This window comes from Caretta caretta, chromosome 1, assembly GCF_965140235.1.
Source record: "Caretta caretta isolate rCarCar2 chromosome 1, rCarCar1.hap1, whole genome shotgun sequence".
In the NCBI taxonomy this organism is placed as follows: domain Eukaryota; kingdom Metazoa; phylum Chordata; order Testudines; family Cheloniidae; genus Caretta; species Caretta caretta.
In genome coordinates this window covers 133399373-133620572 of record NC_134206.1, presented here as the reverse complement: position 1 = coordinate 133620572, position 221200 = coordinate 133399373, and the positions used below count along the sequence as shown (strand labels likewise).

Genomic DNA, 221200 nt, shown 5'->3' with positions numbered 1-221200 from the left:
AGACAGAGTCTGTTCTCAAAGCAATTCTTTGTAACAACAACTACTCACACAGAGAGACTCAAAGCAATACTCTGTAACAACAGAAACAGCACCCAGAGACTCCCCGCCCTTTTGTTGTATTCATCTTGCTTTGTTAACAATTGTGATTAAAATAGAGATAGAGGATGTATGTGGATGGATGCTTGGTGTGGATAATAACTGAATGATCAGAGAGGTGCCAGCCTAAGAATCCAGTGTCCATCGGCTGAAGAAGGCGTCAAGTGGAAATAACCAGAGGACCCCCGGAGGGCAGACTGGAATCCACCCAACAGCCTCAAGAATGGGAGAACCAAAGAACAAGGTAACATCTGGCAGCATGGAGCCGTCAGGAATGTGCCATCTGCTGATTGATTCAGCAACAGCATGATGAAGCAATTCCCATAGACTGGCATAGGAAGAAATTCCTATAAAAATGGACTCTAGAAAGTGAGAACTTTGGGGTTGATTCTGCAAACCAACTTCCAGGAGCATCAAGTGTGCACCTGACAAGGCCCTGCTCCCTCCTCATGTCCAGGCCACCTGGCCAGTGGCTCGGCATGAGCGACTCTAAGGCTGGTAACTATGATAACAACCTTGCAGAACCTCTGTGTGTGTGTATGAATGAATGTGTGAATATATATGAAATTGAATGGAATGTTATAGCTATAACTAACTGCTTACTATGATTCTTTCTGTTTTGCCTTGTTCCCCTTTAATAAGATCCTGCTGGTTTTTATTTTATTGGTATAAGAGTTGAACCCTTTAACTGACTCCCTTTATCTTCCGCATCATGTTCAAGCTTCCTATCCTTACCTCCAAAGTTCAATACCTCCCTCCAGCTATGTTCTGATCTCTTATTCCCCCATTTTGCTTGCCCATGCCTAACCTCTCATTTTTGTATTCTTCTCCTACTCATCTTTCTCCCCTCTCTCTTCCATGCTGCCCCTTGTACTTGAAATTGTTCTTTTACTATGTGCCACATGTTTACCCTCTTGTTTGTCAAATTTCTGTTTAATTATTTTCCATGGAATCTTTTACTGACAATTTACTTAAAATACATTAAATAGCTTAAAAAAACCCCAAAACAAAAAAACCCCAAAACCCACAATCTTCATTGCTCCGACTTCCAAATCATTGGTCATCCAGCAGATCACATTTAGAACCATTCTCTAAGGAAAAGTTTGGACTGAGTTTTAGTCTAATTACAGTACTATTCTGAGCACACTGACAGTTCTCTAGTTCTAAATAAACTTTTTTTTGGTAAGAATTGTGTACGCCTCTAGATTTACCTTTCACAGTACATAGTTCCCAATGAAATTTTACAAAATATACTGTATATACATAATTGTGTAGGAGCATGTTACCAAATTTTTTGTTTTATTATTGCATTACGCTCACATTATTCATCCTCCCTTATTTGAATATAGCCTTAATGATCTTCAGTGAAGACTTTTTCAATGCCAAACAGGAGAGTAAACACAGCAACATTTAAGGTGTTGTCTTAAGTATTGCACTTTTATTACAATATTCTCTTTGTATCCTCCACAAGTCTCTCACTCACTTGGAATATGCATTTTGAACTGGTCCTCAAGTCCACTAGTCTCCTCATGGTCAAAGCCTTCCTCAAAATCCACTTCTATTGTGTTTTGTGTTGACAAAACAGTTCTGCAGCAGTTCTCTTTGCATTCATGTAGAACATCTGAGGCAGGCCAAACAAATAGCCAGCAGGTCCATAACTATGTATACCCAACTGGGCCAAATCCTTAGGTAGGGACTGCATAGCAGGAGTTACTGTAAATAGCAAACTGGATTAGTGACTTCAGAATGGCTACACAGCTGCTCCAAATCTGGGCTCCAGGTTGAAGGAAGTGCCTGTCTCCCTGGTTTCTCATGCAGATCCTCTGACGAAAGTCCATTTACATGGACTTTGCATAAGAGCAGAGCTTGGCACTTAGTCTCCTATGTCTGGGTTTTCTCAAACATTTTCATTGCGTGGACCACATCTTAAGAGAGAGACTGGCTTATGATCCACCTCCCTGCACATGATCAGGCAGATCACCTCTCCCCCATCCTCATTTATAATCATGAAAGAGCCCTGTGCCAATTACAACAATTGTGACCATGGAAAAGTAGCAGTAGGAAAGTTTTTAGGGTAGGGCGTTCAAAAGAGCTCAGTGCTATCCTAACTCTGCTCTACCTGGAATCAGGAGTAAAACTCCAATTGATTTCAATGGAAGCAGCTAGGCTGTCCCATCTCTTGAAAATCCCATGATTAAGGTAGCTGGAGTTTCGTTTAATGGAGTTTAGCAGTTCAAAATAAGGAGAGCAGGTACCATGTGACCCATCAGCTCCTTATGGGCCACAGCTGAGGAACATCCTATTACATACAAAATAATCCTAGTACCATAACCCTGGCCATAAGCAAGGGAGTGGATGGCTCCAATCAAATGAGCATACACCAAAGGGCTCTCTGTGTATAGAGAAGCTTCTACATTAATGGTCTGATTCTTCCCTTCTTCTGTATTAGTCTCACTGAACTCATCCCAAAGTTTTATTCTCTGCCTATCACATCCTTGATGTGTATTTTTAGTATGATGGGCTCATTACTAATATGCTGAAGGATTTAAGGGGCAAAATAACTAATTCACCATAAAAAATAAAATTCTACCAGCTAGATGTTTCTGTAGGTTACAAACACATGCAGCTAAAATATCCTGTAAAAGCTTTAAATAATCTGCTCAATTTATAGTCTCATATTGAATGGTGAAAAAGCAGTAGTACTGTATACATAATGGTTTTTCCTTTTGGGGGTGCGGTAGGGGATAGTTTTGTTTTCCCTAGACCAAAAGTTCTTGAGTATTTTAAACCTTCTCCCCGTAACTGGAACCTTTTAAAATCTCTCCAGTCTTCTACTTGTGGGGCTCCTCTACACTTAAAAAGTATACTGGATTCGTAAGGAACATGGTGTTCTTCCCTGGGATAAAATTTGGAATTTTATTATCCTCAACAGGACCTATAGTTAACAACATACATAATCATCTAAGCCTTAGAAGAACCTTGTCATCGTTATTTAACACTTACCTTGAACGATCATCTTGCAATATATTTACCACTGTTTGAGTAAAAGAGATACATAAAAATTTGTTCTCATACCATGTTGCAGTTCCAACATATCCCCTTTAACTTTGTTGTTGATCTGAATGGCAGCAATGAGTGAAGGCTAAAACTTCCAAAGGCTATTTCCAGTAAACAGGTTAAAAATAGTCTAGCTCTATTATACCCATAATGCCTTGTAAACAGTGAACTGAGAACAGCGTACGTCCAGTGCTATAAATCCCCTCTGTGCTTATGCTGCCCATGGTTACACAGATACAATCAGGTCCCCACGCTTCTGCAGCATAGTGATCCACTGTCTTCCATGTGTATTGTATATTCATTTTCAAATTGAATGCATATTCTTCTGAAGAAAATGTCCTAGTGTGGCTTAGTAATCGGTCTGTCAAGCTAGGAATGGAACGCAAAAATTAACTTATCCTGTAAATCTTACTTCTGTTTGAAGTGATTTCCATCTAGGAACTGTGATGCTCAATAAGTTGTTAAAGAAGTAAAAGTAGTAGTAAGTAGTATGATGACGCTGTCTGCAGAGCACAAATTAAACCTTAGCAAGGAAATTTTGAACAGCCTTTTCTCTTCAGAGAAATTGCTCATCATAATACAAAAGTAGAAAATAAGCCCAGAAAAGATCTTAACCGTGACCCTCTGATGCAGATGAGAGCTTGTTTTCAAGGGGAGGTATTAGTGCTAAGGCTTCAGGACTTTATTCCCATACATGGCACTCTGGATCCATTTCAAGCCTTCAGGGTAACCTTTCTGGACTGATTGGTTTAACTATTAGATGAAAGTTTATTATAGTGATGTCATCTAAATAATGCTCTACAGCCCACGAAATTGCTTTGTAAAGGTATTATAATGACTTATATGTAATTATTTCAAAAACATTTTATATTGTGAGACATAACAAAGCTCTATTTGTATTTATAGTAAATTATTTTATTCTGTAAAAGAAATACTTTCCAAATAATACAAATGACACAATTGTACAAAACTGTGACAAAAACAAGAGAGATGAATACTGAATATTATAACTGATTACCACATCAAAAGAGTACTCGTTACAGCAGTCAATCTTGGACTCTCAAAACATTCTGGTGATACTGTACCATTAAAAAAAACAACAGGAACATTCGCCATTAGATACCGCACTGTTATTTCCTAGTTTAGGTATAGGACAAGTCTGTGACATCTCAGATATCACAGTGCGTACCTTTTGGTAAATACTGCCTTTTTAATGGCAATCTCTGTAAAGGAGACAGATCTATTCCCTCTCACGCACTGGGACATTCAGGTAATGAGCACTTAAAGAGTTGGTGTTCTCAGACTTTCATCCCAACACAGACTAAAACATTGGTTTTTAGTTATTTATTTTAGTAAATATTTATTTCTGTTGGCTTATATTCTGTTCATTTTTTGAATCTCTCTTATTCAGGCTTGAGACCCTTATCTACAGCTACCAATACCACTGTGAAGAAAAGAGGCTTGAAGGCAGTTAGTATGATAAAGCCAAATATTCTTTTTTCATGCCAAACTGGATGATTAGGAAGCTTACAAACACTATGTCAGGTAAAAAGGAATATAATTTTAAAACACAAATGTCTGTGTTACTAATAATGTTCAATTACTAATCTGTTTGGGTTTTTAATATAACATACTTTTGCTATTTATATTCTGCTTACTTTCCACAGCTTGGACAATGAAAATAGACCCAGTCAGTTTAACTTTTACGTTCTCATACTCTTACATAATGCTACAGTACATGAGTCCTAACACCGCAGGGAATGTTTACTTGTTTCTAAAAATAAATGAAAACAAGCTACTGGTCAGAGATTTTGCAATTTTGTTAGCTTTTCACAAAACCTAAATTTGGGGCCAAATCTGTCCTGACGATGTCCCTTGAACCGAGAGAGACCTTGATTTTCACACTGGATGTTCCAACATTAGGTTAAATAAGTCTTGTGTGGGGTGCCCTTCTCCTTAGGTAATGCACATTAGAAAATATTAGAAACTGCCTACAGTAGCTCAGTAAGAAGCATTTTTACATACTTGCAAGATGCAAGGACACAAAACTGGCATTGTCGGGAATTTAGGGTGACAGTCCTATGTTAAAGCAAATGGTAACAAATAAAATCATTCCTGGCCAAGTTGTAGTTGGCCCAGCTGCCAACCAAGTGAGCTATTTCTTCCAGAGTTATAAGCCCTGTTTCTGAAAAGCATCAGGAAAGCAAAAACTTACACATGTGCCTAACTCAAAGCACCTGCTTAAAAAGCTATGCATGTGTTTAACCCCGCTTCTGAATAGGGATGCTTTCCAGAATATAGGACTTAAGTACTTCCTGAATGGGGCCACAATCTTTAAAACTACTCGGATGCTATATTCTTTTACTAGTTTTATTAATATGGGAAGTCCCCTCCCCCCCCATTTCCATCTTTATTAAATCATAGCAAAACAAAGACCTGCCACCCTTTTCCTTTCCCCCGTTTAAATTGAGAATCTAATTAAAAATATAAAGATACATTAAACACAACTGAAATGAGAACAATCTGTTAGTGCACAGTAAGAACATGCAAATGAGTTCTGCAATGTTGAATGGCATTTTTAATCAGTATTAAAAACATTGCAGGTGATAATATTTTGCTATAACACAGACAGTGCTAAAGAATACAATTTACATGATAGGATACAGATAGTAAAGCTGATAAAAGTGACAAATTTAGAACATAGTATTTTCATTTCAGGTATCAGAAACAAAACCAGCTCAATGGTTCCATTCTACTGTATGACGAATACTGAAGAACAAAATTTCAGTCTTAAAATACATCTTAAAGTACGTATTTTCCTTCAAGGAAAAATGTGCTATAAATAAATTACAATACAGTGAATTTGCCTGAACTCACTTTGTTTCTGTCTTCCAGCCTTTAAATCAAATAAAACAGCATAAAAACTGTACACACTCTTAACAGGATAGCTGATCTTTTATAAAATAAGTTGTCTTCAGAGATGTCAATTTCACAACAAGGAAAAACCAAGCCTTGTTGCAGTCACTATTATAAAATATATATATATGTGTGTGTGTGTGTGTGTGTGTGTGTGTATGTATATATATATATTTATATATTTTTTTACTTTTACTTTTTTTACGTTTTTATTTTTTACAAAAAGTGTATATTAATAGTATTTTGCACAAACTTTTTAAAAGAAATTTAGCTAGTCTAATAATTTCATTAAAATAAAACAGACAGATAAATACTTCATGTTTACAATGCAACCTGTTACACATCATCAGCTGGCAGAGGAGGTATGTTAATCCTTGGTCTTGTAAAAAATGCTATCTTCTCTCTGTCATTGAAAAAATAGAGATAAAAAGTAGTCAAACAAATGCTTATATACAGACTTCAAGAAACTGAATTTGTTTCAATCTTTATTTAGCTCATTAAATTCTTCAGATCAAATATTTATTGAGGTGTTTATAAACATAGTAAACCAGGCTCATATTGTATAGCTATAATAAATAAATAATAATAAATACCACCTAGCCCTTTATATAGCACTTTTCATCAGTAGCTCTCAGTGCTTTGCAAAGGAGGTCAGCATCATAGAATCAGTCTTTTGGAAGAAAAAAAAGAACTAGTATCCACTACTAGCTATACACGATTGAACTAAATGGGGAATACAGACCAATTCCTCGACAATATAAACCACAGACACTATTACTTTTTGGATGAAAGCTGCCCCAGAGTACACAGAACCACACAAGGCTCTACACATCGGCTAAGCCTTGCATAGTTCCTCTTCACTGGACAAAACTGCACTGTTTCAGTTTTTACTGACAACACATACAGAAAGTAACAGACTATTTCTGGATGCATTCATATCTAAAATAAGGAAATTCTTATTCTTTTCACTTTTTTATTGAGCAAACACCACAGACAGCAGATTAAATGTGATTAGAAACTATCCATGGTTTCATCTCTGCATACCAGCCCGTATATTTGATTTATTTCCTCCCTGCCTTGTGTTCCCCAATATGCAGGATTTAAGTTGGCTTCATTATTGCGGGAATTAGAGAGCTATCAAAAACCAACCCTGCAATTTCTGCTCTCCTGAGGTCCTGCCTGTCAGCCTAGGAGAAAGGGATTTTTGACAGCTTCTCCCAAATGAACAATGAAATTAAAGACCTGATTCATTTAATTTTCATTTAAGCCTTCCTGTTACCATTATAGCACAATTTTTCAATAATTACAATCAATAAAAAGAGATTCTAACAACCAAAGTGTTCTGTGAGCATCTGCCTAATATGAAACACTAGCTGTGTTTTCCTACACAGTCATTAAATTGCAAGCATTTACTCTTAAACACTTCATGACATGGAGTACACATATGAATATACAAAACAAACTGCTATTTTAATACTAATAGTCAGAAAAATCATCATCTGAAATGCATGTTAATATTTACCAAAGTCACTGGTAAGCAAAGTTTAAAACTGTATATTTGACATAAGAACTGTAAGCAGAGGAGGAAGGGATGAAGAAGGATACAAAGCACAGAGATTTCTGGAAAGAGCAGTTAGGAAACAGGACTTTGGTTTGAATAGTAAGAACAAACAGTTATGGGGACAATGCTGTTTACTAGAGTACATACAGAACATTAACTAATTGACTGTGCATATAGGGATGCAACTGGTTCCTTGGAGAACTTAAACCATGTTAGCTTGGAGCCCAAAGAATATGGTGGTGTTAGTAGCTGCCCGAATTAGAATTATAGCCTAAAAATGTGTGTACATAAATTTGGACATTCTCTTTTTGTACTACAGCATTTTTTTATTTGCACGTTGGGTGACAGCGCTTCTTCACTTCGGTTTTTAGTCTTTGTACCATGAATTGTTCAAAAGAAAAGCACTCTAATGAAGACAGGCCCACATCAATATATAAGTAAAGGTTATAGATACATAGGACACTGCACAGTGAAGCTAGGTGGTTTGGAGCTACTATAGTAATACATTAGTACATTACAACCAACAGAGACCGGTAAAGATTAAACATGTGCTATTTTCAATACAGATGTTATTGCTTACCTAAAAGTCTGCACCTGAATAGGCTCTTTCTGGTTTTGTCCACGCAGTAGGTATACTTCTTTGGATGCTTTCTTTAGCATTTTTTCAGCTACTTGTTCTTGGTGATGTTCAAATTTGGTCTGTCTTGTCTGAAAAGTATTAAAACCAAACTAAAAATGAATAGCTGGAAACATATGGAAATGAAGACATCTGTTTAAATAATATGCTTTCCCACTTCATCTCAGTGAAACCAGCCAAACACAAGGTCTGAAATAGCTAGACTCCCCAGAGCCACAGGACTGTTTTAGTCCCTAATGCTCCTGAGAAAGATGTGTTAAATTCCACGTAGTTTACTGTATTTCGATCTTTCAAATGAGACCATAAACTAGAGATTATGTGTGCTCTATGTGGGCACTGAAAATCCAATGGCAATTTTTTGTAGTTTGCCCCAGCATGCTTTGGTACACTTCCCTTTCCCATCAATGGGAATTACAGTATGCATACACAGTAAGAGGAAATTATGCAGAACACTCATTTATGATAAAATATCAAATCAGTGGATATTCATCCAGAGGCCACGTGGGGAAAAATGCATTGCGATTCCCCTACTAAATATCTATAACTTACAGAAATATCAGAAAATGCTTTTAAAAATACCAGAAAAATCAAACTTTTGATGGAGAGTTTTAATGTCTCAGACACATTAAACAGTTCCATCCTCCAGTAATTGTCACCAATGTGGTATTCAATAATAATCAATGAACTGATGTTTTCATGAGGGTAACAACAAGGGCATCTGGGGTGAAATTGTTTATTTGAAATCATGTAACATTATAGAGGTCCATTCATTTAACTTCAGCACTTCCAAGGTATACTTACCATCAGGCAGGCTTTAATCAAGGGTTCTGAGTATGCCCAACATAGAGCCCAAGAAACCATACCTGTCTCTCTGCTTCCTTCAACAAATTTCGGAATCGTTCGTCCCGAAGGACCCAGTGGGGAAGATCAGTTTGCCCTCTGAGTTGGGCATCTTCCAGACGTTGCTTCAACTCTCTCAAAACACATATCTCCTCATTCAGTTGTCTCTGTCTAGTTCTGGATGCCTGGAGATCCAGCTCCAGGTCTAGGGATGTCCTTGCCATAAGCTCAGCCAAAGAAGATCTACAGGACTGCTGGATTATTATAATTCAAATAAAACACACAACAGAGATGTTATTCAGAACATGTTATATTGATATATTCTTAGCTGATTCAGGCAGACATTTCATGCATGTCTTTAACTCTTCTGGCACGGAAGTTTTGGAAATAACGTACCAATCTCACTGTGACAAGACTAAACATATTTTGTATTTCAGGTATACTATTTCAATTCGTGTTTGATGGCAGATCCAAATTTTGGTCTCAAAAAACTAACCACCTTTTCCAAGTAAGATGTCTTAGTCCATAAATATGCATAGGGTTGTGAACCAAGTGTTCTTATTTACATACCTTCTGCTGCCATCATGAAATTCTTACTGTTAAATGATGACTTCAGGAATAGCTTTCAGCAAAGGGTGATGTACAAACTACACCACTCAGGAGTAAACTCAAAATGCATTGTGACTCAGGAGACACATCCTGAGTAAAAATTCCTTCCAAGCTTCCTCCTTGCTCTGAAGGTGGTAGCAATTTGCTACTCATCTCTTCCAGCAATAAGTTACGACACCTGCACTGGCCAGAAAGTATGGGGGATGAAAACAAGGCTCCGCACACTCCCTGCCCCCCTACTCTGGTAAGAGACTAAAGGGGCACTTAACCTTGCTTACTTCTGAACACCTAGGACCAAGGTCTAGGTGGACCACATAGGGTTGTGACCAGGATTTCTAATTGGTCTCACCGCACTTTGTGGGTATGCAGCCAAGCACAGTCTTACCGATAGCATTTTAACACACTGGATAATTAAACCAATCCATAATCAGAATTGATTTAAATTGGTCATTAGGTGACAAGCAAGTTTTTGCAGTTGTTTATGACTGTATCTCAAATATCTGTCTCTTCTCCTAAAAAAAACCCAATTAATTTATTACATTACAGTATCAGATGCTTCATAAAAATTGTCTTAAATACACCTTTGAAATCCAGGTCAAAGTACTGCTGCTTCACTTTGTAAAAAAGGTCTCAGCAGAGAAAAATCCACATGCTCATATACTGTAGTATACCTGCTTATAGCGCAAAGTACGCCTTTCCAATGTATTGCGGATGAAGGGTGATTTCCTTGGCAGGGTTGAACTGTCACTGTCACTACGATACAGCTGATTAAAAAAGATATTAAACATAAATGGACATTTATTCATGGTTGCTTTGGAATCACAAATGTTACAAGCTTTTAATTGGAAACAATGCTAGACAACAGAATACTTTTCTAGGACACTTGAGATTTACTTACATTAATGGACAAAAGTTCTCAGACTGCATCATAAATTCATACTTGCCTTCACTTTAAAAAAATTCTGTTGTGCAGTTTCTGAACAATGTTTATTTGTTAAAAGATGGTGCACGTGCTTCACTATGTTTCTTTTTAAATTGCCAAGATTGTTGTGGTTGGCAACAGTGATCTACCATCAAAAGTGTTTATTGTTGTGTATAACAAGCCAATCTCCTTAGCGTATTTGCAAGAAGGTGGCATGTGACCAGGATTCATCACTGAATTTGGTCCGCTGGTGTCATAAATATAAAGGGAAGGGTAAACCCCTTTGAAATCCCTCCTGGCCAGAGGAACAATCCTCTCACCTGTAAAGGGTTAAGAAGCTAAAGGTAACCTCGCTGGCACCTGACCAAAATGACCAATGAGGAGACAAGATACTTTCAAAAGCTGGGAGGAGGGAGAAAAACAAAGGGTCTGTGTCTGTCTGTGTGATGCTTTTGCCGGGGACAGAACAGGAATGGAGTCTTAGAAATTAGTAAGTAATCTAGCTAGGTATGTGTTAGATTATGATTTCTTTAAATGGCTAAGAAAATAGCTGTGCTGAATAGAATGAATATTCCTCTCTGTGTGTGTTTTTTTGTAACTTAAGGTTTTGCCTAGAAGGATTCTCTATGTTTTGAATCTAATTACCCTGTAAGGTATTTACCATCCTGATTTTACAGAGATGATTCTTTTTTACTTCTATTAAAAGTCTTCTTGTAAGAAAACTGAATACTTTTTCATTGTTCTAAGATCCAAGGGTTTGGATCTGTGGTCACCTATGCAAATTGGTGAGGATTTTTACCAAACCTTCCCCAGGAAGTGGGGTGCAAGGTTGGGAGGATTTTGGGGGGGAAAGACGTTTCCAAACTACGTTTTCTCAGGAACCCAGATAAAGTTTGGTTGTGGCAGTGGAAGTCCAAGGGCAAAGGGTAAAATAGTTTGTACCTTGGGGAAGTTTTAACCTAAGTTGGTAAAAGTAAGCTTAGGAGGTTTTCATGCAGGTCCCCACATCTGTACCCTAGAGTTCAGAGTGGGGAAGGAACCTTGAGAGCTGGTTAGATCATTAGCTTTCCCAGCCAAAGCTGGGTACTGACAGTGAGCGCGACATGAACAGTGATCCATGCCAATGTAAGGGGACTGTTGGCCCCTTACTGAAAGTTAGTGGGTTTTTTTGGCCCTCTCCCAGTATCAAAAGAAAGGGCCAATGAGAAATCAAGACCCTGAGACAGACAATCCCCAGGGCCAATGCTCCAGGTCAGTCTGATTGACAGGGCAGGCCAGCCAATGAGGGAGTTGGGAGTCCAGGGTCCCGTCCCTCGGTGTGAGCTTCCAGGAGCAGAGTGGGTTGGAGGTAAGGAAAGAGCAGCAGCCAGAGCCAGAGAGATCCAGAGAAGCAGCCCAGAGAGCAGAGCTGGAGGCAGAACAGCAGCGGCGCTGAGGCAGAGTGGAGCTGCAAGGGGAGCAGTCCGGAGCCGGGTGCAGTGAGCAGCTGGGGAGAGTGAGGGGGGACCCTGGGCAGGGGGCCCAGCGCAGGGAGACACCCGTGGCCAAGAGGCCTTGCAGGCTGGACTTGGGAGGGGATTGTAACCCCGACGGGGGCAACGCTGGGAAGAAGGGTCCTGCCACCTAGAGCCTGAGGGCATGTGGCCACCACCAGAGCAAGTGTATCACCACAGCACAGCCACGGCCTGGGAAGGCGGCCTTGGACATGTGAGGAACAGACTGTGAACTTCCCGGACATTCCAGGGATAGCTATTTGTGGTTCCCCCATACTCACAGGGTAGGGTTATAAGTTTTCCTTTAACCTTTCCCATATTTTCCCTAATTTTTTTTAATTAGTTGCTATTTAATAAATTGTATTTGCTTTGAACTATATGCAATGACCAGTGGGTCAGGGAAGCACCCAGTGCAGAGAGAGCACCCCGGTGTGGGGCACTCTATCCCCGGTCCTAAGTGAGCACAACAAGGTTGGGGGGGTCGAGCCCCCCAGGAAACCTTGCCCCGGCCTTGTTGGGGTTATGGGACTCTGCCGCACAGGAGAGTGGAAGGGGAGATAAGGCAGGCCTCTGTATAAAGGGAGTGGGAGTGAGGACTCAGACCTTTTGCTCACCAATTCCATCAGGGTGGTGTATGAGCCAGGAAAGTTCCTCACAATAGTGGGACTATTCCCCCACTTACACCAATGTCACTAAATTACTAGCTTTTCAGATTCAGTGAGGTGCCTGCTTTAAACAGTATATATTAAAATAGTATCTAGCATTACATAGTGCTTCACTTTGGATAGAAATGTGCAGCAATTTTATCTGAGCCTCTTGCAGAATGCGATAACAATGCATTTTCAAGGCGTGTCAAGTGACTGCTATGTGAGTTATTATTTGTATTATGGTAGCAAGAAGGAATTCTGAACAAGGATCAGAACTCCACGATGTTAGACACCAAATAGACAAAAAACAAAGAAGAGTTATGTTATGGAAGTCAGCAGTATCTAGCATAAGACCCCAAAAGACTATTCTATCATTTAATTCTTAGTATTTTATAGAGAAATAGGTTCCTATCAGTGAACTCTTTCCAGTGATGATAATTTAATGCAGTGTAGAATTTTTGGCTGAACATTAAAAAAAATATAAATCCTAATTCGTGTAAATATTATGTAAGTATTGAAAAAGCACACTTTAATACACTTTCTGCTTCTGAACGTAAAACCACAAAAAATTTCTACTCACTCTGCAAACATACTGACTTCGTGCTCCAGGTGAGAAGGTCTGTGATCGAACAATAGTGCTACTACGAACAAAAGCAGAACCACGGGGCCTTCGGCAGGTTCTCTCTTTTGGAAGAATAGCGACTTCTTCTGGGAAGAGATCTTCTGTGTTAGTTTCTTTATCCACCTAGAATCACAGCCAAAAACAGTACTTTTACTCCACTGACCTCTTCTACAACAAAAGCAGAAAAACTTGTTAGTTATGATCTAGTTGTAATTAATATGTCCAGTGCATGAATCATCTCTCATTTAAGAAACCATAATTCTAAAACCACACAATTCAGAATAGTGGGACTGGTTTGCAAGTGCTAACAGCCTTTCTGCTGGGCCTTAAACCATCAAGAGATTAACATGTAGCATTCTGTAGCCACATCACCAAATCTGCTGGACTGGACAGCTGCCTAAGCTCTTACCTCAATGGACGGAGAGAACTAAATCACTTTTCAGAAAACTGTGCTGATTCTCGGGAAGGGAGCAGCCCTGCCACTAAGTCAGTACAAAGGTAGGGAGAGGAGTCAATCACAAGGAACCCGGAGACTTTGAGGATATCACAGAAAAAATCAAAGCATTTGGAGATTCTGAACATATAAGTTTTGAACCAAGCCTCCAAACTTTTAGATGGCTCACTTAACTGTTCTGTATTACCCAACCACAATGTGACACTGAATGGTGCACCACACTCTGACAGGACAAGTTTCTCAGTACGTGTAAATAGATGTAGTTCCATTGACTTTCTGTGAGTTTCCAGAAGCTGATTTAAATGACGTACAGCCTTCAACACACCAAATTTGGTCTGAAAACCAGCTATGTTTATTTTAACACGGTGAAAGCAAGGTAACAAACTTAACCTTTCAGTTTTTACATTTTAAAAATCTTCCACGAATGCGACATTGGTATGAATATTTGCATTTGGGAATGGCCTTCTCCAAAACACTTCTAGGAAACACAGTTACTGAGTGTAAGTCTATACTCACTCATTATGCAGGAGCAAAAATATTTTACCTTACGAGCTGACAAAGTGATTCTGTTCAACAAGAAACTGGACAAGTATCCCATTATAGGAAGTAAAATTAAGAGACAACACGCAGTTTTCCCCCAAAAGTAACTAAAAAGAGTAAGTTTAACAACTCAATATAGAGTATGATTTTCAGCACTGCAGACAACAATAGGTCAGGGTTCTTGATGCAGCTCTGATTTTATTTTCTGACCAAATGACACAAGTTCAGCTAGTGCCAGTAATGCACAGTGCGCTAGGCATTTGCCCGTCTTCAAGAGTATAGTGTTTTCTCTTCTTACCTTTAGGGGTGGAGGCTGCACTTTACCAGAACTGTATTGACCTGCCTGAACTGCAAACATATGGCCACGTAACGAATCGCCACAACATGCCTCTGGATAAGGTGGGCTGGTCTGAGTGCAATTACATCCACTGTCAACAGATTCTGCTTGCCAACTCCTAAGGACAGAACATTTCAAGGAACTTTCAAGAAATGTGATGGAACTGTGCAAAAATATATGCTGTGTTAATGAATTTCAACATCCAAATCTTCAAGGATAAGTTGCCTTTTAAAAAATTTTGTTCCTGCCGTTCTGATTCATTCCACTTGAATGAGGTGATTATCCTATTTGGACCTCTAAGGTACACAGACAAGCCATTAATTTCAGATCTTTCATGTAAGAACCAGCTTTTCTAGTCCTCCCAGCCAGTCACTTCCCAGCCTTGAAAAGAGCATTAAAATACATAAAAGGACAAAATGCCTCTCAAACAACAAACTAACAACATGAAAAACAGTGATGTATAAAATAAAAGACTGCAAAGGTTGGATTATTTAGCTTGTAAAACAGAAGAGCAATAGGAGTACTAAGTGAAGGTATTCAAAATTATGAACACCATAAAGAAAGCGGCCAGTTCCTCTTTTTAAAATCTCTCTTATAACATGAAAAGAAAGGAACATTGTGTAATTAAAAGGAAGAAGAATATAAAACTCCTTAGTTATGCAGTTTATGAGGGCATTTTGTGATGTGATATTCAATATCAAGACTGTATAAAGTGGGCAGTGGGAGGGCGGTATCAAATCTCGCTGTTTGTTTTCTGAGGGATTCATCACACCATGTGGCTAGCTTTGGGGGAACACACTTCTTTTTTTTTTTAAATGGTTCAGGTCCATCTTTCCGGGACCTACCCCTTTTCTTAAATAGATATAGCTATACCAGATCAGGCTGCTGGTACAGTTAATCTGGTATAATGCCTCCAGCAGCAGATCCTTAGCCAGTTGGAAGTTGGACAATTCTTGACGCTTGCAATGTACACCCGATAGTATGAGATTTGGTTGCACATGTCATTATCTTACCTTGAATAACTCCAAGTATTGTTACTAGATCTACAACTATGCAGTCACTTTTTAAAGTCCAGCCACAATGTTTTTTGCTGAGAATTTCTGCATCAATAAATACAGGTTGATCATGCACTGTGTAATGAAACAGCCTTCCTCGTGCAACTTTTATCTAAGACAATACAACCCTAACCTAAAAATATCTTTTTAATACAAGCCAAAGCAAAAATAAAAATGGATAAGCAATATTTAAGGGCCTCTACTATCCTTGGCATTGGCAAAAGCTTTCTTTTCTTAAAAGTGGGTCATTCCAGGAGGTGAGACTGAAAAAGTACTTGCTATATGAAAGGAGGTCCTAGTTTTGAAAATAAAGTTAAAGACTAACCTTTATGGTTAATTTGTTGGTAGGAAAGGTGAAAAAAATATAAGGTTTCTATAAGACGAAGCTAGTAACCTGCACAACTTTTTGATGGGAAAACAGTAATACTAAAATAAGTTGTTCACTTACTGACTCTTGAGAAGTAAGATTCAGCTTTAAAGTAGCTTCGCTGATCTAACTGGGATTCTCAGCCCATATGTCCCTAAAGCAACTAAAAGGGCAGAGGTCTTACAGACCACTCACATATCTCCTGCTCCCAAGAGGAAATTCAACGTTGTCACAATGTGTTTCAAAAATTGACAACCCTGGAACTCATACCACCTATCAGCTATGTTCTACACTCATATATAAAAGACAAATGTCAAAGCATGTCAACATATTTAAGGTGCTAACTTCTGAAATGCCCTTCTTTCAAAAGCCAGGGAAAAATAGCAAAAATCTTCATATAATATAATAGCAATAAAAATAGCAAAAATCTTTGCCCATGGATATGATGCCCCATTCTGCACACCTGCTGCAGAATGTTGAGACCCATAAATCTGAATGAGAAGCAAATACTGTACCAAGTACTAACAACAGAAAAAGCTGTGTGAGCTTGTGAAACAGAAGCATGATCTCATGAGTTTGCCATTTGAAGTGCATGCCCAGATGAGTCACTCAAAACATATCAAACTGCACGTTGCACTTTAATTCTATTAAATTGCTTACCTTCATTTAGCAATGATTTGGGTTATCCAAAAGCTAGCTCTCTATTTTGAGGACAATTAAATGCAGTTTAACTTTACTCCATAACAATCTTCTTGGTATTCCCCTGTTCCCCAAACAGCATAGTAAATTTTGCCCTCTACTGCAAACAAAATCTTACCACAATTTTTGAGATGTGAGAAGTCCTCAGAACCAGATCTGGATGGATTATCTATTTCTAAAATGGGTTCTCTGGGAATTTCTAGGCTCCACCTCCTGGGTGTACTGATTTAGCAAAGTTGTGGGTGGCAGAGAGTGAAAGGATCCTGCTATAGTAATATATGCCTGGAAAAAGAGTCATGGTTTAGCACTTTCTAGCAGCTGGTATCTCATCAGGACCACAAAAGAACTGAACAGATTAGTCTGCAATGATGTAAAAGCAGAATGGAGCTGAAAAATAAAAGAACTAGCAGGTGAAGTAGCAATTCTGGTATGAAGGTCCTTAAATCTGAATGGCTGTCTAAGAAACAGAGGATTAAAGTTGGAACAAGTCTGCAGTCAAGAAAAGTGGTAACAATTCAAGAAAAAAGTACTCCTTTTGTTAGAATACAGAATCTCAGAGAAGTAGGACTCCATAGTAGCAAGGAGAATCATAGAATCATAGAATATCAGGGTTGGAAGGGACCTCAGGAGGTCATCTAGTCCAACCCCCTGCTCAAAAGCAGGACCCATCCCCAATTAAATCATCCCAGCCAGGGCTTTGTCAAGCCTGACCTTAAAAACTTCTAAGGAAGGAGACTCCACCACCTCCCTAGGCAACGCATTCCAGTGTTTCACCACCCTCCTAGTGAAAAAGCTTTTCCTAATATCCAACCTAAACCTCCCCCACTGCAACTTGAGACCATTACTCCTTGTCCTGTCCTCTTCCACCACTGAGAATAGTCTAGAACCATCCTCTCTGGAACCACCTCTCAGGTAGTTGAAAGCAGCTATCAAATCCCCCCTCATTCTTCTCTTCTGCAGACTAAACAATCCCAGTTCCCTCAGCCTCTCCTCATAAGTCATGTGTTCCAGACCCCTAATCATTTTTGTTGCCCTTCGCTGGACTCTTTCCAATTTATCCACATCCTTCTTGTAGTGTGGGGCCCAATACTGGACACAGTACTCCAGATGAGGCCTCACCAATGTCGAATAGAGGGGGACGATCACGTCCCTCGATGTGCTTGCTATGCCCCTACTTATACATCCCAAAATGCCATTGGCCTTCTTGGCAACAAGGGCACACTGCTGACTCATATCCAGCTTCTCGTCCACTGTCACCCCTAGGTCCTTTTCCGCAGAACTGCTGCCTAGCCATTCGGTCCCTAGTCTGTAGCTGTGCATTGGGTTCTTCCGTCCTAAGTGCAGGACCCTGCACTTATCCTTATTGAACCTCATCAGATTTCTTTTGGCCCAATCCTCCAATTTGTCTAGGTCCCTCTGTATCCTATCCCTGCCCTCCAGCGTATCTACCACTCCTCCCAGTTTAGTATCATCCGCAAATTTGCTGAGAGTGCAATCCACACCATCCTCCAGATCATTTATGAAGATATTGAACAAAACCGGCCCCAGGACCAACCCCTGGGGCACTCCACTTGACACCTGCTGCCAACTAGACATGGAGCCATTGATCACTACCCGTTGAGCCCGACAATCTAGCCAGCTTTCTATCCACCTTATAGTGCATTCATCCAGCCCATACTTCTTTAACTTGCTGGCAAGAATACTGTGGGAGACCATGCCAAAAGCTTTGTTAAAGTCAAGATACAATACATCCACTGCTTTCCCTTCATCCACAGAACCAGTAATCTCATCATAGAAGGCGATTAGATTAGTCAGGCATGACCTTCCCTTGGTGAATCCATGATGACTGTTCCTGATCACTTTCCTCTCATGTAAGTGCTTCAGGATTGATTCTTTGAGGACCTGCTCCATGATTTTTCCGGGGACTGAAGTGAGGCTCACTGGCCTGTAGTTCCCAGGATCCTCCTTCTTCCCTTTTTTAAAGATTGGCACTACATTAGCCTTTTTCCAGTCATCCAGGTCTTCCCCCGTTCGCCACGAGCTTTCAAAGATAATGGCCAATGGCTCTGCAATCACAGCCGCCAGTTCCTTTAGCACTCTCGGATGCAACTCGTCCGGCCCCATGGACTTGTGCACGTCCAGCTTTTCTAAATAGTCCCTAACCACCTCTTTCTCCACAGAGGGCTGGCCATCTATTCCCCATGTTGTGATGCCCAGCGCAGCAGTCTGGGAGCTGACCTTGTTCGTGAAGACAGAGGCAAAAAAAGCATTGAGTACATTAGCTTTTTCCACATCCTCTGTCACTAGGTTGCCTCCCTCATTCATTAAGGGGCCCACACTTTCCTTGGCTTTCTTCTTGTTGCCAACATACCTGAAGAAACCCTTCTTGTTACTCTTAACATCTCTCGCTAGCTGCAGCTCCAGGTGCGATTTGGCCCTCCTAATTTCATTCCTACATGCCCGAGCAATATTTTTATACTCTTCCCTGGTCATATGTCCAACCTTCCACTTCTTGTAAGCTTCTTTTTTATGCTTAAGATCTGCTAGGATTTCACCGTTAAGCCAAGCTGGTCGCCTGCCATACTTACTATTCTTTCGAGAGAGGGTGGGTCATGGAATCCATGTGGACAACAAATCTCAAAGAACCACAATTATCGTAGGGTAAGTAACCGTTATTTGTTCTTTGCGTGATTGTCCATATAGATTCTATTCTTGGTGATTAACAAGTCATTATCTGTTCGTTTGGAGACCTACTTAACAGTGACTGTGAGACAGCCCTTCCAAAAAACATACATCTGATTTGGAGGCTTCTACCAAAGAATAGTGTCTTGTAGAGGCATGGACCAAGCTCCATATAGTGCTCTACAAATTTCATGCACAGGGACATTGTTCAAACAGGCAGCAGAACGTGCCTGAGCACTAGTGGAATAAACTCTAATATGATCAGGTGGATCTAACCCAGCTAACTCCTAGCATGTCCTTATACAGTTGGAGATCCACTTAGATAACCTCTGTAAGGATATAGGATATCCTTTAGCTCTACTTGCAAAGATGACAAATAGTCTAAGTATGTTCCTGAATGATTTTGTCCTGTCAATATAAAGAGACAGTGCTCTTACTACATCTAGTATGTAAAGGCTGGCTTCCTCCGGGGCTAAGTGAGACTTGGGGGGGAAAATGGGAGGTGAATGGATTGGTTTATATGAAACACTGAGACAACTTTGGGCAGTAACTTGGAATGAGGCCTGGCAGTGACCCTGTCCTTATGAAACACACTGTACAAGGAGAACATGAGGGCCTGAGTCCACCTTACCCTTTGAGCTGAGATAAAGGCTATTAAAAAGGCATTTTTAATTGATAGGTGGTACAGGATAGGATTGATAGGAACAGGTGGGCGGTGCTCCTTTCTGCCTGTCAGAGGATGCCAAGATAGCGATAGACTCATGAAAACTCTGAGAAGATCTGGCCTGAGAGCTCAGGGTGGAATCTTGGCTCTCCAGGCACTAACAGAGAGAGACTGACCGGATGGCTGAGGCCTTACACTAGTCTTCCACTCAGTGTCTGAAGAGGCTCACATTGATCTCTTGAGGAGTGCACTTGGAGAAAGACTGACAAATGGAACATTGCCACTGGATGTGTCCCTCTCCTCTGCACAGTAGACACTGGGAGTGCCCGTGTCAATAGACATCAAAATATTGTACAAGGGATAGGTCTTGAATCCTAGAGATTTCGCTTCTGCCACATTTCTATTACATATCGCTAGCCTAACTGAAGTTTTCTAGCATATGTGAATCTTATCTAAGAAGTCATTAACTTTTAATAGTATATATATTGCCAACAGGCAATTAACTAAGATAAGTAACACTAGCTCAGTGTGCAGAGAAAAGGGGTTCCATCTCACTGCCACAGGTGATAAGAAAGAACTAAGGGATAGTTGGGCCCACTCTGCCCTTTATATCCTCAGATGGAGGGTGTGAGGACATCTAGGGTTGATACAGCCTGTTTGGACACTGCTGGCAAAAAGAATCCAATCTCATGTACACGGGGTATAAGTGTGTCAACAGTGGAATCCATGTGGACAACATATCTTCAGTAAGAACTTAAGCCCTCAAGTCACTCAGGCACTTCCGAAATGTTACCTTACATATGAATAAATTCAGGATCAGTTGAGTACTTCAAAAAGGAATCACCATAATAAGAAAACTCTCAAAAGCATGATGACTCTCTGCTGAGAATTGTAATCCAGCCATGCTGCATTTTACAAGATAGTTATGGGGTTTTATAAAATTAATTAAAATGCTCCGTGGAATCAGTGTTGTGAATGTCCTTAATTTTTGCACATTTCCCACCCTGTCCAGCTGATAGCACTGTATTGTCTCTAGTGTCCAAACTGGATCTTTTTGCTCTTATTGTAAGTGAGAGTAGTTAGGAAAATAGAAGACTGTGGTATTGTTAATGTATAACAAAATCAATCCCTCCCTCTCCCTTCCACCAGAAAATGCATCCTTTTATAGGATAAACAATTCATTTCTAATTTTTGTACAAGGTCATACATAAACAATTTAAACGTATAAATGTGTATGGCCCAATCCTGAACACACATGTATAGGTGTTTGCAAGGTCAAGACATGAACTATCTACTTTTCAATTTTGTTTCCTCTGCAACATGCAGTTTTATTTCAACTTTCCTTCATGAATACAACAGAATTTTAATTAAAGTGCAAATTATATTCTAGAAAGTGACTGCAACAATGGCACTGCAGGGTTCCCTGCTTTCTGTTTCGCAATATCTCCATGTAAAAGGTACTCAGTTTGTAACAAAAAGTCATTTTCCACCCCCTTCCTAGCTGCCATCCCTGCAAACTCAACCTGGGATCTGAGAGGTAAGTTGGGTTCCCTTCTGCCTGCACGTGATGATAGACTATAATGATCTGATACACTGAATACAGGCAGGGAGTAGAATTCAGAGTAAGATCTGTTGTTTTTACAGTCATATTTGAGAACAGAACCACAGTGTAAACTTCAGCCAAGATCTTACAAATTCTTTTTGATCAGGGTTTAACCTAATATTTTTACCTCTCTGATACAGCTTCTGCCTGATCTTCCTTTCTTTCAATCTCTAGGATTTCCTCCTCTGTGTACTCCAGTTTCACTCTCTCTTCTGCCAGCTCTCTCTCCACTGCTTCCAGCTGAGCTGTGGTCCTAGCTAATAGGGCTGTCACTGCATCCTGAAAGAGAAAACGGGTTTCAAATGAAACAGCTTAAACCAGGACTTAGCTTTTATGGAGTATTCAGAATAAAAGAAGTGTGTCCTGAATCATGACTTTATACTCACCAGGTGACCAAAACATAAATGCTGTTCAGTCACTGGAACGCTCCAGAGAGGTGGCAGCCTTTCATTGGGAAAGGGTGAATGTTTTACATTTATTTTAAATAGCAATAATAGGATTAGGGTTGAGCACTAGCATAAGTGCTTGCAGGATCTCAGCCTTTATTCTAGCAAAGTGTGGAAAACTGGATAAGATTTGTGATTTCTTTTAAAGATACTGCAAAATGTAAGATATTTTCAGATTCTTGAGGAGTATCAGTGTATACAACTGGAACAAAATACAGCCTAATATTAGTTGTCCTTCACAGAGAAAGGAATTAACCAATTACAATGCAGTGTTCCCTACAATGAAAACGTAAGTTTGATACTTCTATTTTATAAAATACTTTCAAAATACTGTTTTTTAAATCATCATCAAATACTGCAATTAACAGAACACAAAGCTCTCTCCCATATTAGAAAGCTATATTTTCTACTAAAATTCAGTGGTTCTGAAACTTTGTATGACCACCCATTTTCTGCAGCCTAAATGCTGCAGATTAGTTGAACAATTAAGCACATATGATGAGCATTGTATTATAATAGAAGAAACATTCATTTTTTTCTTTTGATGGTAACCCCTCCAACAAAAACAAAGTTAAAATTTCACCTGTGTGTGCAGATAGTATACAAATTCCACACAGGAACAAACAAACAAACTTGTAGAGGATGAGGCTCCACTTTAAGTTAATACCGATTTCACTGGCCATACCGATTTCACTGTAGCTGTATTTCCAGAACTCTGTGGAGTGCTTTCTTCACACTGGTTTTTCTCCTTCACCCTTTGTGGGTCTGAACCAGTGAATATCTGGACAGGATACCAGTGAAGCTGCATCTCAGTGGAACTCTCATGATCAGCCAGGCTAATCTGAGCGATGCCCTGTAAAAACAATAGGCCAAAATAAGCAAAGAATATACTTCCCATTCACAGAACTCTCTCATTTAATAGAAATACTGCATCAAAATAGTACACGTTATGGGTGACCGGCAATGGAAAAAAGTATAAAGTCTCCCTTGTTTTTATTATTTATGATGTATACCAAAAAAACAAACAAACAAAAACAAAAAACACCTTTCTTCCCACACCCCAACCCCACAAAAGAGAATTTTTTTTTTTAAATTAAGAATCTAATTGCTAAGTTTGATGTTCCTGAGGTTTACTGGATACTGTGTTAGAAAGCTCAGCTCTTTATCTTTTACAAAGACAGCTTTTCGCTCAAGTGTTAATTCATATATTTGAGTTAAATTGTCATTAACGAAAAAAATTAATCTGAATAAAAATCACTACTGTTCTCAGTGAATCGAGTCTTCCAGGGGTGAAAAACAAAAAAAGATAGATAAGACCAGAATTGCTATGTAAAAAACAAGTAGTAAAAGCTTTCAAGCTTTCCTTATACATCATAAAGAAGCCAAATTGGAAATAAACGAAATTTGTTTCCTTTGTAAGTCACCTTTAGAAGTCCCAAAATTCAAGGGGGCAACAAAGAATGAGGGATGAAGTGACCCTAATGAAATGTTAGCCTAATTCACCCATCTGCAACTTATGCCTTTATCTAGCTAGCCATGGGACTTTATATTTCTATGCTATGAACCTACCAGCAGGGGTCTATTTCATTGAAATGGGTTATGTAAAAAGTATGGCTTAGATCTCTCACAATACAGGTTGGCTGAAGAAGTGTATCTAACAGTACAGTAAGTTAGTAAATGTGTTCAGAAATTGTAATTTAACTTTAAGCAGATTTTTAAAAAAAAGACTTAATTAGAAAATGTGTAAAGTATTTATTTTATTTGTTTCCATGCCAAAAGTTCCCTAAGGCTCTGTTTGAACAAGTGGACAAGGGACAAATGATTGCAATGAACAAAATAAAATAACATATTGGGAAATAAATTATGGAGACTATAACAATTTTATGTCAATATTGCATACCACAAAGTAAGACACGATTCATTTGGTATATTTGTTGCATCATCCAAAAAAAAGGACTGTCTTGTTCCACAGCTGATATTTATTTTGGCTCAATATTAGAGAAAGAAACATCTTTTGCAGATACTGACACTAAACATCAAAAGGTGGAGGGTTCTATTAGAGAGGTTTGTATTTGTTTTTTAAAGACACAAACATTCCTCCAGAGTAAGCTCTGATAGAGACAGATTAGTTAAGTCAAACAAGGACTGCAAGATGGAAGCTATACAACAACTTTCATATCTTTACTCTTTCCTATATCCGTGAAATATAGGGCTATTTGGGAGAACATTTCTTAGATTCTCTCTCTTGCTTAATCAAGGCCCAATTGAGCTTTGAATCTTTTCTGTGGGAAAATCACTAACTGGGGTGGTACAGGTGAAGCGAAGGCAGCCATCAATGGTGGCACAGAAAGATGAATAGGATACATGGATCAAAGGCATGGAGAAGGCTGTAATCTTCTTCTTGGAACAGTTTTCGGAATGATAACACAGGAGATCACCACTATGAGTATGAAGGACCAGTTCACAACGAAAAGAGTATATAAGAAAATCCATTTTCAGGCCACTAAGAAAGGATGACTTGTATGCAACACTTTGAACTGTTCTTTTGTCAATCTTTGGTGGCAGCAGCAACTATAATTCTTTTACTTTTTCCAACACAATAACTTTCTAAGTAATAATATATTATTAGTATTCTTAATCGACCAAGTCTCACAGGAATCTGTGGACCAGCATTCTATTCATTTTAATAAGGCTCTGCATTGAAAAAGTGATGAAATACAGACAGTCCTCAGTCTTATGACACAATTGGTTCCTGAACATTGCGTCGTAAGTCAAAACGTCGTAACTCGGAACCGCAATCCACACAATTGCGGGACCAAGTGTTGTAAAGTATTGTCGTAAGTCAAATCAGGGTGTCAATTCAGAAGTATTGTAAGTGCCGTTCGTCGTAAGTCGAATGCTGTGAAGTCAAGGACTGCCTGTAACACCACAAATATACAGCAGGTAATATTAAAATTTTGGCATTCTCCAAGACAGGGGTGGGCAAACTACAGCCTGTGGGCCGGATCTGGCCCATCAGGGCTTTGGATCCGGCCCATGGGATTGCCACCCCATAGCGTCGCGGGCCCCACCACTGTTCCTGGAATCGGCCGGCACCACGTCCCTGCAGTCCCTGGGGGAGGGGAGTCAGAGCGCTCCGCGCGCTGCCCTTGCCTGCAGGCACCGCCCACCGCCGCTCCCATTGGCCAGGAACAGGGAACCATGGCGAATAGGAGCTTGGGGGAGGTACGCACAGGTGAGGGCAGCATGTGGAGCCCTCTGCTACTCCCTCCCCCAGGGGCCATAGGGACATGGTGCCAGCCGCTTCCAGGAGCAGAGCATTGCGGGGCCAGGGCAGGCAGGGAGCCTGCCATGGCCCCGGTGCGCACAGCTGCCACCCCGAAGCTGCTCCAAGTAACCGGCGCTGGGTCGGAGCTGCACCCCGAACCCCTGCTGCAGCCGGCACCCCAACACCCTGCCCTGAGCCCCCTGCCGCACCCCTCCTACACCCCAACTGCTTGCCTTGAGCCCCCTGCTGCAGCCCACATCCCTGCTGCACCGAACCCCCTGCCGCACTCCTCGCTGCACCCCTGCCCTGAGCCCCCTCCGCACCCTCTCCTGCGCTCCAACCCCTTGCCCTGAGCCCTTTCCTGCGCACTACATCCCAACCCCACATTCATGGCCCTGAATGCAATTTCCTCATGCAGCTGTGGCCCTTGGGCCAAAAAGTTTGCCCACCCCTACTCCAAGATCTGTAATACTCTATTTTTAGCTAATTTCTTTGAACATTTAGAGAGGGATTTTCAAAAGTTCCTAAGTGAATGAGAAGCACGAGCTCATTGACTTTGAAAATGGCTTCTGAAAATCCCATCCTTAAATTATATTTAAATTACAGGCAGTCCTCAACTTTACGACGTTCATCTTATGACGAATGGCACTTATGACACTTCTGAATTGACACCCTGATTTGACTCATGACCACTGGTTTTGACTTTACAACGCTGGGCCCTGCAATGAAGTGGATTGTGGTTCCAAGTTATGATGTTTCGACTTATGACACAATTTTCAGGAACCAATTGTGTCGTAAGTCCAAGGACTGCCTGTATTTCTTGTTAGTTAGACAGACCTCAGACAGACAATTATACCAGTTATTCTTGTTATCTACATGGAAAAATACCCCTGATGATGACTACTCCAAAAAGATGCTCTGTATCAATACACTCCCTTCAGATTCCAGCTACATTTCTCTTATGCTTCAGAAAAAAATCAGTCCTTTTGGTGTCCTTTGCTGATACGGAAGTGACTTTTATTAAGGAACTTAGAGCACACAATACCATTTTTTTTTTCCAGGAAAAATGGACCATTTACCAAGAGTTCTTCTTGCTGCTGGTGGTCAACTGAACAAATATACAGCTGCAGCGATTTTAATTTCAATGCACTTGAATGCACCGGGATTCGGAAAACGTCATTAAATATTAACGGGGTTTGGAATTCCAAAGCTCTGGAGCAGTAAGTGGTAGGTGTGCCTGACTCCAGTGGAGGTAAGTAAACTCGAACATGTCTGGGAACAGAAAAACAAGCAAAAACCAGCACAACTGAAATAAAGAAAGCTAGGTTCAAATTATTTTTTAAGTTTCTAAAATTTAAACTGAACAATAAAAATAAATGTAATTTCTACATTACCGACACACGCTTGCAACTCTTCATTAATGGAGTTTAGTCTTGCATTCGTTAAGTGAAAAAAACACAAGGTTGAGCAGTTCTTCCACTTTCCAACTCTACTGATTAACCCGGAGACATTACAATATAGCTCTTGTTATTGTGTCCTGTTGACCCCCCCTCCCTGCCCTCTTGGAGTTTTGCTGGAGAAGTGAGGCAGGAGGGGAAGAAAAGAAAGGTCACGGAGGGTGCCTTACGATTGACAATCCCTTACCTGCTTCTTTCACCGATGAAACTCCAAGCCCAAATTAGTAGTCACTACCTTTTAGGATGACCGTCACTATACGTGGCTCTCTTCAGAGACTATGAAAATCTCTCTCATTACATAGGAGCATGCGTTAAACAATACAAGATGATCCTTACATCCCCTTCTATTCCCAAGAAAAACAAACCTTTGTATTCTATGTATGGCAGCAGACTAACATTAGGACAGTGACCCAGCTTATTTTGAATTATTTTTAGCTGTAGCTTGGAGGAGAGGGGAAAGAACAAGCTTTATGATCAAGAGGCCTTATGTTAATTTAAGAATCCCATTGGAATGATTTACTTTACAACGCTCATAACAGTTCTACAGTACTTAAACTTTCCAAAGTTTTCAGGCAAGTTCATTGGGCAGAAATAAAAGCAGACACCTAATTTTCATGGTCCCGATCGTTTGTCATTAATTTAGAGATATATTGTCAGCTAAGTTTCATCTGATGTTTAAATACAGAAATATAATTTCTGTAACTTTGGGTAAGAAATATTGTAAATACACCGAATTAGAAATGTAGGTATATGTTCTATATATTGTGGCAAAGAAATGGAAGGGATGAATTGTCATACTATTAGACCAGATGTAGAGAGACTATAATTCCTCATTCTGAGACTCTGTCAGATAATTTCTTTGTTAAAATTAGTTTATCTTTATGGATTCTATCCCAAATGGTCTTTATAGCTGCAAAACCTACAGAAGTACACAGTGCTCCTGGGCTTTACAGCTGGATTATTACAATTAGCTAAGGGTCATAAATCATTACTTATGCGAGTAAAGGTTGCCATGACTGGGCCTCTAAGACAACTATTTCCTTAATGGTCACTTGTTAATGTCCCTGAATATTAACACAATGCAACCTGCCCTCCCCACACTCCCCCAACTAGATGGATATAAAATTACCAACATTTTCACGCTTCCCCAAATATTGTACCATTTTATACAAACAGCATGTAGCCAGATTTATTGCACATTTGTGGTTGGGGCACAAAATAAGCAATGATCTGTAATAATCAGACCTTTAGTGATATTTGAGCTTACATTTTGCAGCCTTCTTTCACAAAGACACCAATAAAGTTCTTCAGCTGTAACACATGGACTAGGAGACATTCACATCCACCATCATGCCTGGAAAAATAAATTGCCTGAGTAAGTTAGCAGAACTCAGTGTTTAGCTTGCCAAATTTGGAGGGAAGAATACAAATGTTACAAGGAAGAAAAACAGCTATGTTCAGAGTAAGATAAATCTTTTCTGTATATGCGGTTGAATGAAGTTAGTTAAAATTCTGTTGACATCCAGTGTGATTCTGGGTACCACATTCTGGTAAGAGAAACACAATATTATTACAATACTACACTAAAGAACCTATTAGAACCAACAGCATAAGAATCAAGTACTATTAAATTAAAAGAAAAAATCTCATCCATGCTACCACCCCTCAGCTACAACTGGGGCTTACCTATCCACAAACATTGTATTGCTTTCATTATACGGCTATAGTTAGAGCAGTACAACCACCTTCATGTAGATGAGGTTGTATCAGCATGAAGGTGCGTTATGCCACTAGAGCTCTTTTCATATGGGAAGGGGAATAAGCTAACACAGCTGTAAGGCACCTTTATACTGATTTAACTGCATCCACACTAAGAGTTGTACCAGTGTAACTAGATTGATAAAAGCATCTGCATCAGTTGCAGTTTGCCGTGGTCTACATTCTTTCGCTAATTCATGCGCTGTATAAATAAGAGTTAACTTTTTCATGTCAACATTAATTTGGAAACTGAACAAACAAGTTAAACCTATTAGCTGAGGATCTGTGATGCACCTCTTAGAGAGACGGAGCAGAACTCATAGCCTCGGTGCAGGACTGCTCTGCAGGCTGACAGGCCCCTGGCATAACACAGACTTGGTGGCCTGTCTAGGTGCCTGTGGCTGCCATACAGGTGGCAGTGCTACCTGAAATCCCTTCAGCACGGTGTGCTGTGACCAGCCCTCCCCCCAGTACCAGGGCTTGCAAGGGGATACTTGAGAGGCAGCCTTAAACCGGTCTTCCACTGTGCCTTATGTGACACTAAGGGGCCAGAGAAAGGATGATGATCTCATGTACTGAGACAAATCCTCATCATCTTACTCACACAAGAATTCCAAACAATGAAAAGGATACTGTTGAAACAGCTGGAAGGATGGAAAAGTGCGGCAAACCAGGTGCTCCTTTGCCAACCAAGGTAGAGGGAACTGAATGGAATGCCTGATGGTAGTATTTATATACTTCAGTGGTTGGTACATGATATCCATTAAGGGCCTGGGTCATGCCCACACCCAGCTACCACTGCCCTCAGTGTTCAACGCTTAACAGATAAGACCCGAGAAGGAGAATCCTGGTGGGCAGTATCTACCAAAGAACCCAAGTAGCATTACTTACAGGAATCCAACATGTATTTGTGGTTCTTCACTACTAGCAACAACATCACTGTAAACAGGGTCTTCAACATCCTCATTCCTACATGGAAAAAAAAAAGCCAACTGTAAATTACACGCTGATTTGGAGGGGTTTATTTTATGATTAAAATGGATATATCCATTTAAAATGCAAAAAATGGATACAAGCTTTGTGACTTGTTTTGTGACCTGAAACACTGCAAATCAGAAAACATGGGAAAAGCTCATTAGGTAATCTAGGGTATGTCTACACTGCAGTCAAACACCCACAGCCGGCCCGCATCGGCTGACTTAGGCTTCCAGGTTTCAGGCTGCAGGACTATAAAACTGTCGTGTGTATGTTTGAGCTTGGGCTCCAGCCCAGGCCCTGGGACCCTGTGAGTGGGAAAGGTTCCAAAGCCTGGGATCCAGCCCGAACCCAAACTTATACACTGCAGTTTTATAGCTCTGTAGCCCAAGCCTAAGTCAGCTGGCACAGGCCAGCCACATTTGTATTATTTAGATGTAGACATACCCATAGTTAGGCTCCTGCCACTACAGGACATTCAGCTATATGTTCTACAGTGGTTACGCTAGACCAGTGTTAAATGATTCAAGGAATGGGCCTTCTACAGCTTCTCTGGAAAAATTATTTCACAGTCCAAGAGATGTCACTTTTAGAATGATTTTTTTCCAGATATTCTTTCCTTGATTGCTGTTTTACAGTGTTTACACACTTGTATATTGTTATACATGCTCCCCTTAATCATCATTTGGCCAAGCTATACATTTTAGTTTTACAATTTTCCACAAAAATCAATTATTCCTTCCTTTTAATCATTTTTGTTTCCCTTCTGTTTCCAGAACTGTAAATAGTATTTTGTAGAATAGTGTTTTCATGTTGATAAAATACAAATAGAATACATGATGACAGATGCTGAAATCAGAAAAGTGTTAGGATATGATGAGACAGCCAAAATAATTCAGCAAGAGGAAAAAGCAGCATTTTACATGTAAAAGGGAAAAAAATCTTATAGGTTGTTAGGAGAGGTACAAGGTGGAAGTGACATAGAACACCTGTGAAGATGACAGTGGAATGGCATGTAGTCAGCCTCCATTCTTTCTAAAGTGTTTTAACCTAATATTCTTACATTATTAAATATTAGGCATTATCACATAACCGGTAAGAAAAAATTATACCCATTTTAGAAATTTACAAACTATTTTTGCAGACTTTATGTGGTAGAAAAAGGACATTTCCAATTTATTGTGCATTTATACACCTGACCTTTTGCTTAAAGCTTCAAACACGCCACTGTCACTAGCCAGTGAATAATCGGATAGACATGCTGAGACTCGCCTGGCTCGCCTCGCCGACCTTCTTGCACTGTCTTCGCGTAGAGTTACGGCTACAATGGACGGCAAAAAATTAAAGAAAGTGTCAGGTTGCGATAATCCCTCACAATGCACTACATAAAAAGCAAATTTAATCCCTCTTAAACAGCCCAAACAAACATACAGTTGATGTAAATACAATTACACATGCTGGAACATTATTGCAACTTAGAACAATATATAAAATGGATTGGAGTTACTTTGCTGGAGAATTTAGGAAGGATGTTGATGGCTAATTTCTCCATGACAAGATAAAATAGAAACTGATCTCCTCACTATGCAATGTATTCCTGAGAGAACCACCACCACCAATGGGGTAAGCCTTAAACTGCCTCAACCCCAGCATGTATACACACACTATAGCCTAATATTAGGATTTACCTATTAACCATCGATTTATAAATGTGTGACACACTGGAAATATCCATAATGCCTATTTCTTTTAACCTAGCTAAAAAGTAAAGATTTAGGAAGGAATTTGCTGTTGGCAGTATGGGGATGTTATTTGTTTTTAAACATTAATTCCTCAACCACAAATCAAACTGCCTTAGTCAGACCATAGTAGCAGCTTCTACTTGCAGTATGAGGCACACTGTCAAAATGGACCTGAACCTGACAAGCAGAGGTGGGTGACCCTTTTTTAAAATAAAAAATAAAATTTTAAAAAAAAAAGATGAATTTTTTTTAAAAAAAATTGACATTCCCCTTCTCCTCACCCTTACAAGCTAACTCAAACAAAAATAGTATGGGCAATCACTTTCATATCATAAGGTACATAACAGAATGTATGCAAAATAGTTTTGCATATACAAGTGAGTATTGCAGTGTAGAACCTCAAATGGGCATGCACAAGTGACAGTGCTCAAGAACTGAGTGCAAAGTTATGCACATTCAAAAGGCCCTGTACGTTCTGAAATTCCATCTCTTGAGTCTCTGAGAGATTTACTTAAGTGTTTCCTCATTGCACAGGTATCGCACATGATCTTTCCAAATTTAATTTCCCTTCCCTCAAAGGCAGAATTAAAACAGAAAACAGGAAGCAACTAAAAATGTTTTAAGGAAGGTGAGTAGTGAGATGTGGCATTCACAAGTGGGGTAAAACAGAAACATATAATTCCCCTGTCTATCCATGCTGTGATATTTCAAGGGGTGGTTTTGAGGTGCATCAAACTGCAACAAGCAACCCTTTCAGACAACTGTGTTTTTGCACATGCATGGATGGTAAGGGACAGTACATTGGAAAAAAATGACTAAAGCATACAGCCTATTACTATGGAGAAAGTACACAATGTATACTATGACAAACAGAAAGCACAATTAGTTAATAAGTGCATCCTAAAGATTAATTATTTTAATGAATGGCAGTAAAACATTAATATTCACGATGGATGAAAAGCACCGCACAGTGCAAAGGGCCAGCACACTGCTGGGCATACGTGATGCGCAGGCCTTGGGCAAACCCTCTGCACTAAGGTGAATCTCAGCCCCTTTTGAGGGCAATATGAAGAGGACCGCGTAATTACTTATGTCATGCTCACGAAAGCCTTCAAATTACTGCATGTGTGCAGCTGCTGGTTTTCAAATATCAGTACCTGCTGTCACCAGAAAACTTTGGTCAGGATTAAATTAATCATGTGTTTCAACCTTCTACTGGACCACTTCACAATGGAGTTTAGCTATCACCTAAATCAATGGGTCTCAACCAACGGTACATGTACCACTGCGGGTACGCAGTGGTCTTCTAGGGGGTACATCAATTCATCAAGCTATTTGCCTACCTTTACAACAGGCTATGTAACAAGCACTAGTGAGTACAAACTAAAATTTCATATTGAAAAGGACTTGTTTATACTGCTCAATATACTGTACACTGAAATATAAGTACAATATTTATATTGCAATTGATTTATTTTATAATTATATGGTAAAATGAGAAAGTAAGCAATTTTTCAGTAATAGTGTGCTGTGAAACTTTTGTATTTTTATGTCTGGTTTCATAAGCAAGTAGTTTTTAAGTGAGATGAAACTTGGTACAAAAGACAAATCAGACTCTGGAAAAGGGTACGGTAATCTGGAAAGGTTGAGAGGCACTGAGCTAGATGACTTACCTCATTGCAAGCCTGATATACGTTACAAACTCAAATGTTAAGAAAACAATGTATTTTGATACTTGCAAAAAGTGAAAAGACCTGTGCAGAATCCAGAATTCAAACAACTAGATGCAAGAGTATCCAAGTGTTTGCCTTTGTGGACTGATAACAAGCCATGTTTACCCTCCTCCAAATCTAATGTTTCTAGCTATCTATATCTACTTAGGAAATTTAGACCTTCAATCAGGAGCGTCCCAATCTCTTTCTAAATCAGTAGAAGTGTCTTTGAGCTTGAAGAAAGAATTAAGCTCTCCTGGATCATTGCTTCCCATCTTAATCGTCCAGTAAAGATCATCATGCAACAGAGTGCATCTCAACCTTACCAAAAATACAAGCAAACTTCTCATCTCCAGTTAATTAGAGGAAGCAAAGGACTGAAGAAACGATATTCAAACTATGATGATGTTTGCATAATACCCCAATATGAGGCCTTCAAGATGGCGTGTGACAGTGAGATTTTTTTATGCTACTCATTTCATTTTTTCGCTTGTCTACGTGAAAAAGTAGCATCAGCATAATTTAAGGTGTGAAATTAAAGTAGTACATTTTAACCGGTACAAAAGGCTGGATGGGCACTCTTATTTTAGTATAAGAGCAGCTTACTTTGGATTAGTTTAAGTCAATTAGGAACAGTTTCAGCTAGATTGATATAAGCCACTTTTACATCACAAAGTGTCCAGAGAGCCTTTTGCACCAGTGTAACTGTATTAGTTTAAACACCACCTCAAGTTACACTGGTGCAATTTTTCACTACATGGATGGTTTGTGTGGATATAGGAGACGAAAGTAAACCCTGCAACCATAATAGGCACTTTGCAAGCTCTCTGTTTTGGGCTGTCATCTTTTGGAAATCTGTCTGATACAAAAAATTGATCTCAAAATGCAACATGGTGAAGTCATGAATAAGTAATGTTACAACAATGTTGCAACTTACTAATGTTTTGCTTGCTGCCTGGCGGCCACGGAAACACCTGATAATATCAGGAAAATCCCACAGAATTTGGGATAGGTAGCAAATATCAGAACATGACTTTGATTAGAAAATCAACGTGAAAAACAGCTTGACAACCAGAAAGTAACACCTCTGGTTTTGGATCTCATGTAATGGGATTTACCACTAGTTTTAGTCAAAGTTGGAAACTGGAAAGTTTTATTTAAAATAAAATTTGGTATTTCTACTGTAGAGGCAGCATTTCATCTTTTACTATCTAACTCCGTATCTTAGAAATTTGGATACAAAATACTGACCTACACTTTCAGAAATGACTCGTGATTTTGGGTCAGCTGATACACCTTAAACAGGCCTGGTTTCAGAAAGTTCTGAGAATCCACTATCTGAAAAAGTGGACTTTTTAAGGTGTCTCAAACTAGCAGTTAAATAACTGAGGCACCAAAATCACCAGCTACTTTGGAGACTGTAACCCATGTTTTATGAACTTGAAGCGCTGTGTATCAGCTCAAAATGCATTTTAATAGCAGAGTTAAACAGTCTCCAGAAAATAAACTTATAATGGAGACACAAACAGACCCTTATCTGTAATGGTACTGTTGGGTATTAGCAAGATATAATAAAGCTGAAGCTTACAGAAAAGTTTTTCTGAGAAGTCATCCGCAGCCATGAATATAATGTTTAGTGGATATAGCAAAAACGTAAGTATCCCATAATAATTAAACATATACAATGTGATACCAACTAAAACCAAATGTAGCACAGCCACCCTCTTCTCCACATGCAAATCATAGAGAACATACACACCACACACAAAAAAACACGCTAAGCATTACAGGCAAAACCAGCACAATAAGTAATTCCAGGTTCACTTACAGTGCATTTTTCTGCTGTGTGGCATGAGAAACAAGATATAAAATGAAAAGCACACGGTGATAAATCATTTTTTTATACAAAAGATTAGACATTAAATGGAAACTTTATACCTAAATAATTGTATCTGGATCTGAATTTTCCCCAAGTTTGGTAATGTTTGGATCAAGGAGTTTAACTTGGCCCATTGTAGAGATAAGGGCTGGCTGTGAAATTTGGATCTAAATCCAAACTTCCCCAAAGTTCAGGGTTGTAGATATGGATTTTCTGTTTGGTTCCCTCTCTACAAGAAAACAAAATATTCCTCTATATTTAAATGAATATATAATTTAAACTAACAAAAATCATATTAATGATGGAAGTTCTTTAAATTAAAATTCCCAGAAGAGGAGACAGGAAAAATGTAAAAGTTTAAAAACAATGTTCTATTCAGATGTGATTTTTCCCCCTGTGATCGTTGCAAGCCTCTTCCTGCAAGTGAGATGAATTCCATGGCTCAGTCGGGTTCTTTTTGTACACATCATAAAATCACCATATATTTTAGCACAATTCTTAGTATATTCTCAGGAGAGATGCCAGACTGGAGGAGCAGCAGAGGTGCCGGTCAACACTGAGGGGCATAAACAAGACATTTTGTGAAGAAATCTTGCATGCTGGCTACATGCAGTAAACAAGGGACTGTTTGCTGGGACTGTTAGTTTCTCCCCCACTTCCACGAGTAATAAAGTTCATCAAAATTACTACGCACTTTATTTTATTTGAATATTTAAGAAAGTTGTTTGAAGTGTCAGAATTAAGATTTGTTCCCTGTGCATTTATGCTACAACACCAGTAGGTGGCAGCAACCAAACACTTTGAACAAGAACTTAAAACCAACAAGCTAGCTTTAAGCCCCAGAGTTCCAATCTGTGGTATATGTACCCTGTTGGTACGTGAGCATCATGTTCCATCAGTTCACTTCACAACAGTTCTTCAGGTGATATGTGAACCAATAAAGTTTGAGAAATGCTGCTTGAAAACGGCTGCTATGAAACAGAATACAAACTATCCAAGTCAATCAATTTACAGAGTGCAAAAGAGTCAAGAGCCTTGGCAAGAAATGTAAAGGGGAACCATTTTTTCCTAAATAATAATTTTAAAATTCACACATTAAAAGCAGCTCAAGAGAACACCACCAGAATAATTCTTTGGCCTTGTACTGTTTTTCTATTTCCAATGTAAACATTGCATGCTATACACAGCGAAGAAATAGGTGACCACAATGGAACAGAAAGCGCTCTAGTGACAAAAGCAGAAGACAATGTTTAAATGAAAGAAAAGAGAAAAGACAGGAAAGAAAAGTTCATAGGGGGTGGGGAAAAGAGCTTAACTGAAGCAGCATCCCAGCCCCACTACAGCCTTCCTTATCTCAGCACTCAAATCAGGTCTTAATTTCTAGGAACTAAGTTTAAGCAGGGCCCTACCAAATTCACAGCTGTAAAAAACACGTCACAGACCTTGAAATCTGGTCTTCTCTGCGAAATCTGGTCTTTTGTGTATTTTTACCCTATACTATGCCATATTCTTTTACCCTATGCCTTCAGAGCTGTGCGCTGAGAGCACGGCGGCTGATGGTTGGGCACCCAGCACTGAAGCCAGCATCACTGCCAGCAGCAATGCAGAAGTAAGGGTGGCATGGTATGAACACATCTGCAAAATTTGCCATTTATGGTGTGACCAACCCACAAAAAATGTGTGATTTCTCCAAGATTTAATATACCCCTACATATTCAATTTGTGATCCACTATAGCCTGCAGCTCCTTTTCACCAGCGCTACCCCAGGGCCAGTTATTCCCCATTTTGTAGTTGTGCATTTGATTTTTCCTTCCTAAGTGTAGTACTTTGCGCTTGTCTCTACTGAATTTCATCGTGTTGATTTCAGACCAATTCTCTAATTTGTCAAGGATGTTTTGAATTCTAATTCTGTTCTCCAACGTGCTTGCAACCACTCCCAGCTTGGTTTCATCTTCAAATTTTATAAGCACTCCATTATCCAAGTCAGAAATGAAAATATGGAATGGTACCAGACCCAGGACTGACCCATGCAGGACCTCATTAAATATGTCCTCCCAGTTTGATAGCAACCATTGATAATTACTCTTGGAATATGGTCTATACCCACCTTAAACCAATTTAATCTATACCATATTTCCCTAGTTTACTTACGAGAATATCATGTAGGACTATGTCAAAAGCCTTATTAAAATCAAGGTACATCATATCTACAGCTCTCCCCCTGTCTCCCGTTCCCTCAATTCTAATCCCTAATGCCCCACTAATCCCTCAATTAGTGGCCCCCACTAAGCCAGTAACTCTGTCAAAGAAAGAAATTAGGTTGGTTTGGTCTGACTTGTTCTTGAAAAATCCATGACGACTATTCCAACTCTCGGGCCCTTTAGGTATTTACAAATTGATTAATAAATTTGTTCCAGTATCTTTCCAGGTATTGAAGTTAGGCTGACTGGTCTATAATTCCCCAGGTTCTCTTTGTTCCCCATATTAAAGGCAGGTATTATGCATGCCCTTCTCCAATTCTCTGGGACCTCACGCATTCTCCATGAGTTCCCAAAGATAACTGGTAATGGTTTATATGTGGGGAGCACCCATAATGAATGACCTGTTGTGATCATTTGCAATACAAGTGGAATAGTACCTATTTCAGGACAAATGGTATATATTTTTGAAAAGTGTGTTGTGGTAACCACAGATTTTAGAGTAGAGTTATTGTAAGAGTATAACTGCCCTTCCCTTCCTACACTTCAAGATCTGGAGACCCCTAATAGTCTCAACCAGCTCACTTGTTCATTTTCCCCCTAAATTCCTGTATGCATGTCAGTTCATGTAAACAGAATAAGTGCTGGGTGGCACCCATCCACCCCAATTCTGGCCCAGATAACACTCACACATAGACATTACATACTCTGCCCACACAAATCAAGAAATACAGTAACATCATAGACTTACAAGCCAGTTGTGTTTGCCTGCCTCATACAATTGTAAAACAAAAGGGTCTGATCTGCATGAACCAGGTAGATTTCAAAGGGGTAGTTACTGCTGTTACTTGTATTCTCTCATTGTTTGTTCCTAGTTCAGCCAGTTCAGGTTGTATCCCCATTTTCCTCCATCAAACTTACTGCTATTACTGAGTGTGTTAAGCACACAAAGAGAAGTGATATCAGCTGGGGCACAGTCTAAGACTCTTCAGGTTCTCTCATTCAGGAATTTTCCTAAGAAGTAAACACGCAGGCCTGGATTTTTTAATCAACAAAATTGGCATATTTTCAGAACAGTCCTGAAATTTCCATTATCAATTTAAGTTGAAGTCTAAAAAAATTACTACACACACACATTCTCTGCACTTCACCTTTGAACAAAAATATTTTTTAGTTTACATCAGTTGTAGAATTGTTTTTTTTTAATTAAATTAAAAAATAAATCAAACTGATAGCAGATGTGTATCCTCTATTATAATGCCATGCGTACATTTTTCTTGTGTTTTTCATTATCCCTTGAAGATTAAAAGAGACAAGATGGTAATGAAGAAAACAAACTCACCTCCACCAGTTTGGATATTTGCCAGGTGTGGTCCCATTTCTTGCAGTCCTTCATCATCCGCGGGGTAAGCAGGAGTCTGTGATGAAGTTGTTCCTTGGGTATCATCGTCACCCAAAACCGAGGCCTGAGCTCTGCGCATTTCTAGGGCTCCTACTCCCGCTATCTCCTCAAATCCTTCTGACATCTGGGCAAGTGGAGAATCCCGAGAAGCAGAAAGGAAGGGGGTGTCCAGAGGGGAACTTGGAGGGGACAGCGATGACAAAGAGGACCGTGATGACAGGGATGCCAGGGATTGAGGAGTATCCAAGGACCTCCTTTGTTTATTGAAGTTACAATGCCCAGTGGGATCAGAGTACTGCACATCTTTACTGAGAGAATCAAATGGGATCAGGTCAAAGCGTAGATGTTGTGCATAGTCAGTAACACTGTCTGATTTGTCATACTGTGGGAGGCCATATATGTCCGTGAAGCTGACAGAGCTTAGAGACCCTCTGCTGGACGCCAGTGATCCTCGGCTGGATGCCAGTGATCCCCTACTGCTGCCAGAAGACATTGTGAGGGTGCTAGCAGACAAACTAAAACAGAGAACGATCCATTAATATATGAATTATATAGCTAGGAACACAACATAGATAGAAAAATAACCCGTGTTAAGGTAGAGGATTTTACATGCATTCAGCATTGTAATACTTAGGTTAAGGGCCATCTTTCTTCTCCTCCCTTGCCTTAGGCATAAAGGTGATGAAAGTAGTATAAATGAGAACCAACTTAGGTCAGCATGCCTAAAAAGGAGAAGTGGAGCAAGAAGGATCACCACATCCCTTTCCTCAAATCTGCAGATGGCTCTCTGTGGGTTTTGGTGGAAAGGTGGCCAGAGAGAGGACTGGTGAAGGAAAGTCATAGATTCATGGAGTTTAAAGCCAGAAGGGACCATTAGCTATCTAGTCTCAATTCCTGTATAACACAAGCCATTTTATTTCAATCAGTCGCTTCTGACTTGAGTCCAATAACTTGGTTCAAGAGGAGTGGGACATCAGCAGAACCAGGAAAGTGTCATTCTTTACAGCAGGGATCGGCAACCTTTGGCTTGCGGCCTGCCAGGGTAAGCCCCCGGCGGGCTGGGACCTGTCGTGTCCACAGGTTTGCTGCGGGGCTGCGGGAAGCGGCGGCCAGGACAACCCTTGGGCCGCATCGCTTCCCACAGCCTGCACTGGCCTGGAGCAGCGAACCATGGCCAGTGGGAGCTGCAATCAGCCAAACCTGCAGATGTGGCAGGTAAACAAGCTGGCCCAGCCTGCCAGGGGGCTTACCCTGGTGGGCCGCATGCCAAAGGTTGACGATCCCTGCTATACAGCTTTATATCCAAGCAAACTCACAGAATTCCCATTTGAAAGCTCCCATTTGTGGGAGCTTTCAAGTTGCAATTTCAGCACGAACCCCATTCCTCTGCCACTCTACAAACGTGGAGATAAGAATCATAGAATCATAGAATCATAGAATATAAGGGTTGGAAGGGACCCCAGAAGGTCATCTAGTCCAACCCCCTGCTCAAAGCAGGACCAATTCCCAGTTAAATCATCCCAGCCAGGGCTTTGTCAAGCCTGAAAGTATAGAGTATAGCAGTGGTTAAAGTGTGAACCAGCAGGAGCTAGGCTCCTGCATGTGGTGTGCTGGTGAGATAAGGGGGTCCTCAAGAGGCTGATCCTTCATGGAGATACTCTCAAACCTGTAGGATTTCCCTGTAGACCTCAGGGCATCTTCTGTCCCCACCATAGCATGCAAACTCCTACTCTGGGTGACTATTGTCTTGGAATGTCAGAGTAGTGAATCTCTCAGAATGTTCCGAGCACATTTTATCCTCTTGCATTTTATCTCTTTCTCACTTCTGACTACGCTGTTTACCCTTTCCTGCCAGAAGTGAAGCCTGAGCTCATTTCTCTCTTCAACTCTTCAGTGTTTGTGAGGGAGAGGGGAGGTTGTTCGGACTGTGGGTAGTGGAAGTAGTGGCTCTTTTGCTGCTACTGCTGCTGCCACTGTACTCATGCTTTTCCTCCAGCTGAAAATTATAAGATTTGCATAAAACAGGCAGTCTGGAAAGAGCCAGTTCTGACAGTGGATGCTGGGAAGACACATCACAACCTTTTCTGTTTCTTCTTAGCCCAAACTCCAGTGCATCAAGTGCCTATTGTTTCTTCTTTCACATCCCTCCTCAGAATTAACTTCTCCCACAAAACACAGCCCATGTCAGTAAAATGCTGCCTCCCTGATTATATATTGACTCCTCATTTACCTTCCTCTTGTTACCTAGGAGTTGTGTGTCTGATCTGTACTGTCTATTTAGCCTGTCTTCTGTGTTGTTTTCCGGTACAGCACCAGAGACCATCAATGCTTAAGAAACAAGAAATCACTAATATGGGCTTAAGAATGGCACCCTGAATGTAACTGAATTTTCCGTCTTTTGTTATGTGTAGTTTAAAGGCTTAATCTTGTTTGTGTGTAAATTTTTATTTATAAACAAAAACAATAATAAAATGGGTTCATCTGTATTTCTCCTTTCCACATATTATATAGACAGATCTCACTAACTTTCAAACCAGGCAGTCCAGATAGCTATTATTAAAAGTGAAAAGTACATTTCTCCTTTTTAATAACACTCTATCCAAACCACTGAATTTACGACACATCAAATACTTTGCTAAACTGCAAGCTGTGAATGCCTTTCAGTGCCCAAACTGTACTTAAAGAAAAAGATCAACAAAGTAGAAACCAATGCCCATCCTTTACTTATATTACAAACACACAAAAGTAGTATGAAAAAGTAAAATGGTCTGTTCTGTTTGTACTTTTTCCTTTTTCTGTGCAATTCAATTTTTTTTTTTTAAAAATACTATTTTCTCTAAAGAACTCACCTTTTTAACTGGGAGTGTAAATAGGAGGCTAAACGAGTAGCTTCTTCCAGCTGCAAAAGCAAACAATTCCTCTTCTCCTGTAACAGTATCCTATAATTAAAAATTGCAATTATTATTTTTCTTCTTTTGTTTATATTGCAGTAGTGTTCAAAATGTGCTAAGAGCTTTCCAAACACAGAAGAAGAGACCGTTCTTGCTGTATTAGGAGTATTCAGTGAATCCTTTTTTAACAAATAGAATTAGTTCACTTAGGGCAATACACAGTGTTTAATCCATGACGGAACTCCCATTGAGAGCATAGGAACTGTGAGCACTTACAGAACTGCAGTAACTGAGGAATAGGGAACCAAAAGAAAACACAAGAGCTCTGGTGGTGAAGGTATATAACAGAAATTGCCAAGGCCTACCGTATGGTGACATGTAAGAGGCAGGAGCAGCTGATTAAAAACAGTAAGACTTCTTTTCTTCCTGGTGTCAATATTATAGCTCAAGTAATACAGAGAAAACTATGTCACTTAACTGTATGTTGCAGGAAAAAGTACATGGAAGTACCTCAATTACCCATACAGATTGAAAGTCAAACATCAAAAGGAAAAGACTTTTTTTTTTGGATAACTTCTGTTCTGTTAAGCAGTTTATCACCAAACTCTGTGATCCTGGCTTTCATTCAGATATACTGTGGCAGGAGAGGAGTGAGGAAGCACTGGGAAAACAGATAGGTATCGATTTGACCTTTAAGTAATGCCTCAAGAGTGAATTTACTGTAGTAAACTGTAATTATAATAAATGTTTGTTAATGTATTTCTTGTATTGTTCTCCTTCAAACAGAAGTTAGAGCATTCAAAACATTAAACTATGATAAAAACTTCTTTCTGCTTGAGGAAAAAAAGTGACCATTATTGTTTCTTTACTGAGGCAAAAGCAAATTACTCAGCATTACTGCCCGAACAAAAACAGAGTCGTCATAACTTTGCCTGTATTATATGCTTGAAAAGTACTCTGATTACATTTTGAAATTATTAAACTTTATTTTAAAAAGGTGCAGCATTTGTTCCCAACCCTACCCCCCATTTATTCTCTACCGGAAATATAGAGTTCTCTATGTTTTTTCTGGAGTTTTATTCTTTTAACTCCAAATTAAAACCTCTCTCTCCACCGATTAAAATCAAGGGGGGGATTTTGTTTTGTTTCTTGGCATAATATGTCTCCATGCTGCAGCCCAGACCTGATACTTCCTCAGTCCTCAACGTTCCCAAGCTGGCTGATATTTGGAATGCAGGGGAACAAAGGGGTGGGTGTCCAGAGCTCTCAGGCTTAGCCAAGGGCAGTGTTAACTGGCTCCACAGACAGTTCCATCAAACCCTCCTTGACTGGAAAAACAGTTAATAAGATGCAGGGGGTTTGACAGAGAGGGTAGTAAAGGGGAATCGTTCAGATGAGTGAAATTAAAAATTAAATGTCAGCCTTAACCACTCATATTATAGCTATTTAAGAAACAAGAAAAAGCTACCTTCTCTACACAGCATAATCTTGAAGCCCCAGTGTAGTTTACTGTATGAGTTTTAAGTTATGCCAGCTCTTCGTGTGCTTAACGTTATATTTTAAAATCAGTAACAACAGAACTCTTATTAAATGTGCTTAAACATCAACCCCCTTTTTGCAAGCTGGGGGAAGAAGAGGGGATGTGGAGGGAGATCCTCCAGTGATAAACGTTTTTTGTCTCAGACAGAATAATTAGTCTCGTCTCTGGTGTTGATCTCTCTCTTTTATTATAAAAAATACAGCATCCTTAAATATTGTGCTAACTTTTGCTCAATTTCTTGCTAGAATCTGAAATATCAAATATCACCCTGGAATGTTGGTTTCCACAGCACAGACTACAACATGGAAAAAGAGCTTGCTCTTTTTGCCAGCAGAAGTATGTGCTACCTAACATGAGATCCCAAAAACAACAAATAAAATTTACTACACTGCAGTGTAAAGTGAACTCCCTTCTCTGTCATTTTCTAGGCTGGAGTGCCAAGATTGCAAAAATCACAAATAATGTCATACAAAACCAACTGTGAATTCAGCTGTGAATTCTCAATCACCATTTGGATTTACTGCCTGAAGTAAGCCTTTTCAAATCAAAAAGAGTTCTACAAACTCTGATATGGGGCCATTTTCAAGTAAGTATAAAGATCAACTTAATCACATAAGTGTTAATGTTAGACAAGATTGTATTAACATTGCCCAGTGTAGTGTCCTCAAGTGTCAAAGTTGGCTTTTTTCCATTAATTCATGCCTCAACCTGTGACAAAAACCAAAAGAATGCACAGAAAATCTGGGAAAACCTCTCACAGATGCTAGCTGCTTGCATGGAAGAACTAAGTGGGCAGAAATATTTCCTCTAATGTAAGAAAAAGTTCACCATAAAGCTTGGCAACGTTATTAGAGTATTAGGAGAAATGAGTTTTAGACAGAAGCTCTGTCCCTCTAATTGAAGGCATTTTATAATATGCACAGTTTATTGACATATTTGGCTGGAATTATAGTCCATTCCTTAAATTCGGATGACAATTTATGGCATCTTGAAATGAACAATACGTCCCCCAAGTGAAGAATGTTTTCATTTCTAATAACAGAGAGCTTCATATTGGTTTTAAATACAGAAAAATTATATACAGAATCTCAAAAAATCTTAGGGCCACATTTGGGTCCAGCCAAACTGTACATTGCACAGGTCAATGGGAAAGATGTGTGTACAACTACAGCATAAAGATCATCTTTAAAACTTCCTAGGTTCTGGGGCTACTGCTGTGTGCAGGGCTGATCTCTGTTCTGGTGTCTCTGCTGTTTCTGGGGACGTGACCTCAATCACTCTAACTTAACCCCAGGTGCCTACCAACTATCCCCATCATCTCAGGTCACCATTGTTTGGGTCCCCATTCATCCTGAGTAGCTCAATGGCATGTCTCTGCGGCTCAGAGCTTTTCCAAAGATAAGTGAAAAACTGACATGATTCTTATCAGTTCTGCTGCACCCCCAGTCTGAATAGGAAAAGGGAAAGTGACCAGTCTTGTCGATTTCACTCTAATACCACTTAGAGGAAAGCTTTCAGAAGATTGGATCTAAACAGTGGCATGGTCAGGAAGTGCCGACTGGGACCCCAGTCCCTTTTGTAAGCAAAGTGCACAAATAACCACTGTACTGCTTTGATCTCATATAAAGCTGGTAAACTGCACCAGCTCTTCACTTGGAATCTATGCAGCTGCATCCTATGGTAGATAAGAAAATAATTTGTTAAGTCCTCAAACCTTTCAGTGGCTCCCTGAGCAGAACTGGCCCGAGCCTGCTGAATTTCATCCTCCAAGCGCCTTTTTTCTTCCTCCAAACGTGCAATGTATTCTGGGGATCGTCTCTGCTGACTGATGAGCTGCAGTTCCTGAAGGAGAGCCTCTTTCTCCTTGATGAGCTGAAGACGGTCCCTGTCCGCCTCAGCCATTCCTGGCCAAGATTCATTATCTAGCAAGGCCAGCTGCTGCTGTACATTGGAAACTCTTGGGGGGAAAAAATGAGAGTGCGCATAAGAAATGGATAAGTAACGGGGGAAAAACACTGTGGAATAACTGTTGAGGAAAATCACTCCCAGACCACTATTACTTAGCTACTTTTATTCTTAAAACTATTTGTATATGTGAAATAAACCACAAAAACTTGCAAGCATACATTTATAGTCTCACATAAGTGAATATGTTCAGAGCTATAGCTTAACATCTTTAACTTACACATACATCCTGTTATGTTGGGCATTTAAAAGATACTTAATGACTTCTTCCACACTGTACCATATATGTTGCAGACAGATTCAAAAGATGATGTAAGGATACAATTGGGGAGTTTACTCTCTGCTTCCTCTCTTTGTTGGCTTTAAATTAGACCCTAATTTATATCTGAATTTTTTTAAATAGCAAATGAAGAATTAACAAAACTAATCATCACAACTATCATAATTAATTAGAGTGGACAATGTCTGCCATGATATTTTAGCAGTTTTGAGCTGCTATAATTCATATTATAAAGATGTGAATAAAGTGACTATTTTTAAGATGACTAGATGCAGTTAACACGAAACTCGTTGACTGCTGTTCTAAGGAAACAGTCTGAGTGCTGTTTGTGTAGCCTAAGAAGCTGCCTTCTATTCTGAAGGAAATAGTCCCCTTTATTTCTTATTCTCCCCAGTCAGGATTTTGGGAATGCTTTGAGCCATCAACAAGTTCCACAATGTCTAGAGCCAAGCTATTCTCCAAGTGACTGTATATCATTCAGCTGGGAAAAATCTTTAAGGGACAGAAAATATTTGGCACTCCATGGCTGACAATTCAAGGACAGGAATAAATAAGCCATGAGTCCAAAAAATATGGGACTGGAGCAGAACAGTTGCCGCCAGAAGAAGCCATTATACAAGTACGACTGGGAAGAAGCCAAGCCCTCCCATACACACCACTCCAACAACTTATTTCTTTTGTTTGAAAACAAAACACAAGCCATAACAGCCCATCCGCAAACCAAGAATTATTCAAGAGAGTACTGCAACCTTAGGGTGGTATGGTGATGGGCAGAGAAGTAGAAATGAACAAACTTATCTTGAATATTAAGAGTTGAGGAATGCAGAAGTCATGGAGTTTATTTGCATAAACACTACTCCCCTCAGAGCAGAGTTCTTTTGAGTTTCCTAACAAATCAAATCAAGTTCTTTGAAACTTAAATTCAGTTTGAACAGTTTCCTTTTTCATTCGGACATGCCTCTGAACTTCCTCATCCTACCCAGGCCTGCAAGACCCAAATTCCTATGATCTCAAAGGCCTAACGGACAAAATCTTCCAACCACACTAAGTTTGTCGACCAAACTGTCAGTGTAAGCTATGCTGGCCAACCTCCAGTGTAGATGCAGCTATGTCAACAGAAGAATGCTTCTGTTAACATTGTTAACTTGGTTTGGGAAGGTGGCATTCCTATGCTACCCCTTCTGTCAGTGTAAGCTGCATCTACGTTCAAGGGTTGTGCCGACATAGCTATGCCAACATAACAATGCAGGTATAATCTCTGCAACGTAGGCATAGCCCAAGGGTGGCAAAATCTGGTCCTAATTTTGTAAAGCCAAACAATTCTGAAAGGCAACTAAACAGAAGTAAATATCCTGACGCTGAAGTTTGTCCATCACTTTGGAAAACATGTCAGTTTTAAGTTTATGTATATGTAACAGAAGACAGCAGGAGTACAGAATCAGGGTTAGTGCACCTCAGTGGGACTATTTACCTAAGTAGAGTTTCTATGATATGACCCTAAAGGTTAAAATCTAAAAAGCCTAGCCCATATTATTAAAATAATTAAGAAACACAAAAACCCAAGAGACCTTTTTATTTTAGAGTGTGAACAAAAATTCTTCAAAGCTACATGATACTATTTGTTTTATGCACTCAAATTAAAAAAATGTCCAGAAGTTTGTTTCAGTGTGTGTTCCCTCGTGAAAATCTGGAATGACATGTCTGCAGGAGATCTGATGTAAACAACCACATTCTTGTCAATCAATTACCAACACTCTGACAGCTCTTTCAGTAAAGTGGACGTATGCAAGAGGAAGAAAGTTTTGTAGGTGCAATATAAAATTTGCCATAATTTTTCCTCAGTTCTTAGGAATCTTGGCAATTAACCAACAATACTGCCATGCTGACTAACTTAAAAATGTTCAGTGGTTTCATTTTATTAAAAAGATGTTAACTAAAAATGTTTGTAAGTCATATTCATGAAACAGATTCAAAACTGATAAAGCCAAACAGGGACATATTCATTTTAATCAGAGTTAAAAACAAAAAAGATCATTCTATGTTCATCCTGATAAAATAAAACAAATTACATGCAATTTTACAAATACAGTAATTAATTGTATCAACTCTGCTCCTGAAATCCAGATTACTTCAATGGTACTCTACGCAGGCCCAGAAGTCCATCAGTGAAGATCCAATTGCAATACCGGGGTCTACCAAAGGATTTTAAATTCTGTCAGGTGAATTTGCGGAAAGGCTATTGACAGACAGCTGAAGAGTAGTAGTGACTGGGACAGTGATCAGATCTGAAGCGAGATTTTTTTTTTAAATGTAAACTTACAATAAACTATTATTTTTAAAAAATTCATTAATGAAGTGGGGCAAAAAGAATGGTATGGAAACCTATAACTAATTATTGCATATTTCAAGTCTAATATGCACGCAACTACATTCCACATGTACTTTCAAACATTGTACCGAGTGTCAAGAGGTGTATTCACTGCAACACAATTATGACCAGCACATTAGGGGCAAGGCCCATCTTTTAAATAGGAGAATCACTTCTTATCACAAACTACAGTTATACCAGTCCCAGGAAACGTTTTTCAATAGGTAGTAATAGCACTACTTATCATCCATCTCAGTCACTCTTTGAAAGGATTCCATTCATCCCGTTCGATAGGATATATATATATATTTTTAATGTAAGTGAAAACAAGGTTTCCCTTGAGCTGGATGTTCCTCTTCATGGGAGCTAGCTAAAATGTTTCCTCCCTTTTTGTGCTGCTTTCTGTAGATCACATTTCAAAAAATGTGAAGTTCCTACATCAGATTTTTCATGTAACCATTGTTTTGATAGCCCTAAGGCAAGAGATTTAAGCTACTGTTTAAACCAGTGGTCTCCTTCTTGCGTTACTCAATGTTGACAATCGTGCCTTGTCTTGAAAAGGACCTCTAACTACTTGAAGAATGTTTATTTGAGAGTCTAAAACTTTCTTGTGAAGCATTTAGGGTTGTTACACCCAATATACCTGGCATCCATGAAAACAATGAAACAAAAAGTTAGGACATTTAACTTCTATTCCTCCACCCAGCAGAACATACCTTTCCATTACTAGACACTACAAGCCACACAGAACAGCCTTAACTCTGTTGATTACAATTTGGTAAAGAAGTCTTCAGAGAAGTATTCTTCTTTAAGGCTAGTATCCTTAGGAAAGCAGAGTTAAAGTTATAATGCATGGCCTATATTGGGTATGGTAGCTGTAGTAATGGTTAGGTGTGGCCTGTGGATAAAGGAGAAGTTACTGTTAAGTTACTTAACGCTTCATTTCTTTGGCTTTGTGAGTTCTGTGAGTTGTCTCAAGTATGTTAGGAGTAGAAACTCTAACAGCTTCACAATGAAGTTTGGGTATTAATTTCCTAGGTTTTTGGGTTATTTTAAATTCTTAAGCAGGGCAAGCGTGGGACAGAGGAGATGCAGAAGTATTGCTGCAGCTGGAGAAAATTTTATCTGTCAGCAGCTGTGCATGAACCTTTGCATGTCAGCAGCTATGTATGAAACTTTCTCTGGTGTAGGATAAAATCTAACAGAATGTGTAGCTCCTGACAGAAGAATGTGTGCAATCTATCAGGTTTTCCTGGCCCCGCTCAATTAGATTTAGTCACACAGCACAGAAACTAGCAGCATGATTATAGCCTAAAAATGACCCCTCCCCCCCCCCTTTTTTTAAATAATGAAAACTACTTGTTGCATCACATCTACTGAGGACACACCTTTCTATCAAGTTTGGGGTATCCAGAAATTTTTTTTCTTTTTCTTTTCTTTTTTTTAAGAAAGATACCAGTCAAAAAAGACAAGTAGAACTTCCCTGGAAAAAGAGCCAAATTCAAGCCAGAGCCTAAATTCAAAACTACCCATTAAAAATATATTAGGAGAAACCAAACACACACTGTACAGAAAATTCAAGGGGCATAAAAAACTAACCTAGTATGGCATTTCACACTAATTGGCCACATATTTGGAAATGCAGGAATTTATGCCCCACTTCAACCCCATTTCAAAACGTAACCCTAACTATGGAGTCGGTATCAGGCACCTCCTGATCATTTTTTCAATGTTTCTTAGTGCTTGACCTTGCAACATAAATAATGTTCTTTTAACAGTTTTTTGAAAGCGATAGTACATTAAAGACAAAAAAACACACTTAGAGGTGAGATGAGAAATTTTCGTCTCATTCTTATTAGGGCTGTCGATTAATTGCAGTTAACTCATGCAATTAACAAAAAAAATTGCGATTAATCACAGTTTTAATTGCACTGTTAAACAACAGAATACCAATTGAAATGTATTAAATATTTTTGGTTGTTTCTCTACATTTTCAAATATATTGATTTCAATTACAAGACAGAATATAAAGTGTACAGTGCTCACTTTATATTATTTTTATTACAAATATTTCCACTGTAAAAATGATAAAATAAATAGTATTTTTCAATTCACCTCATAGAAGTACTGGAATGCAATCTCTTTATTGTGAAAGTGAAACTTATAAATGTAGATTTTTGTTACATAATTGCATTCAAAAACAAAACAATGTAAAACTTTAGCACTTACAAGTACACTTAGTCTTACTTCTTGTTCAGCCAATCGCTAAGACAAACAAGTCTGTTTACATTTTTGGGAGATAATGCTACCCACTTTTCATTTACAATGTCACCTGAAAGCGAGAACAGGCGTTCCCATGGCACTTTTGTGGCCGGCATTGCAAGGTATTTACGCTGCACGTATGCTGAACATTTGTATGCCTCTTTGTGCTTCAGTCACCACTCCACAGGACATGCTTCCATGCTGATGACACTCGTTAAAAAAATGTGTTAATTAAATTTGTGACTGTACTCCTTGGGGGAGAGTTGTATGTCTCCTGCTTTGTGTTTTACCGTATTCTGCCATTTATTTCATGTTATAGCAGTCTCGGATGATGAACCAGCACATATTGTTCGTTTTAAGAAAAATTTCACTGGAGATTTGGCAAAATGCAAAGAAGGAAATCTCACATTGGTACTAAAGATAGTTACAGCACTCGACCCAAGGTTTAAGAATCTGAAGCGCCTTCCAAAATCTGAGAGGGACGAGGTGTGAAGCATGCTTTCAGAAGTCTTAAAAGAGCAACACTCTGATGCAGAAACTACAGAACCCAATCACCAAAAAAGAAAATCAACCTTCTGCTGGTGGCATTTGACTCAGATGATAAAAATCAATGTGTCGGTCTGCTCTGCTTTGGATCATTATTGAGCAGAACCCATCATCAGTATGGACGCATGTCCTCTGGAATGGTGGTTGAAGCACGAAGGTATATATGAATCTTTAGTGCATCTGGCACATAAATATCTTGCAACACCGGCTACAACAGTGCTGTGCAAATGCCTGTTCTCACTTTCAGATGACACTGTAAACAAGAAGCAGTCAGCATTATCTCCTGCATATGTACATAAACTTGTTTGTCTGAGCGATTGGCTGAACAAGAAGTAGGACTGGGTAGATTTGTAGGCTCTAAAGTTTGACACGGTTTTATTTTTGAATGCAGTTATTTTTTGTGCATAATTATACATTTCTAAGTTCAACTTTGATGATTAAGAGATTGCACTACAGTACTTTTTTTTAAGTGAATTGAAAAATACTATTTCTTTTGTTTTTACAGTGCAAACATTCAAAATAAAAAAATATATAAAGTGAGCACTGTGCACTTTGTATTCTGTGTTGAAATTGAAATCAATATATTTGAAAATGTGAAAAACATCCAAAAATATTTAAATAAATCGTATTCTATTATTAACAGTGTGATTAATCACGATTAATTTTTTTAATTGCTTGACAGCCCTAATTTTCATTACTATTTGAATGTACAGATACTCTTCTTTCTCAATTGAACGTTTCTTGAGTCAGTGGCAGCATTCCATCCAGTGCTGTTTCAATCTCCACTGTTGGAAAATGGGTGTTCCATCTGCATCAGGCTCAAGGTACCTTTCCCATGCATTTGCAATTATTTGCGAAGACTTCTTGTTGGAGGCTTTATATAGGAATAAAATGATCTCATATCTGGTGTATACTCCAGGTTTTTTGTACTGATGTAGCTACACCAGTGCATGGTCAGTTACTGGTGCCCCATTTTGCACCAATGTAGTAAGTCTATACTATGTGGGATTGCACCAGTGTATTTATATCCCATTACCAAGGTTACTTAGATGCAAATTTCCCTACTCAAGAAAAGCCGAAAATTGTATTTAAATCCACCTTTGGTGAGATTCCTTTTTGCTTTACTGAATGTGAGAAACATTCTGAGACGTACAGTAAACTCAAATAAAGGTTGTAACACAGCAGTACACTTATATTATGTAAAGGAGTAACACAGCAGTAGTTCTATACATAACAGTGAATAGCAGTTACTTCATTGGAAGCTGTATGCTGCCATCTTAAATCTGTGTTCACTTATGAACTACAGTGAAAGGTTTGTTTTCTCCTCTGTGAACCTCCCTCCTCTGCACTTTACAGGAGCACTTAAATTTTTTCAAAGTACATTTTGATATTCAAATAAGCAGCAGTCAGCCTGTTGACCCAGAAAGCAATAATTTGATACCACCTACTGGAGTATTGAATGCAAGCCCATCGGTACTTGTTATTCATGGATGGGAATGGGCAAAATGCCTAGAACACTGTTCGATGTTTCAGAAATTTAGTTTTTTCAGAAAAATGTTAAATTACTACATCAACAGAGACTTCTGTTTTTGGTATACAGCCTAATGAAAGTATTACTTTTTAAGTTTAGTCACCGAAAAAAACCCATATATCTTCAAAAGCTTGTAGCAGGAAGAAAAAAATTATTTCTGAAAAACTGAAGTTTTACACAAGACTTTAAATGTGTATTTTGTCAGTTACATCTCTGTCAATACATTCATTAATTGTAAGAAGTTTGGGAAACCTCTTGTAAGAGGTGGTTAGGGAAAGCAAATGTATTCTCTGGCCCTGAAAAACAAAACAAAGCATACCCACTCTTTTTGGAACAGGCCAAAAGTAAAAAATGGCTGAATTTAGAGGCTGAAAATTGGCATATGCACATTCAATAGGGAACATATGATTAGCGACAGTAGGTTTGAGAAGTGTGGGATGAGAGAGAAATACTATAGGCAATTCAAAAACACTTCTGAGCATGCTCAGTACACTGAGCATAAGGGTCAGCTTTGAGAAGAGCTGAATGTACTGCCCAGCCTCACATGCATAAGCGCAGCTGCTCTCAGATTTGCTTGAGGGAGAATGCAAATATGCCGATGAAATAGAAACAAAAATGCTCCAAAAACCCTACAGAGACCAGAGAAAATGTAAACTACTGAGCATGTGATTTTTAGAGTCTCATCACAGTATGCAATATTATGCAAGTTCTAAGTTTTCCTTTTTTAAAAGAAGTGTAGTTCTCATGACCAAAGCTATATTTTAATTAATGTAATTTTTGTTATCATAAAGGTCTCATTTGGGGTTTAGAGGCTTTTTACAAAAAAATGTTATTCTCTGCCTTCCAGCCTTTTCCTTTACTCTGTAGCTGAAGGCAGACCAATGGTTGTTGCTCTGAGATCATGAATAGGGCCCTGAAAACAGTAACAGGGAGCAAGAAGGCAGGTTTAGCAAATGGTAGTTATTTATCTGTAATGGGAGGTTCTTCGAGATGTGTGATACCTATCTATATTCCACATGTGGGATACACATGCGTACCACTTGACTCAGTCCAGAGTTTCTTGCAAGTGTCTGCTGACCCACATATGCACAGTACCTCTCCTTCTGCTCCCAACCAAGGCATAAAGGCTGGGGTGGGCCGACACATCTCCAATTTCCCACTCTTACTGCAGTGTAACCAATTCACAGCACAGAGGACAGACGGTAGGTAGCGGAATACAGATAAGGACCATGCATCTTAAAGAACCTCCAGTTTCGGGTAAGTATCCTCCATTTCTTCTTCAAGTGATGATCCCTATGTCTTTTCCACATGTGGAAGATAAACAAGCAGTCAAACAGGTGATGACTGTAGTATTGCTGTCCCCAAAGCCATAGCCACAGCTAACGACTGTACCAGGCCGTAATAGCTTGGGAAGGTGCACGAACAGCTCCAAGTAGCTACCCTCCATATCTGTAATATGGGTATGTCTCTCAGAAGCAGCTGAAGTGGCTTGCCCATTGGTGGAATGAGCCTTTACCCCTTCCTGGGACAGAAAGGGATGCCAAATAGCTGGTAAGAAAAAGGTAATACAACCCGAGATCCATTTTGAAAGTCTCTGCACTGATACAGGTTGATGACCTGATACCTCTGCTATGGAAATAAACAGTTTAAGGTGTCTTTCTTATGTCCTTTGCTCATTGCAGATAAAAGGCCAAAGCCCCCTGGGCGTCCAGAGAATGCAGTTCTCTCTCCTCGTCTGCGACATGTGGTTTAGGACAATATATAGATGACCTGACACATAGGAAATGGAGAAACTACCTTGGCAAAGCAAGACCTTTTCTTTATAGAAGATAGTATATGGTGGGCCCACCATAAGCGCTCCCAGTTCACTAACTCTTCTGGCTGACTTTGTAGCTATCAGAAAGGCCACTTTCATGGACAGATGGGACATAGATCATGTAGCCAGCAGCTCAAAGGGAGTCTTAGTGAGAGATGATAGAATAAAATTGAGGCCCTACTGAGGTGCGAACTTCACCACTGGTAGAAAGGATCTGAGCATCCTCCTCAAAAATCTAGTTGTGACAGGGTGCATGAAGATTATACGGTTAGCCACTGGAGGATGGAAAGAGTTGACTGCTGCTAAATGCACCCACAGGGAACCAAACGCAAGACCTGAAGACTTTTAAGGGTAAGTAGACACTCTAAAACGTCAAGGATCCTGGGGGACTCTGGAAACAAATTGCGTTGATGAGCCCAAGCAGATAAGTGTTTCCATTTAGCTGAATAACAGCTTTGTGTAGAAATCTTTTTAACTTTGGATTACACCCTCCTGGAACATGAGCATTCGCTCTCTGATGGCCATCCAAATATACACAGCTTTGAGTAGCAGTCGCTCCTGAATTGCTGTGCGTGACCTTGCCCATGTTGTGTTAGCAGTTCCAGCAACAAGGGGATGCTCACAGGTGGTTGCACTGAGAGTTTCAACAGATCTGTGAACCAGAACTGTCTCGGTTCTGAGGAGTTGAGCATGAGGAGGATGACTCAAGCTGTCTCAGCAGATCTTCCATAGAACTTGTGTGATCAAAGGAATTGGAGGGAAGACATACCCCAAGTGACCCTCTGTGACATCAGGGGGCAATGAGCTGCTCTAAAACAGTATAGAGGAAGCTTCCTGTTTACCTGTGATGCAAAAAGATCACAAGCTAGCATTCTCCATTAAGCAAAGACATCACTGAGAATGGAATCAAGACTCTCCCATTCGCGATTCACAGAAAAGTGTCTGCTCAGGCAGTCCAGTAGGGAATTTTGAACCCCAGGTAAGTAAGCTCTGATAAGGCTATGTGATGTTTGATTCACCAGTAGCAGAGTGTGACTGTCTCTATGCACAAAGAAAGGGCTCTTGTTCCCCTTTGCTTACTTATATATAGCTATTATTACTATTATATTATATTATATATTACTATTACATTGTCCAACATTAACTGAACATATTTGGATTGGATGAGTAGAAGAAAAGCATTGCAGGCCTGGTGGACTGCCCTGGATTCTAGTAAGTTCATGTGCATTCTGGTCTCTCAGGGTATCCAGCTGCCTGTGCCACTTGATTGCCCATGTGCACACTACAACTCATTCCTCCTCCTCCTCCTCCCCTCCATCCTCTCAGCTCCCCACTGTGAGATGCGGGGAGCTGAACACTGGTTGCAAAACCTGATTGTTATACTGAGTCAGAAGATCAGGCTAAGGAGGAAGGGGTATGGGAAGCCGAACCGATAACATGAGGAGGTCAGAGAACCAGCATTGTTTTGGCCACACTAGAGCAATAAGAATGAGCTTTGCACAATCCAATTTAAGCCTGAGAATGACTTGTGGGATGCAGGAGAGTAGAAACCTTCAACCTTTGTGAGGCAATGAAGCACTGTTTCTCTGAGCATTTCACTGTAGGGGGCAACAAAGCTGGGGTATTCTAGAGGGCCTTCGAAGGTGCCAGGAAAGACTCATTTATCAGGACAGCTACTCTCCCCTGGAGCTGATGGTTGGAGAATATCCAGCATCTTATGGATATTCTCCTGCAGGAATATTCTGCCTGGATACCAAAGGTAGCAGCCATACACCTCAGGAGGCCCTGATGCAACTTAAAATCCTTGGATACTGAGGGAGAGGAAGATTCCAGCACAGTACAGTCATCCAGGGAGGACAAAGAGGCAGTTAGGTGCGCCAACAATGGATCCTGTTCTTGTACCACAGGATCCAGCTGGAAGAACCCTGTAGGTCCCGGGGAATGGACTAAGTAGTTGCTTGCAGTTGAGAGGTACAGCAGTGGAAGCTACCTTTGGGACTGATGACCTCACTCTGAAGTGGGTCAAAGAACAGGAACTCAGGGACCGAGGAGCACTCCAGTGATTCCAAGGAGGCTACTGGGCAGAAAGAGAAGGCGTTGGTGGCCAGTAGGCACTGGTCCAAGAGCCCCTGTCCTAACTTTGGGACAGATGCTGATCTTGGTATCAATAATGGTCTGAGAGCAATCTTTGGCACCTATCCAGGAGGACAACCCAGAGGTTCTGTAATGACAACAGGAGAGCCAACCCTGATGGGGGAAAACAACTGATCAGACTCATATGAAGCCAAATAAGAAGGTAGCATTGGTGCCGAAGAGAAGTGAAGTGGAGTGTCGGCACTGGTGGCATCAAATGGGACACACTTGCCCCCACTACCAGGAAAGGTGTTGGCACCAAGGCCAGTACCAAATTCCAGGATGGGATCTGCCGCCACGATGCCACCACCGCCGAAGGATGCAGCAGTGTCAAAAGGGTCTTCAGTGCTGGACCTGGCCTAGACTCCCTAGTCTACAACTCAGCTGGTTCGAGCTGCAGTGCCAATGAACCCGACAGCTCTGTGACACAACCAGATATTGTCCAGGGCACTCTGGAGGACGAGCCGGTGGAAGCCATAGCACCAGAGAACTCCTGAACTAGCTGAGAGTCTGGGACTGAGAGGCAAAGTAAGTCTGATGCCGCCTAGTATGCTATCAGCTTGGAGACAGTTGGCACTGGTGCCAGCATCATCAGTACTGGACTCAATGGACACCCCACGGCTGGAATCAGAGTTGACAGTACAGGCCCTTGCTGCTCACAGCACGATACTGGGAGCAGTTGGAAGGACCTGCTCCATCCCATGTGACGGAGGGAGTAAAGTGCCAGTCAGCACTCCCCTTCAAAGAGAAGTCTCCCCGAGCCCTGGAACAGTCTCAACACATTTAATGGGCCATCTTCTGCACTGCACTGGAGAAAGTTGAATGACCCCTTTTCCTTTTGGGGGAAACGCCAGAGCTTGAGTGTGCAGTAGCATCACCTGCCAGATCCAAAGGTGACAACTGATCAGATGAGGGTCTCGGTGCCAAAGCGGGCTTCATGGCCTGTTCCAGAAGGTGCTGCTTCAACCACAAGTCTCTCACCACCTGAGTCCTCTTTGTGAACGACTCGCAGATGGAGCATCTCTCTTTAATATGTCTGTTGCTAAGACACAACAATCACCTTGTGTGGGGGTCGCTGCTGGGGATGGCCCTCCTACACAGCAGGCAATCCTTGAACCCTGGTGAGAACATCACACAGGGCAACCAGCTACTCTAACACTAAACTAACACAAAACTAAATCTATGGTACAACAACCACCATATACAAAAAATTCTCAGAAAACAGAGCAAAAGTGTGAGGTGAAGACACCACGCACAGCTCTGAATCTAGCCTAGTCTGTGACAAGGAAGGTCGGGGCGGCAGGGAAGGGGGCCACAGAGCATGAGCGTCACCTCTATGGATACTGCTAAACAAAGTTCTCCAGCTCTGGTGCGTGGGGCACCCCCACACCACATGCAATACAAGGCTTCATCTACTCAAAGAAGAAAGTTAAGGTTGCACAACAATATTAACTCTGCCATGGCGCACACAGTATTATTCCTAATTTTTTTTTATGTGTAGTTTAATATATTATCTGTTTCTGCTGTTAAATGTGCCCATAAGCTAACAAAACTGGAGACCAATATGAGCCAACTATTGTTTTGTGTTTTGAAACCACAACTGTAGCATATCTTTATTTTTAGGGGCTTCTCAAACACAGCTACATCAGTGGTGGAATCGGACAGCTTTCTCTCACAGCAACTCAGAAACCCCAAACCTCTCATGTAACGTACAACCGCTGTGATTAGGAGATGAGATGCAAAACAATGTGAGTTTGTAAGTCACCCATGTGTGCTAACTGTGGAAAGTACTTAGATACCACAGTGATAGATACAAGATCCTGAATGCAACTGTTCATCATAGGGTTGCCAACTTTCTACTCGCACAAAACCGAACACCCTTGCCCCACCCCTCCGCCAAGGCTTCGCTCCTCCTTCCCGGTCAATGGGAGCTGTAGAGCTGGTGCTCCGGGTGGGGGCAGCATGTGGAGCCCGCTGGCTGCCCCTATGCCTAGAAGCCGGAGGGGGGACATGCTGCTGCTTCTGGGAGCCTGCCTTAGCCCTGTCAACTGAACTTTTAACGGCCCGGTCAGCGGTGCAGAGCGGAGCTGCCATGGTCCCTTTTCGACTGGGCATTGCAGTCGAAAACCAGACACCTGGCAACCCTAGTTCATCAGCTCACAGCACACAGTGGAACAATTGTGGGCAGGCAGTGAACAATAGCTAGTTTGAAACTAGGAGAATTGAGGTAGTCAAAATGTAAATACCCAAACTGAAATTTGGCCAGGACACTGTGATACATGGTCTTATATGAGCAGAACTTTGTTCACGTTAAAACTAAAAAAAAAGGGGGCTTGTCTACACTAGACATTTTTTCGGTTGTACCACTAGAGTTATGCCAGTGTAACTCCCCTCTTCCAAAGCACTATAAGCTACCACTGAAAAACCCATTCTTATACTAGAATAAGACTGTTCACATGGGAGTTACGCTACAGCCATTTAAATATAACTACACTATACAGCCATTTAAATTCACACCCTACATTATAGCAGTATAACCTCTATGCATCTGTGCATTTGAACGAATCCTAAAAGATCATGGGCCTGTTTCTAAGAGCTGCTGAGTCCCTGAAGTTCCTATATAGCTTCATTTGGCATTTCTGGTGCTTGAAAATTGAGCTGCATATGTCATGGGAAATGTTTGCTGAGCCTTTTCAGTGCGGAACCACATACCAATGGATGTCAGGGAGTGGATAAACACTAATTTTGCTGATTGTTCCTGGTTCTGAGATTCCACTTAATGGTCTAGAAGTTCTTCAGGAAACCACAGCTGGAATACATGCACAATAGCTGAAGCACAAAGTGCCGTATATACTCATTCATAAGCCGAATTTTTTTAGTGAAAAAGGGAAGCAGAGAAGGGGGTCGGCTTATGAACAGGTATAGAGCAGGAGAGGTGGTACACAGCCCCTCTCCCCAACAGAGGGAACAAGGAGAGCCAGCACAGCCAGCAGAGCCACAAGGGAAGAGGCGGGGCCAAAGTCTCTCTGCTTCTGGCCACGCTGCTCTTCCCCCAGCCTCCGAAGCAGCTGCTGCTCTGGGGCTGGCAGGCTGCAGCCGCGCCACTTGGCCCCGTCCACCAGAGCAGGCTGCAGCCCTGTCGCTCAGCCCCGTCCACCAGAGCATGCTGCGGCTGCGCCGCCCGGTCTGGCCCACCGGAGCAGCTCCGGCCAGGCCAGAGACATCCTCCCTTGGCCCTCCCCAGATAAAGTGGGAATGGATGGGATGGGGAGAGTATGGGGGTCCTGGGCTAGGGGTGGCGTCATGCAGGGGGTGCTCCCCTGACCCCCAGCTTCTCCCCACCCAAAAATTTCAACAGCAGTTGTTGTCCCGGCCCATCAGGGTAAGCAGCTGGTGTGCTGGGACACTTTGTTCACTTAGGTTTACCTCCGTGCCTGTGGACGCTCGAGGTAAACAAACCATCTCGGTCCACCAGCAGCTTATCCTGATGGCCCAGGAGCCAAAGTTTGCTGACCCCTGAATTACAGGGTCAGCTTATGAATGGGTCATAACAATTTTCCATTTTTACTTATCCATCTTCGGAGGGTCGACTTATAAATGAACAGGCTTATGATCGAGTATATACGGTATTTAAACTATACAATACCAATTCACAAGTGTGCTTTCATTTATATTGCATTCACATTAAAAGAAGGAAATACTATTGACTGGCTCAGTAAAATATATTTTATTTGTGCATGGAGTATTTTAGTATGAAACTTATTACCTGCATTAAAATGAAAGCTACAAAAAATAATAATTTTCCATTACTAAAAACTCTGAAATATTATGGTTTAAAAAAGGTAAATGCAATGCTATCATATCATTGGTATATGGCTTGTAATATGGCTTACATTGATACTTGATTTTATTTTTTCCCCACCTGACATTGCAGATGACCAAATTCTTTCCAGATGGCAGTATGAAATAAACTTTACATTGGGTATTGTTTCTGTTGGGAGAAGTCCTTCCTGGCCATACTTAGTACTGTTTTTTCTCAGGAAGCTGAGAAATGTTATAATGTAGTGATTAACACTGGCTGTGGAGCTGCTGTTTCCTTGCCAATAAAGGGCAGAGTCTTTAAAAAACACTCCATTCATTTTTAGCCTCCCTTATGTTCCTTTTTAGGTTCCGTTCCCCACTCCTGATCTACGTTATGAAAAGACTGTTGTTTAAAGAGACATTTAATTGCAATGTGCAATGAAAGCATATGCTGGTTTGATAGGCTGCTTTGAAAATAATGTGATTTTTAGAAGCAGAAATACCTTTATTAATGAATTTCGAACACTAACATACCAAATGAAAAACTTGGTGAAGATAAAGCTAAGGCTACAAATACAGATTTATTAATTACATCACTCATTACTTTAGTTATAACAAAAGAACAGATGTTTGAATGTCAGGAAACTAGAAGGTTATAGTTCAAAACAGACGAATGTCAGAAAATCTCAAGTGCCCAAGTCCTTTTTTGAGATGGCAAGAATACATTAGAGGGCTTCACTAAAAATGAAATATTCTCTCTCAATGCACATGTCTCAAACAACCCTGTTTTATATACCCAGACTTTGCCAAAATAACTCTTTTGGCAGAAAGAAACACATTTGTGAAATGTCAAGCTATAGGATCTTTACTGTGGAATTTAGGAGAGCTCAAAATTGCCCTTTAATGGAAAGTTTCTTACAACCTCAACTGTGGAGTCACTGTTGTGCCACCTTAATACTGCTGCTCTGAGTGTTTCAACACACTGAGCCTTTACAAAATACCAGGATTGCTCTCTTAATTGCCTGACTGAGGCAATGGAACAATCTGAACCCACCTGCAGGATGCAACCCATGTCCTTTGCATAAATACAATCTCCAAATCCTGAATTGTCTGTTGACAGCTAATCTAAGATTTTTGGAGTTTGGTCTAATGTTTCCTGTCATACTTAGAAAGGACTCAGCAAAATGATGCTGTCTAACCTCAGACTATAGAAGAAAGGTAGAAGTTATCGCTTGTGCCCTCATATGAGATCCCTCCAGGCAAGGAAGCCTTGATTTGTTAATTAAGACTGAGTTCAAAAATCAGCTGGTATCAGAATAAGTTAAAACCACTGGGCAAAATTCTTTTCCATTTTATTTAAGGTAACAGATTACACATCTAATGACTTATGGGCATCTATCTATAATAAATTAATGGCATCTTGATCACAGGCAATAGTGCAGAAGTGCGCACACACAAATACCTAGCAGTAGTAAAAACAGATTTTTCAGATGCACATTTTTATTTGCATTAATTTAGGCTTTCACAGAGCAGGATTTCACATGTAAAGCTCCTCAGCATTACCCATGTTACTATTTTAAATCTCACTATTTCTTTTTGTGGAAAATGAATACTTTCTTTCTCTACAGCTCTTGGATTTGTTTTTTCATTCTGGCACACATACAACAGTTAAATCATTTTTGCACCTTTTGACCTTAAAGCTAGCCACATGATCAAGTATTTCACTGAAACTCTTTCACTAATACTATGATCAGTTCAGCTGTAGATTCATGCCAATCTCATTACAGTTAAACTGTGTTACTATTCAAATTGTATTTGACCAACAGCAAAGGATAAGAAAACGGAGCATTCTTATTCATGTTCTAAAAGTTCAAATAGCTTTTTCCTATTCTCTCTGCCAAAAAAACAGATTTGCCCAGGTTATGGTACTGCGGATGAGCACTGCACTGAGAGATCATTTTCTTTTAATGTGCACTTGGGTCTATGACTTTTTAGATTATTAGCTGAAAAAAGGCAAAATGCATTATTTCTAATCTGCATCTTGGAAAGATACTGTGCACTTTCTTCAGCGAAGAAACAGCTAGCAAACAGGAGAGTTTTGCGAAGGAGTTCTGCTGGTGAAGGAGGAGCGATTACATGACCCTTGGAGTAAGTTTGTCTGTAATGCGTGTGTTTGTGTTGTGCTTGCTGCTTGACTGAAATATACCATGTGGTGTGTTTGTTTGGGGGACTGTGTGCTGAGCCTAGCTGCCTGCTAAGCAAGGCTGAGAGCTTCTTAACGAGGCTTTGATCCCTAAGCCCTTTAGCACCCATCAACCCTTAACCGGGGGTGGGGCTACTCAGGAAGACCAGGGCTTTCAAAAGCGACTAGAGGACCTAGCAAACAGGAGAGGCTAACGGGGGAGTTTTGCAATGGAGTTCTCCAGGTGAAGGAGGAGCAATTACGTGACACTTAGGGTAAGTTTGTTGTCTGTAGTGTGTGTTTGTGGTGTGCTTGCTGCTTGACTGAAATATACCGTGTGGTCTGTTTGTTTGGGGGACCGTGTGCTGAGCCAGAAGAGCTAGTGAACAGGAGTTTTGCAAGGGAGTTTAGAGAGGGAGTGTATGGGGGGGAGGGGGGGCTACATACACTTACCATTCTTTAAACTTAAAGCCAAAAACACACCCTTGTAAAAACAAAACATCAACAAAGGACCGAGCTGCAGGAGTAAAAAGAGAATTCAGGCAGAAGTCCAACACCACAGTGGGGGCTACCCAGTTTATTGCACCCAGTGCAGCATGTATGATTACCTGCCCTATGGGCAGCTGGCGTAGGTGTACATTCGGTGCAAGAAGTTCCCGGCCCTCAGAGACCATGTATGGGCTTTGGAGACCACGGTGGCTAAACTGGAAGAGCTAAGGGAGACAGAGAGGTACATAGATGAGACTTTCCGGGACACAGCTGAATGGTTCCACCCCCTATCTGACAGTCTCTGTGCAGTTGAGGGAATGAAAGTCTCAGGGAAGGACAACATCCAACTGGAGCAGAGGGAAACAATCCCATAGTTGGGATCCTCCTTCCAGATGATGATGTGGTATTCTCTCGCACTAAGAATACCTCTCTGCTTGAGGGAACTCCAGTTATTAGGAAGAGACCGGTAATAGTTATGGGGGATTTGATCATTAGAAACATAGATAGCTGGGTTTGCAATGACTGGAAGAACTGCATGGTGACTTGCCTGCCTGGTGCGAAGGTCTCAAGACATCTAGATAAACTTATGTGTAGTGCTAGGGAGGAGCTGGTGGTCATGGTACATGTAGGTACCAAGGACATAGGGAAGGACAGAAGACAGGTCCTGGAGGTCAAATACAGACTGCTAGGTAAAAAATTGAAGTCCAGGACCTCTAATAGTAGCATTCTCTGAAATTCTTCCAGTTCCACGCACAGGACCAATTAGACATGCAGAACTGCAGTGTCTCAATGTGTGGATGAGACAATGGTGTAGGGAGGAGGGGTTTAGATTTATTAGGAACTGGGGAAACTTTTGGGAAAGGGGGAGCCTATACAGGAAGGATGGGCTCCACCTAAACCAAAATGGAACCAGATTGCTGGCACTTAAAATTAAAAAGTTCATAGAGCAGTTTTTAAACTAAGGACTGGGAGAAAGCCGACAGGTGTGGAGGAGCACCTGGTTCGGAGAGACACATCCCTTAGGGGAGGATCTATTAATGGAGATTCTCTATGTCCTAGTAAGGAGGAGAGGATGGAAGATGATAAAATACGGGTAGGATCTGATGAGAAACAGTCAAATTAAAAAGAGTCACATTCAATTACATCATGTAATGGCAGACAGCTAAAAACTGACAAGTTTTTAAAGTGCTTATATACAAATGCTAGAAGTCTAAATAATAAGATGGCTGAATTAAAGTGCCTCACATTAAATGAGGATATTGATATAATAGGCATCACAGAAACTTGGTGGAATGAAGATAATCAATGGGACACATTTCAGAGTAGCAGCCGTGTTAGTCTGTATCTGCAAAAAGAACAGCAGTCAACAAGACTGTCCTTCCAATATATTTTGTATCCTGGTATTACTGTGTCCCATTGAAAGAACAGGAGTACTTGTGGCACCTTAGAGCCTAACAAACTTATCTGAGCATAAGATTTCGTGGGCTACAGCCCACTTCATCGGATGCATGCAGTAGGTCACTCGATTACAGACCTAAAAGTCACAATATTACAACAAAAAAACTTCAAAAACAGACTCCAACGAGAGACTGCTGAATTGGAATTAATTTGGAAACTGGACACCATTAAATTAGGCTTGAATAGAGACTAGGCATGGATGTGTCATTACACAAAGTAAAACTATTTCCCCATGTTTATTTTTCCTTCCTACTGTTCCTCACACGTTCTTGTTGACTGCTGGAAATGCCCCATCTTGAATATCACTACAAAAGGTTTTTTTTTTTCTCTCCTGCTGGTAATAGCTCACCTTAACTGATCACTCTCCTTATAGTATGTATGATAATACCCAATGTTTCATGTTCTCTGTGTATATAAAATCATCCTACTGTATTTTCCACTGCATGCATCCGATGAAGTGGACTGTAGCCCACGAAAGCTTATGCTCAAATAAATTTGTTAGTCTCTAATGTGCCACAAGTACTCCTGTTCTTTCAATGGGACACAGTAATACCAGGATACAAAATATATTGGAAGGACAGAACAGGTCGTGCTGGTGGGGGAGTGGCACTATATGTGAAAAAAAGCATAGAATCAAATGACTTAAAAATCTTCCATGAACCAAACTGTACCACAGAATCTCAATGCCTAGTAATTCCATAATTCATAAATGATCTGGAGGATGGTGTAGATTGCACTCTCAGCAAATTTGCGGATGATACTAAACTGGGAGGAGTGGTAGATACGCTGGAGGGGAGGGATAGGATACAGAAGGACCTAGACAAATTGGAGGATTGGGCCAAAAGAAATCTGATGAGGTTCAATAAGGATAAGTGCAGGGTCCTGCACTTAGGACGGAAGAATCCAATGCACCGCTACAGACTAGGGGCCGAATGGCTAGGCAGCAGTTCTGCAGAAAAGGACCTTGGGGTGACAGTGGACGAGAAGCTGGATATGAGTCAGCAGTGTACCCTTGTTGCCAAGAAGGCCAATGGCATTTTGGGATGTATAAGTAGGGGCATAGCGAGCAGATCGAGGGACGTGATCGTTCCCCTCTATTCGACATTGGTGAGGCCTCATCTGGAGTACTGTGTCCAGTTTTGGGCCCCACACTACAAGAAGGATGTGGAGAAATTGGAGAGAGTCCAGCGAAGGGCAACAAAAATGATTAGGGGTCTAGAACACATGACTTATGAGGAGAGGCTGAGGGAGCTGGGATTGTTTAGCCTGCAGAAGAGAAGAATGAGGGGGGATTTGATAGCTGCTTTCAACTACCTGAAAGGGGGTTCCAAAGAGGATGGCTCTAGACTGTTCTCAATGGTAGCAGATGACAGAACGAGGAGTAATGGTCTCAAGTTGCAGTGGGGGAGGTTTAGATTGGATATTAGGAAAAACTTTTTCACTATGAGGGTGGCGAAACACTGGAATGCGTTACCTAGGGAGGTGGTAGAATCTCCTTCCTTAGAGGTTTTTAAGGTCAGGCTTGACAAAGCCCTGGCTGGGATGATTTAACTGGGAATTGGTCCTGCTTCGAGCAGAGGGTTGGACTAGATGACCTTCTGGGGTCCCTTCCAACCCTGATATTCTATGATTCTATGATTCCATACTCTTAATAATAAGAATATAGCAGTAGGGATCTATTACTGATCACCTGACAAGGACGGTGATAGTGACTGTTAAATGCTCAGGGAGATTAGAGAGGCTATTAAAATAAATAACACGATAATAATAATAATGGGGGATTTCAACTATACCCGTATTTATTGGGTACATGTCATCTCAGGACAGGATGCAGAGATAAAGTTTCTTGACCCATTAAATGACTGCTTCTTGGAGCAGCAAGTCCTGGAACCCACAAAAGGAGAGGCAGTTCTTGATTTAGTCCTAAATGGAGCATAGGATCAGGTTCAAGAGGTGAATATAACTGGACCACTTGGTAATAGTGACCATAATATAATTAAATTTAACATCCCTGTGGTGGGGAAAACACCATAGCAGCTCAACACAGTAGCATTTAATTTCAGAAAGGGGAACTACACAAAAATGAGAAAGTTAGTAAAAGAGAAATTAAAAGGCACAGTGCCAAAAGTGAAATCCCTGTGAGCTGCATGGAAACTTTTTAAAGACACCATAATAGAGGCTCAACTTAAATGTATACCCTAAATTAAAAAACACAGTAAGAAAACCAAAGAAAGTGCAACCATGGCTAAACAACAAATTAAAAGAAGCAGTGAGAGACAAAAAGGCATTCTTTAAAAAGTGGAAGTTAAATCCTAGTGAGGAAAATAGAAAGGAGCATAAACACTGGCAAATGACGTGCAAAAATATAATTAGAAAGGCCAAAAAAGAATTTGAAGAACAGCTAGCCAAAGACTCAAAAAGTAATAGCAAAAAAATTTTTAAGTACATCAGAAGCAGGAAGCCTGCTAAACAACCAGTGGGGACACTAGACAATCGAGATGCTAAAGGAGCACTCAAAGATAAGGCCATTGTGGAGAAACTAAATGAATTCTTTGCATCAGTCTTCATGGCTGAAGATGTGAAGGAGATTCCCAAACCTGAGCCATTCTGTTTAGATGACAAATCTGAGGCACTGTCACAGATTGAGGTGTCATTAGAGGTGGTTTTGGAACAAACTGATAAACTAAACAGTAATAATTCATCAGGACCAGATGGTATTCACACAAGAGTTCTGAAGGAATTCAAATGTGAAATTGCAGAACTACTAACTGTAGTTTGTAGCCTATCATTTAAATCAACTTCTGTACCAAATGACTGGAGGACAGCTAATGTGACACCAATTTTTAAAAAGGGCTCCAGAGGTGATCCTGGCAATTACAGGGCGCTAAGGCTGACTTCAGTACCAGATAAACTGATTGAAACTATAGTATAGAACAAAATTGTCAGACATATAGATGAACATAATTTGTTGGGGAAGAGTCAACATAGTTTTTGTAAAGGGAAATCATACCTCAAGCTACTAGAATTCTCTGAGGGGGGTCAACAAGCATGCGGACAAGGGGGATACTGGGACAAGGGGGATATAGTATACTTAAATTTTCAGAAAGCCTTTGACAAGGTCCCTCACCAAACGCTCTTAAGCAAAGAAAACTGTCATGGGATAAGAAGGAAGGTCCTCTCATGGATTAGTAACTGATTAAAAGATAGGAAACAAAGGGTAGGAATAAATTGTCAATTTTCAGAATGGAGAGAGATAAATAGTGGTGTCCCCAGAAGTCTGTACTGCATCCAGTCCTATTCAACATATTCATAAATGATCTGGAAAGAGAGGTAAACAGTTATATGGCAAAATTTGCAGATGATACAAAACTACTCAAGATAGTTAAGTCCCAGGCAGACTGCAAAGAGCTACAAAAGGAGCACACAAAACCGGGTGACTGGGCAACAAAAATGATGGATGAAATCCAGTGTTGATAAATGCTAAGTAATGCACATTGGAAAACATAATCCCAACTATACATATAAAATGATGGGGTCTAAATTAGCTGTTACCACTCAAGAAAGTTCTTCGAGTCATTGTGGATAGTTCTCTGAAAACAATCACTCAATGTAAAGTAGCAGTCAAAAAAAGCTTACAGAATGTCGGGAATAATTAAGAAAGGGATAGATAATAAGACAGAAAATATCATATTGCCTCTATATAAATCCATGGTATGCCCACACACTGTGTGCAGATGTGGTCACCCCATCTCAAAAAAGATATACTGGAATTGGAAAAGGTACAAAAAAGGGCAACAAAAATGATTAGGGGTATGGAATGGCTTCCATATGAGGAGAGATTAAGAAGACAGGGACTTTTGATCTTAAGGGGCGGGGGGGAGAGAATAGGATAAGAAGTCTATAAAGTCATGACTGGTGGGGAGAAAGTAAATAAGAAAGTGTTATTTACTCCTTCTCCTAACACACAAACTAGGAGTCACCAAATGAAATTAACAGGTAGCAGATTTAAAACTAACAAAAGTTAGTTTTTTAGGAAGTATGTTTTTGAAGTTTTTTTGTTGAAGAATTGCCACTTTTAGGTCTGAGATTGAGTGACCAGAGAGTTTGAAGTGTTCTCCGACTGGTTTTTGAATGTTATAATTCTTGACGTATGACACAAGACACTGCTGAATTGGAATTAATTTGCAAACTGGATACAATTAACTTAGGCTTGAATAGAGACTGGGAGTGGAAGGGTCATTACACAAAGTAAAACTATCCCCCCCTCCCCCGCACACACTGTTCCTCAGACGTTCTTGTCAACTGCTCGAAATGGCCCACCTTGATTATCGATACAAAAGATTCCCTTCCCTTCCCCCCCCCCCACCCTCCTGCTGGTAATAGCCCACCTTAAGGGATCACTCTCCTTACAGTGTGTACGGTAACTCCCATTGTTTCATTTTCTCTGTGTATATAAATCTCCGCACTGTATTTTCCACTGAATGCATCCAATGAAGTGAGCTGTAGCTCACGAAAGCTTATGCTCAAATAAATTTGTTAATCTCTAAGGTGCCACAAGTACTCCTTTTCTTTTATGAAAATATACTTCCTTTTTTCAGACTGGCAGCCATGTTAGTCTGTATTCGCAAAAAGAAAAGGAGTACTTGTGGCACCCTAGAGACTAACGAATTTATGTGAGCATAAGCTTTCGTGAGCTACAGCTCACTTCATCGAATGCATTCAGTGGAAGATAGAATGGGGAGATTTATGTACACAGAAAACATGAAACAATGGGTATTACCATACACACTGTAAGGAGAGTGATCACTTATGATGAGTTATTACCAGCAGGAGAGCGAGGCGGGGGGCGGGAGGGGGAGGAAACCTTCTGTAGTGATAATCAAGGTGGGCCATTTCCAGCAGTTGACAAGAACGTTTGAGGAACAGTGGGGGCGGGGAGAATAAACAAGGGGAAATAGTTTTACTTTGTGTAATGACCCATCCACTCCCAGTCTCTATTCAAGCCTAAGTTAATTGTATCCAGTTTGCAAATTAATTCCAATTCAGCAGTCTCTCATTGGAGTATGTTTTTGAAGTCTTTTTGTTGAAGAATTGCAACTTTTAGGTCTGTAATTGAGTGACCAAAGAGATTGAAGTGTTCTCCAACTGGTTTTTGTATGTTATAATTCTTGACGTTTGATTTGTGTCCATTTATTCTTTTGCATAGAGACTGTCCGGTTTGACCAAGGTACATGGCAGAAGGGCATTGTTATTTTCTTTGTTGGGCCTGTCCTGTAATAGGTGATTTCTGGGTACTCCTCTGGCTCTGTCCATCTGTTTCTTCACTTCAGCAGGTGGGTATTGTAGTTGTAAGAATGCATGATAGAGATCTTGTAGATGTTTGCCTATGTCTGAGGGGTTGGAGCAAATGTGGTTGTACCGCAGAGCTTTGCTGTAAACAATGGATCGTGTAGTGTGGTCTGGATGAAAGCTGGAGGCATATAGGTAGGCATAGCGGTCAGCAGGTTTCCGGTATAGGGTGGTGTTTATGTGACCATTGCTTATTAGCACCGTAGTGTCCAGGAGGTGGATCTCTTCTGTGGATTGGTCCAGGCTGAGGTTGATGGTGGGATGGAAATTGTTGAAATCATGGTGGAATTCCTCAAAGACTTCTTTTCCATGGGTCCAGATGATGAAGATGTCATCAATGTAGTGCAAGTAGAGTAGGGGCATTAGGGGATGAGAGCTGAGGAAGCGTTGTTCTAAGTCAGCCATAAAAATGTTGGCATACTGTGGGGCCATGCTGATTTGAAGGTATACATTGTCCCCAGTGTGAAATAGTTATGGGTGAGGACAAAGTCACAAAGTTCAGCCACCAGGTTAGCCGTGACATTATCGGGGATAGTGATCTTGACGGCTTGTAGTCCATCTTTGTGTGGAATGTTGGTGTGGAGGGCTTCTACACCCAGAGTGGCCAGGATGGTGTTTTCAGGAAGATGGATTGTAGTTTCCTCAGGAAGTCAGTGGTGTCTCGAAGATAGCTGGGAGTGCTGGTAGACTCCCTCCTCAGGCCCATCATTTGATGATCACCTGTTCTATTAATTTCCTCTGGGGCACCTGGCATTGGCCACTGTCGGAAGACAGGATACTGGACTAGATGGACCTTTGGTCTGACTCAGTATGGCCGTTCTTATGTTCAGAAGCATAATCAAATACTTCATGGGAGATGTGGCATAGTTACTAGAATATTTCAGAATGCTTTTGCTGATGGAAGCTCATATAAGGCATTAAACTATTAGCACCATTCAGAGTTTTGAAAGAAGCAATTTTGCTTTTGATTTCTCTTGCTGTGCAACAATTCTGTCAGAGCAGTGGTCTATGGTGGCCTTTCCAGCTGCCACCAACTACCTTCTGAAGAGGTAGGCTCTCACTGATATAGCAACTGAAGCCAATATCAGTGCTCCAAGAAGGTGCTTGGGTCACTGCTCCAAGTGAGATTGTATTAATGTGACCACAGTTCTGTAGGGCGAGACTGCCAGGGCTCACAGACAAACAGTAAATCCCATGGCGTAGCATTCAGCTGATATTTTTTAAAAGGAGGGGAGGGCAGAGTAAGGGGTGGAAGGAAATAGATGTAGCTTCCCAGGGAGCTGGACTGAACAGTAACACACGTGAATTATGAGCTTCATGTATCCAAAGCAATGGATTCAATGTGGGAGAAAGGATGTTTTCTCCAGAACTTAAAGGCGGTCAGAATCCCCGACTCCATCCTGCAGAAGCTGCTCACAAGAGGAGGCGAATTATCCAATATGGGAAACTGTAGAAAATCTCTGTGCATGTCTTAATTTATGTAAATGTCAAGTCACGCAGGATGGTACAGGATGAGAATTTTTGAAAGAGGGATTTCAACTCAGATCACCTTCAATGGGAAGGGAGGGAGTAGAATTAGCCAAGGGAAATTTTTCTACTACTGGGTCTTTTTCCCCCTAGGGAGCTCAATCTGAAATCTCACACTTGCACTTCTCTGCCAAGAGGCTACGCACACAACATGTAAATCAAATAGAAAATCGTATTTTTTTTTTCTTTACACATGGCAAAGCCAAAAGGTTACTGCTATCTGAAGCTGCTCTATCTCCCTGACTCTGTAGGAGTACAGATAGGATATGGCATGCCAAATATTACCACTCTTACTTTTTTCCATTTTTTTAGAAAGAGAAAAGGGAGGTGGTTTCCACCCTACACTGTGAGTCAATTTTAAATATTCTGTTAACTTTTTTTTCTCCGAATAAACAGAAGAATTTATAGTGTACTGATTCACTGTGTGCTACCAGCATAACAGATTGATTCCATGTTACATTTAAGAAGCAAGGAGTCATGTTAAAATGTTTTACAATTATTATATACTGAAGCATTTTAATTTTCTAGTTTGTAGATTTTAATCCAACATAGCACATTCCTGCACCCACGCTGTGCAGTTACAATAGATGTTTCATCAGCCAAGCGAGGCTGAAGACAAAAATATTTAATGGAGACAAAAGCTCTACAGAAATGCCAGCAAGCTAAAGGGAAGGAATGCATGATAAATGAAGAATGTGACCAGAGATAACTGGTAGGGGCATATTGAGCTTTGTGCAGTTCCACTCAAAACTTAAAATGCCGATTACTACTGTACATTATACTGGGCAAAATAAAGACTTTTTAAAAGCAACTAACACACTTCTGTTGAACAACAGTTCATTGTCAAAGCTGTTATCCCTGGATAGCAAAATTGTATCTTTGTGGCAATTTTAGAAAAATATTTTTAAAACAGAGAGCCTTTTTTATTCGATTAAAAAAAAGTCTAAATTTAGTTCGTAGAGAAAGGTTTTAACCAGGTCACTTATTGATGTTCAGATAACACAAGTACCTCACACTTCGTGAAACGCTCAGCATTTCCCCTCTATTTATGCTTGTGCTACATGCTACAACAAAAAGAAGCAACCAATATGTTTTTCCTGGCATCAAACAAAAAAACTTCTGTGAAGGACATGTAGAATATCTGATTGTACCTCAGAAAATCTAATTAACACCCCGCCCCACATGATTTATACAGTAAGATACAAATAACCCCTATTATATTATATTGCACAAACCACACTTCTCTCCTCCTTCATCCTTGATCAACGTCACATCTCTCCTAGACTGTAAATATGGGGCAAGGCCTTTGACTGATTTCTCTGTACCATGTCACATGGCACTATATATATGAGTGCATTTACAGAAGTTATGCAGTGCAGGCAGTGTACGATGCCAAGCGAAGATGGGCGGGTCATGTAATCCGCAGGCAAGACAATAGATGGGCAACCTGCATCAGTGACTGGATCCCCAGAGACCACAAGCAACCGCTGGGCAGACCCGAGCGGGCAGATCCCATGACAAAACTCTGGACAGAAATGGAAAGAACGTGCTCACAACAAAATGGAATGGTGTGGCGTTGACTTGCGTTCGTGAAGTTACGAGGACAAGCCGGACAAAGGTGATTTAAAGAAGTTGACTGTTTTAGCATGGTCTTTCACTACTGCCCAAACCAAGATCCTTTCTAATTCCTTTGGCCTTCCCTCTAGGTTTATGACCGCAGTGAGCTGCACTATCCAGAGTGCCAATAGGCCAGTGTTTTTAGCAGGTTTGTAACCAGTGTGTTAAAAAACTGTACATTATAAATATCTATCTTTTGAATCATTCCTCAGTCATGTTTTCTCAATTATATAAAAAGTAATGACCCAGTGAAATATATTAGTTTTTCTCTTCCCTCCAAACTCACAATCACAGTTGGACAATTAAGTGGCATATGTGTTGGCCCTAACAAACAAAACAGGATTCCTTAACTCTTTGAAGTAAATGAAAAGGAGCAACAACTTGAAAAACTTTTAACCAGATCAAAGAATTAAATTCCTAGCTCCTACCCCCTCGAGATTTCAGATTAAATTAGGTCTTATAAAAACAACAAGGATGCCTTGTGGCACCTTAGAGACTAACTAAAACACAGTGGTTTTTTTTTTTTTTTTAATTAAATAGAAGTTCTTCCAACTACCAGCCCTGAAACAAGTGATTTAACAAGCATCACACAGGACTTCTGTGACAGAGGCAGGGACAGAATCCTGTTCTCCAGAGCAGCATTTAACGACTTTAACAATGACACCCTCCAGTCTCTTCCTGCAATCCACTGCCTAATTCACTACACACCTCCCAACTTCTGGTACACGTGAAACAGGTCCTGGAGACTATAGCCTCCCTTTCACTACAGGACCCTGATTCATTTCCAGATCAGGTCCATACCATGCACTGAAAGAGGGAGGGGATCTGTGGAAAAAAGGTGTGTGATTATGTTATTAAAGATTGTATCACATTGCTTGTATGCACAAAGGGTGCACAGACAGCCTTAATTCTGGCATTTCCTAACTTCTAAATGCTTGACTTTGTAACTGTAATAGTGTTCTTTTAACACAGTTTTTGTGTAAATTCCTTGCTTTTAAAAAAAAAAAACTGAAAAAACAAAAATTCTATCAAATAGCATCATATTGACACCTATGTGGATGATTAGTAGCATTGGAACCTTTAGATCTCCCACACAGACTTCTGCCATTTGAACTAAGGGGTCTCCAAACTGTGGGGTGTGCCCCCACAGGGAGACCTGAGGACCACAGCCCTCTGTGGAGATAGAGGTGGTTAGGGACTATTTAGAAAAGCTGGACGTGCACAAGTCCATGGGGCCGGACGAGTTGCATCCGAGAGTGCTGAAGGAATTGGCGGCTGTGATTGCAGAGCCATTGGCCATTATCTTTGAAAACTCGTGGCGAACGGGGGAAGTCCTGGATGACTGGAAAAAGGCTAATGTAGTGCCAATCTTTAAAAAAGGGAAGAAGAAGGATCCAGGGAACTACAGGCCAGTCAGCCTCACCTCAGTCCCTGGAAAAATCATGGAGCAGGTCCTCAAAGAATCAATCCTGAAGCACTTGCATGAGAGGAAAGTGATCAGGAACAGCCAGCATGGATTCACCAAGGGAAGGTCATGCCTGACTAATCTAATTGCCTTTTATGATGAGATTACTGGTTCTGTGGATGAAGGGAAAGCAGTGGATGCATTGTTTCTTGACTTTAGCAAAGCTTTTGACACGGTCTCCCACAGTATTCTTGTGAGCAAGTTAAGGAAGTATGGGCTGGAAGAATGCACTATAAGGTGGGTAGAAAGCTGGCTAGATTGTCGGGCTCAATGGGTAGTGATCAATGGCTCCATGTCTAGTTGGCAGCCGGTATCAAGTGGAGTGCCCCAAGGGTCGGTCTTGTTCAATATCTTCATAAATGATCTGGAGGATGGTGTGGATTGCACTCTCAGCAAATTTGCGGATGATACTAAACTGGGAGGAGTGGTAGATACGCTGGAGGGGAGGGATAGGATACAGAAGGACCTAGACAAATTGGAGGATTGGGCCAAAAGAAATCTGATGATTTCAATGAGGTTCAATAAGGATAAGTGCAGGGTCCTGCACTTAGGATGGAAGAATCCAATGCACCGCTACAGACTAGGGACCGAATGGCTAGGCAACAGTTCTGCGGAAAAGGACCTAGGGGTGACAGTGGACGAGAAGCTGGATATGAGTCAGCAGTGTGCCCTTGTTGCCAAGAAGGCCAATGGCATTTTGGGATGTATAAGTAGGGGCATAGCGAGCAGATCGAGGGACGTGATCGTTCCCCTCTATTCGACATTGGTGAGGCCTCATCTGGAGTACTGTGTCCAGTTTTGGGCCCCACACTACAAGAAGGATGTGGAGAAATTGGAGAGAGTCCAGCAAAGGGCAACAAAAATGATTAGGGGTCTAGAACACATGACTTATGAGGAGAGGCTGAGGGAGCTGGGATTGTTTAGCCTGCAGAAGAGAAGAATGAGGGGGGATTTGATAGCTGCTTTCAACTACCTGAAAGGGGGTTCCAAAGAGGATGGCTCTAGACCGTTCTCAATGGTAGCAGATGACAGAACGAGGAGTAATGGTCTCAAGTTGCAGTGGGGGAGGTTTAGATTGGATATTAGGAAAAACTTTTTCACTAAGAGGGTGGCGAAACACTGGAATGCGTTACCTAGGGAGGTGGTAGAATCTCCTTCCTTAGAGGTTTTTAAGGTCAGGCTTGACAAAGCCCTGGCTGGGATGATTTAACTGGGAATTGGTCCTGCTTCAAGCAGGGGGTTGGACTAGATGACCTTCAGGGGTCCCTTCCAACCCTGATATTCTATGATTCTATGAATGTTCAGGAAGTTCAGTGGGGCCAGGGCCAGCCCCCAAAAGGGAGAGGGGTGGGTAGGGAGTGCCACCCAGCCCCACTCCAGTTCCGGCCCCAGCCCCAGTTCCACTCCAACCCCTGCCCAGCTCTGGCCGCAGCCACAGTTCCACTCCATCCCCTGCTCATCATCTAGTCCAGTTCTGCCCTCATTCCCTCTCTGCCCCCACGTCAACTCCGCCTCTGCCCTAATTCCTCCCCCATACCCAGTTCGGCCCCCAGTTCCTCCATTATTGGTATGGAAAGCGACAGGAAAAGTTTGGGCACCACCGCTCTGTGCGGTCCGGCAGGAGAGGGGGATGAAACACACCCTCTGACAGTAGGTTTCAGTGATATTTGATGGCAGCAGAGGAAGCTCAGGAATCTTAAGTTCCACTCCAGCCTTTGGAGGGACTGTCTCTGGTGGACACAGACTCTTCTGTCCATTCCATCCAAGACTTCTTCTGCTCCGTGCCTTGCAACATGCTTGTCTGTTTCCCACCCCTGGCTCTTTGTCCCAGTGCCATTCTCCCCACCTAGCCAGTCCCAGCCTCCACTCCTCAGGCTTCTAATCCTAAATCACAGTCTCACTGCCCAACAAGTCCTTGTCTCACCCCCAGGACTCCTCCTCTCATACTTCTTGCTCAGCTATTCCCAGTTCCTCCTCACCCCCTTGCTCCTCACCCACCCAGTCCCAGTTCCCCCACTCTCAGAACCTTGTCTAATCGTTTTTTCCCCTTTTCCCCCATCCTCCACTACCCATGTTCTCCATCCTCACTGGCTCTCAATCCCAGTCTCTCTCCCTAGGTTTCTTGCAATATGTCTCCCAGTCCCAGTCTCCTTGTCCAGTCAACTCCAGTAACCCCTGCTCAATTCTTTGCCCCAATGTATTTCCTCCCTCTCCCTTCCTCCCACATCCAGCTCTTGTGCCCCCTGCATTCACATCAGACCGCTTCCTGCTGCTTGCTTCCTGGGTCCAGCAGCAGTGCACTGAGAATGGATGAGAGTCAGCCTCCCTGCTTTCAGTCCTGGTGCTTAGCTGTGGCAGGGCAAGTCCTGCTTAGCCTGGGCTGGAGTTATACTCAGTATGGACAGAATCTTCAGAGAATTTAGATGTGAAGTTCTAGCAAGTCACCATCAAGCATGTGTGAAATGCAATTATTCAACCTTGGCCAAGATTATTCTGATTTTCACAGGAATGGAGAAAAGAAAATCCCTGACACAGTGTTACCCTCACCCCCTGCCAAATGTCAAGACTCTGCTCCCAAGCATGGGGGTGCTATAGCTACCAAAAGAAAAGGTCACCAGAATTTTTTATCATGAGCAAAGGATCTATTTTTTCTAGCCTCATTCTGAGAAATGCCTGAACCACTTTGCTTGAAATGTTGAAAAATTTAGGCTAAGGCAGACACCTGGCTTGGAAAATGTCAGACCCAAAGGTTAAGTTTTGGCAAAGTTATATGCTACTGAACACATGGTTGTGGGAGGTGTCAGGCAATCTTAACGGTGCTACCAACCCTACCTATAAAAAGCACAGTTACAGCGATGCAATCTCATTGTCCTCAAATTACCATTTATACTAGTGCTACCCTATCACCTTCAATTGCACAGGTGTAACTGAGCACGTAATTTGAGGAGAATAGAGCTGCTAAGTAGCACAGCAAACAGAAATTAGTTAATTTTCTTGATGCATAAACCAGAAGAGTGTCCAATTTACTTTTACAGTGTTATGTTCTGCAGGATTGATACACTAATGCAAAAAAAAAAAAAAGTCAAATCACTAGGTAGGCAGGTATGTCCGAAGGAATTAGTGAAGGATGAACAAATTTCAAACATTTTGTTTTTAAAAATAAAAACCACCCTTTGTTAATTAGAGATCTCAAAAGTTTAAAAGCACTGCTGTTCAGTTAAGAAAGTTTTGTTTTCACTAGCTCGCTTTGAGTTTTAAGCCTTATCTACACTGATTTAGTTAAACTAGTGCAAACCTTTATGCAGTCATACTTATATTGACTTAAAACTGGTTATATTGGTTTAGCTTGCCCTGTAAATTTACCAAAGAGCTAAACAGATATAAACTGGATTTAAATTAATTTAAGAGTGTCCACACAGGGTTTTGCGACAGTTTAACAAAGCCACTTTAAAACCACAGTTTTAAACTAGTGCAAATGTATATGGGGCTTCTGATATGTCTGACACTTGGATTTTCCCCTGAAAACAAGTATCGTAATCTTACTAATAATGTTATGTTACAGCAAACCTCAACTACCTCTGGACTAAGCACTAGCAAATTCAGTTAATTAATCTTTCTAAAATTGTTTCAGGAGGTAAACTGAAAGTGATATCGTTTCTTTGCTTCAAATCTATTTCCAAAGCTGTAGTCACAAAGAACAGATAACAGGCTTAAGTTTACTTACCTCTTTTTGGCCTCTTCATATTGCCAGCTCAGTCTTACTTTGTCCACAAGTCTTGTTTTATCATCAAAGCAAAACTTTTTTTGGAGTTGAGGACCAGGAAGAGAAGGAAAGGTGGAGAAACACAACACACATTAGTAACAAACATTTTAAAAAAAGACTAAAAATAAAATGTAGTCTCCCCACCCAAGCTTACCAAAAAACTGTCAATGTTTCAAATAAAAATGTGTCCGCAAGAGATAGTTTGGATTCTTAAGATATGAAATTGGGTTATTAATAAATTATCTAAAGGTGCAGTAAGTGTAAAGTTAGCCCTCTCAGTAAAAACAGCCTTTCTGGAAATTAAACGAGTTAGTAACACTTAATTATGCATTGTCAAGACCTTCCTAAGTCAGAGTTCAAAATGTAAAGTACAGGATATATCAAATGAGTGCAATATTTAATTGCTTATCACAGTAGTATTCTTATTTTATGGGAAAATTCAGTGCAAAGTCATTGGGGTTTTACTTCCAAAGCAAAAAGAAAGATGTTCCCTATATGTTGAAGCATTACTCAGTATTTTAGTCCCTGGAATCCATGTCTCTTTGCTTAAATTTATCTAGAAATAAACAGATTAAACAGTTTTATTCCAATGTGCTACAACTGCTTCTTGAATCAAAAGGTTTCAGCATTGTCACCATGCTGCAATTCTTACTGTAGCAAAGCTAGCTCTCTTCTGCAAACCCTCCTCGGGCAATATGCTCTATCACGTGCAGCTTTAGTTCCTCTCCCAGCCAGCCACATATAGCTTAATAGCTATAACTTCTCTAGATCCCCATACACACCAGATCACTGAGCTTCTAGTCCCTTGTCAGTTGCCTATCCTACTCTATGCACCTTCAGGCACAGGTAACACAATCCACCAATTTCCCACACTCAACCATCAGCTGATACTAATTCCCCCACTCCAGAATATTTTTCAAATTCAGGAGTGCAAGGGTTATCCTTATGCAGTTATACATTTATATTTTCTAACCAAATGTATACTATACAAACTTAGTCTTCAAAAGATACCGTAGTTGGTTTGTCTTGGATGGTATTGTGTGTGCATTCTGAAGCAGAGGATATGGCTATTATCCTTTTGGTAAACTAGGAGCCTGCAGTCTGACCCACCACCAGTTTCAACAAATGACTTTCCAATTGTACCACATGACTCTCACTTTGGACCATGTGAGAAAAAGTTAGTGCCAGATAAATTCCTTCAAACTCTTCACAGACCACAATCACACGTCGTATTTATAAAAAATTCCCTTTCTACTCACCCATCACTCATGGGTGAAAGGGACTAGAGGGAAAACGGACCAAAGAAAAATGCATGGTATACAACGCTCAGAAAAAGCGGTTAACTTAAAGATCTTGAATTGTAACAATCTTTGTATCTGAAGTAACATTCAAATTCTTATACTATCTCACTGTGAATGGGCTCTCAACTACACTTCTAATTTCCTCAGATGCAGTTGCTTACTTTTTGCCCATGAAAACCTAATTCAAATGACCAAAGTAGCAGTGCATGGTAACCACTTTAACAGGCATGCACATCACAGTGTAATTCACATTGTGTTGTTTAAGTGTGGTGCTCTTATACTTTTCTTGAACATGTTTTTAAAAAGGACTTGAAGGAAATGACAGCGAAAGCTGACCAACTAGATCTAGAAGGAAGTGGATTCTTATTAAGAAAAAATATTAGAGCCCTAATTTAAATTGTAAATTTCTCTCTATCTTGGAAGAAAGGAGTGGAAATCAACTTAGATCTTGGATCTTTTAATCCAGATGAAAAGATGAAACCATTGTGGTAAAGAAACATGACAGCTCAGAGGGTAACAAGTCCTTGAAGCAAATGTCAAATTGGGCACCTACAACACTTTATTTTTTCCCCTCCAGCATGGCTGTAATACTAGTAAAAGTTTGATGCTTGGTGCAAACAGCTGGCAACAATTGCACTATAAAAAGGCAAAACCATAGACTGGGAGGCTTGTGAACACTCCTGTGGGGAACTATTATTCAAAATCTACTTTGCCATCTGCCCATTAGTCATGGCGAAGGTAAGAAAGTGATCACTTCAGCCCAGACTGATGGAACTGAGGAGCAGATTCCTTTGCAAACACATTTCACAAAGGCCTTTTGCATGTTTGAGGATTAGAATCACAAAGCACATAACTAGTGAACATTATTTGCATACTATTAAACTAAAATGGATTCTTTTAAAAAAATGGAGAAAAAAACAAACAGTATTTTCTTCCAAGCATCCATTCCACCACAGCCAAAACATCTTTGAATTAAAATGGAAAACGAACCATAATCATGTGACTAACATAAAAGCAGCTTATTTTCCACAGCAAACATCTCACATTGGAACACATACCTCTCCAGTGATGTCAGTTTGAGAACAAGCATCACAGTGTTGTTGAGGTAAACAGGAGTCACTGAGTGAACCAGAATTGTGCTGGAGACCTCGCAGAGAGTCTGTAATACAACAGCTATTCCTGAATCCATCCGTTAGCTTCGCCAGGCTCTAAAAAAAGAACATTAAAAAAGTGATCTAATAGAATCTAATTTTGGTTGTCCATTTAAAAAAAAATAGGAGAATTATTCCACCCACTACTTTTTCTATTATTGGGATATAATAGGAGGTTTATTAAAAAAGCTACCTGTAAGAAAGTCAAATTTATCATTTCATTCTGTGAAATGGGATCTTTGTTTTGAAAACTCCATTTCCAAAACCCCCCAATGATTGTATATTGTATTTAAGTGTTTATTAAAACTAATATAGTTTAAATCCAAGAACAACAAATAGCTAAGAAATATCTGTCAAATTTTCCAGTTTTCAGAGGTGTGATTAGCTCTGACTTTAATACACAGCAGCTGCCATCTTCCACGACAGACAGCAGAGCCATGTCTTACCTGCCCCTGCATCAAACACATAACACTCCTCAGTGACTGATCCCTCACCCATCCTGAAAAAATATCACCCATTGCTTCAATTTTAAATCACAGTTAATTCCATCCCTGGATTCTATAATCGCAAGGTCCATGCGGCCAGAGAGGTTTTTCACTTGGATTGCAGGAAGGACAGCACTGTGAAATCTGTGGATCTGAGCAGACTGTGTCGGTAAGGGTGCAGAACAGCACAGAGGGAGAACGACAGGTAAGACACAATCATGCAAAATAGCAACTGCCAGTAGGAAGGAAAGTTTTCAATTTGTTAAAATTAAATGTTAATTAAAAGAAGAAAGCAAATATGATTTTTATACAAGCTTAATCAACATGATTTGGGGTTTTTAAAGTTCCCATTAAGCAGAGTTTTTCTTCAAGATAAATAGCCAATTTTTAATTTCATGATTTGACTATTTGATTATTCACCCGGTCCTGCAAACTTTCAAAAGATTTTTTCTTTTGGCACAATTAAAACAAAAACCATACAGTGTGGCATGCATGAGAGAGACCACTGGCATCCACCACTGTGAAAAAATTAAACATAAAATATTTAAATAAACTTCTCCCACACATTCCCAAAAAGAGATAAGCCACACTAACAAATCCCATCAAAAATTAAGTTAACCTACTATGACCATACTGACCAGCATCAGGTAGAAGACTGTTACCTTACAAAGAACTAATCGGATTCTAAACTACAGAGGCTCAGTGCCAGTGAAACACAGTTTGCTGATTTTAGGTTCCCATGGGGATTGCGAATTTGCAACGACCTTTAGTTATTAGGCACACCCAATTTATTAAGAAAAAAAAGACATAATATAGCTCAGTGGTTCTCAAACCGTAGTTCACAAAGAGCTGCAGACAACATGGTACTTCTGGCATCTCCCCTTTGCTTACAATTGGACAACTACAGAAGCAAGAAAAAAGCCCTTCCTGAAAGCTAATAGAGGAGAGGGGCCTAATGCCCTCTGATTCCCACACATGCTCTACCACACGGTGTGGTCCCACTTTCATCTATCCTGCCCGGCTCAAAGTCATTCATCTCCACGAGGTACAGGGAAAATGGAGCTGTGCTGGGTGTAGGGCAATGGGGGTCTTCTGCCTGAAACTTCTCCCACTTCATAGTTCTATCCTATAGTTCATATCCATAGTTCATAGGGACACTATACCAAATACACATACACACACACACACACACACTATCAGATACTATTTTGGGGCAAGAGACCTGTACTTCATGTTAGATAGAAACAACTCTTCAACTTCAATATTTCCTACTCAATCCCCCAACCCAGTAAAAGAAAAAGAAAATCTCCCCAGGGCTGTCAATGGCTGTTAAAATTAAAAAAGAAACACACACACTGGCGCAGACAAAATCAATATAAATCTACACTTTGGAGGCACGGGGGAAGAGTAGCTCTCAGAAGTCTAACCACGCACACAAACTTTATAAACATTCCCCCATCTTTTTGGAGCAATGACACCACATATATGGTATTATTTCTAACCACAGCACCCAGTTTAAATCTGTCCCCCTCTTCCTTCCTTGCCTCAGACTTCTCTCCCACATATCCTCGTCCAATTATCATATTTCTACAACAGCCACAGTTTTCTGAGCACCTACAGAAGACTGAGTCACCTCTGCTATGTTTAGGTCCACTGCCTACACCTTACAGATTTAGATTAAGAGGTAGTTATGAAGTTTTCTATTTCCTCTTTCTGGAATAATTTACAAAGTGTTTAAACATAAAACTCCCAATTCCTCCAAAACCACTGCTTTTTCCAAAATGTGTTTATTGTGAGTGAGATTTTTTTTCCCTTCTCCTGCTAAGCAATGTTTTTAAAATGTAAGAGTAATATGGAAAATTTTAAACAGACTTCATTCTGGTTCTACATGACTGATATACTCATATTTTGAAATTTAAATATTTTTATTTTGTTAAACCTTAAAATTGGGTCAGGATTGTAAAGTATGCCAAAATTGAATAAAATATGTAACTACTAATTTTGAAACAAATGAATATTAAAAGACTATTGCACCATAATACGCACTGGAAGAAATATACAATTGTGACAACTTCAATTCTCATCAGTAAAACAGATCTAAAACCAACGACCAATATCATCCTAAATGTCTCATTTGTTCTGTATGACTTCTTATTCCAGGCTTGCCAGAGGACCCGTTTCAGTCCATGATATTTAACTTGATCCTAGATTTGTAATTACTTAATAGTACTTTTTAGGCCACTGCTATCACTCTTAAAGTTTGTTTTAAAGGTCCAATTCTCAAGACTTCTCAGTCTTTCAGGTGGACACTGTGTTGCTGGGTTAAGACATAAGAATAAAAAAAATAGTCTAGTGGGAGAGTTAAACAAGGTCAGTAGTTGAGCTGATCCAAGATTTCTCACACACAAATCTTTGAACTGCCAGTTACTTTCCCCAAATGTGCATTATGGAATCCAGGAAGAATTGCTTTTCTAATTCTTCTCACTAGCCATGGCATGTGGAAGGCTGAAAACCATTTTAAAAGTTGGCCAATACAAAATAGCAAATATACTGAAAGTTGCCAAGGCTGAAATTTTTAATAGTGACTTCACTGTTCTGCCTACTTAGACAATGTTTTGTAGTCCATCAGCTGACCTTTGGGTAATGCTTCAGAGACTGAATAATTTTTAAACTATGGAAACATAATATAAGAAGATTACAAGATACCCAGATAATTAATCAAACAAAAGGTAACAGAACATGATGAAACTACTGCAGAGAGAGATGAAAGATGCATTTGAAAGGCTATGTTAACTTACTAGGCTCCTAAAAGTTAGCAGCCAAGATATTCCCTTGCACAGCAGAGGTGATTTAACAGAACTATCCTTGTCATCTTTCCGAGCCCACAGGCTCTCTGGGTTTTTTTAATAAGGTGTATAATGCTAACATATGGTATGTAGTTGAGACTTAAAAAAAGGAAAGGGGAGAGGTTAATGCCTAATGATAGTGAGATAGAGATGAAGAGGCTTCATACAATCATATGTGATTACATTCCAGTTATCTGGACTAGTACATCATAGTACTACTAGTCCTCCGTTGGAAGTTGAAGCCAAAAAGGTGGATCACTGAATTTTTAAAAACCATAGGACAAGCTGTAATGGTCAAGAGGAGCAAAAATGTTATTAGAGGCCTGGATAGATTCTAAATGAGGATAAATTAATAAAATAAACACTTCATAGTTTAAAGAAGATAGGAGGAAACATGGTATAGAGATATATAAAATAATAAGTGGGTTAGCACATTCCCTGTTTCATTATACAAACAAAAAGAGAACATAAAATGAAATTAAAGACAAGTAATGTAAAACTGATCAAAGAATATATTTTCTTATGTAATGTAATTACTCTGTGAAACTCAAGGTATCCGTGAAGTCAAGAGTTTACATGGATTAAAATAAAGATGAGACATTTATATGAATAATAAGATTTAGTTATACTATCTAGGGTATAAATGATTCAGGGATATGAACTCTCAGGCTCAGGACATAGGCCAACCACTAATGGATAGGGATGAGTAAGAAACTTTCCAGATAAGCATGTTACTGCATAATCTGTCCACGATGTGGGTTTTGCACCTCTCCTCTACTTCTGATCAATGTCAGACAGAATATCAGACTAGATCAGACCACTATCTGATTCAGTTTAGCAATTCCTATGCACCTACAAACAAGGGAAAACAGTAGAGACCAGGGGAAGCTACATTTTTGCAGCTATTCATCCAGTAGAAAGTTTCTTACCTGCATAAGGTCCTGCCTTTCTTTCTCACCCATACAAATAGCTTTCTTTATGGTTCGGAGCTCATTCATTATGGCCTGGGCTTCATCCAGTTTATAATTTGTATGAGCATTTGACATTTTACGATCAATCCTGTTGGCAAAAATTCAGAGAAATTTAAAAGTTAACTAATTATGCAAAAGTTCCAAAAGTATTGGTTGCTAATATGCCACTTCATTTATAAGAATAAAATGGTATATTTACTTTGAATTAACAAACACCAAGTATTTATAATATTCTGAAGTTATCTGACCATAAACCAGGAAACTGAAATGGCAATGCAGTTGGCCCAACTCCGCTTCCCCAGAACTGACAAGTTTCCTGTTTTTAACCTCCGGAACCAGAGTTCACAGTTCATGCAACATAAACATACACTCTAAAGGCAGTTTTATGTAATAAAAATAAAATTAACTTACAAAGTAGAATTACAGATGGTTAAGTTGAAATAGATCCCTTAGTGTAAGCTGCTCCAATACCCTGCCAATGCAGCATTGATTCATAGATTCCAAGGCCAGAAGGGGCCATTGTGATCATCTAGTCTGACCTCCTGTATAACACGATCCATAGAACTCCCCCAAAATAATTCCTTTTGATCTAGAGCATATCTTTTAAAGAAACATCCTATCTTGATTTAAAAATTGTCAGGGATAGAGAATCCGCCACAACCATTGGTAACTGGTTCCAATAGTTCATTACCCTCACTGTTAAAATTACACCTTATTTCCAGTACGAATTTGTCTAACTTTCTATCACTGGATCTTGTTATACCTTTGTCTGCTAGACTGAAGAGCCCATTATCAAATATCTGTTCCCCATGTTGGTAATTCTAGACTGAGATCAAGTCACCTCTTAACCTTTTCATTAAGTAGATAGACATTATTGAGTCTACCACAATAAGGCATATTTTCTAATACTGTACTATAATCATTCTTGTGGCTCTTCTCTGAACCCTCTCCAATTAATCACCATCCTTGCTCTTTACAGCATATTTCCTAGGACTTTGTTCAGTCTTGTTTTAAAAGTTTCTAGTGATGGGACTCTCACAATTTTCCTTGGGTCAAGAAGTTCTGATTGATATCCAGCCTAAACTAGGAATAATCAATACTTATTCTTTCTGCTGAATTTCAGTGTTCACATCAAAATGGGATCTCATGGCCAGCTTGAAATCACAGGACTGTCCCACAAAATTTCCAACTCAATCCATAGCAGGACACACTCTGGATCTTATCTTTGGTCTGTGAGTTGGGGGTCTGAAGATAACATCTTTATCAAAGCCAGACCACTTCTTGCTCAAGGTTAAGGTCAGCTTCTTTCAGGGGGAAGATCTGTTAGGGCGCTGACGGACCTAGTGCAGGTCCAGATATCTCTGGTGGGTTCTGCTGCTCAACCATTAAATCATTCTGTCAACAGTTTAGCTGATTATGGTAACTTGTTATCAGTAATCATTGACAGACCAACACCTACATACTCTCTCCCATTACCTCATCCTCACAACTCACGTAGAGATACCAATTAAAAATAAGACCAGAGTCCCTACAGATCTTTCTAGAATAAACACTCCGATTGAGATTTCAAAGCTGACAGGGGGATTTAGCCAGCCACTCACTAAAGTTAATGTTAACCTCAACTTCTATGCCTACAGTAGTGTAAAAGAAAGTGTGTATAGGGGGAGAAAGCACGCATAGGGGGAGAGCTAGTAAGAATACTGTTATGGGCAATATGCCACAGCTAATAAAGGAAATCTGTCAGCAGAACTCTCATAATTCAATACAAAGATTGAGTAATACAAAGTGAGAATACTCACAAACTGTATTTACTTGACAATACTATGGATACTAAGAGCTCAAAAATATTCTTTCTGGTAAGCTGACAAGAGTATTGTCAAAGCCGCAAGAGTATTATAAATTTAAAAAAAAAAAAAAGGACAAGGATTTGTGGCTTAGATAGAATGAAAATTATGACAAAAATATCAAAGTGCGAACAAGTATTTATGATAGGGAACAAGCATACCACAGGAAATTATCTTTCATATTCTAGCAGAATGATACAAGATAAACAGAGAGAGAAGATTTATAGCCACCGTGAGGCTGGCAGACCAGGTGCCAGCTTATGACAAAGCCCCAGGCCTCACTGAACACTTACAAGTGCATAGTTAGAAACCAGTCTTGCTTATCTGTGTTAGCATTATCAAAATAAATAGTATATGTTAAGATTGTAAGAATGTGGTTAGTGGTTTATAAAATGCTTGTAGGATGCTGCATATATTGTTCTCACTCAGCTGTACCCCAAGTCAGAACATAACAGCAAACATCTGTATTGTATATAGCCTTATAACTAAGTAACCCATCGAACAAGAAAGAATGCAAATGCTGGTTTCTTACAAGATGTTTTAAATCCTGTTCATTAAACAAAAATGAGCCATTGTGTGAGATCAAGGATCAAAGACTTTGTAAAGTGCATACCTCCCCACCCTCCGGAAGAAGGGGCCTGTGTGGGAACTGCTGCTGTCAGCTTGGTTTGTGTGAGAAGAGGCTATAAATATGTTTACAAGAAAGAATTCTTCATCTCTGGACTGTTTGGATTCTAACTGAAAGAAAAGACTAAGGTCCCCAGAGTTACTCTGCGTAGCCCTAAAAAATTTTTGTGAACTGGCAGATTACTACATCTTTGCTACCTTTCAAAGTTATAGACTGTGACTCATCCGTACATATATTTTCATCTGCTTTAACCTCTGAACAACTCCTTTTTTCTCTCAACTAATACACCTTGGCTGCCAGCGTTGTATTTAATGTGAGATCTGGGGTGCAAATTGACCTGGGTGAGTGACTGCTTTCTTTGGACTGGGTGCAACCAGAATATTTTGTGATTTTTTTGTTGTAAGTGACCACTTATCACATAGTCCAGTTTGCCTGGGTGGCAAAAAAGACTGGAGTGTCTAAGAGGCCTGGCTGTGACTCCATATAAGACTATTACAGTACTTTGGGAGTTCACATTTGTTACTACGTTGGTGAAATCGAATTATAGAACATACCGCCAGTTTGCGATGTCTGCCCTAAGGTAGGCACTCACGGTCATGAGCCACTCCAGACAGCGTGACAGCCACCACAAAAAGGAGGACAACTAGGTTCCTGGAGTCGATTAACAAAGATTTACTTTTGATGTCCTATCTAGCAAGATGTCATTAAGCTACTCCAAGCTAGCAGAACCCTGACACAATCTTGAGCTACTCAGTGCTGACTAGCAGAAACTCAAACTTTATTGAAGGAGAGAGGCTGTTGAATTGCAATATGGAAGGAGGAAAATGATAATAAAAATGATAATTTGCCAAATACACTGAAAATACTAAAATATGACACTGAATACACTACTGTATAAGAATAACTTTATATATAGCCTGAAGAGACACGTCTCTTGCCCCGTCACACAGCATGTGCCTACCACCACCCACTTTCCATTAACTAATCTGATGAAACTCCATTTTCAATGGAGTCTTATCGACATAAATAAAAATAAATTGAAAAAAAAAGGAAAGGAAACCTATTACCAGGTAAATAAGCCATCAGTGAGTTTAGCAATTATGCTAATTCTGGTGATTCTATTGAGAGTCTTGTGATATTCTGATCTACTGAAAGACCTAGCTCCTGGAGTCATGTCACTAACCTCCTGGTTGCAAAGAAAAGGTGGGAAACATGAACCCTGAAATTTCAAACACCAGAGAGGACGTAAAGGTGTTACTTTTAACAATCTCATGATTCTTTTGGGCCTGACTCGTGATTTTTGAATGATATGAGCTGGCAGTACAGGTAAGATTCTGACCAGACTAGACCAAACCACAGTAGAAAAAGTGACTTAAACTCACTAAGAATTGCATATGATACAGAAAGTATTTGGCTTTAACCCAAGGTCACGTTAATATCAAGAACTTGGATTCAATTCAAGTATTAGGCCAGAAAGCCCCCTTCTACCCTCCTGTTGCTTGACACCTACAAGAAGACATCTAGAGAAAAGAAAGATATTTAACTTCAAGTGGAATATTCTACAGGTAAGTATCTGCTAATTCATGTTCTGGGGGAGAGTTGGAGGCTGACGAGTGAGTTTTTATTTTCTCAGACAAAGGGTCACAGCCAATTATACTGTAAACAGTATGACTGACAGCCATACAGTCAATCTAAGCTGACCTAATATTCTAAGGCTGTGGGTCCCAAACTTTTTACTAAGGCGACCCACCAGGGATCTGCCAATCATCCATCACCCCCTCACTCCTGGTGTGTGTGTGTAAAAAAATAAAAATACTATTTTTTTTAAATCATGTAATTGTGCAGACATTTTTATTTTGTTTGCAGCTACTCAGCTCCTCTGCTTCCCCTACACTCAGTCCTACAGCTCCCTGCTCCTCCCTCCCCAGTCCATCCTAGCCCCCAAGCCAACGCTTGGCTCTCCCCAGCCCCCTTGCCCTTGGTCTCCCAGGCCTGCTCTCCCCCTTACCCCCCAGCTGGCCCCTCTTCCCCCATGGCTGGGCTGCGACCACTAACAGGCTGCTAACTGTCCATCCACTAGTTCCGGCCACTTCCTCCACACTGCTGCTGCAACTGTCCAGACCTTGCTCCCCACATCGCTGCCTCCTGCCCCAGCCCAGCAGAAGAGAGAAGTCAGGATTAGTGCTTCAGGGCACACATGGAGGCGGGACCTGATTGGAAGGGTGACAGGTGACACACCCAGACCCTTCCTGGAAGACATCAGTGGCTTATTACCAATTATTTGGGAAACAGTGTTCAAAAGAATACACAAAGTTACTGTCAAGGTTCCTTCCCCACTCTGAACTCTAGGGTACAGATGTGGGGACCTGCATGAAAACCTCCTAAGCTTACTTTTACCAGCTTAGGTTAAAACTTCCACAAGGTACAAACTATTTTACCCTTTGCCCTTGGACTTCCACTGCCACCACCAAACATTTATCTGGGTTTATTTTTATTAGGAAAGCGTCGTTTGGAAACGTCTTTCCCACCAAAATCCTCCCAACCCTTGCACCCCACTTCCTGGGGAAGGTTTGGTAAAAATCCTCACCAATTTGCATAGGTGACCACAGACCCAAATCCTTGGATCTTAGAACAATGAAAACAGCATTCAGTTCTTGAAAAGAAACATTTTAATAGAAGAAACAGTAAAAAGAATCACCTCTGTAAAATCAGGGTGGTAAATACCTTACAGGGTAATTAGATTCAAAACACAGAGAATCCCCCTAGGCAAAACCTTAAGTTACAAAAAAGACACACAGACAGGGATATTCATTCTATTCAGCTCAGCTTAATTTTCTCAGCCATTTAAAGAAATCAGAATCTAACGCATATCTAGCTAGATTACTTACGAAGTTCTAAGACTCCATTCCTGTTCTGTCCCCAGCAAAAGCATCACCCAGACAGAGAGAGAGGCTTTGTTTCTCCCTCCCCCCCAGCTTTTGAAAGTATCTTGTCTCCTCATTGGTCATTTTGGTCAGGTGCCAGCGAGTTTATCCTAGTTTCTTAACCCTTTACAGGTGAAAGGATTTTTCCTCTGGCCAGGAGGGATTTTAAAGGTGATTACTCTTCCCTCTATATTTATGACAGTTACTATTAATTAATATTCTTCCAAGTCATATTCCCATTCATAAATTGCTAGTTTTGAAGGCAACACTAAGAAGATATATCCATATATTAAAAAAAAAGTAGCAGCATTCCTGCCCACAGGATTGCCCTCCATGGTGCCACAGGCCCCGTGCCGGCACCACATCCCTGGGGTCCCGGGGGGGGGGGGGGGAGCAGGAGGGGGTAGAGGGCTTCGTGCGCTGCCCTTGCCTCCAGGCACCACCCTCTGCAGCTCCCATTGGCCGGAAACAGGGAACTGCGGCCAATGGGAGCTTTGGGGGAGGTACCTGGAGGGCTGGCAAGGGCAGCATGTGGAGCCCTGTGGGCCCCCCCCAGCGGCCACGCAGGGACGTGGTTCTGGCTGCTCCCCAGAGCGGTCTGGCGTGGGGCCAGGACAGGCACGCAGGGAGCCGGCCCTGGCCCCGCTGCCACCCCGGAACCACTTTAGGTAAGTGGCACCGGGTCGGAACCCGAACACTTCCTTCACCCCAACTTCCTGCCCTGAGCCCCCTGCTGCACCCTGCACCCCTGTGTACCCCAACTCCCTCCCCTGCGCCCCGTCACACCCCGCACCCCTCCTGCATCCAACCCTCTGCCTTGAGCTCCCTTCCGCAGTCCGCACCCCTCCTGTACCCCTGCCCTGAGCCCCCTCCTGCACTCTGCATACCTCCTACACCCCAACCCCCTTCTCTGAGCCCCCTCATACACTCCTCTTCCCCAATCCCTTGCCCTGAGCCATTCCCGCACCCCCTTCCACACCCTGCACTCCCTCCGGAACCCCAACCCCCTGCCCCGACCCTGCATACAATTTTCCCACCCAGATGTGTGGCCCTTGGCCCAAAAAGTTTGCCCACCCCTGCCTTAGATACAATAAAAAATGGGTAAGGCACAAACTGTTTGTCATCAAGGCATAATCAAACCACTAAATAACAGGAGACAGAAATAAACTGCCCCTTTGAGTACATTATTGTCCATTATGGAGATTGTTCCGTCTTTCTTTGAAATATCTGGTATTGACCACTGTCAGAGACAAGATTTTGGACTGGATGGACCATAATTCTGATCCTTCTTAGCAATTTCTATGATCCTAACTTAATTTTTCTTCATATTTCTTCAAATACTTGAAAGACGTTTGTCCCCATTGAGCATTAGGCCCATAGCATATTTTAAGTTTTAAAATTAACTATTTAATTATGTGAGCATAAAAAATGTTTTGCCATTCTTTGCTTGGCATTTTTCCTCCCTCCCAAAGATACATTTTTCATGAGGCCCTCAATCAACAATACTCATTAGTTTTGATAAAACAAAAATCCCTCAATACTTGGGTGAGCCCAAGTAAGACAGTTTTTTGCCCATCAGATCCATTTTTGAGAAAGCTACATGAGAGTGAAAATACAGTTTGAAAACAGAATTACTTTTTTAAAGTTATTTTACTGTGATTGTGAATTCATTCCTTTTAGCAAAGAAATCAGGAAGTCTACATCCTGGATTCTTTAAGAGAGTGGGATGGTATAGATTGTCTGTTTCTTAAGGTACATCTACACTGGCAGAATTACATCACCGAGAGTTACAGCACTGCTCAGAGAGCGCTGAAGGGAAACCGCTGAGGACAGAGCAGCAGAGTTCACACTGATGACCAGAGAGGCGAGAACAGGCATTGTGGGACACTCCCCGGAGGTCAATGGCAGTGCTGTAATCGCCAGGGTGTCTACACTGGCGCTGCGGCACGGTAGTCCTGGCACGGAAAGCTGTACAGCTCTCGTCGGGGTGGGGTTTTTTTTTGTTTTTTTTTTTTACAGTGCTGCAACTGTGCAGTTTCTGCACACTAAGTGGCTTGGCAGTGTGTTCACCTCGGGAGCTACACCACAGAAAGCTACTTTACTGTGCAGAAGCTTGCCAGTGTAGACAAGGCCTTACACTGCAATGCTAACTGCATCTTTAAATAAAAACTTTGTCCCTTCTTTTGGGCCAAGGAGCTACAGAGCTCTCCAGGTTGGGCATTTGGGGAATCATTTGTCCCTAAGAGAATTCAATTGTATGAGCCCTCATTTGGGAATTAAGGGTAGGATTTTTAAAATCACTCATCACTTCCCTAATTCTGCTCCCGTTTAAACCAATGGGATTGACTTCAACAGAAGCAGAGTTAGACCAATGTTGAGCACTTTTGAAAATCCCACCCTAACTGCCTTTTCTTTGCAGCAAGACTTTTCATTTTGACTTTTGATGCACAGCACAGAGAATTATGCTAGTGACTGACTTAAAGTGACAGGATTCTGCATGGAAGCCTCCTTCATCTGTAACTTGAGCTGTACTTGGACACACACACATACACCCCCCCATCCTTGTTCTCACTTCTACATCTCATATATTAATTATCCATTCTTTATTACGTACCATTTATAATTTAGTAACACCTAGAGGCCACAACAAGATCAGGTCCTTTTGTGTTAGATTCTGCAAAAAAAATTCTCATTCCCTTTCCCCTCTTGTTTCGGTCTGTTCTTCCGTCCTCAAGTTTTTCTTTTTATGCATTTTGGTAATTTTTTTCTTCCCACTAGCTTTCTCAGAGTGCTGTCCTATTTTCCTCTGCCTCTTTCTTCCAGTCTCTGCCCCTCTGTGAAGCCCCCCCCTCTTAGCTTCACAGTGTTCTTTCCAACATTTTCATTCTTTAGCAGTTTATCTCCCTTTCTCTATGCTATTCCCCTTGCATTTTCCCCTCCCAGATCCTTCACATTCAGTCTTTCCCATTTCCTTCCCCACTGCTTTTCTCCTTCCTTCCCTCTCTTCTCCACATTCCCCCACAACCCCTGCTGTTGCTATACTTTTTTCTCTTCTCTCCCCCACTCTCCTGGAGTTGGCAACAATTCTCCAAACCAGCAGGAACCCAGGAGCTGCCAGACCCCCAACTGAAGGACATATTTGTGTAACCTCTGAGCAGGTTATTTTCTTCATACAACATGAGAAAAAAAGGAAAGAGAAATCCTCTCAAATTCACCAGAGTGCACATGGAACACTCCAGTAGTTCCCAGACCACTAGTTGATTTAAAATAGCATACCCTGATAATAACACTGCTCTGATTTTTTTCCTCTTGTCCATAACCTCCCCTCATAACTTGAGACATCTATCCCCTGCTGACTATTTTTGCTCCCCCAAAAGCGTGCAGGCTTCTTTCCCTGTTGCTCAGTCGACTACTACCTACTGCATGTCTCTCTCTTCAGTGCAAAAACCTGGCCTCCAGCTCCTTGTTCAGCTGGGCACAGTTCTACAGGCAGCTGCAGGAAGCCAGAGCTAGGATCTAGCTGTCTGCACCTAAGAGAAGCAAGCTGGCGAGGAAAAAGGTATGGGCTTTTGCGTAGCTGCTTGCCACAGTCTGGGATTGCAGTTTCCCAGAAGAAGTTTTCAAAACCTGGGAATGTTACAACCAAATCAGGACTATTGACAGACATGCACTAGTGGCTTTGCTTCTCTGTCCTTTGCTCCCACTTACCAGAGGAATAATGGTAGGATCCTTTGATGCATGTGTTCTCCTTTGGGAGCACAGAACAGAATGGACATCTGCTCTAAACAACGAAGCTTAAAAGGAGCCAGCCACCACTCTTCTGCTCTTTGGCTTCAACTTTCAAGCTAGGGAGCAGGTCTGCAGTGCACGCAAGAATCTGGGAGCTTCCCAGTTACCACAGCTCCTCAACTCCAGTATCTTTTCACCTGCTACATACTTCCATCTCCACAGTTAAACGGGCCCATCAAAGTTGGGTGGGAGCAGAGACAGACGTTACAGTTAACAGTCACCATGTTTATTTTTTTGTTCTACTACCTGTACTGCAGGCTGAGTGGCCTCAGTGACCACATATACCTGAAAGAGCTGTATCCTTCTAGAGATGTCTTGGGCTCACATACGTGAGGAGCTGCCTCACAGGTTAAAGAACCATTTGCTGTAAATGGTGAGATTCATTGTTAGTGGTAGCAAAAGGGCTTATCAAATTCAACTCTTGAGTAAACTGTTGCTGCAAATTTATCTTGTACGATATTTCTGAGGTAAAAGAGAAAGAAAATGTGTGATCTTTATTAAAAATAATAAACTTATGAATTTTTTTTCCAAAATTAAATTGGCCCCTATAAAAATGTTTTGCTTTCAACATGATTTTTAAGTTGTCAAGAGACAACAACTAATAGGATAAAATTGAATGTGCAGTAATACAATTTACTGTCTATATTACTCCTTTTTACTCTACATACCCTGAAAAAACCACTGCCCAACCCTACCAGCTGATTTCCCAAATCACACAATAGATTACATCCTAAAAGAATGGAAAGTTGTGTTACATCATCTGCATTTTACATCACTGATCCTGGCAGCAGGCCTTCAGTTAACCACAGAAACTTTTCTGCAAGTCTTTGGTCAACAGCAGATAAAGAAGACAGGTTTTCTGCAGAAACCATCCCATTACCAGAAACAATACCTTTTTTATTTTCACACTATTTTTATATCTTTTTTTTCCTGTTATTAGAGCGCTAGTCATATCTGGTGTTTTCTCAGGGACCACATTTGCTGTAATTTTATATCTACATTATACAAGAAAACTACGTTAAAAGAACATGATTGACGTTGCAAGGTCAAACACTCAAAAACTGAAAAGTGCTGGAATTACGTTTACCTATGCAACCTTAATTTGGCCACCTTGTGCCTACAGATTACAATGCAGCCTTTAATTACATAATCAGACTCTATTTTGTCAACAGGACCTTCCTTACTGAGCAGGTTGGATGATGCTCACTTACTTTGTTTTCTCCTCATAGTTCAATGCTTTATTTACCGCATACTATTCAAACCCTCTTCTTAAAATTGAATTATTAATTTCCTCATGGGCCTTTCTCCAGCATTCATCACTATAAGATTTGTGTACTTCACAAACATTTATTAATTTACCTTCACAACACTGCTCTGAGGTGACACGGTGGTATTATCTTCATTTAATATATGGGGAACTGAGTCATAGAAAAATGAAGCTTAAGTTTCCATTAAATTTGAATGCTCAGTTTTAAACACTTCGGACCTAATTTTTCAGAGTCCTTAGCTCTTTATAACTTCAAAGCACAACTCTCATTGACTTCAGTTGCAGCTTTGAGAGCTCAGCACTTCTGTAAATCAGACCCCAAGGTCTCAAGTCAGGCAACCAGAAAATGAACAACCACCTGTGAAAAGTTTAGTTGATGTGATTTGCCTTGCATGCTAAAGAAACCCTGTATCAAAGGCAGGGATAATATCCAATTCTACAGGACAGCATTCAACTGCCTTAACCATGAGATCATTCTTTGTCTTCTCACAATCTCCTACCTCATTCACTACACACCACCTGACTTCTGCAAAAAATCAGGCAGTGGTCCTACATGCAACAGTCTCCTTTTCCACAAATCCCTGAGTAGGGATCCCTAGACTAAGTTCATCCTGTGGACGGAATGAGGCAGAGATCCTGAGGAAGAAGTATTATGTAATCACATAATCACTTCCCAGGTGAAGGGGGAGTAGCTGCCCTTAGTGGAAGAGTTTAAGTATCTAAGGGTCTTGTTCATGAGTGATGGCCAGTGGGAGCAGGAGATTGACTGGCAGATTGGTGAGGTGGCGACAGTGATGCGGGCTCTGTGCTGATCTGTGGTGGTGAAGTGGGAGCAGAGCTCTTGGATGAATCCCTTGGTTTACGGGTCACTCTACATCACCATCCTCACCAATGGTCATGAACTTTGGGTAGTGACCGAAAAGACGAAATCACAGGTACAAGTGGTGGAAATGAGGTTTCTCCGCAGGGTGGCTGGGCTTACTCTCCAAGACAGAGTGAGGAGCTCGGCTATATGGGAGGGCCTGGGAGAAGAACAACCATTCCTCCGGATCGAGAGGTGCCAGTTGAGGTGGTTCAGGCATGTGATAAGGATGCCCCCTGGGAAGTTTCCGTTGGAACTCTACTGAGCACGTCCCACTGGGCAGAGGCCCCGAGGCTGACCCAGAACATGCTGGAAGGATTCTGTCTCCTGGCTGGCCTGGGAACGCTGGAAAATCCCCCAGGAGGAGCCAGAATCTGTTGTGGAGGAAAAGGGGGTCTGGTCCTCCCTACTCTCCATGTTGCTGCCGCAACCCACACAAGGAAAAACAGCATAAAGGAAAAGTAGTAGTAGTAATAATTAAAGACTATATCATATGCATAAGGGGGGTGAATTATGGTTACACAGGCAACCTTAATTCTGGCATTTCCTAACTTTTGAGTGCTTATATTTACAACCTTAGCAATATTCTTTTAGCATAGTTTATGTGAACGTAACTTCACAGATTTGAAAAAAAAAAAAAAAGTATAGTGAAAAGACAGAAATTGACAACATATTGATGCCCCCAAGATTCATCAGCAGAGTTAGAACCTTTAGATCTACCACACAGACCTCTCCACTTGAGCCAACGGAGTAAATAATAGCAAGCATAGGATGTCATCCACTATGCAAACCAGGATTAGAGAGGGATGAAATACACACACACACACTTTGCCAGTGGTCCCATTCCCTCCAAGACTGACCCCTTTTGGTCAGTCACCTCCAACCTGCCTCTTTCCTGTATCTTTCCCACCCCTGGCTCCTTGCCCTATTCTCCCACTCTCCACTCCTCAGGCTTCTCAGATCAATCCCAGTCTCAGTCCCCACACCCTATTCCAGTCTTTTTTTTTTTGCTTTCCTAGGCAGTCCCAGTTCCCCACTCTTGGCTCTTCCTCCTATCTGTCCATCCCCTCATCCACCACTGGCTCCCCTGGGGTTCTCATATAGTCAGTGTCCATCCTCACCCCCTTCCTAGCTCCAAAGCCCAGTTTCTCCGCTTCTTGGCTCCTGGTCCTAATCTCTTTGCCCCACCAGTCCCAATTCTCTTCCCACACCTCAGCTCCTTGTCAGATCTGTCTCCCTTCCTTCTGCCCCTTCTACCTTAGTTTCTAGTCTCAGCCTCCTTGTCCAGCCATTATCAGTCTCCCTGCTCCCCCAGCTCCTTGTTCTATCTCAGTGTTCCCTCCAACCAACTGATCTGGCTGGCTTTTGTCCCCTCTGCATTCAGATCAGATGGCTTACTCCTCCACACTGCATGGGTGCCAGAAGGGGGTCACTGAGCACACAGGATAGACCGCCTCACTGCCCTCGGGTCCATTATCTGGCCCCACCCTTGCCTGGAGCAGCTGGGAGCAGCCATTAAAGGGAAAGTCAAGCTTTGTCACTGTAGCCCTGGGCTGCAGTGTGATCAGTCACGCTGTGGAGATGGGCCATGCGCAATCTGGGCAGCACAAGGAGCAGTGACGGACCAAAACATGGAATCTACAGAGAAGTTACCTGCTAAAATCAAAATCTCTACCGAGCATTCAAAAAGTGTGTTTTTTCAAAGGCTTATAACTTGGCCAGGTTTTCAAAGGGATGGCAAAATGCATATCCCTCACACAAAGGATCCCCGCTGCTTCGTCCTGTTCCCACCCAGCCAAATTTCAAGTCCCTGCTCTGAAGGACGGGGTCAGTGGAGCTATTCAAAGAAACGGTCAACAGAATTTTTTTAATATAGGCAAAATAATGTATTGTCCCCCTAGCCTCATTATCCAAAACATCTGAACCATTTTGGCTGAAACCAACAAATAAATAAATATATAGCTCAGACTGAGAAAGACATCTAGCATGGAAAATTTCAGCCCAAGTAGTGTAAGTCTGGCAAAGTTATAATAAATTGAAAACAGGGTCTTATAATGGGAAGTGTCAGGCAATCTTAACAGGCAGCACTACCTGCCCCACCTATAATAAAATCTGTCTGATCTTCTAGGTCTCAGTCCAGGACCATTGAAGTCAACAGGAGTTTTAACACTGACTTCAGTAGTATTAGGTTCAGGCCCCTAACTGCACATAATATTTTGCTGTTTGGAAGCTGTGCGAGGGTTTTAAAGACCTAACATTCACTCAGATGCAAAGCTCAAAACACAATGATTCCTACCACTGCTTAAAATCAGACTTAAAAATGAAAGGAAACACATGATTGCAAACCAAACAATTAAGACTTCACTCCTGCTATTTTATACTTGGTAATTACTTGAAAATGTAATTAATAAAATAGTTTTGACATAGCCTAGCGAGAAGGCAGAAAGCAGCGGTGAAGACTGAAGTTTTTAAAGAAATTCTACAGCAGAAGAGGAATTAACAAGGTGACTGAGCTTAAAGCACCTGCAAAAAACTTAAGTTTTCCATTTTAAAAGAATGGGGGAGAAGATCTACTTGGCTGTCTATTTTGTGACAATGCAGTTTCTCTGTATGGATTGATACAACAAAATGTCAGATTCACACATGATTCAAAACATATATCCAAAAAACAAGCCTTCCCAGAGCAGCCTTTTTTAAAAAAACAAAAAAACAAAAACCACATATCTCCTGGCTCATAAGTCAAGAAGTCACTGTGGAGAACATACAGAGATCAGCAAAGCAAGAGTGCTCTAGAGAAATTCTTGAAGAAAATTCCATCACAGCTTCAGATAATACACTAACAGACATATGGCTGCCTTCAATAAACAATAATGGATGAGAAATGAGACAAAGCAGGAGCAATATCATGGCTTCAGTGTCAGTGATAAACAAGCATTAAAGCACTGAAGCAGAGAACAGTTATGTCTGAACTTTTAAATCCAATGAAGTGAGCTGTAGCTCACGAAAGCTTATGCTCAAATAAATTTGTTAGTCTCTAAGGTGCCACAAGTACTTCTTTTCTTTTTGCGGATACAGACTAACACGGCTGCTACTCTGAAACCTCTCTCATCAGAGTTACCTAAAGAACTATTAGTTGATCAGATTCACAAAATCCTACTTTAAAAGTAATTATTGGTTTTTTCTCCCTAATGTAAGCAATTTAACTTAGACTAAAATCTTAGACATTAATATTTAGGTTCACAACTACTTCTCAGGTTGTTTCCCCCACCCCCACAAAACCATACAAGAGAAAGGTTTGAAATTGCCTTCAAATCACTTTCTTTGTTTTTGGATCTTCCTAGAGAGGTGACTAATCCTTCACAGACCAGAACAGAGTGTTAAATTGGAACCCTATCATCTTCATTTTAAGTTAACCTCATGTCATGGGAAAGAAGGGAAACTTTTAAAACTAAGACATTATTAAGTCACTGTGTAAGGCATAAATTTTTATGTGTGTATGTGCTACCTGTCATGTGAATACAGTATTCTGAATTATTGTTTGTCTTGAAACAGCCAAGGTCTTTTCACTATATTAAACAGTTCCTTTGTGTGTTACTATATATTTTCCATTACTTTAGTATATTCATAATTGGTCTTCTATTTTAAACCTCTGACTGTTTTTAGGCCTCGCAGTTACTTGATGTAGTCAATTTAAAAGACATTTGTGCATGAGGATGTCTAGTTAATATTTGCCAGTGAAGTACTTTGGCCTGACGAGAATTTTCGTCTCTTAAACTTTTAAGTACGAACTTTGTTGTTGCTTACTAAGTACCATGTTTAGCAAATGGAAATTAAAATGGAAAAGAAAGCAGCTACCTGTTTTTAGATTGCTGCCTGAAAGTCAGAAATTAAGGACAACACTCATTTGTAATAGTAAGCAAACACCACTTCTACAGCAAGCTTGAAAGGGAATTACTATAGTCTAAAACACAAAAATTGATCAATTTTTGCATATTTTGCCAATTTTTCATAAACTTGCTGGCACATTGATCAACGGACTCATCATCCAAAATAATTCCAGCCAATCTTGCTTACATCCGTTTGCCTTATCAATGAGAGCACATTGTTAGCACCATCCGCGGTTGTCTAAGTAGGGACAGTAAGAAAAAAACAAAACAAAAACAAAGGACAATTCCTATACAAAAATAAAAACTTGCAGCAGGAGTCTGTGCATTAAATAAAGCTTTGCAACACTTCCAGTTAGGTGAAACAAGAAAATATGGCAACAGGAAGAAAAAGAAAAATTCCCCCCTCCCACAACCACCCAACTCACTCTTGTAGTGTTTCCACTCCTTTTTCTTTATACTGCAGTTCTTCCTTCATATGTGCCAACTCTCGTTTTAGTCTAGAAAGCTTAAAACAAAATATTTTTTAAGCAAAAATACATTATGGCAGCAAATCACTGAGTAACTATTATTATTCTTTCAAATAATTCTTCTTCAAATAATTGTTCTTTCAAGAATTTAAAATTACTGTGCATTGTTCAAAGACTAGTATTTTCAAAGTGAAAAGTGATAATCTGTTTGGTTTTTTAATCTACAGAAAAACAAAATCAACAAATGCTTTATAGAAATATTAATAAAAACCAACCCAACAATGCTCACAAAGGAACAACACTGCCAAATGTAAAAGGCAGCTGCTTCTTTGTATAATCTTCTACTATGCTATCTGCTATCACTTGTTCTGACAGCCAACAAGTCTCTGTCTACATGTCATTTCCCATCTTCCCCGGAACAGTGATTTCCCATCTAACCCTGTAGTAGACAGCCACCCAAAAACCTGCCCAACAATACTGAAAACTATACGTCAGGCAGCCGGGAAGGGGAAGAGGTTCAGCACTATGGCTTTTTCCATGGGAAGAATGTTCATTTAAAGTCACTAGAGACTGTGATGATTCATCTGCCCACTTTTATTTCTGTATTCTAAAACAGAAGTTACAAAGTGACCCTTCGGCAGCAGTAAATAGTGAAAGTTGCCTGGTGGATCATTTACGTAATGTAATAATAAGGAGCTGTTCATTATAATCTCCCCAAAATTTGGTGCATGTCTGCAGTGACATTTACGACCAGGTTTCACGATTTTAATAAAGGTGCTTCTTAATTGATGCTTATTGTAACAGATATGAAACCAGACATAATTCTGTGTATGGATGTGTTATATTTTTGGTTAAAAAGGTACATATATGTTTTTGGACAGGCTCTCCTTTGTTTATATACGCATTTCAATACATGATGCCGTCAACCTACTGCCACAGAAAAAAGGGAAAATGTGAGTTTCATAAACAGAAAAACTGAGTCGCCCAGAGATTTAGCAGATTTTCTACGATGTATCCGAAACACTGATAAGACGTATATAAATCAGTAAGTGACAAAATGATTAACATGACATCTTCCTCATGCCCCGCAAAAACAGAAATCACATCATCATCATATCAAAACAGGCAGTATATAGTGACTTCTTGGATTATCTAGTCCAAGCCTATAAAATAAACTCAGCTAAAATAAGAAAATATATCACTAATATCTTCCATGTTTACATATTCAATGGTGTATAGTATATTGCACTCTTTATATTAATTCCATCTACATGAGCATGCATAACACAGAAGTTCACCCTATGCAGGGAAGTAAAAAGGTGTATTTCATGGTCACTTTATTGTTCGACTACGGGGGGGGGGGGGGGGGGACAGAGATGGTAATCCATATGCAAGTAGAAAAGTCACTTATTTTCTTTAAACCTTGTTTAGACAAATTGAGTGACATTTTAACTTGCTATATTTTCTTGTTTGGTTTGCTGCATTTTCTAAACATTAGGTCTATCACATACACTATGTTGTAAATGCATGCTGACAGAATACATGCCTTTGATGGGTGGTGAACATAATTTATTTCCAGAGCTACTCCTGTGAAAAGTGGTCACTAAATCATGAAGTCATAAACAGGACCACCACCCTTCAAGGATATGTATTTTATTTATTTCATTAATCCAGCATCTGGCATGCTAAGTCCCATTTTATCCATTAATAAAAGGAATATGCAATTTAGATATATGGTGGGCCTTAAGTTCTAAGTTGTTTTATTAATTGTGGACCTCTAACTAGCTTCTATTAAATGTGTAGAATTTTACTGTTCGTTAGGAACACTGACAGATTTGGAAACAAAAATATAACTTTCCCCTCTACCACTGTAACTACTTCAGACAAGACAATATTCAAAATATGGTTCTAACCTAAAAATGGTTAAGTAAAAATGGTACTTTCTTATACAACAGATGTGGTCCGTATGTGTTCAGAGTTATATATGCTTACCATAGTATGTGATGGAGTGGTGGGCAGTAGGGGGAGAGGGTTTATTTGTCACTTTTTATTCTTTTATAGATGCAGCCCTGGGAAAACGATCTATTCTGGATTGTGCATCAACTGAACTGATCACTGAGTTCTCAACACAGAGCCACATCCTGACCTCAGTTACATCTATAGAACCCTATGGAACACAATAGCAAAATCTAAAGACAATTGGTTTTGACAAGTGTTGCTGGGGACAGAATTTGGCTTGCAGCATATTTGCTACTAGTGGTAATGCTAGAGACAGAAAGGAAATTATTTTTAAAATACAAGTTGAGTTTGTGTGTCTGTCATTCAGAAAATAAATTCTTTACACTTATAAACAGGAAAAAAAAATATTTGGAGTCACTGAGACATAGTAAATATGGAACCACACTGCTATTTTTATTAAATAATTGTTCAAGAGTAGAAGGGCACTTTAAACATGTGCAGTTTTAAAAAGTATACATACACAACTTCTAAGTCTAATGGTGGGTGCGTGGGTACAGCATTGTTTTAATCACATAACATCAAAAAAGATTACTCACTCTGTCACGTCGGCTTGCTATTTCTGCTTTAATCTGATATGGGTCATACTTGGTATTAGTTGAAAATCCAGAGAATGCTAAACAAATGGAAAACAATGGTATTTTATAATAAATTTTTCACGTTTCCAATGTGTTAAATGATCGTGTGTGTGGGTTGTATGCCATGTAAATTGTACCAATAGGCTACCCAGTCCAAACATGTTTCTAAAACTTCAAATCCCCAACTGAGCAAATCACTTAAGCATGTGCTTAACTGTTTTGTGGGATCAGGGCCAAAAAAAGTACATACTTGTCAAAGTGTGGCTACACGTAATTCAGGGTTCCCAAAGTTGAGTCATTCTATTTCAAAGATGGAACAAGCTTATTTGTCTACAACTTCCAGACGTCTTTGTAGGATATGACAATCATTTGTGGCAAGACTTGCTCAGTGTAATTATTTTTGAGTATAACACAGAAATGTTTGTAGCCAAAATGATTTCTTCTAAACAGTAGTTGACAGTACGTTTAATGGATTTTTCCATTTATTTTTCTTGCAGTTAAGGAACTTTAATAAAAATTTAACAAATTTAATGTTCCTATGGTAACACAGTTTTTATTTACAACCTCCTCAACATGATTACAGATAGAAGTCATTTTTGGCTGTTAGTTAAGTGTATGGTATTTATATGCAATAAATATAAGAATTTATTTAGCTGGACAAAATTTGGACTGAACCATCTAATAGAATGTGAATCAATCTGGTACCAAATACATATAAAGGAAGTAAAATCACATCATCACAAATTTCAATTTAACAAAGCCCTTGTAAGAACAGAAAACTAGGAGAAATTGTTCCACATCAGTTTCCAGCTCAACCACCCCAGACTGATGAAATTCTGTCTGCTTGCAACTAAGTGCATTCAGTAACCACATCAAGTTTACAGTTCAAAAATGTCCTCACTCTCAGAGTTACAACCCCTCAACAGTGAGTGTTTTAATAATCTCATCACAACTTCTCTTAAGACAGTTATTTAAAGACACCTTTGTGTTTTCTCTTTTGGTAGACTGAGGTTTTCCAAGATGCAACATCATTTCATACACGAACATATTATTTCTTTTATAACGGTACAAGATTTCAAAAGTCAATCTGGGCTGAATTCTAACTGGGAAGTTATCTTGTGTGTACCTAAAGTTATTCATTATCTATCCTGAATTGCTATATAACAGCACTGTCTGTTGATTAAAAGCTGCTACCTTCCATTCCAGTGTAACTGTCAGGATCATCTCCGGAGCCTTTTTTAAAAATTGTCAATGCATTAACTACCTTCCAGTTATTTGCCACACGGGCTTGTCTCAGTGTTTATTATTGTTCAATGTATCAATTTGTTCCAAAACCTCCCTTTATTGACAGTTCCTCAGATTTGGGACAGTTCCTCAGATTTGTTGCCCAAAAAGGATTGCTCTGATGTGGGTATCTCCCCCACATCCTCTCCAGTGAAGACAGATGCAAAGAATTAATTTAGTTTCTTTGCAATAGCCTTGTCTTTCTTGACTGCTCCCTTAACACCTTGGTGGACTATTGGCCTCCATCCCGGTTTTGCAGGCTTCTGATGTACTTAAATTCTTACTGTTAGTTTTGCATCTTTAGCAAGTTGCTTCCCAAATTCTTTCATGGCCTGCCTTATTATATTTTCACACTTAACCTTCCAGAGATCATGCACCTTCTCATTTCCTTATTAGGATTTGACTTCCAAATTTTAAAGATGCCTTTTTGCCTGTTACAGCCTCCATTACTCTGCTGTTTAGCCATAGTGGCATTCTTTTGGTGGTCTTCTTGTCTTTTCTGATTTGGGGCACACATTTAATCTGAACCTCTATTATGCTGTTTGCAGGCATTTAATCCTTCTGACAGCTCCTTTTAATTTCTATCTAACAAGCATCCTCATTCTTGTGTAGTTCCCCTTTTTAAAGTTAAATGTTACTGCAGTGGGATTTTTTGGTATTATCCCCACACAAGGATGTGACATACAATGTCTCTTCATACTCTAGGAAAAAGAGAACTTAATGTGTGCAGTTTAATGCAATACCGAAGGGGAACATAATGTCAAGTAACTGTTTAAAAAAATTGAGAGTTGGGAAAATTATTTTCCATCACCATCCCAGGCATAAATGAGTAATAATGGCCTTAAATTATAACAAGAAATGTTTAATTTTAATGCCCCCTCATTCATTCCATCATGTGGATCTGACCAGAATGCCTGTTTTGAGATTAGAAAGGATTTTTTTTCCTTTGGGGCCAAATTAGCAAGGTGTCTGGGGAGGGAGGTCTGGGTTTTGCCATGGAAGTCCTGTTGGTTAAAAGGAATAGTTAATGTTAAGAAGTAATACAGGAATATCTAATTCGTAGCAATTAGCAGCCAGTGTCTAATGTGGATAAAAAGGCTAAAAGGGCCAGCTCCCAGAAGTAAATGTGGTTAAGAGTCCCAGAAAATGGCTGGCGGACCTGTTAGAGTGTACAGAAAAGGGGAGACCTGAAGCCCTTGCAGACTGAGGTAGTAAAAGGATTTTGAAGTGGGCTAAGTCCAAGAGGTTAGGTTGGAGACTGCAAAATCTAATTTGCTGGTTTTATTGTGTGAAGCCATTTAGCCCAGCACTGGGCCCAATAAAATGCCTGGTATTTCAGGAGAGTCCCTCTCTACCCATTGTTACTGAAGTTGTGGCCTGACACTTTATAAGACAGCTCAGCATTTCATTCTGCTGTGTGTCTTGATCAATTGTGGAAAGAACTTTATAATACCGAATAAACCATGCAGTAACTTGCCAAAAGACGTCGTGCAATTGCTATCAATACATGAACTGAAATTCTCTAATCCAGAATTTCATAAACTTTTTCATAGTGTTGATCACAATTTAAGAGTGAAAGAGTTTCATGGACACCTCCACTTCCACCTGCAAACATACAGATCTCACCTTCCCCTGCTCATGAACACATAGCCTTGATGAATTTACAGCATATGTATACATAGAAAGGTCTATGTATTTTTAAACTGTCTTTTAATCCGATTTGACAGATGGAAACAAGAAGGATTATATGATCATCGTTCGACAAACCAGCTCTCCACAGATCCAGAACTGCTCTAACTGGTCAGAGACCAATACTTAGAAATGTTTACTGATACTGAAAACATTTTTACTGGTCTAAAATGTTTCTAGATCTTAAAGCACAAGTGAAACAGTTTATTACAAATATTTTTCCAGTACTTTGTTAGGCTTCTGATTCTGGGGAATGCCAGCAACACATCTCAGTAGTTCCAGAAACTTAAAAATTAGTTAGTATTTGTACCTTTCCTATGGATACTCTCCCAGCAAAGTCTGAGTAATTGTTTGTGTCCAATTCTGCTGCTGTTATACGCAGTTTACCTTTTCTGGGTAGAAGAAGAACTACAACAGTCCAATCACATAAAACAGTAAAATAATAATAATAAAAAAATCAGACCTTATTTCCCCAATACTTTCTCCACTTATATAAAAACTGCCCTGTGCAAAATGATAGGAAATAGGTTATCAAAATTAGTGGAACTAAAGTCTTGTGGAACTACTAAAAGTCTTGAAAAATAAAGAAAAATATTTATAAATTGGATGACTTTCCTATTTTAAAATTACATCAAATTATATTAATTTGCTTTTTTTCCCCATTCCAATTATGACATTATTTTAGCAGCTAATCTTGCATGCCAAAAGAGCTGAGATATAAATGCTTCATAAAGCACCAGTTTCAGCCTGTTATAGTTTTTGCAATACCAGCAACTAAAACTATGTTAGACTATAAGTGGGAAGAAAGCAAGATGGCAATCTAAGTAGTATGACTTTGGTATCCAGTACCTCAGAAACCAAAAGGGCCAAAAACAAAAGCTATTTCTCAGCTTTCCAACAGTACATACCACTAGTGGTTTGATAGACTTTGCCACTGATCCCTTGGCCCAACAAAGTTTTTTTGGCCATTGTTACAGGAGTAAACATTATTAGATCAGGGTAATTTTCAGAGAGTTGGATTCACACCAAGAATAGATAAAAATTTAATAAGGATGTTATTGAAATCTATTAATATTATTCTGGGACAACAGGGAGGGAAGGACAAAGACTCAAAAGTTCCTTGCAACTCCAATATCTAAAGGAACTTAGTTTTATTTATCAGCTCACTGATTATTTCAACAAAAACAAATTCTCAAGTAGTTGTTGCAGGAAACAGCAAAGAAAAATGTAAGATGGTTTTTGCACCGCTCTGAAAAAACGTTTTTGATTTTTAAACAAACATTAACCCTACAGTGATAGATTTTTTAAAATATTCTGAAACCAGAGGGCATACCATGTAAAAATTATTCACAAATTATAGGTGTTAGGAGGGAACTAAAATAGTGAAGCTGGAAAGAAGGACAGCCAAATATAGCTTTTACTTTAGAGGAAAAGAGACATATGCATTTGAGAAAACAGTCAAACATGAATTCATTTACTTTGCATTTGTCATAACTGCTACTGCCAAGATAATTATTAAAGATTATTATTAAAGATAATTATTAAAGATAAATACTTTTTAAACAGGATTTTTTGTTTCGAGTCTATTTTCACTACTTGATCCCGCACTTAAATTTATAATGCTGCTATTGTTAATATCATGTTTATTACCATGTTAACATATGACTATGATGTCACAAAATGTTACAATTAAAACTTAAGAAAGAGAAGATCATAGAATATCATGGTTGGAAGGGACCTCAGGAGATCATCTAGTCCAACCCCCTGCTCAAAGCAGGACCAATCCCTAACTAAATCATCCCAGCCAGGGCTTTGTCAAGCCTGACCTTAAAAACTTCTAAGGAAGGGGATTCCACCACCTCCCTAGGTAACACATTCCAGTGTTTCACCACCCTCCTAGAGAAAAGTTTTTCCTAATATCCAACCTAAACCTCCCCCTACTGCAACTTGAGACCATTACTCCTTCTTCTGTCATCTGCTACCACTGAGAACAGTCTAGATCCATCCTCTTTGGAACCCCCTTTCAGGTAGTTGAAAGCAGCTATCATATCCCCCCTAATTCTTCTCTTCCACAGACTAAACAATCCCAGTTCCCTCAGCCTCTCCTCATAAATCATGTGTTCCAGACCCCTAATCATTTTCGTTGCCCTCTGATGGACATTTTCCAATTTTTTCACATCCTTCTTGTAGTGTGGGGCCCAAAACTGGACACAGTACTCCAGAGGGGACCTCACCAATGCCCAATAGAGGGGAACGATCACATCCCTCAATCTGCTGGCAATGCCCCTACATATACATCCCCAAATGCCATTGGCCTTCTTGGCAACAATGGCACACTGTTGACTCATATCTAGCTTCTTGTCCACTGTAACCCCTAGGTCCTTTTCTGCAGAACTGCTGCTTAGCCGCTTGGTCCCTAGTCTGTAGCAGTGCAAAGGATTCTTCCGTCCTAGGTGCAGGACTCTGCACTTGTCCTTGTTGAACCTCACAAGATTTCTTTTGGCCCAATCCTCGAATTTGTCTAGGTCCTTCTGTATCCTATCCCTACCCTCCAGCGTATCTAGCTCTCCTCTCAGTTTAGTGTCATCTGCGAACTTGCTGAGGGTGCAATCCACATCATCCTCCAGATCATTTATGAAGATATTCAACAAAACCAGCCCTAGGACCAACCCTTGGAGCATTCCACTTGATACCAGCTGCCAACTAGACATGGAGCCATTGATCACTACCTGTTGAGCCCGACAATCTAGCCAGCTTTCTATTCACCTTATAGTCCATTCATCCAGCCCATACTTCTTTAACTTGCTGGCAAGAATACTGTGGGAGACCATGCCAAAAGCTTTGTTAAAGTCAAGGAACAACACATCCACTGCTTTCCCCTCATCCACAGAGTCAGTTATCTCGTTGTAGAAGGCAATTAGATTAGTCAGGCATGACTTGCCCTTGGTGAATCCATGCTGACTGTTTCTGATCACTTTCCTCTCCTCTAAGTGCTTCAGAATTGATTCCTTGAGGACTTGCTCCATGATTTTTCCAGGGACTGAGGTGAGGCTGACTGGCCTGTAGTTCCCGGATCCTCCTCCTTCCCTTTTTTAAAGACGGGCACTACATCAGCCTTTTTCCAGTCGTCCGGGACCTCCCCCGATCGCCATGAGTTTTCAAAGATAATGGCCAGTGGCTCTGCAATCACATCCGCCAACTCCTTTAGCACTCTTGGATGCAGCGCATCCGGCCCCATGGACTTGTGCTCGTTCAGCTTTTCTAAATAGTCCTGAACCACTTCTTTCTCCACAGAGGGCTGGTCACCTCCTCCCCATGTTGTGCTGCCCAGTGCACTAGTCTGGGAGCTGACCTTGTTCGTGAAGACAGAGGCAAAAAAAGCATTGAGTACATTAGCTTTTTCCACATCCTCTGTCACTGGGTTGCCTCCATCATTCAGTAAGGGCCCCACACTTTCCATGACTTTCTTCTTGTTGCTAACATACCTGAAGAAACCCTTCTTGTTCCTCTTAACATCTCTTGCCAGCTGCAACTCCAGGTGTGACTTGGCCTTCCTGATTTCACTCCTGCATGCCTGAGCAATATTTTTATACTCTTCCCTGGTCATTTTTCCAATCTTCCACTTCTTGTAAGCTTCTTTTTTGTGTTTAAGATCAGCAAGGATTTCACTGTTAAGCCAAGCTGGTTGCCTGCCATATTTACTATTCTTTCTACACATCGGGATGGTTTGTCCCTGTAACCTCAATAAGGATTCTTTAAAATGCAGCCAGCTTTCCTGGACTCCTTTCCCCCTCATGTTATTCTCCCAGGGGATCCTGCCCATCAGTTCCCTGAGGGAGTCAAAGTCTGCTTTTCTGAAGTCCAGGATCTGTATTCTGCTGCTCTCCTTTCTTCACTGTGTCAGGATCCTGAACTCGACCATCTCATGGTCACTGCCTCCCAGGTTCCCATCCACTTTAGCTTCCCCTACTAATTCTTTCCGGTTTGTGAGCAGCAGGTCAAGAAGAGCTCTGCCCTAGTTGCTTCCTCCAGCACCTGCACCAGGAAATGGTCCCCTACACTTTCCAAAAACTTCCTGGATTGTCTGTGCACCGCTGTATTACTCTCCCAGCAGATATCAGGGTGATTGAAGTCTCCCATGAGAACCAGGGCTTGCGATCAGGGCTTGCAGGCAACAAGAAGAAAGCCAAGGAATGTGTGGGCCCCTTACTGAATGAGGGAGGCAAACTAGTGACAGAGGATGTGGAAAAAGCTAATGTACTCAATGCTTTTTTTGCCTCTGTCTTCACTAATAAGGTCAGCTCCCAGACTGCTACGCTGGGCATCACAAAATGGGGAAGAGATGGCCAGCCCTCTGTGGAGATAGAGGTGGTTAGGGACTTTTTAGAAAAGCTGGACGTGCACAAGTCCATGGGGCCGGACGAGTTGCATCCGAGAGTGCTGAAGGAACTGGCGGCTGTGATTGCAGAGCCATTGGCCATTATCTTTGAAAACTCGTGGCGAACCGGGGAAGTCCCGGATGACTGGAAAAAGGCTAATGTAGTGCCAATCTTTAAAAAAGGGAAGAAGGAGGATCCTGGGAACTACAGGCCAGTCAGCCTCACTTCAGTCCCTGGAAAAATCATGGAGCAGGTCCTCAAAGAATCAATCCTGAAGCACTTGCATGAGAGGAAAGTGATCAGGAACAGCCAGCATGGATTCACCAAGGGAAGGTCATGCCTGACTAATCTAATCGCCTTCTATGATGAGATTACTGGTTCTGTGGATGAAGGGAAAGCAGTGGATGTATTGTTTCTTGACTTTAGCAAAGCTTTTAACACGGTCTCCCACAGTATTCTTGTCAGCAAGTTAAGGAAGTATGGGCTGGATGAATGCACTACAAGGTGGGTAGAAAGCTGGCTAGATTGTCGGGCTCAACGGGTAGTGATCAATGGCTCCATGTCTAGTTGGCAGCCGGTATCAAGTGGAGTGCCCCAAGGGTCGGTCCTGGGGCCGGTTTTGTTCAATATCTTCATAAATGATCTGGAGGATGGTGTGGATTGCACTCTCAGCAAATTTGCGGATGATACTAAACTGGGAGGAGTGGTAGATACGCTGGAGGGCAGGGATAGGATACAGAGGGACCTAGACAAATTGGAGGATTGGGCCAAAAGAAATCTGATGAGGTTCAATAAGGATAAGTGCAGGGTCCTGCACTTAGGACGGAAGAACCCAATGCACAGCTACAGACTAGGGACCGAATGGCTAGGCAGCAGTTCTGCGGAAAAGGACCTAGGGGTGACAGTGGACGAGAAGCTGGATATGAGTCAGCAGTGTGCCCTTGTTGCCAAGAAGGCCAATGGCATTTTGGGATGTATAAGTAGGGGCATAGCGAGCAGATCGAGGGACGTGATCGTTCCCCTCTATTCGACATTGGTGAGGCCTCATCTGGAGTACTGTGTCCAGTTTTGGGCCCCACACTTCAAGAAGGATGTGGATAAATTGGAGAGAGTCCAGCGAAGGGCAACAAAAATGATTAGGGGTCTGGAACACATGAGTTATGAGGAGAGGCTGAGGGAGCTGGGATTGTTTAGCCTGCAGAAGAGAAGAATGAGGGGGGATTTGATAGCTGTTTTCAACTACCTGAAAGGGGGTTCCAAAGAGGATGGCTCTAGACTGTTCTCAATGGTATCAGATGACAGAACGAGGAGTAATGGTCTCAAGCTGCAGTGGGGGTGGTTTAGATTGGATATTAGGAAAAACTTTTTCACTATGAGGGTGGTGAAACACTGGAATGCGTTACCTAGGGAGGTGGTAGAATCTCCTTCCTTAGAGGTTTTTAAGGTCAGGCTTGACAAAGCCCTGGCTGGGATGATTTAACTGGGAATTGGTCCTGCTTTGAGCAGGGGGTTGGACTAGATGACCTTCTGGGGTCCCTTCCAACCCTTATATTCTATGATTCTATGATCTAGTAACTTCCGTTAGTTGCTGGAGGAAAGCCTCGTCCACCTCATCCCCCTGGTCCGGTGGTCTATAGCAGACTCCCACCACGACATCACCCTGGTTGCTCACACTTCTAAACTTAATCCAGAGACTCTCAGGTTTTTCTGCAGTTTCATACTGGAGCTCCGAGCAGTCATACTGCTCTCTTGCAACTCCCCCACCTTTTCTGGTCTGCCTGTCCTTCCTGAACAGTTTATATCCATCCATGACAGTACTCCAGTCATGTGAGTTATCCCACCAAGTCTCTGTTATTCCAATCACATCATAATTCCTTGACTGTGCCAGGATTTCCAGTTCTCCCTGATTGTTTCCCAGGCTTCTTGCATTTGTGTATAGGCACTTGAGATAACTCGTTGTTTGTCCTGCTTTCTTAGTATGAAGCAGGAGCCCTCCCCTCTTGTGCTCTCCTGCTCGTGCTTCCTCCCGGTATCCCATGTCCCCACTTACCTCAGGGCTTTGGTCTCCTTCCCCCGGTGAACCTAGTTTAAAGCCCTCCTCACTAGGTTAGCCAGCCTGCTTGCGAAGATGCTCTTCCCTCTCTTCGTTAGGTGGAGCCCGTCTCTGTTTAGCACTCCTCCTTCTTGGAGCACCATTCCATGTCAAAGAATCCAAAGCCTTCTCTCCGACACCAACTGCGTAGCCATTCGTTGACTTCCACGATTCGACGGCCTTTTCCTTCCACGGGGAGGATGGATGAGACCACCACTTGCGCCTCAAACTCTTTTATCCTTCTTCCCAGAGCCACGTAGTCTGCAGTGATCCGCTCAAGGTCATTCTTGGCAGTATCCTTGGTGCCCACATGGAGAAGCAGGAAGGGGTAGCGATCCGAGGGCTTGATGAGTCTCGGCAGTCTCTCCGTCACATCGTGAATTCTAGCTCCTGGCAAGCAGCAGACTTCTCGGTTTTCCCGGTCGGGGAGGCAGATAGATGACTCAGTCCCCCTAAGAAGAGAGTCCCCGACCACCACCACCCGCCTCCTCCTCTTGGGAGCGGTCATTGTGGAACCCCCATCCCTGGATGGAAATGCGTAGGAGAACTCTGTCTTAAATAATTGTTATTTAAATAAATCACTTGCCATATAATATAGCTGAAAGAAAGAAATTTTAACCAAAGAACAACTATTTACCTTACAGTAACTACAATTCTTCAAGATGCTGTAGTCACTGTGGACTCGTGTGCGCACATGCGATTCTCACACACAAGATCAGTTTGTTTGTTTTGTAAACCGCAGAGTCTGTCAGAGCCACACACATGCCCTCTGCTTCCTCATGCTCCCATGTGAGGGCATAAAGGGAAGAGTGCCATGACTCTCCCTTAATTCCCTTGTAATTGAAAGCTTGGGTAGCTGAAAAACCAAAAAGCAGAGCTTGAGGGCGGGTTGTGGGATCCACACTGACATCATCATCTCAAAAGAGCCATAACCATTTGTAGGGTAAGAAAGAAGGACCGGGGAGAGCATGTGTCAGTGTGGACCCCACTTTAGGTGGCTGGCAAGCAGTAACCCCTCAGGATGATAGGAATGAGGCGTTCCAATTGCATGAGTTGAATAGGGATTGTAGTATTGCTCTCCCAAAGTTGGTATTTGGCCTAGAAGATAAGTTCAAGGAATAGTGCTTGACAAATGTCAGAGGGTTATTTCAAGTCACTGCCTTATCAATCTCTGATATTGGCAAAATCCTGTAGCAGGGAGAGGATATTGTTTGCACTCTGGCAGAGTTTGAATCTTGATGTTTGGTGGGAGAAGCTGACAGGCAAGTGAGGTACTTTGTGTTATCCATTTTTATATCCTTTGAGAAGAAGAGGATGGACCTTTCAAATGATCGGGCTACAGTCTGAATAGTTTGGTCCTGTCAGTATGATAAAGCAAAGTCCTGGAAATGTCAACTATATGTATTTTCTTTCCTCCTTGAGCAGAGTGTGATTTCAGGGAGAGGGCAAGTAGGATGAACAGATGGTTTAGATGAAAATCAGAGACCACCTTCAGAATAAACTTTGGGTGTTGTCTCAGCACCATTTTGTCACTATGGAAGGTCATATAATGGGGGACAGCCATAAGTGCCTAAAGCCAGTTCACTCTCTTGGTTGAAATAGCCATGAGGGACACCATCTTCCAAGTGAGTTAGTCCAGGAAACATTCTGAGAGAGGTTCACACGGAGGTTTCACAAGTTTCAGGAGGACCATACTAAGGTCCCAAGCAGGAGCAGGTTTTCTGACCAGTTTGTATGAGTCTCTTGAAAATCTTTGATACTATGGGATGATAAAAGATCAGGCACTGCAGTACAGGCAGATGGCAAGCTGAAATCACTATGAAGTAGACCTTTATAGAGCTAAATGGAAGCCTGCTGCTTCAATGGTAACCCTGTAGTAGAAGATCCTCAGTACTTAAGTCTGGGTCATGTCCAGACCATGATGGGCTGCCTATATTGGAGAACCTCTACCATTTGGATGAGTAGGTCCATCTGATAGATATTTTCCTACTTTGAACCAGAATTTCCTGGATCCTATCCATGGTACTTAACCCAGTCAATGGCCACGCTGTTAGGGGTGGCAACTCTGGGTCTGGATGGAGTATCTGAGTATGGTGTTGTGAGATCAGGTCTGGATGGTCCACGATTTGGATCAAAGACTGAATGAACATTAGTAAGAGACCTGTCAGCCAAAACCATCTCACCCAATCCAGGAACAATGAGAATGACCATGGTCTTGTAGCTCCCAGTCTTGGAGATCATCAGGGAAATCTGTGGGACAGTCTATTAAAGAATGCATCCAGTAACGATCCTGGGCTCGGACCTCCTCTGGAGCAAAAGCAGTGACATGTGGTGTTGTCCTTTGTGTGAGACAAGTCTACTAGGGATTTCCGAACATGGAACAGCTCTTCTGCAATGAATCTATGCAAGGACCATCTATGGTTAGTCACAGATCGCCTGCTCAGGAAGTCTGCCAGGTTGTTGCTGACTCCTAGGAAGTGAAGAGTCATCAGAATCACCCCATTCTGACAGCATCAAGTCCGGAATCTGATGGTTTCCAGGAAGATGGACAAGGACCAGGTGTCCACTTGTTTGTTTATGCAGTGCATAGCTGTTATGATAGACCCAGGCCAGTTGCGTACAACAGAGTAGAAGAAGGCAGATATACTGGCCACTGGATAAGTAGTTTTCTGTTCCCTAACTGACCAGAGCAGGGGCTGCTCCAGGCTAGGGTGGACACATGACTCCAATTAGCCTGCAAAGAGTCAGGTGAGGCCATTAAGCTAATGCAAACACCTGACTCTAATTAAGGCCCCTCTGATACTATAAAAGGGCTCACTCCGGTCAGGCCAAGGAGAGCCAGGGAGCCAGAGGAGAGGAAGTGCGGCTGAAGGGCTGGGTAATGAAGACATCCTCAAGTCACTGGAAAGGGAGCCCTAAGGTAAGGGTGAAGAAGGCATTAAAAGAGAGAAACAGGAGAGCTGTGGGGAAGTGGCCCAGGGAAATGTAGCAACTCTGGCAGTGAAAGGTCAGCTGCCAACAGTTGCTGCCATTAGGGTCCCTGGGCCGGAACCCAGAGTAGAGGATGGCCCGGGTTCCCCACAACCCAACACTACAGAAACACCTCCTGGGAAAGAAAGACAGGACCCTGTCAGGACAGGAGGCTAAACGGTTTGGGAATAAGCCCATAGGGACAACAGAGACTGTGGGAGTTCTCTCACCAACCTCCTTGCTGGCTTATGATGGAAAGGGCTCAGTAGACTGTGACCCTGACCCTAGAGAGAGAAGGGTTACATTGAGGGTCGCAGTGAGCCTCTGATGCTACCATAAACCGCCTGGAAGCTCGGGACCCATGGGGACAAGGTCAGAGCTCTGCCACACTGTCTTGTCCATGAAGATTTGCACTTCCAATTCCGGAGGATCTGTAGGAACATCACACAGACCAGTCTAACGGCTCTCAGCTTCAGGACTTTCATATATAACTCCATATCATCTGAGGACCAGGTCCCTTGAGTCTGCAGTGGTCAAAATGAGTTTCCCTGATTGCTCCTGACACATCCATGATCAGCATAACTTCATGAGGGACTGAACAGGGCATTTGTGGAATCCAACCACTAAGCCAGCTCAGCAGTGACTGATATGTGGGGCACAGAGATTTTCCTGTCTAGTCAATGTTGCAGAGAATAGCCTGACCTGAGCTAGAGCTAGAGGAATGTGATTGCCTTGCCTTGCCTTACCCAGGTGGGCAGCCACCACTGCTAGAGTATTTACAAAAAGCCTACATGCCCTGGAGAGTCCAAATGGAGTACCTTGTATTGGTAGTGATTAAGTTTCACCGTGAAACTCAAGTACTTCCTGAGGGCTGAGTGAATATCTATATGAAAGTACACATCTCCCAAGTCAAGAGCCACAAACTAATCTTGAGTCTGAAGAGATGGAATGATGGATGCACATGTTACCATCCTGAATCTGGGGCAGTGTATGTATTTGTTCAGTCTCCAGTCAAATCTGCTAGCTGGATGACAGGGTGGGACGAATGCCAGAGGATCCAGAAGAGTGGCATCTTTGAGTATCATGATCATTTTCAGAATGGTACTCCAGCTGTCTGCCCTGGGAGTATGGATGAGCCCACAGTTTTCGTTGGGGCTGGTACTTATAGAGCTTCCTGTAGGGGGTCGGTGTGTAGATCCCCAGCAGGGTTACATGGGACATCTCCAATTTAAACGCAAAATTGTCTGTCCCATACTAAGTCAGTATGGGATGCATTTTATCCCATATTTCAACTTGGCACATGGGGTCTCAATGCCACTCAGAGTCATGCCAGAGGCTCCGACTGTTCCCAGCACCTGCATGGAACCTTAACAGGTGCCACAGTGGCAGCACCCAGAGCTAGAGAAAGGACCCCTGGGAAGAATGGGAGACAAGAAGGGACTTTCCCCCAGAGATGCAAGTGAAGACTAGGCACATCTGAGGTTTGTCCCATACTTTTGAAATTTAAAGTTGGCAAGCCTAGTCACCAGTGATCTCAGGGTGGCCCCAGTGTCCTTTAAGGAATTATTTTGCCAATTCTCTTTTTGAAGCGCTCCATGCCACAAACAGCAAATCTTGTTTGGTATCCTGGACTTCTCTAGGTAGCTCTTCTGATGCCAGAGCCAAGAGGCCCATCTCATGATCATGGTCATGGCCATCTACCTTCTGGCTGTGCCAGAGGCACCCATGTCAGCTTGTGAGGCTGTTCTGGCCACTGTCTGGTCTTCTCTGATGACCTCCTTTAATTCCTCCCAAACATCCTGTAGCACATTTGTCAGAAAGAGTCACTCTTTCCCATATCAGGAAATTATATTTGGCTAACAGTGATTCATAGTGTGCCACATGGAGTTGCAGTGAGGCAAATGAGTAGACTTTGCACCCAAACAGGTTCACACAGGCACCCAAAAAGCTTTTCAGGGTCTTTGTCCTTGGATGCGCCTTTTGTCAATTTTGATTTTTCCTGCACTGCTGCAACTACCAATTAATCTGGAAGAGAGGGGAGAAGGGAAGAGAAGTGCTCAGTGGTTTTTGGAGGCACCTGATAATGCTTCTCCACCAGTCTGCGCGTGGGCTGGATGGTTGCTGGGGTATGCAGAGCTCCTGTCCTGGTTCCAGTATGCCTGCAGTTACAAGAAACACAATTCTGGATGGAGCCAGTGTGATCAAGATATTAAAGACTTTGTGTGATTTCTCTTGGATTACCATCATTTTTCTGTCCAGAGTCTTCACTATGTGAGTTGGAAGATCCTAGAGTACTTTAAAGTCCTGGGTCACCAGGGCTAAAGATGGTATGACAACCTAGTCAGGAAACAATGAAGATGCTTTGGATGGAGGCCAAGGTGCCATTGTTTCTCCGGTGTCCCTACTTCTTGGAAATAAATGGGTGGCTCTGGTGTCAGTGGTCCAGGTCACGATACCGCTGGGGAGCCTGATCTCTTCATCTTCCTCTACCTACAGGAGAGGGATCTGCTATGGGATACCAGAGATGATTGGTCCCCAGAATGGCCGGAGTAGCCTGGTATATGGTTACTAGCCCAGGAGCGACTGGTTGACTCAGTGCCACTCCTGTTGTCTTTGTGGCTGCACTGCAACAGGGACCGCCCCCCAGGACATCCTCAGGGCCACTCGCAGATGGTAACAGGGAGGCATCCCTGCTTGATCCTGGGGAGGAGGCATAGCTCAACAATGATGAGAAAAAGTAGTCCTCGAATGGTGGACAATTCGCTCCAGGGCTCAGTGCCACTTCAGTACTAACAATGACCCTGGAGGGAATCCTAGCAGTTCCACAAGGGTATTCATCAGTCCTGTGGCATGGCTGATGCCTTCACTGGTGTCAGCTTAGTCAGTGCCACCCTCCATGGTAGAAGATTTGGGCTCTTTATCCTTTGAGGAGTGATGCCTCTTCTCCTTTCTATAGGGCGATGCCTCCCTACACCTGGGGCCATGTCTGGTCTCAGTTTGTCCCTTCCCATCCTTATGTTGGGTGCTGGCTCCAAACACGATGTGGTGTATGCCAGAAGAGCTAGTCCAGAGGTCAGTTGGTATTCATGCTGATTTTGTACCCAATTTCAGTCCTGAGGTAGCTATGGTTAGTGTAGATGATCCCAGTACCAGAGTACTCGATGTGCATGCAATGGTGCAGTTTTCTTCACTTCCTTCCTTTCATTACCAAATCCTGAGTTGTGGTGCTTGCTGGTACTGTGGGGTCAGGGGTGGGAGGGAAGGAAATGGGGAGGCAGCGATTAAGTGCAGTTTCAGACATACATTCCTTGACTTGCTCATCCTCACTGAGGAGGATGTATACACCGAGCAGGTTATCGGCAAGTGGCTGCCCCCCGACAGAAAAGTCATCAGCTCCACCTCTCAAATTGGGGGATGAGTCCATTACAGATCAGGGAGGGCTAAAACCCTAGGGCTTAAAAGAAAAGCTCTAAACTTCTGACAAGTACATTTCATCAAAAATTGAAAGGATGGAAATATAAATCTAATCTAATATGGAAGGCCTTTGAAGGAAAGTACCATAGATTTTTGTAGTATCCTGTTTTATTTATACTTTGATGCAACAGACCAAATATATAATACATTGAATGTACGTTTAACATTTGTGTTAGTAAATCTGTCACCTTATTGTGATTAATATGAACAAAAGTATTGTAAACTAAAAATGAACAAAGTTATTGTCAATGTTGGGCCTCAAACTTCTGGAAGCTTCAAAAAGCAAGATCGGCAAAGTTAAATTGAAACTTGAGGTCAGGATGCGCTGCAACCAGATGACACTTTAGGCTGGCTCATATGTATGAAGATAAACTATGCACTCGAGCATAGCTTATAATATTAAAGTAACCACATTTGAGATAATTGGCTACATGAAGATAAACTATGGACCCGCCCATAGTTTATAACATCAAAGTAACCACGCTAAGAATTTGGCCCACCCTGATTGGTAGGTCTGTTTTAAACAAGGCTGACAGATAAGATAAAAAGTACAAAGGCACAAAACTAAGGTGTGTGTGTTTGATCATAAGGGGACCCCTCTGATACTGAAAACTGACTCATACCCCCTGAACCAAAGGGACGTGTACTTCTCGACTGTCTGTACCTGGCCAGGGCGGAAAATGGCCGACTGAAGGGTAACGTATTTTCGGACGAATGCAGGGTAAGATTATGTAGTAAAGAAGCCTGGTTGCTCGAGCTGAATTGATCTCAAGTTTGTATCGCTACTATACTGTTAAGAATAGTAGTAGCTAGTTGATGAATAACTTAACATGTACTTGTGCCTGTCTTCAGTATAACTTGCCATTTATATTAATCCTTATTCAGTGCTGGACTTTAATCTTTCTTTTCTTGTTTTGTCTGTGTTGCTTTTATAGCCGGAAATCATTAAAAACCTTTTTTGAGGAATAATTAGTAGTTTTAATTTCTCAATTAAATATGGGCTCTACTCAACCTCATTACATCTGTGTCGGGTGGTGGGAAGCAGCAATCACCCAGGGCACAATTAGGGCCCTGATGCAAGTCCCCTTGTTCCTTCATCTCCGCACTTATGTAAAATTCTGTCCTATAATTGCAACTTAAAGTTATCAAAAGAAGTTCAGCCATGAAGAAGAACCACAGTGATTTGGACAGAAGATCTTTGCTTTTTCCTAACAGTGTGGTTCCATTCTGAAATAACTAAAGCATTTATGGCTAATACTCAACACCCTTCGTTATATTTTTTGCCCACCAAGAGTGGGGGTGGAGAGAGGGGGAGGGATGGAAAATCACTGAGAACAGGGGGCAGAAGAATCAGAGAGGGAGTGATTCTATACTCAGGGGTGAGAGGGTGCAGCCAGCAACAGATGGAGAAGGAAAGTTCCTGGTGTTCCTACCTGCTCCCATTGCTGCCCTGCTAGGTCCCGCTCCCTGCTCGATCCCGAGCGCCACAGCAGCCACTCCCCCCCCGACGTCCACCAGGCATGCACTAGTTTTCAAGGCAGCAGAGTTCCCCACTCCCAATATTTCCATTGCAGGGCTGTAGCTCTGCCACAATATCTTAAAAGATCATTTTAAAAATACCTGGGTTTTTTGGGTTTAATTTTGAAAACCATGTAAAAAGGAATCAATGAGGATTATGAGGTGGAGGGATCTCCAAGGTAAAAAGACATTGAGTTTTATGATATTATGCATGAAACAAGAACAACATCTAAGAACTGGCTAAACAAAGTAGCCTTTTAGTAAAGGCACATACAATTATTAAAAGGATTTTTTTACACAAATTATCTAGTTGTGTACTGTATAAATATATTAACTATTTGGACACTCTGGCACCGAGCCCTTCAAAATGCCAAAGTCATGCATCAAACATCTCTGTTCCTGGCTCTGAATATCAAAGTAAATGTTACATTTAAAAGCAGGCACTAATAAAAGAGAATAAATTGTACTGGGATTGGACAGTAAGTTGGACTGTGAAGGCAGTCATCTGTAGAAACCTTTTATGTCTATTCCACCACAGTCACCAACCAGTGGTTGGCCATATGAAAGGAAGCTTTCTCTGGTACTCACATTATAAAGTCATCTCTCATAAAATGTCCAGCTTGGCTCCTAAAGCCACTTCAAAACCTACTCTCAACTAGTGATGGATGAACCTCAATGGGTTCAGTTAATCATCCACTGTGATCCAAACTTTTTTGGACTTTCACTCATTTCATCCTTTCCTAATAGCCACTTTGCCCTTTCCCCTTTTGGTAGCCCCCATTCCTCCACAACCCACACTAAATACCATTTTTTTCCCCTGCAACATGCTCCTGTTTCCATGTACGACATACAATGAACCTCCACCTACTCCTCCATTTGTCCCTCACTCTCCTTTAGATATTTGTTGCGGGGATACAGTTGCCTCTGTGCTGGACCCCAGGAACTTGTACTTTTAACTATCACAAGGTCTGGCAAATCTTGGTGTGACTTAACCCAAACTGAACTATGTAAGACACAACGTAAGAGATTTTAAAGTTGAGGCAGCTAGGTTCTTCAACAGACCTTAACCAGTATTAAATAACACAATGGAGAGATCTGAGGGGGGGGAGGAGTTAGAGTCTGTTGGAGACTCCAGAGTTAGGGAGGAAAAATAACTAGAGGCCTGTGGGACAGTAAAGGAGCAGCAGAGGACAACTGAATTATAGTGTAGGGAGAAGTGAGTGAACCAATTCTTATTAAGTGATACTATTTTTTCAAGTAGCACTGACCAAAGAAATCCTTAGCTGAGGTAATACATTTATTAAGAACTGTGTATGGAGTTAAGGAAATTTTTCAATTTTCTTATTAGCTTAAGGCAAGTAAATTTGTCACCTGCTGGTACAGAGTGTTGCAAATTAACACAATAGATTGCCATTGTGCAAAGGACAGTGCCTTCTGGACTGACAATCCATTAACACAATGGATTGCCAGTGCAGAAGGCACTGTCTTCTCTAGAGCAAACAGTAACTTTAGAAAAAGACAGTTACCTTTTCCGTAACTGGTGTTCTTTGAGATGTTGCTCATGTCTATTCCACAATAGGTGTGCATGCTCGTCACGTGCAGCAGTGCCGGAAGTTTTTCCCCGAGCAGTACCCGTAGGGGGGAGCGCCTCCCCCCCGCGACCCCTGGAGCGGCGCCTGCCTGGCACGGTATAAGGGGGGCTGCGCTCCCCCCACCCTCAGTTCCTTCTTGCCAGACAACTCCGACAGAGGGGAAGGAAGGCGGAATGTGGAAGAGACATGAGCAACACATCTCGAAGAACACCAGTTATGGAAAAGGTAATGGTCTTTTCTTCTTCGAGTGATTGCTCATATGTATTCCACAATAGGTGATTCCAAGCTATATCTGTTGGAGGTGGGTAGGAGTTCACCAGTTCTTGGGACGGTGTACTGCCCTGCCGAACCTGGCATCATCCCTGGCCTGAGAGACGATCGCACAGTGCGAGGTGAACGTGTGAACCAAAGACCACGTGGCAGCCCTACAAATGTCCTGGATGGGGGACATAGGCCACGAAGTCAGCCGACGAGACCTGCGCCCAAGTTGAGTGTGCCCTCACAATGGGCGACGGGGGAACCCCCACCAGCTCATAACAGGAACGGATGCATGAAGTGATCCACTTAGAAAGTCGCTGAGCGGCAATCGGCTGACCCTTTGCGCACTCAGCCGAGGCGACAAACAGTTGCGAAGATTTTCTGAATGGCTTGGTCCACTCGAGGTAGAAAGCCAGAGCTTGCCTCATGTCGAGCGTGTGGAGACAGCATTCCTCACTAGTCACATGAGGCTTGGGGCAGAGGACTGACAGAAAAACATCCTAACCCATGTGGTAGGCGGAGACCACCTTCGGGAGGAACGCAGGGTGTGGGCGGAGCTGGACCTTGTCCTTATGAAAAACCATATACGGTGGTTCACAGGTTAGGTCCCTGAGCTCCAAGAACCGCCTGGCCGATGTGACAGCTACCAGGAAGGCCACCTTCCACGAGAAGTGAGACCAGAAACACGTGGCCAGTGGTTCAAACAGGGCCTCCCGTGAGACGAGCCAGCACCAGGTTTCGGTCCCACTGTGGAACCAGGGGCTTGGAATATAGGTAGAGATGGTCCAAATCCTTAAGGAAGCGGCCATAGCATGGGAAAACACTGTGTGCCCTTGCACCGGGGGATGAAAGGCCGATATGGCTGCCAAGTGTACCCTGACTGACGAGGGAGCCAGTCCCTGGGCCCTCAGGTGGAGGAGGTAACCAAGGATAAGCTGGATCGGGGCAGCCATCGGGGAAACACCCTGGCCTGCTGCCCACCTTGAAAACCAAGACCACTTCACCACATAGGAAGCGGCAAGTGGAGGGCCATCTACTTTCGAGGAGGACGTGCTGAACCTGTTCTGAGCATGTCCTTTCCTCGCCACCTAGCCACTGAGCAGCCATGCCGTGAGGTGAAGCATTGCTCGGTTGGGATGGAGGAGGCGGCCCTGGTCCTGAGAGAGCAGGTCTGGGCGGAGTGGCACTGCCATGGCGGAGCTACCACCAGCCCCAAGAGGGTCCCATACCAGTGCTGCCTGGGCCACAGCAGGGCAACAAGGAGAACCCTGGCTTTGTCCGTCTTTATTTTCTCCAGGGCCTTGCTGATCAGAGGAAACAGGGGAAAGGCGTAGAGGAGCTGACCTGACCAGGACAGGGTAAAGACATTGGAGATAGCACCCCTCCCTAGGCCCCCCCGTAGCAGAACCAGGGGCATCATCGGTTCTGCCTGGTCACAGATAGGTCCACCTGGGGAGTGCCCCACCTTTGGAAAAGCTGGTGAGCCACTTCCAGGTGTAGAGACCACTCGTGCTGAGAGGAAAAATTCCTGCTCAAGTGATCCACCCTGACATTCCGGGCGCCCGGCAGTTGGAAGGCTTTTAGGTAGATGTCATGGGTTATACAGAAGTCCCACAGACTGAGCGCTTCGTGGCAGAGGGCAGAGGATCAGGCCCCACCTTGCCTGTAGATATAGAACATCGAGGCCATGTTGTCCATGAGGACCCTGACTACCTAGCCCTCCAGCTGCGAGTAGAAGGCCATACACGCCAGTTACACCGCCCTGAGTTCCTTGATGTTTATATGAAGGGATAGGTCTTGTAGAGACCACAGGCCTTGGGTCTGAAAGTTAGGCACCCAACCCAGGTCCGACGCGTCGGACACCAGCTCCAACAACGGGGCCCTGTCCCTGAATGGAGCATGTCTTAAACTCTTTCTTATCGCGCTCCTGAAGGAGTCCTCAAACTTGGGAAGGGATTCCCAGAGGTTAAACTCGCAGCGACCCAGGAGAGCCCGATGGTTTGCTACTCATAGCTGAAAGCTTGACAACGAATAAACTTTTCCCCCAGAAGTATCCAGCCTCCGAGAGTCTTTGTTCTTGGGGGTCGGGGCTGGTTGCCCCTGCCACTTCCTGTGGTTGACTGACTCGACCACCAAGGAGTTAGGCGCCGGGTGGGTATACAGATACTCATGTCCCTTCGTGGGTACAAAGTACTTGCGCTCTGCCTTTTTAGAAATGGGAGCCAACAAGGCTGGTGTTTGTCACAGGGCATTTGAAATTCTTGCCACCCCTTCATGCCTGGTGCTGAAGGGGACAGCATATTCAACAGGGAGTCTGAGGGCTCTTCCATCTCCTCAGCCTGGAGGTGGAGACTTGCTGCCACCCTATGTAGGAGGTCTTGGTGGGCCCAGTAATCCTCCTGCGGGACGGTGAGGGCGGGGGGGGGGGGCTGCAATCAGCTCCTTCGGACAGGGCAAGGCCGGTGCAGTGCTTTGGGTGTCGTCCGGCACTGGAGGATCCACCACCTGATCAGACTCCGGGCACGGTACCGAGGACACAGGTCCCACCAACCTTTTTTCTGGTGGTCTAAAGGTGGACGCCGACGGTATTTCCAAGGCCCGGGCCACCGAGCGAGCCTCCACCTGGGGGCTGCATCGTAGGCCAGTGCCCACTGGTACCACTGGGCCAGCCACGATGCTTGGTGCCATTGCCTTGCTGAGGAACCGTCGGGGCCGGCTGTTCAGGCTGGCTAGCTTGGCCTGTAGACAGGCAGCTGTGAGGAGAGGCCTGGCTGGCATATGATCCGCTGGTGCCTCTGGACTGGGACTATCGGTGGTGCCAAGATCTACGTTGGCCACGGGACCGCGATCTCGAGAGAGGAGCGGCACCAACCGTAGTAGCTGCTCTGCAAACGGCCTCAAAGGGCAGACCCATGTCGGCCACACGCCAGCAATCGACACCCTGGGCTACAGTGCCTTGGCGGAAACTTGGAACGGAAGTCCGAGCGGGAATGGCGTCGACAATCATGCCATGACTGACTTCGGTATCTCCTGCAAGAGGAGGATCGTTGGCGACGTCTGCCACAGTCCCGTCAGTATTCGCTTCGCGAAGACGAGCGGTGCCAGGAGTCCCAGTCAGACGGCACCCATCCAGACAGTCTGGCTGGCATCAAGGGCGATCCACATGGACTGAGCCCTGGACGGTGAGCGGTGTTGGGAACGCTCCCCCAACCAAGACCGGTACCAGGCCAGTGGCGACTGCAGTGATCCCAGCGGCAGCTTGCCCCTGGAGCGTGAGGCTGACATCGGCGGACCTCTGGGCACTGGCATGGACATGACGTCCTTGGCTGACTGGAGGGCTTTGGGCGTAGATGGCATCCAGAGAGGCCTGCTCCAAAGGGGCCAGGCTACTCCACTCAACGTGAGTCGGAGGCCTAGGGCCTGATGGGAGTCGAGGACTACCCGACATGGGCCTAGACTCTGTCCCAGACTTCCCTGGGTGCCGTTGCAAAGAGGGAGTCTTTCCAGTCCTCTTGGCATGCCCCATGGACAGAGAGCGGTGCTGACTGGACAATGGTACCAGAGGGTCTCCACGTACCAATGCTGCGGTGCCGGGTACCGGTTTGGAGCGGTGTGCTGGGGTCGGGGCCAACGCCGATTCCATCAGGATGGCCTGGAGCCTAATGTCCCTTTATTTTTTGGTCCGGGGCTTGAAAGACTTGCAGATCTTGCACGTTTCGCTGATATGGGTTTCTCCCAAGCAACACAGACAATCTGCGTGTGGGTCACTTCTTGGCATAGAGCGCCTACAAGAGCCGCTTGACTTAAAGCCTGTGGTGCGGGGTATGCCCCGGCTGGGGCTCAATGACTAACTAAACTACCTGAATTAGCTAACTGACTTCAGGTTACTACTGAACAAATGAAGAGTTCTGGGGACGAGCTGCAGCAAAGCTGGAGCTAAGCAGTTCCGACGCACCATCACTGGCGGCAAGAAGGAACGGAGGATGGGGGGGACAGTGCAGCTCCCCTTATACCACGCCAGGCAGGCGCTGCTCCAGGGTGGCAAGGGGGCACTCCCCCTACGGGTACTGCTAGGGGAAAAATTTCCGGCACCAGCGCACGTGGCAAGCACGCATACCTATTGTGGAATACACATGAGCAATCACTCAAAGAAGAACTGGAGTGCATGCACGTAAGCAGAATCCAAACATACTTTAAAATATTCCAGTGAAGTAGGGGCTTTTCATTAATGTAACACATGACTTTCACATTCATAGAGCCTGAGAAGGAGAAACTAGGGTTGTCCTATTTCTACTCTCATTGCTACAATAATGCTTTCAATATTCTGCAGATGGATAAAAAGATTAGCCTTCTGCTCTAAGTAAAGATAGAACTTACTTTTCAAAACTACAAGTTCATTAAAATGAAACTGCTAGTTATATTGCAGGAAACTGTCTTTGGAGAGGGTTATTTTCTTTTAAGATTGCAATTTCTTCCAAGAATCTCAGCAATTTCATGAGTAGTTTAAACTTTTACATCACTAAAAAGAGCATGATGGAAGCAAGCTCTCAGATTGTGTGTAAAAACTGAATAGTGGAAAAAATGTATTAGCAAGAGAATGAAAGTAAACTCACCACTTGCATAGGAACGGCTGTCATCCTCACACAATTTATGCAGCTGCTGGTATTCTTCTTGCGCTAGCTCAAAACGCTGCTGTTTAATTTGGTAAATCTCTTTCTTGGCATTAAGTGCCTCCTGGGCAACAATTAAATATTCCTTTAACATGCGTTCCTGTTCTCTTCGCCACTGCTCTCTTGGGTCCTCAATTTGTGTGAGCTCTGAGGAGAAAAACTTAAGTCCTGTTACTCCACTAATTACAAGTACTTTCTCAATGTCAAATCTCAATACCTACACTGATAGTTCATGACCACAGGAAATGTGCTCAAAGAATCCAGGTGAAGTCTGTCTCTAAACCATCTAGTATACTCAATTCAACACAAAGTTCAACATCACTCCAGCAAAGAGAGAAAAGAGTGACTGCACTGTCACTTATATTTGAGTCTTTTATTCTTAGAGATGAGGTTAAAAAGAAAACTAATTTTTCAGCCCTAAATGATCTTACTCAGTCAACTTGTTTTAAGATGACAAATTAGACCATTCTGATGGCCTAACCACAATACAACCCACAGCCAACTAAGAGAGCCAAATCAATATCCCAAGCCTTAACTCAGTGGGTGGTAGGAACAGTTCAGAGATTTCACATTTAGCCTCCAGAAAGGTGCAAGAGAAACAAAACATCCTGAAAGGCTATTTATGTTATCTTTATGCCTGCACGGTCAAACAGTGAACAATGAAGTTAGCTACCAAGATTAGTGTTTTGGGCCCAGATTCAGGAAATCACTTTAACACATGCTTAATTTTAACTTTCTTCTATCCTAACAGTCATAACAAGATCCTTGATGTTCTCATCACTACCCTTTAAACGTTTGAGAACAGCTAATGTTTACAGTCACAGACTGAAAAGTAAAGCTTGTTTCTAGTATCAAGAAACTCTTTCAAATATATGTTTATAGAATAAAAAACTTTTCAATATGTTATGTTCCTGCAAACACTTCGGTGGCCCACAAATTCAAAAAATAGAACCCAAAAACCCTGAAAAAACAGATTTTTCTGGGGTGTCCGGGGGGGGGGGGGGGCGGGAAGAGAAGTTTTACATCATCCTGCCTGTGCAGAGTCCGCTGCATATGCGAATGCCAGCCTCCTATGGCTGTGTTTACAAAAATCAGATGCATAAATCACCATTACTGCAGCTCCACTGTTGGTAGTAATTGTGCAACCTGTACTACAGCCAGGGGGCATGCATCTTACCATCATACTTCAGAACAGGGTTAGTCAGTATGGTAGTAAAAATGCTTATACCTTATCTGCATTGCTGTTCCATTGCCACCACATAAATCAATCTCTGTGGTTCAAGTTATATCATTATCTTAATGTGCACAAGTGCAGTAAATAGTTGTCAAAATCATTTAGTCCTTTTTAAAAAAACTTTAGCCACAGTAAACCCTGCAGTAGGGTATTCCACAGGTTAACTATACCATAGGAAGTATTTCTGTTATGAGTTCCAAATGTACTAATAAAGTGATTTTTGAAACATCACACCACAGGCTATTTTGAGGAATGTAGAATAAGCCATAAGACAGATACTCAGTACAAGCAAAGAAGATGTTTTCAGTTAATTTTCCCCCCTAAAAACTCCGATTTTGCTGTTGCTATGATAGGAAAGGGGAAAGACAACTCTTTTGTTGGTACTAATAATAGGACTTAAAGCTATTTAAATATTTCTGTTTGTGCTGTGAAATCAGAGACTACAGTGATTGAGCCCCCAAAAATAAAAACTGCATACAAGCAGCTCTGTTGTTCGCAAAGCATTTGAAAAGTAATCGTCTAAACAAAAAAGATTTTCAGGAATTAAAAAAGTGAAAATATTTAAAGTGGTTTAGAACTATGATTCCCCAATAAATGGCTCTTCACAATGTTCCAATTCTAATCCCAGGTAACAGGAAAGGTTAAAATGCATCACACATAGCCCTTGAGAATAGGAGTCTGTACATTTTGAGGCACTGCAAAACCTGCTAAGTGACCAAAAATCTTCATCATCATCTTGTATTCCATGCAGAAAGAGCAACACTTCCTATTAAGTACAACACTGACAGTCTTCTGTGGAACACTGCACTGTACTCTGGCCTGGAATAAGTGCATGGAGCACAGACTGTACCCAGTTACCACAGAGAAACTGAAACTGAAGGTGTTTTAGATTTGGATAGCTACTAATTTAGTTTCTTTAGAGCTGACTGAAATTTTTATAGTCATTCAAGCACAGCCCTGGCTGGCCAAGAACATGGAATATGTTATTCCCAAAACTGGGAAATGTGCAACTGGTTAAAGGAGACTTCAAAGGCTCTGAAAACTCAGAGGAGGAGGGGAAAGGAATTCTGTGGTTGGCAGCCACTGAACTTCTTAAGAAATGGTTGGATAGGCGCCAACACTAGCTTACCGAGGGTGTCAACCAAGTCCAGAATTAACAGGACGAGATGGAGATCAGGGCTGGCTCTGAAGGTAGCTCTGTGATTTACAGAGGATTGCTTTTCCTCTTGGGTTTCCTAATGTAAATGGAAAGTCATTGACCAGAATCCTTTACATCACAGCCCAGCTTGTGTTCCTCTTTCTTGGGTAAAGCTATCAAGACAGGAGGCTTACAAGAGTGATATGCACAGCTGCTCTATTTTGAAGAGTGGAAGGAAAGAAAGGATTTGGGTGTACATAGCTTGGGAGGTTTCTACAATGTGTGGACTTTAAAAAGCACTGATTTGAAACCTCTCTTGCATTTTCTCCCAACATTTCTGTAACTATTACATTAATTTCTGCCGCGGTGTCTACTGATACACTAAGCTCTAGCTGCTGGAGAGGGCATACAACCAGGCCATTAGGAAAGAAGAATGGAAAAAAGCCTAATCAGGGAGTGATCCTGTTCTCCTACTGGATACTGTTACCTGATAGCTACTGTGGCAAATATTTTAGGTAGATTCAGAACCCCCAGAGTAAGAGATTCTTTCCACTAGAACCTCTCCTTGATTCTTATACCATCAATGCATTCACCTGTCATTGCATCCCCAATGGTTACTGAATAATGCCCCCATAAATTCTACCCCTGCATTAGGATCAAGCTTAAAAAACTGAAACAAAAAAAAACAGATCCCTTATACCATAGCATGGAGAATTTAGTTCTTAACAAAGGAATCCTATTAATTGGATGCTTTATTAGCCTTTTTAGCCACAGCATCCCAATGGGATGTTGTGTTTAGTTCATTATCTACTATACCGGTAAGTCCTTTACAAAGTAAAGAAACCTGTGACAATATTCAGAATTATTGACACTGTGTTTATATGTACAGTGTGTGTGTTTCTATGGTGTTCTATTACGGTCTGAGATAAAGCTCTATCTTCTATAAAAGTTGTCCTGACAGCTCAAATAAAAATTATATGAGCAATATTCTTAACAGTAAGTACCTTAAGAATTACACAAGCACCTGCACTATGATTTTTCAATGTATCTTGAAATACTCACTAGGTTATTTATCCTTCCAGTGACTGCATTAAAATCTCTTTAAAGGTTTTTGTTCTTAGAGGGAAGAAATGTCTGTGTATGGATCTTTCACACACCAAAATCAGGTGAAAAATGTTTTTGTGAAAACCACAAAAATATGCAGAGCAGTTCAGAAGCTGGTATAACACCTGAAACTATTAGTTTAAATTAACTAGATTCCGAAGAGATGGTTGAAATTAGTTTTGCAGAGAGTGCTATTTACCACTGATGTTACTGCTGCTACTGTGCCTTTCTTCTTTTCTTACCAGCTAGCTGCCAATTTGCACAATTCTGAAAGCATTCGCTCATTAGTGATAAGCAGCTTAATGATGGCAGCACAATAGTACCAGTGGCAATAATATACAGCTATAAAGATAAGATATATACTTTAAAAAGTATAATTGGCAAATGTGCTAGACAGTGGTTATATGAAGCTCAGCAACAGTGCGTAATGTATATATCCAGTTGTTGTTCTAAGCCCACTGATTTACTATGTGGAAGCATAAAATATGCAATGCGTAGGACAGGATGAGATTGCCAAATTAAATAAAAAAGATATGATAAATATATCAATCAATAATCTTAAAATTATGCGAAATAGCTGCTACGATGAAAAACACCACACACTTACTCTCAGCCTGTTTTGGGCGTTGTGGGTTCTTTTGTAAGGGAGCAAACTATGGACTACTGGAAACGTATACAACACACACAAAATGCAGTCTGAAAATGCTGACACTTCACCAGCATTAGCATTTGTATCACTTTTTGACATGCTCCTTCGATACTCTTTTGTCAAAACGAGAACCTGAAGTACTGATTAGGAATATTGGAAATTCTTGCTGAATATAAATATTAAAATGAAATTATAAACTTGACTTATTTCAACAAGGGCTGTTTAGATAACCCTTTACATTACATCACAACAGTAATAATGATTTCACATACAACCATTTTTCATCCATAGATCTTAAAAGCACCTTACAAAAGGAGGGCATTATTGCCATTTGACATATGAAACACTGCAAGAAGTAACTTGCCCAGGACTTCTCACAGTAGCTGGAAGTTCAATAAATGTCATCTTAATCACTCTTGGTTCAACTATAGATATCCGCTTGTGAATGTTCATAAAACCAATTCCACTTCTACTCACGATTTATATGGTCCATGTAATAAATTCCAATCTGTTGATCATAAACAGTTTCCCATCCTAAAGGAAGTTCATCGCCAACACAGTCAGCAAATGTTAATGGCTTTGTAATCCTGTAAAAATATAAAAAATGAAAATAAACTCAAAAGATGCATAGTTTACAATGCAATTAATGCTATTTAGTATGTGCTTTGACTATATCAAACCTCTGATTTGACCAAGATTAAATAGTTATAACACTTGGGTATGCAATAGTAATTTTAAGTAAATGAAAACTAAAATGTACAAAGAAAATGAACATTTAATTTAGAAAGTATGCTGACAGCTACTCCCAAAACAGGTGAGACAGCTTCTCCCTTGAAGTTCTGTGTTTAACTATTTAATTATGATGGCATGCAGTCCTGCCAGTCCCCTTCCCCCCCACCACCGCCGTACTGCAGTAACAATGTGAGAACAGAGCTGGAATTCATTGCTGTTCACATTTATTGGAAACTTTATAGCATCCAAGTTTTTAGAATGTCAAAGCAGTATAATTTGCTATCCATAGCAGCTCAAATGTAAAAGAAAAAGTATCTTTTTCAACTGCCAATGCACAACTGTTCACGAAATTCTATTATCTTAGGCCAACATAAATTACCCTGCTCTGCCCGGAAACAGGCAATCACAATAGGTTTGTGAAGCATTTTGATATTCCTAGAATGAAGGATACACACAAGTAGCAGTGGCAAAATTACTAACTGAGTATTTTGAATATCATACTACTTCTGCAGCAACTGCTCGACAAACTAATACGCAAGTGATAACATTCAATAGAGTACTGGTAAATAGTCATTCTTCCTACTATTCACTGCACCAGAGCTTCTTGACCTTTTTCTTTCTAACACCCCCACCCCCCAAATTTGCTATAAAACTCCACAGCCCAGTTGTGCCACAACCGTTTTTCTACATATAAAAGCCAAAGATGGCATTAAGGGGCAGCAAGCAGGGCAATTGCCCGGGGCCCCACGCCAAAGGGGGCACCACAAAGCTAAGTTGCTCCGGCTTCAGCCCTGGGTGGTGGGGCTCGGGGCTGCAGTCCTGTGCGACGGGGCTCTGGCTTTCTGCCCTGTAACCCTAGCAATTCTAATGCCAGCCATGCTTGGTGGACCCCCTGAAACCTTTTCATGACCCTTGGTTGAGTACCACTGCATCATGGATTCAACATTTGTATTGCTCTGGAACATCAAAACTACCAAGAATTTAAGAAAACCAATACAAAGGCAAAAGTAACCCAGACAGAACCAAGGGTGTAGATTTTTATCCAGTTTGACTTCCCACAGCATCATTCCAGCAGTTGTTGAAACCCTCACACAATGTATTCCCTAATAGTTTCTAAATGGCTCAAATAAAAAAGATATAACTCAATGTTATATGTAATGTAATATAATCAACTCAGTCACAAAAGTAAAGTTAATTTTATAAAGATAAACATTAACTAAATATTCACAATACAAACATTAGTTAAATATAAACAATATAAATATAAACAATTCCAATATAATATAAGTGATCCATAGAATCATAGGCTATCACGGTTGGAAGGGACCTTAGGAAATCATCTAGTCCAACCCCCTGCTCAAAGCAGGACCAATCCCCAATTTTTTGCCCCAGATCCCTAAATGGCCCCCTCAAGGATTGAACTCACAACCCTGGGTTTAGGAGGTCAATGCTCAAACCACTGACCTATCCCTCCCCTGATATCCGTATCACTACATACAGCCTAAAATCAGCTTCCAAATTTGTGCACAAATGTGCAATATCTGATGTACAGTCTCCTATAAAAGATCAGAATTTGGACAACATTTATAAATGCAGACATTTTATGGCCAGCAGGAATCCTAATGGTCATCAGTCTGACCTTCCATATAACACAGATCATTGAACTTCCTCCAGTAGTTCCTGCAAAAACTCCTATCTTTTTAAAAAAGACAGCCTTCTCAGTTTAAAGACTTCAGTTGACAGATTATCTAAAACATCCATCGGTGAGTTGGTCCAATGGCTCATTACCCTCAATGATAAAAAAATGTAAGCCTTAGTTATCGTTTCAATTTAATTAGCTTCAACTTTCAAAAGTCCAACACTGAATCTTTTTAAGCCTTTGTACGTTGGATTTAAAAGCCCTGAAGTATCAGATATAGTCTCTCAGTGTTAATACAAACTTACCAACTTGTCTCTTAACCTTTGCTTCATGAAACAATCTACTTAGTTTATTAAGTCTCTCACTGGAAGGTGTATTCTCCAGACCTCAAACCAGTCTTGGCTCTTTTTTGTACCCTCTTCAGTTTTTCAGGACCATCTCTGAAGTACTGATACCAAAATTGGCCAGAGCATTCCAGTAGTGGTTTCACCAATGCCATATATAAAAGTAATATCAATTCAGTATTCCTACTCAATGTTCCTTTGAGCATCCAAAGTGATCTTTATCCCTTTTAGCCATCACATCACACTGGCAGCTCATGTTTGTTTCGTTATCTACCATGACCGCCTATGTTCTTTTCAGAATAAAGAAACTAGACTTACTGTTAACTGTCCCCAAGGTGGCCTGCAAGACATTGCTTATCTTTTTACATAAAAACAGTGAAATCTTTCATAATTTCCCAAGCCTTTAGGCCCGATGTCAACTTTACAAATACAAATGGGAAAATATAATGACTCTATAGTAGTGTCTGGGTCTTGCTCTCCTCAAACCCTCTCTCAACTTAAAAAAAAAAGTATTTTTCACACTTTTATAGCAGCACTCTGCATTATACAATACTTCTATGTGAAAGTGTTCCACTCATTTTCAAAATGCAGGGAATATAATACATTATCATGTTTGTAAACATGATGGGAAACAAACTAAGTTGGGCAATATTCAAAACAATATTAACAAAATCCTAGTTTGTTCTCCTACTTACTTGTGGTCTAGATGTTTCCCAGAGACACTGATTATTTCTTCTGCACAACAGGTAGAAGATATGCACACACAAAAAAACCCAAAAGTTTTGTTTTAGTACCAAACAAGGTTTTGGTTTGAAGGAGATAGGAAAATTCTGACTGATCCAATTAAAAAGCCACTGCATATTTAAATTTATTGAACACAAAATAAAGTAGCAAAGAAAGATTTCAGAAGAGGATTCATTTTCTAACCAAGAAGGGGTGCACAGCAAGCACATGTAGAATGTTCTTAAATTACACCCAACTTCACTACAGATGCAAGAGGAACACTTTCTGTTGCTCAGACTTGTTCATCGACGTCACATGCAGAAGGCATGGAAAGCGTGCCCCTCAAAACTATCTACATACTTATAAGACTCTCATTAGCGCATCTGAAAGTTAAAAGGTCTATACTAACACTTCTCTCACCTCTGGTCTTGAAGCAGTGCATCTGTGTTGTCAGTGCTCACCTTAGGGGAAGTGCTCGCGAAGAGAGCATGAAAAGCCGCTGCCATTTCCACGCTAGCACTTTCATCATCACTGCCACAGGTGGCACAGCATCAGTGGTGAAACCACACTGAGATAGATCACAAAAATTCCATACATAGGCACATGCACGCAAACGGAACAACGATATTTACTTATCTCCCACGATTATTTTAAGCATTTTTAAATGCCTGGAGAGTGCTTTAAAACTGTGAATTACTTTGGAAGTACAAGACAGTAATTCATAGTCACAATCGCATACAATCGTGCGGTTTTGAATGTGCCTAGTACAAGAGTTAGTGAACCGTACGATCAGTGCAATCATGTCCTTTTGTTTTTAAAGATAAAAATGTTAAATTAGGTTTGATAAAATTTTGCAGATTAAAGAATATTTTCAACGGTCTGCTAAAATGAATGTTATGATAGCATTACGAGGTATTGTACACAATACTTACCCAACAGGAAACCCAAACAATTGGGAATAAAAATAGGAAGGTTTATGAACTTTAGGAGCTACAGAAATATATTTAGACTAAGTGATTAGAGTTTACTAATGCTACATGATTTGAGATTTGAAATCTAGTAAAATAAGGGAGGAATTTTACAGATTAGAGCTATTGTTACAGTTACACTAACAATTAGAGTATTGTTACAGTAAAATTTTCTCTAGGACTACATATACAGTACACCTACCTTAAAATTTTCCATTACTGACAACTTGTATGATACTTTGTGTAGAACTGTCCATTTGAACCAAAAGCTGCAGTCATTGAGAAGAAGCTTTATTATAGAACAGCATAAGTGTTCTTCCAGGACTTTGTCTAGTAGTTATGCAGGCAAAATACTGCCACATTAGTTCTAATTTCTCTGGACTTCTGTTACAATATTAAAAATACAAGAGAAGGCATAGCAATTGATTTACCTCTGATGATTTTGTTCTAGACACCACCGTGTTTGCAATTACTCAAGATAGTCGAGACATTGGTTCCTACCTAAACTGCCACATTATCAACAAGATTTTCTTTGGAATGGATAGTGAGGCATGCTTGCCCATCACACATACACATCCCTTATTTGTAAGCAAAACCTACATATGCAGTATTCTCCCTTTGCATGCCATAAGAACCTTAATCCAGCATCCTTAATGATCCCACCTCTCTCACTTAAACTTCTAGAACATAAACAATATTAACTTTCTGGGAACAGACAGAGCAAAAGTGAACAGTAAAGAAAGGGAATTAAGTAGATGCAACAGGTTTTATACCATTTTCCAAAAACCTGTTTAAACTGTGGAATGATAGTTTGTGTATCCAAAGGAAACCTTAGATCTGTTAAGAATTCATGTCAGCATTCTAAAAAGAAAAATGGAAATAGAATCAATGATCCCAGTCAACAACTGAGTTATTTAAGTAAAGTTTTTACTAAAGAATTGTCTCTATTCAAAGATGTACAAATTTAATTTTAATTCAGTTTAAAACTGATTTCCTTAAGCCAGTACAAAACAGAGTGGGTGTTCTTCATTTGATTTAAATCAAATTTATATTAATGTATCTTATTGATTCCTTATTTAATTAAGCTAAATCAAAATAAGCAAGGTTTAAATCAGATTAAGGTGTTTACACTGTGTTCGCACAGGTCTAACTAATCAGGTTTAAAGTTACGCCTTTAGCTAAACTGGTACAATTCTGAATATAGACGAAGTCTAGAAAAATGTTTTTTCTGCTAGGCAAACTACAGGCTCCCATAATAATAAAATGTAAAATTGTAGAACAGTAACATACAAACAGACACTGCTGCAGCAGGTCAGCCAAAAAATATATCAGGAAACTACTGAAATTAAACGTCCTCTGGAAGTATCACACCCCTTTCTCTGATTAATTCAACGGCTACAAAAAAATAGTAGAGGTCTCCTTTCCTGTTTCTATATAAGGAATTGTACATGGAATGTGTACATCTGTAAAAACACTTTAAGATCATCAAAATTAGGAGCTAGGCAGCAACAGACCAAGAGCACTCATTTTTTACCTTAAAAAGGAATTCAATAGGTTCTTGTCTGAAGTCACAAGTGAAAACAACCTTTGGTGGCCTTATTCTATTCCCTCATCTGTTCACAGTATAAAACCAAAACATAATATAGCACAATTCACTCTCTCTGCATATGAAAACACTAGTACTTGAAGAACAGGGGTAACTGAAATACTGAGATGTGCTGAAAGAACTATTGGATGAAACTTTCATAGATTCAGAGAGTTGAAGGCCAGAAGGGATCATTTATTCCTGTTTATCACAGGCCATTACATTTCACCCATTTCCTTCGTATTGAGCCAAATAATTTGTTTGGCTACAGCATATCTTCCAGAAAGGCATCTAAATAGTGATTAGAGATGGAGAATCCACCACTTCCCTTAGTAGTTTTTTGGCAATGATTAATCACCCTCACTGTTAAAAATGTGTGGCTTGTTTCTAATTTGAATTTGTCTGCCTTCAACTTCCAGCCACTGGTTCTTGTTATCCCTTTTTTCCACTAGTTTAAAGAACTTGTACAGTGCCTGACTGCTCTACTTGGATCAGACCAATGGTATTCATCCTTCATGTTGATGAGAACAAAATTCATTCCAGTTGCAAGGAAAAGCCAACTAAATAACGCCTGTTGTGCACAATCTGAGACCTGTTTAGTGCTCACTAAAAGACACAGACTCCACTGTGGCCCCTTGACTCAAGTCCTCTAACATTCTGCAATGAGCACACGAAAAAGTACTTGGTAGGTTCCATGTAAACTTTTATTAAAGACCGCCAGATTAAGTTTCAAACCAGTGATACGGTGAGATCACTCCACACTGGCTTTTTCTGTCTCTCTTATCATCTGTGGTGTACAAGCTAAAAGTGTAAATTTTAAAATGGTACATTTTTATATAAAAAGGTTTTGGTCTCTCATCTAGGGACCATACTTCACAGTAGTCAACGAACTGCCATAACAGTAGTATAACAGTATTTTTGCCATTATTCATACCATGATTCAAATCAAGATTAAGCTGTTTCCTCAGCTCTTTGATTTAACTTTACCTTTTCCAAAAGTAATACCAATCTTCTGACATCACAGCCATTTTTGGCTATGTAACTCTTCAAAGGTTTAAATTTTGAAGCACATTAGAAAGCTTCTGGAATCTGAATCCCCTTGGTTTAAAAATAGAAAAAAATCTTTAAGAACCATGATATTTTGTTTTGGGGGATTTTTTCCCCACCTAAATTGTTTTGAGTAAAAACATTTTTTTTAAAAAACAGTCTTGTATGCACGTGCAATAAAGCAGATAAAAATATTCCTATAATGCCTAGCTTTACTAAATATTTACTCTGCCAATTTAAAAGCCAAATTATAAGAACAGTCCAATTACAAGATTCGAGGCTTGACATGAACATGAGACAGTGTTGCCACCTGATTAGATTCTGATTGAATCAGAATGGATTGCTTCCCATCCTCAATTTGTTTAGTTAACATTATCATCTGTTGTAGATGCATAAGAGACGCTCCCCTGGATAATGTAAATGCTTCTAAATATAGTCCAACATCTTTGCAAAAGTAGTTCCCAAAAAAGTATTAGCTTGGGGGGGGGGGGTGTGGAATCAATATTTTAGGTGAATACGCAACATTTTAGCCCTAACTTTAACACCCTTTATAATAGAATCCTGTTTTTTCGTTTTAAAAAGGTGGAAATCCCCTCTTGGGATAAAAACAACACAACACAAAAAACTCAAAGGACCTTTGTATAATAAGAAAACCTTTATGGGTGCATAACAAGTGACAACTACATGCCCCTCTTGCCCCTGCTCCTTTCAAGAGGGCTGAAAGCAGTTTGGTTGTTAGTACAGACACCCGGTACAACCAGTGATGAGCTGCCAACAGCTGAAGAACCAGTTCCTTCAGTCACTCCAGGTCTTCGGCAGCACTGAAGGACCCACCGCCGAAGAAGTGCCGCTGAAGACCCGGAGCACCGCCGGGTGAGTAAAAATTAAAAAGGATTCTCAGGGGAGCCTCCCCAGCAGAGAGCTCAGGCAGGCCGGACAGGACGGTCCCGTGGGCCAGAAGTGGCCTGCAGGCCGGAGTTTGCCCACCCCTTTAACAACCAGTTCTAAACCGTATTCAAAATTTAACAACCAGTTTGCGCAAACCAGCTCCAGCTCACCATTGGATACAACCAATTTTAGTTACTTCCAACACCCTACTCAGAAATTGAGCTAGACCAGGGGTGGCCAACCTGAGCCTAGGAAGGAGCCTGAATTTACCAATGTACATTGCCAAAGAGCCACAATAATACGTTAGCAGCCCCCCATTAGCTCCCCAATATTCCCAGTGCCTCCCGCCCACTGGCAGCCCCGCCGATCAGCGCCTCCCCATCCTTCCCTGCACCTCCTGATCAGCTGTTTCATGGCGTGCAGGAGACTCGGAGAGCGAGGGGAGGAGCGAGGGCATAGCAGACTCAGGGGACGGGGTGGAGTGGGGGCAAAGCCAGGGTTTGAACAGTGAGAACCCCCCAGCACATTGGAAAGTTGGCGCCTGCAGCTCCAGTCTCGGAGTTGATGCCTATACAAGGAGCCGCATATTAACTTCTGAAGAGCCGCATGTGGCTCCGGAGCCACAGTTTGACCACCCTTGAGTTAGACCACTGGGAGAACAAGAGACTGGAACATGTTGGGTGAGACTTTCATACCTGCTATGGCCCCTTTACAGCCAGTAGCTATGTCTTGTCAACATAGTGCTTTCTACATAGGGGATTAAGTGAGTATAACCGGCAATCGGGGTTTAGATTTTTCACAAGGTCACAGGATGTTGAACGAGAGTGCGCAATTTTACACAAGAAAATGCTATTCGTTATCTTATCCTTATTCATTCTGATAGGGCTAATGCTGGTCCACTCACAAACTGAACGCACTGTTTTAAACACCATACTGGCAGTTGCTAGGGAGAAAAGGGATGAGAAGTGGAGAGGGTGAAATGAGGAGGAAAGCACATATCTAAACTGTTTTTGTCAGATGTCCGACTTTTCTCCTAATGTTTGTTTGCCTTTCATACTATATGTAATTTCTAGCCACTTTAATAAGTTTACGCTTGTACATTAGCCTGGTATTTTAGCAACTCTTTTTCACAGAAAATATACAGTTAGGAAAGGGAAACATTGAAGAGGGCTTTTTTTGTTGTTTCACAAAGCCATTCACAGGAAAAGCTGTTTACAGCTTTTTTTAGTCACATTCCAATCTTGAAGAAGCTATAATGACTTCCTTCACCTTTGTAGCTACAGGCTGGCTAGGAGTACATTCCAAAGCCTGCAGGAACTTCTTTGAAGAAAGCCAGTCTGTGACCAATGAACTGTTCAGCTATATCCCTCCTGCAGCCCTAACCCTCACAGCTCCTCCAAACAGACTAATCCAAAGAGATCAAACACACTCTCCTTAGAGATGCCACCTCCCTCCCAGAAGGACAGTACAGTATTGAACAAATAATGAATGCACTACCCTGGCCGTGAAGGAATGCGCTTTTTCAGCAATATTTCTTGTCAAAAATATATAGTCTTTTTTTAAAAAAGCCAGGACACCTTTAGCAATGTGGCAGCAAACAAGATGACACTCATTTCTGTATGTGAAAATCTGTAACAAATTACATCATAAGCAATGAACCCTATATTATGGTACTTTTGGATATTATCACATTTGTCCAGCTTACATAAAGCATCCCATTCTACGAACAAAATTCAGAACATGCTAAATATTCTACTCCTGGGGGAATTCTGTGCCACTGCGCAAGCACAGAATTAATGTCCCCCACAGATTCCCCCCCCGCATACAATAATTGATTCTGACGGAGAGGCAAAGGGAAGCTGCAATTACACCTTTCACCCACAAGGGGCTGATATGGCACTGGAAGAGAAGGCAGGTGGCTTAGGGGATGGAGCAGCCAGTCACAGAGAGGAAGGGGGCAGAGGCTGCCTTCCTCACAACGCCCTGCCCACGGGACTAGGTGAGGAGGCACTGGATATGTGGGGACAGACAGACAGGGCACACAGGGCTCCTGGGAGGTGTCACAGAGACACGAGTTCAGAAGGGCTAGTGGTAGTGGACAGACTGGGGTTGGGCACAGGAGCTAGGGAGGTGACAACATTGAGCCAGGGGCTGAATGGGAGTGGGGGTGCAGGGCCACATGAGGACGGAGGGGGGGGGGGATGCAGGGACAGACGGGGCAGCTATGACTGGCTGAATGGGGAGTGGGGGCTCAAGGATACGTGGAGACAGAGGCAGCTACGCCTAGCTGAGTGAAGGTGAAAGGACACAAGGAGGAATGGAGGTGTGGGGCACACGGGGACAGCGACAGACATAGGCGCCGACTCCAGGGTTGGAGCACCCACAGGGAAAAAATGGTGGGTGCTGAGCACCCACCGGCAGCCCCCCAATCAGCAGCTCCTCCTCCCCCCAGGACCTCCTTCCCACCGACACGCCCTGCCAATCAGCGCCTCCCCCTCCGTCCATGCACCTCCTCCCGCCCACTGCAGACAGCTGTTTCACAGCATGCAGGAGGCTGGCGGCAAGGAGGAAGGAGCAAAGACGCAGCAGGCTCTGGACAGGGGAAGCGGAAGAGGTCAGGAATCATAGAATCATAGAATATAAGGGTTGGAAGGGACCCCAGAAGGTCATCTAGTCCAACCCCCTGCTCAAAGCAGGACCAATTCCCAGTTAAATCATCCCAGCCAGGGCTTTGTCAAGCCTGACCTTAAAAACCTCTAAGGAAGGAGATTCTACCACCTCCCTAGGTAACGCATTCCAGTGTTTCACCACCCTCTTAGTGAAAAAGTTTTTCCTAATATCCAATCTAAACCTCCCCCTACTGCAACTTGAGACCATTACTCCTCGTTCTGTCATCTGCTACCATTGAGAACAGTCTACAGCCATCCTCTTTGGAACCCCCTTTCAGGTAGTTGAAAGCAGCTATCAAATCCCCCCTCATTCTTCTCTTCTGCAGGCTAAACAATCCCAGCTCCCTCAGCCTCTCCTCATAACTCATGTGTTCCAGACCCCTAATCATTTTTGTTGCCCTTCGCTGGACTCTCTCCAATTTATCCACATCCTTCTTGAAGTGTGGGGCCCAAAACTGGACACAGTACTCCAGATGAGGCCTCACCAATGTCGAATAGAGGGGAACGATCACGTCCCTCGATCTGCTCGCTATGCCCCTACTTATACATCCCAAAATGCCATTGGCCTTCTTGGCAACAAGGGCACACTGCTGACTCATATCCAGCTTCTCGTCCACTGTCACCCCTAGGTCCCTTTTCCGCAGAACTGCTGCCTAGCCATTCGGTCCCTAGTCTGTAGCTGTGCATTGGGTTCTTCCGTCCTAAGTGCAGGACCCTGCACTTATCCTTATTGAACCTCATCAGATTTCTTTTGGCCCAATCCTCCAATTTGTCTAGGTCCTTCTGTATCCTATCCCTCCCCTCCAGCGTATCTACCACTCCTCCCAGTTTAGTATCATCCGCAAATTTGCTGAGAGTGCAATCCACACCATCCTCCAGATCATTTATGAAGATATTGAACAAAACCAGCCCCAGGACCGACCCTTGGGGCACTCCACTTGATACCGGCTGCCAACTAGACATGGAGCCATTGATAACTACCCGTTGAGCCCGACAATCTAGCCAGCTTTCTACCCACCTTATAGTGCATTCTTCCAGCCCATACTTCCTTAACTTGCTGACAAGAATACTGTGGGAGACCGTGTCAAAAGCTTTGCTAAAGTCAAGAAACAATACATCCACTGCTTTCCCTTCATCCACAGAACCAGTAATCTCATCATAAAAGGCGATTAGATTAGTCAGGCATGACCTTCCCTTGGTGAATCCATGCTGGCTGTTCCTGATCACTTTCCTCTCATGCAAGTGCTTCAGGATTGATTCAGGAAGAGGTAGGGCAGGGTGGAGAAGAGGCAGGATAGGGCGGGGCAGCATGGGGCACAGCCTGTGGGGGCAAATGTGAAGTCAGCACCTGTGGGGGCAAATGTGCTTGACTGAATGGGAGAGGTTGGGGGCAGCCAGGGTCTGCGTGCAGGAGGCTCCCCAATTCCCTAACAATCCCTCCCACACCCACAAAAAACCTGTTCTATACTTTTCCCACCACACCCAGCAACCCTCCAAGATTCTCTCCCAGGCACCTTCCCAGCAATTCTTCCTTATCCCTCACCTCCTCCGTTACCCTTGATTCCCCCAAACCTTTGCACTGCTTCTGAGGGATACAGGAAATATGTTTCTGTATTGCTGTTTAAATGAATTATTACTCAAAGTTCTGTATTAATATACCTAGTAAGGAATCTATTGGTCAAAAAAAAACATTTCGTGAATCTTTTTAGTCTGTATTTTTACAGATATACTTGCTGACAGGTATTTTGAAATAAATTACCAAAATAACTGAAACTGGCATGATTATGTAGTGTTACTTTGACAAATATAATATGCAGAATTTTAAAATATTATGTGCAGAATTTTTAATTTGTTGGTGCAGAGTTTCCCTAAAAGTAATGTTCAAATCATAGAAGATGGTTAGCATTTTAATATTCCAACCTTTTTTTAAAGCCCACATTCACTACTTAGAAATATGGGTAGCTCAGAGTAATATAGGCTATAAATACACATTTTTTTAAAAAAAGATAAAACCTTAAGGTAAAGTCTTCCCTCAAATAAAAGTGCACATTTGTGTACAAGTGCCTGACTGGCTAATTGGATTTCACCCTTGGAGAACGGCAGCTCAAATATAACCTTAATTTCTGAAATAAAATAATTTGGTACACATCAGCTCAGGCCCTCACGGACATAAATCCACAACATAAATGACCACACAGAAATTGGCACAAATAAAGCTCAGTGCTCAGAAGGACAGTGTTAGCACAGAAAATTTCAGAATGCAATATATCCTAGCTTGAGGTCACTGGGAGGAAAATACAGAAAGAGTCATACAACAAGAACCTGCACTGTGCTCAGCAAACTACACAACATTCAATGCCAGTTGCCTTAGTTCTTTTATTTATATATAAACTCTTATAGTAATTATATAATCAATATATGAATTATCATATTTTGAATTATTGCATATTTTAAATTACAACTTGCATTAAAAGCAGCCTCTCACAATGGATTTTTCCCCCTCAGAAATAAAACATTACTTCAGAATGAGAAAAAAAAAAAAAAGAGCATCAATTCAAAGGTCAGTTATTTTTATGGTCTTCTAGAGTGCTTCCTGCACTTTCCCAAACGTAAAAAAATTTAACATAAGCAGGTTACATTGTAGCATTATTCCAAAGGTATTTCAGTAGCATAAAATAGAAGTAGCACAGTGATGAATCAGGCTCATTGTGCTTAAAAAACAATGGAAGAGAACTTTTTTCCACTGACTACCAGGTATATAATATTTTTTATTGGTCTCTAACAGCATGAACTGCAAGTTGTTCTGTATTTATAAACCCTTGCACTTGCCTAGGACAAAAATTATAGGATTAATGCAAAGATCAGACTGCAGGACTGGGAATTTAGTGCCTAGTATTCTCAGGATGAGCAAATCATTTCATATTATTTAATTTGGCAACTGTTACAAAATACATAAAAAGTAGAAAGAAAAGGAGTACTTGTGGCACCTTAGAGACTAACCAATTTATTTGAGCATGAGCTTTCGTGAGCTACAGCTCACTTCATCGGATGCATCTCCTGCTGGTAATAGGAGAGTGAATTTGTGTGTGGGGGTGTGGAGGGTGAGAAAACCTGGATTTGTGCTGGAAATGGCCCAACTTGATGATCACTTTAGATAAGCTATTACCAGCAGGACAGTGGGGTGGGAGGAGGTATTGTTTCATGATCTCTGTGTGTATATAAAGTCTGCTGCAGTTTCCACGGTATGCATCCGATGAAGTGAGCTGTAGCTCACGAAAGCTCATGCTCAAATAAATTGGTTAGTCCCTAAGGTGCCACAAGTACTCCTTTTCTTTTTGCGAATACAGACTAACACAGCTGTTACTCTGAAACCTGTCATAAAAAGTAGAAAGTCATTTGATAAACATCACTTATAATGGTATACAAATGAAGAAAAACTTTCCCATTTTTCTTGAAATGGTCATTATATTAAATTAATAGGTCAGGAATATTCTGTTCTGACTTCTGAAAATTCACTAGAATGATTTTGATTCACACAGTTTCATAGGATCTTGAGCCTTGTGTTATATGGCATACTGCATCAATTCAGAGATCACGAAGACAAGAAGACTTCAATTTTTCAGGCCGTACAACCCCTTTACATTTTCTTAAGTGTCAGTGATAACCAGCCAAACAGGAAAGAACCTCACCCATGCACTGGAATCTGAGAGATGCATTAAACACGTTCAGTGTATCCTCTGATATCTCACATAAGCCAAATGCTTAGGAAGGAGATGAGTACAGGTAACCATGAAATACTGAAATCTCTAGTATGCAGCTCCTTCCATGCCACAAATAACCAATCTGAATAGGATAGCCCCAATGTCTGCATACACCAAGAGGGTAGAATCTCTTCAGGACAGCAGCTGTATGTTGAATTTGAGCTGAACTGTAAAACCCATAACAAACAATCCTGTACATTAGCAAAATAAGAATAAATAACAGTAGTTCACAGTCTCAATCTTGAGAACCTGTATACCTAAAATTATGGTTGAACAAACAAAAAAATTGGAAGACTCCACCCTCTGACTTTTTCTTTGCTATCATCAAGTAAACCTATGAGCAATGATAGTTATACACTATATTTTCTTGTTTTTCTTCACAATCAAATTCAGAAAAGACGGCAAGGCTTAGAAAAAGTTGTTTTATTCCATTACACCTTAAAAACTGTAATAGTCTCTAATGGAAATTACAATAAGTAAAAATAATGTAAAAAGCAATATATAATTTGTTTTAGAACTCAATAGTCATCTAGATATTTAAAAACAGAAGAAAAAAAACTTCAACATATTTTCTGCAGCATGGGTACATTTCCTTTTCCAGATCACCAGAGTCTTTCCCCTAACCTCAAAGTTAGAGGGGCATGTAACTGCCCAATTTGTGTTTATCTCTTTATGGCATGTCAATTTTTACTTCAATTAGTTGATATTACTTGCAAATTATGTTTTATTTTATGTATTTAAAATCTCCAGGTACACTATAAAATACATACAAAATATTATTATAAAGCTTCATAAAACAGGTCTCCCAAATGTGGGCTAACCCAGCAAATCTTAAAAGATACAAGGACCTCTCCCAAACTCAAAGGAGCTTTCCCCATCATATCAGCCAGAGTTCTCTTCCACTCATTCTCCTAGTTCTCAGAAAACTTAGTGCTTGTTTTTCAGTACCTCCCAATAAATGTGTGTAGTCCCTACGCACATATGCCTATAAAGCTCCTACATGCTCCTATATGCCAAAAATGCATATAACCATGCTGAATTTACAGTGATTATTACTTTAGGTTTAGTCATCAAGCTTAATATTCATCATATATTTTTCAGAGGTAACAATAATGATATCAAACCTTATAATCTTAAAGGCGGCCAGTAGTTTCACAATACTTTATATTTAAATTTAAAGAAAGCTAGTGCAATTTAGTGCTTTAGAGAAAGTAATAAAACAGTTGCTCATAACTTCACTCTCACTCTTATGTGGCGTATAGTCACAGAATTAACAATGTTCTGTGAAAATGTTCCATTTAGGAATGCTGACCAAACAATACATTTTTAATGAACACAGACCAGTGGGAAAATAGGAACTTGCTTTAGGTTACAGAAACACTTAAGTGGAACCTGCATAAATATGGTATATTAAAGAAATAGATCTATTAGAAAAAAAATTGCATTTTCTGTGTACCAAATAAATACAAATAGTGACACAGTGATGAAGCCCTTTAACGTGAGTAAAACAGTACTAACAGAAGTTATAAAATTTGTTAAGAGTATAAAATTCCAGCGCACTCAAAAAGCAAAAGAAAAACCATCAGCTAAAACAACAGAGCTGTTTAACATTTGCTTTGCACCGCAGCCAACTATATCTGATAAAATAACAGAGTGCTCTTAAAATAATTGTGAAAGGATTAGACCCATAAAAATAATAAAGTAATTTTGCAAAAATAATCATTTAATACGTTTCCACAAAAAGCAGTGCAAATTTTAAATACAGTAAATTCCTGGAGCGACAAGACATTCAACAGGATGTGACAAAGTTCCTCCTCTACCTTGGTGGGTCTTGCGCTTATTGGAGGATTTGCTCACCTTGGAGCTTCACGGCAGCCCTCAGCTTGGCCATTTTTCTGAACCCACAGTCCAGGTCGACGACTCCTGTGTCTGACCAGGAGTTGGGAGGTTTGGGGGGAACCCGAGCCAGCCCTCTACTCTGGGTTCCAGCCCAGGGCCCTGTGAAATGCAGCTGTCTAAAGTGTCTCCTGAAACAGCTGTGTGACAGCTACAACTCCCTGGGCTACTTCCCCATGGCCTCCTCCCAACACCTTCTTTATTCTCACCATAGGACCTTCCTCCTGGCGTCTGATAATGCTTGTACTCCTCAGTCCTTCAACAGTCCACGTTTTCACTCTCAGCTCCTAGCGCCTCTTGCTCCCAGCTCCTCACACACACACCACAAACTGAAGTGAGCTCCATTTTAAACCTAGGTGCCCCGATTAGCCTGCCTTCATTGATTCTAGCAGCTTCTTGATTGGCTGCAGGTGTTCTAATCAGCCTGTCTGTCTTAATTGTCTCCAGAAAGTTCCTGATTTTTGTGGAACCTTCCCTGTTACCTTACCCAGGGGAAAGAGACCTACTTAGCCTGGGGCTAATATATCTGCCTTCTATTACTCTCCTGTAGTCATCTGGTCCAATCCTGTCACATATCCCCCCCTCTGCTCAACACTATGGGGTTGGGCAACTTGGGACATCAGGCCATGTACTCGTGACAAGCCATCTGCATTACCATGGTGGCTTCCAGCCCGGTGATGTATGGTGAATTGGAAAGGTTGTAGGGACAGGAACCATCTGGTGACCCTTGCATTCTTCTCTTTATTTTGTTGCATCCACTGGAGGGGGTGCATGGTCGGTCACAAGGGTAAACCGTCGTCCCAGAAGGTAATAACGTAGTGTTTCCATGGCCCATTTCACAGCAAGGCACTCTCTTTCAACCACGGCATACTTCTGCTCTCTCAGGAGGAGTTTCCTGCTCAGGTAGAGGATTGGGTGTTCTTCATCTCCGACCATCTGCGATAGGACAGCTCCCAATCCTACTTCAGATGCATCTGTTTGTAAAATGAATTCTTTGTTGAAGTCTGGGGCTATAAGCACAGAGTTACTGCAGAGGGCTGTCCGTAGATCCATGAATGCTTTCTCTGCGGCATCTGTCCATTTCACCATGTCTGGACCCCGGGCTTTTATCAGGTCTGTCAGGGGACTCGTTTTGGTAGCAAAATGGGGAATAAATCGTCGGTAGTACCCCGCCACACCCAGGAATACCCGGACTTGTTTTTTCCAATTCGGCCGGGGCCAATTTTGGATAGCCTCTAGTTTGTTTAGTTGGGGCGTGACCATGCACCTTCCTACAATGTAGCTAAGGTATTTAGCCTCGGCTAGCCCTATAGCACACTTGGCTGGATTGGCTGCGAGGCCAGCCCGTCTTAGTGTGTCCAGAACCGCTTCCACCTTTTCTAAGTGGGTTTCCCAGTCGGGGGTGTGAATAATCACATCATCCAGGTATGCCGCTGCATAACTGGTATGGGGCTGTAGGAGCTTGTCCAAAAGACGCTGGAAGGTGGTAGGTGCCCCAAGCAGTCCAAAAGGAAGAACAGTATATTGAAACAGACCCTCTGGTATGGAGAATGCAGTCTTTTCTTTCGCATCTTTGGCAAGGGGAATCTGCTAGTATCCCTTTGTTACATCAAGGGTGGTCAAAAATCGGGCATTGCCCAGGCGGTCAACTAACTCATCAATATGGGGTATGCATCGAATTTGGATATTTCTCATTCAGCCGGCAAAAGTCATTACAAAACCTAGTTGTGCCATCGGGTTTGGGCACCAACACAATCGGGCTTGACCACTAACTGTGGGACTCTTTGATGACTCCCAGCTCCAACATCCTTTTTACCTCTGCCTTGATCTCCTCCATTTTTGCCGCTGGGACCAGATAGGGCCTTAAAGTTACCTTTGCCCCAGGGTCTGTGATAATGTGGTGATATGCTTAGGTGGTCCAACCTGGTTTGATTGAAAACACATCCTGGTATCGGCTGATCATCTCAATTACCTCCTTCTTCTGGTTTGGTGTCAGATCAGTGGATATCCTGATCTGCTCCTGCATGTTATTTCCCTGGATCGGGGTCTCTTGGCCCATTACACATGCTTCTCATTGGTGCCAAGGCTTTAAGAGGTTAATGTGATAAATTTGTTCTTGTTTCCGGCATCCTAGCTGCCGCACCTTGTAGGTTACTTCCCCCACGGGTTCAACCACCTCATAGGGCCCCTGCCATTGGGCCAAAAGCTTGCTTTCTGCCGTGGGTACCAACACCATCACCCAATCCCCTGGTTGGAACTGTCGGACTTTTGCCTGGAGATTGTAATGGGTTCGTTGGGCCTCCTGCGCCTTTTCCAAATGTTCCCGTACAACAGAGGTGACCCGGGCTATCCGTTCTCGCGTCTGCAACACATGGTCAATTATATTTCTCCCCTCATTGGGTTCCTCTTCCCAGATTTTTTTTGCAATATCTAGTATGCCACGGGGGTGACATTCGTATAATTCAAAGGGGGAAAACCCAGTTGAGGCCTGAGCTACCTCCCGCATTGCAAATATAAGGTAGGGTAGTAGGGTGTCCCAGTCCATCCCGTCCCGACTTTCCTTATCATTGCCTTGAGGGTTCAGTTAAACCTTTCTACCAGCCCATCGGTCTGCGGATGATAGACTGAAGTTCTCAGGGTATGCATATGGAGCAGCATACAGAGGTCCTTCATTAGCTTCGACATAAATGGGGTACCTGGGATTGTTAATATCTCCTTTGGTAGCCCCACTTGGGCAAAGATCCGCACCAACTCTTTAGCTATCGTTTTAGAGGCCGTGTTCCACAGGGCAACGGCTTCTGGGTAGCGACTAGCATAATCCAGAACGACAAGTATATATTGGTGGCCCCGGGCTGTCTTCTCCAGGGGTCCCACTAGATCCATGGCTATTCGTTCGAAGGGGACCTCTATGATGGGAAGGGGTACTAAAGGTGCCCTCAAGTGGGGATGGGGACTGTGCAGCTGACACTCCGGGCAGGATGCACAATACCTCCGCACTTCTTCATGTATTCTGGGCCAGAAGAATCGTCACAGGACCCATGCCAGGGTCTTCTCTACTCCCAAATGCCCCCCAAAAAGATGACTATGGGCCAGACTTAATACAGCATTCTGGTGTTTTTGAGGTACTAGGATCTGCTGTACCTTCTGCCCCTGTACTGGTGCAACCCAGTATAAGAGATTCTTCTTCATTATGAAGTAGGGTCCTGGTCCCTGGGTTTTCCCTTCCATGGGGACCCCATCTATTTCGGTCACCTCTTTCCTAATTTTGTCGTACCTTGGGTCTTCAGCCTGGTCCCGTCCAAAATTTCCTCTCCCGGGGCTAATCTGCCCGAGATCAAGGGGGCCAGTATCTGTTGCCTCTACTGGTTCAGAGGTGTTAGGGTGTGGGTCAGACTCAGGTGCTTCTCCCTCCTGGGTGGCCTCCTTTTCAGCTGCTCGGGTCCACCTGCCTAGGAGAATGGATGGGCCAATATTCGGGTTCCCAAGGCCTTTTCGTCTTTCTATCCTGTCTGGGAGTGGAGAAAAAATCTGGGGATATTTCAGAGAAGATTGGGGGTTAACAGTCTACTGTGGATGCCTCACTAACTTCAGGGCTTACCCCTTTCCCCCAATTCCCCTACCGGGAGTAAATCTCCAAACCCTGGGAAGTCCCTCCCTATGAGCGTCAGGTATGGGAGTTCAGGGACTAACCCTCTGCTACCTCTGTAGTGTTCCCCTGAATCTTGATTTTTCCTGGGATGGTGTGGTAATAACCAACTGTCCCATGGACACATATTATCCCCGTACACTTAGGGGGGATTTGATAGCTGCTTTCAACTACCTGAAAGGGGGTTCCAAAGAGGATGGATCTAGACTGTTCTCAGTGGTAGCAGATGACAGAATGAGGAGTAATGGTCTCAAGTTGCAGTAGGGGGAGCTTTATGTTGGATATTAGGAAAAACCTTTTTTACTAGGACGGTGGTGAAACACTGGAATGTGTTACCTAGGGAGCTGGTAGAATCTCCTTCCTTTGAGGTTTTTAAGGTCAAGCTTGACAAAGCCCTGGCTGGGATGATTTAGTTGGGGATTGGTCTTGTTTTGAGCAGGGGGTTGGACTAGATGACCTCCTGAGGTCCCTTCCAACCCTGATATTCTATGATTCTATTTCCTCCGGACTCTGGGACTCAGTTCGTAACCACTTTCGTGCGAGATGGATGAAGTCATATAATTGGGACCGTGGGGTTTTGTTTTCCTGGTACCTCCACTCATGATATTGCTGGGCCCACACTGCTGTCATTACCCCAGATCTGATCAGGATCTCTGCTTTTAGCTGGGGGTAGTCTTCAGGCAAATCATAGTAGGCCTTCTGGGCCTCCCCACACAGGAATGGAGCGAGGATGCCAGACCACTGTTCTGGGGGCCAAGCCCCCCACAGGGCTGTCCTCTCAAAGGCCAGGAGGTATGCCTCTACATCATCCTCCCGTGTCATTTTCTGCAGCCAATTGCTGGCCCGAATGATCTGTGTCCCATCATGGCCACGGTTCAGCTCTGTAAGGGCCTTTACCTGGTTTACCAGTTCCTGCAGCATAGCCCGGTCTTGAGCAGCCTGGTCCATCAGCAGGCAATTAGTCTCTTGCTGCAGCCGCACTGCCTCCTGTTGGGCGGCTGCCTGGACACGGGTAGCTTCCTGCTGGGCAGCCATGGCTTGTATCAGTGCCTGCACTACCTCCTCCATTGTGGTGAAAAAAAAAGAAAATAGACCCTCTCCCTCCCACCCAACACCCTCCTTCTTCCGCCGCGCTGTGTACACCAGATCCCACTTCTCACACCAGTTGTGACAAAGTTCCTCCTCTACCTTGGTGGGTCTTGTGCTTATTGGTAGATTTGCTCGTCTTGGAGCTTCACGGCAGCCCTCAGCTTGGCCATTTTTCTGAACCCACAGTCCAGGTCGACTCCTCCTGTGTCTGACCAAGAGTTGGGAGATTTGGGGGGAACCCGGGCCCGCCCTCTACTCTGGGTTCCAGCCCAGGGCCCTGTGGAATGCAGCTGTCTAGAGTGCCTCCTGGAACAGCTGTGCGACATCTACAACTCCCCGGGCTACTTCCCCATGGCCTCCTCCCAACACCTTCTTTATCCTCACCATAGGACCTTCCTCCTGGCGTCTGATAATGCTTGTACTCCTCAGTCCTCCAACAGTCCGCGTTCTCACTCTCACCTCCTAGCGCCTCTTGCTCCCAGCTCCTCACACACACACCACAAACTGAAGTGAGCTCCTTTTTAAACCCAGGTGCCCCGATTAGCCTGCCTGCATTAGAACACCTGCAGCCAATCAAGAAGCTGCTAGAATCAATCAGCCTGTCTGTCTTAATTGTCTCCAGAAGGTTCCTGATTGTTGTGGAACCTTCCCTGTTACCTTACCCAGGGGAAAGAGACCTACTTAACCTGGGGCTAATATATCTGCCTTCTATTACTCTCCTGTAGCCATCTGGCCCGACCGTGTCATAAGGGCTACAGTATAAACAGCAGTGAAGACACACACTGTGAGCTTGACTACAAAATTACATGCTACTGCACATCTACAAGTACCGAAACCAGCACCTGGCAGCTACAGAACAGAAGGCAACTGCTGCTGGTGAAAAAACCAGTTCACCACAGGACAAGAGACAAATCCTGCCACTTCTATCAATGAAGAGGAAATGTACACAGGTAACATACTCAAATCCTTCAACACTAGATAAGGATCCTCCTCCTCCTCCTTCCCTCAAAAAACAAATATGATTAAGAAAGTTAAAAATAGATATTTCCGTTTCCTAAGATTATTTCCCTTTAATTCCAGTGCTCTGAGAAAGTTTATCTGGTTTATCAACTTCCCATGTTTGTGTTTGAAAAGGAGGAGTGTTGAAGCCATACTTCCATCTATAACAACTCTAGAAACTGATTTTATAAGCTTTGTATTACTGTATTATCAATACTACTAAATGGCATCTTATTAGCATTTCTCTCCAAGTTCTGCAGCTCTCTTAGAAGGTCTGGCATAGGGGCAATTTTAATTATGAAATCACCTCTTCACTCTCACCCCCCAAAAATCTGTTAGGTGTTCTTCAACACGGGCTTATTTTTCTACATTTAAACATTCCTTTGTGGTCAGGGGAAGCAGATGTGAAGGTCATTTCCACTACTGATACACAGACTTTGATTCCCTGTGATGTCTAAGCAGCACTCGGAGCAGAATGGGGCCCTGCGGAGAGCCAACAACTCTCAACCACGCAGTCCCGGAGTAAGTTAGAGCCAAGGGGTTGGGGGAGGGGAATGGTATATCAGCACAAAAAGGGAGGAGTGGCAGGAGATAGATAAGAGCAAAGGGAGGACACAGCATGAGGATAGGACAGAGAGGGACAGAAAGCCTTGGGAAGAGGGACAGGAGAGAGGGATAGGCATTAGAAAACGCTGCCCTACAAAACCTGGAATTGAACCCGAGTCCTCAGTCTCCACATTCCTCAGCTCTCAGCACATAATTCTGAAACCCACTGAAAATGTATGTCTCTCTTCCCCCTTTCAAGGGACTGATACACAGAGAATAACAGCTTACTACTACCATTAGTTATTCCACTAACACAAGAAGTAGAGGTCTGTATTCTAGGTCTAAAGATCCAGATCCTGCTGTGGCATGGGTTCTGTGGAAAAAGTGCATATGATCATGTAATTAAAGACTACATCTCCCACTTTACCCCTTATTCGGGACAAGATCTAAATTTTAATATAGCATAAGAAATAAGAAAATTATAGTCAAAGATGTCAGGCCCATATTTAGGGGTTGTTGTTTTTGTTTGGTTAACTTTCTTACGCCCACTTAAAAAAATGGTAGTCATCAATCTAGCATATGTCAGTAGTATTATAACCCGCAGTTAGTGTGTAGGCTTAATAGGGAAAGCAGGGGGAGGAAGGAAACAGACTTCTGTTTTCAAGGAGGCTGGCACTTACAAACAAAACAGCCAAGCACATATATTGGACAGATTTATTCTGAAAGGCATAGTGGCTAAGTGCAAAAGACTGGGGACTGCCATATTAGAGAGCTCAGTTCAATTCCCAGCTCTGCTAGAAGAGACCTGATTTTTTTTCAGTTGTACAATGTAGATAATATGATTGCCTGACTCATAGGGAGGGACACAAAGCCTTGCTCAATAACTATTCTGTGCACTTCACAACCCTTAATAGTCAATAGAGAAGTCAAACATTGAACTCGTCTCCTTGCTCCCAGCTCAATGCACCTTCTACTAGGCTACAAAATATTTTCTGTGGGCCTATCCCTCTGGGCTTGTCTACACTACCGGCCAGATCGATAGGCAGCGATCGATCCAACGGGGGTCGATTTATCGTGTCTACTATAGATGTGATAAATTGACCGCCGATCGCTCTAGCGTTGACTCCGGTACTCCACCGCAACGAGAAGCGCAAGGGGAATCGATGGGAGAACGTCTCCCAATGACACACTGCAGTGAAGACACCAAGTAGATCTAAGTAAGTCGACTTCAGCTACTTTATTCACGTAGCTGAAGTTGCGTAACTTAGATCGATCCATCCCTACCCCCCAATGTAGACAAGCCCTCTCTCTCTGTCTGTCTCTCACTGGAATTTTGACCATCTTAGATCTAAGCAAGATAGGTGAGCCAGTCTTCAGGGACTGTCCAGCAAAATTTGAGACAAGAGGCAGTCGTAGGGCAACAGTTCCTGATTACTTAAAATCCAGTTAAGTCAAACTCGCAGCAGTTCATGAGAAGAAATCTGCAGGCTTAAAAGCTCTGTAATGCAGAGCAGTGCGTTGTTCTCTCAGATGAACACAGAGTAAACTGGAGTCAATGTGCAACGCTGCAGCAGTCCAGCAAAAGGAGTCTGAACTCAAAGGAGAAATGAAGGGTGCGGGGGGAGAGTAATCTTCCTCCACTGCGGTGGAATTAGCGGGGGGGGGGGGTGTAAAGGGCATACCAGAAAGATCCAAGTGTAATGGGGTTATGATTCTTGCCTACCTACTGTCCCTATACACTGCCTAAGTTCTGTTATTTTTACAAACATTGAGATACCTATTAAATAAATTTTGAAGTCTAGTTGAAAGGGTAGCTCTCACTCTTCCCCCTGTGCTACGCCACAACCTAATGATTGTCTGAGGGGCAGAGGGTTTCTCGGTTATGCTGACCGCTTCCCATCGCCTTGCAGCTGCCAAATAGATGGCTCTCCTCTACTATCCCCCCTTCCCCTGCCTCCTTTTTCAGGTCCTATTTTCCCATAAACACAAATTGCCCACATATGCTGCTGCTTATAGCTTTCCCAGGTACCTGCAGATTTAGATCCACAGGATTCTTGTTCACAGGGTTTTAAATAGAATTAATGAAACTCACCAGCATTTTATTAATTTCCCTCTGGCACTGCTTGATAGCTGAAGTAGTAACACAGGCACTAGAGTAGTGTCTGCAGACTCAAGAAGACAGCAGTGCATTGGTACGTGTGTGTGTACCCAGCTCATGATGGTATTTGAAAGTCTGATCCTGCATCATTAGTGTCCATCAGAGTTCTGCAAAAGACTGCTACTGAGTTCAATGAGAGCTGAATAGGGCCACTACTGACAAAACAAATCATCATATTGTAATCCTGTGTGTGATTTAGTTTCTTCCCTCCTTCCCCAAGAAGATTGTTCCCTGCCCTTCCCTGCCCCCCATTCAAGGTTATCTTTGGAGCCATAAGGATTAGAAACTGGGTAACAAACAATCCTTAAAAACAGGTTTCAGAGTAGCAGTTGTGTTAGTCTGTAGCCGCAAAAAGAACAGGAGTACTTGTGGCACCTTAGCGACTAACAAATTTATTAGAGCATAAGCTTTCATGGGCTAAAGCCCACTTCATCGGATGTATGGATAAACCTGGAAATCCTAGCCACCCCATCATCTCAGGCATTGGCACCCTGACAGCAAGATTGTCTGGCTCTGTAAACTCCCTCCTCACGCCCTACACTACCAGCACTCCTAGCTATCTTTGAGACACCACTGACTACCTGAGGAAACTACAATCCATCAGTGATATTCCTGAAAACACCATCTTAACTACTATGGATGTACAAGCCCTCTATACCAACATTCCACACAAAGATGGACTACAAGCCATCAGGAACAGTATCCCCAATAATGTCACGGCAAACCTGGTGGCTGGACTTTGTCCTCACCCATAACTATTTCCCATTTGGGGACAATGTATACCTTCAAATCAGTGGCACTGCCATGGGTACCCGCATGGCCCCACAGTATGCCAACATTTTTATGGCTGACTTAGAACAACGCTTCCTCAGCTCTCGTCCCCTAACGCCCCTACTCTACTTGCGCTACATTGATGACATCTTCATCACCTGGACCTATGGAAAAGACGCCCTTGAGGAATTCCACCATGATCCTCAGCCTGGACCAGTCCACACAAGAGATCCACTTTCTGGACACTACAGTGCTAATAAGCGATGGTCACATAAACACCACCCTATACCGGAAACCTATTATACTTACCTACATGCCTGCAGCTTTCATCCAGACCACACCACAGAATCCATTGTTTACAGCCAAGCTCTACGATACAACCACATTTGCTCCAACCCCTCAGACAGAGACAAACACCTACAAGATCTCTATCAAGCATTCTCATAACTACAGTACCCACCTGCTGAAGTGAAGAAACAGACTGACAGAGCCAGAAGAGTACCCAGAATTTACCTACTACAGGACAGGTCCAACAAAGAAAATAACCGAACACCACTAGCCATCACCTACAGCCCCCAACTAAAACCTCTCCAGCGCACCATCAAGGATCTACAACTTATCCAGAAAGACGACCCATCGCTCTCAGAGATCTTGGGAGACAGGCCAGTCCTTGCCTACAGACAGCCCCCCAACCTGAAGCAAATATTCACCAGCAACCACACACCACACAACAAAAACACTAACCCAGGAACCTATCCTTGCAAACAAAGCCCGTTGCCAACTGTGTCCACATATCTGTTCAGGGGACATCATCACAGGGCCTAACAACATCAGCCACACTATCAGAGGCTCATTCACCTGCACATCTACCAATGTGATATATGCCATCATGTGCCAGCAATGCCCCTCTGTCATGTTCACTGGCCAAACCGGACAGTCTCTTCAGAAAAGAATAAATATACACAAATCAGACACCAGGAATTATAACTTTCAAAAACCAGTCGGAGAACACTTCAATCTCCCTGGTCACTCGATTACACACCTAAAAGTTGCAATTCTTCAACAAAAAAACTTCAAAAACAGACTCCAACGAGAGACTGCTGAATTGGAATTAATTTGCAAACTGGACACCGTTAAATTAGGTTTGAATAAAGACTGGGAATGGATGTGTCATTACACAAAGTAAAACTATTTCCCCATGTTTATTCCCCCCACACACACACACTGTTCCTCACACGTTCTTGTCAACTGCTGGAAATGGCCCATCTGGATTATCACTACAAAAGTTTTTTTTCCTCTCTCCTGCTGGTAATAGCTCACCTTAACTGACCACTCTCCTTATAGTGTGTATGATAACACCCATTGTTTCATATTTTCTGTGTATATATCTTCCTACTGTATTTCCCTCTGCATGCATCCGATGAAGTGGGTTTTAGCCCACAAAAGCTTATGCTCAAATAAATTGGTTAGTCTCTAAGGTGCCACAAGTACTCCTGTTCTTTTTGCAGATACAGACTAACACGGCTGTTACTCTGAAACCTAACAATCCTTAATCACCATTCAATAAAACTGAATTTCACTGCATCCAATCCTCCTCCATACGTTGTCTGTACAGATTATAAACCCCTTGAGTCAAGGAGCTTGACTTCACACCTGTCCGTATACACCAGTGGTCTCCAATCTTTTTACACTCAAGATCACTTTTGAATTTAAGACCAACCCAGGATCTAACCATGCCCCTGCTCACTCCATCCCCCCTCCATCGCTCACTCTCCCTCTCACTCACTATCACTGGGCTGGGGCAGTGAGTTGGGGTGCAGGACGGGCTGCAGGCTCTGGGCTGGAGCCAAAGGGTTTGGAGTGTAGGAGGCAGCTCCGGGCTGGGGCAGGAGGTTGGTGTGAGGGGTGCAAGCTTTGGGAGAGAGTTTGGGTGCAAACTCAGAGCAGGGGGTTGGGGTGCAGGAGGAGGTGCAGGGTCTGGGAGGAAGTTTGGGTGCAGGAGGGGGCTCTGGGCTGGGGCAGAGGGTTGGAGTGCAGGAGGGGGTGCGGAGTGTGGGCTCAGGGCAGGGGGTTGCGGTGCAGGAGGGTTGTGGGGACTGGGAGGGAGTTTGTGTGCAGGAAGGGACTCTGGGCTGGGGTGGGGGGTGAGGTGTAGGCTCCAGCTGGGAGGTGCTTATTACAGGCGGCTGCTGGTCAGTGGTGCAGCGGGGCTAAGGTAGGCTCCCTGCCTGCCCTAGCCCCACGCCATACCTGGAAGCAGCTGGCATGTCTCTTAGGCCCCCGGGGGCCGGGGGGGGAGGCAGGCGGCTCCGCACGCTGTCGCTGCCCCCACCCCAGCGCCAACTCCACAGCTTCCATTGGCCGGGAACTACAGCCAATGGGAGCTACAGGGCAGTGCTTGCAGGTGTGGGCAGCACACGGAGACCTGCTGCCCACAGCCAGCCTCAAGAGATGCCCCCACAGCTCCCACTGGCCACAGTTCCTGGCCAATGGGAGCTGTGGAGTCGTCGCTGGGGGGTGGAGGCAGTGGCAGCACGCAGAGCCGCCTCCCACCACCTGTCCTCCCTCAGGGGCCGCAGAGACATGCCAACCACTTCCGGGAGCAGCACGGGGCCGAGGCAGGCAGGGAGTCTGCCTTAGACCAGCTGTGCTGCTGAACTTTAAGTGGCCGGAGATCGCGATCGACTGGCAGAGGCTCGAGGATCAACCAGTTGATCATGATCTACCAGTTGGTGACCACTGGTATCCATTTTCAGTGTTATAGAAAAAGTAACAAACTTTTTAATGGAAAATGAAATTTGCAGAAATCAATGGCTTAGCCCCTCCTCTCCATCCCCACTCATCAGACAAAGCCTCTTACTCACCAGTGCAGTGCAGATGTCTCAAGTCTTGTATTAAATTATTTTTATGGAGGCTATTAAATGTTTTCTCCCATGTAAGGAGCAATTATATTACACTGATTTTATAGCTATCAGTCAACACACTCCTGAGTGTAATACTGATCTTCACTCCTTTCTGGCACGTATACAGCCAAGAAATACAAAGAAATACACTTGAATATAGACTAATGTGCAAGCAATTGTGTCACTATCGGTCTGCACAACATGTCACTTCTTGAGGTGGCAACAGTGATGCCACACAGTCTTGAAATGTAAAGAATCATGAAACAGGCCAAGTTCCCATTGACTAAATTGTCTGCATGTCTCAAAACTCTGCCAACTCAGAAAAGAAGTACTATTCAACATTTACTCTGGCTCCGAAAATTAAAGGAATGCCAACAACTGAATTAGGAGCTAGGAAGAGTTTGCAGTGAAAAATCTGCCAAGCAGGGTTAATTTAGAACTCTTAAAAAGGATAAAATACAATTTGTTGTTTGCTGTGCCAAAACAATTTTATGCAAAATCAGGAGGAATAGTATACAGTTATGAAATATTTCAAAAAGCTATTGCCCACAGTTAAATTTTAGAAGGAGACAATTGTTACACAAATGCCATTCTTGAGCAGAAATTGCTTTCATGTTTATCAGGTCCCTAAGTAATAAAAAGGATAGTAAACTGGAATAAGATTATCGAGCAGAATTTAGCATCTATCAGAATCTTATTCTGAAGAAAAAATAAAATAGTTCCAGGCATCCTTTACAGCTGCTTTTCTTTCTCTCTGTTTTGTTTTTGTTTTTTGAGGGGCAGGGCCTCCTCAAAATGCACAACAATGAAAACTCATTCACTCTATCTTTAGTAAACTGTACGGAATGTTGCACTTTCTACTCAAGCTCACGACATTCTTCCCTTATCTTGAACATATACTGTTTTAATTTCCGCTAACCTCAATGTCCATAACAAAAAGATCATAAAAAATATTCCCAAACACATACACCTTCACCTTCAAGGTCATTTATACTCTTGCATCTTTTCACATTAATGGCAAATGAAACTACATTCCTTTGCTCTTTTGATTCATATGATTTCACACTGACACAAATTTTGATTGTGTATTAGAAACAAACCATTTTTTTTTTTAACTGTCAGGATACGATTTTACCAATGTGGTCTTCTATCTCTTTTCTTCAGTGCAGTCTCTTTTTTGTTTGTCAATCAGAAAAATGACTCCAGCTTTCCAAACTCTTTGAAACCCACTATTAGACTGGGGTGATCAGTTCCATCAACTCACATGCTTACAACATTCAAAGCTCCTGGCTTTAAAGTTAGTTCACAAGGGCTTTAATGACTGTTCTCCACTATACAGTGAATTAATTTGCATTGTAGTGGTGTTTATTCATGAATGTGTGTTAGAGATTGTTGATACGTCCACTTAACCAGTGCTGGTAGAAACTGAATGTGTACAAATACACACACACGATAAAGTACCATATCTCCTACCTTTTAAAAAATTAAAATAAAAAAGTAGGGCTGTCAATTAATCACAGTTAACTCAAACGATTAACTCAAAACAAATTAACTTGATTTAAAAAATTAATCGCGATTAATCCCAGTTTTAATCGCACTGGTTAACAGTAATAGAATACCAACTGAAAATTATAAATATCTTTGGATGTTTGTCTACATTTTCAAGTATATAGATTTCAATTACAACACAGAATACAAAGTGTACAGTGTTCACTTTATATTTTTTTATTACAAATATTTGCACTGTAAAAAAGATAAACAAAGAAATAGTATTTTTCAGCTCACCTCATACAAGTACTGTAGTGCAATCTCTGTAGTGAAAGAGCAACTCACAAATGTAGAATTTTGTTTACATAACTGCACTCAAAACAAAGTAAAACATTAGAGCCTACAAGTCCACTCAGTCCCACTTCTCTTTCAGTCAATCGCTAAGACAAACAAGTTTGTTTACACTGCTCTGCAACACCGGAACTCCAATAAAAAGGAGAGTTGTTGTGCAATTTAAATAGAAGGCTAATTCATTTTACATAGAACTACCAATAAATAAAAACATTACATAAATTAAGTTCAAATCAAGACAGAGCAGTCAAGAAGCTTATATAGGAAGTCAAATGTTTCCTTTCAGTTCTGGAGACAATATTGGTAAGTGCAAAACAGTATGCTTAGAGTAAAGTCTCCACCATAAAGTTCTAAATCAGAAGCATAATTTGAAGAGTCACTAATACTGCCAATTTCTTATGATTGCAGTTTTAGGCAAGGAAGTGGTTAAGATTTTAATCATGTGTACTAAGGATAAATTTGCATTTAGTGGACTGAGTACTAAAAGCTGGCAAAAGGCAAAAAGTGTACAGAACACAGACATACATGTGAAAAACAGTAACATTTTCTGCGTAACTCCTGCCACATGATTCTTTCAGAATTCTCTGAATAGAACCAAACATCAAACCCAGTACTCTGCAATGGACCTCCCACCCTGTCCTAGACATTCACATGCAAGTTACCCAAATATTTTCCCTTCCAAAGCTATTTTCTTTAAAAATACATTAAATATTTCCTTTATAAATCCACAACAGGTCCTATTTATGTGAACAGAGCTAGATGCTGAGCTAGAAATACCATAACAGCTGAGTATTTTAACTGGTAACACTCTTGTAGTGACATACCTGTGTGTCATATCAGCTATGGAATCCATAACTTTAAACATTTGAAATATCATGGCTTGAAAATTTAATTCACTTAGAGTGCATGTGGTATTGTTACATACATATTTACACACACACACACAAATACATGATTATGTGTTAGAAAGTTTATGCCACCATGAGTTTGCAATAGTCATATTATTCATTATGGATGGCAAAGCTATGAGCAAGTTAGGTAGGTCAGTCCAAAAAAGTGCAGAAAAAACCTTGATGATACACCATCATTTATTCTGGATATGCCATATATGGTATAGAAAAACTACTTTAAGATTTTTTTAGATTTTAAAACAAGTTGAAACTGTATTTGTTACCTCCCCATGTAATACCAAGTGCCTATAGGCCTAAGTTACCTGAAAATAAATTTATCACATAACTTTCCACATATCTTGGGACCAGAACACATGTACATATATTAGTAATGTTACGATAAGGAAATCTGTTTAAGCATACCAGAATTACACACATTAAAAGATGCTACACTTATGTATACATCTAAGATAGATTTTTCTCTTTGTTATTTTAAAACAGGTTGACACAATTAAAGACCATCCTAATGTTTATTCAAGGCAATCACCAGGGGTGCAGGAGAGCAAAGCACCTTCTATCCACAATGTTGGTATTTCCTGACATCTAAATGCTTCAGTTTACAACTTTAATACAAAGTTAAAGTCGTTTTATTGCATTTAACATAGTTACAAGGGAAGGCAAGAAAACAATTGCTGGTAACACTGAATTTCATGCCCCAATAGGCAGGTAAAGTACTTTTTAAAAATAGCTGTCCTGATTAAAAACGGCCTGCCATGGAGAATCAAAGAAATATAAATTTGGGGACCTGAACATTCATACAGTAATTGTGTTTATTTGTTTTCATAAATATTTAAGAAACAACTTATGGTATTTGCTATTACTGAGTCCATTGTAGTAAAATCCCTCTCTTCACAACATAAGCAAATACAATCAATTCTTATTTGTTATACTTCTCTTCAATATTCAAGGCTAATCTAGTTTTAGGTCAGGAAAAAGACTGGTCTATCATTTTAAACAAACCATTGTAGTAAAATGTGAACAGGAAATTCCAAACTATGCTACTCAAAAAACAATGATTAAAAAACCCTTAACTTACAAAGCATAAAGAACCCATACATGTATCACATTAAATGAGAACAAAAGAAATGTGTAATTACCTCTGTCATTTTTTTTTCCCATTGGGGTAAGGGCTTTTTATGGGTTTGCTGAGAGAGAAACATTCATATCTGGAGAGAGAGAGAGCACACAACATATACAGCCCTGTCTGATACCTTGGAAATAAACAGCCTGTGGGAGTTAGAGAAGGCATGCCATTCATTCTTCACCATATAAATACCTTCTTAGAGTCTCATCTGAGCAGCAGTTTCACTTGGACCTTGAGGCACAGGTCTGACTTGTTTTTCAAATAAGAGAGCTAATTTTTATACTCAAATATATTTTTTAAAACATGCTTGCTAACATATAGACATTTATATAAAGCCTAACCAAAACATGGGGTCAAGGATCTGAGCAAAATCTTCCCAGTTAGAATCACACATCTGAGAGGTACTCAATTTTTTTCAAGAACTTGGTCTTACAAAAATGATGCATGCCATATTTACTACTTTTAGATTACAGAAAAAAGGTATATTCTTAACTTGAGCTAGCTAACCTGAGGTACAATCAAAGGGGGGAGGGATGCACATATTCACGCAGGCACACACCTTTATCCTAGTGAAGACACAGCCTACTATAGAAATTGAGATATTACCATTGCTACTGAGTTTTCCAACTACAATACCAAAACAGGTACCACAGATCAAATACAAGGCTAACAAGAGAAATTATTTTTCCCCGATATAAAACATGATCATCTTACCATCCGCTAAATACATGACTGACAAATTTACAAACGCATATTCTGAAGGACTCCATCTACAGAAAGGAGGGGGTGGGGAGAGGAGAGACCTTTCCATGACAAGGACATATTTTCCATGGTTCTTTTACATGGCACCAGAGATTTTTAAATAAAATAAAATGTTTCTTAAGTTCCATAACTTCTTTCCCTTAAACAGAGGCACAGGATTCCCTTTTCATACATCTAAAAGGTGATTAGATAGATAGACAGACAGACACACACTCTCACTGTACTTCCCTAAGATTTACCAGTTGACTTCAGAAAGTATAAACCAAGTATCTGAACAAAGTATTTGTTTTAAAGAAATCTGGGAAATGGTTAAATGTGGAAAATCTAAAAAAATACAGGCATTTTTGTGTATTAGACATGATACATGTAGCAAAAATGTCAGTGATTTATTATGGCAAAGTTGTAATGACAGAATGGTTCACAGATTTTATAAAAGCAGAATACAGACTGCTGAAACTTCTTAGCCAAAATTTTAAATCAAGCCACATTAGAAAAAAACCACACATAACATTCTCCTTTAGTTTATACTGACAAGCTAATCAAGTATCTAATGGGGGGAAGCAATACATAAGAGAGGGCTTTGGCAATGAGATTAAAACTTAGGTCATTAGTCTAAAACCAGAACAGGTCACTGGTAACCAAAAGTCGATACAATCTAAGAGCTATTTGGTAGCCTATGTGAAATAAAACGGAAGCCTGAGCTAGTATGCAAAGGACAGAGGCCAATGAAACAGAAACTCCCAGTATAATCGCTTCTACATGTCATCAGAGAGAGAAAGTAGAGATAGTTTGGTGTTTGTGGAGACTGGTTATTTAGCTAGAAGAACTCAAATAAAGAAGAAGAAATCAGGGCAACATTTCATAGGAGAATATTTTCAGATTTCTCCTGCAAGTTGGTAAATATCCTTCTAAACTAATGACACTGAAGATTCAATTGTCCAATGAGGAGTTATTGTACAAAATACAGAGAGTAAATTCAGGTTTCAGAGTAGCAGCCGCGTCAGACTGTATCCACAAAAAGAAAAGGAAAAGAAAAGAGTAAATTCAAACACTTAAATGTAAAACAGAGGAATTTTAATGCTATTTAAGCACCAATCTCAAGGCAACCTCAACCCTGGAGACACTACTTGTACTTCTGCAGTAAACACGCAATAAGCCTTTCAAACTTTTTCTTACATAAATTATGCACTGACAGCGAAAACGAGGAGTGCAATTCAGGCATGTTGACAATCATTTTGTTTCACAAAAAAGAATACATAACTTTTAAAACTGGCAACACTTAAGTTTAGCCTTTCACCCTATGTTGCTTGAGAATGACAGCTTGATTTAAGGATATTACTCTGCATATTTTGCATGTGATGTTGACAATATGTTTAACAGTGACAAAGCTTTAACTTTTTGAATCTCAACATCTATGGTCATTAAATAATTATTGTCTGACACTCCCTCGAATATTTTCCACAACTGTGAAAATTTAAATTGATAAAAAAAGGAAAAAATGATTAAAAACAGACTGATATTATCCACTGAAATTATTTTAAAAATTAAATTCTGCCAAGCCTACTGCTGCATATGCTTAACTTTACTCAAGGTAAGCACATGTGTAAGTAGTATCAGGGCTTTAAGTTTGGCTAGAAATTAGACAAATTATCTTCTGGTAAAACCCTTACATTCATTCTGACTAATATTCATCATAGCTTCAGGGTAACTATAACTGCATCCCCTGACCCGCATGGTCCACTCAACTGGAAACCCAGTCAGGTTTCAGGTCTGCTGCCATCACCTATGTCTGGGTAAGGACCTTTCTCCCACTCCCTTCTGACCAGCAGGTTTTAAGGCTGCACATCTCCCTCCCATACACTGTGACAGGCAGACAGACTTGCTGGTGCTAACAGCCAGCACCCGTGAATTGTTTTGTCTCCAAGAGCAATGAACAGCGTATTACTAGCAGTTCCCAGTTACTACACAACTCTTTCTAAGCAAGGACATTTATTCTTAAGGTAAAAGCACTACAGAAAAAAACATATAAAACACTAAAAATTCTATTTGCATGCTTAAAGCTTACCAGAGGTCTTATGGGGCATAGGCCAAAATTTTGCGGGGCCTTAGTAAGATGAAGTCTTCCAACCATTCCACAAGGGCTAGGGCCACCCATGGATAGAAGATTCTGTCCATTTGCGGAATCAGAAAGAAGGCCCTGGGTCTTTTAAACTCAGCTTTTTTACGTCAAAAGCCCTTTCTTTGTTTGAGTCTCTGGAAAACCCAGCCTGAACCAATACATGCAAGCCATTCCAAGGGGTGGTACCTCTCTAGGGTTGCCAACTTGGTAATATTTAAAAACTGGACATGCCAGCCCTGCCTCTTCCCCCGAGGCCCCACCCCTGCCCCAACTATTACCCCCAAAGCCCTGCCCCTACCCCCGAGCTCCCACCCCTGACCCGCCTCTTCCCCTGAGGCCCCATCACCTGTCCACTCCTCTTCCCCCCTTCCCAATCACTCGCTGCTTTTCCCCTCTGACCCTCCGGGCCAGGACGGAGCTGCCTGAGGGGCTGGGCTGGAACAGCCCAATGAAGGTAGGAGGCAGCCCCAGCTGACTAGGGGCTGTAGCAGGTGATGACCAAGCGCATCCCTGCCTCCCCCGCTTGTAGCAACCGAACTTGAGGTGTCCAGTCAGTAGAGCTGACTGGACACTGTCAGGTCCACTTTTCAACCAGACTTTCCAGTCAAAAACTGGGCACCTGGCTACCCTATACCTCTCTAAAGTTATTTAGTCTCAGTAACTCACTTTAATCACCCCTACACACACGGTTTTAGTTCCTGGATGAGCTGTAGTAATCCTCCCCCATGTAGCAGAACACAACCATACAAAAATTATTCATAAATTTATTACAATGGCCCCCCCAAGATACTTTATGGGATTACAAAAATCTATCACAATATTAACAGTGAATTGTTAATGTCAGCTCTCTCCAGCACGTGATGGAAGCCTGTTGAACTACTAAAGGTTTCTTTTGTATTTTAAAATCTGAGTACCCTACAACATTAAATACCCACAATTATTGCATTCTGAACATATTTTAAATTGCTATATTGCTTTTAATAGTATGTTTAAAACCAACTAATTTTAATAGAAGTAATTTTACTATTTCACTATTTTTTGAACCACATATAACATCCACAATAACAGATCTTGATGTTTATATGACTTCACCTTCAGTCAGGGAGGCATAATTCCTTTAGTTATTGGGGAAACAAAAGCTGAGCAACTGGAGATTATTGATTAAACAAACGCCTACATTGTTTTCTCAACATCAACTAAATGACTTATCTCTACACAATCTTCCCTTTCATATAAAACTTTTAGTTCATTTTTTATTTTAAAGCTTTTTTTTAAAAATACATTCTAAACAATCCTTCATATAAGCATCTTAAATTTCAAAATTGAATTCCAATTCAAAACACTGCTGCCATAATCCCTTTTCTATAACGTGCCACACACATTGTCGGTGCTATATAAATAACTATGAGATATTGCACTAGTCTTTGCTACATGCACAAACCACCCTTTTATTGTAGGTTTAAAAAAAAAACACACCTTAATATACTATCTCAATGGTGACATGAAGAGTACAGGACAAGAGCACACAATGGATGACAGAAATGACTCAATGGACTATTAAAAGTGATATGTACTACAACTTGTTGGTAGAACCGATTAAAATTATCTACCTAGAAAAGGTGAGGACACAACAAAAATCAGGTCAGAAAACTATCCAGAATCTCCAGACATGGCTAACCAAGATCTACTTTCATGTTCAAGTTTCCTCACTGATCCATGGCCCATTGTTCCAGAATCAGAAGTACTCTCCTTGGCATGAAATACTCCTATTACTAGCAATGAAGCAAACAAAGACATCCAGCCCTTTTCTCTATTCAGTGCATCAAAGCTTTCATCTATCATCTCGTGCCTCAATTATTGTAATCGCATCCTCTCTGACCTTGAGTATTCCAATCTTGCTCCATACAAGCCCACACCGAAAAATTTTGAAAAATTTCAAGCATCTAATTCAAATTACTACTGCCAGAATAATCACCTTAGCCTACCACTTTGATCACAGTACCTCCCTCTCCTCACATGAACTTTAACTACTTCCATTGGCTCTCCCTTACAAACTTTTGGTCCCTACCATCAAGGCCCTTCTTCTATCTCACTGTATCACACACACCCTTTACTCTGCCAAGGATGTCCGCCTCCATCCTTCACTTGTCCACTTTTACCACACACACCTTCATGCCTCCTTCCTTGCTAACCTCAGTGACTGGAATGCCCTCCCCAAAATGATTCACACACACAGTACCCTGCCCTTAAAACCCCTTCCAAAGATCCACCTTTACCATGATACAACTATCTAATGATAATTACTAAGCACATGACCTATTTAGTGATTCATTATTATCCCTCATACACCCATCTTATTTTTATTCAAAAACTTAAGCCTCCATATTATACGTAATATAACACTTGTCTTTTTTTTAAGATCAGTTTAGTTAGACTGGTATCCACATAGGGATATCTTAAATTAAGATAAATTGATGAGTCAATTTAAAACGAAGTCAATTCCTTACCAACTTAAGTTCAATCGATATAAGCCATTTTAAAATGGATTTACACTAGGTTTTTTAAGTCACTTTTAAAACACACCTTTAGTTAAACCAATGCAAGTCCATGTGTAGAAAGACCTTAAATAGGATATCTAGCGTTCCTAATATTTCAACCTCTTCCCCTGCCCCTCTACCTCATTTTGTTTCCACACACCTCTGTGGCATCTTGTCCACATTTAGACTTTAAGCGCACTCAGACAGGAAATGTCTTTGATGTTTGCACTGCACCTAGCAAAATAGGCCACCAGTTTTGTTTGGGGCCCCTAGGTGCTACTGCAAACAAAAACAAACAAGAATCCTACTGCAGAAACATGAGAAACATTATTCCCTGTAGGCTAGCCCTAATCCAGCCTTTTTGCAACTTTTGTTTCTCTTTTTATCTTGCTTCGACTAGTACAGATGCTACCCTAGTCTATATTCGATTGGGAAGATTGAGAGAGATGAGAAAACAACTACATTTCTATTTTCATTGGTCAATGCTGCAGTCAAACTAAAGACCCAATGTTAAGAATCTGTGGCACTTGCTTGCTCTGCTGAAGAATGCAAGTTGTCACATCTTAGCAGACATGATATTCAGGAAGTTCTATTTTTAAACTGTAGGCAAAAATAGTAGTTTTATTTTGTTCTGCCAAAAAAGCAATTAAATGTATTTCTGTAGAGACCCATACATACCTTTATAAAAGTACTCCCCCATACACTCCCACCACAATATTAGAAGCCCCATGAATCAAGCATTATATTTAATAGTTTATGAAGGACAGGGTAAATATAGTGGGGTTTTATCCATTATAGACAAAATTCCTACACTTTTTTTCTTGCCTGTAAAGGATTTGTTCTTCTGTTTGTACACTGTTACACTTCATACTCTAAACAAACTACATTTTTGGCTCTAACACAAACTAAATTGATATCTATGGTCTCTAAATCTATGCTAAAGTTTGCTCAAGACGACAGAAACCTAAATCCACATTTTATACTCAGGACTGAAATCTCAAGTCACTCATTCTTAAATCAGCTAATCATAGAACCTGAGAAGCAGAGTAAAAATGTTCTTTTATATGACATATGCATTCTAGCTACCGTTTTTTAAAAAGCTAATATTTAAGTTCCTGTTCAGTAACACCTACATGCGTGTTATTTCCAAGTGCTTCTGGAGCACATTGCATTTTACATGCAATTAAAGAGACTTAGGGCTTGTCTACACTGGCAATTAACAGCGCTGCAACTTTCTCACTCGGGGGTGTGAAAAAACACGCCCCTGAGAGCAGCAAGTTGCAGCGCTCTAAAGCACTAGTGTAAACAGTGCCCTGTGCTGGGAGCTAAGCCCCTCCTTGAGGTGGGGTTTTTTTTAGAGCCACTGTGACCACAAAAGGCACGTTAAAGCGCTGCTGCGGCAGCGCTTCAGCATTGCCAGTGTAGACTAGCCCAAAGTCCCTACCCCTTGCAGCTCACACTTGTAACAGCATCTGAAGTCCCATCATCTGAGGACATATTTAACATTTCTCTGAATTTGCCTTACCTTAAAACTCTTACACACATTTGCTATTAAAGAAAGCATCCTCATTTTGTCCAAGATTAAACTGCATTACCTTTCATCCATCAGTACTCAGCAGTGATAGGTCTCAAATTCTCAAGAACAAATATTTTCCAAAAATTCCTTCTGTTCAAAACTTGGTTGCTCAGGGCTAGATATTGCGAGCTGCCTAATGCCCTCAAGTCCAACTCAAGGGTGCTCACCACCTCCCCACAGACAGCCAGGACCTTCTAAGAGTAAGCACTTATCATACATTCCTGTATCATTGCCGTAACACTGCAAAGCCCTGAACTCTACAAACATTTTTCCTGATAAATATATTTGAGCAGCAGATCATCTGGAAGTGCACAACTGCATGGGTTTATCAAGCGCACAAAATAAAATCTCATTTCTGTAAACTCTGACAAAACATTTAGCAGCCTATCATCTTTCTGCTTGTTAAGGTTTCACAGCACTCTAATTTTTTTTTCCTTCTTAAGCTACTGCAAAAATTGGCTAACCTGACCACAAAGTTTAGTGTCACTCAATCTAAACTTAAAAATCTAATGTTCTTTTTAATATACAAATCTATCATTTGTACTGTACTGTAGGGAACAATCCTTCACTTTTTGGAGAGAAATGGTCTGCATAATCTAGAGAGAAGCTTCCATCTCTACCTTCTACGATTCCAGAATACTACTCTCAACACATTTTAGGCCAGTAATAGTTAGAATCTTCTGCCACAAGAGGTACAGCATCAGTGTTCAACAAGGCTGGATAAACCATAGGATTTCAAAGCTATTAATTAGGAAACAAATGGACATGGAATTAACACGTAACTACTTTTCCCCAAAACAGGCATATAATTTGGGCAAAAATAATACTGTAATCATCTCACTTGTTTCAAAGTATCTAAACGACAATGCACTGAGGGTTAAAAAGATCATGTTCAAATTATTACCCATGAACTAGATTTCAGTTATCAAATAAGAGTAACAAAGAAGCTACAATTTTTAAGTAAACATCAAGTTTAAAAAAGTACCCAACACTGACTAGCCTGACATCTCTGGCCCCAATCCTTCAAACACTTAAGTCACTCACAAGTATCAAGTTAAGCATGCGTGTGTTGGGAGAATCAGGGCCCAGGCCAACAAGTTGGAGTAAAAAATATTTGCACCTATACATCTCCAGCAATTTAAAGAAATAGATTAATATATTTTAAAAGCTAGATGGGACAGCTGTGATTATCTAGACTGACCACTTGCATAACACAGGTCATAAAAAGTATAATTCCTGCATTCAGAGCAAAAACGAGGGACGGGGGAGGAAGGAAACCCAGGCCATACTGTCAAAATCACCAGGCAAATCACCTGTTCTCTAGAATGTTCGAAGAGCAACTCTCACTGACTTCAGTTGCAGCTGTGAGTACTCAGCACTTCTGCAAATCAAACTCCAGGGTCTCAAGTCAGGCAGCCAAAAAATGAGGAATACACAATCAGTGATCACATGTGAAAAGCCTGGTTTAAGCGACAGAACCTGGGGCAGAGGGAGAATAGAATCCAATTCTCCAGAGCAACATTCAACTGCCTAAAACCATGAGAACCTCCTTTCTCTTCCTTCAATCCCCAGGCTCTGCAAACCTTCCAACCTCCAAACCACTTCTACAGAACATCTGTACATGCTCATGCTTCACACCATACACTTCCCTAGCCCTCGCATCCCACCCCTACACCAAGTGGTGGGATCTGCTGCCACCTGAGGAGCGTAGGTGCTGGAACCAGAGGTTCAGGTGGTGCTGCCACACCCCCTGGCTTGAAGTGGTTTCCATTATACACAGGGTTTACAGTTTGGTTCAATGGCTCTCAGCACCCCCACTATAAAAACAGTTCTAGCACGCCTGCTGAGGAGGGGGAGGAACCTCAGTGGGCCCATCTGTACTACACTTTGGTTCAGTGGCCGAGAGTCTGGTGGAAAGAGTGGCTGGTGCCCATCCATCCAAGTGTGATCCCGTTCTTTTCTGCTCTATCCCTCCCAACATGTCCTGGTCCTGTCTCTTCCCAGTCCCGTTCTCCTTATTTAGCTGGTCTCTACACCTCAGGCTTTTCATCCCAGGATCACCAAGCCCTAGTCTCACCCCGCCAAACTGCTCATCCCAGTCTCACTCTGCCACTCCTACCCAGTCTCCTGGCCCAATCTCTCCACTCTTTACCCAATCTCTCTCTTCTCTCCCCCCCCACCACCACCCTGACTCCACTCACTGCTCCCCTATCCATGTTCCCTGTCAGTGGCTCACAGTCTCCCTCCACATAGGCTCCTAATCCAATCTCAGTTTCCCTTCTTCCCCATCCCAGCTCCTTGTCCAACTAGTCCCATTTCTCTCCCACACCCTAGCTCTTCTGCAGATGTCTCCCCACCCCCTCATTTCTTTCCCCCTCCCCTCTGGTTCCCGGTCCCAGTCTCCTTCACGTCCACCTCTTCCCCTTCCCAACCCCCCTTTACCCAGCTTCCATTCTCAGTCTTGGGGTTCACTCCCCATTTCCTTCAGACTATTCCCCCTCCAAATCTAGCTTTTGTCCCCTCTGCATTCAAATCAGGTAACCTTCTCCTCCATGCTGCCTGAATGGGTGCCAACAGGGCATCACTAAGAGCACAGGAAAGGTAGACCTCCATCTCTCAGTTTAACTTTAGGTGCCCATGCCCAACACAGCCTGCAGCAGCCCAGATCTGCAACTGCAGAGCACGTCCAGCTCAGCTCCAAGTCGCAGCACACTCAGTGCAGACAGAATCTTCAGATAATTTAGCTTCTAAAATCAAAATCTCTACTGAGCACGTGCAAACTGCAATTTTTCAAAGGCTTTTTCAAATTTCAACAGTTTTCACAGGGACAGAAAAAGGCACATCCCTGACACAAAGTCCACCCCCTTGCCAAACTCAGAAAAAAACGGTCACAAGAAACGTTTGTATTACCACAGTATCTAAGCGCCCTAGCCACTGATCAAGACCCACAGTGAAGAGTTTATAATCTATGGCCTTGGTCTACACCACAAAGGTATGTCAGAAGAGCTATGCTGGCTAGGAATGTGGAACAAAAAAACACACCCCCTGAAGATAATTAGGCTGACAAAACCACCAGTGCAGATGCTTCTTTGTCATCTTAACTAATGTCATTCAGGGAGGTGGTATTTCTGTCAAGATACACTGCATCTACCTTTGGCCAACATAGCCCATGTCTATGCTACAGAGCCCAGGTATAATAAATACAGAGGGAGAGTCAGACAGACAGATGGGGGAGTTCAGACTCATTGATGATTATCCATTAATAATTTTTGAGATCTAATCATTTATAATCCATTTAATACATAGCACATTGATTTTATATAGTGCTAAGAAGTCTAAATACAACACAATTATCTTTGTCAACCAAGGCAGTGATCCATCTCAAAGATAAAATACTCTCTAAAACTGCTTGGCTGACTGTGTTGGGACGTGTTCTCCACAGCAGCTCTGAAAGAATTGATTAGGCTAGGTGGGCCCCATCAACCAATTAAGCTGCAAATGGGGGAGATTTAGGCTGTGTGGAGGGCCTAATTATAGGGAAGCTCACCTATGAGGGCGCAGGCAGGGCTTCTATAAAGGTAGGAGGCTGGCAGTTGCAACACAGTGGGAGGCAACAGGGATGAAGCCTTCAGCCTCTCTCCCTGCAGTAAGGGAGCAGGAATGGAAGACAGGACTACTCATGAGGAAGGGTTTACTTTTAATGGGGCTAAGAGAAAGGGGTCTGACTAAGAAGGCTGATGAAAAAGAAGAGGGCAATAAGATTGGTGAAGTCCCAGATCAACTGCTTACCACAGAGCCCTGAACAGGAACCCAGAGTAGAAGGTATGCCTTGGTTTCCCAATTATCCACTGCAGAGTGGTTTTGTTAAGGGCAGTTGATACGAAGACTGCTGGCGACACTGCAGGAGTGACATAGTCAGGGCAGTCGTCTGAGGACTGCCTGATGCTGTGGGTGCAGAAGGACTTTGAAAGACTCCCCATGAAGAGGAAATTATAGTGTGATCTCGCTGGAGGGCCGCGTCATGCAGTAGACATACGGTGACTTGGTGAGCAGGAGAAGAACTGTATGGGGGAAGACCAGAAAGGGGTTGCTAATCTAAGCAGAACTAATCATCACGAGGCACCACCCAGTGGCAAGCAGACCACCCTGTGACACTGACCTTCCTTACTTCATCTCTCATATTATTCCTTGTTTTCCTTCCTAACTTTACTCCACTTTCTTTCCTATAAGTGATCTAATGTATTTTTCCTGAGTTGTATTCAGTTTCCAGTTCTCTTCTTTCTCTTTCCATCTACCATCATCTCATCTCTCTTTTCACTGTGTTCTCCTCCTTCTCTCTCTTGCATTTCGTCCTCACCTCTGCCTCCAAAAAAATCTGTATACATACTGCTTTCCTAACTTATCCCATTAACCTTTGCCCCTCTCCCTCCTGCCCACCCTGACATAGGGATCAATTTGTTAACCAAACAACTGGTGGTAGGTTTAAGTTTGTACTCAAACAAAAGATTGAGACACACACCCCACGCCACACTGTCTGGAGGCAATGCCCAAAAGAGCCACGCCCCAAGCTGCTGGGAATGGGGAGCATGCTGGAATGCCTAACATAATGCTGTCCCTGATGTGTGCTTGGGAATTGGGCTCCATCTTTGCTATCATTCTCTAGTTAGTAGATGGCTGATAATTTGAGGTGCCTGTGGGCCAAGCTTCAAATTTTTCCTAATACCTTTTGGCTGCTAGATAGTAAAAACATACTGGGTTTGTCCTCCTCCACCCCCCCCCCCCCCCAAAAAAAACCCAAAAACAAACAACCCACCACCACCTTTTGGCTGTTTCAGGAATGGGGAGTAATTTCTGCTACTTTACTCCTCCCCCAATCTCCTAGTTGATGTGATCGGGGGTGGGCGGGAGAGATGTACTATTGCTACCCTGACAGGTTTCAGAGTAACAGCCGTGTTAGTCTGTATTCGCAAAAAGAAAAGGAGGACTTGTGGCACCTTAGAGACTAACCAATTTATTTGAGCATAAGCTTTCGTGAGCTACAGCTCACTTCATCAGATGCATACTGTGGAGACTTTCACCCTATCCCTCCCTCAACTTGGTGTTAAGTCCTTTTCCCCAAAAAATGAATAGCTACAGTACATATGTCTCCTAGCTGCTTAGGGCTTTCCCAAGCATTGGCAAAATTGAGTTCTTATTTGTTCCACTGCCACCCAGAAGACTTTGAATAGCAGCAATGAAAACTGACAAGCCTGGTCAGCTTTCACTCAATAGTATTTCCAAAGAAACCTCTAATCAGCAACATACTCTGAAGATGTCTATCTGTAAAATAACACAGCAGCAGTTTATCCTGAGTTTGCATTTGAAAGGTTACCTTTGCAACCACAGGGCTAGAATGAAAGCTTAAATTCTGCAGCAGTTGATGGCACCGGCCTGATATAAATCACCTTTGTATTTGCTTCAAGTTAAATGTGTCAATCTCCACTGAATAAACTGTACCACATATTCATGCATTCTTGGTGAACCAAAGGAAGATTAAGCATTAATCTAAATTAGTATTTGGACAAAGCTATACACATATCAGACAACATCCAAATTATTGATTATTTTAAAGAATTAAGGCATATGATAATTTGAAGCATAGTGAAGTAAATTCAGTCATAAATTCAATGGTAAAAAGAAAGGGAGTACTTGTGGCACCTTAGAGACTAACCAATTTATTTGAGCATAAGCTTTCATGAGCTACAGCTCACTTCATCGGATGCCCGATGAAGTGAGCTGTAGCTCACGAAAGCTTATGCTCAAATAAATTGGTTAGTCTCTAAGGTGCCACAAGTACTCCCTTTCTTTTTGCGAATACAGACTAACACGGCTGTTACTCTGAAAAAAATTCAATGGTGTTATGCTAAGACTTGATTAATTCTTTCCTCTGCACTCTATATATTTGCTCCATATATTCCGAAGAACCATATTGAAAGGCTTCCTCCTTCCATTACATTTCAGGTGAAAGCAAAGAGAGAGACAGACTACTGAGACAAACATACTTGCCTTCAAACACCCCGAAGGTAGCATATTCAAAACCAAAAATTGGGCCATTAAACCTCATCCACCTTGTCTCTCTAATATCCTGGGACCTAGATGGCTGTAACACCACTGCATATTCAGAATAAATGAACAGCATTAGAGTATACAGTCAATGCAGAAAATTATATGCCAACTGAATACACAAAACTGCAGTACATGAACACAAAGGATACACATATACACAGCCAATAGAATACGGAAAAAGCCAAACTTTTGTTTTCAAATAAAACAGCTAACTGTATAAACTGTACAAATATTTACCTACAAAAACAGCAGTGTACCATTGTGCAAGAAAACAGGAATTGAACAAATTATTATTACAGTCTTTAAACCAGACTCCATTTAAATGTTTCTGTGGCCTGCTTAACATTCCATGCATATTTCTGGCAAGGTAGCTCTGGCTGAAGTTCAAACTGTCCTTTTCTAACTTTCACTTACTATAAAAAATTGTTTAATATAGAGAAGTATACAGCAAATGTTCTTATGTTACCAACATCTAAAATACTGACACTTGTGTTCAGTAACTCTACATGGAAACTTCTAGAGCAGCTCTTCAAAGTGAGATTGTGTTTACCAGACCACACCATCTATAAATGTTACATACTTCCATAATCTTTAAACTGTAATAAATTCTTCATTTAGCTGACGCAAGTTTATAAAAAATACTAAAAGCCTATTTTTTAAAATTGATGTTTTTTCACTCATTGAGTTCATTTAATCTTATTTATTACATGCCACCAAGCCCAAAAGATGTGAAGTCATTCTGTGACAATGTTGTCCAAAGAAATCTGTAGTAGCCCACATAGTCCTCAAATTGATTAGAAAAACACTAATTTACCAAATTTCTCCCTAAATGTTATCTTCTGGTAAGGTAAACTATCATATTATATAATTATGTCTCAAGCGCCTGTGTTTCCAATTTGTTCAAACCAGCTAATAAATCAGCATGGTCATGCTGCAAAGTTATAGTGGATTCTATAATAGCACTTGAAAAATGAAAACACTCCAGGCTTCTAGTTATACACCACTCACAAAACTATGTATGGGCACTAACCACAGACAGTGCTGCTTTGTCTCCTAAAATAAGTTTTTACCGCTCAAATAATATTTACAAATTGGAAGTAAAAAGATACCTTAATACTATACAGAAATGACTGAGGACCTGATCCTGCAAACACACACACCTAACTTAAGTGAGTTGGTCCACTTCAGAAGTCAGTGTGATTATTCATGCAAGTAAAGTTAAGCATGTGCAAGCGTTTACAGGGACTGAGTACTGTATCAGAATAAAGCTATGCAGCTCAGTCAGTCTATCCACTGTAAGAGACTTTATGCTCCATTTCTTTTAAAAACACAGCTACATCTAAAATAGTGCAGTTTAACGGGTGTGGGAGTTGTTTGGGGCTTCTAGAGCAGAGAAACAAAGATTCCACACAGGGCCCCTTTAAGAATATTTAAATCGGAGGAGGCCTAAACATTTTTCTGTTCTTCTGAGAAGGAATGTATTAGATTTCAACAAGTGACAACTCCGTACTTCTAAACTACACCACCCTGCACCAAATAATATCTCCACTTTCACACTTCAGAGCAAAGTGATATTTCACCCGACTACAAATTCTTTAAAAGGCTTATGCTGAAATACAAACAATAGTTTGCAGAAGTTTCGATGAGAGCAAGAAGAGTTCCTTTGACTTCATATTGGGAATTGAGTTAAAAATTACTCGAGCAACCCGTGACTTACAAAAACCCAATCAAGCCTTTTAAATATGTTGCGGGAAGTGTCCTTTCTGGATTTCCTTGGCTTGTAAACTTACACCATGGAACAGACAAACCAACACCATCGCCAGATCAATAAAATCGAGTGCCGCCGACCGGCTGCTCTTTCAGGTGGCTTCAGCCCATTATTGCAAGCTGAAACGCTGCGACAGTTTTGCAACTTGGAAGGTCTCTTTCTGTCCGTGCCGTGCGGGCTGAACCTGGCTCCAGCAGAGCGGGCAGCCCGGCGAAGGCGTGACGGCCCCAGCCAGCGCGCACACACCTCCCGACCGCTCGGCTGCGTGAGCGCGGAGAGGGCGAGCGGGCAGGGGCTGGATTCGAAACCCGGGCCCGCTAGCCTCCAAAAGCAAAGCTGAGGCGAGGCAGCCGATCCACCCTAGCCCGGGCTGCTGGGAGGGAGCACAAAGGGGCAATGGAGACCCCCCCAAGAGGAGGTGGGAACAGGGGGGCATCAACCAGATGTGACCAGGGGCTCGCCAGGCTCCAACCCCATGTGCTCCCCCCCCCCCCGCCCGGCTCCGTGCAGGCGGCGTGGGTGCCCGCTGTCCCCTTACCTGTCCCGGGGGTCGATCCACGAGGTCTGCCGGGTGTTGTGGTCGATGTAGAAGACGCGCCCGTCGAAGTCTCTCGCCTCCTCCCAGCCCGCGGGCAGCGGCAGCTCCGAGCTCTCCCGGCCCCGCGGGCCGCCCCCCGCCGCCGGCTGCCCGGCTCCCTGCTGCGGCGGCTGCCGCCGCCGCCGGCCGCTCACCCACGGCATGGCCCCGCCGCTCCCCGGCCGCCGCCACCCGGCCCCGGCCGCCGCCCGCTCCCCGTCTGGCCCCGCTGCCGGGCCCCGGCCGCCCGCCGCCGTCGCCGCCTCCAGCGCTACCAAGCGGCCCCGCGGGGAGCGGGACTCGGGCGGCTCCGGCAGCGCCGCGCCGGGCTCATCCTCCCCCGCTCCGAGCCGGGACCAGCCCCGCCGCTAACCCCGCCCGGCAGCGGCCCCGAGAGCCCGCGTCGCCCAGCGCCCGCCCCGCTCACAGCCCCGCCGGCTCCCCCCGCTCCAGCCCGGCGCCTGCCCCGGCCATCTTCCCTCCCTCCCTGCGCCAGGGCCGGCCCCTCCCGGCGATTCCCACGCTGGGGCGGGGAGCGGCGCTTCCCCTCCGCCTCCAGCCCCGGCGGCGCAGACACTCCCCTCCGGCTAGGGGAGCGGGCCCGGGAGCGGGGGTGAGGCGCGGCGACCCAACTTAGCTCCTGGCCCAGGTGGCACGGAAACAAACCCGGGCGTAAGGGAAAGGGGGCGAGGGGAGGGGATCCGGAGCGGCGGGTCCACGCGGGGCTTGCCCCTGAATTCGGAGCCGGGTTCGGGTTACAGCCACACGCCCCCATCCAGGGCAGTGGCTCGGCCTGGGGCGAGAGAGCCGCCCCTGTGTGAAACCGCTCCAAGTTGGGGGTTGTGTCGTTCCCACATCTAACCCCTTCTAGATCATGCGAATTTCACCCCTCGCCTCTGTTCACACCGGCACTTGGCAGACTGAGGCGCAATTAGGGAGGGACTGGAGCGGCCACACGTCATGCCTGGATCCCAAAGCCCAGATCCTTACGGTACTTCGGCTCCTAACTTTAATTCATTTCGATGGAAGCTTGGAGCCTTTGGAAAATCTGGGACCACGTGTCCGTCAAAATCTGTAGCTGTCATTAAGATGGTAGGTAATATGTATGTGCGTGTATGGGGAATGTTTGACCCTTAGAGCCTCCAGAAAATAAGATTTAAAGGCGTGCAGAAGAGACCAGCTACACAACATCAAGGCAGCCTTAACACTGACTGCCTCCCGTGAGTTGGCAATAGCCACTGGGAATTATTCACATCCACTCTAGCTGCATATACTGTGTTAGGTGTAGCTGTACTCAGTGATGGACAGAGGAGTTGGAGAAGCTGATCATTGTGATATGAGATGTGCGGGGGTTTGAGCCTCTCTCCTTTCCCCCCATGTGTCCCCATTTCTCATGGTACACAGGCATCTGTGTCCTTTGATCAGCATCCCTCCTTTCAGTGCTGAATTGTGGTGTATTAATAGCAACGCACAAGAGTCTCCTTGCCATGGGGATTGCCAGCGGTGAGAAGGGATATGAGAGTGGGGCATCACACAGAGCTAAGGTTGTGTTGGTATGTACTTTAACTCTTTCCGACTTCCGGAACTTTCTTTGCTTTACCTTAACTCTTTATTTCCTGATTTTCAAAGACCTGAGTTTAGCTGAACTTGTTGTTTCAGAAGGGCACAAGGCATCTCCAGGCAACTTTAATTCTAGGGAAAAGTTTTGAGGTATTTAATTTTTATTTCTTTAAAAGTAATTTATTAGCACTTCCATGTATCATACCCAGCTCTCCCTTCCGCAGCCTTGGCCTCCTTCACAGTGATTAGTCCCAGTGCAGAATGCACTGGCTGCATGTTAGGCCCTTCCCTGCCTCTGCATCTTCTCCATGTCTCTGCCAATCTAGAACAGCCTGGCTCTCCCTCCTCAACCATCCACTCCATGCAGAGGCAGGCAGCAGCATGGAACCTGCAGGTGGAGGGTTCAGGGTCAGGGACAAAGAGTCAGCAGGGACATGTTTTGAAGAGGAAACAGACATTGTGAATGACCAGAGAGGAAGGATGTCCAGGGGTTAGGACCTGAAACTTGGGTCCAATTTGCTGCTCTGTGACAGACCATTTGTGACCAAGTCAGTCTCTCTGTGACTAAGCTCCCCATCTGTAAAAATGGGAATAATAGCACTTCCCTGCAGAAATGGAGCCCTTCGGTCTACCTGCCTTAAGCCCACAAGCAGGTGGTTTCAGGGGCCGCATTTCCGTGGAAGGGGCAACAGAGTGAATCAGTACCCAGAAGTCTCCCAGAGAAGCCAAAGGAGGAAACAGCTCTGCAGCCTTCTGAGACGGCCTGCTTAAAATATCTAGGTGTCCAGAGGTTTGGATTCCCCTCACAGCTGTTTATTGAGTAGCCATGAGGGAGCACTTGAATGGAGCTGGTGTAACCCACACACCTCCTGGGTGTGGTGCTCTGTCCCCTCTAGTGGCACTGAGACCACTTAGAGATTAATGAGTCTGCTCTACTGCCGTAGCTAAGAGCCAAATGGCTTTTAGCTTATGCAGCAGAAGCACATTTACTAAGCTCTAGCGGTCCTAGTTTCAATCCTGTCTGCCAATGACTGGGGTCTGTTGGTGTTACAAGTGGGGACTGATCCAGGATTTCAACTGAGAAATCTCTGAAGCTTGGGATGCACTTCCTTAGCTAGGGAAAGTATATAACCCCCACACCTCCTGGGTGTGGTGCTCTGTCCCATCTAGTAGCACCGAGACCACTTAGAGAGAGAATAATGAGTCTGCTTTACAACCTTAGCTAAGAGCCACATGGCTTTTAGCTTATGCACTAGAGGCTCATGCATTTAGCTCTAGAGGTCCCAAGTTCAATCCCGCCTACTGACGACCGGGATCTGTTGGCGTTACACTGGCACACATGGCATCTGTGAAAAGACCCTGGCCTGGAGGCTATCTTGAGAACCAGACAACCCCCACCTGAGAGAAAAGTGGGAAGGGTTTCTCAATTGCCTGTCAATTACCCCACAAGAGCAAGGACTCCCTCAGTCCTTAACACACACATGCATAAGATGTCAGGGCAGGGACTTTCTCAACCACCCCAAGAAAACTGGACAGAGAACCACTCAGCTTCTGAACAGGAACCCCACCCCAATCCCCCTGAGAGGCCAGGCCAGGTACCCCCAATCTTCAATTACCGCATCCTCCTGCCAGTTCCAGGGACAGGAGAGAACTGAGCACCTTGGAACCAATGGTTGTTTTTAAGGAGGATAGAGAAATCAGGCAGCACCACTAAAATTTTAATAGGAGGGGAGAAGCGTACTAGGCTCTGTGCCACTGCCCATTCTTTGCCATTCTCCTGTCTTTCGTTCTGTGGTATGTCTATTCCGCAAGTGAAGGTGCGATTGTAGCAAAGGTAGACAAACCTGCCAGGGACCTTGGGTATGTACCCTGGTTGGTAGCCCATGCTGAAGTCTGTGGCACTATGCCTACACTACTGTTATTACCACTGCAAGTATTTCTTCACACAGCTCACAGTCAACTTGTGGAACTCTTTGCCAGAGGATGTTGTGGAGGCCAAGACTATAACAGGGTTCAAAAAAGAACTAGATAAGTTCATGAGGGATAGGTCCATGGTGTCCCTAGCCTCTGTTTGCCAGAATTTGGGGATAAGCTACAGGACATGGATCACTTGATGATTACCTGTTCTGTTCACTCCCTCTGAAGCACCTGGCATTGGCCACTGTCAGAATACAGGATACTGGGCTAAATGGACCTTTGGTCTGACCCAGTATGGCTGTTCTTATGTTCACTGCTAGTTATACTGAAGCTAGCATGATATGCCTACCTGTACTACAATCACACTTTCACTTGCAGTGCATTTATGAAAAATGTAGTATCTCAGGCTGCGTGACAGCTCCCTCCTCTGCTCTTCAAAAAATACCACTGGCTCCTCAGCCAGCTCTACTTCTTGGAGGCCTCTCTTGTCTAACAGGAGTAAGGTACCCAGTATAATGCAAAATTTCTCTACATTAGGTAGAACAGGAGAAACAACCTGCAGCCAAACCAGAATGCTGTGCACAATGTATAGCACTTAAGTTTATCCTGAGTTTGTTTTGCAAGAAAGACAACACAGTTTTTACAGTACATGCATACTGCCAACATTTGCAAACAAAGAAAATAATTATTAATTAAATTATTATAATTACAATTATAGTTATAAAATGAATACATTTATTTTCATCAGCTCATTGTCTCACACCCACTGCATGCATTCAGTACCTCTCAGCTCTCACTTATTTCACATATTTTCACTCCACACCCACTTTCACTCCACTCCAAGTCGTTACACCCACAAACACACACACTCATTCACTCCTGAGGCACATCTTACTTCACATCTACCCAAATTCATTCTACATTTACCCACCCACTTCTTCTGCATGCACACGCACCTTCCCTGTCATTTTGAACATATATATGTCACTAATTCTGCACAGCCATCTGCTTACCCTACATCTGCCCATTCCATATGCACATATACCCACTCCCATGAATGCCAACCCAGTCCCTATCAACTACATAGTTTCTGGCCTTTCTACTAGTCTACAAGGAAAATCCTTTATCTGTGGGGAAATCTTTACCTGATTGACTGGCTCATCTTCATTCCTTACTTGTTTGGAAATGGCAGCCAATCAGAACTGGTAGCTGGGAGAGCTCCTGTTTCTCCAGCTTCCAGTTGTGAGCAGCTATTCTAAGTTTATCCCCCATATCCTGCTGTCCCCAACCCATCTGAATCCTCCACACACATTCTTCTGACGGAGGAGCACTGATGGATTCTCCCCTCCTCCCATCTCATTGTAATCAGAGGTGGCCCGCTGAACCCCTCATCTTCCAGTCTTCAGGGAGCCACTGTGCACTAATCCAGCAGAGAGTAGGAAAATTAAGGGAAATTTTAATTTCCCCGACTGTGCTCTGCCAGCATCATCCCCTGGGGGAAGAATAACTTAATCCTGCTGATGGAGAAACCCTATTATGACTGAAAAACCCCTCCCATGGGACTGGAGCTTCCCTTGGGCTGCCTGCTCACTGTTAGATTAGAGATCAGTGGTCCCCTTTGGTGACCTCCCTAAAACATAAGAACAGGAGAGTTAGCTGATCAACCTTTGAAACCAATGGGTTGGTAAGAGAAGGCCATTGAAGCTCCCCAGAAGACACCAGTGATAAGTGGGGAGCCAGAACTTGGGGTTAGGTGTGTGGGTCAAAAGGGGACAGAGGGATATTGGGGTGACATGGGTAAATGAGGGGATGGAGTGACACAACAAGGTGACTGCACATGGGGGCAAGATGACAAATTTCATGTGGTGCTCCTATTGTATGTTATTAACATAACAAATGTCATCAAAAGGCTACCAGACATGGATTTGTCGTTGTCTCACTATGATTAGCAATGTGAAATTTGTTAAGGGTCCCTGTCTGGGACAGCACAGAAGAATCATAGGACCAGCTGTGTGTGTGTACCAACTCAATGTGACTATCTTTCAAGAGTCCTCAAGGTGAATAACATTAACGTTGTTGCTCTGCAAGAAACTCATGTGGCAGACAATGAGCAAACTGCAAGATACAAATGCTTGGCTGTGAACTGATTGCCCTCATGAATGATGCAAAGTATGGCCTTGCCATGTGCATCAGGCATGGTCTTAAAGATGTCTTAGTCCTGGAGGAATCCAAGACCATGGAATCTATTGCTCCAATAAGAATCAGACAACTGACCATAATGGATATCCACAAACCTCCAAACCTTGAATGGTCAAATCTTGCTTTACCATCATTTCTCCACCTAGCTGTGTACCTTGGTGATTTTTAACAGCCACCATTCACAATGAGGCTATTGCAGAAATGATACTGCTGGTGAGCAACACACAGATTGGGCCTTGCTCACAGATGTCCTCCTTCTTTAAAACCCCAAGCAACCGGGGCTTTTCACTTGGCCAAATGGAATACTGAACACAACCGAGACCTCTGCTTTCTGATGAAAGACAATAGCAGTGTACCCTTGTAAGCATCATGAACAGTGCTTTGAAATGTTCTTCACAGTGAACACTACCCCACTATTCTGCTTGTTGCCTTTGGATTACCATTGATTGAATCAATGCCAAAATGGTGCTGGAATTTCCGCAAAGTGAACTGGGTTGCATATACCGCAGAAGTTGAAGCTGGGATATACTGTATCATATACCATATCTTTGAGACCATCCCAGAAAACAATAAGCACTCTGTTCACTTTCTTATCAAATCTGCTGCAAAACACATTCTCCACTGCTATTGCAAGGCCTATACTCTTTGCTGGCAGCTGGCAACAGGAGCACTCTTCAAAGAGTATGAGAAGAGTGGTGATCCAGACACAACAAAAGCTCTAGTAGAATCATTGAATTCTGCCCATCTGAAGAGAACAAGACGGTGGAGGATCTTGACTTCGTGCTTTCCAGTCACAAATCCTGGGCACTCTTCCATAAGCTTGGAGTTGCTGACCCAGTAAAACACCATCAACTGAAAGTGATGGCCAGTGCTGTCTCTTCACACCTTGAAGACCAAAATTGACAAGCCAGTTAGACAGAAGGGTCAGAAAGAGCTCTTTTAAACATATGACAAAGCTCACCACTATCACCCCCTCTTCACTATAGAAGAAATAAGCAAGGCTTTTATAGCCACTAAAAGCAAAAAAGCTGTTGGCAAGGTTGGCATTTATCCTGAATTCCTTAAGAATTTAGGGCCAAAGAGACGAGCATGATTGGCAGACCCATTCATTGCCATACATTTGACTGGGAAGATCCTAAAAAGCTGGCAAGAGGTGAAAATCATTGCCTTCCCCAAAAATGGGAACCATTAAATGATGCTGCCAGCTATCGCCCAACATCAGTCCTCTCAACAATTCTCAGGTTAGTGGAGAGGGTGTTTCTGGCCCATTTCATCCCTATCTTTGAGACCATCCTGCCAAAAAACAGGCTGATTTCAGACAAGGAAGAAGTTGCCATGACCAGGTTCTCACCATCACTAGTCACATTAAGGCTGGCTTCCAGCAGAATATAAGAACCAGAAGAGCAATATCTCACAAGCCTTTTTCGGATCGGGCTAAAGCTCTTAAAAAACACCTTCGTCCAATCCAGAGGCATACTGGAAAGAGTTCTGGGATAATACTAATGTCCCAAATAAACCCCTGATTGCTGGCCACACAGAAGAACTCTCAGGCTTCAACATACCCCAAAAACAATGTTCGTCACTGAATTATTTCAGAATATCACATGACAGATGCTGTCATCTCTTACACCTCTGAAAGATGAGAGATAATGCACAATATGACTGTGGACACTAGTCATACATGATGGACCACATTGTAAATCAGTGCCTGCTTTGATCATTTGCCAGTGGCATTTCAGACATACACCAACCCACTGCCATAGTTATTCACTAGCTCATTTATCTGGACTGGGCTATTTGAATGTTGCTAATCACCTCTATTACCAAATAAAATAAGGTAGGGACAGAGGGCTGCCTTTGCGGGGAATCAGGAGCAGCATCCAATGGGTGGAAGTGGTGGCTGCACACATAGGCTAGGCATATGGTGGGAATCCTGAGCAGAAGCTATCTGCTTAAGGGAAGCTGAGGACCATGGCACCTCATTGCTGACCTGGGGCTCATTGGCCAAGAGGAGAACTATGGTGATGGAGAGATCGGGGGGTTGCTCAGTGGCAGCATCTTCACTCTCTGGCCTGGGACTAGGGGAGTACAAGGGTCTGAAGAGCTGTCTGGAAGATCAAAAGGCTCAGTGCTGCATCTGGGAGGCAGGCCAGAAGTCAGACTCTGCCCACCTCTGTACTGAGCAGCCAGGCTATCCCCTCAGCACATGGAGCAGCTTTGATTAGCTGCTTTTCTCCAGAAAGTGGGGGAATGGGGAGAAGCAGCTGGCTAGTGGGGGGAGGTGTTATCCATAGCCTATGGAATTTCCCTGTAGAAGGCTCTGAAAGCCCCTGGTCTGTGGGAAAAATTTCTATGGTTGGCAGGTCTGAATCTGAGTTGACATGAAAGCTTTCATTGGAGAAGGTTGTTTTATTAAGGAGGAATTTGAGTGAAGAGAAATCTAGCCAGTCTTCATCAGCAACTTAGAGAGAGGAAGGGACACAGTGGTGTGAAGAGCTCATAAGATAGAGATCTATTGTTGTTGTAGTGGTGGATTTGAAGCTGACCAGTGCAACCAAGGTCAGTCTCAGGACGAGTGGAATGAGCTTTGGATTCCAGAACTGAAGCCAGAGGTCAGAGCCAGTACTGGGGTCAAAAGACAAGCTATGGATCAAGCCAGAGTCAGGAGTTAAGCCAAGAGCCAGAGTCAGGCCTGAGGGTCACTATCAGGAGTTCAGGAACAGAGAAGCAGGGCACGTGTAATAGCTAGCTAGGGATACTCACTGTTGCCTGGACACTTCCTGCTAAGCTCCATGGGTTTATGAAGGGCCAAGGAACCAACAGGGATCACTAAAATCACTATCGGGTCACTCAGTGTGGAACTTCCCATGACCTAGAACCTCTGCAGATTGTGGATCACAGAGTGTGCCTGAGTTACAGCTGCTGGTGGGTGGCAGTTTGGGGATGTTGGTTGTCAAGCAGGCCCAGGTTCAAGTCCTGCTGATCCTATAGCCAGGAGGATAAAGGGAAAGGATCTATTGTTTTTCTGCTATTTGTATTTTATTTCCTCTTTTCTCTCATGCAAATATTACTTTCAATGGGATATGGAGCCTTTTACCTCTGTGTCATTGGTTCAAATCCAGCTCAGGAAAAGACAGCAAGCTGTCACCCAACTACTGTTTGGTGGGCTACTCCTTAGTAACTAAATATCAACATTTAGAAAATCATCAATGTTACTCAATTGACATCTTCAGCAGAGGGTAGGAATGAATGATTTTTGCGACTAAATTACCCTCACTTTTGAGATGGTTCTTTCAGAACAGGATTGAGACAATTTACCATTAAAATATTATCCACCTTGAGAGTTGCACCTCCTCAGGGAGGTGCAGTTCCTCCCGCAAGCTCCTAGATGTGCATGCAGGAGTGTGCATGGATGATGCAGCCTGCTGTACAAGACAGTGCCTATGGGGCACCCAGAAAGAGCAGTCCCTGCACTGTAATGAGCACAGGGATTGAAACTGCAGTTAGCCTTTATGTGAGTGCAAATCGGGTATTTAAATGTTCAAGTGTAAGAAAATGTGTCCACAATTATTTTTTCTCACAAAATTGCACATACACTTATTTGAGAATCCAGAATCTGACACCACCTCTGTAAATTACAGCCTTAGGGTAGATCTATACAGCCTGGGTCAATAGACATGGGCTAGTGGGGCTCATGCTAGCATTCTAAAAATAGGAGTGTAGACAGTGCTTTGACTTGAGGCTTAGGCTCTGAAGCCTAGGGAGGGTGTAGACTGGCTTTTACAGTGACCCTTTTCGTAATGCACACCTGAAAGGTAATACTATGAAATACAGTGTAGTCGGAAAGCTCTTAATGTATAGCATTTATTAGATGGTAACTTAAAAGTGAAAATAATTCAACAAAATATTGTAAAGAAACCAAATTAGGCAGAAACAACAGTACATGATCTCTCTCTAAACTCATCTGCTTACTAACATGGATATAACTGCAGATAGGAAAGTTGTGAAATTTACAGGAGTTAGTAAAGTTCATCCTTAAATAATCATAGCAGACTTTTTGTGTAGATGAGTTACCATGAGCAGACAGCCATACTTGGGAGTTGCCTCTGTGTTTTTAAATCCTCTGTTCCTCTGTATAACCCTTAGCTCTCACTCACTCTTCTCTGGGAGGATAGGGATAAAGGCAATCTTACTTCCTGTCTTGCAGTCCTTGCTGGCCATTTTCATACTATCTCCAAATAAAGTATTGTTCAAGTTAATGTAAAACTGCTCACTAAAGAAACCATACAGCTCAATTTACTAGGACAGGCCCAGTTTTTCATTTAACATCTTGGTGTCTCAAGAGACTGAAATGCCCCCAGTTTTTTTCATTTATCAATCAAAACATTTTAGATTTTTATAACTATGAAATGTTTTCTCCCAATATATTCCTATCAGAGGTTTCTTACTATCCTGTTTCACTCCCGTGACACAGTGAGAATATGTTTCATACCAGCCATTGTTCAAGGCCTAAGCTTGTCATAACTTGTCAGGCAACAACGTTGCAATCTTAATTCATTTATTCAAATTTCTACAGTGTAGCTATATGGGATGAACAAGTTTAGTCAGTGCATAAGTCCTGCTCAGGCCCCAAAGGGGTGTTTGAAGGTCAAGAGGTGGGCACCTAGCAGACCTCTGGTTACTTGTTTTCCCTCCTTCTATGGTTATCAGTGGAAGAGGTAGACCTGAGCCTTTCTTTGATCTGCTTTGTTGTTCCAAGTGGAGCTTTCCTGATCCAGGCAGAGCAGATCAGAGACGAGAGACTTTGTGACCCTAAAAAATGTTGCCACAAAACCAGTTTTTGATTTTGAAAATTGGCTCTCACAGCACTGAACCTCCCACCCATTCACACACCCACCCATCCAGGACAACTGCTCTTCCACCTTTGTCCTTATGAGGAATGTTGGTGCCCACCTCACCAATTGTCCTATTTGCAAACTTAAGGGCCATTTCACATAACTGCTTTCCCAGCTAGCTACTAATAGGCGTGGGTAAGAACTCTTTCCTTCTGAGAAATGTATACATGACAGAAGTTTTCATTCTTTTTTGATTCTACAGAAGAAACCCCAGTGAGAGTCCAGCGAACTTTAAGGATTGCAGAAACAGAAACAGTTCTCTGTAACTGCGGAGAACTATGTTAGGGTCCAAAGAGGGTATCACTTGTTTCTTCTTTGATCCTTGAATTATGCACACTAACAGCACCACCCAGTGGTCAGGAGACTCCATTATTGCCACTTCTCTGCTCTTCCTCATTCAGTACATAGGTGGATCACATTAAGCTCTCATGTAAAGGTTCACAGACTGGTTTGTTTCTAGAAGTTATTTGTAAAATGAATACATTGATTTTTCTTTCTCTTTAGGGATTATTTTAAAAAATATATAAACAGGGACCTTCCTAAGTGAAGGGCCTCATGGAGATTCTGTGCAGGGTCTCTAGCACAATTCTAGTTCACGCCACGATTCCTGTTTCCCTCACCAACACTCTGCTGCTTGTTCTCAAACTGACATTACTGGAGAGATATGTGTTCCAATGTGAGATGTTTGCTGTGGAAAGCAAGCTGCTTTTGTGTTACAATCACATGATTATGGTTCACTTTCCCTTTTAATTCAAAGATGTTTTGGCTGCAGTAGAATGAATGCTCAGAAGAAAATATTTTTCCTGTTTAAAGAAATGCATTTTTGGTTTAATAGTGTGAAAATAATGCTCACTAGTTATGTATTTTGTGATTCTAATAATCAAACATGCTATAAAGCACCTGGGAATGTGTTTACAGATCAGTGGAGGGAGAAATCTGTTCCTCAGTTCCATCAGTCTGGCTGAAGTGATCACTTTCCTATCATGACCAATGGGCAGATAGCATAGATTCCCAGGTAACAATTCCACACAGGCATGTTCACAAGCTTTTCCAGGCTATGGTTATTTTATCTGCCTTTTTATAGTGTCATCAGCAGCAGCTGTTTGCAACAAAATTTTAACGGTATTTACAGCTATGCTGGAGAGAAGAAAATAAAGGTCTGTAAGTGTCCAGTTTTAAATCTCTCTCTAGGATCCTGTTATCCTCTGAGCTGTCACATTGCAGATGATACAAACCTGGGAGGTATTGCCAATTTAGAGAAGGACCGGGATATCATACAGGAAGATTTGGATGACCTTGTAAACTGGAGTAATAGTAATAGGATGAAATTTAATAGGGAGAAGTGTAAGGTTATGCATTTAGGCATTAATAACAAGAATTTTAGTTATAAGCTGGGGACGCATCAATTAGAAGTAATGGAGGAGGAGAAGCACCTTGGCAGATTGGTTGATCATAGGATGACTGTGAGCCGCCAATGTGATATGGCCGTGAAAAAAGCTAATGCGGTCTTGGGATGCATCAGGCGAGGTATTTCCAGTAGAGATAAGGAGGTTTTAGTACCATTATACAAGGCACTGGTGAGACCTCACCTGGAATACTGTGTGCAGTTCTGGTCTCCCATGTTTAAGAAGGATGAATTCAAACTGGAACAAGTACAGAGAAGGGCTACTAGGATGATCTGAGGAATGGAAAACCTGTCTTATGAATGGTGTCAGAGTAACAGCCGTGTTAGTCTGTATTTGCAAAAAGAAAAGGAGTACTTGTGGCACCTTAGAGACTAACCAATTTATTTGAGCATAAGCTTTATCACATCCGATGAAGTGAGCTGTAGCTCATGAAAGCTTATGCTCAAATAAATCGGTTAGTCTCTAACGTGCCACAAGTACTCCTTTTCCTTTTGCTGTCTTATGAAAGGAGACTCAAGGAGCTTGGCTTGTTTAGCCTAACTAAAAGAAGGTTGAGGGGGAGATATGATTGTTTTCTATAAATATATCAGAGGGATAAATACCAGAGGGGGAGAGGAATTATTTAAGCTCAGTACCAATGTGGACACAAGAACAAATGGATATAAATTGGTCATTGGGAAGTTTAGACTTGAAATTAGACCAAACTTTCTAACCAGCAGAGGAGTGAAGTTTTGGAATAGCCTTCCAAGGGAAGCAGTGGGGGCAAAAGACCTATCTGGCTTTAAGATTAAACTCGATAAGTTTATGGAGGAGATGGTATGATGGGATAACATGATTTTGGTAATTAATTGATCTTTAAATATTCATGGTAAATAGGCCCAATGGTCTGTGATGGGATGTTAGATGGGGTGGGATCTGAGTTACTACAGAAAATTCTTTCCTGGGTATCTGGCTGGTGAATCTTGCCCATATGCTCAGGGTTTAGCTGATCGCCATATTTGGGGTCGGGAAGGAATTTTCCTCTAGGGCAGATTGGAAGAGGCCCTGGAGGTTTTTTGCCTTCCTCTGTAGCATGGGGCACAGGTCACTTGTTGGAGGATTCTCTGCTCCTTGAAATCTTTAAAGCACGAGTTGAGGACTAAAAGCCTCAATTGTGCCTTTTAGTCACAGATCCATTGTGGGGGTGATGTGAAGCGGCACTATCCCAGGAAGCACTCAGTGAGAAAAAGGAATGAGGAGTACTTGTGGCACCTTAGAGACTAACAAATTTATTTGGGCATAAGCTTTCGTGGGCTAAAGCCCACTTCATCAGATGCATGCAATGGAAGTTCACCTTCTGGAGGGAGAATTCCTCCCCAGACTCCCCAGTATGCCTGGTTAAGAACAATCACAACTTCTATTTTTATAGAAGCATTACGTTCATATCCAATATACAGAATGGATTTTCTTACCTAACATTGCTTGGTATTTTGTTCTGGTTTTTATGCGGACAGCTCTGTCTCACCAGCTAGGAGGGCACTGTTCTTTTAAGTAAACAAAAGCCTCAGAAACCAAGTCAATCCTTGGTATCAGTGACTGTGGTACAGCTCTTTGCCAGAAGCAGGATGCGTGCAAGGAATTTCTAATACTCAGTGATAATAGGTTAAGGATGTTTGTGCTGTGTTGCTTCTGAGCATCAGCTTCCCTTAGCAAATACTTGTCCCACAGAAACTATGTAGACAGCTTACGGGCTGGCAATAATACCAGAATTAAAACAAAACAAAAACACACCTTTTGTATGTTTTTATGTCAGGCATTTCACATAAACCTTAAAATTTCAACTGGTCTCCAATGAGCCTAATCAAGATTTAGGTTGGTTTATACGATCAAGAGATCAGTTATGCTTTTACAAACCTCAAAAGTGAATTTCAATTGCCCAGCAATTTTTCAATTATTTACAAATCAGGAACTGATCTTTTAAATTAATTCCGAGACCCCTCAGCACTGTAAAATAATGTCTCTGAAATCATCCTGCTGTTCCATCCTTAATATAGGAAACTTGCTCCAAGCAAGTTTCTGTAATACATTTAGACTGGTACAGTCCATGATAATCATATCCTCATATGGCCCTGGTGCAGAATAAATGGAAGAGTACATGGGGAACTCCCCATATCTAAGTCAGATCAGCATCCAATAGTCAGTCTTTATACATCCAGCTAAGTAAAGCAATATGGAATTCAGTAAAAGTATAATGAGACTGGTGTCCTTAAATTTATGATGCTTTTTTCAGGCAGAATTTGGTGCAATATCTCATTTTCACAGAGGAAATCCTGTATCACTAGCCTGAGACCACATGGATCTCCTTGCTCTCATTACCAAGCATGGACTAGTTCCTAGACCTGGCCATCATCCCAATTTTTTCCAGCTCCAGTGCAACACAAGAGAGCCCCTCAGATAGATTTAATCAATGGGCCAAATCTCAGCAAGTGCAAATTAGTCTTGTGTCACTGAAGTTGAAGATACACCAGTTTATAACAATTGAGGAGCTGGCCGATTGCCAACTTGAGACAGCTTCTCTACTAGACTTCATCCAGACAAATGAAGGTGCCTACCCTACATAGTCCCTTTTGGAATGTTGTTGCTGTCATTGCCAGTCCTTATGTGGTCTGTTAGGGTTTAACCTTTTCTTCTGATAGTTTCTTATTTATTCGTCAGTAATTCATATCATGCAGTTTATTGCCACTTTTGCCACATATATATTATAAAAGCCTATATTAAAAAGAAACGTAAAGTTGCAAAGTCGAACACTCAAAAGTTTGGAATGCCAGAATTAAAGATGGATGGTGTTCACAGCATGGGTAGTTATTCAATATTTCTTTTTTCCTCATCATTCAATGCATGGCTTCATGCATTATTCATTGCATGGCATCCAAACACTGAAAACTGAATTATTAATTTCCTGGAGGGCTTTTCTGTTGTGCCCTCATGATATTATCTGGGTGCTTCACAAGCATTAATTTATCTTCACAAAACCCTTATAAGGTAAGGTGGTGTTTTTATGCCTATTTTACAGATGAGGGATTAAGGCCAAGAGCTATTAAGACCAAAATTGTTAGAAGTATCCACTAATTTTGGATGCCCCAATTTACGATAGCTATAGCCTAAGATTTCACAGTTCAAAGAATGTATTTAGAACTGTCCAAAGCACAGTTCCCGTTGACTTCAGCTTACTCCTGCGGGCACTTTGTGCCAAAAAAATTAAAATTCTGCACGCAACATTTTAAAATTCTGCAAAATTCTGCAGGTTTTATTTGTAAATAAATAAATGCAGAGCTCCAGCATGGCAGTGGGAGCACAGGCCATTGGCTGCATAAAGGTGGGAGATCACCCCCCACCCCGGGACATGGACTGAGTGGTGAGGCTGCACCCAACCCTGACACAGCACAAGGGCTGGGCCTGCCCCAGAAATACCCTAGGGCCCTGCTCCTCTGTGCCAGGTGCATGGCAGGCAGGCTCAACCAGGCAGGAGCCAAGTGTGGAGGGGCTCAGTGTGGGGGGATCCAGGTGTGAGGTGAAAAGGTTCTGTGTGGGACAATGTGGGTGCAGGCCGAGGTTCATTGGGGTGGTTCCAAGTGCAGGGGCAATGGGACTCCACGGGGGCTTCCAGGTGAAGGTGGTTGGGGCTCATCAAGGGGTCTGGGTGTGGAGGGCTCAGGGTGGTGCAGGAGGGTGGGGCTCATCAGGGTGGGGATTTGAGTGCAGGGAATTCAGTAGTGGGTGGTCTGGGTGCAGAGATGGGGGTCTGGAGGCAGGGGCTTTGGTTGCAGGGAGGCTCCATATGCAGGGGTTGATGTTCAGTGGGGTGGGGCCTGGGTATACAGGATGAGGTTTGGCTGGGGTGTCCAGGTATGGGAGGTCTGGTTGCTTGGGGGTTGGGCAGATGAGGGAAGCAGCTCCTCCTACAGTGACTCCTCCCCCAGTGACTAAGGAGTGATGGGGGCAGGAAGCAGGGGAGGATGCTGAGCTTCCTGCAGCCAGGGTGAGGTTTCTGGGGGTGGGTCTGACACAGTCCCATCTACTCCTTGAAGGAGAAGAGGAAGCCCCATCCCCTGCCTCCAGCTCAGCTGGGACTAGCAGCTGATCCTGGCACAGGGTAGGAGCTACCAGCAGTGATTTACCTCTCTGCTGACTGCTCCAAGTGCCTGAAATGATGTACCTGTGGTGCTAGGGAAGGGTGCATGACTGTTCTTGCAGCTTCCCTTTGCTTCCCTGTCAAAGTCATTTTTCTACGGGGAAGCAAAGAAATCTGCAGGGGACATGAATTCTGTGCATGCGCAGTGGCACAGAATTCCCCCAGGTGTATTCAATCTGTGAGTGTTCAGCACTTCTGCAAATCATGCCTTAGGTGTCTCAATTAGGCACCCAGAAAATGAGGAATAAACAATTAATGGCCACCTGTCAGAATTTTGCTTTAAATGACTTGCCAAGCATCACAAAGGAGTTCTGTGCCAGAGGCAGGGATAGAAATCAGTTCTCTACGGCAGGATTCAACTGCTTTAACCATGAGACTTTTCTTTTTCCTGCTGTTCCTTACTTTATTCACAATACATCTTCCAGCTTCCGCAACACATGAGACAGGGTTGCTATGCACAACCGTCTCCTTCACTACATAACCCTGATTAATCTCCAGAGCAGGTCCATTGTATGTGCTGAATGAGGCAGGTGTCCTGTGGAAAAAATAGTATGTGATCATGTAATTAAAGACTATCATAATGCATATGCATAGGCAATTTTAACTGGAATTTCCTAATGTTAGAGTTCTTGACTTTGCAATCTTAACATTTTTAATAAAGTGGTGTGTGTGTTTATGTAATCTCCTAAAATTTTAAAAAGCAAAATGAAAAAATAGAAATTCCATCATATTGGACCACTGAGAGCATATATATATAGCTGGCAGCCAAAAGCTATTCCCTCAGACTCCTTGCTGCCTCCCTAGACCACTTCCTACTTCTTCCATCCACCAAAAAGTGACTATAGACTCTCTCCCTACAGCCATTTTCTGCTACAAACTTTCTGGCTTTATAATCACCACCCTGCCCCTCCTCAGCTGGGCTTCATCATCAATTAAGCCTGGCTGTCCCCGCTCTTGCTCTCTCACAGGTGCTGCCATCAGGGCCTGTGTGGGGTACACAGCCTGTCACACCAGGCTTCTTAATCTCTCAAGCTGCCATCAGGGTTTCTTCAAAAACACAACCCATGCTCCAAGATAACTACACTGCCTAACATTCTAATAAACTACTCTGATTTAAATGCTATTGCTAACTAATACCACAAATTTTCTAAATATTTAATAAAAAGTAGCAGAGGCCTGAAGAAAGAAGCATCCAGTTCTTAATCCATTGCGGCTGGCAACTGGAAGGAACTGACCAAAGCAACATATCCCCCTTTTGTAGCCTCACCCATAGAATGTCCAAGAGCAAGGGCCAGGTGGGCGGGGGCAGAAAAGCACTCCGGCAGGCACAGCTACCTGGGGTTCCAGGGTCTGATAACCCAGCCAGCACATCTCAAGAGTGGGAATATGCAGAGGGCACTCAATAGGGAAAAAGTTCTTCCACCATGTATGTCTCAGCTACAGGCGAAATGCTAAAATCAACAAGTATAGAAATAACTGCAGCTAAAGAGCCAAACAAAGGAAACGGAAGGCGGAAAGTCAGCATGCCAAGACCCACATTGAGTATATGGCTTACAAAAACTTCATAAAAGATCATACTATATGACTAATAGGCAGGGCTGGTTTTAAGATTTTAGGAGCCCAAACAGATTAATAATAGATTCCCAATCCTTTTATTCTCTCCTTCACTTTTTCTTCTCTCTCTTTTTCTCTCCTGCAGTCAATATGCATAGAGAGCAGAACACCCAATAATACTACATTAAATTTGGGATTGTTCTAGAAAGAGCCTCTCTTACTAATCTAAGACTTTCCTTCGCCAAAAGTTTCATGGGTCCCAAAAGCCAGCTCTGTAAATCAATCACATGACTTAAAAATAAACTTGTGGTTTAACATATATTTCTGGAAATTGTTAACATCAAAAAACATAATGAACTGCACTGTGTAAAAAGTTTAGGGCATAATTTTAGCCAGTGCCTGATTTAGAGATTATGGATTAGGCCAGATTTGATTACAGTGGGTTTCACAGAACAATATGGAGCTCATTAAACAAAAACAACTGCAGTGATTTAATTAGCAGCTGCATTTTGATATGAGATTTGATGGAGTGAACTCAAAAGTAAGGACAAACTGAAACTAATTTCTCTGTGTTCTTTTGGATTTATGTCCAACAAGACTGCTGTGTCATGATTCATTGATGCAGTTTAATTCCAGCCAGGGTGAGTCAACACAGAAGCAAAATGGATAATGACTTGGCTTTGCTGAACTTTCCGGGCTCTTCCTTGTCCTTGTTGGCTATATTTGCTCTCTGGTGACTATACTGTTGCCTCAGTTGTTCACATTGTCATCAGGCTTGCTTGCAAATGAAAATTATCTGCTGCATTTATGGGAAACATATGTAGTTCAGGATTTGGGGAGCAATGTATGCAAAAACTATGACAGTCTATTGCACCTTCCTGCTGAAATCCAAATGGATTCATATATGTCTTTCTGTAACCACTAGCTCACTTGGCTATTTGATCACTACAGACCTGTATGAAGTTCTGTGGGAGCAATGGAAAGCCTGTAAAAAGAAATATGTCCATTTTAGGTGGAGTTCTCTATTCTCTTGCAGGTTCATGGCTTTGGCTCTTTTGTTTTTCGTGGATCACATTTTAGTGGTGAAGTCTTGGGATCCTAATGTACCAAACAACATGTCCCTTTGGAAGTATGGTGATATTATGTTCTGTGGCTAGACTGGTAGATTTTTGCTTTTGGCAGGGAGCTTTCATCTGATCAAATCATAGTTCTATTTCAACAGAGCTCATGAGCTAAACAGACATTTTCCTACCACACACACTGTTTCAAGACATTTTTCTTTCTACAGGACAGACTATGTATGAACTTGATTAATACCAGCTAAATTTCCTAAAACCATTAGCCTTTGGGAGTATCATTTTACTTAACATCTAATACATTGACATATTCTTTTTTCCCCTTCTCTATTATTATTCTATGAGTAGATTTCATAGCTTGGTTTTATTAACAAAAGAAATGATTGTATGTTTGGTAGTAATTCTTTTGATGAGAAGACAGAAAGCCTTAGAATCAAAATCATGTTTCTCAAATACACTTGTTCCACCCTGAAGAGTATCTTTCTAAAAATGGGTAGAATTGCGGTAAAAAAATTCTACATGTACACTGGGAAAACATCTGATGAATTGGTGGGTTATAAGACTATGAAAACTTATGGCAGAAAGGAAACTCTGTGCTGCATGTAGAGAAATATATTGACTTACTGCGACAGGTAGCTGATCCACTTGACAGATAATATGGTACTGACTTGTTACAGAATAACAACATTTGCTAACAGACATCTAGTTCTGTAATTTTTTTTTTAATTTAAGTCATTAAAAAAGATCTGGTTGTGTGTTAGCACATTTTGATGAAAATTAGACTTCACTGTTGTGCATTTGATTTTTCTTTGTATGGTATTACGGTTTGTTCATTCTCAATTCTAACATGTCCTTCATATCTGTGAGAGAATTACAAATGCCTTAATTCATAGCCATATTGTGTTTTTTCAAAGGTTACATAAATCATTGTCATCTCATTGAATTTACTGTGACATAAGACAATCTGGTGATAAGGCTTCATTATATTGTGTTACCCATTGTCATGTCTCATTTTAAAAACTTGGACAATTAATTCACAGAGATGCTGGAAACTATGTCCTAAGTAGCAACAGTTGATATGCTTAATTTCAGATTTACCCATCTGCTGTACATCTGTAGGTGGGTCTGGAAGATTTTCTGTTCATTCTCAATTTACTGACAACTTTGTAAATCCCCCTTTGACCTAAGCAGTTAGCTAAATAAAGGGTGCTATGGGCTGGTCCCAGTAGGAGATGAAACTGACAATAGAGTCAGATATTAGAACATAAGAACAGCCATATTGGGTCAGACCAATGGTCCCTCTAGCCCAGTATCCTGTCTGCCAACAGTGGCCAGTGCCAGATGCTTCAGAGGGAATGAACAGAACAGGGCAATTATTGAGTGATCCATCCCCTGTGTCTGGTCCCAGCTTCTGGCTTTCAGAGGTTTAGCAACTCCTAGAGCATGGGGTTGCATCCTTGACCATCTTGGTTAGTAGCCATTGATGGACCTATTCTCCATGAACTTATCTAATTTTTTGCACCCAGTTATACTTTTGGCATTTAAACATCCTCTGGCAATGAGTTCCACAGGATGACTATGTGGTGTGTGAAGAAATACTTCCTTATGTGTGTTTAAAGCCTCCTTCTGTAGCCTCTCTGTTGTGGGTTCATGAGTGGCGGGGCCAGAGCATTCGTGAACACAGCTGGGTGTGGTCCCTGCCTCTGTGGAGGTTGGTGTGAATGCAAACTTGAAGGGCTTTGCAGCTTGTCAGAATGTCACAGTGCAAGAGAGAACCCAGATTGGTGAGACAGAGGGCTCAGCTGCACCCCATCACATACTACATTTCCTTTGTCAAAAAAATCAGTTATTTTCTCAAAGGAGATCAGGTTGATCTGGCACAAAAAGTGGGTGTATGCTAATAAAATTTATGGCTGACACACAGTTGGGAAGTATTGCCAATACAGAGGAGGAACAGAATATCATACAAGAAGATCTGGATTACCTTGTAAACTTGAGTCTTTAAACCATGATTTGAGGACTTCAATAAAACAGCCAGAGGTTAGGGGTCTGTTACAGGAGAGGGTGGGTGAGGTTCTGTGGCTGTAATGTGCAGGAGGTCAGACTAGATGATCATGATGGTCCCTTGTGACCTTGAAATCTATGAGTCTATATACATATAGTTTGAACCTCTACCGTGATGTTTTTATAAAGTTTCCATGCCGCTTGCAGGCATTTCACACTGGTGACAGTTTCATTGGCAAAGAGTGAAGCTAAATGAAGGTTAAATTGAATAGGTGGAACTTTACTGAACCCTGTAAACTGGTCTATCCATGTGGCTGTATTCCTTCCAACCCAGCCCCGCACATTCCCTGTTTTCCTGGTGTCCGCTTAATAACAGTCCCTCCAAGGAACATGGGTCCTCTGATTCCAGTTCCACTGATCATGATATATCTTCCCTATTTTACAAACATTTAAAACAAATAATTGATACCCAGGCCTCCCAGCCCACATCCCTTGAGCCTGCCACATTGCCAAGTTGGAGTCTCATCTTTACCACAGACTCAGCAGGTTACATAGTCTTTGAGATAGTTTGGTCTCCTTAACAGGTGACTACACCAGGAGTGACCTCTGTCTCCCTGTCACCTGTCTCTGACTCTAACAAACTATATAACTGTGGAGTCTCCTCCATCCCTGTGGAGTTGGTCTCCAGATGGTTCTCTGTCTCTCTAGTCTGTGATGATCTCTGTAGGTTCTCTCTTGGTGCTGTGTCTGCTGGTTCATAAGGGCCTCCTGTTCCTTTGGATCACTTGTCCCTCTTACTTCATCACCTTTTTTGACCAGGGTGCACTGCACCCCTCTTGTTCACTCTTTCTGGTGTCTCTCTAATTACTGGATCCTCACAGGAGTGCCTATCTCCAGGGCCAGTAGATCCTTGGTTAACCTGTCATAGTCTAGTGCCTGCTTTCTCTGATTATTAGTCATCTCTTCTCGGTAGTATCTCCATCCTTCTGGCTGCAAGAGGTCTCCCCTTACTAGTAGTAGGGTTTTGGTCCTTTGCCCCAATAGCACCTGCAATGTACTGTTTTGGCACCCCTGTGATGGGGCTTTCATGTGTGCCAAAAATGCTAACAAGGGTCTGAATCAAAAGAAACAGCCTAATGCAATAGACTCTTAGTTGTTTTCACAGCTGATACCACCTTCCTATTACTCTGTGGGTATGCTGGGAAGAAGGAAGTGGGATGGTCAAACTTCCATATGCGTGCAATTTCCTTGAATTCTTCCCAGGCAAATTTGGGTCTGTTGTCAGTGAATATGGTGTCTGGAATGCCATACCTCACAAAGTGGGCCTTCTGTTAGCCAATCACTGATTTTCTTCTTGAGTCATACAGGGCATCAACCTCCAAAAAACTGAATGGTAATTAACTGTAATCAAGCACTGCTTTTCATTTAAAGTAAATAAATCCGCTCCCACCTTTTCCCATATTTGTGTGGGCAGTTAATGGAATAACAGAATGTCTTTTTACTAGTGGTTTCATAAGACTGACAAGTGTCACACCCTTCAATCAAGGAGCAGAGTTTTGTATTCATTTCCAACCAGTAAACCTACTCTTGATCCCTTCTAAGGCAGCTGTCAATGCCAAGGTTTGAGGCATGTATTTTTTGCATGCCATCCCTATATAATGAGGTGGGGACTACATTACTCTGTTCTCAAAACATGATTTCATCCTACACTCTCAACTCATCTTTAATTTGAAAATATAATTCTGCCCCTATTGGTACTTGGCTTTTGTTTTCTTGCCACTGTGCGAGGATAACTCTGTTGACTGCCTGTAGTTGGATGTCCCTTTCCATAGCCTCTTTGGATATGTCTACCCTGCAATTAAAAAACGATGGCTGGTGCATGCCCAGCTAACTCAGGCTTGCGGGGCTCAGGCTAAGGGGCTGTTTAATTGCAGTGTAGAAGTTCAGGCTTGGGCTGGAATCCAGGCTTTAGGACCCTGTGAAATGGGAGGGTTCCAGAGCTCAGGCTGCAGCCCAAGCCAGAATGTCTACAGTGCAATTAAACAGCTCCTTAGCCTAAGCCCCGGGAGCCTGAGTCAGGTGGCACGGGCCAGCCAAGGATGTCTAATTGCAGTGTAGACATATCCTTTGATTTCCATCAGCTTTGCTGTTGAAACTGGGAGATAGTGCAGCATGCTAATGCATTCAGTGTCATGATCCCTCAACTCACTGATGGTGAGTATATATGCCCTGCCAACTTGTCAGTTAACACCAGTAATTGTCCTGGATGATATCTGATCTCAACTTGGCAGCACTGGAGAGCATCAACATGGGCTGCAGTCTCTTTGGAGCACTAAGAAGGGGCTTTGCACTGATTGTCTCTAGGGGTTTGTGGTCTAGGGCACAGATTCTCAAACTTTTTCTTGCTGAGGCCCCCCTTAACATGCTATAAAAATTCCAGCCAAGGCAGTGAGAGGGACTCAGGGCTCCAGGCCTGGGATGTGGAGCCCATGGGCATAGGCAGTTGACTTCTATTTTGGGGGGGCAAGGGCTGGCAGGGCTCAGGCCAGCTCCGCACAGCAGGGCTCGGGAAGGGAGTGCCACCTCCACCCCCGACTCACCTCAGCCGGCCACCCAGCTTGTTTGGGTTGCAGTAGGCGCAACCAAAAATATAACTCAAAGCGGGACTCAGCTCAAAAAGTTTGAAACCACTCAGGGTGTAGGCAGGGGGTACCTAGGGAACACGCGGGTAGAGAGGTAGCTCAGGGTGCAGGCAGGGAGTAACTAGGGGCTGTGTGTGGACAGGGGGGTAGCTCAGGTTGCAGGGAGAAGGATGGCTAGGGGCTGTGCACCAGGAGGGCTCCCCCGTGATGGCTGCTCCCCGAGGGCTCTGCTAGCCCCCAAGCCGGGTCCCCACACCTGGGCAGCTCGTACCAGCTGTGCAACCCTGGGCACCAGCAGCAGACAAGGAATACCATGGCTGCCTGCTCCATTGCACCACCAGCCAGAGGAGCAGCTGCCCAGCACTGCCTGGCTCTGGCTTCCCACTTACAACCTGGCCAGAGGGCTGGGCCTGAGAGGGGCTGGGGGAAAAGGAGGAGGTGGGTGGGTAGAGCTGCCCCACTTTGGGTAAGGCACTGCAGTTTGGTGGGACAACACCCTTGGGCCCCCCCAACTCTGCCCATGGATCTTGGGGCATGGCTCCCAGCTTCAGCACAGGGCAGGTCTGGGGCTCTCAGCTTGGAGGGACCGCCGGTTTCATCCCTGTGCCTCTCCTAGCTTGGGATCGGGGGTTGCCGGCTTCAGCCCCACACCATTCCTGGCTTCACACCGGGGGGGGGGGGTGCAGAAGTGGGAGGCCGACAGCTTCAGCCCCACACCCACTCCCAGCTTCAGCCCTGCAGGGCGCACTAGGGCTTGGGGCACCAAGTTTCAGCCATGGGGCCCTGAGGCCTCCCTGAAAGGGCTCGCAGACCGCCAGGGGGCCATGGACCGCCAGTTGAGAACCACTGATCTAGGGGTTTGCACTATTACTGAGTGGCCATAGCTGTACTGATGGAATCACTCCACTCCAAATACCACAGCCAGAAGCTCTTTTTCTACGTGGGTTTACCCCCATTCAGTGTGACAGGGTTCTGCTGTCATAAGACACCGGTCGCTTCTACAAAAGAGCTATACCCAATCCATTCTCTGATATATCATTCTGGAGTGTCAGTGGCTCCCTTCGCTGGTAGTACTTCAAGACGGGGCATCCATTTTCCTTTGTTTCAGCATGGTAAATGGTTGCTGTGGGGAACCTGCTGCTTTGTGGTGTATGGATTCCACTACTGCAGCCAGGTGTAGACAGAACTTGGACAGAAAATGTATCATTCCTATGAAGCACGGTGCCCAGTTCACATCCACTGGTCTGTCATGTCTCTGACTGGCGTGATCTTGTTGGGATTTGCGTTTAATCCCTCCGTTGCAAGCAGATGTCCACTGTATGTCACCTTATGCTGTTTGAGTCACATTTTTTCAGGTTTTATGTTGTCCCTGCATTGCTATAGAAAAGTTTGTAGTTTTCTGTCATGGTCTTGTTCAGCTTCTGTATCATTGCTCCTTTCACCTGCAATGGGGCTATCATCTGCAGTTATTTTCACCCCAAGCAGTCCTTCCAGTGTTTGGGTGAGTCTCCTCTGAAACACCCCTACACAGCATTCCCACTGGTATGTGCAGGCATCTGTAATGACCAAATGGTACTGCAAAGGTTGTCAGTATTTTGGGCACTTCAGACCAAATTCCATGGCTCATGCTGCCTGCTGCTACACTGCAGAGAACTCATAGCTCAGACGCTGCCACTGTGTTTCACTACCAAAGAGTGAAGCTGAATGCAGGTTAAGTTCAACATATGGAACTTTATTAAACCCTGTGGACTGCTCTGTCCAAGATGCTTCCAGGGTAACGCCCTGTGTTCCCTGTTCCATTTGTGCCTTCTCAATAACAGTCCCTCCAGGGAACATGGTGCCTCTGACTCCAGTTCCACTGATCAAGACGCAAGGTATTTCTTTGATGCAGTAACGTTTATTTACAAAGAATATATAAAATCCTGCAAAGAGTCCTGTGGCACCTTATAGACTAACAGGTGTATTGGCGCATAAGCTTTCATGGGCGAATACCTGCTTCGTCGGATGCATATCACATGTATCCAACGAAGTGGGTATTTACCCACGAAAGCTTATGCGCCAATATACCTGTTAGTCTATAAGGTGCCACAGGACTCTTTGCCACTTTTACAGATCCTACCCCTCTGATCTATAAAATTCTGTTTCCCTGAACACAGGAGGAACCAAACAACAGGATATAGTTTCTTTGCTTACAGCCCCAAACCTCTTTAACTAGCACCAGATTGATAAGGCCCTTCTAGGCTTCTCTCAGGGTCACACACGGTGCTAGTCCAGGTTGAGACTCTTCCCCTGTGTGTTGTGGATTGCCAGAAAATGTCAACGAAACAAGCATGATTAGTCTAAAAAAGCCACCCAAAACCACAGGGACAGGGTTAGAGAGCAGCAAGGGGCAGGATTTGTGTTATCATGCGGGTTGTGGAGGTGCAGTTTGCATCATTAGGTCACTAAGCTTGGTGTTTGCGTGGGGGATTGTGTTTTTATGTCATCACATGGGGCATGGAGGTGGGGTTTGTGTCATCATACTGGGGGGTGCGGTTTGTGTCTTTAATCACGTTGTGAGTGGAGATAGGGTTTGCAGCATTATGCTGGCCCCGGGGGAGGGATTTGAGGCAGCACACTGGGCATAAGGACAGCATTTGCATCTTTGTGGCATCATGGTGGGTGGAGGCACGGGGTTTTCATCATCATGCTGGACATTGAGGAGGGGTTTCCATCTTTATGTCATCGTGCTGGGCATGGTGGCAGTGTATGCATCATTACACTGGGTGTGGGGGACGGGGCATGGTCCAAGAAAGAAAGAGAAAAAAAAGCCCAGAGAAAGCAGAAAAACTCACTGACCATAACTCAGGGGGAGAAACCACACAATCTTTAAAAGAGAAACCCAAAAGTTGCTTCAAGTAAGCTACTCTGGGTCCTGTTTCTCTTACAGACACAGATACACACATCACTAGTCAAACCGTATCCAGCAAACCCCTCCGTCCGGGTCATTCAGATTTCTGGGCAGCCTTTGTTTTTGGAAGAGAGATGTGCCTGTGTTTTGGGTTTGGAGACTGCTATTACTTCAGTTACCTCTTTACATTGATCCTGAATGAATGGCAGTGGTTGTGCCCAACCCATAACAACAAGATTTAATGCAGCCCATAATAATATTAAAAAGAGAAAAGCCTGATTCTTATTTATGTTAAGGCCTCTTTACACTGCCCAAATGTAAATAAGAGGCCCAATGCAGCCTGTTTAACAAGGGACTTACTGTAAATGACAGTCAGGCCCAGAAACGTCTACTGTATACAGGATAGGACAATAGGTAAGACCTCTGTCACAGACAATACGATACAACTTCATTTGGTAAAATTTTAGTAATATGCAAGAAGCGTTTAACTATGGACCTGTCTGCATGTAAACTTGCACTGAATTAGCTAAATCAGTTTTAAAACACACCTTTAAATAAATGAGTGAAAGTTTGGGTGTAGACAAAGCGTAAGTATAAGAATCCCTGCTACCTTATATCAATGACAGTTAATGAAGCTAGTTATAAAAGTCTTCTAGTTGGCACACAATTCCTGAGAGTTTGTTTAATTTCCTTTTTTCACACATGGCTCTGTGCCTTGTCCCATGCAATCTTCTATCTAGTATGCAATACACCCTCACTCTTCAAAGCAATTCTAAAGACCCACCAGCTAGCCAAGTTTCTGTCATTGAACCTGCAAACTCAACCTTCACTTTGGACAAACACCATCCACAAACCCTAACTTTTGATTTAAAAAATCAATCCAAAGTGAAGCTAATATATGAATATTACTTTAAGCACATTTCATGCTCTTTCACTGTTGTAAACCATTTTCTTGCCACACTATCATTTTGTTTGTCTTCACCATTCACGCCAATGGCATTGTATAAATAACAAATACAAAATTGATGATGATAACAAGCACACCAGGAATTTCTATTCTTAGAAGATATAGTCTCAAAATGTGTTACAGTGTCAGGGGCTTACTTATGCAACTCCATTAAATGAACACATTAACAGTGAACAGTTGAATGCCTGTTTCTTAAATATTTTAGTAGGTGAGTGAAGTTTACACACACAGAGAAGATACCAACATTTATCAGTGGTAGAGTGAAACATCTGTTGATATTATTGACAAAGCCTTGGGAATATTTGACAATTAATAGAAGTCATGGCTTTATTTTTGTAAGAACTAACCCTCAACTTTATTTATATTTGTCTGATTCAATTATCCAAAGAGTTTCTGGAAAACGCTTTCTGGAATGTTTTGTGTCTCTTTAGGCTGATAGTTAAGATCTTGGGTTCATAGGGTTTACCCTAATTGATGTCACAGGAGGTCTGATACAGAGGGAAAAGAGCCCACTTATAAGCAACATGAGGCCAGATGAGATCCCCATAGGAATAGCAATCCCAATTCTCTGTGCTACTGGGCCAGAGGGCAGGTGGAAAGAAGGAGGAAAGGGGATGCTGCTATTGTTTGCTACCGAATAGAAATTCCAGCTCACTGGGACTAAGACACAGAGACCTGCAATTATATATAAGATCCCTCCAGCTAGAAACAAGCAGATAGCCTGAGTTTTGCGCATTGTTCCCATATAAAAGTGCCATGGCGATAAGAAAGTGAAAAATATTCCTAATCCTCCCAAGAAAGTAGCAATGAGCAGGAGGATCTGGGCAAGGAACATTTCCACAGGGAAAAAGTTTTCATTGAAATTGAATTCGTGACAGCACACTATATCATAATCACTGGAGATTTTTAAGTTTGGGGGAAAGCAGATTTTCCAGATTCCCACATGGGCAATACCAGAGGAGAAGATGGTGGTATTATTCACAAGCCACAGCCTCCACTCTGCATGCCTTGTTATAATACAGGATAAAATCCAGCCGAGAGAGCCCAAAGAAACGCCAACTAGTTGGAGGGTAATTCTTTTAAATAGAGAAAACATTGCCTCAAGATCTTCATCAGTCCTCATGCAAGCAAATTAGCCAAGAAGATAATCACAGGAGCACTGAAAAGAAACCCAATATATTTATTATTAATTATATTATTATTAATTATTATTATTGTTGTACTGTTAATGTTAAAAGAAACCCAATATATAGTTATTAATTATGATTACATTACATTTTCTTATAGTGAGGAAAAATCTCACACTGATGAGTTTTACATACACATGTCCATTACTTTATTCATTTATACCAATGGAGCTGTTCATATATGCAACCCTATGCTTATGCATTTGCAGGATAAGGCATGTATTTGAACTTCATGAACAAAGAATAGAAGTTTCATCTCTTTCCTCAGGATGTTATCCTCATTGCTGCTTGAACTCAGTATTTCATATGACATAATTTATTCTCATTGTGACCCAAGAATATGTTAATGTCAGCTGACAAAGCAGAGAGTCTATGGGAATCTCCTGATTCTGGTATGTATGTTCTAGTTCACCAAAGAATGTCATGAGAGATTTCAAACAACAGCTGGTGTCACCCTGGTCATTGATATCCCTGTGAAATGTGTGTACAAATACTAAGTAAGGAGTTAGTATGTGTGCTGAAATATGTTCTTCAAGTCTGTAAGGTAGTGCTCACCTGCAAAGATGAAAAATAGGTTTTCTGCCAGACAAGAAATGTTTACTCCCCTATCTGTTGACATGTATATCGAATATTGTCTCATTTACAACAGGCTATCACCATTCCAAGCTGAATTTTACAAGCTGGTGTGTTCTGTTCTTTTGGGAATAGGAGGCCTGGTAATTCTGGGTGCCTTCACTGTAAGAGGGGCTGGACAGTGTAGGGCACGCTCTGAGGATTGGGGGTTTGGTGTGTGCCTATGAATGCCTGTACAGAGAGAGTCAGGTCTGCAGAGGCCTGAAAGGTAGTACTTGTGCTGCCAGAGGCTGGTGGATTCAGGAAGCTGATCTGCAGCATGCACAGACAAGACTGCCTCATGCTAAAGGCAGATGGTGGTGAGGGGCCCTCCCATCCCTGGGTACGCGTTGAGAGCTTCACAGTCATCTTTCATATATGCTATATTCCTACAAGCAGTTGTGAAAAATATATATATTTTTCCTCTCAAAAACTGATTTTCTTCCAATATCCTCCTTTCCACCCTCCAAGAAATCATTTTGGGGCTTAGATCAAGCCTTGAAAGTTTTCAGCAACAAGGAATATATTTTCAGAAAGTTATGAACAAGTGAAACAGGGGCTTCCTAATGTGAGTGAGGTTTCCACCCCAGCTACAGCAACCCCCATAGTATAGGCATTCTCTGATTAAGCAACAATTTTCAGCTGCAAAATTACATTCCATATCAGAAAGTTCCATATGTTCTGTGTTCTGCTGTTCTTAATTTTTTTTAAAAAAATAATTGAGTGTCTCAGGCCTGGTCTACACTGGAGAGGGTGGGGATCGTGACGTAGCTGAAGTTGACAAACTTAGATCTACTTACAGTGGTGTTTTCACTGTGGTAAATTGACGGCTGACGCTCCCCCATCAACTCCGCTTCTGCTTCTCGCTCCGGTGGAGTACCGGAGTCGATGGGAGAGCGCTCGGCGGTCGATTTATTACGTCTAGACTAGACGCGATAAATTGATCCCCGCTGGATCGATCACTGCCCGTCAATCCAGCGGGTAATGTAGACAAGCCCTTAGAAAGGTGCCAGATTGGCAATCCTGTTGACAAAAGTCATGTTTGTTCATAGAAGGTACCAGCAGTTCAGTAATACTCCACACTACCTCATCATTGTACTTTGGTCCTGAGCTTGATGATCCACACAAAGGAATGAGAAATCTCAATATCTATATACTTTTAATGCTTGGCCTCTCTTCTCAGAATGCCAGCAAGGGTCCAATTAATACCCACTGAAATAGTGGGTTTTATAATAGGGACATCAAGGAATAGAACATAAACCACTATTTCAAGATCACCAGACAGCCCATACTGAAGTTTAATTACTGCTGACTTGGGTTGAATCTGAACATGTGTCCGTGAAATGAAAGACACAGTAGCTTATTATCAATCCACTGTGCAATCCTATTTCTTACCTCCTCTGTGTTTTTACAGATTTTAAGCCCTTAATTGAGGTATGTGGCTATGTTCATGGCTGTCTCTGTGACCCTCATCCTGGAAAGTATCTTTGCCCTGACACCATCTGCCATTTAAGGGTTCCATTCTCACAGCTTATGTTCATTGTTAACCGGAACTTTTACTGTGGTGACCCTGAGGTGTGGAAATTGCCTCACCTCCTGCAGGTTTACCCAGGTCAGCTCATCAACTTTTAAAATATGCCTAAAAGCTCTCCTTCTCTGAGCTTTTTCTGTATGATGAGAATTGGCCCTTGTTCTTTTGGTCTTTCCTCATTTTAATGAATGTATTTGGTTTTCACACAATATATTATGTTATAAATATACTGATTTTTATTTGTTGGAGCAGCAGCTCTCTGGGGCTGGGCTGCTTTATAAGTTTTTGATTAGTGATTCACATTTAAATGATAAATTACACAGCATATTCACAAAAGGGGTATGTTTGGATTTTTGAACTTCAGTAAATATTTCCTAGTGATCAGTATCTAATTGCTATTCCCTAATCTACTTGATGTGTGAAAATAGTTTTAGATCTTTATTTTTAAATCTTTCCACAATCTACCAGTCCGTCTTCTATTTGCACAGTAACATAGTGTATGTCTCAGCAAACACATTTCTTCCTTACATGTTTCTTTACCTGTTCTCTACAGAAAAGTAAATTCCTGTAACAAAACGGTAGCTACTTGTGAACTTCATGATAGCCTCTATGCCACTACCACAAGCACTCATAACTTCCTGTTGTAAGGTTCCACTAGACACTTAACTGAACGCTCCCGTTGAGATGGGAAGCACCCTCAGTATTTTGCAGGACTGAGCATAAGGCCTACTACTTGAACTAAAGGAGAAAAAATGGTTACCTACCTGTAACTCTTATTCTTTGAGATATGATGCAGCCCTGTATTCTACTTAGGTGTGTGCACACCCAGCACATCAGACCTAGAGTACTTTGACTAGCAGTACCCATATGGGGGCACGTACACCCTGACGCCATAGCCTCTCCCCTTGCCATATAAGGGCAGTGTCACCCCAACCCCTTCAGTTCCTTCACATGAATGTCAGAACACATACACCAATGCAGAGGAGATGGAGGGTGGGTCCCCTATATCACATGTCGAAGAACAAACAGTTACAGGCATGGCTGCATCTTCGAGAAGATGCAGCCATGTATTCTACTCAGGTGATTCACAAGTAGTACTCATAGGAGGTGGGGCTTTGAATTGACTGCAGGGTTGCCTTCTCAAAGTTTGCATCTGATCTGGATACGGCAGTAATGAAATACTGGGTTGTAAAAGTATGCACAGATGGCCAAGTGGCAAATGTCCAGTATAGGAATGTCACTTAGAAATGTTGTTGACATTACCTGGGCTCTCCTGGCCTGCTAGGCAAGGTTGAGAGCTTCTGAACGAGGCTTTGATCCCTAAGCTCTTTGGCACTCATCAACCCTTAACCGGGGGCGGGGCTACTCAGAAAGGTCAGGGCTTTAAAAAGCCTGCTCCTGAGGGACCGGAGGAGCTAGAGAACAGGCGAGTTTTGCATGGGAGTTTACAGGGCGAGTCGGGGGGGAGGATAGAGGGGGGCTACGTACATTTAATATTCCTTAATCTTCTTTAAACTTAAGCGAAAAAACACCCCCTGATAAAAACAAAACAAGAGCAAAGAAACGAGCTGCAGGAGTAAATAGAGAATGCAGGCAGGCATCCAGCAACAGAGTGGGAGCTACCCAGTTTATTGCACCCAATGCAGCATGTATGATTACCTGTTCTATGGGCAGGTGGCACAGGTGTGCATTCGGTGCAAGGAGCTCCTGGTCCTCAGAGACTGTGTACAGGCTTTGGAGACCAGGGTGGCTGAGCTGGAGGAGCTAAGGGAGACAGAGGTACATAGATGAGACTTTCCGGGACACAGTCAAATGGTCCCACCCCCGATCTGACAGTGTCTGTGCTGTTGAGGAGGATGAAAGCCTCAGGGAAGGAGAACATCCAACTGGAGCAGAGGGAAATGACCCCACAGTTGGGTCCCTCCTTCCAGATGATGATGTGGTATCCTCTCGCACTGAGGATACCTCTCCGGGGGAGGGAACTCAAGTTGTTAGGAAGAGACAGGTATTAGTAATGGGCGATTCAATCATTAGAAATATAGATAGCTGGGTTTGCAATGACTGGAAGAACTGCATGGTGACTTACCTGCCTGTTGCGAAGGTCTCAAGACATCTAGATAAACTTGTGTAGTGCTAGGGAGGAGCTGGTGGTCATGGTACATGTAGGTACCAACGACATAGGGAAGGATAGAAGAGAGGTCCTGGAGGCCAAATATAGACTGCTAGGTAAAAGATTGAAGTCCAGGACCTCTATGGTAGCATTCTCTGAAATTCCTCCAGTTCCATGCACAGGGCCAGTTAGACAGGCAGAACTGCAGGGTCTCAATGTGTGGATGAGCCAATGGTGTAGGGAGGAGGAGTTCTGATTTATTAGGAACTGGGGAAACTTTTGGAAAAGGGGGAGCCTATACCGGAAGGATGGGCTCCACCTAAACCAAAATGGAACCAGATTGCTGGCACTTAAAATTTAAAAAGTCGTAGAGCAGTTTTTAAACTAAGGGCTGGGAGAAAGCCAACAGATGCGGAGGAGCACATGGTTTGGACAGAGACGTCCCTCAGGGAGATTCTCTATGTCCTAGTAAGGAGGAGAGTATGGAAGATGATAAAATACAGGTAGGATCTGATGAGAGACAGGCAAATGAAAAAAAGTCTCATTCAATTACATTATGTAATGGCAGACAGCTAAAATGTGACAAGTTTTTAAAGTGCTTATATACCAATGCTAGAAGTCTAAATAATAAGATGGGTGAACTAGAGTGCCTCGTATTAAATGAGGATATTGATATAATAGGCATCACAGAAATTTGGTGGGATGAGGATAATCAATGGGACACAGAAATACCAGAGTACAAAATATATCAGAAGGACAGAACGGGTTGTGCTGGTGGGGGAGTGGCATTATATGTGGAAGAAAGCATAGAATCAAATGAAGTAAAAATCTTAAATGAACCAAACTGTACCATAGAATCTCTATGGATAGTAATTCCATGCTCAGATAAGAAGAATATAGTGGTAGGGACCTATTACTGACCACCTGACCAGGATGGTGATAGTGACTGTGAAATGCTCAGGGAGATTAGAGAGTCTATAAAAATAAAAAAACTCAATAATAATATGGGATTTCAACTATCCCCATATTGACTGGGTACATGTTATCTCAGGACGGGATGCAGAGATAAAGTTTCTTGACACCTTAAATGATGGCTTCTTGGAGCACTAGTCCTGGAACCCACAAGGGGAGAGGCAATACTTGATTTAGTCCTAAGTGGAGCACAGGATCTGGTCCAAGAGGTGAATATAGCTGGACTGCTTGGTAATAGTGGTCATAATATAATTAAATTTAACATCCCTGTGGTAGAGGGGAACACCAAAGAAGCCCACCACAGTAGCATTTAATTTCAGAAAAGGGGACTATACAAAAATGAGGAAGTTAGTTAAACAGAAATTAAAAGGTATAGTGCCAAAAGTAAAATCCCTGCAAGATGCATGGAAACTTTTAAAGACACCATAATAGAGGCTCAACTTAAATGTATACCCCAAATTAAAAAACACAGTAAGAGAACCAAAAAAGAGTCAGAAAAAGGTCAGGATGAAGAGGAAGGTATGTAGGAGGCTGCAATAATAATGCAAGGAGGTTGCAGAACCAGCATTGTCTCAGCCATGTTAGAGCAATGAGAATGATCTTAGTGCTGTCCAATTTCAGCTTGAGAATGATTTGCAGACTGATCAGAATTGGCGGGAAAGCATACAGGAGTGACGATTCCCAGCTCAGGTGAAAAGCATCAGTCAAGGAGCCTGGACTGAAACCCCCCTTGGGAGAAAAACAGCCAGTATGTCTTGTGGTCCTCCTAGAAAACCGGTCAATTGTTTGGGTATCCCAACCTGCAAAAATGAACCACAGGATAATGGCTTCAGGGACTATTTATGATGCAGAGATAAATTACTGCTGAGGGGATCTGCCAGGTGATTCTGGATCCCAAGTAAGTGCTTGGCCACTGGGGTGATGTTCTTCCTGATGCAAAACTGCCAGCACCTGATCGCCTCCTGACACAGCACATTGGAGCGTGCTCCCCCGGCTGTTCACATAATACACCGTGGAGAGTCTGGGACTGAAAGACATCATCAGTGCCTGGCCACCACTTCCCGCAGCTACCATTGGCCGGAAACGGTGAACCGCAGCCACTGCGAGCTGCAGGGGGCCATGCCTGTGGACAGTCAACATAAACAAAATGTCTCACAGCCCGCCAATGGATTACCCTGATGGGCTGTGTGCCGAAGGTTGGCGACCCCTGTTCTAGGCAAAGTTCTCCAGTGCCAATGTACTGGATGTGCCCATACCTAAGTAGAATGTATAGCTGCCTCTGCTCAAAGAAGAAGATCCATTAGCTGTTAGCAGTAAAAGGCCTATAACACATACAGGAGAGTAGTGCTGATTCTAACTACTAGAGGGCAATAATATTTGTAGACACTGGGCAGTTTGTTACAGTACTCACCAAAGAAAGCACTGGGGAAAAGATGGTGTCAAAATTATTTTCAAATCTCACCCAGATTTAGCACACTCTGCAGTATGATCTTTACAGATCCTAGCTCCAGTTCTTCATATAAATTCTAACTTGACAGGAAACCCTTTACCTGTAGGAAGACCATTAATACTAATAATGTGTATTTAATCAACGGTTTCTTAGACAAACATTAACTCTGATAAATTTCCCTTTGTTACCAGTACATGCTAATCCCTTCATAATGTAATAAAAGCTATTTCATCTATGTTATTCAAAAAGACATTAAAGAAAAATCAGTAATTAGCAGCTGTTAATAACACACTGATATTACATCCTAATTGGGAATAAAGACTGGTATATCCTGTTAGATATTCCTATTTATTTATCTATACCTATCTAAATATATACTTGTTTAGTAAGCATTTTTGTGTGGCCCAAACAATTATTTTTCATATAGAATCAATCTGTCAATTTATGTATATCAATAAATAGAAAGGAAGACAAATTTAATACATAAAACAGTGCCATAAAATGTCAATATCAAAGACACTTGGGGAATTCTATCCCCTTGTCCTCTCCCAAAGCCTATGCAGTAGATAAGACAGGGATAGGTAGATTGGGGGCATGGCCAAAGCATGCTCATCCCCAGTTGGCAGAGTCTCTTGGGAATTGTTCCCGACTGGCATAAATTAGAGTAGCACTCTGGCTGCTCTACTCTGTATTGGATTAGGATGGAGCCAGGCAGAATATCAGAGAGTCATAATAGGTTCCTTGGCAAGACGGCTCTCTCGGCTGCACTGTGCATAATCCGAGCACAGAATCTGGCCAATAGTTCTCATCTTGCTATGAGAATTTACATATAGTGTCTTGCACGCTACCATGCATGAGATTATTCAGTTAAATTATTCTTCTTCACAGCCTGTATTTCTTTTACACTAGTGAGAACATCAATAATCCTTTTACTTGTACTATAAATCATTATTACATTTTTTGAACCACTAGGAAAAAAGTCCTACTTTTTTGTATTAAATACAATATAGCATACTGTGAAATTGGCAAAACAAACGATTAAAAAAGTCCACTTTCAAATTAGTCTACTGCTGCAAGTTTTATTATTATTATTATTTACCAGTCTAGTTTTGAAAGTGAATTTTTAAATACATTTGTAAATATAGATCTTCTTTAGAAAGCAGATTTATGAGCAATACTATTTATGGAATGAGCGTATCTAAATGAGGTATGTCCTCAGGTAACTCCAGTGTAACATCTCTGACTTTGCAGTTTCAGTCTTACTTAGTTAGGGAAAGCTTTTGCCTTCTGCCACTCTAATTATCTGTCTTGAGTCTTGCATTACACCATCAGTTTAACTTTTTGTGACATGCCTCCTTTAGTAGCCCCCTGGATAATCGCAGCCGAAACAATTGTGCAGCCACCATGTACCATGCAGAGCCACCCTGCTCTCCCAGCTTGTTCAAATCTACTTTAAGTTATATAGGTTTATGTATCACATAAGTAGATGGTAGAAACCAGAATGACTTATTATCTGTCTGTGACATTTCTATGGTCCCTATCTTATTAGTATTTAAGGACTGGTCTTACACCTAAAACTTAGGTCAACCTAGCTACATGGCTCAGGGGTGTGAAAAATTCACACCTAAGCTCCAGAGTAGACAGTGCTAGGTCAATGGAAGAATTCTTCTGTCAACCTAGATACGACCTCTGGGAAAGGTGGATTTACACAATGATGGAAGAACCCCTTCTGTCGCTGTAGTATGTGTCCACACTACAGCACTGTAGCTATGCTACTGTAGCATTTCTAGCGCAGACATATTCTACGCTCTATGACTCCCATTCATATATTGACCGGCTACTACAGGTTTAAATGTACTTAACACCTATTGCTAGTAAGCAATATGCTAAAGTAATAGGGTATTTACAGATTAAAGAAAAGTAGTAACATTTAAAAGTCTAACAGTTCCCACCTGATCAGGGCTCTTCCTGGCAGTATGTGTGGCTGAGCCAGAAGTCATTCCTAAAGAATAAGCATTATGAAGAAGAAATTCCTCTCAGAAATTCCCCACCTGCAGTGTGCTCCTGCCTTTTCAGAACAATGGAAAAGACTCACCCAACCTGTTGGCTTTAAAACTGAAACTAAACATTCTCATCACCATCCCAGAAATATTGTGTTTCCACGGTCACTGTTCCTGATTGGCTGCTTTGATTATTCTATAACACACACAACTCAGAGAGTTCTTAGAACATTGTCACATGATGCAGGACATCTTTCTTCGCAACATCTGCTTACCTGAGCCATCAGAATGTAGGAACCATGGGCTAAGAGAGCCAGAACAATGCTGAAGCATTAGGAAAATTAAAGGGAGGTAGCAGGGAGGGACATCTGTCAGACCACAGGAAACCAAGAAGACTAGAGGACATTAAAAATTTGTTCAATAGAGTTAAACCATCTTCACCACAATATTACAGTCTAAGAATACGAAAATAACACAGTAAGATAAACATCTTCCTTGTGATGGCATCACTGAAATGAACTGAAATGAACTGAGTTTGATTTTCTCAGCTCAGGACACAGTAGACAGAGTACTTTATTATGGCACCATAATTTACTGGAGCAGTGCTATGTTCAGGAAGGACCCAAGACCAAGCTAATGAGCAAAGAGGGTGCTTTTCTCATCAGCCAATACTTTCAAGGGACATGACTTAAGGTTCCAAAGTGAAATATGCAAAAGTCTGAAGTTGGCAAGTGAATATGTAACCTTAACTCTGCCCACTTGGGCATGTACATGTACATACACTCTTTAGTTACATGACCACATACTTTTTTTCAAATAAGAATATAATACTTTTCTACAATTTTTGATACACTCATGTAGCATCCCATGTTATAGGACAGAGCAGGAATTCTAGATGGGCTAAAATTGTATTAGATGGACAAAATTATACAATTGAGCAATCTTTAAGGTTTCAATCCTGTACAACTGCGGCCTGTGGAGGGTTTATAATTGATTTATTTGTAAATGCTGGCTGTACATATAGTTGGAATTTTTTGTTTACTTTAAGAATAATAAAGTAGGACAGATGGAGGAGTAGGTAAAAAATTGAAGGAGTTTTTGTCCCAGATCTTGAAAATCCTGATGGTGAGCCTGTTTGCTTGAGAAGCACTTTTTAAATTACCGGAATAATTAATTATTCTTCTGCCGTATGTCTGTGTCCAAAGAAAACAATATTGCTTGTGTGTGAAAATAATTAATTTTTTAGAAAAAAAGTTATCATATGAAACATCAAAGTCACTAGAACAGGGGTGGGCAAACTTTTTGACCTGAGGGCCGCATCGGGTTTCCGAAATCATATGGAGGGCCAGTTAGGGAAGGCTGTGCCTCCCCAAACAGCCAGGTGTGGCACAGCCCCCGCCTCCTATCCAACCCCCCCTGCTTCTCGCCCTCTGATGGCCCCCCCGGGAGGGACTCCTGCCCCATCTAACCCTCCCTGTTCCCTGACGGCCCCCCGGGACCCCTGCCCCATCCACACACGCCCCCCCTCTCAGTCCCCTGACCGCCCCCAGACCCCCCATCCCTAACTGCCCCCCACCACCCCATCCAACCCCTCTCATTCCTGACTGCCCCCGGAACCCCCACCCCTAACTGCCCCCCACTGCCCCATCCAACCCCTCTCCTTCCTGACTGCCCCCCTGGGGACCCCTGCACCATGCAACCACCCCTTCTCCCTGTCCCCTGACTGCCCCCCCAGAACCCACACCCCTAACTGCCCCCTGCTGCCCCATCCAACCCCTCCTCTCATTCGTGACTGCCCCCCGGGACCCCTGCTCCCATTCAACCCCCCTATTTCCCACCCTCTGACCATCCCGAACCCTATCCACACCCCTGGCCCCTGACCACCCGCTAAACTCCCCTGCCCTCTATCCAAACCCCACCCCCCCGCATTCCCCGCCCCCTTACGTACTGCCTAGAGCACCAGAGGCTGGCAGTGTGGCTGCACCAGGACAGGCAGCCGCGCCGTCTGGCTGGAGCCAGCCACGCACTGCGGAGCGCAGAGCACCGGGTCAGGCCGGACTCTGCAGCCCCGCCACCCAGAGCATTGCACCAGCAGCGCAGTGAGCTGAGGCTGCAGGGGAGAGTGAACAGCAGGAGAGGGGCCAGGGGCTAGCCTCCCGAGCCAGGAGCTCAGGGACCAGGCAGGAGGGTCCCGCGGGCTGGACGTGGCCCGCAGGCTGTAGTTTGCACACCTCTGCACTACAGTCTACTGTGCATTATATTATATTATATTATTAGTATCTTTTCTATGTACATTAAATTCAGTACCTTGCTCACGCACATTTTGCAAGGGCAATGAGGGGATGATGGGTGTGTGCCCCTGCCCTCTCCTCCGGTCAGCTCCCTCCATCCCCGCGACTTCACAGTTTTTCCCCATGTGGACCGTGCTCTGCAAGGCCTAGAGAATGAGGGGGGATAGTGCCTTGGAGGCACTTCTTTGATCTCAGCAGCACCTGGTGGGAGCACAGCACTGTTGAAATCAAACTCTTTATTTACATACCTAATTATGGATTTAGAAGACTGAGTTCAGGCTCCTAGTTTTGAAAGAGCTTTGCCCCCGTCTTTATAGTATGTGGAAGGTATGGATGGGGTCATATTGGCCATACTTTGAATGGGATTTGGCAGAGGATTGCCATCTGGTGATGGAGTTGGCGTGGGTAGACATATCAAATATTATTCAGCCACATATTACTGTTTGGCATTAATATTCCTATTATTCAGCAAATGTAATAATGTTTAGCTCTTCCTTTCTCTAACATTTACATCTATCAGTAGTTTGTTGTTTACCTTTGACTCCCTCTTCTGGCTCTTCAGTAGCATAACACAAAACTGGTAGATCCTACATCAGCAGTGCATTTTGTGTGTTCATTCTTAATTTCTTGGTGTCAGTGGATATTTGTAAAAACTTAAATTTTAAGTATGACCTCTCTTATTTTGCCTAGCTTCACAACCCCAGAAGTCTCCCTGACTCACCTTATGGATGACCTCCTTTATTTCAGATTCTGCTAGTCCTGAACTGAAATGATCTTTCTTAGTGAGACAAGGTGGGTAGGGTAATATCTTTTAGTAGACCAACTTCTATTGGTGAGAGAGAGAAATTTCTGAGCTTACACAGAGCTCTTCTTCAGTTCTGTGTAAGGTTGAAAGCTTGTCTCTCTCAAAGATGTTACATCCCCCAGCTTGTGTCTCTAATATCCTAGGACCAATATAGCTACAGCAACACTGCATACAACAATGGATGCTCTTTCTTTGCTTTCTCTCTCCTAGCAGACTTTAGCTATTCTGTTAGGAAATGTAATATATATTTGTTTGTGTTCAGTATTCCATTTCTAGACACTAGTCAGTTTTACCATGCATTTGTGATCTCTCCAGTACCCTGCTGTAATTGTTCTGAAAACTTTGATGTTCATTCTCAGTTTTGTGAATTTCACACACAAACACATGAAAAAAAGCCACTTATTCTCTGCATAGAGAACTATATGGTGGGGTTTTAACCCAAGATTGCAGAGAGGATGAGGAATAGGGCCAGGAGCTCCACAGCAGCAGCATTTCTGAAGGGATTACGATGACCCACCAGAATCCTTCCAGTGGCTCTGAGGAAGCGCATGCTGGAGTAGGAGAATTTCCCTCTTCTAAAGGAAGCATGCACTGCATCCTGATGTCAGTTCAATGACTGATGGTGGTATCTTTCTCAGCTTTCCTGCTACAGAGCTGGACTGCAGGTCCTTGTGCTCAAGGGGGGCAGAGTTTGGGATTGTGGCTGAACCCTGAGCTTGAGTGCAAAGAAAGTAAGTAAGGGTATATATCTAGGTATCTACAATAAGCTCCTCTCATTATTTTGTAAGGTTCCTTCCACTCTCTTACCTAGTCCCTTTTCACATCCATGCAGGGCCATCACAACCTAGCCCACTGTGCTGCACAGTGAGTCTTATACAGTTTGAATGACATATAAGCGCAGACAGAGTTTAAGCATGGATCTGCTGCCAAAAGGAAAGATGATAAAAGTCTCTTCTAGGACACACACAGCCTGGCAGATGGAAATAAACATGTAAGGACTTAGCCCTCTTAGAAGCTTTGGCCTCACAGGTTGTGAGACAATGCCAGGTTAATTACAAGAGGAAAGTCACAGGAACTGATCCTTATTAAAGAAAGATACACGCCTGTTTTTCATTTTTAAAATTTTAATAAAAGAATACAGTTGATACAAAAGGTAACAGATGATAGTAATCAGCAGTTATAGAGTGAAACAACTATTTGCCTCAGTGATAAACCTTTCCAAATGTTTGCCAATTAATAGGAATAATCATTTTATATTCAAAGACACAATATTATGAAATGCTAAACTCCTCCAGAGACACCTCCATTAATTTCAAGGGAGCTGAGGGCATACAGCACCTCAGAGGACTATACCCCTTTATGTGTTTTATTAGTATTCAATGAGTTCAAGTTAGTACATGGTTAATATAATTGTAAGTGGCAGTAGGATCCAAGAGCTCACCAAGGACACAAAAGGCTAAATTCTGCTCCCAGTTACACAGGAGCTTTACCTGTGTAAGTGGAAACAGAACTTGGCCCACCCCAAAGTATAAAATCCTGCTGTCAGATTTGCACTTATCTGCAGTGCAGATCTCTCTTGGGAGTTATTCACCATATGGGGCCCCAACAGACATCAATGAGAGCTTTTGGGGGGAGGCTTGAACAGGTTTGGACCTAGGTTTTTGTATGATGTAACTTATGGGTCTCCAACCAAGTCCCTGTCAAGTGGGTGGGGCCCCTCACGTCTGATACCTGTTTTTCTGATACTCAACCTTTCCTTGCCTCTGTAAGAATTGAAATTGGAGGAAGCTAATCAAACTAAAAAGAAGGCAGCTCTTCACCAATTATTAAAATACTAGGGTCAGGCGTTACACATTTGGATGGTCGGTATGGAAAAGGTCCAACAGGGATTTGAAAGGAGGTTGTCAGTTCTTCTCCAGGTACCTGATTCTTCATTAGTGTGGGGCCTCTATGTGAATGGGCCCCTGAGCAGCTGTCCATGCCAAAAGGTCTTTGTGGGCCCCACAGGTCAATTTCCAAGGAAGATCCACAGTGTGGATAAGTTTGGTTTGATCTGGCAGAAAGATGTCTGGACTGGCATGTTTGCCTCTGGCTTTGTGCTACCTGATTTATTTTTTTCTTTTTAGGATGCACCTTACAGATTAGTTTAAGAGACCTGTCACAGAGCAGTAAGAACCCACTCAACAGCAGCAGGAGGACAGATATAAGCCCCACAGGAATAGCAGCTCCAACTTTCTGAGACTTTGGAGTGGAAGGCAAGTGGTAAGAAGGAGGGAAGGCAATACTATGATTTTTCATTATGGAATGTAAATTCCAGCTTACTGGAATTAAGATAAAAACACTTGACGTGATGTTCAAGAGCCCCGCAGTTAGAACAAAGACTAAGATATATTGTTTCTTAAGCTCTTTCTTATAAACATTCCACAAAGTAAAGAGGGTGGAACCTATAGCTACTGCTTCCATGATAATCGCTAACATCAGAAGGTCTTGGGCAACAAAAATTTCTGAGGGGATGAAGGTGTTCTGAGGAGTGAATCTTTGACAGAGCATTAAGGAAGAGCCATTGGCAAGTTCAGGGTTAAGAGTAAAGC

At 42.2% G+C, this 221200-nt stretch overlaps 3 protein-coding genes across 6 annotated transcripts in view; all 3 read right to left on the bottom strand.

Annotated features, from left to right (window-relative positions):
* Positions 1–4046: 4046 nt before the first annotated feature.
* Positions 4047–178726, bottom strand: WWC3 (WWC family member 3). Of its 4 annotated transcripts, none has more exons than XM_075131229.1 (23): positions 178332–178726; positions 131167–131276; positions 126508–126711; positions 102600–102676; positions 100003–100082; positions 84335–84464; positions 79982–80131; positions 77584–77657; positions 44785–45027; positions 41489–41578; positions 38580–39154; positions 30978–31026; positions 29622–29699; positions 28240–28326; positions 26595–26787; positions 22933–23100; positions 21929–22080; positions 14693–14849; positions 13359–13523; positions 10388–10480; positions 9131–9361; positions 8211–8338; positions 4047–6472 (listed from the first exon to the last, which is right to left on the bottom strand). In XM_075131229.1, the coding sequence occupies exons 1-23, from the start codon at positions 178532–178534 to the stop codon at positions 6406–6408; spliced, it is 3504 nt and encodes a 1167-aa protein (XP_074987330.1). In that variant the 5' UTR covers positions 178535–178726; the 3' UTR covers positions 4047–6405. The 4 variants fall into 4 exon arrangements, with proteins under 4 accessions (XP_074987330.1, XP_048716504.2, XP_074987329.1 ...); XM_048860547.2 differs by having other exon boundaries at positions 30906–31026; positions 178332–178549; XM_075131228.1 differs by having other exon boundaries at positions 9131–9358; positions 30906–31026; positions 178332–178549.
* A 27364-nt stretch (positions 178727–206090) lies between these two features.
* On the bottom strand, positions 206091–206774 carry LOC125629753 (claudin-34-like). Its single transcript, XM_048835177.2, has one exon. The coding sequence runs from the start codon at positions 206772–206774 to the stop codon at positions 206091–206093; it is 684 nt and encodes a 227-aa protein (XP_048691134.2).
* Positions 206775–220406: 13632 nt separating this feature from the next.
* The window catches only part of LOC142069429 (uncharacterized), a 2300-nt gene continuing 1506 nt past the window's right edge, over positions 220407–221200 (bottom strand). Inside the window, exon 2 of the mRNA XM_075120592.1 lies at positions 220407–221200. This exon is cut by the window's right edge and continues 245 nt beyond it. Within this exon, the coding sequence (XP_074976693.1) occupies positions 220407–221200 (794 nt within the window).

Excerpts from the sequence above, each read along its gene's own strand:
- LOC125629753 (XM_048835177.2), bottom strand. The coding sequence starts at position 206,774 with ATGAGGACTGATGAAGATCTTGAGGCAATGTTTTCTCTATTTAAAAGA.
- WWC3 (XM_048860547.2), bottom strand. The coding sequence starts at position 178,534 with ATGCCGTGGGTGAGCGGCCGGCGGCGGCGGCAGCCGCCGCAGCAGGGA. Across the intron at positions 26,788-28,239 it reads GTGAAAGAAGGCTGCAAAAT|ACATGTTCGAGTTTACTTAC; the intron begins GTAAGCTCAAAT and ends TTCTGTTCCCAG. Across the intron at positions 13,524-14,692 it reads TGCAGCCTCCACCCCTAAAG|GTGGATAAAGAAACTAACAC; the intron begins GTAAGAAGAGAA and ends CTGTGATTCTAG.